Source organism: Pomacea canaliculata, linkage group LG7 (genome assembly GCF_003073045.1).
Source record: "Pomacea canaliculata isolate SZHN2017 linkage group LG7, ASM307304v1, whole genome shotgun sequence".
Classification (NCBI taxonomy): Eukaryota; Metazoa; Mollusca; class Gastropoda; order Architaenioglossa; family Ampullariidae; genus Pomacea; species Pomacea canaliculata.
The window spans coordinates 26,739,700-26,955,812 of NC_037596.1; the positions used below are offsets into that span (position 1 = coordinate 26,739,700).

A 216,113-nucleotide genomic window follows, 5' to 3' on the forward strand; every position below is an offset into this window, starting at 1 on the left:
GTCAAAGGAATCATTCGCAGACTGTATGCCACGTGTCCTTTGAGAATTACCTAAAATGCAGAATCACAGTCCTCTCGAGCATTCAATACGTCGCCATCTGCTCACACGACAATGACAGATAAGGCTAAGTTTTACTGGATGGATATATGGCTACTAGCAGTGAGAGAAAAAAGTATATGTTAGATTATTGCGGATATGATGTCTTTCATAATCGATTGCCCGTCGTCATGAAACAAGCCTGCAAAACAGATAATTTCAGATTAAATTTTTTACAAACTTGTCAACCTATAATTTTTAAATACTAATACATCCTTGCCAATTTCTCGCCGTCTGTCAACTGTACTGGAAAGGATACAATCTGCCCACCACATCACACCGCTATCAATGGGGTGCGTTGCGTATGTGAGTATTTGATATTTTAAGCGGTTAAGTCAAATAACTAACGTCTATCGTAGGAAAATCGTATAGAAATGCTTATCTCCTCATACCATAATTCGGTCGTAAAGGCAGACTAAGATGCATAAGATGTACAAAAAAACACGAAAAATCTAGCAACCAATAAACAAGACTCTTCTACTGCAGAAAGAACCTAGTTTCAGTGAATCATTACTATGGGAGAAAGAAGGTGGACGACGGAACTGTGTCTGTCAGAAGGTCTTTGAAAAAGCGTAATAAATGTGTCACAACGAGTCGAATGCATTTCTGGGTAGTACGAAGACGCAATCGAAACAGTAAAGTCTCATGTCATTATCAACGAGTTTGGATGTTGCGTAATTTATGAGGCTGGCTGTGGGTGTTGCATGCATCATTCATTGGAATAGATGGGTGTGGAGTCGGATACCACATGCTCGTTCAGACTGCTCGCAGCCGATCACAAGACATTTCAAGGTTTTGTTGCAAGAATGGTTCATGTCTTTGTACATAATATTAAGCCACAGTACGCGGAGTGTTAAACGGAACTTTGACGTACCAAGTATAAAATAAAATATTTAAAAACCAGCATCAAAGAGGGTGTGTCATGTGGTCCGTGGGTGTGTGCGTGATGTGTCATGCGAATGCGCGTAAGTCAAAACAATACAAATTTTGTTCTTACTCTCTGAATACTTGACAATATCCTGTGAAATGAAGGTACAAGTGAAGAAACACTTACGGCAAACATGGAACAAAAGAAAAGCGGATGGTAAATATGAGTTCTAGGACATGAGTCTCGTGCAAATCCTGTTTACGTTACTTTACCGTATCCTAAGCTCACTAGCGGAATAAAAATCCTTCAAATAAAGTGAGGACAAGCTAGAGAGTGACACGTTTTTGAGTAGGCTTTGGCTGATGCAGGTGCATCGGAGATAAAAAATAATTAAACTTGAACTGTTTACGGATCGCCAAACAAACTGACGATCGCCAAAAATTAACTGATGGTTGTCATGTCTATTGGCCTGAAACGGTTAAATCTAGTAGGGGTAAGTTCTAATTACTGTAAAACTGCTATGTAAATTAATTCCAAATTGTGATAACCCTTATGCTAAGATATTCACTCTGAACCATTTACAATTACAGAATCAACAACACATCCTCTTTTACACGGAACATGTCATAAAGACGTAAACAGGAGACAAATTACGCCCAATAAGCATGTGTACCCTGACCACTCTAGTCGCTTAGGTAATGAGATGATGATGTATTGTATAGCGGCATACCGCATCACAAAATTGCGCTCAATGCCGTGACCCAGCAAATACTAACACAGCTGAAAAACAGTGGGTGAATTCTCTCGGGGTAAAATGGCAAGCGAAATTGAGAAGTTAAGTCACAATAACATCCTTTACGAAGAAAACGTTGATCGAACTTGTGCAATGACCTCTCCGCCAGCGCCTTTGCATAAGCAGCAGATTATCAGATCTAAACGGGCAAGAAGAGCGATGTCTAGATACGTACTGGTCGTGTACCAGTTCCGTAAACGCCAACACAAGATCGTGCAATCGAAAGTTTGGACAACAGCTCATAATCTTTGCGAACGAATACGGCATTGATAGAGGAAAAAGGAAGAGTGATTGCGTCGAGTCGCCAGACAAACTCTTGTCGACACCTGCTCGCTCCTCCTCTGATCGCGAAGTGGAGCCATGCGATTCGACGCCAGGCCCGAAACCGGAAAGGAGATGAAGAAGACGGAGCAAGAGCTCGCGGGATTAAGAAGCGTGACCAGCATTAATAAGCTGACGCTCATTTAATAATGCGGCTATGGAACGGCCACAGCCATCCAAAAAAACGCAGCCTAACACAATGAAAGGTAAAACATCATATAAACACAGCGCAACACGAATCTTAACTTGTAACCCATAACCACACAGGGTAACGAAAGCACCGATGAAAATTGAAATAAATTAATAGGAATCAGAAGTGAGAGAGCTGCAGACGTGCACAGCTAGGAGCGGCATCTTAGTTCAGGTGCCAGTCTGACGGAAGCAGATGGAAAACAATTCTGTCCCTTGATTTAATAGCAAGTGAAAAGGCTTATATTTTGGGACACAAACTATTATTTTAATTTATTGAGTTCATAATATATAAATGCTCAAACACCTGCATATCCTATTATATTCATGAAGTATATTTGCTCTTGGAATCTAATCTCATTTGCAAGTCTGTTAGAATCCTATGCATCAGGAAAATGCTGTATACATGTTATTAATGTTGTTGCCGTTGTTGTTATTGTTATAATTTTTTAAACACTTTGTCACAGACACTCCGTGCACGTTGACGCCTGAACATTTGAGCGTTCGTTTCTTCACAAAACAACTCTGCCTTTTTCTGCACGCCTGTGTGCATTTAATTGTACGTTCGTTTTGAATGGGTAAACAAATTTATACCAGTAACTAATAAAAATATAACAATAAATGATTTATCAGAGCACACACTCATTCAGTCCTTACGCTGTCTACGGTCTCTAAGTGTACACAGTCCTGAAGAGAAAGTTTCTTCTGTCGGCTGATTATCAACAAGAATAATAGAGGTTTAAGTCGCCGGCAAAAGTCACTGTTACCTTTCTACACTGATGAGTAACGGACGAATCTCTTAATTTCAGTCACTTAGATATTGTTGTTCACTGCACCACGATCGAATCTAAGAAACAGTGACTGGGGAATAATTACAGAATCCAAATATATTGTCAGCACACACACACAAATTAGCTTAATCCTCGACTTCTCCCGCTGGGGGATAGACGTTAAAACACCACCTTCTACTTCTTGGTTAGCATGTTTTCACCTTTGATGTTAGCCCCTAGCTGGTTACTAGGAGAGCAGGACATCATCACACTTTTTAATGGGTGGTGAAGGGGACGGACAAGCAGCGCCCGAAATGACGCATTGTACTAAACCTTCATCAGCAGTGGGAATTGCTCACTTCTAGGGCGTCAACAGGTGACAAAAGGTCTTAAAAAAAAGTTTACAGTCACATCTACATTACAGCCCTAGGCAGCAATGAAGTTCGTGAATGAGCATCGATGCTGTAAGAAACAAGTCTACGAACACAAAGCGGAAAACATAACTTTGAGGTCTGTTGCTGGATCTCTCCTGTTTCCGCCCTCTGTGTTATTGTGTGTGTAAGACAACAGAATGCATTAAGCAACATTTACGCTAAACATAGCAAGTAGGGCTTTTTAAGATCAAGGAAGATTTGGGTAATGTTCTTTTTCTTCTTTTCTTTCATTCTTTTCTCAGTTTCTCTTAGGGACGGTTGTTTGTGCGCTAAGCTAACCAACTCTTGTGAGGTTGAGATTACTGAAATTCTGCTTGTTATTCAGAATAATCTGCCTCGAATATACTTCGTTCCTTTGACTTCAAACCAAGTCACCAGCCTTATTTAAAGATTTCGTTTATATTATATACGAGTGGCTATTTTCTTCCTCACCTCTATTTATCAGAAAATATACATCGGAAAAGAGCCTTCTGAAAGTTGGGTTTCCAAAATATTTCCGCCTGAAAAGGAACGTCTGTTCATCATGTAAGTAGTTTATGTGTGCCTCTAAGTTGTTATGAGAGAGAGTAATTCGTTCCATGGCAAATGGGGAACTCAAGGAAAAGCGTCTTATTCCCGAAGTATGAAGCGGAGTCGAGACCCACTAACACTTCTGCATGTTTATTACCCTATTAACTCATTAGCTACCCTTAATAACTACAGCTCTATGGTAAAACACATCTGTGAGTCTGGACACCACTTAAGAACTTCGAAAACAGACGCTGTCCTCGAGTTGCCCGTGATGCCTCAGGGCAAAGACTTGCCCTTGCTTTATAAACTACCGCCCAACAGATGTTACCTCGACAGTCTTTGCTTCACTGGTGGTGTAAAGAAGTCGGAAGTATTTTGTTTTCATAAAGTCAAATGTAATTCGAATACATCTGGATATCAGGTAATAACTGAATAATCACTGTGGACTAATAAGATAAATGAAAACGAAATCAGGTAATAAATGAAGAGTAATCTTTATTTAATACTGGGACCATATATAATGACACCATGTTATAATATATCATAAAATTTGCCACACGGACAAATTTAAGGCTATGTAGGTCATGTATAAAGTGACAAAGGTGATAAAAGTGATATGTGAAATAAAAGTGAACATTTCTGATGCATCAACAGACTGCAAGAAAGGCTTATCGTGGTAAGTATTATCGGTGGCAAGAAACTTTGCCTCTCTAATTGAACAACTGAGGTCTTTTTATGTTATAAATTCACTAAATTTATTTTCAGCGTTCGCTAGTCCAATGGACGGTGCGCGACAACACAAATTTCGGGTACGAAACTTTATTACTATTTGCATTTCTGTGCTAAATCGTGGATGGTTTTAGAAGTCATTGATTAAACAGCTTTTTGCTTCCTCTGTGTGTTTTGTGTTTTTGCATCTTAAGATCTGCAAACTGTGCACTCAAATCCAGTGCCGTCCACGCCCACTAATATATAATATTGAATATAAAACAGGAGAGATTAATAACGACACAGCTGACGGCAATATGGCCGAAAAACATTGGTTTCTTGTGAATTGTCCGCTGCCTCAGGTGGTGTGTTTGTGTGCGGATCTGAGATATATAATAGATGAATTTAATATGCCACAGTAGCAGTAAAATAAACAATCTTGTTAAATGCTAAATGAAGTATTTATTTTTTTTTTAAGATTCAGCTGAGATGTTAACATTCCAGAAACTCATTATACTTATATTGCAAGATATCAAAATTTGTGCTATAGAGTAAGTGACTTTTATCGCGGAGGCTGGGGAAACAAAACAGAATGATTTTCAGTTTCGATTTCACACACCCTCTTTTACTTGCACATCACAAGCACCTAAGTGTTATCTAATATGTGAACATGCGTGCGTGTGCCCTTCCTTGTATGTCATCGAGTGAGTGCGCTTGTACGGACTTGTTCGCACACCAACGCTGTGTGTTTGCACGAGTCTGTGTTTGTGTGTACGTGCACGCATGAGTCACATCCATAGATCGATAGATATAATGAAGGTCGCTTGTTGGTGTTTGGGTCTTGATAACATAAATCTTACATTTCACTGAAATATTTTTGCTGGTAGCGTTCAGAAAGATAGCTAGCGCAGCAATAGTGGAAGTATCAGGAGAATCAGAAGTTGTAGAAATGTTGTAGAAAAAGTAGTAAAGTGGAAGAAAACAGAAAAATAATCATGAGTAAGACTACTCGTTATTACGATTATATTGCGCCTTTAATTTCGAGAAAGCCGTCTTTGTCATGCGTACTCAAAGGTCGTACCAAAAGGTCGAAGTTGGGCCTTGTATGGAAGTCAGAGATTTTACCGTTCATGAAAATGCCTCATAGTATAATGTTAATGAAAACAAGGACAAGTAATATGAGTCTGTAAATATTTTTCAGCAGGAGGCCGCGCTCTACAGATCATGGTGCAGGGACATATTGTCTTCATGTCTGTGCTGATGACTGTAACCTTTGCTGGCGGTATTCTGCTCTGGTCAGTGTTCATTGTTCACTCGGATCTGTACCCTAATTTATTTTAATGCACCTTTCTAAAGGATGCCAGGGAAAGCTTTGTTACTGACACCTATGATAACATCTCTAAGAGTCTTTTAATCGGTGAAACAGTAGAACCCTGTATCTTGAACGTGCATTTAGTTATTACAGTGTAGGTGACAACACACACTCTGTTCCTGAGAAACTTTTGGAATCGTCAATTGTGGTTCTTCAGACTTAGGTCTTCCATTCTGTAGATATTTCCGTAATGGAACATCTTCTTGATACATGGACTTTTTCACCAGACATGCATGTTCAAACATGCCATCATTCTGTCAAAATGTTTATATGAACGCCATATACACAACATTTACCAAACAAAGTCGCATAAAGCTGACACTAAATGTACAGTCAAGAAAGCCTTTGGTGCCTATTTATTTCGACACCACTTCCTGTTTTCTCCAGGTTAAGGAGTAGGAAGAAACTCCAGCAGTACACCGTTCTAAAGTGGATTCAAAGAAAAATATATATCTGGCGTCACAGAATGCGAGGGCGCAGCTCTGTCATGGAGGCATATGAACTACAAGCTTTGGAAGAAGCACAGAATACTCAACCAGAGGCAGCAGTGGCGGTCCTTAATTCAGAATCAGATGAGGACACCGATGTGGAAACTTCCTCGTTGAAGTTCATAAGCCATTCACATCATGTCCACCTGGCGCGCTCTTTCTCCCTGCAGATTACGCAGTGGTGATTCTGAGCGGTCATCACGCAACGAGGTCCAGAACGAGACTCGAGAGGTCTAGACCGTGGAAGGCGCAGAAGGACTGATGCACCAATACAGAAGTCCAGTGACATCGACACAAACGACTGCGACGAAAACATGACTTCCCCTACCTTTAATACCCATCCAAAGGGTGCTCGAAGAAAAAGCCCACAAAAGCTGAATCTTGTGAAGGATACCTCAGCGGAAAAAAGCGTGAGCAGCTGGACGCCATGTTCATCTCTACTGGCAGGAGTCAAGACACGCGCAGACAAGAACGCTTACAGTTCTCAACCTGAGACCTCAGACTCTGACAACGACTACTACAGCGAGGTTCAGGACAGCTCGTGGGCAGAAGGCTTGAATGATAAACAAGCATGCCGTTCTCTATTGTGGGCTATGACTGCGAAAGGTGGCGGGTACCGGAAGCCGACACTTGCATCCACAGCTCAGGTACAAGGGTCTGCTTGTAACTCTCCTGCGACAATCCGGAACGCTGATTTTCTCAAGATTAATAGCCCCAACACAAGCCAATCAAGCTTCTGTACAACCGAACACCATCACCATTATCCAGCAAAAAGTCCCGACATGCAGCAGAAGCAGAACGACGATTCCGTAGCGAAAACGCAACTTTGGCAGCCGTTTGCTGCAAAGTGACTACAGTGAGGTGGATGACTACAGCGACGCGGAACCTGAAGGTGTTAGCAACCTCCAAGGTGAATCAATCCCTACCAGGGCTAACCTTCTCGGGATCACAGACGTCCAGTGACTCTCATTACAGTGAAGTAAATGAAAGCGACACTTGCAAAGGCACGAGTACGAGAGCTTAGATATCTCCAATCCTCACTCTTTCAGCGAAAGCGAAACAGGAGAGTTTGGGTAAATGAGGGAGATGAGAGTCATTCCAGCTCGGAAAATGATGGAAATTATGACTACAGCGAAGTTCATGACGACTACGTTAATGAAGCAAACATTGACGACGACAGCGGCGACGACACGGTGAAGATTGGGTGTAAGGTTGGAGGCTGGGAAGGACGCGTTGGTGTAAGACCTTCACTCGGAGATGTCGGCAGTGTAGATGATGAGAAGGCGACTGTGAGACACAGCGGTGAAGATTGCTACCGACCTGTCATCACAGAACGTGCGTGCAGACAGTTATCGAGAGATGATTGTGGAACTCAGGTTGAGCAGAGAGATCCTGCAGCTGAAACTCAAAGAGATGACGACGGTGTCTATGTAAACGCTCGATCAGAAAGACTTTCTTGCGTTTCAGACGAGGACGTGAGTAATTATCAGAATGTTGAGGAGGAGAATGGTGGTGTGTTCCAAAGCGACGACCTTGCGACAGCAACGACCAGCGTTGTCTGCTCCCGGCGCAACATATCTCCATCAACAGCGAAGTCCGCAAGTCACGGAAATTACCTGACGCCAGCATCCGGACCAGACCTGGTTCACGATGGTGAGATGGACGACCCGCAAGACAGTGTCAGTATTAGTTCTTATGACACTTGCACCGACACTGAAGAAGGACAGGTCAGCATTGAAGACACCGGGGATCTTTGTGCAATGAAAGCCGATAAGAACAGAGGAGACGAAGACGATGCTGAAGGAAATGAAACAGGTGGTGAAGCTAACTACATGAATCTTGAGGAAGAGTTCAATTCCACTAATTCCCTCAACAGTCGAAAATTATCTGTGGACAGGAAAAGCTGCCTGAAACACACAGTCCAAAAACAAGACACATCTCTCCTCTTTCAACCGGACACCAAAGTCCAATCCTTGGTCAAAGTCAGCAGCGATCCCACTGTCACAATCAGAGGAAAACTCAATAGTGTCGCGACTAAAGAGAGACACAACTAACGAAAGTAATGTTGGGGTGGAGGTTTGTGGGCACAATGACGGAGAGGTTAACGGACCGCTGGCGACATTTGTATCTACCACGGGAACAAGTGGACGTCCAGATGAACCTGTCGCCTCTGACTACAGCGAAAGTGATTATCAAAACGTCGACACCAGGCACAGCGCCAGCGACTACTTCAATAACGAGGACCTCATGTCTGCAATGGCAGACGAGTTTCCGTTTTCTTCTAGTGTGCTTGGGCACCAGGCCCTCCCCGGGGACACCGGCTTCGGTGACAAAAGAATTAGCTCTGATGCGACCAGTATCTCGACGGAGTCAGATGATGCGGGCATGAACGGATTTGAACATGTACTCGGCAGACTAGACACTGGTGGTGTTGGTGAAGTGGTAACCAACTATTATACGATTCTTAAGTGAGATGATGTGATGTCAACGAAATTTATTTTAAAAGTTAGTTTTTCAGTTATAGTGGGACGACATGATTTGTCGCTTCACGTGGACACAATGCAACCTAGTCATTTTTGACAATGTGCTCAGCTGTGTAAAAAAGAAAAAAAAAAAAAACTTGTTAACGCAATAATAGTGAGGTGTATGTCTTACTTATGACTCAAGAAGATTTTTTCTTTCATGAATTGATGTATATTGTCTACATATTAATTTATTTAACATTTTATTATAGTCAACAAAAATGTAGTAATTTAATTTCAGTCACTATTAAGCACGGCATTTTTTAAATGACTATACTTGTTCGAACAACACATTGCTTTGTTGGTAATATTTGACATAAAAGCTACTCATGTCATTGGTGATCGCTTCGACTTAAGGTGGAGAAAGGTCAAAATGAGAAAAACCTGAGGACTGCTGAGAAACTCTTTCTACTTCTTCTCGACACTGGTGTTGAAAAACGCCTTAAAGGTGGGTCTGGTCAACTAAGGGAAGCTTGTGTGCAGATCCTCGAACACGAACTCATCTGATCTTTGTCGCCTTCTATGTGAAACAAAAAGAAAACATAATCTCAAAAAGGTGGTCGTGAGAGAATGTAGAGGTTTGAAACTAAGGGCTTTGTGAGCTGTATTAATTGAGTAAACATGACTTGTTCCGTAAGCTAATACCAAACGTAAGGTTGTATATCTCAGTTACTGTGGTCTTTCTCTCTCTCTCCGATTATGCGAGGATGTCAGGATTGCAATCACATGTCAATGACGTGAATGCCGTTTATATATCTATTATCTATTTGTCGATATAAGCACATACACACATCTGCAATATTGAAGCATTGTTCATTATTGCTCATCAGCCCTTTCCTGGGTCTAAGGAAGAACTGAATAAACCTTTAAAGTCTTTCTCGTGCGCCTGCTCGCATGTTTGTATATGTGTGTGAGTTCTGTGTATGTGCATGTGCATGGATATTTCTGTCTGCGACGGCCAGCGTGCGCATCCACGTGTAAATATAGGCGTGTGTTGTGGGTGTATGTCTTTGTCAATGTGTACGAACGGTTTTCCTCTGCAGAGTGTAGGAGTGGAGAAGCGGACGCTGTTAACGACGACCCGAAAGTGAGCAAATCCGTCTTCAGCATGATATTTATACCTGTGACTCACGTGGACAGACAGCTGCAACTCCTTTTTCTAGCCTCGTCATGTGGAGCGACGACCGTCATGACTGTAATTGATAATTGGAGGTGACGTGGCAGTAAGAGACTGAGGGAAGCACGCACAGAGAAATTGTGTGTGTAAGGGGTGTGTGCAAGTCTGTGCTTGCGTATGTAAATGTAATTTTGTAATATTAGAGTGATTGTAAGTGTATATTTGTCTATTTATTGGATTGTCTGCGCATGCGACTGTGTGTGAGTGTACATTGTATAGTTATTACACTTTGCCTATACGCTTTGGTAATATTGAAAAACTGCGTTGGTGCGCACGAATGTGTTTATTAATATCAATTTTGTATTTGTGAGTATTGTGTATATGACAGCATGGAGTGGTTTGGTCATGTCTGAAATGACAACTTGCGGAAGACTACGCAGTGGTAAGCAAAAGAAAAGTCGGGTGACGAATGTGACGGAGTGAACAAGCTGTTCACTGGGGAGGAGGGGTCCTTCTCACGAGGCGCACGGCCGGCCACCTGGCGTAGTTTCCCTCTGCTAAGTCCCATCGTGTCTCCCCTACTACAGGTACCTCCCTACCAGAGGTGAGAAAAAAACTATGCCAGTGTGTGTGTGTCGTTGTGTATGTTGTAAGTGGGGAGATGTGTGCGTATTTGTGTGCGAATATGCGCTCGACATTCCTGCGTGTATTTGGATGTGCATGTGTGTGTGTGTGTGCGCGCGCGGGGGGGAGAGGTGGCGCGTGTGTATTTGAGTATGTATGAGAGTGAATGAGCACACACATGCTGACTTTGAGACGACAAAAGATCGAGGACGTGAGACTAACACCTCCGCCAAACGTGCTTTTCGCTTGACAACAAATGTAAGCAGCGTTGCCCACAGCACGTCTGCTCACCCAACCACTACTCAGCATGAAGTATTGTCCCTCTCTTTTTAAACCTATCTTCTTTCCTTTCCATGGCATGTACAAGTAGCTGGTATGTCTCTTCAGCTGAACTAGGCTCACCTATACAGGACCAACTTGTCCCTAACTTCATTCCACTGGACTCTTTGATGTCCTTCGCTTTTGGTTCACATCAAAGACCCAGCCCTTGACGTGCATAGACCTCACATTGCATGACCGGTTCAAAACCGGTTTGCGGTACCTTGTCCCTACCCCCCACTCCCTATCACCACCTTTGCTCTAAACTAGGAAAATCATACATCTGATGTGTCTTCTGATTTCATCCTAAATCTTCTCATGACACGTCACAATTGAAACTAACGGTGTTTTTTTTTTTAATATTTTAGCGGAGTTCTTATGAAATTTACAAAAGGTTAAAGGTTATTAAGTAAATATATTCTATACCTGATTTAGGAATCTTGATGACTGCATTATCTACTCGACAGCTACTAATCACCTTTTCCGCTGACTGTCCACTGGGCGCTATCAACCTTTTGAAATAAGTATTTTCAATGATTGTGCCTTTTGTAGAGTTTACACATCATTTAAATAGCGTTCGTACACCCTGTGCTATCATTTGTCAGAGCCCAGCTGTCAATTAAGCTGCCTTTCGCAGTGCCTTTATTGGGGGACACTCCTGCGGTCAAGTGGTGGCAGCATTTCGAAAGAGCATTCCCCTAAATCGTTTCTCAGACACATATGCAACCGAACTAGTTTTACTTTCTTTGACTTTATCGTCATATGACAACAAGCCATGGGTATTGCCACTGTGAGCTGAGTCGATCCTAAGAGCTGATATCCCCATGCACAACCGTTCTTCCCTCTATCCCCCTCTTTCTTATAGATTACCCACATACCTTTGCTTTCGCAGCACATCTCTCGCAACCACCAATCAATCAATCAATTTTGTGTGTGTGTGTGCTTGGTGTGAGGAGGGGGGCATATAGCTTGCAAAGAGCAACTTCTTGACCCAAAATGGTGAGGGGTGACGGAATGTGTCGGCTTTATCGGTATCCCTGGTGGATTATTCCTTTTAATAAAAAAATAAATGGGTTCATTTATGTAATCGCTAATGTTCCAGCGCCGACATCTAAAGAAATGCAAATGTTTACCTGTGCAGCGGCTTGCTAGTCTTCCCCTTCATGCACAGATTGCTTCCTCGATCGCAGCAGTGTATGAACAGAGGCGTTTTCATTACTAGCATGATAAGTGAATTTAAATAAAGGAGCATGAAGTATCACAATGATAAGTAAGCACTGATGTTAAACATCCTGATCGACATGTCTGCCAAGCCGGAAATGCAGAGCTGTAAAACAATCGACATCTACTAAGCAGTGTGGCTTTTGTACTCATTGTGGTCCTAATCTATTCCTTTAGAATTGTAAGCTTTCGTACATTTGTATACATCCTTGCAAAAATATCACTTTCCTGGTTAGTGGTTTTCGTTGCCATTTCTACTAATGTTTTTATTGCTTTTATCAGTTTTCAGAATAGTATATTAATTATTCTGATATACATATACTATGTATACTATTGTTGCAGTATTGGTGGGCATCTAGAGATTAAGCTTAGTAAGTTTCATTCAGTGGCATAGGAACCAGAGGGGGTGGGGTTGGGTGTTCACGGGCGGCAGCCGCCCCCCTTAAAAAAACATTTTTGAAGAAGCAAAAATGTGAATGTTGTTCAATGTCAGCATGGAGTTTGCCTACGTCATTGTCATTTTGTTGTTTTTCTTACTAATTTTGTCAATAAACATTTAGATAACTAAGATGAATTTAAAGGGTTAAGAAATATATCTTCAGCCATCTATATTTTTAAATTTTGGGGTAAAAAACCTTTTTCGTGATATTAAAGGACTAATAGGCAGAAAACTCAGTGCAAGATACTTTTTCCCAAAATCTGAGGAATCCTTTCTGGGTGTATATATATATACACTTACCTACAAACACTATCACGCACAGGAAAGGGTCAAAATCATGATATCATGTTTATACCAAGATACCTCCAATTAACCAAAGGTCCCAGATTTCCTTTGGCTATAAGACCTTCATGTACAGTACACCTGACCGTACACCTGACGCCTGTGTTTGATATTTTTCTGACCTTATAGTAATGTTTGTAGGGTATATCTCGAGAAGAGAAGAGGAGAAACTAAGATTTGAGAAATAACTTCTTTCACTGAGCTTTACGCATTTAGAGAAAAAAATATATATTGCACCCTGCTAGACCTTTAACATCAGACATCGTGGTGCCGAAAACGCTCCAGCTTCCGGGAGTTGGGACCGTCACGCAAAAGGCGGATCCCGTCGTAAGGCTTGGCTCGCTCGATGTTTGCTCGCCGCGTGCTGTACACTCCTGTGTTGTAGTCATGCTGCTTGAAAGCATTACTGATTACTGTTTGAACCCTACATGGTGAAGTTTGTTGAAACTGGATTACAAAGTTCTTCTGAAGTAACGCATCATCGAGTTTACCTGAGCGTTAAATTCCTTCATACTCCGAATTTCCAGCCGGTATTTTCGAAAAGTAGTTTGAAAAGTTTTCTGGTGTTATTATATGTCGAAAACTCAGTAAACAAGCAGGAATTTTTGTTATCGTGTCATCGGATTTCTTGTGCATGTGCGTAATGCTGGTGATGAGATAGAGAGAAAAGTGCTGTTACCGCTTGTCTACCTCAACAATCATGGCGTCTTGCGCGCTGATTACAGCCGTCATCTGTGTGTTGATAACTGCTGTGGCCACCATCGTGGCTTTCGCTACACCAAACTGGCTGAAATTTCGAGGCCAAAACCCCACCGAGTTGTGTGGTAACTCAAGGTATTTAGACAGCTGCAACAACTGTGACTGTGGGCTGTGGTTGAGATGCCAAGGCGATATCACGATCAGTGGGAACTTGGACAACTGCCGATGGTTCTTCGCAAACGACTTCGAAATTGAGCAAGCATTACCAGGTAATAAATAAGGTTATAAATGTTAATGCACTAAGGGGGATTGAGGATGATTTTTTTTCTGTCACTCTATCTCTCATGAAGCATCCCCCTTCCCTTTTTCTTTTAGCGCAGGAGGATAATCCACGTGTTAGGGATCAGTAAAACGTATTTATGATTGTTAGACTATTAAAATGTGTTTATTTTTGTGTGTGTTGCTATTCTGGTGCCCAACGTATCTTTTAAAAAAAAAGTTTAATGCATATACAATGTAATGTACTCATCAGTGTGAAATGTTAAAATCCGTATTTGTGAGAGTGAAAAAATTTTTTTATAAAAAAAAGTCTGCAGTTGTACTTCTTTGTCAACATGACTCTTTGAGCTATGTAGCTTTATCTCCTAACAGTTGTATCCTGCTTAATTTGAGCATAAGATTGGTTGAAATGTCATTGATAATGCTCTGATGCAACTGGAATAATAGTTGCCCATCTTCTGACATTGATCAGTGCACTTTGGTGCTATAATAGTGGTTAGCATATCCCATCCCTTAAAAATATAGTAAAGATTTTTTTCCTTGGATTACACAGTGTTTCTCGTCTGTATAATGCAAGAGTTCTTAGACCCACAGATAAAATCATGGACATGTATAGGTGGATTGCTGTCTATATCTGCCAAGACCAACGCTTTGCCTCTTGAGAAGTTCTCCGCTGTTAGTCTCGGCCAGCCTAAACAAAGAATATGAATAAACCAGAAGATTCGTCGTCTCATACCTCATTTTAGTAGTTAATCTGAAATATGAATAAACCGGAAACTTTGTCGTCTGATGCCTCGTTTTAGTAGTTATCTGGAAAAAATCGTCTGCCAGCAGTCCAGTAATGCAAGTTTGTGATGAATAATCAAGGAACATACAAGCCATTTGCAGAAAAATTACTGATGTTAATATATATTATTGTTTATTTTATATTAATAATGTATAGTTCATATAGTTACAAATCTGTGTACTTGTATTAATATTATTATGATATTTATCTCTTATGGTAGTAATCGTCATTATTGTCTTGTACACATAAAATGTTGTCACTGACATGTGATAACACTGATGAAATTTCCAACTTTCATGTTTGGTGTATTAAGTGCATAATGTCTTGAGAGTTGAAATCTCCAATCTAAAACCTTTTTTTTTCAGACCCACCAGTGTTTGGATTTTTAGATCCCCTTAGGAAATTTTCTTGATGATATTTTAGTATTTGGAACTCTCTTACGTTATTTACATGTGGCTTTTTGGGCTAAAAATATAGTCATTTTTAATGTAAAAATATATATTAATATTTAATATGTAAATTGCAGATTCATAGCACTTCATCCTTATTGTTTGTTCCCTGATTCTTCTTTGTGTCTGTCTTTTATTATTTGTCTGCATAGTTTTCTCCTTTTGTCTTTTGTATTCTTTCCATGCCTCCAACTTGTCCTAAGGGCTGGTCCTTCATGAGTGTGATTATGCGCTATATATGTCACTCATTTATTGTAATTAAATATTGTCCTATGTTTTTGTCAGGATGCTAAGTGTTTCTCCCATGTTATTTACTTTTGCTAAAAAAAAGTCTGAAGAGTAAGATAATGTGTTTAAGAGATAAGTAGTAATAAAAGGTGTTGCCCCTTTGCATTTGTAAGGAATGTAAGATGGCCCTGGCACAAAGAACAAAGAGTGTTGTGTGTGGTTTGCATTTTTTCACACGTTTTATGCCTGCGGCATCTCTGATGGTGCTTTGTGGTGGAGTTGGTTTGTTTTCACTACATACATGTTTTCCATCTTGTCTTCTTACCTCCTTCCCCTTTTTTCCCCCTTCTTTTTTCTAATGCTCTCTCCACCCCCTCCTATCCTTTTGACCCAATCTTTCTCTTCCCTTCCCTCAACACACTTCACTTATGTGGCACCATACCACCACCCATTTTTTCTTTGTGCCTAATATACATGGAGTTTCTTTATAAGTTGATTTATCTAATTTTGTTATGTTTATGCTTAATTGATGCTTAGTTCTCGATTCCTGCATTTTCAGGGGAAAGTTGGGGGTGGGGGGGCTTTTAAGGCATAGGTTGTGTGTGCCAAAAACAAAATTAATTTTCTCTTCCTGCATGTTCTGGTTTTTTTTTTTGTTTTTTTTTTTTTTTTGTTTTTTTTTACATTCTTGTTTCCCTCTCCTCTTCTAAAAACTGGTGTGTGTGCGCACTAAAGAATGACAGACCTTATTGTATTTCAGGTCGTTTACAATGGACCCAGGTGAAAAATGTCTTCTGGGGTCAGATTTATGTTATGCTGTTTTTGTTTGGTTGGTTTTGGGGTTTTGCTTTTTTTTTTAACATGTGCTGCTGTTGCTAGCTTTATACAGACTTCGATCATCTTGTGACACTGCAAGACAGCCTCTAATCACTCTGGTTTTAAAAATAAATCCCCTAATTAAAGTACCAATAGAAATTTACACACTCAGGAACTGAAGTATAACGTCTTTAGGAAGAAGCTTGAAAGAGGTGGACAAACGTTTGTCTGTCTGCAGCCTACATAACTGAATATCATAAAATAAGAATAGCCTTTGTGAAGCCAGTCTCATGTTAAGAATTACTGAAGCTGTTGTGTGTAGATTTCTATGCAAAACAAAAGACAAGCTACTAAATTGACAGCCTCAAAGCGAAGACAAATAGACCACTCAAATAGACAGCCTGAAAACAAAAAAAAAAAAGCTATTTTGACTTTTTTAAAAAAAGGTGTTAACAGCACTTGAAGTGTGTCAACACTCAGAAGACTGACATTAAGTTCTGAGGTTAGAACATCATAGAAAAAATGATTAAATATCAGACAGCCACCTAGGCCTAAAAACAACTGTCATATGGTCTCATGATTCTCTTACTTTCGTTTTCCATATCTCTCACACATCTGTCTAATTTTGTTTCATACCATCACCCTTTGTAAACATGGCCTCCATTATCTATAATGATGATGGAGGTAACACATTTACTAAGATTATTTTATTTGGTTTACACTTTTAAGCAGTAATGATGTTGGCTAGTTCAAACAACACTATTGTTTTTCAATAACTTAAGGCATTAAAATATTTAATTTAATAAAAGGGTATGGTATTTTTTACATTTAAAAACAAATTTGTTAGCATGAAACTTTCAGCCATTTAGTTTAACTATTCAACCTGTACATGTACCTAGTTTGAAGATGTCATTACAGACTTGGTTGTCACAGAAATGCTTCTTGTAGTAACTCTATTCCTGCTGTTGTCCATGTTAAGATATGTGTGTGTGTGTTTTCAATTAGAGTAATATTATGTAACACCCTTTCCTATCTGTTATATTCCATCAGGAGATTTTTCTATGATTTAGTGGTGAAGAGTTGAGAACAATAAGAGAAGATTCTTCTGAGATGTGTAGGAACAGTCTCATATATAGACGACACCCAGACTTCTTTCCATGTTGGACTACCTTTGTGACAATCTTTGAGAGAAGAACAGACTGTACATCTCCCTCCTACTCAAAGCTTTTCAAGTGTAGTTTTGACGATGGTCCTCTAGCATTTGCATTTCTTACCATAAGCTTTATATCTATTGACATGGTGTTTCAGCATGGTTCAAGGCAGTGCAGGGCTTGATGGCTGTGGCTGTAGCCAGCAGTCTGCTTGCACTTTTGATTGGTCTCTTCTCCTTGTGCTGCTACTGCAAGTCCTGCAACCCACATCAGGCAGCTGGTGCCTTCATCAACCTCACCTGTAAGTTTCATCTTGTTTTTGTCAGGTTCCCTCATGTTCATTAGTGTTTTACTATTAAAGCTGTAAACCTCTCCTGCATCAGTATTGTACTGATGTGAAGGTTCATTCTACCAGTTTGTTTTGTTCTATTATTATTTTCCAGTGAATGAATTTGTTTCTATGGCAGAATATTTGGCCTAAGTTCAGTACTGTTAATAAAATCCATTTTCCCCTGCAACAGTAATTTGTAACCTACATTTTCATCGCCACGTTCTATCCAGAATTATACCAGAGCAGCAGAATTTGCTCAATACCAGTGGGATTTATTATGCCCCTGTGCTGCTTATTAATAACGTTTTGTCAATACTGTGGAACTACTTGCAGAAACAGTAAAAGGTTATACTTATAGACAAAATAGATGGAATAATAAGATAAATGAAAATGTCATATTAAAAGGGAAAATATTCAGGTTAAGTTTATTTAGGCCTGATTACATTAACTGATTATTAGCATTGAATGAAAATATCTGAGTGCTTAGTTTTTAAGACCTACTGGATTGCAGAAACATGCCTACTTTGGAAGCACTATTAATTAATGCCTCAGACTAGAAATTGCTAAAAGTGAAAAGTTTTTGAGAAACGTAATAAAATGCCATAGCTCACCTGCTTTGTTGCCACTTACCTGAAGTATCAAGATTAATGCGAGTGTGGTGTGCAGCCAGTTATCTGTTCTTTAGAAGGTAGCTTGCCTGAACAAAGTGTGTCTGACAAACAAGGAATAGAGATATTACCTATCAATAGATAGAGCTAGGAAACTGTTGTGCTATTGCCGAATGCATAAATTAATGTGCATGTTTTGTGCATCACTTACAAAACTGTAGTTGTAGTATACTATATTACCCAAAAACTTTTCACCAGTGTTATGTGAAGAATTTGAAGGTTAGTTTGAATAAAACGTGAGACCCAATTTTCTTGTTATTTAGCAGGACATCAGAATCAAAGCTTCATTTTCCACTGTCTAGTGTGCTGTGCTTTCACTGTTGTCATAGCAGAAAGAGTGTTGTGTTATTGACTTGTTACTGTCTGTGCTGCCTTGCTCTTGTTTGGTAATAATTACAAGATTTGAGAAGAGCTAATGAAATGACCAGTAAACCTTTTTAGTTTACATTCTTATACATTCAAAGTAAGGCAGAAATATTTATTGAAGTGCCCACAAACACACACTTATATAGATAACATAATGCATAGACATAATCAGTTAATAATATACCTTTAATTCTGAAAAATTGCTGAATTCTCTTTCATGATAAACCTTATGACTTGCAGATAGCAGCTCATATCCTAGCTGTATCTGTGTAATGTCTTATGCAAAAAAAATAATGTACTATATCTATAAACATCCCAGACAGTGGAACAAGAATGTTGAGTGCTGCTTTGAAGACAGGGAATCTATATTCAGTCTCTTTTTCACTGTGTTTTCTCCTGGTGAAAATTTAGCGAGCTTTTAATTGTATCTAATCAGATACATCTTTCTCCACTCAGCATTCAACGTGTTTGGATCTGTTTTTGCTGTTTGCTTGTCCGTTTGCTTTAGTTTGAGTGCATTTCTTAAAACTTTAATGACTTCACAGTCTGTCTTTTCTCACTAAAACTTTTACTAATTACTAGGGATTTAAAATGAAGACTGACCCATGAAATGTTATTATGTGACTAATAAACAGCCATAATGGCTGGCAGCCTGGGACACCTATGACATAGCACCACTTTCCCATGCTCAAGCAGGACTCTCTGCTGTTTTGATTAATGGTGCAAAGTGCATCCAGTCAGTTGCATGAAAAAAGCTGAATGTTGCAAAGTAGATATAATTTGGCAAGGTCTATATAAATACATGCAAGAATCATCAAGTGGCAGGTGTTTCTCTAAACCATAAGCAATGAGTATTGACAATCAAGGTTCCATCTCTTACAGTTCTTTGTACTGAAATTGGACTTTATATAGATGTTAAGGTTAGCAGAAGCATGTACCAAGACTTGCCCTCAGACCATTTATCTATGTATCAGCTATGAGGTACAGTTCATAAGTAAGTGCCACACCCAACAAAAATGTCACGTTTGACCAATATCAGACAACTTCTAGACTCATGCCAATCACAGTAAAAACAGTCAATATATTATTACATTAGGAGCTTGTTAAATCTATTTCCGGCTCTTATTTTCTGTAGTGTTGAAAACTGCCTTTTCTTGTTTTATATGTCTTCTCTCATCTCCAGTCTTATGCAAAAGCTGTGTTGGGGGTTAGATGGTAGATGGGAGTGAAGCAAAGTGGTTCATAGAATTCATTACAGAAAGGTCACTTGATAACGTATCAGTCCAAGTGATGTTGCATAGCGCGGGAACTGTATGCCTCCACGGGTGTGTGATTTTCTCTTGTTTAAAACCAGCTCTTGGCATGAACTTCCTGCAGCATAGTCTTGCATGTAGATTTTATTTTTCAACAATAAAGTGTCTAGAACACAGGTAAGCAAACTCCTCCTGTGCCACTCTTCACCTGCCCCAACTCCAGTGGTGGGCGAAGGGGAGGCAGAGAATGTCACCACTGGGAGACTGCTGTAGGTTTCATTGCTGGCCTTCTGACTCATCAGAAGCTGGGTCCCTTTATTTGCATAGTTTGCACCACCCCTGTTGATTTTTTAAGTGCCCGCCTCCTGCAGCATGACCAACACTTGTTGCAGAGTTTGCTTATGAACGCCCTTCTTACTGGGCTTTCAAAACCAGTTTGAAATAAAGGAAGGAAGGGCTTTCTGTTTGAATCGTTTAAAACAGCCTGCACAACATGAGTAGCTATTTAATATGAACTGCTGCGGATGTTTAAGATTGACAAAGAGCCCTTATTTTTCCAAGTCGTGATCGTTTGCATTCAACTCATTAGTGTCATTGTACATATACATGCTCACTGAGCATACAGTGGGTAGTCCAGCATCAGACAAAGGAATTTGTAGCATTTGAGAGTTGGGTTTAAACTGAACATATGTGAAATATCTTTTCAATCTCATTACCTCAGATTTTGGGGAGCACAAAAATCTAAACCCAGCATTACCTATAAGAAAATACAAGAGTTTTTCAGACACTCCACTCCCACTCTTCAGTTAAAATTGATGGGGGTTTTCAGGCTCTCAAAATTGTTAGGAAGTTTATCGACCAGTTGCTTAAAAAATGCTCACATTAGTGCCCATATATTAATATCAAAATCTTAATTCTAGACACCACGAAACTGCTTCAATTATGAGGGATGAAATCAGATACTCATTTCACGTTTTTACTCCCCATTATAATTTAGGAACCTAGAAAAAGAAACTTGTTTACTGATCCTCCTGGCTGAGTCAAAGCAGAGAATATTTTGAAAATCTAATCTTTCTGGTCATCCCAGGTTTTTCTGTCAAACAAATCTAATCAGACCCACCAAAGAAATATGTGCTGTAGATTTCCATCAGAATGAAATTATTTTATCATCTACATTGTTTTCTTGAGGCATATATGGTTTACAGTTATAGTTATTTAACATAAAAGGGTTCTTGCATATGTGTGCATAATATATTTATGTTTATATTTATTTATATTCTTTTCAACAATTGTAAGTTAATCAGGGTTTGTGTTTTTTTAATGTATTGTACTGCTGCTTTGCACAATAGACTAAATCTGTAAAAGAAGTTAGTGAAATGGGCTTAAATTTCAGATAAAAGGAAAATATATTTTGGGGTATTTTATGTGCTTTAGGGTTTTCTTTGTTTCTTTCACACTGTTTTTTTTGTATTTTATTTGCTATGCATTTTTAAAACCATATTAGTACTACTAAAAGAACATTTTCTCTTTTTTTCCAAATTTCAGATTTTCCAAGCTTTTAATTACTTTCCCTAATTGCACCTTTATAAACTGTTAGTTTGCACCAGAAGATCTTTGTTCATTTGAAAAGTTAAAATTGTCTTTTTTTATCAACTTTGGTGCATTCACAATATATGAACTTTGCTTTTCCTCATCAGTTCTCCTGTTGACGACAGCAGTCTGTGTGTTTGGAGCCAAGGCTCACACTGAGGCCTATGCAGGTGTCATGGCTGAGCCCAATTCTATAAATCCACTCTTTGACTGGAGTTTCTGGGTGGGTGTTGGGGCAGCAGGCATGTCACTTATCTCCAGCATCCTGTACTTCTGTGTGGGACGTCGAGATGAGATTTACTAAACAAGAGGCATCACTGTGTTTTATTGGTGTGTTAATTCTAAATTATTATTTATGCTATAATTACCTCTTTTAATGCTTTGTAATTTTTGATGATCAGTGTCACAACTTCTCTCAAAAAATCGGCAGTCTTTTAAGATTAAACCAACCGAAATTGTGCCATAGAATAAGCCAAGGCACAACAGCGAGAGATACTTAGCTATAAAAAAAGAATTAGTTCTACTTGCTTTACATCATTAAATATTTGTGTAAAGCATGTTGCTGCCAAACACCATTGCTTGAAATTTACCTCTGTGGATGGACTTAAAAAATGTTAATGAGTCATGAACAACTGTATGTACGTTGCCAGTCCAAGTCATCCAAAAGCACCATGTGTTACCAAACAAGAAACAGTGCAGAAATTCTTGCTGTTGATTAAAGACACAATTTGGTCTTAGTGGAAAAGATTCATGGAATATTTCTGATGCCAAAGAACAAGAGTTATGAGTTGCTAAATTACTTTTGTTTTTAAATCTAATGACAAATTCGACACCTGAATGGAACAATTCACAGGCTAACAATATGGCGATTCAGCATTTATATAAATTTTTAAACTTTCATATTCTATATTTTTTCCCATCAACACCATATTTTTTCATGATTATGAATGACACTGTAACTACTGTCTCATAAAAAAATGTCCTAGGGACACTTACATGACAGCTATGGCTTATTTCATGAATTTACCATTTGAAAGGTGGCATTAATAAGTACATGAAAAGGATTTTAACAGGTTTTTTTCATGGACTTGTGAAAGTTTTGTACATGTTGAAATTGTTTTTGTCATTTTTCCCTTGTTATACAGTGAAAGTTGGCTGTCCTGGATTCAGCTCTCGTCTCGGATGTGCTGTTCTTTCTCTGCATGTGGCATCTATTTACAGGACTGGCTGCCTTGCTATGACATAGCCATAGTTGCTGACTTGGCATAAAACACCAATTCCCCCACCTCCTCCCTGTGGTGGATCTACTTTTCTGAACCTTTCCTTTGTAAAAATTCATCATAAAAACTGTTTTTAAAATATTAACACATTTTAGCATATACGTATCATGGCAAGGGAACATGCATTTGCATTTGTGCATATTTTTTGGTTTTGCATTTTTGACAGATGTTTTCAGTTATATGAGCTAACACATAAGTAGATATTATATGCATGTTTTTTATTCCTTAATGCTGACTGCTTATTTTTTCGAAACAAAAGCCTGTAACAAATTTTCATTTACATGCTCAAGGTTTTAACATCTCAGGAACTTTTTGAGACCAAAAACCTAAAACTCTTTTGAACCAAGAGGTTTGATTTGACGTAGCTCAGCAATTTGGGAGTCTGTTTTGATATTATTTCAAGAATGCAATTGGTTCTCTTAATAGATGCTTTTTGATTAAGGAGTTGAAGAGTGTTTCATTCACTTCTTTTTTCATGGCATGTTCTTCAGTTCAGTGTTTTTATAACCATGAATTACTTGAATGACAGAAAATGTTAAAGAATACTTGATGAATCTGTAGTATAAACAAAAGTAGCTGCACGTTATACATCCATTAACTAAAAAAGTCATAAGCACTTGGATGGAAAAGTCTGTATACTTTGCATTCTTTTCAGATCTTTCAAGTATTCTTGTATTTTCTTTATCTTTGAAGGGAAAATTTCATTTATTTCTGCTTGATTGATTTTTTTTGAAGCTAACTTTCAAATGTATGATCACATTGAATTATGTCTTGTAATTTTTGCTTTTTTTTTTTTTGTTTGTTTGTTTAGTTGTTTTATTTTCTGTAATACTGTTGTATTTTCAGGAGCCTCACATGTGTTGGCTATTTTATGGCTAAAGAGCTCTCTGCTTTGAACAACATGTCTGTCAACAGTATAAAATTATGATACTTTTATAATGGTTAGTGAGTAACGATTTAATTTAGTCCATGTTCTGAATGTAGTTTGTGTTGATTGCTATGCTGTGGCTGATTATGTTAATTTCTGGCAGCTTTGTTTTTCTTTTTATAAATGGTCAGAAACTTAGGACATATGCTATCTTTCTGGCCTGCGAATGATACATAATCAAAAACTAAAGGCATAACCTTTGTGGCCTTTGGTAGAAAACCGGTTAAGTTCGTTGTTGTGCTTCCATGGACTTTTAGTGGTTATTTCTACCTCTTTGATATGTTTAGACAATGGAAATTGAAAATATTAGAAGTGCAAACAAAAGTACAGGAAGATCTTTTTAAATGGTTAATTTGTTTTAAAATATTTTGGGGTAAATGCTGTGAACATTCATTTTGTGACTGTTTTGCAATATCACAAAATTTCAGAGGAGATATTTTTTAATATAAATGTATCTGAAAAGATGGAAGTTTACAGGGAGTATTCACATGTGCATAAGAAACTTCATGTTGCTCTCTGTCTGCAAGAAAGTTTTATTAAAGGAAGAAAATTGTAAAGTTCATTGGCATTGTAATTTATCTGTTATCTGTCACCTTTTATATTGATCATCTGAGTCATGTTAAATCATTTTTTATAAAAAAAAAAATTGTAATTTTCTAAGTAGCTTTAATAATCATACTCATATTTCTGTCCTCCTTTTATAGTTGTTTTTCTATGAAATGTATATTGTAAAAATATTTCATAATATTTAATTAATTGACTGATATTCGTGTTTTATGAAACTGGTATGTGGTGCAGTTTTCACCCCTCTTGACTAATGTTTCAACATTGCTTATACCTGTATAAAATGTAATTATTGTGTAGGTTTTGGTGGGAGGGGTTTGTTTTTGTTTTGTCAATGTCTGACATGCAGTAGAATAATGCTTAAAATGGTATATTAGACTGTTTGGAACTAATCTTACTAAGAACTAAATTTGTTCAGCCATTTTGTAGCATCAGATTTTTTAAAATAAGAAGATTATAGTTATAATAAGAACACAAAGTAGTAGTTGAAAAAAGATAGATAACATTATAATTAATTAAACAGTTGAATTTTACATATCTAGGGTAGTTTTATTAAGTGCCTGTATGGCATGTATTTGCTGCTGACTATTCTGCACAAATTCATGCATGGTCTTTTTCCATCATTAACATGATCGTGTTAATTAATGTTAACACAGAGATTGTGGCCAGCCTCTTTCATTTCAGATGTTGTGAAGTCAAGCCCTTACATCAAAATTTTGTGTTCATTGACATTTGGAATGGGGAAAACAAAAGGGTGATGCTCTGTATGATCCCAGTCTCTCATAATTTTGATAGTTTTTTTTTTTTTTTTATGTCTGTGTAGTACGGCTTCAAAAAATGTTTGCCATTACTGTTTCCATTTCAGCCAAACTATGGTAATTTTGAATCAACCTTTTATGCTTCAGATGAAAACTTATGCCAAAAATCTTTTCCTGCCTAAATTTCAATGGCCTTAACATTTGCTGGCAAAAGATTCTAATGCTATTGATGTGAAACATTTTCTAAATATCTTTTTATAAATGTTAACAAACATGTTTACAAACCTATTTTGTGTTCTTTTCACTGGTGTTCTAAATATTCTTGAAACTAAATAAAGTTTAGTGTAATTTGTATTTTAAAGTTCTCATGTAGAATGGGTTTTCAATCAGGATTATTCAGACCTTGCAATTTTTTTCTGAATAGAATATCAGATGACAAAGGGAACCAGGTAAACATACATGTACAGAAATGATGATGATGATGTCGATTTGTAATGAGCGCAGGGAATGCTCATTGGCAGAAAAAAGAACAAATGAAGAACAAAGTGAACAATATATAAAACCAGGAAAAGTAAAATGGACAGAAGTGTTTCTTGGTACTGGCTTGAAAGAAACAGATTTTTCAGAAACACTTGTTTGATTTATATGCAGAATTACTGATAGTATTAATCATTTGTCAGTGGTGCCTTCACGTAAAGCATTAAATGCAAAACTACAATAATTATGCTTTAAAAAAGAACATAAACTGCAGCGGTCTTGACTGTAAAGTAAAAATTTATTGTGTGTAATGTACAAATTTTTTATCCCTTGGTTTCTTCTATTGCATGTATAGCTTTTAATGATGCATCAGAAAATCGGGATATCTTGGCAAATGTCTAAAGCAACTATGATTCATTATAATACAATTTTTAGGAAGGTTTCTTTGTATGTAACATTACTGTTGATGTTCTTTTAATTTTGGAATTATGATTTGTTTCCCTTGTTCCTATTGACGATAGCACATTTGAGTTGAGCAAGATTTGCTCTAAGGAGAGTTTGTTTTTAAATAACTACAAAAGTTCAATGATTGGTAGTTAACACAGATAGCTAGGGATAGTGTGAGTTTTGTTTTTAACTCAATATGCATAGGATTTCATTCTGTGTTTGTTTTATAATAACATAATCGAAGTACTTTGTATGCACTGTATTATTGTGGATCTTGAATAGAATGCACATGGATCTAGTCAATGCATTATGTTTCCAGGATGAGTTCACTATATATTCTTTATTGCATGTTTGTTTTGGGCTTATATAAAGGATTACTTAAAAGAAACACTGTAGAGAATATTGAAATGTGGGTAATATAATTATTAAAAAACAATACAGAACTTGTTTGCTTTCTTTCAAATGTCTGGTATTTTATCTGGAATAATTTCCCACTTTCTAAGATCTCCTGAGGTCTTTCCATTACAGTTGTCCTGACAATATTAGGTAAATGATATAGACATAATCTTATTACTTCTAGAATTTCTTTATTTCTTCTTTCACCTCAGTCCTAACCTTCCAGCTGTGCCAACCTTGAATTTTTTTTTCTTTGCACCAAAACCTGCTCTATTTCATTCATCATTACCCTTTTAGCTTTTGTCACCATTTTTCAGATATCATTCTAATCTTTCTCTCCTGCTTCCCTCCCAGTTATCCACTAACTCTGTCATTGCCTACACACACACAGAAATATTTCTTAATATTTTGCTTTTGAAAGTCACATCAGTGACCCTAGTAACCATGGAGTTTCAGAACACACACTTTGATGAAGCAGATTTTTATCCAGCTGTGCACAACTGTTAAAGACTTTTGTGAGCTAGATAGTTATGTGCTTGACTAGTTTTAAACATAACTAATTTTACTTGGAAAATTTTAAGCAAGGTCAGAAAATCTTTAACATTTGTTTTCAAGTTTCTTATGAACTGTAGGTTTGTTTTTTGTTTTATTTTTTTTTTGGTCTGGTTTTTCTATGACAATTAAAATATGTATAAATATTTTTCCATTGGTGCTTATTGGTGTGTGTGTGTATGCATGTGGTGTGTGCACGCAGCTGTTTTCTATAAAACTTAAATGTAGCAGTTAAAAAAGTTATAAACCATGACAACATATCTTCTCTAAGAATTTTTTATATATCGAGTCATCATTACTGACTCTCCTCAAAGCACTGTTCTCCCTCCTGCTAATTGTTAATACAAACTAAAATTAAATATCCTGCTTCTACTTCCAGGATGTTCAAATGATTTAGCAAATGGTGCAAAGACAATTACTTGGCAGATGTTTATTATCTTTCTCAGGCCCTAATGTTTGATAACTTTTGTTCCTTTCTCTTTGAACTGCATCTGCATTTGAAACTCTCAAGTCCACCCTCAGAACCAACCTCTTTAAGAAATATCTTTCATAATCAAGCCTACTGTTCTGCTCAACCCACAGTTTATCTTCATCCATGCACTTCATTTATGATTGCCTTGACATCATTCATCTCTGACACTTGTTCCTTGTATGGTTGACTGTTGGTTCTCTACTTGTCTGTTGTGTACAGTGCATCAGGCATGACAGGAGGAGGTGTGCTTTACAAATGCAATTATTTTATATATTTATACATAAAATAACTGTGAAGCCTTTCATCTTAGTCACTGGCCTGTTGAAACCACACGTAGAGTAAGATAACCTCTTATAGATTAAGACTTAAATATGTGTCAGATAATCAGAGTATTGCCTAAAGACCAATGCAAAGTGCAATCTGATTAAATCATCAAAGAAAGTATTGAAACCTGTTAGGTGGTCCCAGTCATGATGAACTGGTATAATTAAAGTGCTGAAAGGTGAAGTTTTTGTGATTTAAAAATTATTGAAACCACTGTTATAGATTTGCCTGTCATTTTTAATTTAAAATAAAAACATGCAGTATGCTACCTGGCAGAAACAGTCTGTTGCAATGACAACTGGAAACTGTAAACTGAAAGATAGCAAAGAGCTATTACTGTACATATGTCTTGACAAGCACAGATTAGTGATGGCTTGCAAAAAGATCTGACAAAACATAAAGATGCACATCCTTACATGCACCCTGATATGTAGTCTCTTTATGTAGCCAGTTAAAATCAGCTTCACAATGCTTTTCAACCACATTCCTTTCAATGCAGATTTTCACAATCATTAATGCCTAATTATACAAACCTTAAAAGTGTGATTGTGTGAAGTTCAGTTGTAGCATTTTATGTAATGTGTTGTTGACTACAAAGAAGGCAGTAATGCAGCACACGTAGGTAGACTTGTATACCAAAACTACTAAGTATCATATGTTGAATTATTTTGATAACCATACTTCAACATTATTTTTAAGTTTTCCCATCATGGTTTCAGCATTAAGTTGGTGAGTATCAGCTAAGTTTCTTTCCAAAATCAGTAACTTTTTAATAAAAAATAATCAAGACTGTTTAAGAATCAAATGATTCTTTAATGAGCTGCCCCATCCATGCCTGCAGCTTTTTATTATACAAGTGTCAAATTGGGAATGTTAATCACTTTGATACAACTCTGCAATAAAATTTATGGACTTAATATCTACCACCCCCAAATGTCTCATCATTACCTCAAACAACATTTTAAATGACTTATGATTTTGTAGATGATGACTCTTTCAATAACTTGCCAAAAAATTGTGCTTTGTCTATCTATTTGATCAATCTATTCAAAATTATGCAAATGAGAAAGTTTAATGTAAATAAATCTTCATATAGAAGAACATGCCCATTCTGCCCTTAATGTATTACCTCCAGGTATATTCTGAGGAGTGAACTGCTGTTGAAAAATACAGCAAGGACAGTGATAAGGTGTATATTTTTCTTTTAAGGTGATGCTGCCTTTTGTTTGATTTCACATGCAGAAAATTAATGCGGCATATTTTTGAACAAGAACAGCTGCATCACATGGAGAGAGTCATTTCAGAATGTCTCAAGACCTAGTGTAAGTAAGGTATATCGCTGTCATCCTGCTGACGGCTATATTTTTCCTGCTTCTTTCTTTTCACCAGTTTTTACTTAAAAGTTATTTTTTTGCATTTGTAGACATCATTTTGTGCATGTTTTTTTTTTACTTGTGTATGCAATACATGCTATTGGGATGCAGAACTGACCGGCTAAAAGAACAACTCACAATGACCAAAGAATTAAGACTCAAGGCAAGCAATGCTGTGTGGGGTCGCCGCTTGTGCAAAAGCTATGGAAAAGGCAAGAATAAGCTGAAGGTGTTGACTGGCCTCAACATCAATGTCCCCTTTGGCGCCATGTAAGTGTAGCAGTTTCATTACTAATTATTCAAAAGTCAGAAGCAGTATTTTGCTTGAAATGCCATAGTTTAGTAAGCAGATATCTATTGATCATTGTATTCCTGCATGTATGCTGTGCACAGTTTGTATATGTACTTGGATGTAAAGAACACATCATCATCATCATCATTATTATCCCTATCATCATCAGTCAGTTTACTTCATAGCTTAATAATAATAGGATTGGCATGTACTGACTACATCCAGTGTTTGACAGAGACGAGAGTTTGTTAAGTACTAGTGAACAGACTGTGGATTTGGAAAAGCTGGGCTAGATGCCAGGAGCTGAGTATAGTAGGCATACACATGATACTGCAAGCCAAAGTGGCTGATCACAGGGCCAAGTGGCTGGACATAGGCAGCTAAACAGGAGAGGCCCAAAAATTGAACCCTGGAGCACCCATGAAGCACAGCAGCAGGTTCTGATGTGAGGCCATGGACAGATGAGATCAGACAGGTAGGAGTGGAGTGGAACCAACCCAGGACTGTGCCAGAGAAGCCGAAGGTATAGTGTGAAGCTGCTGGAGAAGAATGTGATGATCTAAAGCTTCGAAAGCAGCGGACAGATCAAGCATAGACAGGACATATTTGACCACAGTCGTGAGATTATAATAAGCCGTTCACCACCTTTACCAGAGCAGTCAGTGGTTCTGACAGCAGGCCAACTAAAATGGTTCCAGTAGACTATATGTGTCGAAATGTAACAGTTGATGAAGGATGACTTTCTCCAGGCGAGTTAATGATGATGTCTCTGACATGATTCTTGTTTCCAAATCCAAAATATCATTTCTTTTATTGTCATCAAAATCATTACTGCGATGTACACCCTCAGCCATCAGTGATATTGAAGTCATTATCACTGTGCATTGTCCATATTTCTAGTTATGGACTGCTGGACCCAGTGGGTGCGGGAAAACCACATTGCTGCGCTGCATTGTTGGACTGATGAAGGTGGACAGCGGATCTCTACTAGCCATGGGAGATGTGCCCTCAGCACCAGGCCATAGCATTCCTGGACCAATGGTGGGCTACATGCCACAAGTCAGTGCTACTGGATATCTCAAAACACCCTACCTTTGTTTTCTCCTATCTCTGCTACACATTTTGGATACCCTGCTAACATCCCATTTGATTTTAGACTAAGATTATCCACACATATCCACACACACCACAGGCACATCATGTGCATGACTACATTCTTTAAAAAAAATGAAACTACATTTCAGCTGCTTTTAGGTTGTAGTTCTTCATTTAACATTTTGGCTTTCCTTTTACCACCATTTTCATTTTATTTTCAGGAAATTTCATTGTACAATGAACTGACCATTCAGGAAATGTTATATTTCTTTGGTAGCGTTCATGGTATGACAAAATCTGATATAAAACATAGGACAGCTTTCCTTCTTGATTTCTTGAAACTGCCAAGACATCCTACACCTATACAGCAGTTGAGGCAAGGAAGAATATCTGTTTTGTATAGATATTGTAATTTTTGTAAATACTTTAATTTACTTTTTAATCTTTACATTATCTTGTTTCATTCTCAAATCGATTTGTGCCTCCAACCTTAGCTATCATTTCTCTATAATTAATTTGACAATAATCAGAAGTGATTTGCTATGATTATGGAAGATTGGCCAGATTTTGGCATAAGTGTATTTAGTTGTTTTTAGTGTTGCTGTGAGTTTCAGTTTCCAGTAAATATACATAATACTACTTCACCTAACCTTGATATCGTACCACAGTGGTGGACAGAAACGGCGAACTTCACTTGCAGTAGCCCTGCTTCATAAACCTGGTCTTCTTATCCTAGATGAACCAACTGTTGGGGTGGATCCCTTACTAAGAGAAAAGTGAGCAGAATTTCCAAGATAAAGATTGAGATTTTACTCTTTATTCTTGTTTAAAGAATTTATATTGCTGCTTTGTTGTTATTTCTAGAAACCTCTAATTTATGTCACTGTTACTTTGGATGGTCTGACATTCATTTCGCAACAACTTCATAAGCATGTTTTCATATTTAGATGGTGGGGATGGGTTGATTGGGATGGCTGCAAGTGGTTTGGGGAAGATAGAAATGAAAGCTTTGGATAAGCAGCTGGAGTGTGGATGGCGTTGGATTAAAGAATATGTTATGTGATTGCAGAAATATTAACAAGTCTTCCATTTCAGTTTCCCTGGGGCTTTCCCTAAAAAATAAGACCTAAACAAAAAATACAGCCCTACTATTTTTCAGGATTCTTGTGCTATAAACCCAATCCCAAATTTAAGCCCTAGTTATGATTATCAGCCAGATGGATGGATTTGGTTTGTCCATAGAAACACATGACAACTATTGAATTATAAAGTAATGATATTAGTGTATACATAAATAATGTTACAAATTATGATAATGTTCCAGTAGAAGATGAACTGACTGCATTAGAATAAACGTAGATTTTTGTACTTGAATAAGTTAATTTTTAGACATGAAAAAATAAGATACCCCCTTTAATAAGCTGTAAAACCTCTTTTGGAGAAAAAATTAATACAAGACCTGGTCTTTTTCAGGGAAACATGGAAGATATCTGAAAATTTTTTGAAGCTTTATCCACAATACATATAGTCCTTTTCATATATAGAATATACATATTGCTTTGTATCCATTTAGAAACTGCATACAAATCCTGCGTATGAAAAACATGAATAGACAGCAGCTGTCTAAAATATCTTCATCTTTTCCAAAGTTCAACCCATATCTGATAAGAGAGACAACTCTCTTCATTCACTATTTTTAGGATTTGGGAACACTTGCTGGAAATAGCACAGAGCAGCGAGCAGACCACCATCATTGTCACTACTCATTACATTGAAGAGGCCAGGCAGGCTGACAGGGTGAGTGTCATGGTTGCTGCAACTGACTTCTTGTCTTGCGGCAATTTAAAATTGTTCAGTTCCGGTGGCACAGATTCCCAAACTGTGTATGTCTAAGGCATTACATACAGTTTATTGTACATTGATTAACAACCTGTCGAGCTGATCTCATGGAACAAAAACAACAATAAAGAGAAACAAGATAGAGACAGCGACATTAATAGCAGCCATCTGCCTCATACCAATGGATTTCCCATATTATATGGCAATTCCTAGACTTTTGAAACAACATGTTATTCATAAACCTCCTTGGTTGTTCCTTTTCTTTTGATGTTATTCTTAGCCTCATTCATTCTTTACTTTTGTATATATATATTTGGGGAAGCTGACAGGCTAGTGGTTAGAAAACAGGCATTTGAACCAAAGGGTATGTCAGGTTGATACCCAGGTTATGCAGTGAACTTTCCCCAGTCAACCCCCTGTTGGGAATGGTCAACTGAAGGTAAGGCAATTGGCTCCCAAGAAAAATGCAGTCTCTAAAACCTTGCTCCTCAAATAACTGAAAGGTTATAGGACAACTTTTATTACCTTTTGTATATTTTTTTTTTTTTAGTATTTCATGGAAATCGATAAACATAAATATTTGGCAGGTTGGTTTGATGAGGGGAGGTCGTCTGCTGGATGAAGACAGACCTTCAAAACTCATGGAGCAGTACAGTATGACAGTGGGTTTCAGTTTTCAGTCATTAAATTTTAAAGTAGCTTTTATTATGTAGTTATCAACTTTATATAATTTGAAACTTCCTTAGCCCTTTATATGCATTGTGTATTGTTATACCTTTGTCCACAGATTACTATGATTAACTATGCCTACTCGTTAGTGAATGTCATCATCTTTATTACCATTTCCAGAGTCTGGAGAGTATTTTCCTCCACCTTTGCCATCATGATGTGATAGGAAATGCTCAAGATGAAGAGTTCATGTCTTTATCGCAATCAGAAAATGACCATCTGGACTCAGCAACAGTAAGAATACTGCTGGTATACTTGCTAACAAGATTTAAGATACAGTTGAATTTCTGTAAGTTGACCTTCCTTAAGTCGAAATTCATTCTCCCTAACTTGAATTTTAAACATCAATTGGTTGATTTCCCAATAAAGCAATGCATATTCAACTTCTGTAACTCGAATCAGCCTAGCCAAAAAATTCCACAACTATTTTAAGCTGGTCAGCATGTTGAAACCATTTGAAAATACGTGGGAAAGTGTAAAAATCCCCCATCGACCCTGCGCCCCCATATTTTCCTTCCTGTATAGGACACAAGTGTGCAATAAACACGACTCTGTCTCCTCAGGGTCCAGAGTGTCTTTAAAAGGATGACAAGAAATGAATATCTGGTTAAAATTAAACGTCCACAGTGAAAAAAAAAGTTCTTTTTTCGACAAACTTCCTTAACTCAAATCTTCAGTAACTTGATTTTTTTCATTGGACCCTTGAAGCTTTAACTTATAGAAGTTTGACTGTATCAAGAAACAAAAATGGAGTGTTTGTAGCACATTGACTTGCAACACACAAAAGAAGAATACAATTTGAAAAAACTTTGCTTTACACCCTCTCATATGTTTGTAGTATTTATCCTCGAGAAATTTTTGTTGGTACAGTCAGACGAGTATCAGGTCAACTATGACAACAGACCTTTGATAACTACTGAAGTAGCTAACAGTCAAAGCTCTAATGGTTCATCATCTGTGTATGGCACTGTATCAATAAGCGGTGAGCACATTTTCAGTTTATCTTCATATTACCTTTAATATGTAATCTTTTTCATGCTAGGTGTTTTTGTTCTGATGAAAACTTTGATTTTTTTTTTTTTTTACTCAGTCTTCTTGATTATATTTCAAGATTCATATTGTATCAAAACCAAGCAAATCAATTCATGTTAAAAAAAATGACTTGGAGTAATTGTCAGATCATGTGTTTTTCTTTGTGTGTCATAGCAATGTTTCTTCTCGGATCATATTGAGACTTGTTGCATTGTGTTTTATCCTCAGAACTTTCTTTTTTTTTTTGTGTGGGGGGGGGCTGTTGTTGTTGTTCATTAGAAGCTTTTCTAGAGCAGTTAAACATTTGATGACAGTACCAATGAGCATTTCTTAGGCATGATTTGTAAACTATGTACAAAACATTTATAAAAACCAATATCAGAAAGCTTCTCGACACACAAACATACACACAGTTCCTTTTTCCATCATACTCCTCTCTCTGCATTCCTTTCTGCTTCTGACATTGTTAACTGTGCTTGTGAATGTAAGCATATGCATATTAACTGTGCCTGTGAGTTTATGTATGTTAACTGTGGCTGAAAGTGTATGTTGTCTGTGCCAGTAAATGTAGATATATATGTATATATTCTGCTAGATTGTGATGTCTTTGTATCTTGTATGGTGTCATTTATTCCTGCCCTCTATCTCTTGTAAAGTTTGCCTTTGCATGGGGAAATGTGCTATATAAATCCTATTAGTATTATTACATTCACATAAATAAATGTCTGTATACATGCACATTAAATGATACTAGACATGAATCAAGGATTAAGTTATTATTTAGAGTAATAACTATTATATTATTGTAATTATATGTGCCTTCTTTCTCCATCAGGCCTGCCAAGTGTGAAGCCCCAGAGACAACACTGGTGCACCCTACCATCATTGCCCAGGTTCCGCTGTATACTGGCATTGTTCATCAAAAACATGATTATCTTAAAACGCAGCATTGGGTGAGTTTGGGGTTTATTTGGGCTTTTATGTAATAATGTTCATAGTAACAATAATGGGATTCTATTTTTGGCAGCAGTGAAAATACATTTAATGTTTTTATTTAGAAATGGTGGTAGATTAAAAAGCATTTCAAATTTGTGTGAGAGTTTAGTCACCTATCACTTTAATAGATTTGGTAAAAGTTACAATGTTTGGACACTTGAAGACAAACTTTGCTTTTTTTGAGAATTTCCATAATTTTATGAGGCTTTGTATTTTGGTTTTTTATAGGGGTTTTTTGTACGTAATACTTGCATGTTTCACATTCATTATTTCCTTTTCACCTCAAACCTTTTATAGGAACTTTTTAAATATCAATTTACCTTTGGATCACAGTTTCATCATGGTCTTACATCGGACTAGACATGCATTGTAAAGGTATATTATTATTAGATTCATATTGTGAACTAATAATAACAGAGGTGCATTTCTGTGGTGTTGGCAGGCTGCTGCTCTTTGAGTTTTTCGTCCCGTCCTCACAAATCATCCTTTTCTGCTTGTGCATTGGGCGTATGCCACAGAACGTCAAGCTGGCAGTGGTGAATCTTGATGAAGGGATCAATGGGAGCATTATACCTGCAACATCTTGGCAACTCCACCCTCATACAAGTAATTTAAGTTAGGCTTCCTGTGCATTGTTTGAAACCCATCCCTTATATCAGGGGGGAACCTTTTTCTGTAAGGGCCATTTGAATATTTATAACATCATTTCCGGACCACACAAAATTAAGCTAAAAATTAACCTGCCATAACTGGTAAAGCCATAGTTTAGCCACTGTGTGTTAGCACTTGTGCAACATATGTATTCCAAAGCCATCTGGCACTGACTCTCGTCTGAGTCACCACAATACAGGCAAACAGGCACGGGCAGCTGACAAGAAGCATATATATCTATCCCATCATGTATACTTGAATCTATCCTCTTATGTCAAAATGGATGTTTGTTGCTTTTCCCTCAAAATTTACCTAATTATCATGATTCACTTATTATAAGTTTCAGTTGCTATGAAAAATAACATTTGTACAAGTTAGAAACAGTGGAATTTATTGTAGAATTAATAAAACTTGTTGGAAATGTAAACTAATCTTGTTATGCTGCTGATGGTGCAGGTAATTTCAAGATTTCTTAACCTATTGACAAATTGATAATAATTCATATGCATACTTGTATCATGCAGAATCACAACCAAGATAGGTTGCACTCTCTGCGCTGACCAGTAGTAATAATAAAACATTAGGTAACAGACAATGGATGGTGATATATATATATAGGCACACTGAACAACATCAAGATGAAGTACAAGAGTAGAATGTAATGCAATGGATAAAGGTATAAAGAGATATAGGTAATATAAACAGAGGAGAGCTAATGAAGGTTTTCAGCAGGAGTGTTGACAGACAAGATTTCTGTAAAGTGGAGAGGGGTGAGGCAATAAAGAGAGTGTGACATGTTCAGATTTGCTAGTCCAGAAAATGAGACGAGTTGCTGAGTTATGGACTTTTGAAACTTGTAAATGAGGTATTGTGAACAGTCAGCAAAGAGAGAGTCCCAATAGTCTAGCTTAGACAGAACAAATGAGCAGATGAGAATTTGGTGGGTTGAGGTGGACAGAGAATAGTGAATGGAGCTGATCTTCCAGAGTTCAAATTAACAATCAAAGTTCTTAATTCTTGATTTTGCAGGTACCATTTGATAATCTGGATGCAGGAAAGAAAAGTGTGGAGAATGGTGACACCTGGGGGGCATTATACATTAGTCCTCACTTCAGTGAAGATATGTTCCTCAGGTAACATTGTGCCATAGATGGCATTGCTGTCAATGTGTCAACATAAACTGAAGATCATGCATCTGAGTTAAAGTTTAGCTGACTTCCTTTCTCTGAGTTTACGTGTCATTTATGGAAGATTTTGTTAATCTATTCCTATCTTCTTTTGCAAGTCTTACTAAGGCGTCTGGTAAAGTGATGAGCAAGAAGCAACAAAGCAAGTGATAAAACACTTCTTACCATTAAGGTGAAAATCTTAAGAGCCTGGGTTTAGACCTTGGCTTGGGGCAGATACGCTTTTCCCTGGATGTTTCACCTGTTCATATGGATGCCTGGGGATATCTGGGGCTTTCCTCATGTTTTCTCATCTCTTGAAAATCACTTTCCCTTCCTGGAAATCACCTTCAGGTGAATGCATGTTCCTGCCAACTTATATAACATCTGTCCTTCAAACAGAAACCAGCTATCCCAACCTCTGAAGTAGAAGACTGCTTGGGTATTTATGTGGTGACATTAAGAGCTCACAAAATTGTACTGTCTATATAGTTTGAAAAATGTTCTTTATCTGCCATCACCAGGTTAATTATGGGCATCAATGTGACCACAGAGGTAGTGGAAGGCAGCACTGTTTATTTGTACTTGGACCTTACAGGTGAGTGGTAGAGTACATCAAAGGTCTGGTAGAGTACACATGCATACAAGTAAGTTAGATGTACATTTCTGAGTGTTGGTGTGTGGAGTACTTGTGAATTAGTGAAGAGGTGTGTGTGTGGTGGTGGGGGGTCCTTCTGGTTTATCACATATCTTGTCAAAAACCATCACTCAAACATCTCTAAAATGTCCTATTAGTCTTGTCATATTTCCACTTTAACAATTCAGCCTGGCATATCTAATGTGTGTAGATATTTACCATGTGTGGCATGGATGCCTAAAGTGATGTATGTATGGCATGGATGTGTGCTAAGCAGGTGGGGCATTTGACACATGTTTGGCATGCGAACGTCTGTATGTATTTGTGGGAGGAATGTGGCAAAGATGTAGCACAGTTATGATGTGAGCATATGGTCTTTGTGTGCATTTGCGCACCACACTTTTTAAATTATGCCATCTGCATCCAACAACAATTTATGGGTCCATTTGTCTCTCAGATTCAGAAATTTCCAGTTTCATCCAGATATCTACTTTGGAGTCCTTCCAAGATTTTTCAAAGACTCAGCTAGACCAGTTTGGTTTCAATGCACACTACAGTGATTCTCCTGTCCAGGTGAAGCTATTGCTGTTTCTCCACATCTTAGTAATTAAGACTTCAGCCCTGAAGAAGGCAAATGTTTCTGTTTAACATCAGAAAATCAACCCAAAATCTGCCTAGGAGTTAATATACTAAAATATTTAGATGTGAAATTCAAAAAATCAAAACATGTTTAAATCCTGTGATTAAAATACATTATGTTGTAATAATTGTTGTTGCCGATGTAATTGATGTTGTTATTGTTTGGTTTCTTTGCTTTAGATTGGTGATCCTATCTATGGAAAAAAAGGTAGCACTCTTACACAATTCATGGCTCCAGGTATTCTTCTGAGGTAAACAGTTAATTGTTTTTGTTTTTTTTTAAGGCAGTATTTATTATGGGCCTCAGCAATGCTTTTCATACCTGATGCAATAAGTACTTTTTTGAAAACTGAACACTTGTGCCATCCATACAGTAATCGTCCCTTCTTCTCATTGTCATTGTTATTCCAGTCATATTTTTGATTTTGTATCAGTTCAATGGTTCTTTTCCTTGCTGCATTTTTTCTGGATTTAGTCTGTTTTTAGCAAGTGTATTTGCTCCATTTAGATAACTCCCTACCAGTTTTGGGTTCTTTTGTTTTTTTGTTTGTAGCATTAGCTTTTTCATGGCCATTGGTCTCACTGCTTTGGCCTTTGTGTTGGAGAAAAAGGAAGGACTTTATGAGCGAAATCTTGTGAGTGGTAAGTACAACATTTTTGTTTTCAATGGCAAATTACTGCATGCGTATGTGTCTGTGTGTTTTGGAGGTGGGTGTGGGGAGAGAGAATTCAAAGGAAAAGGTAAGTAGTCTAGTATTGTGGAGAACTCTGATATCTCAAAAAAGCAATTTCTTTTTCAAAAACACACACTTCTTTACTTTTCAATCTTCTTAGTAACACTGGTGACTGGCAGGGCTCATGATAAATCAATATTCTGATGCTTTTAATATTCACAGACACTTTATATATTGCCAGCTTAACCTGTCAATTTTTTTAAATTTCCAGCAGACGGTGTTTAACAACACCAAAATATTTCAACAGTGCAATTTAAAGTGTACAATGAGAAGCAATTTTTTGTATTAAGGTGTCAACCCAGCAGAAGTGATGATAGCCCATGTGCTCACTCAGTTCCTGGTGCTGGTGGTGCAAGTCTCACTGCTTCTTTTGTTCACTTTCACTGTTTTTGATGTGAGTAGATTCAGAATATGTCACATGATGCTGCATAGCAACCATCATGTGTAAAACTGAGTTGCTACTGAAATCTTTATCGTTGAAAAAATGAATGACCAAAATTAATATATTTTACTATCTACAGAAAAGGACTTGAAATAATATTTTCTGTGTACATTGCTTTAATGTTGTTGTCTCCTATCTTACATGAGGGCATAATTTTATATGTATATGCTTATTTATTTAAAAATAATAATACAGTAGATCTAGATCACAACTGTCTAGAATGTGATGCCTCACTCTGGCAGCATGTAAATGAAATTTTTTATTATGTCACAAACATAACCTAGGTAGATGTAAATCGACACAAATCAAATGGACATAGAAGCAGCATAAGAGATACAGCTGAAAATTAGCCCTTTCCATGCACGTGGTGGAACATCTGACACATCAAGATGCCAAACACTTAGATACACATCTTTCATGTAGTGACTGTTCTTCATCCTGTTACATTTAATACCATTAGCTTCAGCTGTATTTTGCTTTTGCTGTCAGATTATGTTAAAAGAACTTCTATTACCTTTTACTAGATAACAGTACATGGAAGCATGGGATGGGTGATGTCACTGATCTTGCTGCAAGGCCTGTGTGGCATGTGCCTGGGTACAGAACCTTTTTTTCTCTTTTAATATTACTAGCATGAGTACTTGTCATTGCCTGGTGGTATCTCATTTCTTGGTGAACTTGGTGGTCAGCTTGCATTGTAGACCAGCTCAAATATAAACTTGTGGTACCAGTTATCATATGACTTTTAAATTAGTGTTGTCACAATCAGCGTTGCATGGTAGCTTCTTTTTCAGTTGAAAATGAATTAATGTCTTACAACAGGGAAAATAATCATGTTCCAGCACAAAAGAACCAAACAGGTAGACAAACCATATGGATTTGCATAGTAGGAAAATTCAATGACCTTAGGACTCAATTTAATAGGAGGAAATTGTTTTTTACGCTGAGCCAGCAACTAAGGCTATATCTCGGCCATCAATTTACTAGGAAGAACATTACATTGGATATAACATGCATAACTACACTAATTTTGTTTAAAGCATTTGTAGTGATACTTCTTCTTTGACATTATTATTAACCAGTATTAAATTCCTTATGTAACTTGCATACTCTTCTGTTCCCCTCACTCCTCAGTTCCCCACTTTTTTTGTTATATACTATATGTTGCATAAGCTTTTAACTGTTTCATTGTATATCAAACTGTTGGTTCATTTGTAGTCCTATACGTTCAGCACACTGAACTTGCCTTTACATGGAGAAATGTGCTTTATAAATTTTATTATTTTTGTTGTAGGAATAATAATGTTTGCACTCATGAACATTAGATCCTATACTAATAAAATGAAACATTGAGTGGAAGAATGTGCTGCTATAAAAGTAAAGTTTACTGACACATTTTGCTTAGAAAAGAGGCAGTGCTGAAAATTAGATCAGTCTGGAAATCCAGCAGGTATGGACACACATTTCACAAACTGGTTTGAACTGCTTTGGTAAAGCAAGCCATAAGGCTGCTAGACATTTAGGAATGGAACATTTGTACTTTGTTCTCATTTGGTAAAATATATAAGCTGTAGGACATTAAAAACCTTTTATATAACTATTACATCTTTTGTCTACTTTTACAGGCATTACGATCTCCAGCCTTTGTGATAGCGAAACCTCAGCTATTCAGGTGTCACTTGGAATCATGTCTACCCTCTGCTTTTGATCAGTGGTCAGTGTGTCATGGTTTTGACAAACTTCATTGAGATTATTGTTAAAGTGCATGATACTCTCGCGTGTAAACTGTTCACCCAATTCAATTTCCACTACAAAAGGTATCTGCAAATTAGCAGCCAAAATACAGAACAGCTAGGAAAGTAAACTAATGCCAAGTGTATCACATTTTATAAGGGAAAGGAAATTCCTTAAATTTCATGACTTAAGCATAGAAACCAATGTGAAGATTTGACCACAATTATTTACAGGAATCCTGTGGCCCATTCAAGCAGGTGCCAGAGGCTGTGGCTTACATCAGCAAAAGCCTCCCTCTTACCCTCCTACTGAGGCTTTGAGATCCATAATGAGTCGAGGTCAGTTCAGGGGAAATACTTGTAACATGCTACATCTATATAAAGGTTCAAAGCACACACATTATTATAATTCCACAATGGCAAAATATTTTGATACAACCAATACACAATTATTAGACTTACAACTTTTAGGGTTTTTTTTCGTCATTAATTTCTTCCCTTTTCCAGACATGCTTCACCAGATTACTTAGCTGTGCTTTTTCTTCATTTGCTTCTCTGCTTGCAGGATGGGGGCTACAACATTTTAGTGTATGGATTGGATTTTCGTCGACTTTGGGTGGTGTTTTTTGTTTCTATGTATCACGGGCATCATCATTCGACTCAAAGGTTGATATTGGCTTGTGCCTCCTCACAGTCACACTGAGCTGATCAAAATGATTTTGAACATTTTAACTTTTATGTGTAAATATATAGACTTGCCTTATAATAGTACAACCAGTGTCATCTTCTTGATACCTGTTACATTGCAGACCAAAAGAGTTGACTTCACACTTATAATCTTTATAAATTGGATGGATATTTTTCTCATTAAGTTACCAATACTCATGTGCATTTAGAGGAAAAAAAGACTTATTTGGAAACAACTGTCCCACTTGTAGTGTCCACTCTAGTATTTTTAAGCTCCTTGTCTACTATGACAATTCACCCTAAGATAGCCTCAGTTATATGGCATAAAACACTACTATACAATAACAGCTTTTTCTATATAGTTAATCCTGGTATAATCATTGTATGCACAACACATCCACATGAAGTTTTTGTAGCCACAGCTTCACTTCAGTTGCATTTGTGTTAATAAACCTGTGAAAACATACTGTTACTTTTCTAACTTTGTTATGTTCCCAAAAAAAAAAAAAAAAAACAAACCTTTCATAAATACAATTGTAACAAGTTGTTGAACAAAAACTTGAATGTGATGTACAAGAAATATATTTCCTTATATGCTATCATTTTATTGCATTATTTGTTAACCAACATGACTGGTTCAGTATGCTAACATATGTTCAGAGAAAAATCAATGTGGACGAGAAAGAAGAGCACAAATTTAGTGGACTTTTTTTCAGATCCTTAGTTTCAAATCAGAGAAAATTTACAACTGTAGATTTTTATATCAATAAAGCATTTGTAGAACTAATAAAGTCAACAATAAGCAAACCAAAAATGGATCATGAGGTCTTTGTGTATTTGCATTTATTTGTGCTTCCTTTTCGTAAAAGATAAATTCCAACATGAAACTGATTAATTAAAAAAAAAATACTGAAGTTCCGCATGTGCTTACTCTTGGAATAACTTGACAACATTGCCACCACTGTTCACAGGATAGGATTGAAAAAGCATGCACACCTACACTTCATTTGGTTAGTAATACAAGGTCTGGTTGAATAAACAAATAATCATTTTCCAACTCTTCTTCCAAACTTATATTTTAGAAAAATGAAAAATATTTGAAACTACACAGACTTTAAAATGACCCTGAATGAAACTCCACAGTACCTAACATGAAACATTTTGATATTGTCCCATGCAGCACTAAAGTGTCAACAAGCATGCTCAGATGCTTACTGTGTGATACACATTGCCATGCTTATCCTCCATGAATGTGGTAATCTGCTGACCAGTATTTTCCACATTTCTGTTTGATGCTTTGCTTTCCAATCTCAGGATTCGTTCTCTGGCCTCATCAGGTGTTACAATTTCTACATTAGCTGAATTGAAGTCAACATCCAAAGTGCGTTTTTTACCTGACTTCTGAAATATATGCAAATTTGGGCGTCTGGCTTTCCCCTTGCTGGCAACAACTTTTCTTAAACCCTGAGAAGCATCCTTCGAGTTTTTTAGATGTACATTTGACTGCAGCACTTGGTAGACTCTGCCTTGTTGTGTCTTATCTGAACCCAGTGTAGTAGCCTGAATGTTGGTTACCGTACTAGGTTTCTCATGCAAAAGGCTTACGTCCACTCTATTATTTGCTGATCTAGCAGCCCTGTCAGCTGTGAGAACTGGCTGAGTATTCATGGTGCTCATCTCCTTTTGCATGTCTACTGACTTAATGCTAACAGGTGATGCAACAGCAACAGAGGGAACCATGAGAGCTGAGGCTATACCAGTTACATTGCTGCCTGCATCCTGCCTACCAGAGCTTACTGCTGTGGCTATGGAACCAGCAGAACTTGAATCCTTGGAAAGACCAGCATTAATGCCATAACCACGGGTTTTGCTGTGCTCTGATGGCATACAGCCAGGTTTTCGACTGGAATATGTTTTGAGGGAACTACTAAAACGAGAGGGCACGGGTGACCCACCTCTGCTTTAAAGACACGGTGCACAACCACAGATGGTCCACTCTCTTTTGCAGATGCACTTTTTGTGGAATGTTCATGAGAATGTTGTGCTGGCTGCTTTGAGCTGTTACTTGTAATAACTCCACCAGTCCTACCCACTTTAGCATCTGATGTACCAACAGAAACTGCTCGCCCAAGAACTGGTGCACACAATGGAGACATCATAGGACCTGCAGGGTTGACAAGATGAACAGGAACTAAAGCTCTGCGACCATCTGCATTTTCAGTAGTCTGTACTGTACACCTTTCTGGAATGGTGCCTTGCGCATTCATAAGGGCTGTACCTGTTTTCTGTTGGTCTACTTGGATAGTACTGGCAACACGATGGCTATAAGGCTCACCAGCTGCACAAGAGGCAGCAGTCACCGCTGAAGAGAGGGGAACAATCGTATGATTTTCTTCTTGGGCTGATTTGGATGGCAGATATCCATGAAAAGCTCAAAATCATTTGCTGGTTTTAAGGGACCCCCAGCTGCTTGAACTGCACAATCCACCATGAGAGAACCAGTTTTTGATGTTAGTGCAGGAGGCTTTCCTTGAAGACGCTGAAGATGAGGTGAAAGGGCATCTGCATTAGGATCAAGGTCATCTACATGCCGTTTCAGAGGAAGCAGCCTCACAGGGATGCAAAAGGGATTTATGGTAAAGAGTGGGGGCTTCTTCAGTGGAATGCGCCATTGGTGTATGCGTTTGCGTCCCCGCCTTTTTTTGTTGATGGTCTTCTCTTTCTCCTGGCATCTGCTCTCTCCTTCAAACACATTATTTGCAACTACATCACCCAACATCTGTGATGCATCATCTTCTGCCAAGGAACCTATGGAGGCCTCTCCATTTTGACGAGTCTCTAAAGAGTGGGAAACTCCTGGTTGACTGGCTGATGTCTGAAATGCTGCCGTTTCACTATCCAGGTTACAAGATCTTGAGATTATTGATTCTTGTTGGCCTTCCATGCATTTTGCTTTTTGAAGATCTGAGAAATCTGTAAACAAAACAACATACTAATCATTTTGCACATCCATATATATACCAAATCACACTGCCATTATTAAGAACATTTGTTAGGATGTGCTTGCACACGTACACACACAGATACATACATTTTTTGTAACGTGCCACAAGAAAACAATCCACTCTTGCAATACTTGGAGTTACAAGAACAAAGGTGAGAGCATGGTGCAAACATCTGCTGGTACATAATGGCCAAGTATTCATGAAGGTTAAAAAAGTAAAAACAAAACAAAGTCCAAGGCATGTAAATGTACCATACCATTAACAAGTGCTTTGCGAATGCGTGCTAAGTTGTCTTCAAGACTGCCGCAGGCATATTTATGGTTCAGCATTTTGTACTTCCAGCACATCACTTTTCTCTGCAGCGTGGTGTCAGAGACTCGCAAAACATCACCAACACTGTGGATAAGATCTAAGATGACGGCACTCTCTGTTCATTTAAAAAAAAGCAAATGCAACTCAAATACAAAAATCTTGGCAACAATTAAAAAAAAAAGATCTAAAGCCTTACTCACACTCTTTTCTATATCACTTAAAGATAAAAGGGCTTTGCCCTCATGTTGCTATTTCTAATTTTGGAAATGTGTCATCTGTGTCTCCAATGAAATTATTTCAATTTGGGTTTTTAAAAACCATATAAAACTGACCCAAGTGGGCATCTTTAAAACAAAAACTCTGTAGCGGGATAGAAAACACACCAGAAAACAATCGTTTATAATAACATTGCTTAAAGTCTATTTCCTGATTCCCACTGAAAGAAAACTTAGAAAAAGAAAAAACAAAACAAACATGTTATTTCTCTTATTAAATATGAGAAGCAAAAGTCCAGTCTCAAATGAAAATGATTGTGTAAGATTATTTTTATAAAGGACAACAGTACTTATTTTTCATTTAAAGCAATAATCAGTTCAAAACCAAGACTGTAAATGGCTATGTGCTCAATTACAATAAGCTGTATGATGTCATGTTGACTGACAAATTGCCTTTCAAACGTGTCAACTATTCATGAATTTGTAATACTGATGACAAGCTCAGGACAAGCATTTGGGCCAGTTTACTTTCTATTAGCAATTGCGAAAGTAATATTACCCAGTGAAGTAAGTGTTGGAAGCTGAGGTTTGTCAGCTATAACAGCTGCAATGTAACGATATAATTTACGGTAGTTGGGCTCTAGGTGTGGTGCAGTGGATTCTGGCAAATCAGAAAAATGGCTGATGATGGAAAAGACCTGCAGCAGAAAGACATTTCATTTATCATCCAAATGTACATTAAGCAGATTGGGCACAGTCTTTAATATTTTCAGTGAAGATTATTTAACAAAGAGAAAACACTTTCATTCTAAAGCTTTTTACATAAAACAATAGTTTAAAAATCAAGTACTATCTCGAGTATGAAAATAAACTGTTTGTCACAAGTAGCTTACCTGTGACAGTAATTTGGAAAAGTCTTCTTGTTCATAATAAACTAGCTCAGAACACAAATCCAGCCAGTTCTGCGGAAAGAAAAATTTCTTGAATGTAATTTCAACCACCATCTCATTTCACTTTGTCTAGATTTAAGATATTTAGCTATAAAATCTGTTGCATTTAACAACAATGTATTAATACAGAAATGATTATATGGCAACAACCAAAACCATGATAATTAAACAATTTTTTTTCATGTCATAGCAAAGTTTAATAAATACAACTTTCTTAAAATATTTTGTCTACGTAAGTGTTGGATCCAAAGAATTTATTTTTAAAAAAAATCACTTTAGGGCCTGCATTATTGACTACATGTACTGAAAATATATAATCTGTCAAAACTGTAGTTAAAAACAAACTTATAAATACCATAAACCCTTACCTCTATAGGAGCTTTGGTTATAGGCTGCTCTCTCTTTACTGCAATATTATATATACATTGCTAAATTTGATGGGTATTTCGAATAGCAACAAAACTGATCAAAAAAGCAACTGCAAATCTATGAGTATTAAAGTAACAATTTCATTTACCATTCTTGAGCAAATTTTTTTATGAAATCTTCAGAAAAATGTTTTTCCAATTATCCTTTTACATGAAAAAAGCAAAGTGCATAAAACAAAGTATCTTAAAATATGCACAGCTTTTAAAGTCTTTCTTGACATCCATGAATTCAATACATGACCAGCCCTGTCCTCATGCATATGTGTGGACATGCACATGCAAACACACAAATGTGCGTAATATGATGAATAAAACTTACTTTTAGCAAGGTTAGACCCTTTCAAGATTTTCAGAAAGTCTTGAATCTGTTGACAAAGCAGTGATTGTTAGCCTGTTACATACTATTTCTTTATCTAAAATAGTTTATGCCTACACTTGTTACTTTTGTAAATGTGAAGAAAAACTTACAGAAATACTTAAATACAGAACATCAGCACTGAATGTGACACTTAGAAATAGGAATGGCAACATTGATGAGGTGAAGTCGGAGTGAGTGAGGAAGATGAGTAAGAATGCCTTTGGTTTTGTTGTCACCAAGTTGAGATTTCTCATCCAGGAGCTGAGTAAGAAAAATATGCCTGACTCAGCTTATAGTTCATTCAGAATTTCAAGAAGAGTGCTTTCAGTTCTGGGGTACTGTTGGTGGATTGAAAGAGAATTAGCAAGTTGTTAAGTGGGTAGCCAGCTCATAAAGAACAGTATTTTCTAAGAGTTTACACAAGAAAGAGCTGCCTAGAAATACACTTTCTGATGGCTAACTGAAGTTGTCTTATCTGAACATTGAGTAGAGACTAATGACTGCTACAGTAAAAAAACATTCAAAGGCAAAGAAATTGCACAAGTGTTTAACAAGTGCATCAAGTCAGGCTGTAGTCATTGGTCTTTATCCGATATGCTTACAAATAAGTAAATGCGGCTAGATTTTGGTTTGATCACATCCAAAAGCAATTACTTAAGAGAAACCCGTTGTGCAGCTCTGCATCACTATGTTAAGATGTACATTTAAGTGCTATGCCTTTAGATTTTTTTTCATATTTCCCTTTACTCAGCCATATTATAATAAACCTTAACCTATTTCATATACAAAGAAGAATGTATCTTACCTCTGCCTTTGATTTGGTGGGAACCATACGACACAAACTGTTCAAATCTTCATGAGAATATCTGAGAATTTGATGTTAAAAATAAATAATAATAGCAAAATTTGTAAAGCGCATACTCACACTCCTCAGGAGTATGCTCTTTGCGCTTAAGAACAAGAACAAAACAAGGTCAGCATACGAAGGACAGGAACACAAACAAATAACATGAGCTATAAAACAATAAACAACCGTACTAAACAAAGAATAAAATCAAAATACCGAAAACACAAGGAGGAAGCAACTAACAAGAATAAGAGCTGAGTAACCATCATCTCCTTAATGACAGTGCAACAAACTGTACCTCTTTTTCAAAGAATATGCTTAATTTGTTTGATGCATTCAGATATCATATTAAGAGCTTTTACTCTGTTAAGCACACATATGGCAAAGACAGCAATGCCAATATCTGTTGTCTTTACAACACATTATTAGGAGAATGGCTGATATCTTAAGCACACATATGGCAAAGACAGGATTGCAAATATCTATTGTCTTTCCAACACATTATTTGGTGAATGGCTGATATCTTGAACAAAAACTTTGTCTGTCTGTCACTTAAAAAAAGTGGAATTAATACTTTTCGGGGGTTTAAGATTTTACTAAAATGTGCTAGATTGGTGTATACTTGATTCAAATAAAGGTAATAGCCAAAAAATAAGGTAACTTCCTTGATATTAACTCCATGCATTAACAGGCTTAAAATTTTATGTAAAAATGATAGTATTTAGGCTCTCAAAACAAATCATGTTGTCATAAGCAATACATGGGATTAACCATTTTAAAGTAAAGCCAAGTGTGTTAACAATTCTTTGATATTTTCTTTGATATTACACATTTAATCCAGCCACTGTCACCTTTTTAAGCCATCCAACAAAAGTTTCTGCTCCTTTATTGACCATCTCAGTTTTGAAGGCATGGATCTAGCCACTCCACTTCCCAAACCTCGGCCTCTGCCTCTGCCTCGACCTCGACCTCTACGTCTTCCAGAAGGTTCCTCATTCATTTCTGCTGGCAGCTAAATTTCCAGTAAATCAGACAAATTCTGGAGAAAAAAAAATCTACATGGGAAATAACGTTTTTATCACTTTTATTCCCATAAACAAAAACAATCCATGCATCCACACAGATTTTACTCAAACTATACATCTTAAAACAAAATATTGCATATCAAATGTATTCACTATTTCTTTCGGTTTTGGCATATAATTAAATGATTCTCAACAGATAAAAATAAGTCTTAACATGTTTCAGTACATTTCTTATGGTTTTATTCTGAAGGTATCAGGAATCAATAAGATTATACAATTGTGGGTAATGCTATTAATCCACAAACTAATATCCCTATATACGTCCCTGATTAATCTCTCTGCAAAAATGATAGATTATATTATTGATCCCTGACAAATTAGTGAAGTCAAATAATGCGTGAAAATATGTAGAATTAGAAATCTACTTCTTGCCATTAATTTGACATTTAAAATTATCTTTGTTTTATTAAATCATAAAATAGTTTACATACATTATTGCTAAAATAATACATTGACTAGTTCACTTGTTTAAAAGAACATTAATAAAAATATGAATAATGACTGGCATGTAAAAATTCATTGAACAACTGGTCAGAGAACTTATTTCTTTCTGCTTCGCGAAGTTTCAGAGTCAGCGGCTCCCACTTTCTTTTTTTCAATTCACTGAAGTGTGTAAGCGCGTAACAAACCTCGTGCCTCCTTTTGAAACTCGTTGTGCACAATCAATCTAATTGATAAATACAAGTTAAGAAGAATAATTAATCCCATGAAAACATTACATCTAATTCATATAAATTACATTCACATAAACGGCAAGCACTCTAGTATTTTCAGCTGAAGATGAATATCGCTGAAGTGACGAGCAACACCCAAGCGATGACGTTTTGCACATAACGTGTATGCAGTCGCTGCGGAGACGATCGATAATTTCCGTAAAGCTACGGCAGCTCAGACGCAGCATGCTGATTGGTCAACGAAGATGTCCGAGTCATATTTCGCTAATACATCCCCCATCATAGCACGGAACTGAACAGCCATTGGAAACAACATACAAACCTGTAAATTTGATAGTTCTTGTTTCATCTGCCTGTGATGAGTGGACTCTTTTGGTATACACTAAGTTTTCTACTTTCCCAAAGACACCGCCTTTACCTCAGATGCCCAAGGGAAGAGGCATCCTTGTTTCCCACGGTGGAATAATTTTGTGAAATATACTTCGTGATCGACCCTGGTTTCTCTTGAAATGTAACAGATCCCGTTGGATTACAGAGCGGAAGTGGGACTGATTTGAGAACTGAGTCGGGACTATAATGAGCGGACGACCGAGAACTACATCGTTCGCAGAAGGTGGAAAACCAGGTCAAAATACACCCTTTGGAGGCATGAGGACCATCAGTAAGTGTTGCATTTTTTGGGTCAGCCATGCTGTTTAGACCTTCAAAGATGGCGGTCGATCAATCTTCTGCATTGAAATACGTAGAACGATGCCTATGTTTTTAGCAAGTTTATGTAAATTTGCATCATCAATAGGTACTCTACCAAAGGGTCCGATCATTCGCCTTCAGTATACAATCTATTGCAAACGTTTTGTAATACATTTTATATTTCGCTGTGGGTGAAAAAAGTAAAGACAATCATTTCGCTGTGCAGACAACACTCCAGAGTCTGAAAGGTTTGTGTGCTACTAATCGTTTTTGACAAGGGAATAACATTTAGCGAGCTAGAATCAAAGTTATTTGTCAGATGCAACGTGAAAATAATTAACACTCAAACTTTGCGAGGTAAATTTAGTTTTACGATTAACCGTTGACATGAGTTGTCTTCTGGACCCTTTAAGTTCTGTTATTGTTCTTCACTCTGTATAAGGTAAAGAGTATACTTCTTCTAGATTGTTTCTTCTTTACCTCAGTGCATATTGTTTCATTATTCTACATGCTGACCATGTTACTACCCAAAAGGCGAATACTTGTGTTGAGGTAGTAAGTAGGTACAAGGTAATGCTTATTTGTGTAGATTTCATTAACAGTTTTATTTACTTTACCACATCTTGCCTACAAAGCTTCTGAAGCTTAATATTACTTTAGTATAGAACAGAAAAGTAGAATAATAATAAACACGAGAAATTCTACCATGGATTGATCTTTTCATAACTCTCGGTACATGTTTAAATGATGTAATTGCCATCTGGATTTCTTACACTGTTGACAATTTATGTGTATTCAGATTACATGAATTTGATCTGATGCAGTTATTGTTACAGATTGTAAAAACAAAAATTTTTCCTGAAATTTAAAGATAAAAAGGGACATGCAAATGTTAACCATTGATTTCAAAATGGGTACTGTGTCAGTTTAGTCTTGTTTAGAAAGAAATGGTTGTCTGCTTGTAACTGTCGATCGGTCTGCATTTATGCACTCATCAGCCACTAGTCTTAAGTGTCAGCATTTATTTTACTTGTTATCTGTGTTTAGTGTTTAAACATTGCACAAATGCCCAGCTAAATGCAGGTGGTTGAACTGACTCAACCTAGGCTCAAAGTAATATCTCTTATGGGTCGTTTTACCCCAAGACTATATTGTCCCACAGTCTCAGTCAAATCATCTGAGCTATGTCCACATTGTCTCAACACCAAAAGCCAAATCATCCCAGGCCCCTACCTATGTTGAAGCTGCTTGTTTAATATAAGGCAAATGATGAAAGCATGGTGAGGAGTTTTCCTGGAATATACATCCTTTGCATATTTACATGGTCCAAGTCTTGTTTTCTCTTAATGATCACCTTAGTTTGATTTCTGATATAATATTAAAATGGTTACATTTTGTTTTGATTCTTAATGTAATGTCTGCACCAAATAACAGTTTGCTGCAATATAATTTTTTATAAGCTTAAGTGTTTTCTATTTAAATTGGTATAGTAGTATCATTTGTGAAAATTGTCGGAAAGGTATCCCTTTTTTAATATTGAAAATGAATTTTTTTTTTTTAAGTATGCTGATTTATTAGGAAACTTAATGACAGTATGCAGTTTCTGAAGCCTTTCCTTTTGGCCTTTTTTTAATTTTTATTTTTTGCTTGGTAAAAGTTTGTTCAAAGGCCATTGTAACAACTACAAACTATTTAACTTCAGCATTTTATTGCATGTTAACATTAAAGCAAAGTATTTTGTGGCATAAATCTAATATTGAATAATTATTATTGTATTTATTTTTGATGAAACAGTTTAGTTGTTCAAATGTGCAGAATTTGATCAGTTTAGTTAGGCTATTGATCACCACTACCCTAAAAAGTAGGAACTGTTCAAGTGGATCACAAAAGAATTAAGGCTACTGCCAAGTAGAAAAGTGGAAAAGATAATATGTCGCACAAATCTACTTAGCAGTATTTTATTGTGACAGCAGTCTTTAAGTATATTACACTATAAAAGGTGCTTGATAGTGTTATAGGCTTTGGAGCACTAAATTACAAAGAACCTCTACAAAAGGGTCTTCCAATTTTTGTATGTGTAGCAGCTGACAAGATCATAAGTTTTTAAGGTGTAGATAACTTACCCTTACCTCCAGGGTATGCAATAACAAAACAAAAAAAAATTAATTCTTTTCAAATTAAATTAAAAATAGAATCATAATATAAAAGTGAAGAGTTTATACCCAAAAGGCTATAAGAGCAATAAATGTAAGTAGTCCGTCACGTCTGAGGTAGGGAGGGAGGAAGGGATATTGAGTCAACCACGCTTAAATCAATTTGGCCACTGCTCTGAGTTTATTTAACAACTGACGAGTCAACCACTGTTGACAAAAATAAATCAGCAGCAACAAATGCATGTTCACTATGGCACACAGAAATCACATTTTAAAACAGTGAAAAGAAGTGAATAGGTCAGAATTCTAGAATATATATAATATTTTAGCTTGTGTGAACACTCAGTCATTGAGAGACATGCAGCATCAGTAACAATAATGACCCCCAGATATCATCATTGAAGGTTTCATTGATGAATTTGCAGGGAAAAGTAGACATCACTGTTTATGTGTTAATATTATTACTTTGATCCTTGATGCCAGGAAACTTCTAAGTATTTGTTCTTGTTGCTGAGATTTCATGTTTTATATCCCAGGCGTATTCCACAATGTGATATAATTTCATGGGTTCGGGCACCAAATCCTTTAAATTTTAAGAGCTCCTTTTGGCAGATTTTGTGCTTTAAAGTCCCTTTAAATGATTGTACAAGCTTCTTCTAGACAGAAAACAATAAATATGAGACACATGTACCAGCAGGCAAAAGAACTGCTCTAGTCAGAAACTTACAGATGCAGGGCTTCTGCTTACGCAAAAAATTGCGTACAGTACGCATTAAAAGTTCGGAGGACACCTTCAATTTTCGTCAATGAGAACAGATACAAAATTGGGTAAGTGTAGTGTCTGACATCGTAGCCCAATCTATTGTTGTATGCTACAAGGTGAGAGTAACTTCCCTTGCACTGAGTTTTTTTCCCTTACCGGGAAGAGTTCATTAACCTATTTCCAAGATTGGTTGACAGCGTGATTAAAATCATCGTCCCAGAAATGGAAAGAAAGTGAGCACCCCAAGTACAGTGAGCATAAGCTCATCACAGATGCTTGCATAAACTTCACAGCACAAAAATCTCGCCGTTTCTGCCGAGACATTTCAGTGCTTTGTGTGTCTGAAAGACAGTTGAACAAAGTATGTTGATTTGTTGATATTTTTTCAGATTGTAAAGGGACCCCTTAGAGTTAGCCTGGGACCCTTTAGAAATCTGAAAAAGGGGTCCCTGGGACCCCAAAAGAATTTAACCTTAGCAGAAGCCCTGAGAAGATATTTGGTTTTCACATGAATATTCCTTTGTAAGAGTATTAGGGATGTAACTCATTTGTGTTATTTTTTTATTATTTGCATTCCTAAAGATAAGTAAATTATTATTGTTTAGATTTCAGGAAAATATAGTAGTTCCTTTTGAAGTTAATGAAATATTCAAAGTTATAACAGAAATATGTACAGAGTACTTTCACCCAACTTTTATAAACTGATTCTTAAAATGTATGAGTGCCTGCACTTTATGTTCGCATGTCATCAAATATTATGTTGAAAAAAAAGTTTGCTCCTGTTTTATATTATATTTCCAATCCAGCTTTTTCATACATATGTTTGCGTGTGGGTGAGTGGAATGTATTCATGTCTGTATGCTCTATGACTTTCTGTTGAATACTTATCTGAAGAACACAGCTGCGTTTAGTTTCTTAAGCACTGTATACTGGCCAAAATGATCTAAGGGCCTTGTTTGCCAATGTGAAGTGTACTAACCACCCAGCAGAAGGGCCTTCTTCATAATATTGCATATTCAGTCAGCAGTAATTCGTCTGTTTCATAACTTTACCAAATATAAAACCAGACATATATTACAGTATTTTAGTAACACATGGCTTAAATAGGCCATTATGCTGATGTGTACAGCATTTTTAAAACCAAATCTAGTGTTTTTAGCCTAAAAACAACAATATAACTTAAGATACAGCCGTATTTTTTTTTTTTTTTTTTTTTTACTTTAAAGATATTGAGATTTTTTAGTAAAAATGAGATTTCCACCTGTAACCATCAACTGGGAAAGATGTGGCAGTAGTCTAGATATATCCATAGTCCAGATATATCCTAGTTACAGAATCTTGTGTTATGCCCTACAGAATGAGACGGATGCAGGTATTTGATAAGATTGAAAAGTGTTGATGGAACAAGCATTTTTTTAAATGAATTTTTTTTTTATTTGAGGAAACGTTACCTACATCCTATCCATTCTAATATGCAAGCATTCATTGGTCTAAGGAGAATGATGAAAATAAGCTATCCAAACTGCCTTTTCAAGTGTCTTTGAGAGCATTAAGATAAACATGGATATTGGTTTTCTGAAATAGTAAATGCTTCTCTAAGAATCTTATAAAATGTTGTCAGATATAATTTTATAAACTTTTTAAAATTAATTTTTGCTTCTTTTGTTTATTAATGTTCTATCCTTTGATACCATTAAAGCATTTAGGTCATTATATCATGCCTCTTGGTTGTTAATAGTTGTCTTGGTTGATGGTTAATAGTAAGGTGTTTTGTCTCAGCTGAGAAACAGCAGCAAAAAACAAGTGACTATATGCAGTATCAAAGGGCTTAATTTTTCAGGTAAAGATGGAAGCAAGGTCACAACAGTACTGGCAACCTCTGGGCAGGGACCAGATCGGCCACAAGAAGTCAGCTATACAGATGCTAAAGTCATTGGCAACGGATCCTTTGGTGTGGTATACCAAGCAAAGTTAGTTGACACATCAGAGCTGGTTGCCATCAAAAAGGTTTTGCAGGACAAGCGTTTTAAGGTAATGATTACAAACTGTGCAGTAATTTAATTGTAGATTAAAAATATTTAACCTGCATCACTTATAATGAGTGTAACAGCATTTTTCCTGCTTTTTTGCAACATAGGTTTGTTGTATTTATGATGTTTTACATTGCAGAATCGTGAATTACAAATTATGCGTAAACTGGAACATCAAAACATTGTGAAACTGAAGTTCTTCTTTTACTCATCTGGTGAAAAGGTAAGAAAGACACGCCGAAAGAAGTGTTTTCTAGATGGTCATTTAAATATTTACAGTTTCTCTAACACACATAGGTCATTTTTAGTTAAAGATTTATTATTATATCCCCATGACATCATATATTTAATTTTCCAGCACATCTAATCCTAACAATGAAGCCAACCGGCAGACACTCATTGCTGCTTTGTAAGTGTTTTATCAGATCAGTCTGTGAAGAGAGGACTATCATCATTCCACTTAGCTCTCCCACCACTACTTCCAGATGAAGATGAACACCAAAACAAAGCTGATGAAAAACAAAGCAATCAAGTCCATGTGCTAGCTGGATGGTAGCACCTAGCAATCTGCTAAACTGATAACATTTGGAGAGCATTTTTGCCGAGTTCTAGACATTAGCTTCCAGCTAACGTGAATGTGCTCTTGACCCTGTCACTAGTCTAATGGCAAAAAAGAAGTAGGGGAAGTAGATAGCTTAGAGGTTAGAGGACTGGCATCTGAACCCAGAGGCACACTGGTTTGATGTCCGTATGGTGCAGTGGACTTCGCCCAGTTGACCCAACGTTTGGGAATGGGTACCTGATTCCATTGAGGGTTGGCGAAAGGTGATTCATCTGGATGGAGAGGATATGGACATTGCCCTCACAAAAAGCTGGCCCTGTGCAAAGTGTGGTCTCTTAACATCTCAGCTCCCCAATGTCCTAAACAAAGGTTGGAAGATGCTTTGGCCTAAAAAGAAGGGATTGCTGTTTATTCAGGTTTGTTGTAATAGTTTATTATTTAACTGTATAAAGATGGAAGCATAATGGACAAATCACTCATTGGTTTGTAAAGAACAGAGATCATTGTATATGCACATAACAGTGCTGCAGATATTGATAAAGAACACTTATACATCATTTTTAACTTGGATGACAAATCAGTACCTGAGAGTTTTAAACTTTTCAGCAATTTTTTTCGTACAGAAATCTTTCACCTCTTCACAGTTCATTTTCAAGCATATACAGTCAAATCTCGCTACTATGCCACCTACCGGGACCCAGCAAAAGTGGCATAGTAGCGAGAGTGGCATAGTAGCGAGGGTTCATAAAAACAGCTTTATTTGCTCAAGTTACCCGTCAGTCCAAAGCTCTCAAGGATTGTCGGCTGGCATATGTTCTTTCGGCGGATCTCGTACATCTCGTTGTCTAGTCGATGGCATGCTGGCATCACACCGAGCTTCCCGCTTCTCTGTTGTAAGAACTTCCGATGGTGCTTCAAGCTCGCTGGGCTTCCTCGATCTCGTCCTCTTCACTTTTTACCGGCTTCTCACTGCACAGCATCTCCGCAATCTCTTCCATCGTGAAAGACCCGCCAGTTGCGAGGCGCTCGTCGGCTTTGAGAAAGTCAGACAGCTCAATCTCCTCATTCTCGTGCATCTTTTCCTCGGCAGGTGGCATAGAAGCGAGAGTAGGTGGTAGCATAGTAAATTTATTTTGCATTGAATTTTGTCGGGACCGAGCAAAAGTGGTATAATACCGAGAGTGGCATAGTAGCGAGGTGGCATAGTAGCGAGATTTGACTGTAGTCAAAAATTGCATTGGCTTTTCAAGAAGCCTTAACACAAGGATTTAACATTTTATTCTGATACCCAGGTTTGCACTAATTTAAATTATTTTCAAAAAAAAATAAATAAACATGATAAGAAGGTAAATCAGTATTATAAATAAGGCCAAATGCAGCCCTGAAATTTGATGGCACTTTAAATTTTATCCATTTTGAGCTATGTCATATTATGAATGTTAAACATCTATCCACTCTCCAAGTTTTTTTGTTGTGTGTGGTTTTTTTTTTGCTTCTCAAAACCCTGTAGAAATGTACATTTTGTCTTTAAAGGCAGTGACTGATTTTATATTTGTTCTTGCTCTGTGCAGAATTACCAAAAATAGAGAACATTTGGAACATAGCAGAACAGTCCATGTTTTGAAATACCATCAGAAAAGAGCATTCATTTTCATTTTAAATGAGACCAAGTTCAGAGCCAGTGGAAATTTCCACACCCAGATTCTCACTTTTTTTTTTTCTAAGACAAAAAGCAAAAAATTTCCTGATACGGACAGCATGTATGAATTTTGAATATAACTATTTATTATCAACTACTACTTTTTTGAATATAACTATTTATTATCAACTACTACTGCCTTTGGCTGCATTAGAATCATGTGAACAAACTTCGGAAGTTTTCAGGTGTCCTACAAACCTTTTGTGCATGCCTTCCAAATGTAAAACAAATGTTGAACATAACTCAAAGCTAGTTAGAGGTTCTTTTCTTCTTGAGACGTTTACACTACATCAAGGGCTCATTTCTTTACAGAATTGTATGTGAAAGTAGGAAAATGACAACTGCATACTAAGACCGTTGTGAAGGCCAATTTTTTTTTTTTTAATGATATAAGTGCACCTAAATCTGCTGTAGAAATCACTATCAATCCTGTGGTGTCTTTAGGAGAAAAAAAAGCTTCAAATTTTACTACTTGGTAATGATTAGGACTAGGTGTGAATGCTTATAAATGTACTAGTTACACTGTTTTAAACCTTTACTTAATTGTAAACATACCATTTAGTGATTTCCAAACTTTAAAATGTAGAGTTTACTCATAATAGGAAAAAAGTTCTAAGTTTTTAAACTTGATTGTGTGCCATCTTTGATTGTTTCCATGGTAACTGTTTGTATGATGTGTCAAAAAAAAATAATTTTTTTTTTGCTTCAAGCTAGGGAAATGTAAATTATATCAAAACGAATAGATGTATATTTTTCAGGATGTGTCTGGTCTTAAAGCTCAATGTTAAGAAAATGAAACTGCACTTTCTTGTAAATCCAAAGGAAATAAAATATATCAGATTGTATTTTCAAAAAAGAAATTTTTGCTAGTGGCTTACTCACAGTTATTGATTACTGTGGTGATTAGTCCTGTATTAAATGGATTTTTATTATTGCACACCCTATAGCAATGAATAAACATGTCTTATGATGCTTAAACTTAAGTGTTACAAAAAGGCTTGAAAAGGATATAAAAAAAAATGCTGGCTGTATTTGTGACTTGTGTCGCAGTCATGTTTGTAAAGAATAGTACAGCCACAAAAAGTAAAATCTTCAAATTATTTCCTGTTCCTGCATTAAAGGATGCAACTGTTTGTAAATGTTATTCACCTAGCTAAGTAACTGTTTTGTTTACATGGTTTTGTAGCAAAAATTATTGAATATGATAGGCATGAGTGGGTGGCTCAGTGTTAATAGTTGCTGACATATTTGTCCAGCCCAGACTCAAAGAGTTAAATTGTAAAGAGTTTATTGAGAAAGTTTATCCTGTGGTATTTCTTATATTCAATTTACAATGTTCAGTATATAATTTAGCTTTTGCATTTTGTTTTATTTTTTCACATGTTAATGCAAAAATAATAGGGTTTTCTCCTTCTGCAGAAAGATGAAGTGTTTCTTAATCTGGTCTTGGAATATGTACCCGAGACTGTGTATCGCGTGGCACGTCATTACAGCAAATCCAAACAAACAATCCCAATACTCTATATCAAGGTATGCCATTTTTTTTAAATGCCTGTGATAGTGTTGACTTTACAACAATCATTCGTTTTATATATTTTTTATTAGGTTTTCACTTTCTTTTCATCAAAATAGCTCTATGCAAAATTCCATCTTTATTTCTTTCTTAAAGTCTGAATTTTTTAGTCTGTGGTAGAAAACAATGGTTCAACTCAAGGAAGGTAAGCACACACTTTGCTGGCTACCCAAGTGGCCATTATTATTTAAATGGCTTCCATCTGGCCCCACAAGTACTCTCACATCATGCTGCATCTTTGAGGAGGGATACGCCTCTCCACAATTTTTTTATTTTTATTAGTTTGTTGTGTTTTTGGTGCCTGTTGTGTAGGCTGGTGCTTTTTTTTGTTGCATCGTTACTTTGCAGGACTTTTGTTTTCTTTTGCGACTTTTGGATTTTCCATCAACTTCTGGTGTTTACTGCGTAACTGTTTCTTCTGGAGATCTTGAAGATTGCACAGTCAGTCCTATGCTTTAAAAATGTTCATGCAGTTTTCCTCTGCTCTGTGATTGAATCGATACGAGTAGTCTTCTGGCGATTTTAGCTCCCTTGACCCCAGTCTCTATTGATCTCTTCTGCATTCCTACTGATGACACACTAGCTTTCTGAGCTGTAGATCTGAACTCCCGTTGGGAGCCAGCACGGGGCCCAGAGCAGACAACTTGCTAAAACAAGTACCTGGTAAAGTTTATAGATTCAAGAGTGAAAAATCAGTAATAAAGCATTGTGCTTGTTCCAAATCTCAGCTGTCTGATTCTCCACCAGCAAATCAGTCTTATGACATCACCTGCCCACCACTGGCAGAAAACAAGGTGAAGATCACTCTAAATATTAGTGGGTCATTGCCATCAAAAGTGATCATCGTCCGGTTTGACAGGGTGGCCTGTGTCTATCAGCTATATACAGGAATAGACAAAAGTCACAAAGATAAGACCTCAGTGTATCTAGCTCATCACTCGCCAGCAGGACTGCAGGTGGCTGTTAAATGGATTGATTTAGAAAACTTACATCACTAGTTATCTAATGTACAAAAAGAAGTTATATTAACCAAGCAGTTACAACATGAGACTATTTTCCCACATAACTGTGGTCGCCATGAATTGTGGACAGTCATGCCTAGCGCTTTTAGCCCGACTTTAATGGTGGGGTAAAACACTATACAAATCAACATATTATTCTTTCCTGTCAGAAAGTTTGGCATGTAGATGTGTAGACTGTCAAACTAATAATGGTGAATAATAATCATGTTTGTTGCAGCTATATATGTACCAGTTGTTCCGAAGTCTGGCTTACATTCACTCACAGGGAGTATGCCACCGTGACATTAAACCTCAGAATCTGCTGTTAGATCCGGAAACGGGAGTGCTCAAATTATGTGATTTTGGAAGGTAAGACGTTCGTTTGTCAGCATACTTTATAAATTTTGAAAAATAACAAAACTGGGGAATAGAGGAGGTTTGGTGCTCTATGGTGTAAAATAAATCACTGCAAGAGTGATTTCATGCTATGGTTTTCTATTTATACCAGCATAATGTAGACGTGCTTGGGAACAAAAGGAAAAATTGGTTGCATACAACTGCATGTGTGATTATAATTTCTTACTTGTATATGTATATTAGTGGCTTTTTTTTTTTTTTTTTTTTTTTTTTTATCATGCTGGTACAAATTACTGTTAATTGTTGAGGTAGATGCAAGAGGCGCATGTGGTTAGGCAGTCTGCTTATTTGTATCTGATTCTTGTATCATCCAGCTCAGAACTTGCACCGAAGCAGTTTAGTTCGCAAAGCATTTATATAGTGTATGCAGTATTTATACAGGAGTATCACTGTGTGTCAAGGATCATATATAGAGGAAATTGCTGACAGGCTAAATTTTTCACTGTGGCTTCTAGAACAGGATCTTAACAAATCAGTTTCTGGTTTCACTGTCAGCACAAAGAGGAAGAAATCTCACATTGACAGCCATTCAAAATCTCAGGTTTCTGTTTATGGCTCTTTAAGCCAGGGAGAGTGAAGGTCAGTGACTTTTGCAAAACCAAAGAAAAAAATCTCCTTAAGCAACAAGCATCTAGGAAACATAGGGTTGATGCTAAGAATCTAGGCATGATCTGTCCTCACTTTCTGTGCTTCTATATTTTGGCTTTCAAAGGGCTCACCAAGACCTAACAGCTTACTACATCACAAGAGATAAAACGTTGGTCTTCGCCAACCTCCAGCAGTCCAGTTTATTATCTATGGTCCTTGCTGGTGTAATGAACCATTTAAAATAAAAATGTCTTTTTTGTTTAGTAGCAACATTTGCATTGATCAGAAGCATGTGGTAAAAAGTAATGTACTTATTGCTAGTTGCTTTTCCTTAGTCATAGACATTACTAAGACTGTTACTACTTCAGTCATTTCACTTATTCTCCCCTTTTAAATACCATTCTTTCTTTAAATTATAAAGCACTTATTAATTCTGCAGAAAACCAGTTAAATGAAAATTTTAATTTTTTTAAAGTTTCAATAACTACTTTTTATACTTTTCAAGGAATGTTTTTTTGTGTGTGTGTTTTTTGTTTGTTTTTTTGTTTTTTTTTTTTTTTCCTTTGTCGGTGAATGAGAGAGGTAAGACCTGTAAGTCATGGACAACAGTAAAAGATTTTCTGAAAGTACTTCAAAAATGGTTACAAAGGGATCAGAATCTTTATATATCTAGGATTTCTCAAATGTTGCCTTTTGTTTTTTTTTGTTTTTTTTAATTGAGAAAAGAATTTCACTGCTTATAATTTTTTTTTTAAGTTTTAGCTTCCTTTTGGGAGATTAAAACAATTTTCCGTGGGTCTATACATATTTAAGGTTTTTGCAATCTGGTAGCTGCTTTTTATGTTTTTATGACTTTCAGTAATGTCTTTATAGGAACCCAACTCACAAGATTTTATATCTTCAGATAAAGTTAGAAGATATAGAGGTTTCCTTTAATAGACTCTATAATGCGGGCCATCCCTTTTAAAGCGGGGTTGGGTTTTTTGGTTGGTTTCTTCTTTTTTTTAATTTCAAGAAGTTGATCTAGTGAGTGACTGTTTGCTACATATTTATCAGGATTATATTTTAAAATACTGCGCTAATTTCCAGTTCATTACAAGCTGTGCTGCTGACAAAATTTACTTTGTATTTAATAAAGCTGCAGCTGCCTGATTCTTCCCAAATGCTGTGACTGTCAGGAAACAACATATTGAAAGGGGCATTTATTCATGATGTGTGCAGTGCCAAAGTATTAGTACGTGGGGAGCCTAACGTATCGTACATCTGTTCACGCTACTATCGTGCACCAGAATTGATATTTGGTGCCACAGACTACACATGTCAGATTGGTAAGCTTCCTGCATACACTTCTGAAATGTTAATAACTTCTGGGGAGCTGATAGTTTTCCAGCAGTTTGAATTGCATGGGGCATTTTAATATTGTAGTATACTCATCCAGTGATTTGTTTTTATCTTTTTTACAAATCAGACTTCATTTGTATACCCATATTTTTTCCTTGTCAAACAGCACAACAGTTTGTCATATTTAAAAAAAAATTATCACTTTTAGTCAGCAAGAACATTTATATTTATATATACTTGTTACTTATTACATAGACCAGCAGCACAGTGAATAAACCGTGGTGTCATTTTACTCATTAGATCCTGAGGGTGTCAGAAAGAAGTAATCATCTAAACAGCTAAGTGTAATGTAACACTGGCCATCCTAATGGGAACAGAAGTGTAATGGTCATAAATGACCAGTAAAGTGGGAGTTTTAAAGGAAACAGTTGCTGCATACATTGATGGCTTTGTTTTGTTTTCTCTCCAGACGTGTGGTCCGCAGGGTGTGTGCTGGCAGAGCTGTTACTAGGGCAGCCCATTTTTCCAGGCGACAGTGGTGTTGACCAACTAGTGGAGATTATTAAAGTCCTTGGTACACCTACACGTGAACAGATCCGTGAGATGAACCCCAATTATTCTGAGTTCAAGTTTCCTCAGATCAAGGCTCATCCTTGGACCAAAGTAATTGATTAATTAATTGTTCGAGTGGATGTCAAAGATCTATTACAGTTAGGAATGTAATAACATCCCATTTTTATTTGTTTGTTTGAAATGATGCTTTTTAAATAACATAAGCAAATTGTCATTTATCCACCTGGTCTTGTCATTGTGTGTATGTGTGTGTTTTTTCAGGCCTGTTTAGCAGTTCAAATTAGCTGTACTCGGTACAGCAGGTCATCGTAATTACAAAACGATGTAGTGTGGCAAAACAGTTGGAAATTTAGTTTTTTTTAAATTTTTCCTCTCTCTCTCTTTTTTTTTTTTTTTTTAACCCTAGATTTATATTTCTTTCTCATTATCTTTCTGCTTCTTATCGATTAGTTGGAGGGAGATTGTCAGTCAAAGATAATGTAAAATTTATGCCAATCGACTGGTAAAAGTAGCAGCCATTCAAAAAATAAAATCTCTTATTCAATGACTTTATTACTTTTCTGTTCATTCCAAGATGCCAAAAAAATTTATTTCAGTAAACCTAAAAAACAATATTTTTTTTTTACATTCGCCTTTTTGCATTTATAAATAATTGACAGCAATTTTCATCAAGACAGTTTCCTTCCAGTCATGGGTTTCAAATGGCACAAAAAAAAAATCTCTAATCATTGCTAGTGAAGCAGAAATCTACACGGAGAACATCAGTAAGAAGTCAACAGCTTTTGGTACCTGAGAGCCACCCTGTCCGTAGATGGCTAACTGCGCTCGGAGAAATCTGCATCAGCATTGCAACAGTAACAGTAGTAATTGCAAGGCTAATAAAAATTTGATACAGCAGTACCATCAGATTTGCTAGGAAATATCGACTGCACTTAACCCTTACAATTCCCATTCTGCTTTATTGACTTAATTTCGAGATGTGGAGTCTGCTTGCCAATACAAAAAAAAGGTATCTGGGGAAATGGATTCAGAAATTTAAATATAGGTAACTTTCATTTTACCTTTAAATTTCTGTATCTCCTAGTTGGCATTTCACCCCTCAAAAAAAAAAATCTTTTTCAGGTTTTTCGCCCTCGAACACCACCAGAGGCCATTCAGCTAGTGAGCCGCTTACTAGAGTACACCCCATCAGCTCGCATACAACCTCTTGAGGCTTGTGCCCACTCATTCTTCGACGAGTTGCGGGACCCAAACACTCGACTACCTAATGGCAGGGAACTACCACCTCTCTTCAACTTCACACCTACAGGTGGGACAGGGCAGTGACCTGTGTGCTGTACAAGTGGTCTGTGTCACCCCTGATGACCTTAACGTTAAGCTTTCCACATTTGTGGCAGTAGCTTAGTGTTGCTGTTAACCATCTGCCTCATTTTCAGCACTTTTAGGGGAAAGGGAATGGATGAGTCGAGATTTTTTTAATGTAGCTAGCTCACTTTGATGTCAGCTATTTGCAGTTCCTGGGAATGAAGAGTTTTTGACTGGTGTGTGCATTGTAAAAGGAAGAGATAGACATGGAGGGAAACACAAAGAGCAAGAAAGAAAGGTGCGTCTTAACAAGGGGAAGAGAATATGAATGCTTACTGCCTGCCCTCTATCTCCTGCTGGTGTTTTAATGAGAGATCCAAGTTCACGTTTCTGTAGATAACTGCTGTTGGTAGCCATAAACTGTGCTGATTTGTGTGTAGTTTCTTTCTTGGCATTTGTGAAAGCTTGTTCTCACCATTGGATCAGCTCACTCATCTGTGAGTTGCTTATTTATTATGTGATTTAAACCATATTCTTGCCCCTGTCATGCTGTCTTAAAGATTTGTGTTCATTAGCAGGCCTTTCAGGTTGGAATACAGTCCACAAGATTGTCTGCTTCTACAGCTGCTAAATATTAAATGTCAGATAATATCAAAATATTGTAAATACTGCTACATAAATTTTACTAGCGCTTAACTCATGTAAATTCTTTTTCGCCATAACAGGCGTGTGTCACTGGCTGTAAAATATATTCTTGTATGGTTTGTGCAGGAGTTGTTTTGGCTCTGTTTCTGTTTTGGAGGCATAAGAGTTTCAGTCAAGATTTGACTTGACAATATGACTGAAAAACTTATAATCAAAAAGATGTGACAGACTGTTTTGTATTTGGATTGTGGAGAAGACCGTTTGGTTGGACATGAATACTGAAATAAACTGTTGTGATTTGACGCTTGAAGTGTGTTAATTTGGTTTTGCTTCTGTAGATAGTTCCCATTAAGGAGCAAGCAGAGGATGGGGCCCGAGAGAAAAGCAAGTGACCAGGGAGAAAGCTTGCAGCCATTGGTCAGAAAGAGTGAGAATGGATCAATGAGTGGTTCAAAACTTAATTACACATTATGAAAAAAAACGCTTCATTCTCTCAGATTTTTATTTTTCAACTATTAAAACGTATGTAAAGGCATATTGTTACAAATGCATGCATGCCATAACAATGCGCACTGCTGTTTTGGTAGTAGCAAGGACTCTTGACAATAAGCTTTTCAAGCAGAAAAGATAGAAACAACCAGATGGATATTTTACAATGGATGTGACATGCAGTGTTAATCTTGACAACTTAGGTTCATGGGCAACACCGAAGTCTGTCATGTGCTGATCAGTAATTATAAGAAGGCTTTAGCATCTTTGCTGTTATCGTGCCACATCGCAAGAGAAATACACATGGAGAATATTCACTTTCAACCACTAGCAGTAGCCTCAGTTTGGTGATGTTTATATTCTAGTTGATGAGGTGTATGTCTTAAGGAACATATGTTTTACATATCTATATCAAGCTATTGCATACTGTATTATATATTTATATGTGCTATTTAGAATTAAAGAGCTTGACTGTTCCATAAACAAGTTATGTTGAGTATTTAGCACTAAACAACTACTTTTTTTTATATTGTAACAGTTTAATTTCACAGACTAAGCTTCAAAGAGAAAACAGTTTTTTAATGTCAATACTCTTTGAAATAATGCAGTCTCTTGCTCATGGTAGTCTTAGAATGCGTGCATGAACATATATATATATTTAAAGCGTGAAATTTTTTTCCTGTTATCAGTAACCCATTATTTACTTGAGAACTGCATGAGTGAAAAGTGATCTAGGTTCTTTTATCTGAACTTTTTATATTCTTGATCCTCGGTTTTTTCATGCCATGTTTTTTCCACCATAGTTAGGTAACCAGGACTTCCAACAAAAGAAGAGGATAATAGGTCTTGCAATGTTCAAGAGAGCTGTTTCCTGTCCTAATTCTTTGGCCAAGATTTAAAAAAACTAAAAAATTGAATACTTGTCATTTGTTCAGTTTTGATATGTCATGTTTCTCCCTTTTACAGAACTGAGCATTGACCATCAGCTGAATGCAGTTCTGATACCTCCTCACGTACGCTCTCAGGGAAGCGAGAATTCCCTTGGCCCGGGACCTACCAATAAGGAAGGAGGGACAAATTCACCCCCTGCCCTAGGGGAGGCAACCACTGGCGGGCCGGCTCAGGGAGCGCAAGCAGCTGGGACTTCAGCATGATAAGAGCAAGTCTTTTAGCAAAACAACTCCACCCCAGTTCCCTTCTTCAGCCAGCCAACTGTCATGTTTAGATCATTGCTGCTTTTTTTTTTTTTTTTTTTTGAAAGTGCGGTTGTTGTTTTTTTTTTAAATTTTAGTGATTTGACATCCAGGTTAGGACACAACTGTCTTAACACATCAGCATACAGTTACTTTGCAGGGATATGGCAAGTTTCTTTTTTAATGTGTTTAAAAGATTGAGGCAAAGACTCGACAAAAGAGGAAATTAAGCATTGGAAAAGAGCTTGCAGTAGGCTGTGGGAACAGCAGATTGTACTTTAACGAGATGACTGCCTAACAATGTGAGCTTTGCGCAGAAGTGTGAGGAAGCAACTGCCAGAAACTGATTCATTTGTACACCCTCCACTTCCTTCCAACCTCATTTGATTTTTTTTTTTTTTTTTTTTTACCCAAGCACAATTTCTTTAGTGTTGTGTTCTGTTGGTGTGCAAGCTGTGATTAGAATTTTGCCCCCACCCCCACATTTTTTTTTTTTTTTTTTTTTGCAAGGGGTTTGGGGTAATGATTAAGGAAGTGTATTTTGTGAAAGTGATCAGGGAGTGCTCCACCTGTTTTTCACATTTTCTATGACGACATTCTTTGGCTTTCTAACCACCATCTTTATCCTGTGATTTTGTAGTGTTACCATGGATTTCAGGGAAAGAAATTCAGTCACATTTCTCCCCAATGGTAGAGATTTCTTATTATCTTGTTCCTCACTTGCTGCATGGTCAGTTCTGTCCTCTGTTTTGGTTCTATTTGATAGCGGATGTCTTGCAGAGAGAGCTTTGGTTCATGTTGACTACAGAATTCATTATATTTGCAATTGTAGTGATAGAATGTAGGGAGTGATTTGGTGCAAGAATGAATTAGGCTAATTTCTAGGACTGACTGGATTGGCAGAAATTCCATATAGAAAAAACCAGTTTTATATTTGGATTTGTTTTCTCTTGGCCTTTTTTTTCCTCGCTCTCTCTTTGTACCATACTTATCTTGTTGCCCTATTTATTAACGGAAAACTTGCAAAAAGATGTCTATTACTTTATCAGAATGCATTAAGTGAACTAACTGTATGCTCTTTTCAGAAGAGAGTTATCTTTGCTCTTTTTTTATGTGTTGAGAAGGTGTTAACTCATCACCAATAAATGCAGATCTAGATGTTGAATAGTTGAGGAGAGGTGTCATTGAATTATGAAGCTGCATTTTGAAGTCCGCTGGATTTTTTTCTTTCAGCTGTAATAAGCATTGGAGTGCATGTGTGTGTGCATAAATGCACATTTCTTCTAAGCCAGTAAGAGCTATTTCAAATGGAGTGTGCTGGAAGAGCAACAGGAAGAGTTAGCTGTTCTTGTGTTAAAGAGCTGTAAAGACATACTTTGTAGTGTGAAGACAAATATTACTATGTCAGTACGACTTTGTACTTTCAACCAGTTTATGTTGCCCAGGATTCTTTGGGTACTGTACTTTTGGATAACTTGGGTGTTCATATGATGGATAAGTGTATAGCAATGGTCTATTTTGGTGTGCAAGCGAGTTTTTAATGCCATTTTTAAAAATACATTAATTGGTCAGAATGCATTATAATATGTAGCATTGTCTTGTTTGCCACTTCTGTACTCTCTATTAAAATTTGCTTTGGGTGTGAAGATTATTAAGCGTCATCTCAGCAACTTAACATTTTAAATGCCACTGTTTGTGCAGAAATGGCAAAGAAATAATCTCATTTTGTCAGTGATGGATTTTTTTTTTTTTTTTTGGGTGGGTTTTCGAGTGCGAAAATTAAACTACTTAGAACGAAAGAAAACAAGGTTATTGGAAACAGATCATTTTATATTTGTGCTTATTGATTGCAGATATGACAGTTCAATGCACTGTATGAAACATTTCCCTCCTATATTCTTTTCATTCCTTTTACATTTATGAACCTAACCACCACTTTTTATCCTGCCTGTCCCAAAATGTTTAGTTTTGTAAAACTAGTCTATTAGGTAGCAGCAGATAGAAATTGACAGAAGTAGAGTTACTAATTCTGCTTTGTCAGCTGGGGAATATTGTGTGCATGGGGTATTGTGTATGCATATTTGTTGAAAACAGACTTGTTATCTTCTGAAAGAATTAGCATTTGTGTTTTAATTGATAGTTGGATTTGTGAGTCTTGTTGTAGGTACACTGCAGTGGCCTCCTTTCTCTCTCATTTGTGAGTAAATTGGTGCAAGTGTTTTGTAGTGTCTGAGAGTCCTTTGCAATATAATGGTTCCAATTGTTAAATGGTTACAATTCCCTTTGTCTTTTATTTATGATGTGATTTATTGCTCCCGATGTTGGAATCTTTTAAAAACAACTTGATTTTTCAAAATTAGATTCTATCTTGTGTATATTTTTTGCAGGGAACTGGTTGTTTTTCTCAAAGTAACTTAAGAAATGTCCAAGAAGTTATTTCCTACACAAGTCAGTAGTGCTGAGTCCAAGAAAGAATTTGCTTATCTTTATAAGACAGTACGTTTTATAGGCAATGATGGGTGGAGTCTTAGAGGATTTTTCCAAACCACAATTCCATGTGCTTGTGCTAATGAAATCAGAAGAGATGTTTAACCCAGAGGAAATAACACATGGCCTACGCTTTAACAGGTCGGAGTAAAATGTTTAAAATGAAACCTGTTGCAGTAGTGTCCAGAAAATCTAGAAGAATGCATTCTAGGACATGGTCATGTTGATGGACATGTATATGGGGCTTATGCATAACTAGGACGTCTGAAGAATTGACAGTGTCAAGAAACAGGAGAGATCAAAAGCTGGTGCAGATGCCTATGGGAGGGATGGGGGGCTAGGCATATTTATCAGGGTATGTCTTGTGATCATGCCTGCTTCTCTGCTATTGAAACAAAGTGTCAGTAATTAGCAGCAGATATTGTCATCACATATTTATTGATGGTTTGTATGGAAGAATGAGTGAGCGCTTGATCTGATGTTTCCTATTGGTAGAAAAGCAATGGGTGTGAGTAGAGACATCAAAGCCTTCCCCCTCCTCTCTCCTCAGCACATAGACCCCCTTTTTAAAAATAAATTCCTAAAATTTCATCTTGAGCAGAAATTGTTTCACTTAAGGTAATTTCCTGCTTGCTTACTCATACCCTGGCATATGCAAATATGATGTGCACATTTTTCATTTCTGTGGTTTTGGGGGTACATGTATAAACATAGTGTACCAAGGCAGTGTCACTGAATGTGGAGAGGGCGCTCCTGGCTGACTTGAATTTTTTTTTTGGTTTTGTTTTATGAAGATATCAGTGGGGTGGTGATTTTTCTGTTTGCTTTTTAATCCCTACCTTTATTTTACTCACGTTTTAGATCCCAAGGAGTGTATGGGAGGTTTCATATCTGTATGACTAAATGTGACAGATCTGTGGGCATGGTCATCAGTCAAAACTGGCTGAGAAATGTTTTAAGTCGCGTTATAGGCATGCGCACAACAGATGCACTGTTGTGTACCCTAAGGGGCAGGTGCACACTTTCTACAAAGAAAAGGGTTCAGTTTTAACAGTTTTATAGATGGCAGGGTTGTTTGTTTTTTGTTTTTTTTTTTTTTTTCCTTGCAAGTATCAATAAGGGCATGTGGAAAGGCTTTTGAGTCCTCATATCTTTGTTTTCCAAATTTCAGCATTCATTTGATTTTACAAAAGAGCCTCACCACACAAATGACGTTTTATTTTAGATTCTAGATGGTCTTTGTATGTAACAGTGTAATATATGAGATTCGGTAAATAAAAAAACGTTCACAGATTGACACATGCTGTGTCCTTTCCGTTCTGTACATATTCTTGTGCATGTATATTTGCTGCACGGATCTTGTAAATTGGTGGTTTTGGGGAATGCTTCAGTCATACCTTTTTGTAATGCATGTATGAATGTGACGGTTGACCATCACAAAGCGAGAAACATCTCAAATCTTTGGAATCGAACACCTTTCTCCAACATGGTATATTTCCCCTTGCCTGCCACCTTTTTTGCAGCACACACAGACTCCGATTACCATTTGATTATTGTACAAAGTATTGGTGTGTAAACTTCGCCAGTGCATAGTTCCTGTAAACCAGCAGAGATGAATGGATGATGAACAAAATGTTAATCTTTTCATTGTGACCTATGTGCAAAAGGGACAGATACATGGCAAGTTTGATTTCTCACTTATATGTGAATGGTATTGATGTTTCACTGAGATAGCGAATAGAAAAAGTTCTGAAATGAATGATTTATTTGTATGTTTTTAATTGGAGAGAATGCTGCATGTTTTCTATATTAGGGTTGTTAATTGCAATGTTTTTCTTTCGCTTTAATATCCACCCAAAAAAGTGTCATTTCCAGATACAAGTCATTAGTTCCCCATTCCAAGATGCCTTTATTAAATTTTGATGGGTCTTGCAGCCAGTTTTACTATGCACAAACTAGTCATGTGATTTACAAACAGAGAAATTTTATTTTTAAAAGAGCATGTTTAACTCTCTGTATATGGCCTCATGGATTTCGAAAATATCTTGAACCTCATCTATAAAATGCCACTCTGTTTTAAAACATAAAAGTTATTTTATTACTTTAGGGGTACTTAAAAATGTTTGAAAATTTATATAATTGGACTTAAGTACAAAAAAGTTTCAGAATATTAAAGTACAATAAAGAGAAAAAAAGGAGACAAAAGATCACTTGCCTTCCTTCCCATTAGCTATCATTGTGCGTACAAATTGTTTTTGCTGTTTAGTGGTGAAATGCTGATTTTGAGTCCGAAGTGTAAAGTTTCTATAAAGAGGATGAGTCTTTTGTAGTTTCTTATAAAAATGATAACAAGGGAAGATAATTATAATGGAATCTAAATCATGTGACCACTAATTGTGACTAAAAAATGTAAGCTGTACTTTTCCTTAATAATGTCTTGGAGTATATTCCACTAATGTTTATGAAGCGTACCTTCTAATTTTTATAGTGATTTCGTTTTTACGAGTTTTTATTAATGTTTATTTAACCGTCTCATTTGGATTTTCAGATACACCCTTTGTGTAGCAACTCTGTATTCAAAAGGTAAATAAAATTTAAAGGAACAAAATTTAAATATCCTGTAAAAAATTTAATATTTAAAATATTAGAAATGCTTTAGTTTGAAGCAGAAGACAGTTCCATTCATGCTACCCCATTACTTTAGTAGTTATGCCAAAATATATTAGTAAAAATGTGTCTATATAGCTCATTTTCTTTTTACATTTTATACCTTGAAAGTTAAGTCCGTTTTCTTTATCAGCGAAACTATATTATCTCTGCATTTACGAAGAAATTTATTGTTACAACCAAAATCAAAGTAATGAAGGAAACAAAGCATCTTTGGAGAGCAATATTTATAGTAAACGGGAATAAAATTTAGAAATATTCGGTATTCTATAGACAACTGCATGCATTTTAACCTTTTTGTGTTAAAAATCTATGGTATGAATTAAGGGAAGGAACTGCGGTTTCCACCCACCCACAGGATTGCTGACCTTGGCATTTCAAGCCAGCGCTGATTGCAAGGTTACCATCTGAAATGAGTTGATCCTGAGCCATGTAAATACCAATATATTTCAGAACAAATATATTCTGGGACACTTCAGGCAACTGTAAGATGTATTGATTTTGTATTCCTTTTTCTACCCGATTAATGCTGCTGCTGCTGCATGATCACCGCTTCATTTTAAAATACTGAACAATTTCAGAAATGGCTTCTGCCATGTAGGTTATGTTTATGAAGCATGTTTACCCAAACTGTTACACTGCCTGAGCTGGGTAGATTGGCTAACTAGAGATAGTAGTTAAAACTTGGGATTCATGGATGTGGATACCTCAATGGTTATGCCAGCCAGTATTAGGTGTCATCTTGCAAGGACATACACCAAGGGGGGAAAAAAAAAAGACCTAATAAAGTGAAAGATAAAATGGTACAGAGCTATTCCTTAATACGTAATGTGAGTGTAGCAGATGCCATAAAAATAACTTTCTGGATGAAAATATTTTATGCATCTGCTTTGTATAAGTTTTATACCTCACCCTCTGGCCCAAAAACAAGTGTAGTGATTCTTTTTTTTGGGGGGGAATTCTCACTATGCCAGAAAACTTCGCCTCTTTAGTGGACATGAATCTGTTGACTATTGACTTCACCAGCTGGGTAATCAATTTTACCTATGTATAATACAGCGATCTATAGCCAAAAGCCTGGAACTCATCCGTGCTTAACACAAACTACAAAAGAAAGATAAAAATCATGGGGCTCTCTCACTGCAGTTAACGAAAGACTTTGTCATTGCTCCACTGAATTAAATCTTTAAAGACCAAGGTGTTGACCTAGTACAGTTAAAATCTACAGGTTGTAAAGGTGTTTTTTTCAATGCAGAACACAGAAATCATCAATCAGTAACGACGAATGTGTGTTTAGCATCGTGTATGCCATTAATGAGGATGCATCTGGAGATTGTTCTTTCAAATCACCCTGCTGCCCCCTTTTGTAACAATGACATTTCTTTTTAGCAATCAAGCATTTTCACTTCCAAACAAATAAAAAGTACAACTCAAACCTTTGCATGCATATCTGTCTAATCATCACGTCCATGAAGTCTCCTAAACTTTACATTTTCAGGATGGCTTGACCCAAAATACACTTAGTAAAGATCATGACCTCTTTCTGAAAATGTTAAGCCAGGAAAATATTTCATGATACAAGTAAATGCAATATTGGAAGCACTTAAATTGTCAAAGGTATCTAGCATAATGAAAAAGTTACAAACTATCCTGGTAAATACCTATGTTAACTTCACAAGCCAAGCAGTTGGACTGTAAGAGCAACATGGTTTAATAGTACACAGCAGCAATGATTCTTTGGTAAACTGCCAGATATATACTGGACTTAAAAGCTTTGCCCCACAAAACCTATGCTAACAGCCAACAACTGCAACCTGGATGCCATAATGATGGCAATAATAACTAGAATTTGTGTAAAATTATGATCGATGATGCTTCTGACTGTCCTAATTTGATCTTTGTGGGCTTAAGAGATGCTTTAAGTATGTGGTTTGAAAACAAGACCATTAAAGCTGTGGGATTGGTACTTTGATGAAAACTAATTCTTGGATTACTATAGTCTTATTCAAGAGTTACAGACATTTATGGCATTGGCATCACCATGGATCTTACACAGATATATCGCTTTCTCCTAATTCTCTCTTTAGGGGGTGCAATTTTTTTTCTGATTACTGGAGAAATCTCAGTAGAAGATACTATATAAGAGTTAGATGAAGAAAAACACACTCTTTCTTGATATTTAAAAACACATCATTGTAAATGCATTCTTGTACAATCCTGATGTCTGAGGTGTTCACTACGGCAATGTTAGTGTGTACCTCAATAACTGAAAAAAGGGAGAGTATTAACCTACATTGTAGTAACTAGTATCTTGCACTGGGTCATACCCAGTCATTAGGAAAAAGGGTAAATCACAAGCATTTCTTTTCAAGCATCGCAGGTAGGTCCATCACTTGGTAAACAGATAATGGCATGCCCATTTGCAGTGTGATCCAAACTGATGATTGCACAATATGGATCAAATTTTTGAGGTAAGTATACTTTCAAAGAAATTTTATGCAGAAATGAATTCCACTGACAATAAATTTACATCTAGAATTCAACAGACTTTAGCCATTGCAAAAGCAGACAAAAATGGATATCCCAACACTGGGATGTGCTGTTAGGATCACCAAAACCAGCTTTCCAGTCATGTAGATGTATGGTCAGGGCAAAAGTAACCAGAACTAATCACAATGCTTTACCACATAAATCAATGCAAAGAAAGGCAAAAAATTCCAACAAAATTAACAAGCACAATCAAAAGTGAATAAATTGTAACAATGCCAACAAAAGAAATACTACTTATCTTGGCAAGATTCCCTACAGACAAGTAAATATACACTGTATCAGCAAAACCCTGCATGAAGCTACATTTTTTATCATAGTACTTTACAAAGCAGCCAGTCACAGCTATGAACTCCAGCAAAACTTCACTGTCACTCATATACAATGACTGATGGTTGTACAGCACTAAACTAATTTTTTTTTTAATATTTGCATTCAAATGAGGGATGAGCAGACTATTGCTTTACAAGAATGGTTATATGTGACTATGTTTTTATCAGCAGTAATATTGGTCTGCCTTCCTAAATGCCAATTATTATATTCAAAAATAGCACGAAGGTAATGTGCAACTCAGTCACCCAGTTGTGATAAGTAAATGTACAATTTTGGAGAGGTAGGATGATTAATTATAGAGCCCATGTTGCCAATGACTAATTTCAAAAAATGATTTTTAAAGGTATTAGCCCCTTTCAGTAATGCTGAAACGCTGCATCAAGAAAACATTTTTGGCTAACATTTCTGTCCATTCTTTGCCAATCTCTCTTTCACCCACTCAACTCTCTTTCTCTCTCACACACACACAGAGCATTTTCACTGAAAGTATTCTATAGAATTTTTTTTTTTAAAATCATATGGTGGAAGCAGAATCATCATCTCAAAGTCATCAAATAGCAAGTAAGTTTTCCAGGCACAAAATAATGTATCAGAAACAAAAGTCATCATCTTAAAAGTCAAATACTTCACACCCATGTCGCAACAATTTCTGAGCAACAATAGTTGTTACAATTCTTCTTTCAAAGTAGTTTTCAAAATTTTTCATCTAATGTACTAACTGAACAAAAATTAAAAACACTTTCCCATATTGCACAAAATTCAAATCAGCCATGATATATTATCCCAACTCCCACAATCAGCACGAATGATGATGTATGATATAGATGAGCAGATATAACAGAACATTCTCACAATTCAGCTGGTGGTCACACTTTTAAAGCACAACATGACTAGTAATATTGAGGTAAGAAGAAACAGACCACACCAGCTGCCATGTAGAAATATGTCATTACTGCTCGACACATAGTATCTGTTCTCACAAATTCTATCTCAAATTTTTTATTAAAAAAATACATTACTTGCAGGTAGGCCATTCTGATTACCTGAGCAAAATTACTTTTAGTCTTAAGCACACATTTTTAAGGCCAAAGAATCTATTCTATTGGGGATTGGAATGAAAAAAGATGTGTGTATGTGTGCATAAAGTGTGAAAAAAATTGTGCAAGCATAGAGAAAACTGGATTATACCTCTAAATAGCAGAGATCAAATCTCTTCTAAACTGGATCCTACTTCTACATGCTACAATGTTTAAAGAATGTTGCTTGGATTCTCCTGCAGTAGAGAACCCTGTTTCACTGAAAACACTGAGTCCAACTCATAAGGTCTTTTCACAAAGCTATAAATGAAAGACCTATATAAAGCTGTGAAGCCAGTGTGTTTAACAATAAGGGTCCGTTGAGAGGGAGAAGCCAAACTACATTAGATCTGAAAGATATTTCTAAAAGATTCTAATAACATCATAGTTCAAATTCCATGGCAGTTGTGTTTAATGAGACTGGTTAGAAATCCTGAAAATATAAAGGAATGAGCTTTTAGATACCAAGTCATACTTTTAAAAAACTAAAATGGGGGGAAAAATATTTTAGCCACATTTTGAAGCAACTGGATTTAAAAAAAAAAAAAGCAAGATTAATTTCATGTGAAAATTAGAGCAAATGTGGACATCAGGTCTAGAGCATACAAAACTAATGAGTTAGTGTATCTGTTATCATGCCTTATGGAAATTTTTTCAAGCACAAGAACACTGGCCTAGTGTAAACAACCATTGACAAACAAAGCAGTCTATTTAACAATGTTTTCATAGATTTTAAATTAACCCAAAATTTACAGAAATAAAGTTTTTAAAATGACTTCATATTAAACAAACATTGGGATCTGTGGTTATTATCAAGAATAAAATATTAAATCAATGAGACTTTTTATCATTGTAACAAATTCATTCATATGTCATGTATACATCTGCTAAAGGCAGATGTCAACAATCTTCGCAATATTTTCAAGATAGGAACAAACACTTCTAAGAAAATTCCCTAAAGACAACTCTGGATAGAGAAGCTGCAAGACAATATTCTTTTTTATTAAACAAAATGCTGTATGTATGTAAAAATGTACATACAACCATATAACCAGCAAAAAAGGATAGATATAGTGTTCCTTGATTATGCACTGTAACTTCTAAACATACACAGGTTAAGTATTACAGAAAAGACCTCTCGCTACACAGGCTGCAAACAAGGACCATACACCCACTCACAAAATAAGTTTCACCATGGACGTGTATAGGTGGATTGCTGTCTGTCTGCCAAGATTAACACTTAGCCTCTTGCAAAGTTCTCCGCTGTTAGTCTCAGTGAGCCTAAACAATGAATGTGACTAAACCAGGAAGCTTTGTACACACCTGCCTCGTTTTAGTAGTTAATCTGAAATGTGAATAAACCGGAAGCTTTGTAGTCTCATGCCTCGTTTTAGTAGTTAACTGGAAAAAAATCGTCTGCCAGTAATACACTCCAGTAATACAAGTTCGTGGTTTCACACAATGTATAACAGGTACAAATTTGCAATGACTAGTGAGATACAAGAAACTATTTAAGCCATTTCTTAAAAACATGTTTTTGCATTGCTTCTCCAGGTTTTTGGAATACTGTTGCCTCCAACTGAAAGTTGTCTTTTAAAACCATTTGATTTATACAATTTCTATCCAGCATCCAGTAGCACATGATTATATGTATTTCAAATCCAAACCTCAAAATTATTCCTTTTTCATCAATAAGCATTTTGTATGACAGCTTATAACATCTATGAGATAATAAGATAATTACAGTTTATGCACATCATTTGAGCAAAAATACTGACACTTCAACAACAAAATATTTTTAACATGCATATACTGATATAGGCACTGTAAAAATGATGCTTATAAACTTTGTATCTCAGATTTCCCTGCAACATGAGGGATAACCTAGATATAGCAGAAAAAAACTAATTAGTGTGATTAGTATAAGACAGTATAAAACTTTCCCAACTTTTTCTGTGAACGTCTCCTTTCTTACAAAAATGATTAAGCTTCTTGGCCAGCTATTAGCTCACTGCAAAACATCTAGATATTTGTCTATCACAACTATTACACCTGACCAGTATATAGCTAAGAATTTAATTCTGCAGACATATCTTATGGCACACAAAAGTGTAGTACTCATGCTTGATTTAAGTCTTCATCTAAAACATATGTTACAGTCCTTAAAAAAAAAAAAATAAACATAAAGCCAGTGGAAACTCTTGTCAGGGAGCACGTTTGCTATACACTTACGTGAGCCCAAATATAATTCCAAAGCAAGCACAGACCATGAGGTTAACCTCTATATGCTAGTCACAAAACCACACATTGCTTTAGCCAAGGAGAACACGACGCATTCTTTCTTTTGCATTGTCCTCCTCCTCAACTTCACTGTCACTACCGCAAACACTGGGATCGGCTGTGGTGCACTGTGGTGAACAGAGGTACTGTAGCAAAGGAAGGCGATACTTCCCACAGAAGTCCACAAACTTGACATGCTCCACACGGGAAGTGAAATACACTCCTGGAGAATGAATGACAAACTTTTAGAGCAAACAAACATCTAAGACCTTACAATCATATGTTTACACATTTACAGAGTAAACAAAGACTCAAAACATTTTTTTAATCCTAGCACCAAAAATTTAAAAGAAAATGCTGAATATTTTCAAAGATATATTTTTAGATGTAGCATAGATAAAAGCATGAATATTTTTAACAAACCATATATTAGGGGTAGTGAACTTTGATAAACTGTATGTGGGACAATTCCCTGGAAAATCAGATCTGAACAGTCTCCCCTGTTCAACGTTTACTTTGAATCATAAGCAAAATCAATAAAAGAAGTTTTCACGTCACCTGAACAAACAAAAATCAAACTGGTTACCTTCTCTGAAGCTGGGTACACTAAGCTCAAGGGATAGGCTATGATGCCTTTATTACTTTATAATTTTATTACTTTTCTAAGTCTAAGAATGGCAACCTCTACCAAAAATTAAAGTATACTTTGAGAATGCAACCAACCTTTGCAGTTAGGATTAACACAACGCTGAGCAGAATCAAGATAGCGAACAAGGTGGACAGGAAGGTCCTCATACGAGTACCTGATTTTCTCAATCTTGACACAGCGTCCTGCTAGCTCCAGCAAAGAAGGTGGATTGTACTGCAAATCCTGTACATGTAGCATTTGAATAAAGGTAAAAACAAAGAATATTATCTACCCATAAACCTTCAAACAAGTAAATTAAACTAGTAACTTTTGCCTCAAAGAAATAAACTTCTGCGTACATACATTTACAAAAATTAATTTTTAAAAAAATGTATTCACAGAAAGAAATAAGAAAATGCCTTAGCTGAGAAAGCTGGAAGCTATATGTATTCCTGAGACTGATCTTTTTAATTGTGTGCTCTGTTATGGATGACTCTAGCTACTCAAGAATAAGGAATTCAGTCAGGGTAGATCTCTTTTAGTCTCACCTGCACAAAGCGGTTCACAAGTGGATTCTTCCGCAAGCTCAGTTCTACCAGATTAAGGGAGACAATCTGGGGTGGCAGGGTCTGTAAGTTATTGTTGTGTAGGTTTAGTGACTGTAGGCGCTGCAGTGATGACAGGGTAGGGGGCAGGCTTTGCAGGAGGTTGTCGGAGAGGTTTAGGCCCACTAGACGATGGAGCTGTCCTACTTCAGCTGGAATCTCTGACAGACAATTTCCCCCTAGGTACAGAACTTCCAACCTGTTTAACAAAATAAACTTCTCTTTATATAAAATTACTGATTAAGCTATGTCATTATGATAATCTATACTTTATGCCAAAGTCCTATCTGTTATTGCATTTAAAATTATTATTACTACTATTAATGATTTTCACAAGCATATTGTTAGATCCTGACCTGTAATTAGAAATAAGTCTTGAAAAAAATTAAAGCTGTATTATATAGATATACACAGAAAAATTGTAATTTCAATGCATAGAAAAGTATCTATTCATTCTAAACGTAAGCCCCGGTTACTTAATTCTATAAATTCTTACCTTTGCAAGTTCTTTACACTGGTTGACACTTCTGTCAATCTGTTGCTTCCTAAATACAGGCATCGCAACCTTTCTAATTCTGTAATTTGTGGTGGAATCGTTGACAACAGATTTCCACTCAAATTAAGAACCTCCAGGGTCTGTATAATTCCGAAATCCTTAGGTAATGAATTGGAAGTGAGCTGGTTGTTCTTAGCAATAAACGTTCTAATATGCTTTAGCTGGCACACTTCATCACAAATAGATTTCATGTTGTTATTCGAAACATCCACGGTAATTAATTTTGAGAACAACCCGATGGTCTCTGGCAGACGGCGAATCTCATTGTTGTTGAGCTGCAGAGCTATCAGCTCACCTGCTCTGGTAAGAACAAAATCTGGGATAGTTTCGAGGTGTCCGTACGATAAATCTTCTCCATTTTCATTGTGAAACTCACTATCGGACGAAGAAGAAAAGTATTCTGCCATTGCTACAATTCGTTATATGTTTTTTTTCCTAAAGAAAGTTGGTGCTAAGTTAGAAAACTTTTAACAGCCCATCTTCTAGCGCCCTACTGCCCTGCTCCGCCAAACAGTAGAGACCGATATTCGTGTCCTATGCATTTTGATTGGAGAGTAGAAACCAATAGAATTGCTTGACACAGCGGCCTGCTAGACCACCGTCCTCCCAGCCACGTGCTCTCCCCCTCACCCTTCTTCTGTCCTCCACCCTGCAGCTGTGACCTCGGAAAGCTTGATAGAAAGTCACGTCCTCCATCGGTGACTGTTTCAGTGCGTGGCGGTTAACGGCTGATGCCATAATCGAGAGCTATGTCGAGGTTTACAGTCTGCTGTGGATTCGTTTAAGTACATCCTCTCTCAGTGATTGCTTTTGAGACCAGCATTCATTATTATGTTTGTGTGTTTTTCTTTTTAGTGAAGCGCTTTGAGCCCACCTTTCATGATGGGGAAAGGAGGTTAAGGAGCTGTATATAAAACATATTATTATCATTAAAAGAGAAATGTACGAACATTTTACATTTAAGTGTGCGTGTAAAGCTGGAGGAAATGCTTGGAGGAGTTGTGGGTGTGAGTCGTGCGAGCACACACACTCTCAATATATATGTCATGTCTGAGAAAGAGATCGAGATGCCTAACCGTTAAAATTACTGAGCGTGTTCTCCCGGTACGTGTCGACATGGATCGATATAATTTCGTCCTATATATATTTTCACCTGGTCCTCCCTGTGTGTGGGTTCGATCAGCCAACCTAAATGAAACATTTCTTATATATATATATGAGACGCAGTAACATATGTTCACAATTCTTGATTCACATCTTTGATTCATAGTGGGGGCTATTGAAAACTATATACAATGAACATAAAGGTTAGGGCGTACCAAATTTTACAAGCTACGTACCTTATTTCCTCTTTTGGAAGCATAAATTCATTCTTTTTCATCAACCATGGAGACTGAAATAGTTGTGATATTTTTTTGACACATTGCTGCTATTTGCCTATCTTTGTTCGCTTGTGTGTTCAGTTTAGTGGTTTCCCAATCCTAACCCCCTCCCATGTTTAATTGGCCAACCACAATCACAATGTGTCAGCCCAGACTCTCTCTTTTCCCAGAAGCCACTTCACTATATATATTTTAATCCATCTTAAATTCTACTGTTGTCGCCCTATTATTCTCCTCGAGGAGTAACAAGGACTAAACTAAACTAATAATCTACTGCTCGATTTTGGCCTCAGCTGTGAGCTGAACCTGCATAACCGACATCCACTTCTCGTTGCCTTGAAATATGGTATACGTGTGCACAAAGTCACCTGTTTATATATGAGCACGCCTCAACTGTAAACGTTATCCTTTCCTCTCTTCTGTCGTGAGAAGCCACATATTGTAGATGAGTTTGTAAACTTTTTTTCTCCTTTCTCGTATGGCTCGATTGGCAGCAAGCACGAATTAAGGCTTTTAAGTCTGTCGATTGAGGGTTTTGTTCTCGGGAACAGAAGTAAGGACAAATATAAATTAAGTTCAATAAATCTGGGATTCGTGTGGCTGAAAGCAGACCTGTAAAGGTTGACGTTTTCACCTCCTATGCCGAATCATCCAGATACTGAAGAGGAGAGGTCAGCATAAAACTCTGACATGTATTGCTTTTTGCTGCGTACTTCTGGCAGACTATTTTTCCAGTTAACTACTTTTAGTCCGAGAGCGGAGAATTTCGCCATAGACTGGCTGGACATCTTATTCATTGTGCCGATTTCCACAATTACTACAAACAATCCATTTTTGGCGTGCTCTCTCTCACTCACTCACACACGCATGCGCAACAAACACATACAAAAAAGCTGATTAGAAACATTTCTTCATTATCGCACAGTAGCTCATACATAGACTATATTATATATACCACCAACACGAAGAGGGAAAGCAGATGATTCGAGAGCTCTGTAATCGGTGGAGATGCTAAAAGTCAGTTTACACATCTGCACACAGCTTATGTATTTGGGACACTGCGCGATAGTCATCTGCTGTTCTTAGCATTTGATACTGTGCCAGTCTGGTTTTATGTCTGATACATGCATCTCAGAATAGACTGTTTTCCTGTTTCCCGTTTAACATCTCAGACTATACTGGGTTTTCCTGTCTTATGGCGCGGCGTGCGTGCGCTGTTCCAGATTTCAGCCACTAACTTGAGTTACATCTGTAACAATGTATAGTAGAGAATAGTCGGTCCTGGCCTTTGCTTTGCATCTTCGTGCAGCGTGTCCCAGTTCCTGACCGAGAGATGCTCACCATGCATGCATGCACTGAAGTATATGGTGCCGATATATCACGCACGCATGATGACTATGATGACTAAAAATACATCAAAAAGAAAGAAGAAGCAGATATGACACAAACTTAGCTGCTGTTGTTGAACTGCAGTCAGTTTTCGTGTCCCTTTTTATTTCATTCTATTTCTGTCTGGACTATAGTTAACAAGTGCCCCAACTCTGACGTCAAGCAGCTGTAACGTCCTATCAGTATTACCCCATCAAAGCACTCGTGTAACTCTCCAGGCATCTTGTTACATCTTTCTCATAGCACCACGGGCGGGGTGGCAACCGATTTCTACCCCCATGCATTTCTTTTGTCGGGCTAGCTTTACGAGGGAGTGGTAGGGTCCTCAAAAGGTTCAGGGAGGGAGCAATTACCTGCAGTGAAATCATAAGTGGGTTTCCAGGTTGTGAGGTCAAGGCTAGCGTTTGCGCTTTGCACCAGCTTGTGACATTCACATGTGCTTCTCTCCTACCCTTTTCTGTGACAGTAGACTACTAGTTCGCAATCTTGTCTCCGCTACCCTGTTTCCCCTGTCACCGACATATAGGTGTCGATTCTGCAGGATGTAACCCTTTGTCTGGCCCACTGCTTATCAACCGGGTTACACAGTCGATGGCAGTAATATCACGGAAGTGTATTAATACAAGTCCGTGGTAATATCAAAGGTCGGTGTTCGAACCTTGATGACCTTTACCCAAACGCAGATTTCCCGCATTAATACACTTTGACGATGTAAGGAGAAAACCAATAAGGAAGGGAGGAAGGTATGACATCAGGAATCTTTCACTGCTGTCATTAAAGATAAAAATTATTTTTGTTCTTTCTCTTTCTACCATCGATCGTGCTTCTCCAGTCTTAGTAAAACCTTATTCCGCATTTTCTTATCTTGAAAAGCTTAGTATCATCAGTCTTTGTACTAGTCTTATAAAGACTATCCATCACTGGTCGAAATGCAAGGTGACCCAAGACCACCCGTGCTCTGGTAGATACAGTATGACAGGCCGGTGGATTTCTGTGACATTTATACAGAGACAATATGATCCTGTTAAAGATCATTTCGAAGCTCGTTAACCTTCAAAAAGATTCGTGGACGAGTGTAGACTTATTAGCGGCGTATTTCTTTTACATCCTTCGTATCTTGTTTTTATTTCCTCCGCAGCCATTACCCTAATTTCGTTTCCCAAACCATCGAAATCAAATCTTCCCTTCTCTGCCTTTTTGCGCACGTGCATATCAGACTTAGTATACTATCACACACACAGCACATACATATATACCACTTAATACAAGTTTAGTTTTCCGTATTCTTTTCACCACGTACAAACATAACCCTAGGGACTGCTGATATAGTTGGGGCCCTATGCTCCACTCGGGGTGATTAGGAACAAGAATAAGAAAACTGTTGATAAAGTTGACGATATGTTTCTTGTCACGACTGTTGGTTTGTTTGTTGGCTTCGTGTGCATCGCAGTGAGCTAGCATCGACACATGGGGAATGCGATTTAAAAATTTAATCATCCTCATCTTCTTCTTTTTATTCTTCTCCAGCCCAAAGTTCTGTGCACTTTAAGCCCTCCCAAAAAAATCCCATCAGGGTCCCTTTCTAGCACGCACACACACGTAAGCATACAAAATAACAAGCACAAGACAAGTCATTACAGTACATTGATCAGGATCGATCACACTGAGGTGAAAAGCCGGGGTCAGGTCACAGACTTTGAGATCATAGAAAAGTGTCTGAGTCGGGTGCAAAGATGGAGGACTATGGATCTTTCCACTAGACTAGAGCCTGCCCTTGAAATGTAGCCGCTGAACTTTAGCCCTAACTGAGGTATGCTTCTCAAAGATAGGGTAAAGGGGCTATAGGGAGCTCAAAGTTATACAAATGAGAAGTTTTCCTTTGTTAAGTAAATCTGAAAAAAACTGTAGTGCTTCTTAAAAGAAATAAAGAAAACTGTTACTTTATTTTCAAAAAAATATTTTACAATAAAATCTATACATGATCAGTACAGCTGACTGTAAAACAGGAAAATAGGCAGGAGTGTCTGAATCATCATAACAGTTTGCTTCAAAGCTCATTGTACAAGCACTTTCACAGAGTAAGCATGGTGAAAGCTTACAGCAATAACACTGTCTGGTCAGCTATTCGTCTAATTCACTGTCATTGAAACTCCCAGTTTATCATTGTATAACATTAAAGTAATCCAGTGGCAGCTAGTCAATGGCCATAGACTGAGTTGCCTAGAGGAAACTTCACAACTTCAGGTAATCCTAACCACTGAGCCATCGCGGCAGCGAAGACCTGAACTCTGGGGGTCAAGCAGCGGGGCTGAACAACTCAGTTTGGATTTCATCTGAGGTCTTAAAAATGTCTTAAATCACCGGTCTCAAGTGCAAGTCGACTTTGCTATAAAGACTGTGGTCTGAATACTCGATTTGCCATTTGATACTTAAAACTCACTTTCAACACAAGCCAAGGACATTTTGAAAGAAGCCGAAAAACTTCATGTCCTACTTAAGACCTCATATAAAGCCAACCCTCAGGACCACTAAGCCCTATATCATATAACAGCAAGTAGGATTAACTATAATGATCAGTCGAATGGTTTGTCAAGACAGGAACTACAATGAGACATGCGTTTCTATCACTGTCAGTGCCTACACACAGTACAGGTATATGTGTGTGCTTAATTATGTCTGTGAGTGTATTATGTTAGAGAGGCTTAGAAGATGCTAGTGTCTCTGTTGATATGTCTGTGTCTTTGTGTGCCACACTGTGTGTGTCATTGATATTACTTGTCATTTTGCAGTTGGTGGTTGCTTAATGGGTGTGTTCTCTCGTTTATAAAAATGTTAATTTTTTTATGTAAAGAGGGGTGGGCCTAATTAAGCTATGACTGGGGTTACCATGATATTAAAACTCACTTATTAGCTAAGGCTCTGTCACGGCAAACGTGGCAGATGCAGAAAAAGGGCAATGTTTGAGGCCCCTGGTCTTCGCTGAACTATAGAATTAACAATTGCACTCTGGATCAGTCCTTCCATGCGTAAATGTGTAGTTGAGGGTGGGTAAAAGGGAAAATAGCAGAGAAGGGAGGGTACCCTATCACATTACTAGCATATCACCCTATCATATCACCAGTATAGTAGTATCAAGGCACCATTAGTAGCCTTCTAATATAGTACCCGGCCACTGACATGCATACGCACGCTTTGGGATATGGCGCATATATTGTCCAACGCACATACAACGAACAAATGTAAGACGAAAAAAAAAAGCACAGCTGCTGAACTTTGTTATTGTTGATTTGGAGTCATTTTGTTTTTGTTTTTTGTCTTTTAACATGTGCTTATACTCCGACATTAGACAGCCAAACGGGAGACAGCTCAGAGGTGACTCGCCTTCACCTTGCATGTCTGTCGAGCTGGCATCTCGCGGAGGGAGATAAAGTTGTGGGGATGGCCGAGGTGTGAGGTGGAGGGGAAGGAGGAAACAATATCCTGCAGAGAAATGAAAAATGAGTAACCACGTTGCGAGCTGGCTTTGGGTCAGCGCGTGACATTTACAAGCATTTCTCCCCCAACCCATGTCCCGCTCCACCCTCCACCACGGTTTTACATGACGGGTGGCGACAGAGAACTCCTTGAGCTCGCTCTCATCTCTCCCAGCCACTCCATCCCCTCTGTCGCCCATGCAAGCAAGCTTTGGATTTAAAATGCAGCTGAATTGAAACTTGCAGGTTGAAAATTGTGCAGGATGGAACCTATCTGACCTGTTCTAGGTGGCAACAACCCAGTCAGGTGTACATAACACTCGATCGAGTAATTGCAGCGATGCCAAAGTTCACTGTCTGGACTAGAATAATCTTTGTCCAAACATAGGTCTCCCGCATTCACACGCATTCTGTCTGTGAGAAAAAAGAAAAAAAAAGGTGGAGATGGGAAAAAACTGTTGCTTTCATTAAAGACAGGTTATACAGGTTTTTTTAGTCTATGAACAAGAATCTTTAGTTCTCTCTCGATTCTCTTACTCTCGGTTCAGCGTCTCCAACTTTAGTCGTAGTGAAATTTGTTCAGCATTCCATTATCTTCAAAAGTATAGCCTGATCAAAGTCTTTGCAGTAAGTAGTCTTATAAAGACTTCCCTCACGTGCAGCACGCACCTCATCTTCAGTAGGATCAAAGTCTTTGCTGTCTTGGCCTCACGTGCAGCACGTACCTCAAAAGTAAATATACCTCAATTAGTTCTGCAAATGGCGATTTGTAATCAGTCTGACATTTTAATTAATCATGCGAAAGGTCCAGTTAATAATTACTCCACTATACAGCACCCAAATGAACCTTATCAACGGCTACTTTATATATCCTATCTAGTATACAAAGTAAATTGTGATCAAAGTGTTCGCCCTAATGGATCTCGATTCAAGTTTTCTTACTGGGATCATTGCTCACGACCCAACCAAAAGGTCACTGACTTGTGCAAGGCACTTTTAGAAGCTCGGCGTTTGATGGAGATAATGCACTTAGATGAGACGCAAAATCGAGTGGATGGAGGGGCAGTGAGAGGAAGGACATGAGCTGGAGATGGTGAAGCAGTACAAAGACAGGTGATATCGTAGGACATCGACCTTCACAAATATTTACGAGCTAGGCTTGTTGACAACAGTGTCCTTAATGGCCTTCTTTATCTAGATTAATCCACTTAGTAGTATCTTCTCTTTTGACGACCTTCTTACGCAGAGTTCGTTTCCTTGGCCACCTAACTTCCCTTCTCAGGTTTCTGCACACAAATATACATTGCACACCATAATGTATGTATAACACATACATACCACGTAATTAATGCATGCGCACATCTATATATGTATATAGGTCTTGTAAAAAATAAAGTGTGGTGAAGTCGAGATCTGAACCCAATTATCACGATCCTCTCGGTCGGTGACATTTTCTGTGACAGTCTTCATGTTCTTTTCACCTTCAAGCAGTTTTTTTTTAATCCTAAGATCCACACCTGAGGGTTTACCGAATGCGTTATTCATAAGCCATCAATAATTAATATTGACAGATGTAACAAGGAATGAACTGAAAATGACAAAATATAAAAATAAAATAAAATAAGGAGCTTCTGCCGAATTTCTCTCGACTGATGGATGGCACACAAGAGGTCTGAAAGCTAACCTGACGAATAAAAAGTGGAGAGTCATGCCAAATGGCGTGCCAGCGAAAGGTCACAGAAATGCACCTTCTCGAACCTGATAGGAACAGTCGAGGAGTTGTCCATATAAAAAAAAAGGAGGGTGTGTCACCTTCTGTTCGTGCCTGCGACCTTCAGACAGGAAAGTACCTCGGGTGGCTTATTTCGTTCACATCGTACAAAGGCCTATCGGGTTGCTTTGTACTGAGTCACGTCGGCACTTTCAAACTCCAGTCTTTCATTGGAGAAACACGTTGTCAAGGTGGGGCCAGGTGCAAAGTAGCGCCAAGGGGTTGCGAAATAAAGTTTGAAGAGAAACGACAAAGAGTGACGAGTGATCACTCAGCTAGTGGTAGTAGATGGTCGTGTTTTGTGGGCAGATGCTTTTACTTAATCACAAATAACAACAAAGTGAATAGATAAGCAAAGTAAGTAACTATCAAAGAATTGTTTTAAAAATCCTTAAAATTGTCATCTTCAAATGTGATGTTAATTTTGTAGGGAATGTGAACATTAACCAAACCTTTTTCAGGGTGTGTATAGTACTGCACACTACATTCCCATTTAAAGTATGTTCTCTCTTTTCTCCCATCCCCATCCAGCATAACACCAATTACTAATTACGAACCCTATGTCAAAGAAATTAATTTATACAATAAGTTGCTTATTCCTTACAAAAAAATCCCTTTCAAATAAGGTACCAAACCCCATCTTTGTACATACAATCTAATCTTCCCACTTGTTTTATTTTAATGTCTTGATAGTGTTTTACATTTTATAATATTTTTATTTTTTTATAACTTTTGTTTATTGCTACCCTCGTAAATAGAGATTGGTCCTTTATCATATATCTCACTCTATTAAAAAGACTTTTAAAATCAATGAAGTTGTGTCAGAGGTCCGCTGATGCTGAAGATGTTTCCCTCTCAGGATGCGGCAGATAAAGATCTGCTCAGTGTGAAGCCAGCCTGTTCTTCTGCCAGCATTTCCTCAGCGGTAGTACTGATGCGGTTCTGTATTTCTTTCAACATAACTTTGCTTGAGTGATTGATTCGGCTTATGGTTTTGTAGTTTTTCCACTGTTTTCTTTTACTTGGATGGGATATCACTAGTGACTGCGATCATTCTTTGGACCACGCTTTACGTTCCCAGACTCTTTGGCACAGAGCAGTGAGGGTCTTTAAATTATTATTTCACCTCCATCCTGCTTGAGCAGCTCATCTGGTATGTTGTCAACGAGGTGATTTTCCTCCCTTCAGACTGCATATCGCTCTTTCGGGCCCTTACCGAAATAAGATTGTTTTGAAGGATGAACAATTGTCTTCAGCTGGAAGTTGTACAGGTCCTTCCAATAATCAATCCAACGTTGAATACAGCAGTGCTTTCTGTGACAAGACGACCTCGTTGTCTTCGATGACTGAGGTCTTGTGTTGACCTCTTTTGGGATGAGTCTTTGGTGTTTATTCGGACATTTTGCTGTCACTCAGTGCTATTTCCTCTTCTATGGAATCGGCTGTCGATTTAGTTCTCTCTAGCTGTCATTATCCCTTTCCTAATGGCACAATTCACTTCTTTGTACTTGAAAGCTGCTTTGGAATTGCTTTTCTTCTTTCTCTTCAAGGCCCTATCCTTTGTTCACAGATCTTGTGTATGTCATTAGTGACCCAGTCTTGTTTTTTATTCCTTTGACTAACACTTCCTGGGCTTTCTACAGTAGCATCTGTGATGTTTCCAACGAGAGTGTCTACATCAGAGTCCATATAGTTCAGAACACATGTCCAACTTTGGCCTTGAATAATTCCGCAAGGTCTGGGTCTTTTCCAAATCAAAAGGAATTCGGGAAAGGTTTGAGCGACGTTCAAATATTCTGAGAGATGAGAAATGAGGGATTGATCGTTTTCCCTAAAAATAAAGGCGGGTTACACAAGCTTTACTTCTTAAACAATCACACTCACTGATCTGTACATGAATTATCTTTGCAATTAGTCACCGAGATAATAAGATGGTCGGCCTTGACTCTGAGGAAACGCCTTCATGCTGTCCAATAAGATAACAGCAAACCTGGTATGGCAGAACCGCCTTTTTTTCCTTTAGGCATTTTTTTCTCTTTTTTCGTCTGCTCTTTAACCATACACCTCCCATAATTTTTTCTTAGTTTCGTTATCTTTCACACACACACATGCATTAATGCACGCAACACACTTGCAAGCACGTGGGGACAGACTGTAATACACCTGGAGTGACTGTCAAGGTTCAGGTTGAAAGTTCACTTGGAAAATACAATGACTTGCAATTCCTTTCGTTTACTGCAGTAAGCAGACCTAATGTCTCTCAGCCTTTGTCATTACCTTGCACTATTTTTGGCAACAGTTACTTCTGTTGTCCTCATCCCTCGATCGTTCTTTGAAGCACATGGCGTGTTCACACGCAGTAAGGCGCCCCGTTAGTGCCGTAAGCAAGAAAACGACCTTTCACTTATAATTATCTCCCCTTTAGTCAGGACAGGTTTGAAATAGTAGTCTCCCTTCCTTTCCCTAGTAGGTTCAAAAGTAGGTTAACATTTATACGTTTTATATTCGATTACGGTTCTTTCATTAAAATAAATATGATTAAATAAAATTTATTCATCAAAATAAGTTGATTGTGAAGTCCCACAATTCGACTTTCCCTGCTCTGTACAAGACAAAGATGGAAAGGGGCAAATTTTGTGATGCAGGGGAGAAAATGTGTTCTTGTCTCCCCTTCTCACGTGTCATCTACTTAGATGACTGTCATCAGGGCACTCCAGTTTCACCTCAGTTTATCACACTTCTCCTCTTAAGTGGAAAATCATTGCAAGAAATAAAAACAGTTTCAAACCAACCAATAGTTACATGCACTTACAAAAGACATCCTTATAGCAATACAAGAGTCTACCCTCTACTTGAAAAAATGATCAGAGGTCATCCTCCACCCTTTAACCATCTATAAAGATGCTCTTTATTGGAATGCAAAAGACATATAAATTTTAAGGTGTCTATCTTCATGGCTGTATATGTCTGCTCAAAGTTGTATGCACCTACAATTTCAATGCCTTAAGTTTCAAAAACAGACAAAGGACATGTAACAGTTTTGTGTCATATCTCAGTAAACATCAACAATATTTTCTTAGACTTTACTCTGTTTTGATTATCAGAGATTGATTCGTCAGTCACTAAACTATCTTATCAAGAGGAGGCAATTAACTCCAACCAGATGAGTACATGTAAAACCTGTTGACAAACAGCTAGATGCAAAGTTATCAGGTTGATAAACAAATGCACACCCATGAAGGATAAATCAGCATCTGATTGAACCGAGCTTTTCAGCAGACGCTAGTTAATGAGTTAGTCCAGCTGACTTTCTTCCAAGTGACTGTTCGATTGGCTTCAAGTGAAAATGCTTCTGTAATTTAATTTGCACTATAAGATGACAACATTTAATGTGCATTCGTCTATCACAGTACTCAATCTTCTTCATCCACACACTCTCCCATCCCTAACCCCCAAAAACGACATATATATAAATATACAAACATACATCGAAACACATGACATTCAGCAACGAAAATAGCTTTAATAAACTAGGACTTAATTTTTGATACAAAACCCAAAGGAACATTATTCCAGCACAAATTCATTTATTGTCATTAGTTGCGATTAAATTCTTAAACATTCATTATTACACCTAGTCCATGAAAAGCATTAACTCCTGTCAAAATAAACTTTATTTGAACAAAGTATTAATCGAAGTGCTGATCCAATTTTTAACAAAAAAACTGTAGATCTTTCAGATAAAAATGTACACATTCATATATTTAGACAATGTATGTTAAGAATGCAAAAAAAACCCTTTAAAACATTATTAACTATAATACTGCTCATAAAACTTTTTATCTGAAACGTTAATGCTTAATTAGCAATGTCCACGTCACCAATTGCGGATCATGTGCCAGTCTAAATGTCCATAGCTCTGTGTGTGAGAGAGAGAGAGAGTTGTGTGTGTATATTTTGTTTTGTTTTGTGTTTTGTTGTTGTTGTTGTTGTTGTTTTGGTGGGTTTTTTTTTTACACTCGATCGAGTTTACCCTTCACCGTTTTCTCTTCAAGAAGTTAGGAAACAAAAGAGATGCTGTAAAAATGATAAACATATTTCAAGATTTTATCTTCGCAACAAAATCATTCTTTTATGACCATGGCTCTACCAGGAAAAGATCAAGTTACCTACATTAAAAAAGAAAAGAAAATCAAACTGTAAGGACATGACAACCCTCATGATCAGGGATGGGCAAGCTACTTTTAATTTGTAGCCGGCTAGGCTACAGCTACTTTTTTTCAAAATGTAGCCGGCTACACTACAGCTACAATTTTGCAAAAAGTAGCCAGCTACTTTGGGCTACTTTTAAAATGTAGCCAGCTTCTTTGGCTACTTTTAAAAGCGTGATGTTATAACAAGTTAGCTGTAGCCAGCTGGCTGTAGCAACAAACACAAACATCAAACATACACACAAAACACTATTACTTGCTTTACAAAGTTTTTATTATAATAATGAAACGGAGAACTGCGATATACCGACAATTTTATTTAGTGAATCCATAAATGCTTTCATTCATTCCTTGCACCCTTCCTCCCCCGGCCTTTTTCACACAATAAGTACACGTATTTTACGATTATATTTCTGGATCTTTTTCCTCATCCTGTTTTAGTGACAAAAGAAATTATATAAGTTTTCCGATAAACATTTGTTTTCTATAACTATTTGTTCCCTATTACTTAGAAATGAAAACTAAACAGATGCTTAAGTATCAGGTACCTGGTGGAATTTTCAATAAGTTAGGTTATGTGGTGATGAAAAATGTCAACCTCTTATCAATACTGTGACAATGAACAACAGACCATTGAAATAAATGAGTTTGCATGGAATGTAAGTAAAACACTGCTTAATCTAATTTAGGCAAGCAGATCATAAGGCATTTTTTTCTAACACCGACACTGAAAACAAAGAAAAGAACACAAACTAATTGTTTCCAAAAGCTGATAGGGTGAAAAGTATAGTCCTGGCATACTAGAATAGACTTTAATTATATAGTACGATGTCAAATGTAGCATATAAACACTGAAATATATTTTTCAAAAATGATCTGATACAAGATATATTTATTTTAAATCTTTAAGCTTGAATTTCTCTGTCGTTTTTGACATCCAGTCCTAAACTATAAAAACATATTTCTCAAGATTGGCTTGTGCTACAGCAGTAAAATTTTGCAATATTGTTTAGAAATGCACAAGCTACAAAGTGATGCATTTGAGAATATGGTATAGACATTACTTTTGATAAAATTAACATTTTTCTAAATATTTTCTAAATATTTAATTGCCACATTCACACTGAGTCGGGGGGTACCATGTCTGATTTTTTATATCTCCTAGAAATCTTGAGATATCAAAACGCCTTATGCATCAGTTTTCTTATCAGTGCCTCTAGTTTACAAAAAATCCAAAACCTTTGGTATATGACTTATGGTATTGTGTAAATTTGTTTTTTAAATGCTTGTACGTTTTGAAACAAAATCGTTGATTAAAGTCACAATTTTCACTTTAGGTACTCAAAAACAGTTTTAAAGTGCTATATTTATGTTATTTTGTTACTCTATATTTAAAAACCCTTAAAGATATTTAAAATATGGATTTTAATTTTTGGAGTGTACCGGTAACCTTAAAACAAATCTACATTCTTTTAGTCCTTCATGGAATTGAATTTGACCAGAACTTTGGCCTCGAAGTTGCTGTCTGTCACCCTAGTGCGCAGCTTTGTCATGATAAGTCCTGCCAGACTGAACAATCTCTCAACAATTCTTGCATTTGAAACTATAGCCACATTTTGTGGCTTCGCAAAATGTAAAAAATTTCAAATAAGGCTGGAAATTGATGGGTACGTCCATCTTCGTTTTTCAAATCGCTCGCGCCACATGGACGACCTGGTACTTCCGGTTACTGAGCGTGCGAGACACGTGGTGTCTGGCTGTCAAGACACCGAGCAGTGAGAGCAGTGGCTGTCGTCGTCTTGCTGACACGCTGTCGACGAATGGTCGTGTAACCAACACGTCAAATGGCTACGTAGAGTGGGCTGTCGTACCAGAAATAACAGAGAGATTGAATTCCACACTGAAGTTTTCTTTAATTCAGTATCTTTTTCTCAGCAGCTGGCCTAACTTCTCTCTCTCTCCAATTCACAAAGAGGTCCCACACCACTGTCAGCCCTGCTATTTATTCTCCCTCCCCTCGAACATTCTAGCACAGACATTCTATTTCGTCGCAATAAAGACATTTTTTGAACATTGCTACATTGTTGAACATCATTTCCTCCCTCGCACAAAGACATTCTATCTTTTACATTGCTGCCGTGCTGAACATTCTGGAATATAGATGCAAATCTACAACCCAAAGACATTATACTTTGTACACTACTAGAGTGTTACAGTCCTGAAAGTAGCCAACATGTAGCCAAGCTACAGCTACTTTCTAAAATGTAGCTACGGCTACAAGCTACTTTTTTTAATTAGTAGCCGGCTAAGCTACAAGCTACAAAATTTGTAGCCGGCTACAGTAGCTGTAGCTAGGCTACAGCTACTCCCCATCCCTGCTCATGATGACAGTGCCTTTTAAAATTGGTTGGTACTTGTGTCCTGCTGTGCATTCGTGTTTATCTCGGATTTAGCACAGCTGTCGTTGTTTAATGAGTAATCACTTTTGCGCTATCCTGTCGTTTGAGAACTGTCCATAAATATCGACATTACAGTCCTCACCAAGAAGAAAACGTCGGTTTGACGACGACGCCACTCTAAAAACCCAATAAAATGTCCGTTAGACCCAACATCGAGGCAGAACGTGCAGCTACCTGTAGCAATCATGGAGTTCACAAACACGGCTTCCAGCACGTTCGATCAGTATCAGGGAATGGGGATATGGGGATGTGGAGTGGAGGAAACGATTTCCCAGGATCGAGCAACCAATTAAATTTCGTCCTGGAACAACAAAACCAAATTGATGATATTCTGACTTTATCCGGAGGACTATATATTTACGCACGGGTCACTATCGATTAGGGATTAGTTTTCTTAATATGCTGTTATAAAATTAAATAAAACTTCTAAAGAGACCTGCTTTGGAATTGTATCGAATACAAAATTGGATGTTAATTCTCATATAACCATGAAAGCACAACGGGGACATGTGAACCAAACACTGAGCACGCATTTTAATTCATTTTAGAGTGTTTGTATTCAATTGGTTTTGTAGGAAATAACTGTTTTTATGGCAGACTGTTGATCGTGTCTTCCTCCTTTCAATGCATACACAGCTTTCCCATGTGTTAATGGTGTTTGCTAACCACTGATCCTTTTATACGCAACTGTCACAAGAGATCGAGTTTTCGTGTGCATTATATAATTAATTTGCGATTGGTAGAATGAGGTACGGGATGTAACAGAAAAGTTTCCTTTCGAAATGATTATTCCTGCTTTATTCGTATATGGGAAAAGAATTGTTAGTGTTTTGCGAACTATAAATTTTTTTTTAAATCTATACCGTTTTAATTGTTCCATCGATCATCATATCGTCGCCACATCAAACCGATCTCCCCTTGCTTATCATATAGTTATCGCCATGCAAAGGCACTCGTGCACACGCAAAAACTAGGCTAAATATATTTCCTGGCAATTTTTTAAAGAGAGGATTGAGGAATCATGAGCCATATCCTAACCGGATTTTTGCATGGCTTGTATACAGTGTCTGTGATGATGCTTATAGTTTGTTCTTCAACACAAAGTCATATTACAACAGCTTTGCATTCCACCGTAATCCTCCTTAAACTGAACGTTTGACAGCTTAATTTGTTTTCAAATCCGATTAAATGATTGAAATACGCTGCAATTTCGTCGAGTAGAATCTTTTGCGGTCAGCATTCTGCGGGAGTTAACTCCTGATACCTTAATGATGCATTCAATAGGAGGTACCTCCCTTGTTATTCTGCTCCCTCCTGCCTCAGCACATAAAACTAAAAAAACACCCCGTAACATCACACAGCTGAATATTATCTAATGAAATATTAAAATAAAAATCTTTCCTTTGACTGTTTACAGCTACGTTAGTTTTCGAAGTCTTAAACGTAACATTACGGCGTGTTTGGAGTTAAAAATTAGCAATCCCCACTTGTCTCTATTTGCCAGAAGCACATCGTTATGGTTTGGGTCCAATGGAAAGAAGGCGGAAAATTTTGGTTGAGTGCTATGCCGAACTGTGGATAAACCATGTAAACATCGCCTTTCGTGAAAAAGCGATCACGTAACGTTTTTGTTCAATAAATTTTGAAGATCACACTTGCTGCAAATTCGATAATTCCGAAGTTATCTTAATAAAGTTGGGAAAGATTTTTAGATATCAAGTCTGGACCAGTCTTGTTGAAAAAGACTTTTCCGGCCTGTTAGAGATCCATGGTTTTTTTCTGAGATTAAAAGATTCGTGTGAAAGATCGAAGTCATGGCGCACAACATTCCTGAAGGAGACATCAGCGTTCAGCTGCACACATGGGCGATGAAAGAGATGAATTTTCATCCCAAGGCAGCTTTCAGTGGTTCCAGTATTCCATCACCAGATGATTTTAAAAGGTTTTCTCTATTTCTTTTTCTTATATATAAACTGATTTACATTGTTGATTCGTAATCCGTTTGGCGACGAAGAAACAACACATTTTATAATTAATAATAGTTTTATTATTTACACTTACAGTAATCAAATGAAACTGTATGACAATGCTTAGAAGGTATTCTTGAAGTTAATAAGAGTGATTATACTGCAGTTCCTGGGTACATTTCCCCCTCAAAAACCCCAACTTTCAAAAATATTAGGTCAAGCAGAGAAAATACAGACTAAAACATGATTGTTGCAGCAATTTTGTTTTTTCTTAGTCTTACAATGTATTAGTGTAAGTGTTTACAGAAGGGCCTATTTGTTCAAAAGCAGATATTCTAATGGATAAGAAATTAATTTCAGATATCATGGTTGTATGAATTGTCTGACTTGCAGCATTTGCCGAGGTACCCAGCAGATTGAGTTATGGAAGTATGTTGTCCAGCATGTAAGGTCTTTGCAGTAAGTGACTTCAGAGTCAGACTTTTGATTGAGTGAAGTAATTAACTTTCTTTTTTTTTAATTGAATTACTAAATATTCTGTAGATTTTTATGTCTTTTAGTCACTTTTGGTTTGTGAATAGGGGCATATAGACCCTGTAAGAGAGCATTTACATGTCTATGCCTATGTGTGGAAGGGGTGTAGAGATGGGAATGGGTATGCAAAAGATTGATACCAAGGTAAACTAGCTTTTAGAGATTACTGTTTTGCCTTTGTCTTGTCTTAAAAAATTAATGCTGCTTAATATATAGGTACTTACATAGTACAGGTGTGCTTATAAGTATTTAAAGAAAGGGTGTACAACACAACACTGACCTTATAATTTATTGTCCTTTTTTTTAAAAAAAAACAGAACAGTAAAAAAAGTACGAGGAAATTTGGCTCTGTATCCTTTGTTTTGAATTATCAGTGGAAAGTGTAGACATAGAAATGTTGTTCAGGGGTATTTATTTACATGTACACAATTCTTGTATTCTTCACAATTTGATAAAAAGAATTTAGATACTTTGATTTACACAGGGTGCTTTCTGAATCTTTGACAGTAAATCTCTGCTTGTGGTTGATGCAGCAGATAACACCAGAATCAGTAAAAGAAAAGCTAAGAAAGAAATCAGTAATTGCTGACCATTGGATGTGCTAAACTTTTATCTAGGCAACTACTAATATGTGATCATCATTACTAATATTTAGGGAAAGAACGTCAGTCTTTTTTGGGGACCAGCATGATCACATATAGAAACGTCACAAAGATGGTTAATGTGTGAAATTTAAATGAACTGTTAAGGGAACACTTTTAATAAGTCCATGAATTTATTGGTGTAAAAAATAACTACATTACCATAGGTGTTTTCCCTAGCAAACCGCTCATTCATCTTTTCACATCTTTTAACGCTGCACCTTGTAACGTACTTTATTTCTTATTTTTATTTCTAACTTTCATTTTTGTGACTAGAGCACCTTCCCATGTTCAAATTGGCCACTGGGACAAATAAAGTTGGTCATTGTCATTGTCATAGTATCTAACTTCTTTCATATCTGTAGTCAGAATAGCTACTAAAGATCTGAAAGTTTAGCGTATTCTGTTTTGCTTGCCTTCATTAGTAAACTGGTGCTTGTATAAGACACTGAGAATCTTCTGGAAATAAGTCATATCTGCCATAACCAAAATTATCCCTCAAAGCTTGGACCTAAACCTTTTTTTTTTTTTCAAAAGGCTACAAATAGATCAACTAAGCATTATGTTAGACTAGCATTTTGTCACATTTCAATCTTTAACATGACCCTAGCCAAAGACGAACCCGTTGTAAACCATACAGAGTGAGTTACCAGACAGACACACTGTACAGTGATGAACAGCAGCAGATGCTGGAGCAAAGGGCTAGTCTGTTACAGGAGATGACATCGGATCTTTCTGATATCCGACAGCTGGAGCATGAGATTAAAAGAATGTCAGAGGAAATTCAAGCAACAGGTAAATTTTTAACAGAATGTATCAATGGCTGTAGAAATATTTAGTCATATTTGAGATGGCCAAGACATTACCAGAATAATCCTTCTAGTGGAAGGCTACTTGAAGGATTTTTTTAAATTCGAATTTTTTTTTTTTAAATCTTCTCTAAAACATTTCTCTGAGTCTTAATGTGTAAAAGAACAGGTTAATCATAGACAAAGCAAAGATGCTGAGAATGTTAAATAGATAGTGAAAATGATACCTGACCAATTTTTGTCCTCATTAATTTTTCTTTAGTAAGATTATTGAATGCTTGATATGTAGCTAAGTATCAGTTTATATATATATATCAGTTATAAAACTTTTAAGATTTTTTTTTTCTGTTGCAAATTACAAACATTGTGATTTAGGCAAGATGGACTGCAAATTCCAAATATTTACTAAAATTATTGCCTAAAATGACCACCAGCATAATTTACAAATCATTGATAAGTGAACAACGGTGAAGTGTTTTTGCATTTCTTTTTTAGTTTTGAATTTCTAAAAGACATTGTTTAAACGCCAATTCCTTTTAAAGACGTTTTAAATAAAGTTATTGTCACATGACCATCTTGGACATCAGCAAATCAGATTAAGGAGAGATAATAAATAAGGCTCTCACTCCTTGTGTCTTTCTGTAACAGGAGTTCTGGATGCATGTTTGACTTTAAAACAAAAGTATCATTCTCTTGTACAATTTCACAATTTTGTAACTGAAGTTCTCAGTTTTCCTTTGGCTTCAGAACGAGAGTACCAGCATGGAGTGGAGGCACTGCGAGATGTGAGGAGAAAGACTTGCCTTCTTGGTGTTTTCACTGCATACAGCGATAATCTGACATCACAAAATGAAGCATTTGCTGAAAAGATAGACATCAAAGTTGATGCTTTGAAACCAAAAGAGTGAGTGCAGCATGTTGTATAAGAGCTACGACCCTGAGAAAATATTTTGTTTGATCGCTTAAGGGTGACTGTGTAATAGCAGAGGTGTGCAGAAATGTAATTTAATAGAATGTATTAGCTAAGTGGTCAAGTAAAATGGAATAGAAAAGCACTTCTATCTTGAAATGGACTAGCATTGTAAACAAGTACAAAGAGTATAATATGTTACTTAAAATTAAAGAAAAAATGTGTAAAAGAACTGGAAGTTTATGCTGATATGGGTGAAGGATCAAGTGAGATTGAAGAGAAAAGCATATATCACTTAAAATAGACTAAAATCATAATTACAAAAAAGTGTAATAAGACAAGACTATGAGAATTGATGAAAAATGTGTAAAAGGAATGGGTTCATTATGGTAGCTTAGAATGATACAAAGATAAAGAAAGAGATAGAAAGAGTGTGTGAGTGTGCATGCCAGTATGTTAGATAAGTTACAAGTATTCTACAGTTCTGACTTATTCAATTCTTTTTGCATGCATGCATGCATGCACTCATATATGCACATATATTAACTCTTTTTTTTGAATAGGACAGACCCTCATCTTCATCCAAAATCAGAAGGAAATGAGCTGGAAACAACAACTATGGTATGCATGGTACACAGTACTACATTGCATTTCTAACGCACATGGCATGTGCAAATACATAATCTGAAGCATACTTTGAAGCAGATAGACATACACAATACTTAATTAAAACTAATGTACTTTGCAAAATTGCATTCAGCACACAAGATGGTAACAGTTTCCCATGTGACATACACAGCAACTTCTCAACACAGACCTTTCCTGTCTAGCGTATTACATTTTCTGTGAAGAGAAAATAACGTTTCTGTTAATAATAATATTTTAAAAGACACCTTATTTAACACGTACTAGGTGCACTCATTCAGTCTATTCAGAAAACACTACTAAAACAAAGGCATGAAAAGCAGTACTTGGAAATATCCAGTCAAACAAGACAAGAATAACTTATGCATTTTTTTTATATCTCTAACAAGATGCTTATTAATTTGTATTCTTTGGTGAGTTTTTACTCTTAAAGGCTGAACTTCCACTGTCCATCAGAAATAATAGTTTGTGGGGAGGGAGGTGAGGGTAGTTGCTGGACCAGATGTAAGCAATGATCCAAACTTGACCCCGAAGGTTTGCATGTGCCCCTGATCTCCCTCGCCTTGAAGCGTGTTCAATATTTTGCTCTTGTAAGTGCCTAATTGTTTTCAGCGTCAAGTCCGAGAATCATGTGAAAGAATTGAAAACTTTCTTCATCACACCCTACAAGGTTCATTTGGCAAGGACAAAACAATGTTGTAAGTTGTTTATATACTTCACATATTTTTCTACTTACTAAGTGAAATTCCTGTAATGGATGTCATCAGTTTCTTTTTTAAATCAATTGTAGCATGTCTTAAAAAAAAATAAAAGCCATTTCTCACTCTTCCTACTCCTTGATCATTGTTACCTCCTTTCTCTGTCTTTCTCCATATCTCTCTCTCATGGTCTAGTAGTGCAACAGTTAAAATGCTTGTTACCAATACAATAATGAACAATGATGTGCTGGTTCCAATCATATTTTGGGTATGGTTTTTTTCTTTGCATGTGGGACTTGTTTACTAAGCCAGATGTTCTGCAGTAATATATTTGCTGGCTCAGCGTAAAACACCAGTTCTGAACTAACATGGTTTAAGTTGCCGGCTCGGTGTAAAACATTAGTTCCCTCAACTTCCTTTCTCTCTTTTTCTGTCCCTGCTATTTTTCTCTAGTCTTTCTCCTTGTATTAACATAAATATACTAATAAATCCATTAATTTGTTTTCTCTCTATTTCTCACTTTATCTAACTCATTGTGTAGCTTCTGTCGTTGGAACCATTCTTTTTATTTACAGCAGTACAAAGAAAGATCAGTTATGGAAAACAGTGGAGAGAACTCTCCGCGAAAACAGAATAGGGCAAGTGTTGTCTGCCATTGAACAGCTGAGTCAGGCTGGCGCAAATGCAATCCGAGAACACACCCTGAAGATCAACCTGCAACAGGATGCCCAGAAGCTCAGGTAATAGATGTCACAGATGGATTCTGCATCTTGCTGTGGTCCATATATAGCTTGTTACCCTCAACCGAAATCTCAACATATTTTGCAGCTAGCCTTTAGGACCTGTGTGATAAGATCTCCTTTGATGCTGGTCATGTGCAGCTGGATGAATTAGATGATGTTTTGTACAGCAAATTGTTCACAGCAGAACCTGTCTGTACACAGCATGTAAACTTCATGTGTGCTACAGTAATACATTGCTTTTGTGTTCACTATAGGAGTATACTGCTATACATTTTCTTGTTGTGATCTTCAGCCCTAACATTTTTATGCTAATGTTGTGCTGTTAGTAAGTACTTCATAAAGATGTGAAGATTAATGACCACAGATAAAGTGAACTGTAAAACTGAGTGTAGAAGCTAAAAAACAAATTTGTTTACTTAGGAAGAGTCTTTTTAAATGTTTTGTAAAGTCAAAGTGTTATAAACATAACTGCTTAGTTCCTTGGAGAGAGTTTTGGAGACTAAAGATATACTGTCATTTGTCTAATGCATCCCCATTTAGATGTGATTATTGAGGATCTTAGCTTCATTTACAGTGATTACAAAAGATCTCCACTCCATGCATTTTGGTGTTCCTCACTGATCCCTACTGCATTAAAAGAATTTCACTTTCAGGTTTAAATATAGAAGAGGGGGCCATTTAACTGATGCTTCCAAACAGCCAACAGCCCTTCAAAGTGTTCACCAGCTTCTGCAGGTGAGGAATTGGTTTTCCAATGGGAGTAGCACTTTACTAGTATCAGGAGCAATGTAAGTTTTCACTGATTTAAAATTTTTCATTCACCAAGAAAGCTGCTAAATCAAGTCATTGATTGTCAAAAATGATTGAATTTATAGCCCTTGTTATCCAATGTGAAGATGTGCTCAACATGTTGTGTTCACAGGGCTTCAAACAAACCAGGAGTTAACATACAAAGCAACACACAATTAAAAACTTAAACAGGATGTCACAGTTTGTCCCAGGACTGAAGAAGTAACTGTTGTTTCTGTAACAGTAGAGAGACAACAAAAAAACATACAACAAATTCTTTTTTAACTCACAGAAGTCGCATTGTAGACCCTTGTTACAAAATCATGCGTAAACGCTAAGATCATTGAATAAGACAGTGTTATGAAGCATATTCAATATTTTTAAATCCTGTTACAATATCTTTAAGACTGAAAAAAAAATGCACGTGCTGTCAGGATAGCCAGTTGCAGCATGTCCTACGGTATGTGGAAACTGAAAAACATCGGAACACAGTGTTTCGCCTGGTAGAGGGTCTGAACACAACTCGAGGCCTAATCAACTCTTCTTTAAAAAAGTACTTAGGAAGTGAAGCAGGCAGTCTGCAGCTAGCTTCGTGAGTATGCGTAATAATTTCTCTGTTGTTAATAATAAATTCTGAGAGTGGAAGTCCTACAAAAATGGTCATTGTGAGTCATGCTAAATTAGCTTTCATGACTGCTAATTCAATGAGTTGACTCCTTTCAGTGCCGTAGTGCAGGCTAAGCTGGATCTCACAGCTGATCGTGCTGCTGCCTTATTGCTTCGTCAAGAAGCAGAGGCACTGAGAGAAAAAGTAGCCAAGGGATGTACTGAAAGAGACAACCTACTTGCAATTCATCGCAAAATACAGGACTTTTATGATCTGGCTGTATGTATATCTCTATGGGCCGTTCATAGTTTGCTGTTTGGTAAATTACATGATGTTTTCATGAACAGGTTGATGAGCCATTCAATTCTTATCATAGATTTATTTTAGCCAAATGTAAACAGTTGTAGAAATTCTTCAACTTAGAATTTCTGATTGTAATTTAAGAACCCGGAGAATCAGGTTACAGTTGCCTCCCCTGTTATTCTGTAAACATCTGTTAAAAAAAATTAGGTCATGTTTAAAACATTGTTGAGTATTGTCATTTGTTAATTTCATCAGAAAATTTGCAAATTTAGAATTATAGTCTTTACAATTGATTTCATTATTTTAATATGGAGTTGCTTGCCTAGACATTCAGAAATTCCATTAAAATTGGAGATACAGTACTTATATCAAAATATTTTAAGATTCTTGAAGATAAGCTGAAAATTGACATTTTTGTATCCTGTATCCTGACTTGACCCATGCTACTTCATGCAGAATGCCAAGCAAAATCTCATCCAGGTAGTTGCCAAACAGAATGCTGGTGCACGGTCACCGCCTGGCTGCACAGCAACAAGAAGTATGTATCATTGGACCATGCTATTGTCTTTTTTGCTCCTTGCAAACAGTAGATGTAAATAAACCACATTTTAAATGGTTGTGAATGAGCCCAAAATTGTTTTATCATTAGCTTGTTTTGCCTTGATGGCAGTGAAATTGTTATTTTTGTTGAGGGTTTGTTGAGGCTGCAAATGTTTCAACATTAATGTGATCATTTGTCAAGGTAACACAAAGGACTGAAAACACTGTTCATTTTTTTTTATTTTTTATTCCAAGATTTAGCCGTAAATATGTGATAGTTTTAAAATCACTCTTTTGCTTGTCACATAAAGAAGAAAGCATAATCTGGAGTCAAATCTTTTGATCATACACTAATTTTTATTGTTTCGTAGATCACCCTCTACATCTTGCGGTCACTGTCTGGCCATGAATCAGAAATATATACTTTGACCACAGACCTCAAGGGCAATGTTATTGCAGAAGTGGACAGATTTGCTTCCCTCTCCATGCCATATCTTGCATGGCTTTACCTTGACAGGTGAAAACAATTATTGTGTCTGTATTTAGTGTTCACTTCCTTTTTTTTTTAAAAAACTTAAAAGTTTTATTTATAAGCAGACAGTAAAGCTCATATTTACTTAGGGGGTCTGGCTGCACAACAGTTAAACCCTTGTCACTTACAAGTCTGGATTTGGGATCTTGTGTTCAAATCTAGGCATGCTGTTCTTTTTGGTCTGTGGCACCTGTTTGCATAATCAGCTGCTTTTTTGTGACACAGGCTTAGTTGCTGGATTGATGTGAAAAAAATTATATTTTATTTCCATAAGTATGTGTAATACTATAGATGAGATTTTAACCATCTTGTTACAATATTGGTTTAGTCAAATAGCTTTATAAATCGTTTCTTGCATAGGGGTAGGAGCTCTTTGTCCTGGGGACAGATTTCTGTCCTGAGAGAAACATTTTACTGAATTACGAAGAAGCCAGGGACTATGAATCTTAAAGGGATAGTTTATCGTATCATGAATGATACCATACGCCAGTGGTAATAGATATTATTGTGTCCCTTGCGGAAACGGATGTCACTGCAGTTAAAAAGATATGATTTTGCATGCTGTCATTCCAAAATGCAAATTTTTAACAAACAAGACTTTTCCGTAGCTCTTTAGCTCCTATATGTAGAAGTAATAGGCACTTGAAATCGTTTACTTGAAGTCCAACTGCTTAACCATAGATTATAGATAAATTGTCAGTTGTGTGTGCACATAGGTGTGTGACATAGGTGTGCCTCAAGAATGGTTTTATGTAATACTGCATGTTTTTATTTTTTGCTATGATACACCACTTGCCTTATATTGTAACTAGCAGTTATTTTGTAACAGAGCACACTTACCAAGTTATAATTGCCCATTGGGATTAATAAAGTTGGTCATTTGTCAATATTGTGAACTATCAAAAACATTGTATGAGTTGTAATATGAATGTTATTTGTGTGAAAATAGTGAAATAAAATGCAACCATATGTGTCTTATAATGTTATATGCATATGCTTTAGTGCTCGGAAATGTATTCAATACCTTGAAAATGTCCAGCTCCCACTTATGTTCTCATTACTAAGACCTTAATGATTTCCTTGTGTGTTGCAGCACTACAAAGTGCAGTTTGTTGGACTTGTCCATTAATTACAGAAATCACCCAGCAGCTACATCCATCCGACAGCCTCTCCAGGCAGTGCTCTCACATCTTGAATTCCCAGATTTCAAGGTAATGAAGTGTCATAGAAGCAGATACATTTGTGTGTGTTGCATGTGCTATGCACGCTTGCTTAAATATATGTATATGTGCACAACCTTGTGATTAACAGTTTGATGAATGTGGGTGCTTAATCCAGAAAATACCTGTGTACATTTTTGGTTTTGAATTCGTTTGAGGGCTCACCCTGGCTATTATTTTTTATTTTTATTTGTTTGTTTTATGTTTGAATGTATTGTTTCTGTGGTGATATCTGTCAGAGAACTGAATGAAAAGTTTGTTGCTGTGATACAGGCATCTGAGTGCATCCTACATCACTGCCTACAGCTGAAGCAGGAGCTAGAGAGCACAGCTGCAAGCACCAGTGCCCAAATTTCCAGCTGTCAGCAGTTGGTTTATGTCAGTGGCTTCAGTTGCAACCTTGACAATATAACAGGTGATTGTCTTTACAGATGGAAAGCAAGTGTTCGTTTTTCAGGTGGACACAGGTGTGATTTTTAGTTGTTTCAATATTGCCACAGATTATTGCTTATAGCAACACACACAAGAGTAGACAGTAAAAATATTGGCTCTAAGGTAAGTCTTAAAAATAAATGACCTGCTGCTGACAACAATAAACATGATAGAACAGATTTTGTAATAAATGTCACACAAGTGAAAAGATGCTCTTACTGTTATTGCCTCATGGTTTTTGTGATAGGAGTTATAATCCTTGGTGGTAACAGGTAAAAACTCCATTCTCATCTTTTTCTTTTTTTTTTTTTTAATTTAGCACAGACTTGCCTTAACAACACTGGATTTATTTCAATTTGCCAGGCATCTTGCCATCTTCATTCTACTCTAAAAATGTGCTAGTTCAGTAATAAATGTTTAATAAATTTCTTAATCAATTTTTTCATTTTTTCCCACATTTTTATACATCTTTTACTCATTGAAATATTTTGATTGCATCCTTGCCTTTCTTATCTTGTCATGTTCATAATTATAATAAGCTAAATAGCTTTTTATATGCACTGGCCAAAACATAACACTACTGACATCTGTTTTTGCATGTTGCCCATCACTGCTGAATCTAATCTTTACAATAATATAGCATATATGTCTTCCATATTTAATTGCTTTTTAGCATTTATTACAAAATTTGCCAAGGCTTAAAAGTGTTGTGTGGAATTATCATACTAATGGATATTTCATCTTCTCTGTCATCTGATTCATTATGTTTAGCCCATTCACTGCTGCTTATCTTTAATGTGCTCTCCTTGGTATAATCAATATTCCAAGCTTTTCCTGGTTGCAATACTTGTAACCCAGAACAAGTCCTTTTTCTGCGAGGAGGGTTGAAAAGAGGAGAGAAAAGGACTATTCTGTGAAATGCCCAACTGATGTTGGTTAATGATGTCAAATAATGATGGTCTTTTGTCTTCAGATCTGTGCGAGAAGGTTAAGTCTCAAGACAAGAAGGAAATAGAAAACTTATTGCCCAGATTGCAGAAACGCATTTCAAAGACAGCACATGCCTCTACAGAGTGTATTAAGGTCAAGGACCATGTCCAGGCATGGTATGTTGCCCTCTGTCTCTGGTCAAGTTATTTTCACTCACTTTTTTGCTTGTTAAACATTTCATGCTTTTTATAGTACTTGATTTAATCCCTCCAATGTTTATTAAAAGATCATCTCAAACACTATTTCATGCATAAGGTAAATGAAAAATATAAAAGAAAGAGTCATTGTAGGACCCTCCCACTTGGAATGCATTTGATCACAGTAATTTACAACAAGTAAACAAACATTTTAGCTTCAACAAATCTTAAGTAGGTGAAATTGTGATTTGATTCTTCTCTTCTCTTTTTATTCATACTGATACTGATATGTTGCTTACGAACAGAACTTCTTTGTTTACAGATCAATTTCACACACTCATTATATATATAAAAACATTTTGTTGGTTTAAGTTATTAATACTAATACATGTAACATGTTAAATTTTGTAATTTAAATCTCAACTTTGCATGTTTAAAATAAAAATCTTTATAGGTGGGAACAACCAGCCCAGTTTGTCACACCATGGCTGATGGTGGAAGATCACACATACCAACAGTGGTACAACAAATGGCGTATCATTGCCACTAAAATTCGCCAGATGCAAGTGGAAAAATAAACTGCTCCATGCTACAGATACCTTGGTGTTTTGAGGGGTGAAGTCAAAGCAGTGCATTTGGGAAAATGAGAGAACACAAAGGGTTTGGACCACTTCAGTTTCTTAACCTGTATGGTCATTAGTGGGACTTGAAATGCAGCAACTGACAAGGTTGAAAGTGGAAGCAGGCAGGACCAGCATGGGAAAGTCTTTTGTCTTCTTGGGCCAACCAGGCAGGCGACTAATGATTCACTACCACTAACGTTTTGTGGAATGAAGCCTATACAAGTCTTTAAACAGCACCAATAGCAGAAATTGAACTAAGGCCACGTACCCAATTCCATTTAAAAATTGTGATGGTTTAAGCTTTGGTTTTGTTTTTGTTTTTTTAATTTAATTTTTGGCATTTAACTCCTGGTCTTGTTTAATGCATGTATTGCTTGTTGAATGTTTTAATGCCAGTAAAGTGCTTCTGATATGCACTAGACTTTCTGTTATTTTTATTCAAGCTAAATATTAATTATTTTATAAACTCACAAGTGGGAATTACTGCTGGTGGTTTTATGTAAAACAAATGTGGAAATATATTAATTATAGCTGGATGTTGTTGCACTGCCACTGTGATGTGCACCGTTTACTTGGAACACATTTAAGACTTGCACATTCTACCCTTATCAACCGCACAAATTGTTAATTGTGCTTTACTCCCCACTCCTGGCAGTGAGTAGCCGCACCCACCATCAAGGATATTTTTTAAAACAGTAACAAGCCTTTTATAAGTGTTTATTATCACCAAATTGCACATAAAATATTTCCAGAAGTTAAAAAAATTCCCTCACTATTTGAAATATACTCCCTCTCCATCCAGATCTGAACAATAGAAACGGAAAAAAAAACCATCTTGAAGTGATGGGGCATTTGCAGCCTGACACGGTTTATCAAAAGTACGTGAAGAACTCTACATAAACTAGCTTCTTTTCTAAAAGCATATGAACTTTAAGAAAAAGTACAAATCTAAGCTTTGTACTTTTGTTTTTATGACTTACATCATGTTATACAACTTGAAAGACCCGGTGCTAGTATTAGTATATAATTATGTGACTGATTCTGTTCACATAGCAGAGAAAATGTAAGAATTAGCAAGATGCAGGTAGCTCCTGCAGAAACAGAACCAAAAAAAAGGTCATTTCTAGTTCATTGAATGCAGCTTTATTGTGAAAGTAAAAAATTTCTGTTGCGACACCTCCAAGTTTTGTTTTTAAGGAGTGCATTTGACAAGGTTCTGCATTTTACACCCATCTGCTGTCATTTCTCAAAGATTTGTTCATGCTTCACAGTATGTATATACTTGATGTTGATAAGCAGCTTAAAGTTAATTCCAATGTTCAATAGGCAGATGTCAAATACTAAAATGGATTCTGAATGTTCCTAACATAAAATTAAAGCAATCAAAATGGTACTCTAATTTCTATATTTACACCATACTTGACACCCTCTTGAAATGTACACAGTATTACTCAAAATCAGTGAAATTGTATAAAGCTGCATGTAATGGTAACAGTGGTGTAATAAGGGTTGCTATAAAATGTTGCTTTCATAGAATTGTCAAAAATGCTGATGCAAGTATGGGCCGATCCCATGTGAAGTACCTTACAAGTGAAGCATTTATGTTACTGCCGTTTCAGTTCTGAGTTAGACTGCCCTTCAGTTCCTTGCAATTATTTGTCCACAGTGCCAATGAGACACTGAAAATTAGGGGTACTATTTACAGAAAGATATGACATCACCCTGGACAATAGCAGCATTAGCAAAAATTTAAAAGGCATGAATGTCTGAATTTTGTAATTGTCCACCAAATGTGTAGTCCTAAAAAAACCATTACACCCTTCTTTAAACAGAACATATAAGCTCTGCTAAAAAAAAAAAACTAAAATTTAAGGCCGAAAATGTTACTTTTAAAAATTACCTTGACACTGGAAACTATTTCAAGCATTTTGCCAGTACAATACTGCATAAGGCTGTTACATGGATACTGATTTGGATAAAAAATGTTAGCATGATCACAGTAATACATGTATGGCCTGGCACTCTGAAGCTAACAATGAGCTCCATACAGCGTCTTTTACAAAATCCAGATCCTTATACAGTCTGAATAGAATCCATCTCAATGTCAAAGCCCTCCACTTCCTCCTGTGTGATAAATGTTGCTGCATGCATCATGATGATAAAGAAAGAAGCACCTGCAGCATCAACAGAAAAAAAGTTGAAAAATAAAATTTTTATTGTCAATTGTCTTTCTTCAATGCTCACCAGACGACCTGACCGTAGGAGTTTAAAGCTACAACTGCTTTTTAACCAAATGAATTTCGCCCTGAGCAATAGGGAAAATAGCAGTTCCAATGCTTGAGTGCTCTCTACCTTAAGCCCAGTGTTTCCCTCAGACTTTATTAAACAAACCTTCCCATGGGTTCACATTGCAGCCCTTAAACTCCTAGGGTTAGGTTGTCCGGTAAAGTTAAAGAAAAAATAACTTTATTTTATTGTTGTACTATCTGCAGTATCTTCCCTCAAACAAAAGAATAAAAAATTTGTGCATAAAAATACTAATGCACAAAATTTCATTTAATTTACTGGTGTTCTGCCTGTGCGATCAACAGAAGTTTAAAAATAATTTCCCAAAATTTGACTGGTGTTTCTGCATTAAAAAATTTTAGATTATGCAAGGATGGTTTTCTCCAAACTCACCAATGATCCAGAAGACTGCCGAACCTGCACCAGCAATCCAGAACAGGGGAAAGGACAGAGCACCAACAGCTGCATATTGCTGTGCAATGCTTAATTCACGCCCTGCCAATAGTAGATGGGGTAAATTAATAAGTGTACCACATTAATCTTTAGCATTAAATAATACAGATTAGTAAGTAAAAACAATAACAAATACTTAAAAGATCCAGTTCCTCAAAAAGGTAGAGATTCTCCTGGTAAATTATATTAGAAGAGTGGAACTAAATTTTCAAAGAATATTTATACAAAATCATTTAACTATGCTTGGAATGTGTGGAAATAATAATAATGGGTACTTATAATGAGCAGAATCGTGATCAAGATAAATCACTTTCTCTGCGCAGTCATCGATAATTTCAACTCCCCACCGCTACTGTTATTTTAATAGCCCCAGAAAACTAGCACGTGTCAATGGACCAAACTGAACAGGATAATCAAGACAATGTGAAGAAAAGAATGAGAAATAAATTTTTACCCATGATAGACAAAGGTTTATTTTGGTTCTTGATGCTGATGATGTAACAAGCCCCTAGGCATGCTGCTATAGCAATGAGCAGCATTGGTGATGTGAGGCTGAAAACACATGCGAAGCAGTACAAGTTATTTAAATCTCTTAGCTTATGGTGGGAAAGAATGTTTGGCTGAAGGGAGGGAGGTAAGAAGTACATTACAGTGCTGGCAAACCTAGTGATAATTAACTGCTTTCATCTAACCTAACAAGAACCCTCAACTCCATCTGCTAGATCAAATCAATTCCTTCCTGCCAGTGAAAGGTCTGTTTTTAGGACACAAAGGAATAAAGATGAAAAAATGAGTACGATGGAGGCTCAATCAAAGCAGAATTAAGTTCTAGGAATATCAATAGCCAGCGAACTACATTATTAAAAACTCTTAGGATTTAACTAATCAGATATTTTTTCATGCACATAATCTTCTAAGGTAAATTTCAGAACACAGTGTATTTGTTTATGGGACAAGTCAGCCAAACTAATGTAGTCTTAAAAAATAGGATAAGAATAATCATGAATAAAAATGTACTTACACCAAGACACTAATAATGCAAATGGCAACTTATGTGAATGAAAATTAATGAATTAATGAATTAAAATCTGGTCATACTAACACGCAGAAGATGACAAGTCCAAGGAAAACAAACAGATAGTTTCCCTGAAAGGTGTCTATATTTTTGACTATGCGAGTTGGCAGCGGGCTCAAACTGTTGGGCATTTTGAAACGCTTGGTGTTGATGAATTCTGACCATGGTCGCACACGTTCCCGGGTCTTGTGAAACCATTCTCGGGCCGAAGTGTTGGATAATGAAATAGCCATCAGCCTGAAAGAATACAAATTTGTGATTAGTTGGCACGAAAACCATGTGATGTCACACCATCAGCTTTATAACCCAATGTCACTTATTTTTACAGTGCCACCCAGTATTTACTACTAAGCATGTTAGTACCTTCCGCCAGAATGCAAAGAACACCTACCTTATTTTAAAAACTGGGCCAACAAATAATATAGGATGAAGGCTTTTACAGATTGTTTGCATACCCATGTGCCAAGAATGTGTGAGTAGCCACTTTGGTTAACCCAGACCACTGTGGTTAGATGATCTGGTGATGGGCATCAGCTGCCAGGGTTTCCTTCAGTTGGAAGATTTGGTATTCGCCCATGGCTGGGAGTTTTGTTCGAGAGCATCATATTGTGTCTATGAGTTGGCAGGCATACCTGCCGAATGCACCGGGGGCAAACTTCCTCAGAGCACCTTGCTGTTTAGTCTAAGGTCTTGCAAGGCCCAGCAGACATCTGTCACTTTATGGAAGTAATGAAAGGGACAATGGATCTATTGTGAAGAAGCTAGTTACACTGGAAGAAAGTTGCTTGCATGCCCTGTTTTCCTTTTCACAGCGAAGGTAGCGAGCAGTGAAAGGCTGAAAGCTAGACATGGCAAGCAAGAAAGCACTTTACCAACACATTAGACTCATCACATGGCCATTGTACAAGTTTTATAACAAGATGGAGACAAGATCCATGCCCCAGAACAAGGATCGGCTAGTGGTGTAATGGTTAGCCCCTTTCATCAATAGACTGAGGACTGCTGTCGTGGGTTCAGATCTCATCTCAAGCACACTGTTTTTTCTCTGTTGTTACCAGCTGCTCTGCTATGATATAGTCTTAGTTTCTGGCTTGGCATTAAACATTAATTGCTCACCCTTCCACCCCCAAAACAAGGACTTACTCTTGCTTTAAGAATATGGGTACTTATCAGGCAAGGTAAAAATCACCAGTCTTAAAGGGAAACAAATTTACTACAGCCCTACCATCATGGATCTTTTTTTTTTTTTAATGGTGAAACAGGAAGCCTTGTTTACATAGAAATTGTGTGACCTCACATTGTTGGCTTTGCCCAGTCAATATACACATATCTTAAAACTAACCCTTAGTAATAAATCTTCTAAATATTAAGTGTCTGTATCAGATTGTGTAGCTTCTCTGAGTCCTGGATGGACTTCATCACCTTTCCAAAATAGTAAGGCTTCAATACATTTGTACATGTACCAGATAGTTTCACATGAACTCAGACACTGTGAACCATTTAATGTTAAATAATAATAATATAAAAATCGCAGTACCTATTTATCCATTCTACTGAAAGTTCTACTACAGAGAGATGATTATTCTGGAATCGGAATCTTACATAAACTGCTTTTGATACTTGGCTGAGCAAAGTGTCTTCACTGAGTCATTCCTGCTCGAGTACGTGTTGCAACGATCGTGTTACAACAAATAAAATTATAGCTGGAAGGATGTTATGACAAATACACTGTTTCGTTCAGTTGTACATAATTTAAGAATTGTTACAAGTGTTAAAAAAATCGGACAATAACAATAATCGATTTGAAAGTTTTATACTGAAGATCAATAAATTCCTTGTACAGTCGAAGTATACTTAGACGACAATAAAAACGTTTCTGACATCAATATAAACCACCGATATCTGAGAATACACATCCCGAAAATTTCTAAACCGCTTAAGCGAAAGAATATTTTTTGAAAATGACGATTTACATAAACAAAATGAGCATATATCTACCTGTTTTTCAAGGAAGGCTCCGCTACAGGCGTAAAGTCAAGATTCCCTTCCAAACCCCCTTTCTCAGCCATAGCAGCTGTCGTCTGCGTGGAAATGATGTAAGCACCTCCAAAACCGATGACGCGCAGTTCACTTCCGGAGTAAATACTGCATGTCAATACTTCTGTGAATGACAGGTAAGCGTTCGAAATTATCGTGGTATGGGCTGCTTAGTTAAATAGTATATGCCTTGTGCATCAGCACAATAAAAACTGCTTATATTTTGTGTATAAGTGTCTCATTAGCTAGTTTGCAGCACTGACCGTTTGGATTCATGTTTAAGTTATCGTACCCTCCCACCTTCGTCTGCGTTCGTCGAATAAACCTGTCATAACAGAAGATTATTATAGTACTGTTCCACATCTTCGTATTCCCGTACAGATCCATGATTAAAACAGTACTTTAATAGGGTTGGGTTGATCAGTCCCAGCCACTTACAGCAGAAATCTGCCCATCCACGTATGAAATGATTTCGTGTTTATAGAACACAATTTACCGCGCATCATATCTCACAACTCAGACGGACTCGACGTGCAGGGTAGGAGAAATTATTTTCAAATTTAATGTTACTAGAATGCCTAAAACTGAACTTAGATGACGTACTCTTACACTGTTCGACCCATTTTTTTCTTCCAAATTTCAGAAACTGTCCTTATTCTCATTTAAAGATTGGAGAAAAGTCAGAAACAAGAATGATGCATCCCTTGGTCATTGACAACATTACATTTGTAGCAGCATTGATTGAACTAGCATTGATTGAACTGACATCGAACATTCATCTGTATAGTCACCCTAAATAGCATGACTTTACCTTTTCTCTGCACAAAAAGTGTTATTTTGACAGAATTCATTGTTTATGCAACAATTTAGAAAAGATGATTAAAAAGTCTTAAAAAAAATCTAGGGGTGCCCAGCCTACGGCTGGTGGGCCGCATCTGGTCCGCGAAGGTGCCTTATCTGCTCATTTTAAGTAGACACAAGATAATTTTATTTTTAACATCATGATTCTGGCAAAATTGTCATGTTCTGGCCTGCGAGATTTTATATCATGTCCAGTTCGGCCCTCAGGCAAGAAAAAGTTAGGCACCACTAGGACTTTGTAAGATTTAAGTTAATCAGCTTGTGACCAGCTGTATAAGTTTATAGTAATAAAAATGTATTGTTACTTAGGTTACAACAACCACGAAAAGCAGCAGTATTGACGCTGTCATGGCAACAGAATCCAGCAACTCTGACTATTCCATGTCGGAGATCATGTACTCCAGTCAGGCTTCTTCAGGCATGCTTGATTCTCCTGATGCTCCTCACACACAGGAGGAATCTGGTAGCCGCAGTTTTGTTGATGCAGTTTGGGACAAGTTTAATGATGACATGGTTGTAAACGACTGCATCAACATATATGTGCCAAAGAAAGGACCAGCAAGACTGACAGGTTTGTACAATGTACAAACTGTTTAAGATCTAGTTTGCAGAACTCTGCAACCTAGGAAGGATAAGGTTCATAGCCTGTAAACCATACTTCTAATTAGCAGTTTCATGTCTCACTATCTCATTCTGTGTTTTATAGTCTTAATGGCAAACAAAATCTGCAGATTTCCAGAATATACTACTGTCATTAGTTTGTTGCAAAAATGCTTTTTTGAGTTTTTCATGAACATTCATTTTTAGAAAAGCATAGGTGAATTGATCTAAATGCTAGTACTGACATCATTAAAGATAACAGCCAGTGCAAGAGCATATTCTAATGATTACCAAATCTGTAAGCCTACTTTGTGACATAAAAAATGAACACTTTACCTCACTCCAAAATCGAGATAAGGACTGAGATGTTCAAAGGCTTGTAGCTTGCAAGCAGAACAGAGGTTTAGATTTTGCAAGGGGAAAGGGTGATTACATGACATAGATAAAAGGTAAAGGTCATCCCCTAATCATTTTTAGGTCACTGGGAGTGAAGTGTTAGAGACCTCACTTTTCTCTTTACATCTCTTCCTCACTGCCTTACCTTTCCCAACCCTTTATGGAGTCAGGTACTTATTCTTCATTCCGAGAGCTGTGACACATGAATGTCAAAACAGGAGTACCTCTTGGTTTGAACACTAGTGTTCTAACCACTTGGCTATCCGGTTTCCCTTCAAATCAAAAAGGAAAATACCAACAAAAAAATTTTGTTAAGAGGACTGAAACTATGAGTTAGGTCAGATGTCTTATCACTTAAGACTTAATGTAATAAGTCAAACATATGAAAGCTAATATTTTGTCAAATGTTAGTGACAGTTTTGCATGCATAAAGTATCATGTAATGAAAACAGTTTTTAAACATGAGAGATCAAAATCATGGAAATATTTATACACATTCATTTGATGCCTACTATTTTCCAGAAACTGATTCTAAAACTCCCAATTAATGTATTTAATTTGGTGTCTAAAATCTCCCATCATTTTAAAATTATGGTCAGAAAGTCTCCTAGAAGTTGAAACCAATGGTCTGACAGTGCCAAACAGTTTTAACCCAAGATAAAAAAAACTCCTTGCATATTATGGATGAAAACATTGATCTCTATAAAAGTAATAAACTTGCTCATTTAAAGTAATTTTAAACTCAATAGAACCTTTAGTTGTTATGTAACTTTCTTTAAGGAAAGAGGAAAATACTTTATAATAAGCTATTATTAGGTAGTCTTACAAAAAAATTAATGTCTGATATTGTCATCAAAAGATGAATTGCCCACTTGACACTAAAACTATTAATATTTTTCAATCAATACTGCTATTTGCCTTGACCTATCCAGCCATGGCTACATTTTCAGATTAAAATCAGTTTTGTTTAATCATTAGTCAATGTTTAAAATTGATAATTTGGCAAACTTAAATGGAAGCCAGACAACTTGGCCAAGAACCAGATCAACCAAAAAGATTTGACCTGGATGCAAAAACTTGCCTCTCTGTGTGCTTTTTTTTTCTTTTATTTTTGTTTTTGCTTAGGAGATCACAGTTTAAAAAGAAATAATTGTAATTTGCATTGACCTGTCACAGATTCAGGGCATTTGATCCTGCCTCGCCAGGTACACCTGAACGCCTGTGGCATCACAGAGGCTGGGCACCCAGCTGGCATGACTCGCATGTGCCAAGGAGTTATGGAACTTGACTTAACACAAAACTGTATAGCATCTTGGCAGGAAGTAGGGGGCCTTTCATTGTGACCCCATTTGCTTTTTTGTGATTGTTTGACTTCATTTGAAGTGGTGATGTCTTAGTAGTTTTGAAAGTTTGCAAATCCTAGAGTCTCTTGTTTTGAAAATGAAACAGCACTTTTTATTTATTAGAGTTCATATGCACACACATCCATTCCCCGAGTCAGTCATGCAATTCATACTTGTTTAAACAGCATTAGGTATTTACTGTCTTTGTTTTGTCTGTCTTTTTTTTCTTTTTCTTTTTTTTTTTTTTGCAACAGAAGGTCTGTACTTGGTCTCATTGGCTACATCTCTGTAAATATTTACTTCCAGATGTACTTTCACATTATATGCTGCTTCCTGTTTGTTGTTAATTCATTTGTTCATTTTTGCCATATATTATTACTGGCATTTTTTCAGAAGCTAGATTCATAAATCTAGTTTGTTAAACATTGAAACCATTTTATAGGTTTAGAACTTTGAAGGGCATGGCTGTTACTTTTGGAAAGGTCAGGTACATCTTCCTGTCTTTTTCTTAGACTACAGGCAAGTTACTATGACGTATTGCATAAGAAATGTATGAATAAATTTGTTCTTTTGACAGATTTTCCAAGTCATCTGCTGCATGCCACGCCTGACATTTCTCAACTTAACCAGCAACCCGATTAGTTCACCAATTGTTGGCTCCCCCAAAATGGTTGGTATGATGCATGCAAGCATAAGTTCCACAGCATCCTCACTGGATGAACTGACTGCATCAGCTCTTTTCTCCCGTGCCCTGGCAGAGTCTCCCAACACTGCCTCTACCAACCTCAGTGACACCGATCCCGACATTTCTATCAAGGGCCCCACTACCAGCAACATTGTTGAGGTTGTGGCCCCATTAGATGCTTCTTCTAGCAAAGTTGCTTCAGAACAAGAGACATCCATAGTGCAGAGTATTGAAACAAATATATCACCATCAGTTCAGGCACATAGCTCAGAAACCACTGAACCCACATTGTCAGTGGACGCCACCACAAAAGACTTAAGTGAAGACAAAACTGTTTCTGCTGCCACACAAGATGGTGGCAGAGATGCAGACAGAGCCAGTTGCAGTACCCCTGAAGCTTATGACAAGAAAACTGGTTCTTTTTCTTGCTCACCCACTGAACTGCCTACTTCTTTATGTTTTCCGAACCTGAGGCAGTTGGTGCTGAATGACACACAGGTGGATTGGCAGAGTATTGTTCAACTTTTGAAAATATTTCCAAAGTAAGGGCAAACTTTGGGGTGAGATGAAAGGGGATACCTCCTTGTTGATTGAACAATGTAATAATGAGTATTTTATGCAGACATGATTTGCTTTATGAAGACACCTTTTTTTTTCAATTCTATTTAGTTATCAACATATATATTGTAAAAAGCTTAGTGATATTATTGTTAGTGTTAACACCAGCCAGTGAAGTTTTTAATAAATTTCTTACCATAGAAGTGACTGACATAAGTGATATGTCCTAAAAAGAAAGATGTTTCAGAACATTACTTTTCATGCTGCCTGTATCAGCAGTATCTGCCCTTGTTTTGTCCATTTATTTATTTCAGTCTAGAAGAGCTACACTTGAGTTTGAACCACTACACATCTGTTGATCTGCTTCCTGATCTACTGTACCCTTCTCTTGTTCGAATTTTCTTTAATGGCAATAAAGTATGCGCTTGGTCAGAAATCAACAAACTTGGGCGAGCCTTTCCTAGTCTTCAGCAGCTGTTCTTGGCCGAAACAGAGCTGAGGACTCTGGATGAGACAGACTGTATGGCCGAGTCCTTTCCCTGTCTGAGCTTGCTCAGCCTTAATAAAACTCAACTGGAAGGCTGGGACATTCTGGAAAGGCTACGTCTTTTGCCTTCCCTTATTGATGTTCGGCTGCAGGGTATACCTTTCTTAGAGGTAACTGTTGTAAGATTCTCCTGTTCCCACTTCTTATGCTTACTTTCTTCTTTTTTTCCTTGGTATTTCACTCATAAAAATTTATGTTACACTTTTCAGATTTATCGTGGGTTAGGCACATGGTGCATTGCTAGGTTGTGTAGATAAGTGCAGCTGCTATATTTGATAAGCATTTTATTTACTTCATTTCAGTCACCCCACTACAGCAATGCACCATGGAGTCATAGCCAAAAGCTTTCACAACCAAGATTAAGGTTTCTTATAAAGAAAATGCTTGTATTATCCGCAGCAGTATGCTCTTAATCCTTGAATGCAAAGTGTTATTTAAAAAGCTGTTGTTTTACTTCTGTTTCCAAAGCTACAGTCTCTGGTAATACAGCTGTCTATATCTTTATAATTGTAGCTGCTTCTTCACATGATTGTTGCTCTTACAGCAGCTTTGTGACGTGATATAAACTTTCTTTCCTCTTTTCTTTCTTTCACACTCTCCCCCCTCCCTTCCTGATGGTAACTAGTGTACTTCTGCATATATGGCAGTCAATGGAGGCAAAAGAACGGCGGCAGCTTCTTGTAGCACGACTACCTAATGTAACCCGTCTCAATGGTAGCCCAGTTACAGATGAGGAGCGTGAGGATGCTGAGAGAGCCTTCATTCGCCTTTTCATGGACAGTGAACAAAAACCTGCCAGGTGAGATAGAAAATATTACGAAGATGTTCTTTAGAAATGCCAAGCCATGGTTTTGTCGCCAGGGTTCAAAACTTTGTGAGGGTTTTCAAAATCCAAAGAAGGCAGTTGTTAAAGTACCTGTCTCTAGGGTACCATTGTTTGTAAAGACAGTAAAGACATGGGAAAGATGGAATATATCAAAACAGAATAAAGAAACGAGAGAGAACAGGTGTGTTTATAAAATTTATGGACTTTTAAAGGTAACATTCGTGGTCCTCCCATGATTCAGTCATATTATAATGCAGCTTTTTTATTAACTTTCCCACCCAACCAGAACAATGGCTCCTGTGCACAGTTGCTGTTTGTTACAGGTATTATGAACTAGAAAAAATCTATGGCAAGTTAGACCCCTTGGCCAAAGTGAATCTCAAGCCACAGCGAGTCTTTAGAGTGAAGGTAGTCTTCAATGACAGATGTGAAGAACTGGAAGTCAATGCAAATCAGTCAGTCAGGGAACTTAAAAAGACATTACAAAATCTGGTGGGTTTGCCAGCCAGCCGATTTTCTGTGTTTTATGTTGACAAACAGATAGATATGGGTGCTGAGAGACTGAGGTTTCCAGACAAAAAGCTCTACACTTACAAACTTACAGACGGAGACGAGTTTATTGTAGAACCAAAAACTTAGCTTTCTTATCAGGTGATGTACAATTTCCATGTCCATTTTTATTTTCTACATGCAGCAGCTTCCATTTGTTGGAGGATGAGCTGCTGCAATAATTTGCAGATGATTGTCATGAAATAAATGGTAAAATATACTCAGCATTTTGTGATCTTCACATTTCCAAGAAAGAAGTGTCCGTCTCATAGTTCTCTTTCATATGTTGCTCTTTGTTTATGTGTGTGTGGGTGGATAATAATTGTAAGACTTTTTTGGGCTGAATTGACTTGGGTCATATGCTTTTTTCCTTCTTTTGGCCTAGTTATGAATTGTGCTATACAAAGCAGAGAAAATCAAAATGTAAGGGTAGCCTGTGGGGAAGTTGACCTCTTTGTTAGGCCATTTGCTGCTGCTGAAGATTCATAAATTACTATCACAAAACTTTTTAACACATTTTCCTTTGAATGGAATTGTAAGTAGTGTGGCTGTTTGATGATGAGGAAGCAGGCAACCCTCACTTTGATGCACCAACGACTTTGATTTTTCTGTGTCTTTGCTTATTCAGATCAGAGGATGGGTTTCTTATAGGGTCACTTGGATAGAAAGTTGTTATTCTAGTAACAAATGTTATGTCCAAGAGAAATTAATTTAGCAGGCCATTTGTTAAAGGTCCAACAACTATTTTTACTTTTGGTAATAAAAGTGTATGTCATGTGCAAAGCAGTCAAAAATAAATTATAATCATAAACATTGAACGCAGAAAAGCATCCTAGCATGTGCTATACAAACAAGCTCTGAAACAGATTGGCTTACATTTTCACACAAGTTGGTGGCATTGACAGCAATAATTTTTTTTTCATTTGAGGTGTGATGTTGATCATCAGCTGAGACATCTGAAGTACATTCTTTTATTTCTGTCTTAGCCTCAACATAACTATGTTAAACCACACTCATATATTTGTCACCAGTTTATATTTCATTATTGGTTACTGGGACCGCTTTTTAAAAGGACAATATTACTTTTAACAGGCTTTTTTCCAACAATTATGATCCCATTTTAGGAAACAAATGATTGGACATAATGTCTCATAGTAAAACTTATGTAATTCTAATTTCCTGACTTGGCATTTGGGTGTCATATTTTTTTTTAAACATCAACTCTGTTTTTTGGATTTAACTAAGATCAACAGTGCTGTACATGAATGTTTTGAGAAGAAAGGGAGATTACCTGCAGTCAAAAAAAAAATACATGATTATTCCAAAGGTAAATGCATATTTAATTTGTGGTAATGAAGTGCTTTTTTTTCAATGCTGCCACATATTTGTACACACAGGGAGTTGTTTACTAACAGAACGTTTAGTCTTTTCTTTGTTTATGATGTGTTATGTTTATTTTAACCAGAAGGTTGCTGGTAATTTTGGTGTGATGGTCTCATATTTATTCAGACTAAAGATGTTTTGGCTTGTTACTTATGCTTTTAAGTTATTCAAATTTTCAGAGTGATTTCTGAAGGTGATGTGTGAAAGATTGAGGGTCAAATTATTTTGGAAGTGCAGTTGTACTTGGTACCTTTGACTTCTGTATTTTTGAACTATAATTGGTTTGATTAACTACAGTACACAAATCATTGGTTGAAACTTTTTCCAGCTCTGCCAGCCATCAAAACTTTAGTTCATACATTACTTTGCAAAATACATTATTTAAATCAGGATTTATATCTGAATTCTTTTTGTTAATTCGCATGACTACTTGCTGGTCTTGGTTTGCTTGTGCTGATGCTACATATTAATAATTATTGCTTTCTCCCACCCACTGAAGACAAAAACAGCTCAGCTTACAGGTTTCATGTCTTCTTCATCCACTGAAAATCACGCACCCAGCTATAAAAATCTGCATTGATAAATTTCCAATGTGTCATATGCATTTAATCCAAGGTTTCCCCTACATAAAAATCCCCTTATAATTTTGATCTGGCAGTTATGTGTGTGTTTTTGTTTTTAAATTGCAGGAATGTGTATGTTTGTATATGATTATTAAAGATGCTGCTTTGCACTACATTTAGGACAAGCTTTGTGGCATCCTTGCAGGTGTTTATGACAGCCAAGGTAGATTTGTTTTTTCTCCACCACCACCACCCCATACCACAATTTTAATCTCGGATTACTCTGTCTACTTTCTCTACAAGAATATGCTATCTTTTCCTTACATAAATCAGCGTGTTCACAGCTATATTTAAACTTGAATATTCCAGATTTGTTAAATGGATTAGTATGATACTGACTGAGTATTGGTGAACAGAATACAAATAACCCATTTGTAAACAGGCAGTAGGCAGTTTTACACAAGCTCTGAATCCAGTAACGGTAATTGCATTTTGATTTTTATAAGGTCTTTGCAGGACCTGAACAATGTACTGTGAAAAGCAACAACAACAGAGGAACAGGCCAAGACAAAATTTTTAAGCACAATAGTCTTAGGCTTAACCCTCTACATGCCAGGATAAAAAAAAAGAAGCAAAAGTGATAGTCCAAGATTTAAAAACCCAGCAATGTGTAGGGATATCTAATGGTAACATCATCATGGTTTCCCCTAAAACACATCCATCCAGAACATTCTATCACTTGAGTTCTCATCAGCATAAAGCATAGTTTGTCAGATGGCAATTGAACTGCTTGTTTCCTCAAAATCTTGTTGCACACCAGAGAGATCACATGCATGAACATTCATGCATGCAAATACTTCCACATGCTTAAAAATATGTATGATCTGAAAAAGCATGTCTTCAAAGGCCCTGCTAGAAATATCACCCACCCAAGAATAAAATTTCATACCAGCTAAATGCTTAAAAGATGTGTACTGTGCACACTCTCGTGCAGGATTCTGTAATCCCATGTCACAGCCTATGGCACACAGGCTCAAAGTTGGCTTCTGTGAGGGTAAATTTGATTTCAATACAGTTTGACCTGTCACGTAGCAGTACAGCATAAAGTGTCAACAATCCATCTTCAACCAGAATGCAACCAGCTTTGCATTCTGATGAAGACACCAGTTTACATCAAGCTGCACTGACTGCCCACACCAGGCATCTTGGGCATCCCATTCTCATCAAACTCTAGTCCTGGTGCCTGTAAAAGACAAATATGACCTTAGATAAGATGAACTACAATCACTCAAAGCTGTGTCAAGGTTCTAATGTGGCAAGTGAAATGAAACTATTTACATACAATCTATAAGCAGTATGTCTCTCTTTTTACCTCCCCCTTTTGTCTCATCGATGATGTTTTAATTGATCTGATTTACAGAGCACCATTCCAAGGATGCAGGTGAAGACTAACACTGATCTTTTTATTCTTCATCATTTTTAGCTACTAAGAAACTTAAACTATATATCTATGAAATATAGAAAACAATATACCATTTCTCCCACAATTTCTTTCGGTGGCTGTCCCAGCTCTTGCATCTGAAAGTGAAGCATATGATGCAGATTTTTCTTCTTTTTAATTTAAAAGTACATATTAAGTATAAGGTATAAAGTACGAGTGCACATACTAAAACAAATTCCAGATGCCAGCCCCTACACTCCTAGTTCATGAAAAGTCTATGTCTGAATGAGATCTTGAATAGGCTCACCTTGCTCTGCTGAGAAAAGAATTCACAGGTCTTCAAGAAACTCAGTAATGTATGTGTGCATAACGAAACAATTCTTGGTTTGGATGATCTGAATGCTGTTCATATGTTGTCAGTTCCAGTTTTTAGGCTTTAAAATGATTATGAAATGGTATTGAAACCTGAAAACGCTAGCACCTAGTTTAAAAAAAAGTGTGTACTACCTGTTGCATGAGATCAATAAGTTTCTCAAATCGCTGGGACTTTTGCTCTTGTGTGTCCTCTGGGGATTCTTCCTCAAAAAGGGTGCAGATGGAAGTCATAAGCTCATACTGCTTGCGGTACATATCTAGCTGAGTAGCATCCAGACTGGATTCATTGGCTCCAAGATATTCTGGATACTAATATAAAGCATTCATAATAACTCCACCTTGAAACTAGCAAAATATATTAGGCAAATCAAAGTTTCTAGCTTCTGTCATCCTACAAAAGTGTAAGCAAAGACTCTCTTAGCAAAGACCTAGGTGAGACTTGTCAGCATACAACTTTGGTCACTGCACATTAACTCAATAGTGGTCTAAATTGCACAGTAAATCACCATGTAAAAATCTCTAATGCATGTGCAAATTAGTAAGTAGTACTCTCTTTTTACTCCTATCACAGCCACTAAATAAATTATCAAACATTAATTTATTTTTGAAAAAAGGTAAGATCCCTCATGTCAAAGTGCAGCAACTCTTTGAAACTTCTGTAAACATACCCTAATAAAAGGGCATCAAAACTATCAAGATGCACAGTACCTTGCTAGAGATTTCTTTGAGTGATGGGTACAGGATATCTTTAGAGAGAAGGGACTGCATCAAGCCCTGCATCATGGGCATCAAATCTTCTGCCTGTCCCTCTGCCCCTGCTCCCCAAATGCCTTGGCCAGCTCCTCCTCCCCCAGCTGCCAAAGAACACAGCCATGAACTAAAGCTGTACAGTCAGAACATAAGTGTCTGGTGTACAGTCAACATTTTCTTGCTTCATACTCCATAAAACAGTCTTCTGTCCAAGTGCATTCAGTGACATTTTTAATTTTCCAGATAAAAGTTTACTATTCATGACAGTTGTTAGTGTTATTTTTTCATCAACCATTTCCAAGCAATTTTTCTTCAGAAAGTTACACTATGAGACACATTTTGTCTCAACTGTGCTTTCTAATTTTAAACTAGCTAGGATTTTCATGACAAGCTTGCAGTAATGCTTGTTTGCTAAAGATATTTAATACTATGGTTATGTGATGACAATAAGTTAACTGTCTTACAGATGATTTAAAGATTTGTTACTTATAAATGTATTTTAAATCAGATATGTAAAGAAAAAATATTTGCAAGACAATTACACAGTGCAAATTACCTCTATCCCTTCTGCATTTTGTGCAAGGTCTGATAGAGTCTGGGACAATGTGGATGCAAAGTGTTGCTGAGCCTCAGCCGAGTCTCCTACACAAAGACATTTGCACATTAAGATTAATATGATACTGTCTTTTTTTCCCTTTTGTAAAGCTTGGTTTTGTATCCACATAAATGTTATCCCCACCTTTCTAATTGTTCATTTATTTTGGGGCCTGGTAAATTTTCTTTTCTAAATGGTTTAGAAATATTACATGATGTTTTACTACTTACCACACCATTCTTACTACATCTTATTCGTAATGAAAATCCAGCTAATTTCATCTGCAATGACAATGGTGAAATGATTTCATTCTGTTTCATCAACAATTTCAGTTTCTGGGTGATGCCAGTAGAAATGCTATTGAATGGTAAATGAATAGAATCTCCCTCCCACACATCCAAGCTGTAGCCTCCCTAACCTGCCCACCATACATGTATATAGAAGACTGGAGATTACTACATTGTAGCCACAGACTGCCAGATTCTGGTCTCCATGAAATAAATGAGGTACAAAACAAAGCTTCATACTGAAACTGCTTAAAATATTCACAGGTAAAGCACTTACTCTAAACCATAAAGAAATAAGCTTAGAAAAGTGAATCCCATTTGATTTTTTAAAGACTTAATTAGCAAATATCTGTAAACTATCAGGATCCTTTCAAAAATTAATTCTGTGAATTAAACCTGATCATCTTACAAAATGAATTAAGTGAATATGACTAAGAGACAGAAACCTGCATTTCCAGCTGCTTCTGCCAGCTTTTCTATCTGCTCCAACATGTGTGGATCATGAGACAAAAACGACTTCATTGCTTCTTCAAACTGTGCTGCTAATTCTGTTGAAAATTCTTCGGCAAACTCAGCTGATGTTGGGTCTTGGGAAGAAACCTGCAGAACACACACAAAAATACCCTAAACTCAACAAACAAAGCAGGAAAGTCACCAAAACTCAAATCAATGATACATGTACTATTTGAATCCAACTCAGAATGAAAAAAATATGAAAAATATTTTAATAATTATACCCCTAAGCACAAGGATTAATCGGTACTGCTGGATATCTTTTTTAAAATTCTTTCTTTCCACTACTTTCAAAGAAAAATCACATGACAATGACATGTTAGTAAAAATACACAATTATCTCAAAATGTCTTGAAATGTTTATACCTCAGATGCTGCACAGGCTCCACCTGCAGCACCCACTGCTTGCTGTGTTGGTGCTTTTTGCTGTGCAGCTAATTCTTTATTCTTTCCAAAGTCTTCTAAAGCACCTGAGAAAATGGTCAGCAAGAAATGAATGTTATGACAAGAACTCTCTTAACTTCAGCTGTAAACAGTAGGTTTATTATCAAAATCCCAAAAGATCTGTATCGCTGAAAACAAAAGGATAAAAAATGTACAATCAACTAAAAAGCTTTAAAGATCAAAATAAATAAGTACATTAGTCCTGACTTTGTTTTAGATTTACTTGTCTTATTTAATCAACATGAACTCACAACCTCAAATGTTATTTCTCCCACTGCTTTAACAATAATTATGTTCCCTGGTGTGCATCTCACATTCAAGTAATTTGTTACACTTTGATAGTCAAAATAGCAAGCTTCAATCATATCGTTCTGTCCAATATCTGGGTGTGTGCTTTATTTTAACACTAATCTAGCACAATCTTATTCCTCTCACTATAGCCCCCAAGAACTTGATGGTAGATGAAAATATGAAAGTGGGATGTTTTTGAAAGAAAATTCATCAGATAACAATACACGAAGAGACGATAACTCTATCTCAGCTTACAACAGTGGTTCTTAACCTTTTTTGAGGTACCGAACCCACAAGTTTCATTCACCGAACCCTTTTTAGTTTCATATGCACATACACCGAACCCTTCTTTAGTGTCATCACGAATTGCGGGTGTGTCTTGACCTCCGTGGCGGAGGCTCCGCCAAACCCCTGAGACCGACTCACCGAACCCCTACTGGCTTACAATCTACCCGACTGCCTTTATATGAAAGGTCAATGGAGAACATATAACCTGGAGTTAATGTCCTTCACAATTTCCAGCTTGCTGGTACATATATCTGTTTGTTGATATATGAAAAAGGTTTTTTTATGTTATCGGCAATTTTGCTATGCATTGTCGGAGCGAGCCCTCATCAAATCAGTTCTACAAATCTAAAGACCGTCTGGTGTCGCCCCAGCCTTAGACCCCATTGATATCGGTTCCCCTCTACCGTTATCACACCATAATGGTAGCAGTCAGTTAAGAAAGTATGCTATTGTCTTTGGCTGATGCATTTAAAGTGAAAATAATTTATACAGAAATCCAACGCGTTTATGCATAAATACGAAGGACATATAGTTGCGGACTTTGCTCTTTAAATAGCCAAGAGGCACGATCGTAATGATGAACATGCTCCGTTTAACTCACTATTTAAAATCTCGTCTAGTTCAGAATCTTCCGTTGGAGCTATCTTCGCTTCTTTTTCTGAACTTTTTGGAAGAGATTTTGTTCCATCGTCCGCGGAAGTTTCCTCACAAACATCTGTCGTCTGCGTCTGACTTTCAGCCATGCTGTTACTTATAACGCTTCAGAACAACACGCTCTGTTTCACGAATTTTTGAGAACTCAAGCCACACAAGAATCCTCCATCCTGGAATTAGAATAGGAATGGTTGACGAGTAACGCCCACATTCCTATTACGAAACACGTACAAACGTCAGGAGAAAATTAAACTTTTACGTTTTATTCTGATCAAGCAACCATTGATTGAAAAAAATCACAAATTATGTCAACAACAGAAGAAATTTAAAAGATGTTGTAGCTGACTGAACACATTCCTCGCACAGATGTGGCGAGAAGGGTCACATGTAATAGCCTTATTTAATACTAATTAATTCTTCCCACTTCTAAATGCTGACAACTTAGTGACAACGTATCTTAATATATAGAATATGTTTCATAGCTGCTTTTTACTTTCTTATATACAGCATTACTTATTATTCATAAACTCTATAAAACTTTGATCAAAGGCAGTCAGCTGCACCCTCCCTTTCAAGGTTTGGGCACTACGTCACCCGCTGTGTTGTCTGATTTGCGCGACCAGAGACGTTATACCCTATATAACGACCAAGTACAGTACTCTCTATTGGGGTGGAGGGAACAATCACTGTCAGCGATACACTCTGCCCTACACAAGCGTTCTCTCTACATTTATATCGCTGTTAAGATGGCGTTAGCTGAATGGATTCAGTTATTATTCTTTTAAGCCCGTTATATGTCCTTTTTTTTTTATCAAAGATACACTTAGGATTTTTATATTATTGTAATAAAATATCGATAGGATACACATGCAGCTGCCTCCTTCATAGGTTTTTGTTATCGCACTCCAAACGTTTTTAAACGTTTATTGGCGGTCGACCTATCACGTTGCCCCATAAATGAAAGGCATTGGCTTATTTCCCTTTGTGTATCTGAGCAGTCGCTGACTAGCTTGACGTCAATACGCTCACGAAGTAGTATGCTCTTAGCGCTTGAGACAAGTAGGAAACATGGACAGAAAACGAAGGACGGAAAGAAGAAACTACGCATACAAGAAATAAACGACAAACATAGAAGACCTAAAGAGAAATCTGGGAACAGTAAGGATGGAGAATGTCATAAATCAGCTGAGGAAATATATATTTAAAATGGGGTACCCCCCCCCCCAAGTATGAAAGGTATGGTGATGACCATTTTTTTTTGTGTGGCGGGGTGCCTAAGGACTGGGAAAAATCCAGTGCAAGATGTCACCAAATCTGGATTAATACCCCCTTTCATTCTCAATACAGGCAAACATCACCTTACACATCAAAATATACATGGATACCTTTAGTTGTCAAGGTTATAAATGTGATGTCACAAGTTTGACACTCTTTTGTGAATGTGATGTTTGTAGTTGTTTTTTTTTAAATGCATGTTGTCCTGAACACTTCTAAACAAAGATTCTCTAAGCTTTACCTACACTCGCTTAAAAAGAATAGCATCCCTGTAGACCTTTAAGTTAACCAAGAAAATGAAACCATGGTTTAAAAAAAAACCGATAGTTATATAGGACCCACTTTTTTTTTTGTTCAAGGTAGAAGAAAGTCAAGAAAATGCATTATGGATAAATTGAAAGGTAAATATATTATTGTAAAGAAAATAATTTATTTTTATATCCAGAGTAAAAGGCTATGGAAAATAACCACTCAATGCATGATCTTCAGTCAAGTAAAAGCAGAAATCATTTTAAAATTACAAGACTTTATTTTCCTGTACTTCTCATTTTTATGAGAGTGCATGATACTTGGCATGGTGATGGTGATAAATGAATGCATTACCAACTTTCCTCACAACACAGCAAGCATGTACAATACATCTACTGTGCTATGGAGTCTCACACACTTTGACCAAAAAGTTGCACTTTGCTAAAGAACTAATGAGAACACAATTTCTTAACAATGTCATATGACAGTGAAACTGAATAGCAGAATCATTCAAGCATGAATGCATAATCAATAATGCTCACATCTGCTCCACCATCCAACGGCTTTAATTCTTTATAGTTCAGGGTTTCTTCCTCAGCCAGATTAAATTTGGTTTTTCCAATAAATGCATTTGAGCTATAAAGAGTTAGCATACACTTTTTTGCTCACAACCTTACATTATCGTAGCTCTGGCCTATGCACAAGTTGCCAACACTAGCATAAGCCAACAAGGCACAAATTCTAGTGATCTGTAATTTAATAGAATTAGCAAATTATAGCAAAGGCAGTTTAAAAATACCAGCCTGAACAATATAGCAGACATTGCTGTCTCAATGTAAACTGTACAAATTATAAAGTTTTATGTGATAAGGTTGATGAAAGTAAGGGCTTAATAAAATATTACTGCAGAAGCCTAACAATTTGCATTTCTATATTGTTGTCAACTTTGTGTTGAAGTCTAATGCAAATGCAGGTGTTCTGTCCTTACTGTTAGAAGTTTGAATCAATATTTACTGATGGTTTTCCTTTGCTTATACAACAAATTATAGGGTTCCTTCCTGCAAGTAATTAATGTTTTTATGTGGAAATTTATCTCAAACATGATTATAAAGATCATACGACTGTATGTTGTTAAATGCTGTATGGTATTTAGTGCATTGTCCATTTAGAGGGGTGGGCAATGTGAGAAACTGGAATGGTTTCTCTGGATGTAAATGAAAGTTAAATTTTACCCAATAGTTATATAGCTGGTGGGCCCACCAAAAATGGCCCGATACCTGACACAGTGCAGCAATAGGCGTAGGATTACGCTGTTGTCCATTCCTAGTAAGGTGCAGACCAAAATCATCTTGGAGAGACTGAAGAATGCCCTAGACAAGAGATTGAGGCAGGAACAGGCAGGCTTTTGGCAGGGTAAATCATGCACAGACCATATCGCTACACCACAAAATATCATTGAACATACAAAATATTATTGAATGGCAGTTGCCATTCTACATAACATTTGTGGATTTTGAGAAGGCTTTTGACTCTGTAGATGGAAATCATCTGGAAACTGATCCAGCACTATGGATTTCCACCAAAGTTCATTGCCATCATCCAGCAGCTGTATGAGGACTCAACATGCCAGGTGATCCACAATGGAAAGCTGATTGACCCCCTCACAGTGAGGACTGAGTAAGGCAAGGTTGTATGCTCTCACTGACTCTCATAGACTGCATCATGAGAAGAACAACCTCTAACAGCAACAAGGGCATTCAGTGGACCTTCGCCAGGCAACTTTAGGATCTCAACTTTGCGGATGACATCAGTCTGTTCGTCCCACAAACAACATGCAGAGACAAAGCTCATTCGGTTCGCAGAAGCAGCAATGACTGGCCTGACCATCAACATCAAGAAGACAGAGGTAATGTGTGTCAACAACAAGCAAAAGACCCGCTCAAATTACATGGGGAAGGTATTACAGAGTGTGACCAAGTCTGACCATTTCACCTACCTTAGCAGCATAGTCAGCAAAGATGGAGGTACAGATGAAGATGCAAGAAGCTGAATAAACAAAGCCAGGCTTGCATTCCACACCCTACGACTTTTCTGGAACTCCAAGGCTTTATCTTTACACAAAGATCCGCACCTTGAACTAAAATGTAAAGTCAGTCCTTCTAGATGGATCTGAGACATTGCATGACAAACACCATCACCAACAAGATTCAGACATTCGCCAACAGATGTCTGCGCAACATCCTCAACATCAGATGGCCAGAAAAGATCTCTAATACAGACCTTTGGGAGAGAACCAACCAAAAACCTGCCAGCCAAGACACCAAGAAACAGAAGCGGGGCTGGATCAGTCACACCTTGCGAAAGTCGGCGGACAATTTAACAAGCTCTGGGCTGGAACCCACAGGAGAGGTGCAGGGTTGGGAGACCCAGTCAGACATGGAGGAGATCAGTCCACAGAGAGGCAGGAGGCAGCTGGCATGACATGGTTCCAACTGGAAAGGGACGCCCAGAACCAGGTCTGATGGCAGAGTGTAGTTACAGCCCTATGCTCCATTTGGGGCGATTGGGATTAAGAGACAGTAAAATGAAATAAAAATATTTATTATGCACTAATTTGATGACAAAGGATTAGGAACTGAAGGAAAGTAATATGGTTATTGTTGGAAAGAATAAAACTCTATGAAGTCTATAAACAAATTTCCTGCAGTGATATTGAACACCATGAATACCATAACACTTTATCTGTCATCATTGATATTGACATGAGAAAAACATTCCAGTTCAGTCTGGAAAAGAAATGTAATATCACATTTTTGTGTAATCTCATTACATAATTGCATGTAAAATATGAAAATGTATGCTCTTAAATAATGGTGCTTTCCCACTATTTGAAGGGACAGCAAACAGATATGTCAAAGGGAAGCAAGAATTGGTGTTTTATGCCAAGCCAGCACCTAAGGCTAAATCACAGCAAGGCAGCCAGCCCTGCAAACAGATGTCACATGCAGAGAAAGAGCTGCGTGCCTGAGATTAGATCTGAACCCAGGACAGCCAATCCTCACTGTATTGGTGACACGCTAACTGTTGCGCCACTGGACCACTCATATGCCAAAGAGATATGCCTTTTCTACAGTTTAAATACACAAATTTATCAATCTGTTGTTATGTGTCTCAACAATAAATACATTAGCTTATATCAACAATTGGCATATTAAAAATCTGTAATGAATAAAAGTAACGAGAAAAGTAAATGTTTGCAAAGTACATATTTTGAGTTTGCAGGCAAGCAATTATTTAATAAAACAGCTGTGGAAACAATTCACATTTCTCTTTTCTAAAAAAAAGTCCCTTTATTTTAAAAACAAACTTCTTTCTACTGAGATGAATTAAAACAAATCTCAGCCAAAGTATCAAGACCATATCGAGTTTGACCACTGCCTGCATCACCATTACTATCACTAGCATCGATTGCACCATTGCTGACACTACCACAAGTATCACCATCACTATCGGGCATCTGCCTGTTTTTGCCAACAGTCTGGTGTGTAAAACTTGTACTGCCATGTGTGGAAAGTGAGCGGTTAAACCCAGCAACGTGAACACTGACGCTGTGCAAAGGCACAGTTCTCACTACTTGTGTGTATGAGCTGGAAGGTGAACTGTAGAGTCCACCAGAGCTAGTTCAGGGGTGACAATGACTGTAAAGTTCTGTGAAATAGAACCAAGGGCAGAATCATCCATCAGGCTCTGTGACTGCGAGTCAAGCGTTACAACAGGCAGGGAAACAGAGCTGGCAGAATGAGCGTCTCCTATGATGCCTTGAAGCTGCTGGTCGACGCTGACTGGCTGGACATCAATAAAAGATTGAATGCCACTGCCCAGTATAATGGATGGGATTGAGTGAATCTCAAAGCTGCTGTTCATTAGGGCATCAGATGCAGGGTTCATAGGAGATGGACTAGCTGGTGAGCTGCCATGTCCCTGACACCATTGCTGTTGCCTTTTTTTTGACTGCTGAGGCCATGGTGGCGGATATACACCCTGGGTGTTGAGGAATGCTCAGACCTCTCTCGCCTATTCTCAATCAGCAATGACCGGCTAACCAAGACACTGCTGTCATCCTGGCCAGCAGTGGCACGTTTAGGTGTTACATGTCTTGCATTTAGTGCTTGATTTTTACTGATGCCCCTTACTTTGCTGCCTTCATCCAGGTCTGGTTGTATCTGACCAGGAAATACAATGTTGGATTCCCCACTGCTGCTAGCATGTGGATAAACATTGTACATGGCTGCTCTCTCTGGGAGGTAATTCAGAAAAAGTGTCTTTAGACAGACCATTAAGATTGTCAGAAGTGCCAGGGGAACGGTCTTCTCCGTTATCTGGACTGGACAAACTCTTTGCTTGGTGTAACTGTGCATTTGCAAGGCTAAAAGCACTGGCTATCTGGACATCAAAGTTGTTATCACCATGCTTCTTTAAATGAGCTTTCAGTGAATTTGAATGTCGATACTTCTGCTTGCAGATGTGACACTGATAAGGGAAAGCATTTTCATGGATGCGCATGTGTCGCTTCAAATTGCGCTGGTCGCTGAAGGGGTTGCCACACACTCTACAGGTGAAGGGCTTCTCTCCATAATGGATGGTCCGGCGATGAGCTCGCATAGACTGCACATGGTTGAACGCCTGACCACACAGGTCACACAGGTACTGCTGCAGATGGTAACAGGCTCGGTGATGTGACATGAGTCCTGCATGCTGAGAAAACCCCTGACCACACTTGTCACAGATATAGCGCTTGACTTCACTGTAACAAAGCATTATTTCAGTGACAACACCCCAAGCCTTTGAAGCATGTCATACATACAGTGCAATCTTGAAAGGACATAGACAATTATATGGTAAAGATGAATATGGTAAAAATGAGTAATAGCACACATTTAAAACTGTTTTGCAGTAAAACTAGCATACTAAAGTATTGTTTATGAGTCATGTGTATGATCTATGAATAAGTGCAACTAAGCTCAGATAAATGAGTGATGACTGGTCATATAAAAACCCAATACTATAAGAGCTCACTGCTGAAAAGCCTTATTTTTTTCATTTTATAAAAATTAACCTTTAAATGTTTTAGCTTTATTTATACTCATTTGTGAAAAAAGTGCCCAACGTCCACACAAGCGAATTAGGAAGGAACATTAGAGAAATTTGTCCAACAAAGGCAACATTAAATACAAATTCCATACTCCCAACAGTCTAACATTAATTTTAAAGGGTACAGCAAACATGCAAAACAGCTCTGAAACTACCTGTGGATCTCTGAGTGGCGATGCAGGAAGTCAAATTTCCAGGTAGTGTACTTGCACCCTGGGTGTTCACACTGGAATGGCTTGCTCTCGTTGTGTACTTCCTTAGAGTGGCTTCGCAGTTCGCTCTCTGTCTTCGCCACAAAGTCACATTTTTTACAGTTCAGGTGGTGTTGATTAAAATGACTTGTTCGTAAATGCCGAGTAAGGTTGGACTTCCGAAAGTAGGTCATTCCACAAACATCACAGGAGTAGGTTGGGTGGTTGTTTAGGTGTTCATTATAGTCTTCTGCCTTCGTGAACTTGGCCAAGCATTTCTTACAGTTAATATGTCCCAGCTTTCCCAGGTAGAAATTCAGTTCGGCACTATCAGTTTTGCTGATGTTTTCTGCTTCAATAAGGTCATTATGAGACAACAAGGTCCCTGCCAAAATTAAAGTTTCTTTTTCTAATGCAGACTTTTCTGTATCTGTCTTGGATGGCGATGAGTGAGATGATCTGCAGTTTCGTCTTTCTTGTTCTTTTTGTTTTCCAGGCTGAGGTATTCTTCAAGTTTTTTTGTGGTGCGACGCTTCCTGGGTGACCTTGGTGTTGATGTACTGTTAGCAATTCTCTTAGAGTTATGCTTACCATCTGACTTTACTTCCCCAGTAGTATCTGCATCCTCCCCCTCAGTTTCATTGGTGTTCAAAGCATCATCACTTTCTCCTTGGTCTTCCATTGAACTGCTGTTAATGTCTGTCTGCACATTTGTCTCGCATGATTCTTGCTTTAAGCTTTTCGTTTTGGCCTTCCTCTAGGTCGATTTTGGCTCTTTGTTTTCTTTTCAATTTTTGTAGGGTTATTTTTCCTATGCCTGGGTTCCACCAGAATTGAATCCTTTGGTTCCTTCTCTAAAAGGGGTTGTGTTGATGTTTCCAATTCATCGTCATCTTTTGGTGCATGAATATTATGATTACTTTTTTGATGGTCACTTGCTGCATCAATAAGGAGTAAAACATTTTCGTCTGTAAGAACTTCTTCTTCATCTTCTTTCACACTTGTCGATGTGTCTCTTTTAAAGTCCTGACAGACCCGAACAATTTCTTCCATCTGCAGCCATCTTGCAGCAGATAGCACAGATGACAACAGCGAAGTGTTAAAACTTAGAACTCCAGTATACATCATGCTAAGAAGGCATCGAATGACACTGTACTCAAATATGATATGCATGTAAGTTCCAGTGAAAGCTGGGGAGATCTGTGATCCATTTTCCAGCAGAGTTCTAATTTTTGGACTAAAGGCAGCCACCACACAAGAATGTGCATATAGCTTTCCTCCTTTGGCTGCCAAGATCAAATCACAGTTCTTACTTTCTTGCCACTGCTTGAAAAGCCTTGTGCGCAGCTCCAGTTCATGATCATGCAGGATATGGACAAATTCTGAGGAAAATGCGTCAGAAGAATCAAAGGCTAGAGCATTTCCCAACATGCTTTCTTTTGTGGCTAATTTGACTTGCATGGCACCTGAAATTGCATACAACTTGCTATAATAATTTTGTAGGAATTATTGCAGAAAAAAACATAGTTTTCAGTATCAAATGTTTCATCATTTTAATTTTTATAAATAACATCAGATAATAAAGTATTTAAATATTAAGCATCTTGAATTTTATCCATTGATATTATGGAAGCTGAAGTAAGCTCACCGAGAAGCTTAAAAAGGGAAAACACAAAACCAAAACAGCATTTTCTTTAGACTTGGTGTTTATGACATAGCTTGGAATTTTCCTAGGATCTGTATAGTGTAATGGATTACATGTGCAGGGACACATTTATTTTCTTCTTTTTACAGCCATCCGTTCTTACAGGTCATACTCCACCTATCTTTGTTTCTACTTTCATCTGAGCATTATCTAACAACAATAACAGTAATAAGAAAAAAGTGTTGCACCACATTCTTCTAGGAGTGAGCTCAATATAAACACTATATATAGCTTCTCCGATTAAACAGCAACATATTATTAAAAATTATTGACTTCAGCAACATGTATCACCAAAAGGTCAAAATAAACTATTTACCTGAACTGAAAAATGCCTACAGCAAATCACTGCACACCCACCCTATGCTGCAGGACTCCTCACTTCTACTGTCGCCTCCATCTCAATCTTCCTATCCACCTGATGCAATAGCTCTCAAAGTATTTATAGCCTGTCAGTCCCCCCTGCTTTTATAATCATTTTTATAAATCTTTTAAGTCAAACTAGTCACTTTTTTTCAAAATATAAACTGCAACTGTGTGCTAGTCGTTTCTAAAACAAAACCTTTAGCTTAATGATGCCCTTCTTATGACAAGTTAAAGAGCTGTTAAAAACAAACACATCCATCATCCAAACTGTATACAAGTGCTGCATGACAACAACAGAGTTGTTTTGACTGTGCTGCCAAAGTCAGACAACAGCCATCCATCATTTAAGTGCAAAAATCTACACAAAACTCCATATACATTAAATACATAAATCAATTAAAATACACGAACTAGATTTTTAGGACAGATTTTTGACTGGCTTGGTCTCTTGACAGTCAACAAGTATCTTACACGAATGCACTGCATACAGCTGGACAGTCATGGAGTACATTTAAAAAAAATTTAAAGACAATTTGCCTTCACCTTAAATGAGATGTATTTTAATCTGTATGACATGGAAATAATGTGACAATTATGTATGTTAATAAGATGTGTATAATCATGTCTCATGAAAAGTATAACTGACAATCGCTAGCAGTTCTGCCACATCTAATCTGAAGCAGGATGTCTGGTCATTTAGATAACAAAACAAGAAACTGCTCTTCTATTCAGGAAGTCCTAAAACCACTTCTTTCTGCATGTACTTAAGTCCATCACTGTGCATAGATTTAGCTTGGTAATGAGATCTTTAAATTTTGTTCTCGTATAAACAAAAAATAATTTATCTTAACTGCTCAATTCCATTTATATGCAAGCATACTAGCTGTCAAACTAGGTTTTTGTGTTAAACCTATTATTTACATACTCTTACCTGATTGTCAAAATAGACCATCAGAAATGAAATTAAAAAGCTATTAAGCATCACTTGTTGTCTTTGATCAAATGCTTTATTTTCTTAGTTTTAAAGCCAAGTTAACCCAATAAATATGACCATTATCCTACTGCCCTCTCCTAAATAAAAGCCTTCTTGTGTAGAGATTCCAGCATTCCAGCCTTTTTCCTCTCCCATTCTTCCATACTGATACACTCCAGACAGATTTGCATTTTTACAAAGAATCAATACTGTGTTTTGAAGCTGCATGCAAGCCAACTTTGCAGCCTTGCCTGTCTCAGATTTTCACAAACAAAAAGTTACAGAGATTTATAAAATGACAATGTTTTTTCTTTTATCAACTTCAGTTCACAGGATTTATCACTCAAATGGACACGCCTGCCTCCCGCACAAAGAAATGCTGCAATGCATAAAATTTGGCTGATACAAAATATCTTTTGCTATGCTTATCTTCATGAACCCAAGGAGTATTTTTATTTCAATCAATGCCATATGAGAACTCCAAAAGAAATGGGAATCACTAAAGAAAAGCTCCTGAACTGTGAGACCTAGTATAATAATGCTAAGATTGTCTGTGTGCAACATTTTATACTGTAAGCACACTTTCAGAGCTCATATTTTGTTTTTGAAAAATAAAAGATGAGTAATTTTTTAACTTGGATGAAGATTTTAAAATGGTATTCAATTTGTTGTAATATACAAAGCATACTGACAGAAGTGCCTTGTTGCTGAAACTGCACAGCTATTCAATTGAAAAAAAAAACAAACATAAAAATACTTAGTGTTTACACAGCTGATAACATTTAAGTTTTGGTTATACGACGTATTTGTACATATGCCTTTCGTTTTTTGGGGTTTTTTTTGCAAAGCAATGAAATTTTGTTCTCATTATTTCCTTAGTTACTAAGCACACTTAATTACACAAAAGCTCTGGCTAACAGCCTATACTCTGTTTTGTTTTGATGCATGTGTACTGCACATGCACTGAATAATTGACAAAATATCCTCATTTCATTCCTTCAGGATGTGATCACGAACTTGTACTACACATCCCTGATGTGATGACTTGTTTTACAAGTTCAGGAACTTGTTCGCTGCTTTCTCAATAGTGGTCAGCGTAGATGGGATAAGGTACAAAAATAGAAAAATATGCAAGAATTAGAGGTTTTAAGGCAGTAGGTATAGTAGTATGAATGGTGTTATGGACCAGCTCTTATATGAGTGTGGGTGTAATTTTTTCATCATCTATTTTTTATTTAAAAGACCTATAGCATAAATCTGACCAAAAAATGGTGAGAGGGTGGTGGGGTGTAGCACTGCTACCTGAGCTGAGCTTTCCTCTGTATCCAGTCACTTCTACTACTAATTCAGCCAGTGTTGTATGCTGTCATGCACATAAAGCAGCAAATCCATACTGCAAGAAAATATCCCTTTATATTTTTATGTCGACATATTAAAAGTTAATATAAAACGGCGATGATTATTAGGCAAAAATGTTGCTGCTCGCTTGGAAAAATTTTTTTACACAAAAAATCATTGTAAAAAGGACAAAGTATTTTTTTTTAATCATCATCGTTTATCACAAGTAACCATGCTCTATTCATTATTTTCCATTAACTCACTAGATTACTTATCCGTGTTATAAACAGGGGTACACGTTACTTGGTATGCGTACACACCCAACACTATGAATGCATTGCACTTTAAGAATATTTTTTTTTTTAATTTGACCTCACAAGATAAAAAATAAACATTAAACCCCACATAAAACCCTCCATGACACACTACCCTGACCCAGATTGTATATCTATGTTATATGCAAACACTGTGGATCACACTACTGATCTAACACGTTATCGGTAACTTCACCCTCCTGCGGCCGACATAACCCCCTCCCAAGTAATATTAACACCTTGTCTCCCCACGCGATCTTTCCTCGCTTTAGGAAAATCAATCGGTGGCAGTGGATTCAAAAATTCAGACATCGCAATTTTGTACTAACCTGCCATAATGCTAGCGACAAAACCTTTGTGATGGATCTTGCATCAGTGATGAAGTAATAGTCAGAGAATTGAATGGGTAATAATCGTGCAGCAAGATGGCGTTGGCTGCACAACAGTGGCCTCAAATAGGTCAAGGAGAGGTTGCGAGGCCTGTGTGGGAGATTGTTTCCCTTCCCGAAAGTTTGGGGGGCGTGGTCGCCTCTCGCACGAGTACAAGGAAATCGAAACTTTAGAACACTAATGCTGTTCTGTGAAAATGAGGCAGCAGTAAGGTCTTCGCCAAATTAGATATTTCATTTTTAATCGGAATGTTTCTTTTTGAGACATCCGTACTTGTATATGTATATACCCGCTGTATATACGTGTCGCCATGTGCAGAAACAGATCGATCAATAGACGTAGACGAAAAAAAAAAATTAAATACCTGGATTTGTAAAGAAAAAAATATGAGGTTAAATTTTTTATTCTGATCCACGCGAAAAACAGTATTTTTCTGGCTCAGCGATCAATTCATATGCTGACATCTCCCTGTCTCTGTGTGTGTGCATGGGATCGAAGGGAGAATAAAGTACAGACGGATCCAGAAAAAATTCAAAAAGTGTAACGTGTATGTGAAGGTCGCATCATTACATGTTTATGTAATAACACACACACACACCGATGAATGCAACGTCTCGCATGCCTGCCCACCGTTAGCTATACATAGACACCGAACGCAGCTCGATTCAGACAGGCTGTATAAAGCAAGACGTGTTAAGGATTTGTCGTCACAACCACTCTTACGAAGTTTTTAATATTGCACTAACAGTATCTATCAAAAGTTTGATTTAAAAATCTTAAACCGGGAACACCACCGAAAGAACACAAACACTCATTGCTGCTTATTATTATTATTATCAATAAGTAAATGTTGTAGCACTCTAGAAGTGTACTGAGTATATAATTGTTTGTTGTAAGGACAGCGTCGAGCGACGCTGTCCTATTTCCCACGCTGGCTGCGTCTGTAGGTAGCCAACCTTGCAAGAACTGTCTATTTCGCTGGCTGAGTTCGACCCTGAGGCCTGAACTACCGCCCGCCACTGTCTATTGTTACATGAGAACTTGGGTGGGAACAATAACTGACAGGGCGAGGGGGGGAGGGGATGGGGGATAGAGATTCGAGAATATTTAAGTAGCGTGTAGACAGTGGCTTGGCATGCTGTTGAGATTTTGATGAATAAAGAAACTTCAACGTGAGAAATCCATCTTGTGTTTTCCTGTACAACGTAGCCCAACCCTACTTAGCCACCTTGACGTATTGGTTACAATGTTTTAATTCGTTCTTATGACTAGATATACCGAGCAATACTTGGTGCATGCATCATTCCAATAATTATATTGAACACTTCATGGAAACTCACGAAGGGCATTTGCTTTGCAAACTCATCAAAGATCACCTCTTGAAGACACAAAAATGTGTTTTGTAAAGATGTACTTTTCGCTATATTGTGATATTTCCGTCTATCGCTGTCCTCATTGTGGCCATATAACTCCTCTTTTTGTAAGGCTCTGTCTTTTGGAAACTGGCGGAAAAAACATTTCGATTCTTTTCTCCCTTTTTCGTAGCAATCGGGTGCAGCACACTCTCTACACATGATTTCGAAGTAAACGATCGAAAGAGTTCCTTTTCTTAAACACAATTTAACGTTCTTCATAACTTTCAACTTGTTGCACATAAACAGACACAAAAATATATTATATTATATTCAAATTTGTCATGCTCTTCATAAGATTATTAACAGTTTTACTTTTCCTTAACTATTCCTTTATGCGACCACTTATATATATATAATCTAATCTACCAATTTCTACCTGTTAAATTTTCTTCTCTCCTACAGAGGATGCCAGCACATATAGATGAGGTAGCAGCAACGTGTAACGCTTTATTATGATTAAATATTCAGTCATATCATGAGATAATTATTGGTAATTGTAGTATTGAGTCGAAGGTGAGTATATGTCGATCATAGTTCGAAGATAATGTCGTGTTTGGTGCCTTTCATCGTCTCGTAGAAGACCTCGTCAAACTCCTCGTTCTGACTCACTGTGAACCATAGTTCTTCCAGTCACCAACCTTCCTTTAAAATAAAACCAGGAACATTCAAATATTTTACAAGTTGTGGCCACATATGTGGCTTAATCAAATGTGTGAAATACTGTTTGTGGCGCGCGGTTGATCATGATCAAGCTTCATCTGTAACGTATATAGTAAGATGAGAGAGATGAAGGGAGAGATTTTAAAGAAGACTTCTGTGTTGTTGTTGCTCGAGAAAAGATTATCGATTCGACTGGCCATTGCTTGCAGATTAACGGACTTACAAAAACTTTTTTCAAGCGATCAGGAGATATAATATATATAAACTTTATAATAAAGCAAACATATATCTATATACCCTAAAATTATGAACTGCACTACACAGGTTAAAAAAGCGTGACACAATCAAGTAAAAACCTATCTTCATTGATACCAAACCTTTGCGGAAAAATCCGGAAGAACCTTCTTTCCACAAATTCCTGAAATGGTCTTCTTTGATTTCTGGATTGTGGCTGGCAGATTTCAGCTTTTCGAAGCTACAGGCGTCTGCAATTTTCTCGCATAGCTCGCGAGATCTTTCCAGACCAAGGAAATCGTTTAATCGTACCACGTGATTAATGGGATCCTAAACAGCAGAGACAAATTAAGTTCATTAACATGATTCTCGGACGGGGGTGGGGTGGGGTGTGAATCAATTTAATAAAAACTAATATTTAGCATAATGCACCTCAACTGTCAGGATGGCCGAGCGGTCCAAGGCGCTGCGTTCAGGTCGCAGTCTGGTTCTCCAGGCGTGGGTTCGAATCCCACTTCTGACAATAGTTTTTAGTTCCCAAAATATTTTTTCACAAAGGCTTCTCTATTATATGAAATACAAAGTTATATACAGTGGTACCTCGACATACGAGTGCCCTGACATACGAGTGTTTTGAGATACGAGCCGCCGAGCGAGCGATATTTTGCTTCGAGATAAGAGCAAGATTTGAGATACGAGGAATCGCACACTACACCGTCTAACACTGTCTAACAGTTTCTCCCACCTCAGACTAGACCTCAGTCTGTGTTGTGTGCTTGTTTCCCTCGTTTTCGAAGCATTTTTGATAAGTTGGGTTCGCGTTTTTTTGCTTTTTGTACATTTACAAAACTATCACATTTATTTTTGTAACCATGGGTCCGAAGAAGAAGATGATGTCTAATGAATTAAAGCGCGAAATCGTAGAAAAACATGAGCAAGGTGTGCGAGTAATTGACTTGGCGAGGATGTACGGGTGTAGCACATCAATGATATGTTCTGAGCTTAAACAGGAGTTGATAAAGGGTACAACGCCAGCTAGGGGCGTTACAATAATTTCTAAGCTCCGGACTTCTCTCCATGAAAAGATGGAGAAACTATTGACTGTGTGGGTGACAGAGAAGCAGCTTCAAGGAGGAACCTTAACACAAAGCATCATGTGTGAGAAGGCACGAGCGATTTACGGTGATTTGCTGAAGCAGATCCCACACACTTCCACAAACGAAGAATTTAATATTTTTTATGGAATATGTATTTGTTATTCATTAATAAATGTTTCTTCTTGTAAATACACTTTTTCTTATTCAAAAACACTTAACAAAAACAACTGAGGTGGTGTTTTGGGAGCTGGAACGGATTAATGGCATTTCAATGAATTTCAATGGGGAAAATTGCTTTGAGATACGAGCAATTTGACATACGAGCAAGATTACGGAACGAATTAAACTCGTATGTCGAGGTACCACTGTATTTGGTGACATGCATCTCCGTCTTACATGCAATTTACGAGTCAGAGAAATTTTAAACCTCTCCAGTGACCCACCCTTATTGCCTCTTCATACACAGCAACGAAGATTGGGTGTTCGGGGTGGTTGGCGATCTCTTTCTTCCAGTCGCGCGCCATGTCGAACCAGCGGTTGGTCCACACTGCATCAAACAGCCTTGGATCTGATCGAAGCAACCTAAATAGTCCACTCACCCTTCCTACCCCCAAAACACACACACACAAACACTGCACCCCATCCCCAACCCAACACATATCTCCCACTCACACACCACACACCCGGCCATCACCCCAACAAACTAGCTTGTCTGACTCAGTGATCAATCAGATTTCGATTGTGATGATAGATTATTATTGGCTGAGTAGATATTATAATATACTGTTGTATACCTCCTGTATACAGGAAAAGTTGCAGGAAGTCGGGCCATGACCCCTGGTAGCCAAGAACAGTCCAGTCCCGCACGTGGTTGTATAAGGACACGGCCACATCCTTGGGGTTACGTAGCAGGTATACAATTTTCGTTTTCTTCTGCAGGTAGAAAAAAATCGTTAGTCGTGGTTGTGGCCACAATTTGCGAAGAATTGTCAGCAGCAATATTACAAGAGCAAAATATTCACAGTGTCACAGGTAAGAGCATAATATTCTCGTGTACATATACACACGGAGAGAATTATATGACCTCTCTCACTCCTGCTTTTTTTTTTTTTACGGTGACATTTACAGTTGTTTTCTTTGTAACGGGTTGTATCAGTCTAATATAGGAAGCTGGTGGTACAGTTAAAGAAGGCATGCATGAGGTAAGAAAGTAAACTTCCAACTCTTAACCCTCATGGTAGAGGTTATATATAAAAATTAAAATTGGAAGCAATGCTTTTGCTTACACCTGACATAATTATCAATTGGTTATGAAAACTTCCCGGTCAGAATTGTAAATCATTGACCTTGAGAGTGTCCCAACTATTCTGTTGGGGGTGAGATTAGTATTTTTTTTTTTATGTAAAAGGTGAGTGTGAAAAAAGCAAAAACACAATGTCAGAAGTGGGATTCGAACCCACGCCTGGAGAACCAGACTGCGACCTGAACGCAGCGCCTTGGACCGCTCGGCCATCCTGACAGTTGAGAGTGAGCGTACAATGTATAATAAAATTTTCACATCTGTCTTCAACGTACTAAAAATCAGGTATGTTCTAATATAATGTTTATAGGAACAAAAAATTAAGAAAGCAGATCATTTTCACATGTTTCGATCTGTTTTTCATCTGAACATTTTATGTGTTTTTCGCCCACTTACACAGGCCAAATGGAAACTGATAAACACAAGTGAGCGATTAAGGGGAGGTAAATATTCCAAAACGGGAATGAAGGTAACGGACAACAATCTCTGGATCACTGCTCTGAAACAGCGAACGTCGAACGAACCAACAATTTTATGGCGATAGGTCCATATTATAAGGGGATGGTTTGATACATTCTGTTCAGATACAAGTTCGCGTCCCAACATACATTATTCGATCTACAGTTATTTACAAAAAAATAAAAAATAAATTAAAAAATGATGTAGTCATGGTGAAGAATTGTTAATAGATGCGGCATGGATACCATTTGTTTTGCAGACATCAAATAAGCTTTTGCTGCAGTAAACTGGGCTAAGCCTATAATTCCGAATTTTTTTCCTGGCAGACGAGCTATAGTTTTGCTAGCCGTTCGTTGACATTTTTTCGTGAAATAAACGTGCAAATCACGATCGCGATCGATGCTCTGTCATTGCCGGAAGAAACAAAACAAAAGAAAAAAAGAAAGGTAAAGGGTACTTGCAGCGCTGAACTAGAGGTGAATTCACACAATCGAGTCACGGTTGACACGAATGACCCCCTACGCCTAACAATGACAAAGCAAATGACAAACCTCACCGCTAATTGCTGATCGAGGTCGTCAGGCGGGGGAAGTGGGTAAGGATTGTGGTGTCGGTCAGAATATTTTTACAGCTAGGACAGAGTGGATCGTGGGTTGCGGGCTCACACACACACACGCACATTTTTATTTTCTCTTTTTCTACCCCTCCTCTTCACGCCTCATCTCTTCCATGTACTAGCTCTCCGTGACACAGCCTTCGCTGCATCTTGACCTCACGTAATGACCTACGTCGCTGTTTTTGAAAAAGAAACGATAAAACTTGTTTATTGCATGTTTACTTCATCATCCGCCAGGCTCTTCTGACGACCTTATATCTTACCTGGATGACTTGCCGCGGCAGCAATCGAAAAGGCACGTGCGTGTTGAGCACGCGCGGGGAGGTCAAGGCCGCAGCCTGCTCTGACGTCAGACGGTCCAGCATTTCGGTGGGTTTGTCTGTCCGCACGTAGTCGGCACGACCTTGGGCCAGCATGGCCAGCATCTCGTAGTGCCAATGGGAGCCTGCAACATGTTGGTCGTTGTGGGTTGGACAAATAACAGCGTCATCTACAACTGATGCACTTTGTGTCTACGATATTGCAGTAGTATTGTTAGCTAAATCCCCGCACCATGTTAGCTCAGTCCACAAATACTTAGCCAGTTATAGCTACCCATAGGTTAGTTTTTAAGATGCTATACTCTATGTACCATTATGATCTTAGTATGTATTATTTTTGTAAAGGACTATGAGCTTGAAGGAACGACGCTCTATAAGCGATCTGGAGGACGATGTTCCGCTCTGCCATGTAGCACACGAATTTATCTCCTGAAGTCTGTAACAGGAGAGCGAGAGTATGAGAAACAAAGGCAGCAACCCACACACTATGGTTGCGAGCTTTAAAAACACACCTTCCCCTACATGACACTCTACGTAATTAATTCGAAGCGCAAACGATTATATATTATGCAAAACAATCATCACGACACTGACCATGACCCCTTAAGACCACGGTGGTACCTTGTGAATGAAATTAATTAACAGTTATAAGGACGGGTAACTTTCTGGTGCCGCATTCATGAAACTCGAGTGAATCGTTACCTGTGGGCAAAATGGGGCAATCAAAGAAAAACTTCTTCGTAATTACGGTGCATTATTCAGTCCTAAAAACTATTGGCTTATGTTACTTTACCCCAGTCTATCTTTGCGACTGATTCATAACTACGGTTCCAAGGGGAAGCAACATCTGGGATGGTTGGGTGGGTGGGGGTGGGTCTCAGAGACAAAACGCTTGCCCTTGATGTAACCGGGACGACTTACCTTCGCCTCATGAATACGGCCAGAGATCATTGAAGTTTACGTACCACTCTTGGCATAGCCAGTCATGATGATATCATCGTCTCTGATGACGGTATCCCTGATGACGGCAACCTGCTCTTTGTAGGAATAAGGCAGAGGGAGTGGCGGGAACCAGATGTCACCACCGTCGCCGTAGTAGAATGCCACACCTGAACGGTCTTTGATCTCGCTGGGAACCGCCATGGTTGGCCACAGGGAGTCTGACAACGAAAGTGCACGTTACATCGGCGACCCTGGCGCTGTCGAGACATTTGACCTATTGTTGACCTTTTCCATGTGTTGAGACCTTAGCTCAGCAATAACCAATATTGGACCAAGATTTGGAAAAGGCGATGTCAAAGACTACAATTAAGGCATTTCCAAGACTAAGTAAACTCTGACCTAATGTTACGTGTTTGCTAGAGCACAACACCAACTGCATCCCACCAAAAAAATACAGCTCATTTACTCTTGTTCTATAAATCTATCATTTTCCCCCTGTTAAAAATGTTCATCTTACCCTAACTAGAATTAAATGTCTTGCTTCCTTGGGTGTAAGTAGTTTTTTTTTTTTAACAGTTAACGTTTCAGTTTATTTATTAATTTATTTCTCTAGTTATTTTATATAAGAAGACAATTTATCGCATTCCAGCTATACAGTGTGTTACCTGGACAACCTAAGTAACCATGGGGGAGGGGGAATTAGTGTTTTACGCAGAGCCAGCAACTAAGGCTATATCAAGGCAAGTTTATCAGTTTAAGACGTGCTATCAACATAACTATGATACCAGAGCAGGATTAAAAGGGGAAAAAAACTTTGCAAGATATAGAATTTCTTCCTTCATATTTCTCAACATAGCCAATATAGGCGAGCTGTGACATATCATTTTCAGTTTCTCGTAAAACTTCAAAATTCCACGAATTAGCTTTAAATATATAGTCACTTGTCCCGTTCTCCAAGAGACGTTAAGAAGAATGTGAGGAGATTCAGTCCTCAATAATAATAATAATCGCACGTGATCGCGTTTATGATCTTTCAAGTGCCACGCTTGAATTGAGAAAAAAGTTTATCACACTGTTACCTTGACAAAAAACTATCCGATCACCTTCTTCATTCAAAAATCTTAAAATCTTACACATCTGTAGAATACTTTACCAAAAACATTTAAAATTTATTTGAACATATAGAATCAAGAAAACATTCTTCCTTGTGAACCACACTGTCAATGTTACATGATAAAAAATATTTAGAGGAGTTGTCTATTTTTAAATTAAAAGTTCGTGAATTGAAGTCTCAGGTAACACCCAGGATATTGTTTAATATATAAAAGCATCGGTATGTGGAGGTATATAAGTGGTACTGAACAGTATTGTCCAACAAATAAGTCCCGTGAAATCTGATGAGCAGCAGTATTGTCAGCGATTCTGTCAAAGAATTTCTCAAAACAAGAACCCACGAGGACCAAGACGCATCTGATCAACGGCCAAAGATAGTTTAGCAGGCTAGCACCAGAGCTTGAAAACTTCAAGAAAGCAGCAAATGCACCTGATAAATCATTGTCTAAATCAGTATAAGTTTCTGTCAAAGCAACAGAGTCAAGACTTTGAACCTACCTGAACCAGTCTTGTTTGCTAACTAGACCATCAGTAGTCCACGATAGGAGATTTAATAAGCAGTCTTGATTGACTGACTACGATCTTATGCTAATGTCGTCGACAAATGTATTGCTGGCGAACTGTTGGAACTCCTGTCATCAACGTTGATGACTTGTCACTGCGTTAGTTGTTCTGTGTGTAGCTTGACCGTGATAGGTCACACTGATGAGTATATAGTTCATTGTCCGATCACGGTGACTCATGACCTCATTCCATCTGAGCCGACTGCTGTTCGTCGGTGATGAAGTGGTCCCCTCTCCCCGGCTTTTTTAAAATATTGTTTTAAACTCAGTTAAGAAGGATGTGTGATGGAATGCAGGTTCGGGACAACATTTGCTTTCATCTGTTAGCCTCCCATTTTATCCCCACAGACACCATCGCCGCCACCTACCCCACCTCCACCCACTTATCCACCCACTTACACAAGTTCGAGGCCACTGCCCAGCAAAACAAACGAAAAACAATTGGTACCAATCCGAGAGAGATAGAGATGGGTAAGAAAGAAAAGAAAGAAAAATTAACAATAAACAAGTGAAAGACAGGAATAAAATGAGCATATGTTTATGTGCGTGTGAGAGAAATCTTATAACGATTGAAGGGATGAAAACATAACCAAAGATTTCAGATACCAAGCATGGATTCACAAACTTGAGGTCGAAGCAGTACAGTTCCGCAGAAGTGAATGCTCCTAAAACATTGGAGTGCAAAAATGAGGAAATGCTCAACAGAGCGAAACATTTTCCCCCAACCCCATCGATGCCTTTTTTGTGGACAACATATTTCCTCCTCAAAATGTCTGCCTATAATTTCGATTTCGACATAGCTTCAACCTTGAAAAACAAAACAAAACAAAAAAGCCATGACACAGGGATGCTATCGTATCTTCGATTGTATCTTAACCAATTACTACAATTGAGACCGTAATAAAATATGCACGTAAAATATATGAAAAATATTAAATAATAAAATTCGTTTGAAACTCTGTTTATCATGGATCAACGCCTGTGGTGCTTGTCGATAAATGTATGAGATCAGCAATTCGCCACCTGCCAAGCAGCTCTCTCACGGTCCATCTATTTTTGAAGTCACGGTGCGTCAAGTGAGCATTTATAGCTTGCAGCACATAATAAAGGTGCGTGATTCACCTGGGGGCCCAGTCAAGCTGGTTTCATGCTTCGAAGCTTTTTAGAATTATACAAGGATACAAGACTAAGCTGAGTAACATACACCATTTCTTGAAGTCTGAATGAATACTTCCTCTTAATTATGTTACCAGGATACAAATCTACGAACATCCTATTGCACAGAAAAGGGTTTACTTGTGAATCACAAATGTCTAGAGACATGTCTAATTAACATATTTACGAATGTCCTATTTCTAAAATTGGTTGTTACCTTGCCCATGTAAACATATTTACAAGCTTACACCCTCTTTCTGTGCGTTGGGGTGCGTGAAAAGTGTGTGCACGTGAACGTACAATATATCTATTATAAGCTCAGATACTGGGAAATGCTATTTGTCAACCAAGCCAAGAAAACAAAATATTGAGCAACCCTATAGACCGTTAAGGCCATAATGCTCAAAGTTCTCGATCAGACTATAGCTTCCTCTGTAGTCATGCCGAATGTAAATTGACGCAAATGAAGTTTTAGTAATGCTGATCTCATTTTAACACTGCTCACGCCCAGAGTCACAACACGGTAAACATCTAGAGGAAGAGTTGTGCAAGCTGAATTGAAGACAAACTGAAAAGGTGAGGCCCTATAGTTAGGGTATTGAACTTCTTGGGGGATAAGGCCATGAGCTCAAAGCTCAGTAGGGTTGATGACTGAAAAGCACCCTCTGCCCGTCCAGCGATTGATGGCTACCTGATTTTTTAGGGAAATGCTATTTGTCAGGCAACTTAAAGGCAGAGCTTCTTGTGGGCGGTTTTTCAAATGGTTTTGCCCGAGGCGAAGGAAGGTAGGAATACCCACAGGGTAGCAATGGCGATGACTGACCACTAGGTGTCAGCACTGTGTGTACTCCAACTTTCTCTTGCACTGGCAAAACCATTCTCTTCCTATGGTCCGAAGAAGTTCCGCCTTTAATGGAGAAATTGTGGTCTTGTAGACTGTTTATAAGATTGAAAAAAATAACAATATAACAACCTGTGTTCTTTTTTAAATCAATTTATTAGCTTCAAATCTCAGAACTGTTTAATGTAAGAAAGGTAAGAATTGCTTGAATTTTTTTGTTAAGAGGACAACAGAAAATCTCCTAGAAACTAAAATAAAAAATATTCCACCATTCAAAAACGAAAGAGGACTATAAATCAATATAAGCTGGTGTTTTTTTTTTATACTTAGGTGTAAAGATACTTCACAAGATATAAAGTATTGATTACTTTCAGTAACAGCAGAAATGATATAACTAAATATTATTTTCTGAAAAATTTTATTTCTTCTGTATAAACTTGACAAATGACAAAATGGAAGTACATCGTTGGTTGCGCAGGCATATAAACTCAAGACTGGTGTGGAATGAAGAAATAGCAGATACAAGAAAATAAAACCCTTTTCTTACTCACGGACAGTATAAGTATTCATGAAGAAGACAATAAAATGCCTGGCGAACATGGTACACAAAAGAAATAATTTTACTTTCATCTAGGTACACTTCACAGACAGATTTCTTTCTTCGAATTCATTCCTGCAACTGACATGAAAACTTGCCAACAAAAATTTTTTTTTATAAATAAACTTTTTTCTTTTCAAATTTCTTTTACGCTTTTCCAAGACAACAGCATTTAATGACTTTTCAACCGGCAGTGATATGGCAACATATTCAATGCTCACTTGTACTGTCAGTCTTGCCCAAAGCATACCAAGAAATGCTGGTCAACTCTGCAGCAGTTACACAAACTGTTACACACTCAGATTTACAAATCAATGACAAAGGGTAGTGAGAGAGGTATGAACTGTAAGATCGATGTCTACTTTCATAACAAATCATCCAGAAAAAAGCATTCAAACATGTAAACAATGGAGACTGGACACACTTCATTCTTTGCCACCTACACAACACAGCCCTTTCACAAATACTTGTCCTTTTGCATTTTTTTTGTTCCAGCCTCACTTCTGCACAAATTAAAAAACAAACAAACAACCCCCCTTTAAAAAAAAAAATTAACTGTCATCATTCATATCACTGAGCTTTCCTGGGTTTGATTTTTTTCTTGGTGGGCGATGAGTCAGCTGTTGTCAGTTCCTGGTAAGAATCTGGATTTGTCTGCTGTCTCTGCTGGTGTTGCTGCTGTGCCAGAACTTGCAGCTGAACAGCCACCCGAGTCAAGAAAGGCAACACCTGAACAAAGATAAAATCATTGGAACAGAAAGAACACCACGCAACGTTCTGAAAATCAGAATACATCTGCATAAATAAATGTTAATAAATAATTACCCTTTCTGCCCAACACTCTTAATTAATAAAAACATCTCTGTGAACAATACTCTTGATGAACCAACTGATACTGAGATCAAAACATGTCATGCACAACTAATGATGCACAGTACAAGATGATTGACTTACTGTCTGGTAGTTGTATGCCAGCAGCATGATCAGGCCCACCACAGGCAAGATCAGAAAGGAGCCAGGGTTTAGTTCTTGTTCTGTCAACTTCCTCTGTTGTGGCAAAAGACAGATATGTGCAACACAACACAGTTCAATGCCCAGCAGATGTTAGTCCATGAAGTGAGGAAAATGCATACATAAACAAAGTAAAGCAATGATGAGGAAAAATGGGAGTAACATGGTTCAGTGAACAATCTATCTTAGAGCAATGCGCATTTATGTATCCCTCCCACTTTGCCATACTAGAGATTACCATACCTTAACTATTTCTAAGATTATGAGGGTAAAAGGAAAAAAAATGTGATATGCAGATACCTAAAAACAATACTGACAATAGGGGAAGCAGAAAATTTCATTGGCCTGAGGGGACCTCTGCATTTTTATTATTGTGTTTGAAAAGGTGGTGAGCTTGGTTTTGGGTGTGGTACCACACCATAAAACCTCACTTATTATTATTACATGTAAACAGCTTTGAATGATCATATCAGACACATCACATCACACAACACAATAACCTCTCAAAAAGTATGCTCATTTGTTATCTGACATATTGTGATTACCTCTCTGTATGCTGGAAAGAACATATTAAAAGGACTGCCAGTCTAGTTCTGTAATTAATGCAAAACGATTAAGGGGAGAATAATCAAAGCGAGGACATCAGTTATTTACCTTAGGTTCAAAGAGAAGCCTGTAATGTCTATATGACACATTGGCTGTGAAGGACATTTCCTGCTCTGAATACTCAAATTGTGACTTGGAAAGAGAGCTCTCCATATGAAGAACATATTTCTGAAAAGATCCATTTCACAGTTATTGTGATGACCATGTCCTCATTTCTGCAAAAATCTATTAATTACAGTATAACTTACATATATTGTCCAGCTATAAGGTTCATACTGTCCAGCAAAGATATAACATGAATCATCTATTAGCTCCCCTCACATCTACAGTCTCTGTTCTCAAGCTGCTTTGTACAAAAGGAGACACCCCCTCTCACAATGCAATCAATACAAAGATTACATCATTTGTAAGTCTTTCAGACCAGTGTTTGTTGTGAAAAGTGGTCTTGAATACTAATGCAAATGTTGTGGATGATAATATATATTTACTGCCAAACTTCCAACATGTTGAAATCTACAAAATACAACTCGTTTGGTGACTTTGTACTTTAAAAACACTCTCACCAAGAGATCATACAAGGCCAGTGATCCTAAGCATGCGTTCAACATGTGCACCTACTGTGTTATCCATCTGCAGTGTTGGGAAGTAGAAAAATGGTGACTGCGTCAGTGAGATGGAGTGAAGAGGGAAGTCAGGTGATTCTTCTCGGTACAACCGCACCTACAAAAAAAAGAGAAAAAAACTGTTAAGCTAAAATGATCTGGATAGATTTTAGGTTTATACAATATTATTATTTGACAATGAAAAAGGCAGTTTATCACCCAAGAACAAATTAAACATTTCTGAAAGCACGACTGTCTGAGAAGAGCTTTACATGACACACTTTTGATGGAATTACAGCACAGGACCAAAGAAACAGTTATTGTATTAATTAAGAAAGATCACTTAAGTGCTTAGAGTGTGCTGTCAATGTCATGATTTCCTACCTTTATGGAGCCCACATGCAACGGATCTGCCTTGACATAACCACTGACATCCATTTGGTTCATGCGTCGGAAAGCAATGATGTTTACATCCACAAAATCTTTGTCATCAACCTGCAAAAAAAATGAAACTGTTTCACAAGAAACTAATATCATCTTCTTTCAGTTATTAAAAATCAAACTACACCATGATGGTCTTTTTTTTTTTCCCTTGAGGAAACTTGTATAGTTTGTAAACTTGTACTGAAATTTTGTATAACATAAAATAAAGACAACCTGAACATTGCCAAAATTATTCGCCATCAGCAAGCACAATAATTGCCTCTCTCCCCATCTTTCTCAGAAGACTTCATGACGCATGCAACTGATACGTCCAGATTTAAATGTTGTATTTTTTCATACCTGAAGGATCCTGGACTTTGGGATAGAACGCTCAATGTGAGTGTTGACTTGGCCTGTCTTCAGATGTATATTATATTGGCACTTAGGCTGAACAAAACAAACATTTAAAAAGAAAATTATTTAAAGACATTTCCTAAAGTGTACTGTAAGGTGATTTTGACACCGGTCGAAAAATTGTCAAAAATTTTTCATTTTGGCCATTTTCAGATTACTTCATACTGTCAAAGTTCATATTTTGTTCTATTCACTCGCCAAGTGGTTTTTCATAGAATAATCTAGAAATATGTCTATTTTGTCAATGAAAACATCTACTTCTATCCTATTTACTTTCCCGAGCGCAGAATTAGCGAGAATAGAGAATGTTTGAGACAATAGCAACACACCTCGCCACGTGGCAACTGTATGTCACATCGTTATATCGGTCGAAAGGTCAGGACATGAATTTTCAAACAAAGGCTGAGTCAAAACCTTAGAAGGCCAAGCTATGATACAAGCTCTTTTCTAGACGACACAAAGGGTCGGAACTTCCTTATATGGACGCATGCGTAACATACTTTGCATATAGCCAATCAGAATTCACTAATGCCGACCTAGACGGGGTCATAGGGCACACGAACACGCTTCGGCTGTGCTCGGGTATCCCACAAGGCAACTGTCATGGCCTCCGGATGTATAAACAAATGGAGACAGCAAGTCAAAGCTAGTTCTGGGATATTTTCTTTTCTAAAACATTAACGCTTTATATTAAATGTTTATTGTGACTGTCAGACGCTCATTTCTTCTCACAATACCACGTGCAAAAAATAAAAACCACGTGGACGTTCTTAGACCGTCGTAGCAGCTAAAAAAAGTAACTTAGTGAACCGAATTCGGCTGTCGAAATCACCATCAGTCATGTGGTAAGCGAGCTGAAAATAAAGCGAAGTTTTCATTTCTGCTGCAAATCTCGGTAGTAATCAGGACTAGATGCGAACATTTACAAATTTGAGTCAACTTGCAATGCTAGTTATTTATGTACTTTGTCAGGAATGTAGGGAAACGGAGCTTACATCATTTGCACAGAAAACAAAGGTTGGGTGGGGGTTGGATGGTCTTACTCCAACCAAAATGTAACAAACAGAATGTGAAGACAATTATGTATAACCTTCCTAAACAAACAATGAAAACTGCTATCTAGTAGTCAAGTTTGAAAAGCCATTCAGTGTCTAGAGAGCACATCATTGTCAGCCCTAAAAGGCCAGACAGCTATAGTGCTTTTCCCAGAAATCTTGACAGAAAATAAGATACCACCTAGCCACAAAAATCAACCATCTTTTAATCCATGTGACACAGAGGTAATTCATAAAATAATCCTAGCATACAGAGGAACAGAAATGAGCAGCTGCTTAAATTCTGGTGCACCAGTGATGTATCTCTAGATTTCATGAATAGGTTATTCTTATTCCTATTTGCCCCAGTGGAGCATAGGGCTGCAAGAATTGGTTATACTCCCCTTATAAGCTTTTGAAATAATTTCTTTAATTGATGTTCATCCCATCACCTGCAACTGAAGGCTAGAAAGATGAGAGTGTTTCCTACTAATGCTGCTACTTCAGTAGATGCTCGCAAAAATTGGAAGCAATATGTGACATCATCACCTAAATGTTAGATAGCAAAAGACCAAAGATGGCAAAAACCATGAAGCTAGTGGACACTGAACTTTTTATATAACTAACTAAACCTATAACTGTGTTGCTCAATGTTTGCAAACACCATTGTTTTATTACTGTGTACATCTCTGAAGCCTGGTCAGCAGTTGGGTACACAACACAACCATGTTGACTTTTCTAAAAGTGAATAAAATAATTACTTTTATTAGTAATGTTAAAGTTATATGTAGTAACACATTGAAAAGATGGTTATATTTTTCATTCAGCAGGTAAATTACATGAAAGGCTTAGAGAAAACAAAGTTACTAAGCTTGATATTTCTGCTCGCGCTTTTTCCCATTCATTGTTTTTGTTACAGTTTTGTTTACTTAAAATCCCTATAACTTTATATTGACATGTGATACAGGCCTAAAATTTGAATGAAGTTTTCTTCATACATATTAACATTTCAGTGAGAGCTTTTTTAAAAAAATATTTAGTGGTTTAGTAGTTACTAAGCTTTCACTTTGTTTTCCTTCGCCTTTTCAGTTTCTTGTTTTAGTAAGCTTGTTTAGTTCAAAAGCTTATAACTTATATTGGCATGTGATACAGGCCTAAAATTGGGTTGAAGTTTTCTTTATTCATATTTAAACAATTCTGTGAGAGCTTTTTAAAAAAATATTGAGTAGTTTAGAAGTTACTAAGCTTTCAGTTTTTCTTTCCGCGATTTCTCAGTTTCTTGTTTTTGGTTAGAGACTGTTTACTTCAAAAGCTTACTCCTTCTTTGTGACAAGAGATATAGATCTGCAAATTTGGTTGAGCTTTTCTTCATATAAATTTAAACATTTGTAGGAGAGCTTTTCAAGAAAATATTTAGTATTTTGGTAGTTATACCGTTTTAAATCAAAATTTCTTAAAATTTAACACAGTGTTTTACAAAAAAATTCATAAAAAAAAAAAACTAAGTTGATTTTGCAAAATCCCCTCCTATGTTTGTAGATCTTACTTTAGGTAACTATTTCAAACAGAATTTTGAGTCTACTCACAAAATTGGCAAAAGTTATAAGCTTTTTAAAATGTTTGTTTGGGCGCCATTTTGGATTGTTTCCATGGCAACCGATCGCGCGACGAGTGCAGTAAAACAATTTTTTGAAACTTCATTCAAAGGCTAAACAGCTGGTAAAAAAAAATCCGCGCTATCCCGTGAAACAAAAAACTTTTTTTTTCGACCGGTGTCTACCTTTAACTCTTTCAATGCAGGTGTATTGATGCAATTTTGCTATAGCTAAGATGTTCCCATTTGCGGGCAGAACTGTAAGGTAAAAGTTAACATCACAGACGATGATGAGCGGGATGGCAGTAGATGCAGTAGTCAGGGCCAGGACCAAGAAGACTAATGTGACAGAAATGCAAGAAGCATTTTTTATTTTTAGCATCCCCATAAAAGTGATGTCTGCTCACCTCAAGCCCTCGGATCCTGTAGGATCCATCCTGTTCTGTCTTAGACTCCTCCTGGAAGGCATCGCAGCCTATGCCCTCCCCAACAGCTTCAACTATCACTCCAGCCTCTGGTTCTCCATTCAGGGAGGTCACTCTCCCAAAACAGCTAGAAACAGGAGTTGGGATTAAGCACAAGCTGCATATCATCTGCTAAAATTCTTTATCAGTTAACTTGAAAGCTTATAGTTTTTTTATGCACAGTTTTCTCAGACAAAATTTATTTCAATAATAAGGACAACATTAACACTTACCTATAAGCGGTTCGGACACCCGAGATTGTTATGTTCATTGTTGTACCCTCCTTAACTTCAATGGTCTGGGAAGCAGGTTCAAATCTGTACTCTTTCATCATTGGTCGCAAAAAGTACTGACCAGGGCTCTGCACAGACATACAGTGTGCTGTCAACACTCTGTAAGTATGAAATACTGAATGAATGCATGAAATGTGGACCAAGTAATATTCCACATGAAATATATGTTAATAAACTGACAGTATAAAGTATATTAATGAACAGACAGAATTAAATATATACTACTGAATAAATGCACAACAAAAATTAATTTCAAAAATGCAACTTTTCAACTGTCTTAACTTTTCAAAACTGTTTAAGCTGGTGCGCCAAAAATATAGAGATGGCTTTCCAGATAGCAAAAGCAAACCAAATGGGGAAAAAAACCCCACAGGAATGGAAGTAATTAGAAAGAGCCAAGAGCTACTTAGGTCTTTAACGTTCAGAGTTCCTTGACAATAGCTGAGTAAATACATGTGATTTTTGGACAGAAATATTTGACTACACTATCAAAAGTCAAATGAGTAGCAACAGGTCATGGCTGTGGACAGTGGAAAATGTGATCTACAGCTCTTAGAAAGTGGAGAAACACATCAAAGATTTCTATTCATCCAGACAAATGGAGGAAAGACAAGCTCACAAGACTAGTAAAGATAAGTGATCCAGTATCCCCAGTGATGTTGTTACTGCGATACTGACGCTCTCCACTTAAAGACAGTAGAACACTAGGCATGGGCTGCTTCTCTTTGTCCAGCACCTGCGACCAAATGCAAAATGTGCCCCACATATATATTTCGCACAAAATATAAACATCAAATTATCAAAATACAAGTAGTGAGATAATCTTTTAAGATGATTTCAGCTCTCAAAAATGTCACTTTGTTATTTGCATTAATAATTTATGACATGGCAAAGCATACATCTACAGATGACTGTGAAAAGAAAATGCTGACCTGAACAGAAATCTCGCCCAGTTTGAAAGCTCTAAACACATCTCTTTTCTCAGCATCTTTAGTAATGACATAGCCTGTCTTTTCAGCAGTAACACGGTACTTGACATCACTGTGCAATGGTCCTACCCTGTAGCAAATGGGAAAGAGAGTCACCCATGGCAACCAATAAATGAATAAGTTTTTAAAGAGAGGTGTATAGGTGAGTGTGTGTTTTTTCTTGTGTGTGTGAGAGTGAGAGAATGTGTACATGCTCAGGTGCAGGGACAGGCAGTGATAAGAATCATCTTCAAACAAGAGATCATGAACAGCTAAAGGATATTTAAAAAGGTCTCTTTCTCCATCCCTTCTTACTCTGTCACTGGTTACAATCAGAAGACCTGTCTCTGTTTGAAAGTGATGACATAGTGACACCCTATGAGCATGTCAGACGTTGGAGAAAAATTACTGTCATCTTTCTTACTCTCTAGCACTTCCTGAAATTAACAAGTCTGCCATTCTTTCATGACCAACTACCTGTATTTTCCACTAGCATCAGTTGACAGGACAATGGGCTCCATGGAGCCATCCTCTGCCGTGACGCTGATCTGCACTCCTTCTAGTGCAGGCTGTACTTGGCCTGTGATGAACACCCCCTTGCGCCCAACAAACGAGGCAACTTCACCAGGACACGATTCTACATGAAAAATGATGAGATAGTAATTTTGTAACTTTTTGTTTACATACTATCTCAAATTACCCTGACAATTTTCTTTAAACAATGATGATTGGGCTAAACTTTCACGCTTTGCAAATTTATAAACTTTACTCACATATATATAAAATCTAATCTAACATTATGCTATTCACACTAAAATACCCCTACAGGTTTTAAACAACATCTATCAAACAGGTAAATTGAAGAGGGTCCAGTCATTTTGCCATTTTGTTGCCAGTATAGGTTGTGCACCTCATATTCATGTATAAGAAAGGGAGCTGGTAGTGGGGATGCAGGGGCATAAATATGATAACGTTTTAGGTATACATAAAGCAGGAAACTGTGATTTACCTCCATCCACTAGGACTTCTTTCTTGGCAGGGTAGAAAAGGACTTCAGTGGATTGGACAGATATTTCAAGTCTCTCCCCAGACCTGAAACACCATTACTCTGTAAAGCCTATAAACATTTTCCAAAAGACAAACAGGGAGATCTTTTTTCCATTGAACTATGAGTTATAAGATGAAATCAAAAGTTCAAAAAATAAATAGTAGGCAATACAGAGTATTCCTGTAAATATAGCTTTGCTTTTTGAAAAAAATAATAGTTTCCTGATCAAACACTTTAGAAAAGGTAGAGCTCTTCACAAATGACATGATGAGGTTTACTTACCTTGCCCAATGTGAGAAGGTGTACACAAAAGCTTTATCTTTCTGAGGTTTTTCTGTTCCTTCATTTCCTGAACTCTGGGCAATAAGAGGACCGATGACTGTTGGTGCATCTTCTACTGAAGACCTGCAAAACCCGCCCACTTCAATGCATGCTTTCTCTTACTCCATATATCTATATTTGTTCTTCTCTAATCTCGCTGTATTAAAATAGTCACTAATCTGACTATGTCTCTTGGCAAATTAGAGAAAGAGAGGTCCTAACTATTTTCCTTCAGTCAATCATAAAAAGAAATCTAATGTCATTTGCTCTGGTTGATTACAATGGTGAGGAGACATGAAGCAATGTAAACTTTTCTACAATTCTGTAATTAGCATGAGAACATAAGGCATGTTCATGTTACTACAACAATGGAGAAAAGAATCAGTCAGTAGCAAAAAGACAAGAAACTGCAGAAAAAAGCTGTTGAGGGTGGGAAAAGAGAAGGAGGAGGGATAAAGACATGGTTGAAGGGAGAAGAGATGAACGCTGCTAAAGTCTCTTACTTGATAACGACGGTAATATCATCCACTTTCTCCTCTGTCTTGATTGTGCCAGTGGCAATATGCTGAATGGCTGTCAGGGTCAAAGTTGCTTGGTTTGTGCTAAACAGATAAATCAGGATTTGGAAAGATGCTACAATCTCCATGAATATGAGAAAATATCAAGGCTCAAAATCATCAAGCAAATAACTACTTACAAGAACAGAAACCAAGTGTCCAACCCTGATGCTAGCAGTAAAGGAGGAAATATCCATATTAAACAATTAAAAAAATAAACATCCACTAATAACAGGAATAATGATGTGGTCAGTAAAGCATATACATCTTAAAAAAAAAAAATGTTTCAACTCAAAAGTTTATAAGGCTGAGAAGACTTCACAAATATTAAACTGAGAAGTTTTAAGAGATTTCAACAGTTTCAAGAGAAGAATGCTTATGCAACAAACAGGATATTTTTTAAGGCCTCACGTGTCATAAGAGTAAACATCTCGCTCAAACTTGTGGCAAGAATCTGGTGTCAGCTGGTACATGCCTGGTTGAGCCAAGCAAAACCTATTGGTGCCTTTGTTTAGCTGGAAAGATCCTACGCTGCCAGATTTCTTCTCATGCGCAAAGTTCTAAAGACAATTAAAAAAAAAGAAAGAAAATAGAAGTATGTCTGAATGTCAACGTTTGCATTTTTCATAATTTATTAAAACTTTGCATAATTTCATGTCATCTGCAGGATTTTGAGGCAGAGAATAAACAAGCTTTTATGGGTGCACGTGCTTTATAACATGTAAATGTGCCCATGTAAATCATGTGCATATTTGAAAACACTCCTTTATTTAATAATACACTCATTTCAGAATATGGTTGGTGGTATCATGCAAACTTGAGAATGTGTTTGTGTTATCCTGCAGACACTCGAGAATGAGCCTCTGAACAATCACACTCGAGATATATTGGGTACTCACCAAAGTGATTGGATGTGAGATGGAGCACTTCAAGATGTAGCCAGTGTGTGTAAAACTGATGCCTGACACATCTCCGTCACGGACCTCAACCTCCACACTTTTGTCCTTCCAGCACCATGTGTCCTGCAGAATCGATGCTGCCAACATTCCCAAAATAAATATGATTTTATTAGTCATCACATTCTGTACATTAAACAAAATCATCTATCCTAAAAGGTAAAAGGGAAATACATTGGTGGAAAAAATATTCACACAAGAAATTGTTAAGGCCGTCAACAGTAACATTAGAACACTACACAAAACATCAACATAGGCTAATGAGAACAAAATGTCTCAAATTTTAGTTCTCCAATTGTAATTATTTATGCTGGCAACTCTTGAGAAAGACCTCCGACCACAGCAAGCAGGATTTCGCCCTGGGCGATCCTGCTCCGAACACATCTTCATTCTGCGACAGATTCTGGAGCAGAGCAACGAATGGAACACACCGCTGTACATCAATTTCATCGACCTGGAGAAGGCTTTTGACAGCATCCACCGCGAGTCCTTATGGAAGATCCTGAGGCATTACGGAGTCCCTGCAAAACTTGTTCAGGTCATTGCAATGCTGTACAGCGATTTCAAATCCCAGGTTGTCTGTGACACGGAGCTCACAGACCCCTTCAACGTCAGTACCGGGGTGAAGCAGGCTGCATTCTGTCGCCGTTCCTCTTCATCCTGGCCATGGACTGGATCATGAAGACTTCCACCGACAGCGAGAGGAGAGGCTCAGATGGACCATGACTATGACAGCAACAACAGCACTGGAAGACTTGGACTTTGCTGATGACATTGCCCTGCTGTCACACCGCCACCAAGACATGCAGGAAAAACAAAGGCCTTCTCAGAAACAGCTGGAAACCTTGGCTTGAAGGTCAGCACAAAAAAGACTAACAGTATGAGAGTGAACGCCAGAGTCCAAGACAGCATCAAAACTAAATGGAGAAGAGATTGAGGAAGTTGACAGTTTCACCTATCTTGGGTCCAAAATGTCAAACACTGGGATGCGGAGGTGGAGATTCGAGCCCGACTGGCGAAAGCCAGTCAGGCCTTTGCCTCACTCAGGAGCACATGGAAGGCAAAAAATCAGCCAGAAGATCAAGCTGAGAATCTTCAAGTCAAATGTGATCAGCACCCTCCTTTACGGATCAGAATCTTGGAAGATGACCAAAACCATCAGTAACAAGCTTGACGTCTTCCAAAACAGATGCCTCAGGCGCATACTTAACATCTTTTGGCCAAACACCATCACCAACGAAGAACTCCACCGAAGAAGTGAAACCGAGTCCATCACACGCAGGTTCAACGAAGGCGTTGGCGATGGATGGACATGTGCTCCGCCAGCAGACAGCAGACCTTTCCAGAGTCGCCCTACGATGGACTCCAGACGGCCGAAGAAAACGAGGCCGCCCAAAGGAAACTTGGAGAAGAACAGTGGAAAGGGAGATGAAAGGAAAGGGCTGGACATGGGGTCACCTAGAGCGTGTTTCAGCCGATCGACATCGGTGGCGGACTCTGGTTGAGGCCTTATGTGCAACCTGATGCACAAAGAGGAATAGATAGATAGATAGATGCTGGCATTTATAGTCCCTCTCTTACAGTTATTAAAAATCTGTAAGCATTCATATTGTCACTCAAAATAAAAAGAGGTGAGTATGACACAAATTAAAAAGTATACAAAAACAGATGCTTTGGAAATGGGAGCGATCACTCTGGACATCTACATTCCAGTGCATGTCCAACCCATGCTGACTATTCTAGCCATGAGTTGTCCCTTCTCTTGATAATATGAAGCATTTGCTGGATTTGACATTTTTTGGGAAAAAATAATATCCATTTGTTTTCAATCTTCACAGAACAGTAGCCATGAGAATATTAATGAAGAAGAGCAAAATGATGCTGATGATGACTGATTTTACCCAAATATTCTCAAACACACAGATAAAAGATATGTCAGACACCTTTGTATTTTCCAGGAAGAATGTTCTCAAGCTGAAAACTAGCTCCATCCTTGTTCTCAGTAGCCTGAAAAAGTAATGTAAGAAAATTTGAATAAAAAGACGCTATGAACCCTTATGGGTTTTGCCTAGCTATATCATTTTGCAGTAGGGTTCTCTTGTATGTAATGCATATGTCAAAGTGGAAGCAATGTCAATCAGGAAAACTATTTACATACAAAAAACTCTCTTCTGATTTCATTAGACTCTTGACTTTTCAAGGGATGAATATTCAACATCAAACACGGCATAGCTTAGTAGAGATCTCCAATGGATCCACATCTCATATTCATGTATTCTCCTCTGACCCCCTGCCCTTTTGCCACATGTGTATGGCTTCTGCAATAATACCAGTATTAAACTAGTCCTTTTCAGCATACTAATTTACATTCTCTACCCTGGCAGTAGTTACAAATCACCTGCCATACACTTTTCAAGCAGATGTGAACAACTCCCAGCAACAAAACATATGAAAAGACTAAGCTGAAAAATTCAAAAATGTATATACATTAATGACTGAAGCCATACCTTAGTGATCAGTTTGGAATCTGCTCGACCCACTGGATCCAGAGATACTTCAATGTCACCACATTTCTCTGCAACAGCCAATATAGTCATGCAAAAAAGGAACTTAGTTCTAGTCCTAAGTGTACACTACAGATTCACATTTCCATATTCAAAAAGTAAACAAAGCTCGCAGCAAAGGGTAATCATTCCTTTTTCTCCTTCCTATTCTGATTTTCCTCAAACATCAGGAACATACCCATGCATGTGATTGTGCCTGACACCTTGGCCCTGAACTGCGAGAAGTTGATATCTAGGACTGGCTTGTTGGTGATAACAGCTGTTCGCTCGGCAGGAGCCAAATGCAGGCCTGCTTTCACTTCTTGTTCATTCAAGTGGACCTGACAAATACAGTGAGTGTAGTCATCAAAATTCTAATTGGTTACTCTTTACAAGTTTGAGTTTCTTGATAATTAACCTAGAAAACTATGAATATATTACCAAAGTCTAAAGAGTTGAGAGAATAACTAAATTTTATTTGTGACAAATCCCCTACACTGTACCTATGGTTTCTGACAAGCTTATAGCAAAAACTTAATGTGTGGTTCTGTCAGTGACCTCTGATTAGAAGCATACTTCAACAGCAAATACCTTGAAGACATATTTTCCTGGCGACACCTTGGCACAAAAACTGCCTGCTCCATCAGTTGCTATAGATGCAGCCTCTGACCCTTTACCCTCTGGATAATAAATGATGCGCCGTTGGCTGGTTACGGAGCCCAGGCTCTCAGGCACTCGGTCAATAGTCACTTTGCCACAGGCATTGAAACTAAACACAAGTGCACATCACAAAATCGTGACTACTGAAAATTATAAGCCAGTTTAAGCTAGATGTTTACAAATTTAAAAGCTACTCAGGATAAGACAGTTAAAAATAAACTAAAATAGCCATCAACACTTTACATCAAATAAGAAAAGGACTCCCACATCTATCCGAAGTAGATTTCATTGAGTTCAGCTCCATAGAGCAAAAGTCTGTAAACACAAATCAATCAAACTAACCCTTCTTCATCCAGAACATGTAAATTACTATCACTCGACACAATGTTCCTTGTCTCCTGTTCACATACCTGAGGTCTTCTTATAGTAGACAAGTATGTGAACAGTCTGCTTTAACTTTGAACATGTTGGCACACATAAGAACACAGTTTTTACAGCAAAAAATAATCCTGTCTTACATTTGTTTACCCTTATCATGTAGGAAAAAATAAAAAAGACCCAGAATCTCTGTCAGGGGAGGGTTGGTAGAGTGAGGCAGAGTGGCAAGGGGGGAGAGAAACCCACTGTCATGTTACAAAAGCACAAACTAAAAAGTAAGATACCCAGAAGCAATGATGTCAGGAAGGTGAGGTGTGTTGGGTGTGATCTTCACGCTGCTCTCTGGAAAGAAGATGTTGTTGGCTGTGACACTCAGAACATAGCTTCCCGTCTTCATATTCTCTAGGTGGTAGGTACCTGTGGCATCTGTCTCAGTCTGTGGCTGTCCATTGATGTTGACTGTGGCCTTAGCAATGCCAATGCCCTAAACAGCAATTTGAATTTAGAGAAATGGGCAGACACTAACAGTGTATGAAGCAATACTCAAAATCAAAACAGTAGATTCTAGCAAACAAATGCTGAAGCTGTCAGAGAGCATCCATGTAGACATGAATAACCAGCAAGCATAAAACAAAATATAAAGCATAAAAGCCATGAGTTTTGCTTAACTGTACACATCAATAAAAATAACATTACCTTTTCACTTTCAAGAACCCGTCCACTGACAGAAAAACCAGCCACTTCAAAGCTTTTCTGTTGAAAAAGCAAAAACAGAATAAACCTAAAAATACTTAAATCAGAAAAAACCCAAATCTGTGTGTAGAATCTATGCACAGCAGATGTATGGCCTAATTCTAACACTTAAGTACATGCTTTGAGGCTTCTACCCACTGATAAATATTCATGCACATACAAACAGAACTGAGATGATAGGCTGAAAAAACACACTTAACCAGCTTACCTTAAATACTACTGAATCATGAGCAACCTCAAAGTCAAGTTTTTCTGGCACAACATCAAATGTAATGTGCTCTCCTTTGTAAAATGGAACCTGCAACACCAATAGAAACTTAAAATATGCCCTTTCAAATATACAAGAAAATGAATATGCTTCCAGACTATTACAAAGACACACAGCTAAAAAATAGGCTTAATGTAAGTCTTGACACAATATGGATGCTCTGTGTGCTGTCTGTTGGGAAGACACTTATATGCTGTACATGCAGAACGATGTTCTTTAGAGGTGGACATCACCATTGAGTGGTATATTTTCAATATGTTCATGTTAAATTCCAGCATACAGTGCTCACATATTCTTACCAATGCCCTTCAATAACACTATGTGTACTTACCAAGTAATACTGCCCACTAGGAACTGTCAGAAACAAGAAGGAACCATCTGCCTGAGAAGTCACATAGCATAATGGCTGCTGAGTACTGGAGGGATAGCCCTTTAAGGGTGACTTTTCACAGCCAATCACTGGCTGAAAACAAAAATAACACAAGGCCACATTATAGGACAGGAATCTCCACAAACTATCAGATCAGATAATCATATAATAAACAATCAATAATAGCCCTGAGATAAAATGCAAAAATGAACAGTGGCTATGGTACCAGCTCAAGACATTGTCAAGGAAGTGGCATATGTATGTCATCTGACTTCATATGTAGCTTCTTTTCTTTCCATTCTTTTGGAGAAGAGGCAGGAAAAGCCGCCTTTTTAATTTTTGTTTTACCGCCATAAAACACTGTATCAACTTTGATGAGCAGTTTACTAAAGTGTTATAACTACTTTGAGACCTGGGACGTAGGAGACTTTCCCATCTGTGGAACAGATGCCTAAGAAAAGTTGAAGGAAAGGCAAGACACTGCCTTCACAAAAAAGTTGGTCCCGAGATAAGTGTGCTAACACCTAATTCCTCAACAACCAAAAAGACACAGGACTACTGTTATCATTTTGTCTTTTCTAAAAAAAAGTATTCTTAATTTTCAGCTTTTCCTGTTCATTTGGTTCTAAGCTAAAATGCCAGACATTTTGAATCTAGAGATTATACTTTAATACGTCATAAGACATAATCACAAACCTGTGGGTTACCAGATTTTGAGAACAAGAGGAAATTAACTCCTTTCATAGGCTCTCCTTCACTAAAGACCTGGCCCTGTATGAAAGAAGAATGACTTGACTTTCTTTATGATACAGTTATCTTATATCTCATCCACCACCAGCATCAAATAAAATGTTGCAGTGCAAGTTCTCAGATAAAAGACTATTCAAAACTAGCTTTATTGCCTTAAAATTAAGAAAATGTAATCATAGAAGTAAAAAATAAATCTAGGCTTTGTTGTAACATCATAATCAGCATTGTAGTTTCTGGTGACTGAAATAAAAGCTGGACTTCACCATGATAGCAGTACATAAACCTTGGTCTTAACCTGCTGTAATCTGAGCTGAAACTTTCCACAATAAAAGTTAGGCCTTACCCAGACATCATAGCCTGCTACAGACAGAGCAATGCCAGCATTAATGTTGTCATCCACAACCTTCACTCTTATCTGATCCTGGATAAAAATGAAGACAGTTTTGATAAATAATAGCATACATCAGAAAGCAAGGTCACGTTTATATTTTTTTAATCAGAATTCTTTAACGGTTTAAAGTAATGATGAAGCTTAGTTGTTATCACAAGAAAAAATATTTATCTGTATAGAGGTGAAGAAACAAAATACCATTTTTCCAACACGAGAAATACAGTGTGCAGAAACAACTACTTGAGATCTGTACAAACAGCCAGACAAATCAGCTATATTTGTAAAACAGATGGTAGACAGGATCCAACAAGTCAGAAACTACTGTCTGCTAAAAACTGATTTGATGCCACATTTTTGGCTAGGTCTCAATAATAAAAGACTGCAGCAACCACCAGTCACATCTACCTTCTTCAGTTTCCACTTGAGATGCGAAGCCTTTATATCATATTCACCAGGCATGACTCCAGTAATAGTAAAACTGCAATATTAAGCAGACACACACACATATATAATAGTGAAATATTCTCTTGTAGCATGTACTCTTTGTGTGTATGTGAGTGAGTTATATATGTGTATGTGAATAGTTGTAATATATATACATGTATATCAGGGGTGTCCAACCTATGGCCTGCGGGCCACGAAGATGTCTCATGTGGCCCACTCGATCATTTTAAGCAGACACAACATAATTTCATTTTAATGTTCTGGCCAGTGAGATTTTAGATCATGTCCAGTGTGGCCTTCAAGCAAGGAAAGGTTGTGCACCACCGATATATATATATACAGCAAAAGAAATATATATGTACATAAATGTAAACAAAGGTATTAATATATTCATATTTATAAATCCAAGCAGGAATTAGTAAAGGTGCTGTCTTATTCAGTCTACCAACCTGCCACCGACACCACTTGTGACTGTCTGTAGTGTCTGCTTACTGCTGGTGTCAACAAGTGACAAGGTCACACCTTCTGGTCCCTCAGTCTGTCCTTCACTTATTACCTGCAAACAATTTATAACAAATTATTTGTAGCATCAACACAAAAACTGCCTTTATAAATGAAAGCTATTAAGTAAGGAAAATGCTATTTTCTATTTTTATTCAGCTTGTGCATAAAAAAATAATGAATTTAAAATAGATATAACTGACACCATGGGCATAACAAGTTGCATGACAGAAGCAGTAAAGCTGATCTTCAAATATTTACTGTATGTATAAGCTTTACAATAATAACTGTCTTCTTGATTAACTATAGACATGTCTGGTGTACAGGAAATGTACCTGATAAGAAAGGTAACGTTACTCCTTTCCCACACTGTTACAGAAATAAAGGAATAAATCATACCTTGCCAGATACAGAAAACCCCGTAAACTTGAAATTTATATCCTCTCCGAGACTGCATTTATCTGTAGCACCATCTACATGTAAATCAATGCTAGTTGGCTCTGAAAAGAAAATACAGTAAATGCTTGATTCTTCCCATATAAGTAGATAGCAGAAGTCAAAATTTTATTTCCTTTGAAATGTGTAGGAAAATACAAGAAAAACAAACAAAAAGAAAAAAGTCAATTTCTATCATTTCTAGAAGCAGAGATACACAATTTTTGCTTATTATTATTATATGCAGAGACATTACTTATTGTACCTGGGACAATTTGACTTTTCGGTCTTGGACGAAATAGTCTTACCTGGGATGAAATGGACAGATGGGACAAATTGGCTTAGGCTGTGGGGCAATATGACTGGATGGGGTGAATTGACCAGTGATCGTTGTATAAGAATATACTAATTAGTATTTAACAAATGATATGACAGTTATGGAGTAGTCATAATAAGCTAATAAATACCAAAACTCCATCCGGCTGGGGGTTCCACCTTCAGTATGTAGTCGCCTTTATCATACAGAGGAATCAGATAATATCCTGTGTTTGGAGCACAGTCAGTTTGATACTTAATGGATCCATGAGGTGTGTACAGTTTCACCTTTATAAGAAATAAATAGTGATAGGTAATGTTATTTGAATAAACACATGCACCACATTCTGTCGTATTGACACTAAAACCAGGTAAACAAAATTCTGAATTCTTTGACTCATAAGTCAACAAATGGGCCAGAAATAACTGTCAAATATTATCGTAAAACTCAACACTTTTTCACATTGTTATACGATTATGTTATGTTTGGCAACCTTCACTCTAGCTAGACAGATATAAGAAATTATGAAAATTAAAATATTTGATGAAATTAATAGTATAAATCAATTTTCTTCATTGTATAAAGATTAGCCTTATGTGACCGGTCTGCTTGGATAAGCTAAATGTCGTCTGTAAGTCAACTATGTGTAAAGACTGACGAGGCAAAGTCACCAATAAAAAATTACCTCTACAAGAGAAAAATTTATCTCTACATCCGACTTGACGAAACCACCACAACCTAGCACCCCATCTCCTTCCGCCGATGCTGCTTTGTCGACAATTAGCGAGAGAAGAATAATTATTGAGAGGGATCGTTTGACACCCATGTCTCTGTACACATGCGACGAACTAAAGCGACGCAAACAAATGAGCCGAATGGGGAAGTTGAGAAATTTAGAAGTGAGCATTATGAGAACAAGATAATACCCTCAAAGGGTTACAAAAGAGTGTGTTTCACTTTAGAAAAATATCATCACAGCATGTAACAAGCGTATAAGCTTACTATATTTTCAGATAGTGTGTGGAAAAATAATAAAAACATGTCTAAATCAATCAGAATAAAAAATCTACTGTGCCGCGAGGTTATTTCCGCGAGATACGATGTTTAAGCATGCTATCACCATAAAAAAGGTCAACTTCACAACTTGTTTATTGCGATTAATTTGCAACCAGCAAAATGCCGGAGATTCGAGTGAAGGATGTTGTTTCTTGTAGTTCAGAAGAATAGGGTAAGTTTACTCTTCTGTGGGAGCGAGAAGACGATGACAACGTAATTGGAGTGCTCATTTAAATAATATGTGCACATTTCAATTTCCGCACTATTTCAAACTAATATCATCGTGGAAGTATATTTTGACTTAACTGGAACGACAGCGTGTATCGTAGAATACAAATAAAAATTGGCGACGGACTGAGATTGATCTTACCTTCATACCTTGATTATTCGTTTACTCTAAGGCAGCAGCAACAACTCATCCTAATCAAATCACTTTAGATTTTGGCTTATATTGTTTGAACAGAATATTGTTTTACAATTGTTACAGAACAATCCAGCGGAAAATTTGCTGAAAGCGGAGGGCACTCATAAATGGCGAACTGCAACAGTTGGAGAAACGAATGCTACTGTTATTTTGCAGGTCTCTTGATTACAGAAGTATTCTTGCATTGACTGTATTCATCACGTCATATCTATTGCTTGAATTTTATTTTGAATAATTTCTTTCTCTTACTACATTTTGCAGCTAACACTGCTAGTAACAGTTTTGCCACTGATGCAAATAAAACTCTAATCTGTGCCTTTGTGTTCTCAAAGATGGACTATTGTAATTCTCTTTTAGCTGGAATTCCCAAGTATCTTCTTGAAAGACTTCAGAGGATCCAGAATAATGCTGCTTGCCTCATCTGCAAACCATCTAGATGTGAACATATGTCACCTATCATTCACTTTCTTCACTGGCTGCCACTCGTGGATCATATAGCCTTCAAACTTTCAACTTCACTGTTTCTGGCACTGCTCCTCGGTACCTCTCCGAACTCTCTCCCATTTATACGCCTGGACAACTTCTTTGCTCATCTTCCAACACCAAGTGTTTGGACAGAGGCCTTTCTCCTACCAAGCCCCTTCAACTTTGAACAGATTACCTATAAGCCTTCGACACTCTGATTCTTTTACCATCTTTACGTCTAAACTTAAGACACATCTTTTCAGAACAGCAACTTCACTGTGACCCTTTCCTGACCATCAGCATGCATAACATGTGTCTGTAATTCACTTTGTATATGAGCTGGTGTGTGTTGTAGAAGTGAGCATGTCTATTATACTTGAATATGGGTGCATGGTTGTTGATGATTCAGTCTGTATATTGTTTATGTAAAGTGTTCTGAGCCAAACATTGGAAAAGTGCTATGTAAATCCTCATTATTATTATTATTGTTATTGACTGCGATTTTCAAAAATTATGGAGCAACTTTAGTGACAGCAGTTATGGTAATGGGGCCATGAAAAGGGCTGATTAGGATGTGTGCATATTTGCTCTTTTAGCAGTCACTTTAAATTAAAAACCAAATGACTCATCCATATTGACCTGAACGTAGAGTCAGATCAACCCCTGCCAAGACCAAATTATCCTATCATTCATTAACCATGCAAAAGGATTATTAGATCACTGATGACATGAGTAGCTATTCCCATCAAATATTGTCAACAGAGCCATATGTTGCTCAAGCATGACACACAAGAAATATTGTTTGTGCTGCAAATTTGACACTTGATTATGCATATTATGTGGGTCAGTTTGGTCTTTTGCTAGGGTCATTTTTACTTTGGGTTAAGATCAATATGGCTGGGTCAAAGGGATCTTTCAAATATTGTCTGTACATGAATAAAGATAATGCAGGTCAGTGGAAAAAGTCTTGGAATCTGACTGATACTAGTGAGTGCAAATAGATAAAGATAAAACACTGATGTTAAAACTAAAAAGAAATTACAGAAAACAAATTATTTTGTTTCAGTTTGAAAAGGCAAGCCAGATCCACTCTGTTGATATTGGCAATGAAGGATCAGCTTTTGTAGAGGTCCTTGTAGGAAAGTCAACATCCAGTTTAGATTATCAGGTAAAATGGATTCTGATAATTATATGACTGTGACGTTCAATTGTGGCAAATTGTTCTTTTCTTATCATTTATAAATGTTTATTTTTCTTTTAATTCCAGGTCTTGTTAGTGTCATCTTCTTTTATGAATCCTGCTGACAGCCGTAATGGGACCAATCGAAATACTGTGCGCATTTTTGGGCCAGACAAATTGTCCAAACCTGCTGCCTTGGAGAAGTGGGACAGGGTGAAAATAGTCTGTGCTCAGCCTTTTAACAAGGTAGAAAAGCATTGCTTTAAACTGATCGTTTCCTTTTTCAATTTTAAAATGTGTAATGATACAGCACTGCTGTTTACCGAAAGGTGTAAGAGCACTTGTAGCTGCATAGGGATGTCTTGTCTGTTTCTATTTTTAGTTTTTTTAATCAGTATAATTTATCATTTCAGACATCTACGTATGGATTATCATTTATCAAGTTTCACAGTCCTCCTGATACCAATAAGCCAACTGAGGTGAACTTTTTCTTTCATCTGGATTTGCACTAGTTAAGTGAAGTGATTCAGTTAAAAAATGTGAAGCCAAAAGCTTGAGGAATTACATTCCATGATGAATAGACTTTTTGTATTTTTTGTGTGTGTATGTGCTGTGGAACATATTTCCAGTCACTTATGAAATGCTCACCCAACGCATGTGGGTTTTCAGCTGCTTCCCCATGCGACCTTTCACTGAGAAGTGAAATGTATCAAGACAAAATTTAAACAATTTTGCTGCTTATCAGAACTGGTGACAACAAGAGACATTACTTACAGATTTTAATGTTAAAAAAGTTTTTATTTGTAGTGGGGAGGAAGAGATATGGATAAGTGGGAGGGTGTGGGGAAAAAAGATTATGATTCTTTCCCCACTGTATTATAAGCTTAGTTTATTCCTTGTTACTCCTCAAGGAGCATAGGACCACAACTGTGTTGTAAAGGTAAATGTTATAGGATAGTTTTCTTACTGAGAATATATTTCTTTACCATTGTATGCATAAACCAGTCTTATATAAATTTGTCATTGATTAGAAATAGCTTTCTTGATACAAATGCCCAAAGTGATTACTGTTAGCAATTATGATTTCATTGAATCCTAAGGTTTCACTGAAGAGTGCACAGATTAATGTCACAACTGAGTTCTCTTTTTTACCCTAGTTTATTTGTGAAAAACAGAATTTCAAATTGTGATTAGGGTTTGACGTGTTCTTATGTTCAGAATGAAGGTGTCAAAAGACTGGGGGCTTTTGTAATAAAGACTGAAGAAGAGGAAGATGATGACATTAAGGTCGGCTCTTTGTTTTCAAACAGAGGACAAATGGATGTTACACCTGTTACACCTAAAGGTAAGCTGATACCAGAGCCTTTTTTAATTTTTAAAGATGAATTCTGAAAGTAATTTATTTCATGTCATATTTGTTCTGAAACACCAGAAAACATACGGACTGCTTTAGACAGCATGAAAAAAACTGTGGCAGGTGGAACTTGACAACCAGGAAAAAACTGAAATAGTTATATTTTCTAGAGGTAAAATAAAAAAGAAACCAACATTTATATTTAATGGTGAGAAATTTTAAATAGTAGACTATTTTTCTGTCTTGGCCTGAAATTAAATTATAATACCAAATTTCATGTTCCACAAAAAGATTTATACGATAGAATATCAAGAGCCATGTTTGCTATATTTAAAAAAACATAAACAGGCACAACTACCACTAGACTTACAACTTCATATGTTTGACAATTGTTTTCCCAATACTTTTATTGTGAAATGTGGGCAGCAGGTAATATTAGTGATATTTGTGTTAAAATACATGAAAGATTCTACAAATGTTTTTCAAAGTAATAAGTCCTCCCCATCTTGTATAGTGCTTGGAGAGTGTGGCCTCTTCCATGTGAGACTTCTTATTAAAAGTAAAATTGTTTTTGGTTGAAGCTGATAATGCAAATAATAGTAAGAAACTATTGTATATAAAATTTTCTTAAATTTACATGAAAGAAATATTTAAGTCTAGTTATATCAATGCTGTCCAGACAGTCCAGCAAGCATATTATGGATAAACCAGAAAAACATATCAGGTAACTGGTTTAAGAAGAAAATAAGTCACTTCAGGACCAGTACATCCAGAGTTGGTTAGGAGAACTAGACTCCAATTATAATCAATGTGATCATTAATATTCTCAAATTATAAAATGTTCAGAAAGATGTAGGGAATGAATTTCATTATCTATTTAATTTTAAAACATTTGCTGACAAGCATAAAAGTACCTTACTTTGTTCACAACTCTCATGCTTATAAACTCCATGCATTATTAACATCATTAAATAAAAAGACCCTTGCTAGATTAGCTTGATTTGTAAAGTTATTGCCGAGGATGGTGACCTAGAAGAATTAATAGAATATATGTGTGTGTGAGAGATTATACACACATATATATAGATAAGAGAATATGATTGAATATGTGTATGCATCTGTGACTAAGGCGGGAATGAGAGGAAGAGAAACATCATATGACACATCCTTTGTGTTTATATGCTTTGATTTATTTGATTATTTGATATTTGATTAAATAGGCAGATATACATTAAAGGGCTAGAAGAAAGAAAGAATGAGTGATGCAGAAAATTAGTTTTTAATATATTAGCTTTAATAAACTGACCAGTAAAATGTGTATGTGTATTGGTGTAAATGTGTAAATGAGAAATATTGCATGTAAACTTAAAAATAGAAATGTGCATGAATAAGTGTATATTATATATATTTTAATATCTCAATACCCCACAGAGAGTGACAGATTAATAAAAGAATCTTGAATCATTCTTAACTTCATCATTTACAGACAAAAAAACATGCAAACAAAATTTTGCTTGGAATTTTATTCTATATTTAAAAAAAAAATATTTTTACAAAATATAAAGCTCATCAGTCTCATTTAATCATTTATGGAGGCAAAAAGTTATGTAAGAGCACCCTTTTTATGCCAGCAATTGATTAATATATATAAGGCTTTTTGATATTGTTGCACAGGCGCAGCAGCTGTAAGAGCTGCCTCTCGAGTAGCAGAAGAGACAAGGGCAAGAGCTAGAGACAGCAACTCATCAGCATCTGGGAGTCAGTCCTCCCCTAAAGTGCCTGCTGCTGCCAAACAAAGCACCTCCAAGACACCAGCTAAACAATCCACTCTCACACCACCAGCTAAAGCTAGCCCTGTGAGTCACCAAAGGAAAAAATTTTCGGAAAGATTCTACCTTTGGCTTAGGACTGACCTAAAATTAGGCAACAAAAAACATCATAGATGCTAAATTTTAGATTTTGTTTACATAATATTCTGTCTACAAAAGACAAAGACAGTTGAAGATTTATTATGCTTTTATAATATATTCGTGTATGCAATAAGACTTTGTAGTGCCATGTAAATCAACACATTTTTGTTCAGGGCCAGGGCTTAAGGGTTGATTTGATCTTGAAGGTAAAATTCAGCCTTGAAAAATTTCAAAACATCTAGTCAAAAGTAACCTGTTTTTATCTAACAAATATAGGGCAAGGGACGAAATAAACACATAATGAGTGATGAAGGAAGCGATACAGAAGAAGAAACCATTACCCCTCCCAAAACATCACTGAAGCGAACGTCAACCACTGCAAGTTCACACTCACCTGAAACACCCCCACCTCTCAAGAAGATCAAAAGTAAGACATCTAAATCTGTGTTACAACAAAATATACTTTGAATATGTGCATTATCAATATTTCACTTTTATTTATTTATTTTATTTGAACTTTGATTTGAACCTTTGGGATCAAGCAGTATTACTTGATATTCATTAAAAAAAAAAGCTTTATGTCTTGAATTTTTATTTACAAATTTTTTAAACAACTGTTTAGCTTGTGACCTAGATCATGCATCAGAAATTTAAAAAAATTATTATGAGTCTGTGTCTATTCCACAGGCTCTGGAAAATGTATAAAATCTATAATTTACAAGGAATGCCGTGAAAAATGCCATTTTGTGGATGGTCAGTCAGTCTTATGCATATTCTTTCCTCAGCTGAACCTGCCAAATCATCACCAGTTAAAGAGTTTGGCAAGCTAATGGACAAAGTTGTCTTTGTACTCAGCGGCTTTCAGAACCCATATCGTGCTGAACTGCGGGAGAAAGCCTTGGAGATGGGAGCTCAGTACAGGCCAGACTGGGGCCGGGGATGCACTCATCTCGTGTAAGTCTTAATCCTGTGGCTTGTCATCAGAGCAAATGCTGCTTTTGCCCAGCAGCTATAAAAACATGTAATAGGGGATAAAAGACAGAAAAATTCCATGTGCTTAGATCTAGGCTGCACAAAAACTATGTTTCTTCTGGCACAGAATATGACACATTCCTAAAAGGATAAAACCTTACTTTGTCATCAAACAGTTACTTTTGTGAAAAGAAATAGCTGTTAACATTTACCCAGAAATTTGCTTGTTTCATAGGACTGAAACCTCAGGGGTGTTTTTTTTTAGGGGTGGGTGAGTTGGTATAAGCCATCTTGCCATCTTTCACCATTGGCTGGGAAATGTGAAGGACACTGCACATTTATGTGTTCACTAGTTAGAAGCATATGGCCTTTAAAATTGATAGTACATACACTAATGAAAGGTTCTACTATATCTTTGTGAAATAAAACCTTTGTTTTTTCCAGTTGTGCTTTTACAAACACTCCAAAATATAATCAGGTAAAAGGACATGGCCACATTGTGGACAAGGCATGGATACTGGACTGCTACAAGAAAAAGAAATTACTACCCTGGCAGAGGTGGTCTTAGTTTATAAGACATATTAAGTCTTTTACCTAAGTGACAAACCTTTAGTTTTTGATTCTGTCTTAATTTCAAGTTTCAGGACTGCATGTCTTTTGTTTCAGTGCAGTTCTGTCCTACAAATAGAGTAAACATATTTCTGCTGTTACCAGTTTCTGACATTATGCTGGTAGCCATACTGACCTCTCCTTTTATGTGGCTTTTTTTATTTTTCTATTTTGATTTTAAATTGATGTAAATAGTGAACTCCCAACAGTAACAACGAACTTCAGGATTTGACGGACAGACTCTCCAGGCGAGCGGGGGCCTATGGCATGGAAATAAGCTCAGAAAAAAGCAAAGTAATGATTATTTCCACCACCAACAGCAGCAGCAACATCGTCATGAACGGCCAGAAACTGGAGGAGGTCAACAGCTTCAAGTACTTGGGTGCCACCCTGACTAGAGATGGTTGCTGTACAGCAGAGATCCGTATCAGGATTGGTATGGCAACATCCGCAATGTCCAGGCTGGACAGGATCTGGCGAAGCAACTCAATCAGCTTCAGTACCAAGCACAGGCTGTACAAGTCCCTCGTAGTGTCAATCCTACTCTACGGCTGCGAAACTTGGACACTGCTTGCCACAACGGAAAAGAAACTCCAGGCCTTTGAGAACAAGTGCCTGAGAAAGCTGCTCCGCATCTCGTACCGCGAACACAAGACCAACGAGTACGTACGGAGCACCGTAACCTCTCTCGTGGGCCCACATGAGCCCCTTCTGGCAACAGTGAAGCGGCGCAAGCTCGCCTGGTTCGGTCACGTCACCCGCCACAACACCCTGTCCAAGACGATCCTACAAGGAACCCTCGAAGGAAGCCGTCATCGTGGTCGTCCGAGGAAAAGCTGGGTCACCAACATCAAAGAATGGACCGAACGCGAGATGCCAGACCTGCTCTCATCTGCTCAAGACAGGACCGGGTGGAAAATTCTGTCTGTTGCTGCTGCCGGACGGCCCCCCCTACGCCCGGACCGGGCATGGGACTGACCTGACCTGACCTGAGTGAACTCACATTGTCACGACTGCATGATTATCTCCCTTTGTCAACCCTGCGGGAACAATTGCAGCAAAAGAAATTTTGAATTTTTCAATCTTTGCCAAGCATACCTTGTGACATCACACCACACCATGTTCACATTAACAATTTTATTGCAGAAGAAGCTTTCAATTTGTCTTGAAAGTTTGTTAAATTTCCAGTGTTGCCTTTTTTGCTTTTGCAGCTATTCCATGGTTGATGCTGAATCACCTGGTAGCAGCTCAGATGATGAGGCAATACCTTCAAAACCAGTGCCTAAAAGAACATCATCTTCATCCAGTAAAGGTGATTATGCAAGTAAACAATCATGAATTTTGCCAGGATACCCATTAGTTTCCTTTGATGTTGCGATGTTAATTGTTGCTTGAAAGAACACTTTATTATAGTAATATAAAAGAGCCTTACATGGAATATCAAATAAAATTCGGCTAACAGCTTAGTTTGTATTTGTATATGTTTCATAGACACCCAGAAATTATTGGTGTCATTACACTCAACAGTAACTGAATATCTCGTTTTCAGTGTTATCACCTCATTTCATCTATTTTTTTTCATTTATCTAACATCAGTGTTTATATTTTCAGGAAGTAGCAGCAGCATACCCCAATCATCAGCACCAAACAAAAAGATATCCACTTCTAATGAATCAACTGGTAGACTCTCTTTGACACTACTAACAATAATGATATGTTGTACTTTATTTTGGCATGTAATGAAACCCTTGTCCTAGGAATATTTTAGGTGAAATCTTATGTTTTCCCCTCAAAACTATTTGCAGTTTCCTTCTTTACAAGTTACCTTTAAGCCAGCATAAGCAAACTAAGGATGTCTTGAACTTTTGCTTAACAAGGGTCAGTTTGTAAGTTTGGAGCAGGAGGCTAGATAAGTTGTCAGAGTTATTCCTTAAAGTTAACAGTTTTTTCTGTAAAGAGCTGCTGCCTACTAGATGGGGACATGATTTGCACTTAAGCAAAATTTTTATTGTCCTAATATCGTTTGTACAGAAAGTAAAATGCAAGCAGTAGTTTTCTTCTACCATTATTCTAGCAAATTGTTTTTCTCAGGTCACTTATATGGAGATGAGACAGATTCTCCAGATGATACTGATGAAGAAATCAGGCGGTAAGATCTTTTCAAGACTAGTTCAGCACACTTACTTTATCACCACACCCTTTTCCAAATGAAGAATCCACTTCTCGCATCCAATGAGACAAATGAGGCACTAATCCAGCCACTTATTCTTCTTTGGCCCAACGTCTTGAATGTTTTGCCATTGCTGCTTCACAAAATGACCATCTTAGAAGTTTTCAGTGGTGGCTCCAAGACCTGCTTCATTCCTGACTGCATCTAGTAACTGCTGATCTTTTCTCACATCTTCCTCTTCCTGCCATTCTTCCCTTGTTTGCTTTTGTAGTCTGCTAACTGTATTTGTTTCTTATGCTGCTCTTTCGTTCTATCAGATTAAGCTCTGCTAAAAAGGCAAATTTGTAAGTCATTTTGTGTGTATTATTTTTACTGGTGTATTTAGTTCATAAAAGACATCTCTTTTCTCTTTGTTATTTTGTGTTGTCTTTTTATCATGACTCAAAGTAACAGTATTTATGCACCTGTGCCACAATGTACACCATAAAGAGAGCAGCAGAAGGAAATTTAACACACAAAATGACTTACAGTTATTGCCTATAGTATTCAAATGAAGTATGGTAATCTTTGCCTGTAACACAGCAGAACTTTGCAACATGCATTTCTGGAGTAGGAAGCGAATTTGCTACCATTCTTTCAAAACAGTTAATGCCATCTTCTTTTGAAAGATCTGTGAAGATCAACAGTTAGAATCTATTTGTGCTAGAACTAGTCAGGAAAACATTGGAGAAACATAAATATCTTTCTTCAGCAAGTTAAATTTTTTTCATGTGAGAGTTCTGTCCCTTCGCCTAACAGGCTGAGAGTATCAGCTCCTTGATTTTGTTTGTTTTGTGGTCGTGCTTCGATTTGGATAAAAGCTTTTGCCCTTCGTGTTTACATGTACTTCTGCTGCATTTTCTTCTTTTTCTGGTTTTGCAGTTCGACTGTATACAATGTTATTTTGAAATGCAAATTGTTTGGATCTATTGGCTGGCTTCCATTCCGCAGTGCTTCACTTGCTTCAGCAGTGACCTTGAGCTGCAGTGAATAAACTGAAGTGGCGATCACCCTTTTGCAGTTTCATTTGATAAAATTTCTTCAAATTCTCAAGATTACTCAATGTCTTCTCAGTATTCTCCTGTCACCAACCCTTATTCTCTGGAGCTGTTACCTGTCGTTGCAGTGATTGCCCTTGACTGCCGGTTCGCAGCGAGTCTTTACATTGTCCTTTATTCTACATCTTTGTGATTATTTCGTGACCTTGTTCAGCACAACGAGTCCACCTTTGGCTGAGATAGTACACTTTATGAATTCTCACATAATTGTTATTACATTGAAGTCAAAATGGCATACATGTACAGTCAAATCTCCCTACTATGCGACCCCGCTACTATGCCACTCTCGGTATTATGCCACTTTTGCTCGGTCCCGACTATAAATTCAATGTAAAAAAAAATTTACTATGCCACCCCTACTCTCGCTACTATGCCACTTTTTTGTGACTGTTAAAAGACACAAGTTGTGAAATTCCGCGCAGTGCTCGATTACTATACTCAGGGTTCCCAGGTCCTTGCAAGGTCCTTTTAAGTCCTTTTATATTGAATTTTCGCTGAAAGGCCTTTTAAGTCCTTTTATTTGCCATGCGATCCTTTCAAATTCTCACACAGGTCCTTACATTTTCTCTGTGACCCTTTTAAGTCCTTTATCGATAAAATATTACCACAAATTTATTTCCGGAGTCGACTTTGGCGCAAAATACCGACGATTTTTCGCCGCATGTTTGGTCTACACATCTGTACAACACTAGTTGCCCTTCCGTATTCGCAAAAAACACTCTTTTTTCAAAAGGTCTTTAGAAACTTACTCTTTCTTGAACTTTGATCTTCTAGTACTACTGTGCATAGCTCTATTTCTCTCTCTCTTCCCGTTAGAGTGTGTGTGCGAGAGAGAGACACGTGAACTGACTTTTGTATTACACCAAAGAATGGCTTTCAGGTTTTGCAATTATTATTACTTAGATTTCTAGAAAACTTGGAATATTAACGGTGTATGTTATCAGCGCGCTAAGGACACTTTTTAAGTTATCTAATCTAAATATGGCAGACAGGCATCAAAATTAACTCTTTGATTATTTATTATTAGAAATACATGTATTTGAGAACATAGAGAAGACCACAGATTCATAAATAATACATCTTTCCGACCACACAAGAGAAAAACTTAAGCATTGATGACTGTCACTTAGGTCCTTACGAATGCATGAAAGGTCCTTTTAAGGTCCTTTTTTGGCACCATCCCTGATCCCTGGGAACCCTGTATACTGTATTGTAGTGTGGGACATTGCAGTTAGGTGGGATGGAACATAGCACGCACACAGGGAGGGTGGAGGCTGGCAATGTGTGGGGGGTGATGGTCGCTGGCCGGGTGACAGCCACGTGACAGAGGGAAGGTGTGAGGGGGTCGACTAGCGACAGGATGCAGGTGCGCAGATGTGGTTGGGAGGGGTGGAGGATGAAGAGGTGAGGGAGAGAATGAGAGGAGACAGCTAGCGAAGTATTAGGTAAAACTGAGTTAACTATATTAGTCCGGCCCTCTAAAACCATCCCAATTTCTCTTGCGGCCCCTTGGGAAAATTAATTGCCCACCCCTGCTTTGGACTGACGGGTAACTTGAACAAATAAAGCCGTTTTTACGAATCCTCTCTACTATGCCACTCTCGCTACTATGCCACTTTTGCTCGGTCCCGGTAGGTGGCATAGTAGGGAGATTTGACTGTATAACCAAAATTTGTGTTGTCTACAGTTACTGTTTTTCAAAAAAATTCAAGAACACTAGCTACAACATCAAACAGCTAGTTGCAGATTTTAATTTTTGAAGAATTTTTATCACTCTTTTCTCCATAGAGCAAAGGTCAAGGTTGCTGCGAAAAAGGCTAAAGACACAAAGGTTGAGGCTAAACAAGAGGAAGAGGTCAACGTTAAAAGGTTGCCTGTGAAGGACAGAGACACTTCTGAAGTAAAGAGAGAGGAAAAAGTAAACGCCACTCTTCAGCTGTATGCAGACTCTACAGATGAGGATGAGCCAAACCTCTTTTCCTGTTCGACATTGGCTGTTGATGATGATAGTGGACAGGAGCAAGGAGCAGCATCAGCAACCACATCCTCTGCTTTCAACCACAGAACTCTTGCAGCAACAGTTCCAGTAGGTGATAACGAAGAATCTGCAGCCACAGTTTCTGTTGATGATGACTCCAAACCAGCCACATCTGACACAGTTCCAATTGATGATTTTGCTGAGGACAGTGAAAAGCGCAAGGGTACTGTTTCTGTGAAAGAGGAGAATGATGAATCAGATTCAGGGTTGCCAGACCTTCCTGACTTCTTCGAAAACATGCACTTTTTCTTTTATGGAAACTTTGATCCTCAAGAGCGGCGACTGCTGGCTCGATATATTGCAGCATACAATGGGTGAGAAGAAAATAGTGCTATTAAAATGTACACTTCTTTATTTACAGAATAGAAAAGCAAGTGGCAAGTAGAGACCTGGTATTAAATGTTGATATTTTTTCTGTTTGCAGAGTTCTGGAAGATTACATGAACAAGCGGGTGAAATATATCATCACCTGTGAACGTTGGGATGATAATTTTGAAGAGGTAAGGTACAAGGCTGAATTGTCCAGAAATACTTTTCATATTTTTGTAGATGTTAAGGGAATACATGAACACTGCTTTATGTTTCTCTTCTTATGGAAACAGATTTATATTCAGTATTCATACACTTATAATCTTCGTAGTCATTACAGTTCTTTTCTTTCATATGCTGTTCTTTGTACGTATACGAGTAATTCTATTGGAAAGGTTACTGCACATTTGCCTATAAATGAGCTCTGAGCCATTTAATCCTAATGAAAAATTATGGAATAGAATTTACTAACCACCAATGGTTGGACTTACAGTCATTGTGACAATTTTTTTTCTTGAGAACCATAAATTGTGTTAGGGAAGGAGCCATTACGTTATTAACAGTAGAATTTCTCTACATAGTTACACACCTTAATATGTGTTACTTTTATTGTGTTAGGATTGTAAAGGAATGGAATCAACACCATTATTTGGTTATTTCTCTTACTACAGAACTAGTTACCTTTAATTATGCTTAACATTTTTACACTTACAGTCTTCATTGTGTGTATGTGTGTTTCAAATTCCAGGCATTGTTGGAGAACCCTGAACTGGTGTTTGTGAAGCCTAAATGGATCCACTCATGCCATGAAAAAAGCAAACTTGTTCCTTATCAGTTATTTGTGGTTGTGCCATAATTGTCTGCAGCATCTAATGTATATTGACACACAGGAATTCCTGTTCTGTAAATAGTTTTTTATGGCAGCTCTGTGTAAGTGGATGTGCACGAATGTGTATGGGCATGCGTGCACCTTTTTGTGTGCTCAAGTATAAAAGTGGTTGACTGAGAATTTTATTGACTGAATGGCTAATCAACTTAAGTTTGTAGCAAATCATAAATTTTAGATTTGAGACTATATTTAGAAAATACAGCATTATTTTTTTCAAGCATTAGGTCGGAAAAACAAATGCCAGAGAAAAGAGCTAAAATATTGGTCCAGATATTTTAAAGATTTTTATCAAAAGCATTAGTCTGCACCTAAGGCATTTCAGAGGATAAGTAAATAATATTTTAGAACAAAGTTTTCTTTATTTAGAAGTTTGAAATTGACCTGATATGTTTGTTTACTGCATTATGTAATGTGATACAAAGATTTAGTTTCATTTACCATAATTCTTTTCTTCCAACAAAATGTATTTTTAAAGATGTAAAGTCATGTTTGCATGTTTTCATGAGAACCTGTGTGAAACAAAAACATTTAAAACAGCTTCTTATGCTTCAGTGTTAATAGCATATCACTCACTGATACTTGATATTTCAATTATTGTAGCAGATTTTCTCCCTCAAAGAAAATGATATAATTACAGCTCTCTGTCGATTCTGTCTCCAAGTGTCATAGTGGCTGTTGTTGCATGGTGTTGTGGTTAATTGCAGTTAATTAGAGTGGCCCAACACCTGTCTTCAGCCCTCCAGATTTTTTCAGGGTTACCTACCCTTAGCTCATGGCCTGTACAAGTATACATCTTATCCTGCGAGCACAGAGGGGATTGTTTGCCCAGAGTTTATAACACGGCTCTTAATCGCGTGATGAACCTGTCATTAGACACATGATGTATTTCCTACCGTGAGTAGCAGTGCCACCTGCTATCCCATCCCATCCCATCCTGGTAGGAACACTGCCAGTCGGTCTGCGACAGTTTATTCAAGGGAAGAACCAGGCTTGTTTCGCAGCTAACAACCTTATCTGAGGGTCATTCTCCTATCTGCCACTTGGAGACGTGACGAGTTGGAGTTGGTCACCTCAGGTTACAGCTCTCTGCTCCTTTGATTTCTTTCAAACAAGTCCTTTTTTGTGTTTGAGAGAAATGGCATATATTTGTTCTTAGCATAAAATATAGCACTTGCACCTTCTACTAGTTTTCTTTTGGCCGAGGTCCTGCTTAGACATTGCCAGTATTTAAAAACGCCAGAAAAATCGAGTCTTTTTCAAATGATGAAATTTTCATTTTTCTACTTGACATGTGAGAGCTCTGCTTCATTAAGTTGTCATTGTCGAACATACTCTAAATACTGCGAGCATTGTCAACAATCTTTTTGGTAGCGAACCCTTTTTACTAGCGGTTTGACGTGAATCAGAAAGTCGCGAGGTCGCGAATGTGGCTGCATGAACATTTTCACTTTTTAAAAATCGAGTTTGGGAGGCAGATGGCGAGGGGAGTGGGAGTAGAGGCTGAAGGTGTTTTATCTTGAAGAAGTAAAGATGGATGGTAGGGGTAACGAAGAAATTTAATTCTTAGCGATTACTAAATTAATTACTACGCAAACGATCGCTACCCCACGAGTCATACCAGATTTCCAACATATGGAGTCAAACAATTCTTGTCGCAAGTGATATACACGTACCATGCCAGTCAACGGCGATTTTTGTTTCTCCTTCCACATTAACCTTTATGAATGTTTATAAATGTCTACAGTTGCCTGCGTCTAAGATTTTGCTTCCCTTGAGCTGAGCTGCAGACGAAACGGTTTCATTTTTCACTCATTAGCTTTTTGCTGAAATCAGCGTAAAACTTAACCACCAGCCGCAACTCTTGCGGTCGATGCCTAACCTCGGGGTAAAGTTACACCAGTTTCATAACTGCGGTCCCAGACGTCAAGCAAGACCTAGGTATAATGCAACAGTTAGAAATAAATTTTATTCAGTTCACACAAACGTTCAAAATAAAAAGTCAAACAATATCAGGGCAAACAGAGCCATGTGACTACTGTATTCAAACACATAGCAACTCATGAGTAGTCAACAACATGTCAAGTTCAAAGCAAGTAATTAACAGTTCTCTCCTGAAACAAGAGCAGTAAAAATCGCACTTTCGTATTGAGCAAAATCAGAGATGTTGCGAGCAGCCCTTCTCGCACATAGTACAGGCCAGCTTCACTAAAACAGAATGTATTATTATTTAGTATCAGATGGCACAAGCTAACAGGACCGGGCTTGTCTTCACATTACTGGCAAGAAGTGGATCAAAACAGAAAACCACCCTGATTAAAATGTAATTACAAAGATATTATGTGTTTTGAGCCCACGGCGTAAACCATAATCAATAACGTTACAAAAATATTCAGACAGCCCTGCCAAAAAAAAAAAAAAACACCCAAAAAAAAGTCAAGTTTATTCCTAAAAGATGAGTAAAACAGAAAATATAAAGATGCTGCATTGGTTCGCAAGAAAACTGTAAAAGCGCCACACAAGCCCATTCATTTAAAAAGAACTCGCAAAATCCTCTGATGACATTCCAAGTCCAGTGTGCACTTATTCATCTCATTCCACACATGAACGCACTGCAACTGCGCGACAAAATCGAAAATTAAAAGCTTATCACAAGGATCTGTCCTCTATTTCTTCCACGAGTCTTTCTATATACAACTGTGAACTGCAAGGCAAGCAACAGATGAAAAAAACAAGACTACTGCAAACAAATGTTCTACCGGCCTGTTCAGAATATTTTGACGAGTCAGGATTCTAAAACTGATTCTTTTTTCAGATTAGTGCATGTGCTCTTGCTAGAAGGAAGTGAGAGAGAAAAAAAACAAAGGCCGGTGTATGTTGTAGCTAAGGCTCTTACATAAGTCTTGTTAATGTACCGTGTCAGTCAACTGTCGCGCACAGTTCGTGAATAATGTACCCGGGTTCTCGTCCCCACCCCACACCCCAAATTCTCTAGATCAGGGGTCTCAAACACGCGGCCCGCGGGCCAAATGCGGCCCGCGAAACATTTTTGTGCGGCCCTCGGCCACGTCCGCGGTGTATATGTATGTTGTGCTTGGTGATTAACTCCCGCAGTGAAAATTACCCCCGTTATTAGTGACAGAGACAACGTCAACTTATTTTAATAAACTAAACTGCCTGTGCATGTAATAAACTACACTAAATGTAATTAATAATTATAAAAACTTTATTTTAGCATTTAACTGCAGTGACAGTAGTGTTCGTAAAATTTAATGAAAAAACATTTTCTTTTCGTGGTGCGGCCCGCTGACTGGCTGTTACTTTCCACTGCGGCCCACATGCTAATATGAGTTTGAGACCCCTGCTCTAGATGCTGTCATGTACAAATCCCGGAAAGTTCTGCACAATCGTCATTTTTTTGCATTTTTTTTTTTTTTTTTTTGCAGCTGATTCCTCCGCCACAGTCTGCTACATCGGTTAACTGACTTACTCCACAGTACGCCTGTCACCTGCTAATGATAAATAACATCCACGCTGACTGCTCCGTACTTAGAGACGAAGATGGAGCAGAACAAGTCCGCAGGTACATAACTTTTATCTTTACAAATCCCGACACACTTTTCCATCATAATTCTCCTTTGCATCTGGTCATTTATCTCGTGTTATGAATCGTTCTGTTGTGCGGTGGGCTGGTCAAGGGAGGGCAGTGACCCCCTCCCTCTAAAGATTATCGACTTAGGTCGACTTCTTCTCGACAATGGAAATGAAACTGGCGAGAAGAAGGGGGCTAGAACACAGGCGCCTCCCATTTTTTCCCGAGCGTCGCCGTGTCGCAGTGGGGTGGGGTGGCGGAGAATATATAACATGAAGTCATGCGCGAAAGTCACAGGTCAACTTGAATACAAAGTTGTAGACGCACGGCAAAACACAGGTTTTCACGACAGCAGACGTGCTAAAAATTTCCGGCGCAACGAAGAAATATTACACTGGTTAAATTAAGATAAAAATGTATCATTCCACAGTTTGTAGTAAAATACTAGCCAATGCTGTGCCATCGATACTGTTCAAGTAAATTCAGTATCCGTGAGGACTATGAAGCCAAGAAGCAGTAGCAAGACATAAAGACACCGCCAACCCATCAATACAATAAATATTAACTCTGTCTACAAAAAAAAAAAAAAACCCATACGTGTCTTGATAGTAATCTTCCGACCATAATGTCTTCCCCGAATGCATTAATGCAGGTTTCTTTGGCGGTGGACCTGTAACGAAAGTCTATGAAAATTTAACGCAGTGACAGAGTGTGATTCCGTCCCGAACCCACACATACATCTTTGCAGGCCGCTGGCCCTTGTCTGGCACCCATCTCCACACCTACGATTCGTTTTTTTTTTTCTCAAAAAAAAACCGCCGATAGTGTACCCGCATTCTTCTCAACCCCCACGACCGCTATAGGGCTAACAGAGGTAGGAAAGCTCTGAGGTTACATGTCAACAGCACAGTCTAATTACATTCTTTCGAGACAGTTCGTGATCGACAGTCAAATGATCTCGTTTCTGTGGACTGCGTTATCGTAACGCACAATCAATACCTGGAGTGAATGAATAACTCCAGGTTCCCCAAACAAACAGAAAACAAGTGCAATGTCCGTGCACGGACAAAACTCCGGGGCATTAAAAAAAAAAAGAGGAGAGAGCGGGGGAGGGGAGTACAGCGCTGCTGCTGACACAAAATGATCACCTGTCTCTGACAACGAACTCGATCACCAACAAGAACAACTACATAATTAATAAAGATGGAGCTGCCGGTTAACTCGAAGCGGCGGACAAAGGCTCGAGGCCAAAGGAAAGACTGGGGTCGTGTAGCTAGCCTTGTATAGGAACACACCGAAGCTGTTTACACAGATGATCCCTTTCCCCACCCCACAATATTGCTTGCCTCACGACCACGTCCACTCCAGCATTCACATCTGCCAGCCTGGCAGTAAGTCGAGATGAGCGTGACTTTACACAGGTCTACTGGACTGCATCTAAAAATATCTCGGTAAGAGGTTGAATGTTTTTACTGAACACTAGTCACGATTTGACTAAAAATAGATGGCATTCTTTATGCTCATCTCCTGTAGATAGAAATTTAAATGTATTCTTCACTGGAAAAGAATCAAACACAAATGCAGTTGAGAGTGAGATAAATGGGGAGTTAGATGTTGGGGAGGGGAAGAAGAATAGAGAGAGATAGGAGGGGGATGGTGGGATAGTAAAGGAGAGGCGTTGTTGGATGGCAGAGCTCAGACAAATTATCAATGAAAGTCACTCTTGATGGAGGGTCGCTAAAGGGCAGCGCACACAAAGACCAGTATTTGGCACACATGAGACAGAGACTGGGGCAGGGTAAACCAGGATTCTTGTGGACCAAAAGCCTTGTAACACTATTAAAATATTTTTTAATTCAGGTTTGAAAAACTCAACAAGCTAAGCAACTAGTATTGTGTGTTTAGTGTCTCTCTTTGCCTGCATGCTGAGGAATACAAATATTGAACATGGAAATCTCAAGCAGCCACCATTAGGAGGTGTGCTAACAGAATTGTTCATGACACAAAAACAGAATGTACACATTCTGCCCTAAGCAAAATAATTCCTTTTTACAAACCAGTAGCTACAAAATGCCAATTCCTCTGTGTAATATTGCATGTCAACAGTTTTGCCTCAAACCACTTTCTCTTAGACAGATTTTTGTGTGTGTCTCAGGGCCTACCGAACAGAAATTACTATCACAACTAATAAAGCACATTATTTAACACATTAACTGCATATCTCTATACAACATCTGAAGAAAGTATCTGAATATGAAAACATGCTTTTCTAGCTATTGATAAAATAGTGGACTACAACTGAATGCTCTCATGCTGAATGTGTAAAGCTAATATAATGCACTGGGTAGCATCAATATTTGATGAACGTTATCTTCACACATTTTAGGATTCTGTAAATAAAATAAATCTTGATACATGAATAACCAATAAAATAAAGGGCATACTTCCAGAACGATTCTACAGCACACAAATGTATTCAACTACAGAAAGCGTAAAACAACTCCTTAGGATGAATATGGTGTCAACAGTTAAAATCATGTCTTGTGCACAGTTTATAATTTACCAATCATAGAAAATAAAAATAATGGCATATATCTCTCTGTATCTTTCATTTTCTTCATTATCCAATCACAAATAAAGCCAACAGTTTCTGGTTTAGTGGGGGTCCTGTGTTCCTATTTTTAATTCATCTCATGAATCTTATAGTTTATAAAAAATGGAAATTGTTCACATAATTTTATTTAAATTAGTTTCCAGATGCTTTAAATTTTAATATCATTTCAATAACTAGTGAAGTAAACATTTCTCTTACACATTTCCTGAAATGTTGCAGGTATGTTCATTCTGCATTGTGATCTTCATTATAAAAAATCAGCCAACTCTCAAATAAATGTGTTTCCACATAAACAACAAATAACTAGATGCTTTTAACACATCTACTTCAAAATTCATAGACACATCCTTCTGAATAAACAAGTTCTTTCCTTTTCATCATAGGAAAAATGAAATGTCTTTTTTTCAAAAATAACATCGACATGAGATGAATTTAACAAGAGGGCCTCAACTTGAAAAACCTAGAACACAAAAGATGTAACTCTCCATCAGATCACAGTTCACACAATGGTTTAATATGATCAGTTTCAAAGGCTGCTGCAGCTGTCATGGCCAGAGTTTTACTTACATATCATACATGTGAGTGGTCCAATAAATTACAATGATGCCAAAGACAAGATAGAAAACTTACAGAAAGCAAAAGATACCCACAAATATAGAGCACCATACTCATTTCCTGGAAGAAATGGCAGATCAATGAAACTTGGGCAGGTAAAAAAGGGGAGGAATGAGAGAGAAATGGGGTGGGAAGGCTGTCTGCAGAAAATTCACAGGAAAATAAGGTCTACAAGTCTCCTACTTCAAGATTGGGGGTTAGACTTCATGTTCAGAATGGATTAAAAACCATTTGATTTTCATAATTTTTTTTTCTGCCAGGTGAGCAAAAAAAGTAAAGAAACTATGGAAATGTGGCCCTTTGCTAAGGACACAATTAACTGCCAATGAAGCCTGTAGTTGGCAACATTAGCTTTTACTACCCTAAGATGCTCTGTTATGTGGCTCCTTCCAATTCACAAAAATGTGCAGAGCGCATGAAAGGAAGTTTATCACCCAGTGGTTTATAAAAGCCTGTGACACAGAAAACAAGAAGTCACACAACACTCAAATAAGATATTCAGAAGAGAGCAAAAGACAATGCTGGAATTCCTTGGTCAGCTTTGCTGTTCTAAAGGCATTAATTCTGAAGCATCAATGATGTATATGGGGAATTCTGACCTGCTAAGAGCCCACCATGTGCAGGAATGTATCACTGCATATCCTTTGGTTTTCAAGGTCACCAAGATGCAGAATGTGTATGGATGATGCTCATGTAAAGCCCAGGGTCAGTCTGATTTTCCATCTTCACAAAAAAAAAAGAAGCAGATTCCATTGCCCAGCAGCAGCAGTTTCTTGAAAAACAATTTATCTTCCCATTCAATGCAGATGAGGGTGCATCCATCTCTAGTCCATTCCACAGGTATGCAAACAAGAACACCATGCATTCCATACCAAATTCTTACTTTGAAAACGATGACCTGAGCTAGCCTATCTGAGGGTTTAGGCTTAGGGTATAGTCAAACTGATCACAAATCACAAATGAAACATTGTCTTCATGGCTAACATACGGCCAATCTCATGCGAAGTGATTATGATATAAAATGGTATATGGTATAAACATGATGGTTGCAATTAATTCTCCTTCAAACAGACCACAACTGACAGATTATTGTAGAGGCTAAAGCATGTACACAGACCATAGGCAAGTGGCTGACTAAACTCCCAGCAGGCTGATCACAGGTGACTTTCTATCCTAAAGGCAAGACCAGAGGGAAGGTTATCATTAATGACCATCCTACAGGAAAAGTGACATGAAAATGCTTACAAGTGGCTGAATATCCCACAGGCAAGCTGATCGCACACAAACTGTTATCCTACAAAGTATGGCATGACAACAGGCAACTCCTTATCCTAGAAGCTGTGGAATAGACATGCTGATTACAAGTGACCACCTTTTAAACTGAGACACAGGCAAACCGATCACAGAGGATTTACTCTCTAGCAGGCAAAAATATCTGTAATATGATGGTCAAAATTAACCATGCATTCGTGTTCAGAGATACATTTTTCAAGTAATCAAACACAATAACTCAAAGTTAGATTTGAAATCTCAGCACATCAGATAAAACCTATGACAAAACAGAAGCATAATTCAGAACCACAAGCCACATTTGCAGTATCAACCATCACATACACAAAAGCTAAAAAATTGCAAACAACACTCAATAAACAGCAAACAGTCACCAATGTCTGAACATGTGACCAAAAGCCCAATGCTAGGTGCAAGCACTGCTAGAACAGTTATGCCAGGATAAGTGTTAAGGCCAAAAGTAACCAACAACAGTAACCAGCACCTCATTAACTCTATTGCTATAGCTTTTACTTTTCTGTCTTCGACTACTGTAACAGATTTGATATATATAGTTCAACATATTGCAGAGTCTTGATTATTACCTATAAATACAAAGGACAATAGCTAAATAAAAAATGTTGGATAATGTGAATAGAAAGAATTAAATTAAGTACTAAATTATTGTACAATATAACTATGAAAATAAAAACTGCAGACATAATAATGTTTAGCAACAGTGCTTGGAAAAAAATTCACAAACTTTTTGCATTTGTTTCTTCTTCTAACTCTTTTAAGTGGTGCAGTTTCTGCACTTTGTGTTCTATGCCTGTCTAATCCACCAAAGATCTTTTATATGTTACTTTGCTAATTTAAGATGATGGTGACATTATGATATACCAGTTTCAACAGCCCTGCCTGTTGTTAAAAAAAATATGAATTGCATAATTTTTATGCAGATACTTAAGTGGTTTGTCTTCAGAATGTTAAAGATGGTTTTAGTGCTAACTCTTGAAAGTGATTTGAGCAATTAAAACAATGTTTTAAAGCTAAATGTTTGAAATAAATTGAAAGATAAGCTATAGATGGTATACAGACTATCAAAATGATACTTGACTGGTAATCAAGACCATACTGTACTTTCTTTATAATGGTTTGATTAGTGTCTTCTTTCAGTAAATTCTGATAGTTCAACACAATTTCTTCACTGTACAATCTGTTAATGATATCTGTTACAACATGTAAACTTGCCAACCAAAGATGCCATTGATACAATTTAAAAAAAAAATTAATCAAAGCTGAGGCTTTGTAAATGAGTAGATGAGGCTAAAAATCACTTACATAAACTAGTAGTCAGCATACCTTTTTGAACCAAAATAATTTGATGGTCTTTAAAATCCAAGAACATTCAGATTTGCTTAATGATATACTTCACTCATCCTGTAACAACGAAAATGCAACAGGACTATTGCTAATATCAAATATGGTAGCTGGAATATGTTAATGATTCTGTTGAAGCACGCAATTTGGTGAAGAGTATGTTCTCGGATAAATGATTTCATGTAATATGCAACTCTACGATGAATTTTCTTTATTACACTTATAGTAAAATCACCAGTTCATGCACAATAGTGAAACACAACAAATAAATGCTACCATGGCACAAACGACATATATATATCTTAGCAGATATCTGTTTACACAAAAACACACTTAAGGTTATATATGTTAGTCTGTAACTTTCATTTCTCTAAATTGCCCAATATCTACAAGAGGAATAATAATATTAATTACTATAATAATAATAGTAAATAACTTTTCAAGCTGAGCCTTTTTATGTATTCCCAAGGAATGCTTTTGGGAATGATATATGCATGAGGTACTCTTCATAAAACGATGTCAATTCCGATTCATCCTTTCGTTAGGAAACTGTAGGCACTGCAATTCATAGAACACGTTCACCGGCAATATCACCATTACAAAAACCAACAGCAACAGTAGCATTGCACAATCATCGACAAATGTCTTCTCTAAGATCAAGTGAAGCAAGAACACTTAACAAGAGGACCTCTGATAATGTCCCGAAAAAAGTAACTATAAACAGCTTTATTTTATATAACACATTACAGGATTGTAAACAAACCCACACAACCTTAACATTCTTTAGACTTTTTAATCTTCTGAGCAAATGGCCGGTGAAAAGCATAAGGCAAACTCCATTAGTTTATAAGTATCAATCTTCAAGATGCACAGATTCAAAAATAGATTACAATTTTTACCTACACTTGTACACAGGATGGAGAAATAGTATGCACAGTCCACGTGAAGCATGCCTTTGGGCAGAGCTCACAGACCTGAAGTCTTTAAGAGGTTAAATCCACACTCTGAAAGCAGCAACAAGCTAACACTGTTGAAATGGGTGCAGGCCTTCAACTGAGTCTGCAGGACAAGCTTTTAACCACAGCATAAGGCATGCAGCTTCACACAGGTTAAACTCTCTGAAGACAGCAGATGGGTCCCTTGATGGACCTTGTCTGGCAGGGCATGCAAATCTACTGATAATATACCAAGATGCCCTTTGTGCAATGTACACTGTAGTGGTATAAGTGGCACTGTACTAAAATACTACAAAGAATGTACCCTGAGAACGTGCTCATTTATGGGTATTAGAGAATCAAAATGTTATCACTGGAAAACCATAGTGATTATATAAAATCATGGAGCATGCATAATATATCTATTATGCTTTAGACTAAAAAAGCATATCTGATATGACAAAACAGAACACAAAACAGATCACTGCCATCAACCGAGGGGGAGGTGGGGTTGAGGTGGTACACATATACTGCCAATGTGACGACACTTTAGGTATTCTCACCACCACCACCGGGTGTACACATATACTGCCAACTTGATGCCACACATTAGGTGTTCTCATCACTAACACTGGGTTGAAATGCAGTACAGGAAAACTGGCAACACAGTTGTACAATGGGGCCCACTCAACTGACTGATCTTGAATATCTGACAGATATCCACCCCACCCACTATCCAAGTTCCCCAAAAATCAGCAGCACAGCAGTTGTAGAGCCAGAGGCATAATTATTGCCAGGATAACTAATGCCCCCTAACAGGCCTTTAAAGGTTCTGAACAAGTGACTACCCAAGACTCAGAAACTTCAAGCTTCATGATCACAGCACTTGAAGAATGACATCTAGGCTTGCTTTTTCCCTTTCATCCCAGGGTCATCTTAACAAAGAACCATTGCAGGCTGAAAAGTAGTAACCCAAAAGAGATTCAGTGTCTTATTTCACACTCATAGCTGTGTTCAGATGTTTAATGTGGTGGAAGCATTTTGTTTCATATTTAAGACTGTGGTTCAGTTAAGCTTGAAGTATTTAATATCCCACAACTAGTATTTATTAAAATCTCTGACTGTGACAATCTTTTATAGAACAAGAGGCTTTGTATTTGAAAGGAAGTTCTAGTGACTGTCAAAAGCACAAAATTAATCTGTACAGAATAAGTGCTGCTGTGATTACTGGCGCAATCATTTCCATTTTAGGATACATTTATTCTTGAGGATATTCACTATTTCGTTCATCCATTCTTTCCTTGCAGTGATTCAAGTATTCTGCAGTTCTTTTGTACTCATTCATTCATGGCCTACTTCAATTTCCAACACCACACACACACACACACGCACATCTCTCTTTCTTGTCATACACTGCCTTGTGTGTCCACAATATTTACAAACTGATATCTGATAAAGTGATTTTGTTGAGAAAATCATGCCCTTTTTCTATAGATCAGCATCCCACTGAAAAATACTAGAACAGCAGTAAAAGCATTGGGCAATGCACTGGTATGACATTCTCCTCTATCTCTTCATTTATACACACCTTCCACTTCTCACCGGTAACACTCACAAGTTCCCGAAGAAAGAAGCATGCCGAGTACCTTGACAGAACTGTTTCTCATGTCCTTTCAACAATTCTCCAGCTTTTCACCAGTAAATCAACTCTCAAAATGCAGACAGAGCAATACACACAGTGCTCTGTCATCTACACATCACAACTTGTTGTCCACTGCTTTCACGGCTGCAACCTCATGTAGGCTGTGTCTTTTGTTCAGGGAGAAAATTTGTTGCCTCATACCGGCAAGTCAAAAATTTCCAGTAGAAGCGGCTCAATGGCATCAATTTTCATCCTGAGCAGCATTTGTGTGTGAACTTCGTTGATGTTTCTTAAGTCTGTCAGTTTCATGATTAGTCGCGCAAAAAGCGTGTGATCCTCTGCGAAACGTAGCCCAGCATATGCCTGAAAAGTTCAAATCATAAATTAAGAAGCCATTTAGTGATGAAACGAGACCAAAGGAATTGATAAACTACAACAAACTTTTAATAATTTTTTTGCATAGCACTGAAAAAACTGTGGTAAAAAAAGTAAAACTATTTCTAATACTGTCTATCTAAACAGCCCAAACATGGCTGTCTATTGTACTGCATATACCAATATACCAAAGTAGAATGTTACCTACTGACTGAGCAAGATTTTAAAAAAGTACACTTCTTTTTCCACAGTAGGCAAAAAGACTGATGAACAGAGATGAACAAATTGAAATAAGACTTTAATTATGGACTACAAACCTGCAATGCCGTGGCATAGTCCTCCTGGACTTTCTGCACTTTGTCGCGTTCTACTAATGTGGAGCGGTCAGCCGAAAAGAAGGACATCATAATCAACAGTTTTAAAATGATGAGATCTCCACGAATGTTGCACATCAGTGACTTGATAAACTTTGAATATGTCATGAACAAGTCCGTGTTTCTGGGCTCCCCTTCTTCAGCAGTTCAGCACTGAGTCTAGCTTGGGATGAGGAGGCACTATCAGACACATCCATGCTGGTGCCACATTCTGCGTCTACTGAAGGCCTCCTTGTGAGGCACTCCAAGGTGCTGAGGCTCCAGGTTTCAGTGAATGGGTTGTAATTCACAGCAGAACGCAGCATCATGATGTCTACCACTGCTCCCTTCAGCAAGGCAATCTGGTCATCCTTGTTGAGAGTCCTGAATGCCAGAATGTGCTTTGCCACCTTAAGAAAAGAAGAAGATCTGCAATAAATAAAGATGAAGGTTCCATAACCTAGAGGCTGTAGGGGCAGTGAATGTGGTCCATTGTATTTAGGCACAGCATGTAGAAGGCTGAGTCTGGACTTCTTTATCCCCTATCTTTACCTTCCCTAAAAATATCAAGTACCCACTTCTGCAGTGCTAGGTAGGCAGGGGCAGTTTTACAGTCACAGGTCTCAGCAGGTTTGCTCCTTTCCTTTTCAAAGCTCATGGAATCTGCATCTTACATTTAATTAATAAATGACAAATTGACAAATCAAATGACAAATCTATCAACAAGCCCTGTACAAGTCAGCAAACCTAGAAGAAATAGAAAGAATACCTTTATCAGTTTTCTCACGAAACATTCAGCTACATTGATAAACTCAGTAGGGTTCGTTGGCAGTGCTTTGAGAGACGTGCTGGTAGTCGCTAAGAATGACGATTCCTCCATCGCAAACTGTACCTCCTCTATCAAGTGCCGGTGCTTATCATCAATCTGGCTAAGCACTTCTGCTACCTGCTCCTGTGAAAAAGTAAAAATAGATGGCATTGTAAGAAGAAAAAAACAATCAATATTAATGATGAGTGTTATGTGGTAAAAGTGGGACAGGAAAATTGCCCACAATATAGGTCTAGGGCAAAACTGTTGATGCGTCCACAGCCAAAGAATCCTTAAGTAATTAAAAGGCCTTAAAAGAAGCACTATATAAGCCAGATGGCCTTAAGGGGCCAGACAATAACCATGCAAGAACAGTGACATGCCAGGGGTGGCTACTGCCTCCAGAACTGTTAATCTGGATTTTGTACCAACAATCCTTTGCAACAGCTTCAAGAGGCAAATCTGCGTGAACAAGCAGTATTTCTGTACCTGAGATTCCAACCAGGATGGACACAACAGTTCTTTGCCAGATCCAGGGCTTGAGCTGGGCGAAGAAGAACCTTGTGATAAGGAATTCTCTCGCTTTCTGAACAGTCCTTGTAGCTTCAAACTCCCTAGCTTTGATGTCCGACAATCAGAAGTGACTGTAGAAGTTGGATCCAGGTCACGTGGTGAGGATGAGTATGTATCTTGTGGTGGCATCTGCCCTTGTCGTCTAAGTTTGTTGAAAATTATCTTTTGCTTGCGCATCTCCTTCTGTTCATCATCTACATGATGAAAGATAAAAAAAAATCTACAGTAAAGATATGCATGCATAATTTACACAAATTTTAGACTATAAACCTTCGGCCCTATGCTCCACTGGGGGGTTAATAGGACTATAAACCTTAAATATACATTAGGATGTAAGTGTGTGTGGGGAATAGCACTATATCACGGCAAAGCAGCTAGCCCTGTAAACAGATGCCACATGCAAAGAATAGTGTGCCCGAGACTAGAGCTGAACCCAGGACAGCCAATCCTCACTGTATTGGTGACAGGAGCTAACTATTGCGCCACCAGATTGCACATACGGGACTGCTCTGTAACAAGTCTATTATGTAGACACACTCCCAAAAGAGTAGCAGTTAAAAATAAACCTAGGATGCAGCATCACACACTTAAACTATACAACAGCACTTATCTCTTTGTAATTTTGTCAATTATAAACAGTCAAAATAATGACTGTATTAAGTGGTTCAGGAAAAAAAAAACCAACTGAACTGTAAAGAGGCAAATTTTAAAATAATGGCATATCTGCTTTTGTTTATTCTTATATAACTCTCCTTTTTCACACTGAACTGAAATATATTGTCATATTCCCATAGATAAATTACAGAGGCACAACATTTTAATACAATAAAATGCTCTTGCTTAAGTAATTTTTTTCCACAAGGTAATGCACTATTTCATAGACTATGCTAGAACAATATCATACAGGCAAAACAAATGATAGAAAGTGATGGGCAGTTCTGGTATCACTTACTAAGTATCATTTCTTTCCTCATCCCAACACTGAAACATTTTGCCAATCGACAGCGTTTGCAGAAAGCACGAGACTCTACATTTACATTGCACTTGCCTTCACATCTTCCACGGAGAGTCTGAAATGAGTAAGAAGAAAAAAAATGGAAGGGGAATAATGTGCTTCCAGGGTAAAGGTTATACACCTGAATAAGAAAGGACAGCATAAAAGACACCACAATGAAACAATTATCTAAATAATTCTTATTTTGGATAATTTATTACTTTTAATGATAGCTCACAGCAAGACCTCAATGAGACAATCACTGAAAAACATAATCAGAAATTTCTATATTTCTACATAACGTGCAGTTGATTAGAAGAACAAAAGCATGAAATACTAAATTCAAAAGCTCTGTCTATTGGAAATAGTACAAAATGCATAATGCTTGTATTTTGAAGGTGGACATCATGTTTGAGCAGCTTCTCTTCAATGTTAAATATTTATTTAATGTCTGAAAAATAAAGGCAGAAAAGGATAGAGTGAGGACAAATAGACAAGAAATACAAGAGAGCCACTGAGAATTTGCTTTTTTCTCTATTCATCTCCTCTCTTTTTTTCTGTGGGAACAAATAATAAAAAAGCTTTCTGGAAAGAATTTCCCATAAAAATTCAACCATGCATATTCTGTGTTTAAAAAAAAATGCATGGTCTTTATTGACAGAAACAAGCAAAGACAAAGCCTTCAAATTAAAAGTGAAAGGAAACAGATCACAGGAGAAGAAATGTTAAGCACTGGCTTTGTCCTGTTACCCCTTCCCTCATCTGAAAAGAAGAGTAGCCCGGCTAAAGGCTCTTGTCACAGCAGAAGCACTAATGACAGTGAAATTACAAGCAGAAATGAGCTCATTCTTTACATTCTATAAGAATTAATTTAAACTATACTTAAAGAATAATGTCTTCAAAATTATTACAGAGAGTACGGGGTTGGGGAGGATGGGCAGGAATGAGATAGGGAAGGAAAGGAGAAATACAAGAAATGATATGCTACAAACAACAACTGAATAGATTATTGAAAAGCTAAAATTAAACCAGAACATCAAGCTCACTTTGCCTGAAAAACCAGTATTATTGCAAGCCCATCAATCACTGGTATTAATCAAATTTAGATTGTATTATAAGCCATCTACAAACATGCATATTCATGCACACAGACACCCCCTTCCCCAATTGTTTTTCTAGGAGAGCTCACCTTGTGGGCATTTCTGCGGAAAAAAGCTTTGCAAGACTCGCAAGAAACAGCATTGAAGTTGTAGCCCAGTGCTTTATCACCACACACCAAACACAACTTGTCTTTCTTTGAGTCGTTCACAGTGGACTCGACAATGTCGGACATACTTTTGCAGTCAGAGTCGTCAAAACTGGCATTCTGCAAAGAAAGATCAGACATAAACGTCCATCTGTAACAAAGTTGAAAAAAGCATACAGCCTTCAGGGAACCTGAATGCACAGCCCTGTAGCATTATCTAGGAACAGCAGTGAAAGCCCTTGTCACATGCATCCAGTGCTTGCCAAAAGCCCTTATAAAACAAAGGCAGAATGAGTTTATAGGTTATTTGACCTCCCTTTTTTCCCCCCGACAAAAACACATATAAAAAGCATTCACCTCTCAATGGGGAATGGTATACTTTATGTATGAACTATAGGGAGTGCTATACTTTTATTTTTCAATCAGCATTGCTTTGACACCACCCACACCATCTTCTTTGCTTTAAATCTGAAATCTATTTAGGCTGACTGTAGAGTGAAGAAATACGTTTGATTTCAAAGAGCGAAATTTCTTATTTAATGACTGGGTAAAGCTCAGTGCAAGATAATATCTTCCAAAATATAGGTAAATTCTTTTCTTCAATTTTCAAGACAATGCTTACAAAGATCATCATGACCAGAAAAAAAGGTCAAACTTTTTGGTCCATAGATAGGTCTAATTAACATCCCCTTTATGCTTTTGACCCACCTCTCACCCAGCTCTCCATTGTTCACTTTTTTCGGCGTTCTTTGACGGTGACGACATCATCATCGGCACGTGTCCTGCTTTTGCCCCCGAAACGTCTGGTCACCTTAGTCTAATTAACATATGGCCCCAGCTCTCCATTGTTCACACCTGTTGTGTTGTTGACCTCCTTCAATGGTGATGTCTGTAGGTATCGAAAACAGTAGGGGAATAATGACCCAGACTCTAGCAAATAGTATTCAGCTATGCTCTATCATTAGAAAAAAAATTGTACTCTGGTATACCTTTAAGCAAACTGTTATCATAAAGGGGAGACCTGTAATCCACACAAGATGCAGGCATCTTAAAGCCACTGGATAAAAATCGGTTACTTGTATCCTGCAGTGACATCCATTGCAGATCCCAAATGCTTCCAGACGGGGGAGCAATTAAAGCATTAAAAAGAGCCAAAAGCACTGAGTATTATGACAGCCACTTCTTTTTCCAATTTCATCTACAGCAGTAGGTGATATAAATATCCAGGTGTTTGCATTCAACAGGCAGGTTTACTTAATTATTGTTGTCACTTGTAAAAGCAAAACCTATTTTAAGACCATGCAAACTGGTTCATACTTTATAGCTATATAATTTTACAGATATCAATAGATACTGGCACAATAGACCTACTCTGTAAATTACACACATTGATGAAATATAGGGTGAGAAGTAAATCATGCCTGAGCATAGGAAATCACTGCTGTGTCATAATAGTGTTCTGCCTCCCAGTATGGCTGTTGTAATTGATAGGTGAACAATAAGATTCCATCTTACAACCTTAACTGTTTGTCCTCTAGAATACAGTTAGTAATACGTGTGACAAAAGACATCTTATTTATAACCCTGAAGTCATTAAAATAAATGTATAAAATAATTACAAAAGTGTACTCAAGAGAAACCAATAACAATGAGTAGATAATACAAAATGACTCCATGACTGCCATGTGCTTTCCCTGTAGTCAAACAATGTGAGAAAAGTTAAATCAGACAAGGTGCTGGAACAACGCTTAATAGACTGAATATTGGGGTTATATTGTCAAATAAACTAATTTTACTTAACCTACCCTGTTTCTATCCCTTTCTCTTTCAGAGTGTGCATGTGTTTTGTCATTTGTAGTATATATAAACCAAACAGATTACAAAACCTCCAAAAAAACTGCATTTTAACCCAATTTACATTCACTGCTGGGAATAGTTTACTCTTTCACTGCATCGTTGTTCATTCCCGACTGAAGGTCAATTATGTTTATTGGACAATCTACCAAAGAATGGTCACAATGCAGACAGGAAGAGAAAAAGAGTGCACTTCTAAAAGAAAACGACATTGATGAAGACTTGGTGAAGCTACCTTCTGGAAACACTCAAATTTAACTACCAATTCAAAGACAAGCTTTAATGAAGTAACAGTGTAAAATTCTGTAAAACCATCTACCCAAAATTCACATGAATGCATGTACAGATTTCATGGAATATCATTGCAGCTCCTAAATAATAACTTGCTACCTGCTGTTGAACGTGAACTAGCTTTTCCTCCCTGTAATAGGCACACAAAGCCAAAAGACAACCTGAAACCAACTCTGCAGTGCTTAATGCACCATATTTATATTAAAAAAAGAAATTCTGCTACTCTGCAAGATTCTAAAAAGTTTTTTTTGATCGCATGTGTAGATTTCAAGCAATGTCAGCATAACTCTAAAAATAATAAACCTTGCTACCTGCTGTCAGAAGTGAACTCTCTTTCCCTCCCTCTCATAGAAACATAATTATTAAAGGCAACTCTATGCTGTTTTAACACTCCAAATGCATATATAATAGAAGTTCTTGTCCTTTGTAAGATTTTGGAAAGATTTTGTTGTGAAGAAATTATAGCTTGACATCTGCATAAATGTCGTTTGGTATATATAACACTAAGAAAAAAAAAAAGGAACAAAGAGCGCTTGAAATTCTCTGAGAGGTCTCATAAAAAGCAAGCTGATTCAAATGGGTTTAGCCACTGACCCTAAAGAGCGTGCCTCATTTTAGGACCAGCATAGCAATACAAAAGATCCCAACATATTTTACAAGTTTACTTATTAATAGCAAACGGATGCACTAAATCCATACACCTTTGTAATTCTGTTCACACGATGAGTAATGTCTCCCAGTCAATATGCCAGCTGGGTGCACTATGACAAGAGGAGAGAGGGGTGAAACAAAAGAAAAGAAGTCAATTATTAAAATTCCAAAGCAAGATAAAACTGCACTTAGCTAAAATAGGGTAAAATTATCAATAGAGGCAGTCTTAAGAACAATTTGTTTTAACACAGAATTAGCAGTCTGTAAAAGTTCCATGTGCATGCCTGCTAATCTGTGTGAAGATATGTATGTTTACACAAAGATATTCAGACCTACAGCAAACATTTGGTGTGGCCCTATGCTCCTCGAGGAGTAACAAGGAATAAACTAAACAGCAAACATTTGTGTTTATCGTTTTCCTTCTCTTTATTGCTCAAGGTCTGTGCTGTCTCTGCTTCTTTGGAATGTGTAAAATAAATCTTCTAATGTTTGTTGTACTTGAGTTTAAGGCAGATTCCATCGGTAAAATAGGGCATACCTACAATAAAAAGTAAAGGTAAGAGCCCCATATCCTAGTCGCATGGAAGTGGTTCACAACATCTAGGCCACGGAATATGAAAGGCACAGCCCAGCTTTTCCTTCAACCCTTTTACTTTCCTGATAAATCAGGTATCCGACTGTTGATGGGTGGGCATGACAAGTTTTACAGTGAGGGACCCTCTCCATCAAGGTCACATGCACTGACCTCCTAGCTATATACAGCACAGTGTGCTTTATGGAATCAAGCACTCACTGATCATAAATGAAACACTGTAACTGTTTGCAAAATAAACCCAAGGAGTGTATCAAAGAAAGCCTAAGCCACAACCCATGGGTTGTATAATATTACTACTAACAGAGTGTTCTTAGGTGCTTTGCCCATAATAAAACTGCAGTTAATATACCTAATGAAAAATATAGGTTCTGCAGTACTACTCAATCACTTGAAGCCAATATAAAGAGCTGTAAGCAGTCTATGCCATGTGGTGCAATCAATGATACATGTCTTTAAATACATGTATAACCAAACATGTCTGTGCTGACTACATTGCATTTTTGCATTCCTAAGAGAAACAACAGTAGCACTTTTAGGTTCCTACTACAGCTCTCAGCAGACAGCCATAGCATAGTACATGTACAGTGGCTTATGCATGTGCATTCATGTCCATGTATGCATGTCTTAACCACATTCATGTACCTAAGGCAGTTAAAAATGCTTAATCTACAGAGTGTATAAGAGCATATCCTGGCAAATGGCCATGAAAAAAATTTAAAAATACATCGAGACATAACAGACTAATCACTGTTCTACATCCACTATCAGGAAGACCTGCATTAACAATAACATACCACTTCGGAGATTGTAGATACAAATATAACTAATTTGTACTCATCTCTGGAGAAAAAAATCCCCCTTACAAGCACACACATATAGCTAGTGATATGGTCAGTTTGATCATAGGAGATGCTGAAGCTATAAAAACGCTAATTATAGCAAACCTTTCTAGAATTTAAGTGGCTTGGAGATTTATTTGTGATATGCCTTTCCAAAAATGAGTCATAATCATTCCTAGCCCTACAACAACAACCACCAAAAAGAAAACTTGAATGCCATCAAAAAAATCATTTTGACTGTCCTGAAGCCTATGGTACTGCTTCCAATTTCAGGAAAACAGAAGACTGACAATGCATGGAACATAGGACTGAACATAGCTTGTTTAACACTGCATTATGAAAGGACTTCAATGAGCTAAATTATCAACACTACAATCAAAATTATTTCATAAAAAACGTTAATTCACTCAGATACATTGTCATTAAAAATAAAAAAAACATCCAGCCCTAGAAAGAAGAAGCTATTCAGACCTCAGAGTCATGAGGAAGAAATTAACTAGTGTCAATTTAGATGGACACAAACAAAAAGGCACTAATGGGTATAGGAAAAACACCTATGAGATGACTAGATAAGAGCAACAGATCATTTTGTACATAAAAGATATATATATAGGACACATGATAAGCCCCCAAATCTAATTTCCAACACTACGTATTTCCACAAATAATGCCTCCTCACTTGAATCAACAAAACCAGCAGAAGGATTTAAAGGTACATCAGTAGGAAATAAGGTCATGCTCTTTGAACTACATTCTGGCAACTGCAGCTAGCTTCACTCGAGTCAGGGAGACACTACTGATGCTATTGATTCTCTCTTTAAGCCATCTTAGTCCCTCTCCGTGCATTCTGTATATATGTATGCATGCATTCATGAACATCTGAAAAAGAAATACACAAATGCACACAGACATCCCTAAGCATATATTGATGTGGTGGCAGAGCAAGGACCAATCTTAAAGGCATATAAGAAATCTTTTTATGACTGTACTTAGCAGTCAGCAAGCCTGTGTGTTTGTGTGCTCCCTTACCCATGCCTGAAGTTCTTCATTAGCAGCTATGGTAGGGGATGAGAGAAATATATGGGACAAAGATGAGAGAAAGAGAGAGAGAGAAAAAAAAAAAAACAGGAGACTGCTCAACTATTGTCATCTACTAATCTGGATGTTCAGACCACTCCTCCCAATCTCCTGACTTTTTGATGACAGCAAAGACATGGTTTAAGCTTCTAATGTTAGCAAAAAACTGTAATCATACAAAAACACAACATATTTTCCTACTAATGCAATTTCTGCCTTAGCTGTTACAGTGGGGGTTCTTTAACTGAAGACCTCAAGTATGTTAGGTTATACACCTAGAATAGTGACCACAGGAACCGAAGAAGAAACAGCAATTTTTCAATACCTTAAATGACCAGAAATGCTTGTTTGAAATAGATTTTGAATACTGTTAAAAAAAAATGAAATAAGACAATACAAACTGGGTTAATAGGACACACCACTAAAAGCTAAAAAGCGATATTTTAATAGTAAGTAGGTAGAAATATGAATTTTGGGAGTTAAGTTGCTAATGCTACTAACATCCAAATTTTTCTATACACTGTGCGGACAGAATACAGGGCAAACAACAGCTACTTGTAATCTGCAAATACAGTCCCTTGTTCCTAGCCAGCCGATGTGCAGTAAAGGGAGGCAATTGCATCCATGGCATTACACCCCACCATATTTGTTCTTTGAAAGAAGATAAATGTCTTTTTTCAAACAACATTGAGTTCTATTTCTTTTTCTTAGATCATCATAAGCTTCAAGTACCATAAAGAGATCTGGATAATACTTCTGATCATAATGAACGTAAAAAAAAGTTACAGCATTGAAAAGCACATGTGTTCATGCATAACATGATAATAAGAGCTTCATCATGCTATTTATTTGACATTTAATGATCGTTGACAAATGATCCCACAGCATACTGAAACCTAAATCCCCTAAAGCACCCCTTCTGTCACTAAATATACTACTGTACGTTTGCCCAGCATATGACCTCAATAATGCAATCAGCTCTTATGTCAAATTCTTATGAACATAATTCCATAAGTATTTAAGTACAACTTGCAAAATTGCAAGCTCTGAACTAGTTGAAACATACTAAACAATATATGAACACTGAAAATGGAGTTCTAATGAAAGAATTGTCTTTCTTCTTCTGAATAGATGTAAAAGTAATTTCTGAGTTTAAATGATCAATCAACTACATCAGATAGTGTGATGCTGTTTTAAGGTAAAGCTTCAGTAGATGAATTAAAAATTCACCATATTTAGGTGAAGTATACTTGCGCTTGATAATAGGGGTACAATCAGGAACACTTATCAACTCCCTCCCTAAACCCTTTCGAGAAGTCATTATAGGTAGACAATTCATTTCCAGTAGAGAAATTTTTTCTCGTTAACCGTCTTATAGCACAAAAACACAATTTTCATTTATGCTACTATGCACTTTGATTTTCAAAATATTGTAACAGAATAAAATAATTTTTCGTCTGAATATTACGTGTCAGGCGTCAGTCGATCAAAAGTGACTTCCCTTTTGGTCGATCACGGGTCACGTACAGACTTTAGCTTTTACGCTTTACGCTCCATCACTCCTGCTGCTTTATTTCTTTATCACTTACAAAAATCATCTAATTTATTTAAAGTTTTTTCCAAAAATATATCAACAACGATCTCCTTACATGATCACCACTGCTCTCAACAAGCACAGCGTAAATACGGAAGCTCATGGCTAGCGCTGGATCTTACCTCACACGATTCGGGTGAATCCATATTTGTCCTTGTGAACTGTTAACGCGCAGAAATCATTGCCACTTGAAATATTGATAATCGCAAGCGTTGGGAATGTGCGAAGGCACACATATACTTCTGCACAAGGTCAATGCACATAAAACACCACATTGTTCCGCAACATGTAAGTCGAAGCAACTGTGTGGCAGACGGCGCAAACGAAACAACGTCGACAACTCTTTTCTCCTTCTTACGCAGAAGAGTTTCCGTTGCGTGGTTTCGTGGGGAGGGACTCAAAAGGTCTTTACTCCCTCTTGTCGATTCTGCTTTCTGCAAGTTAACATGTTTCCATGCACAGTTATGTCTGTCGCTGTTGGTGCACGTGTCCGGACCTAATTGCAGTGAACCGTAATGCTGAATATAATACGCTTTTGCACGGACTGTGTGTACATGTGTTTTAATGGACGTGCGCGCGTGCGTTTGCGTGTGTGTGCATGTTTGACGGTGCCAAATGCTGTCAGCTGGCGGCTAAGATTTGCATATGTCACAATTTGTCATAGCTTGGCGATAAAGTTCTTTGGTGTGATTTCTCCTAATTTTTTTTCAGCGTTGCGGCTTGTAGAAAAGCTGAATTATATATGTCAGTCTACGATTTTGGACCGCGATGTGCGAGCGGCGGTGTGTGTGTGTGGTGAGCTGACATGGAAATATTCATACAGGAAATCTCTTGACGTGACTAGTATTTCAGGAAGACCACCAACACCTCGATCACTCCTCCGTATTACCTTCTTACTTCTTCGATAAACCAAGACGTCTGTAAAGGAAGTTTATCTGAGTGATAGATCCTCCGGAAAAGCGCTTACTGTAAAGTAGGTATTCCGATTCCGAAGTCCATTCAATACTCGCTAGTAAGTCACCAACATAGGGTGTTAAAAAAAACCACCTTGTTTTTTTCACATCTTCTCTTGCTTCATTAGTGTACAACTTTACTTGGTAATCCAATATAAATTACTGGTGGCTGGACAGCGCCAAAGACACAAATCAGAAGCTTTGCTGGGCTTCAAATCTATATACAGCATCTGATCTCGATGCCAGCGCTGATGAGGGTCTTCTGCCAGTTCCCTCTCTCTCTCCCAGCCCCGGCCAACCCTCTAAACGTTTGTTCCACGTGTTTGCCAGGCGACGGCCTAAAAAAACTCAAAGAAACCCGAGTCGACGTCACAAGCCTCGACGGAGATCCTTTAATCACAGGGGAAAAATGAGCGACCAGGCAAACCACGCAGGACCGACTGTGCCTTGCAAGTTAATTGGTCGGCGCACGCTGCTTTGTTCAGCTGATGATGATAATGATGATAAGACTACCCAAGACAAGGTTTAACATAGGCTAAGATGAAACAGCTAGAGATGAGTGTGTCTTAACTACAGAGTAGGAGTCTAATAATAATGGTGATTGCATTAAAATTTATGTCACAAAGCATTACATTCTTATATCAGTAATCTCGTTGTACATGCTACACTGATCAAAGAGCAAACCGTGAATGAAAAGAGGAGACAGACGAGGTAGCGAGGTTTGGGGCTGAACTGTTAGGGTCAAAGGTCGGAGGTTCTCACCTTTCCCTCTGCACCGGTTCACTAACATGGACAGGAGGTCACGCTTGCACAGTTGGCTCAAACCCATGGATGAAGGAGTGAAAAGCCTGAGAGATGCATATCGGTGATAATAAACTCCAGAGCACTTTACATGCGAGATGGCAGGTACACATAATCAAATTTTCACGCCTGAGGCGGGGGAAATGCATACTGATACAGTCTGACCCTAAGATGAATCGCTAAGAACATTGACTTACATTATTGGTTATTTAGGTCAGACAGCGAGAGACAAGTTTGAAAGATTCAGGCTGAAGATTTTTTTTTTGTTCCAGCAAAACAAAAGAAGTTCCACCACTCCCTTTAATTATCTTATAAAAAGTAAACTAAAACGAGATAAAGTAAGGTCTCAATTATTTGTAATTGGTAGGTCTGCTGGGGTGTGGTCTGACTAAGAAAGAAGTGTGCATCGACAGTAAGATGTAATTAGTAAGTAATTATTCATTGGATTATAAATGAGGACCGGGTCTCCGATTAAGAATAAACTGTGAGATTTTTTTTAATTGGTACTTGAGCTTTCATGCAAGAACAGGATCAATTAAGCAAAAGAGACGAATCGTTTTTGTTCCGCTTTCATCAGATCTTTGGTGACACACAAAAGCACATTAGTATTCAGGCAACGCACTTACAAACACATACACACCAAACAACCAATACACGCACACATATACACAAATATGATCTTACACGCATGTTCAAAAGACACCTTGCATTCACACGGACACAAACATATATACACCACCCATTACACAAACCGACGGGTGCACACTCACGCACACACAGCACCCAACGCGTAAATTTGTATATATGTGTGTATGTGTGTGCGTACATTTATATATATGAGTGTGCAAGCGAGCCCTCATATATGTTTTCAGAGACACCAAGGACATGGCAACCATGGTGGAAACAAGCAGACTGTATGCATGACGCGTTCTTATCAGCGAACTGAATGTTGTTGCTGACGTTACGCATGTCCACCGGATTATCGTGATTATTTCATTATATCTTTTGAAAGACTCATGCGGAAGGCGTGGAGCAGTGCATTGGATACCTGTCTTGCTTGCAAGTCCTCTCCCCGTCAAGCTGTCGGCGCTTAATTGAGTGCAAGAGAGATCAACAAACCGACAAAAGCAGGTTCTCTTTTCCAGAACCACCGTAAAGGTCTATCAGGTACATTTCTTTTAAACGACTCGTTAAAACTCCGTGCGAAATGATATTCCCTAAAACATTTCCAGAAGCTAGAGTAAGTCTCACCTTAGCGAACTCAAGTAAACACGTTTTGTCTTCATGGCGACGAAGCACTCTCCTACCCACCGCGAATGTTGCTTTATGCTACTTTACTGGAGGTAATTTTCCTCTGATTTATAACTGTAATCCCAAGGGTAAAATAACAGCCGGGAGTCTAGACGGAGACAAGACGCTCTATTCCTTGATTGACGGGACGACCATTGACCTTCGCTTTGTGAGTGCAATCGCGGCAAACGTCACAGAAAGATGTTAAGCCCGTGATGTCACGTTTGTACATAAATTTGCTAAATTAGCGTTTGGTCCTAGCTCTCCCATTGGCTGAACTTTTTGACAATGTAAAAGTCTCCTTATACAATCCTGACGTCAGTGTTTTGGTGAGTTTGTAGGCATTACTCTCCTCTCGATAACGAAAGTTGGGTATTCACCCAGATTTGGGAAATATGATCTTTCACCAATTCTTACCCGATCGATTACGAAAAAAAAAATCCCACCCCATCACTGAACTTTTAAATACATTCACAACATGTGACATAGGGAAGAACTATAAGTATCAAGGAAGTGGAAGGATGGAGGGAAAGAAAAAAAAAAGAAGCTAGCAAACAAACAAGAAGCCTATCAAAAATGTAAAAGCGGGGGACGAGGAATGGCATAAAATAACAGCCTGACATTCTCAATAAATAGGCCGCTGTAGAAAACATTGTTTTGTTCTCTGGCCGCCACCTTCACTTTGGGTGCGAATGCAAAAAGACGCAGAATGCATATGGTTACATTACAGAAATGATTTATGGGACAGCATTTTCACCCAGTGACCTTTAAGCGGCTGGAGCGAAAGCAAAAAGTCAGCAGTCCAGATGGATAGGACTGGCAACCAGGGGAAAGGCGTGGAGGGCGGTTAGTCAAGTCGGCTTTGTTGACACGAAGCTTGCAAATAGGATAGACGAAGTAATGATATGTAAATAGAATGCTACCTTTCTCTCCTTCCCTAATTTAAAAAAAATATTACATAAAGAGAGAAAGTTTGTGTTTGTGGTTGGTGTTGAAGTCGCATTTGATGCTTCTCTTGAAAAAAAAAAGTGTATTCATGAGTTTGTTTGTGTCGTATACAGAGCGCTTCGAGTCTGACTTTGGTGCTGGGTAAAGGCGGTGTAGAAATGCTCTGTACCATTATTATTCAATGAGGCTAAGGGACATGTGTTAACAGATAGGCAGGCCACATGACACTAAAGTCACCTCAGGCAATCAATTAGGGTAATGACACGTTGTCTTGGAGAAATCATCATTACATGCAGAGCCAGAGGTATGCCCGCATGCTCATTCCGTCGAGTTAGTTACCGACTGATCCTCCCCGGGAGCTTTAGATTCTCGTTTGTTCCTTAGTCGTCATTTCTATCTTATTGACTAGTCACGAATCTTGACCAAAGTGCGGTAACTACAAGCATCTGTGTTACCGTGTGTTGTATTTTCTACTTGCTTGATATTATTGTTCTTTGGTGCCTATTAGTGGATTTATTATTGTAATTATTGTTTTGAGTGGATGAGTGAAATATTTTAATTTAGCTTGTATTATGGACGAGTTCTGGAGGTGTCAGTCGGTCGTTTGTCCCTTGAATGGTATTAAAACCGGTATAGAGGAACAGGTGGATTGACACAGCAGCCGACAAGTGAGCGATGGTGAGCAGGTCCTGAACACAACAACACTCCATTCTTCATGTTCGTAAGCCAATTTTTCCTTTGGCCACCACGGCGTCGACCACCCTCCAAGGTACCTAGAATGACAGTCTTCGACAAGATGTGCCGGGTCACATGGGCAAATCAGACCAGACACACTTCTTCACTGTTGAAAGCATGAGTTCCTTTTGTCCTACGAAGTTCACAGTTTTCAGGACCAATAAAGCATTATCAGTGTTATCTTCACTCATACACTGATGGAGGCCATTATTTTTTATTTTGAATACAGGTGTCTGGTATGACTTGGGGCGTTCGGAGAAGGCTTGATGTGCCGATAACAGCCTCATTTTACCCACTCATCTCTCCTTGACACTCGAAACATCAAAGAGTAACACCTGTCTGCACAGCATTCCTCACATACTCACAGTATACCAAGTACTATAAATTCCACAAATGGAGATATAATAACACCATATTCCAAGTGTTCTTTAAAGGTTCCCATCCAAATGTCAACAACATACTTCATAGCTTGTGTTTACTTTTTAGTGTATTCCCATTGCTTCTATGTACACGTTCCCGTCCTTTGCAATTAGGCGCCATGCTAATGCCAACAACACTTGAACTCTATAGTCCCGGTCTTTCAGAAGTGTGCGTCTTCCTGGATGCTGAAAATACTGGCACAAGTGGGCTCCACAGGCCATAGACTTCGGCTAGACGCTAGAACAGATGCCGCAAAATTACAGTTGCACTCTCTGTCTCCCACATCCCTTCCCTCTTCCCCTTTCTGTGCCCTCCCACCTCCGTCCGTCTTTTTCAGGGCAAGAATCTCCGCACGACTGCGCCTCACCCGCCATCACTTATTTCGCACTCTATGGCTTCTGATGGAAAGATTTCCATAGGCACACGTCTGTGGCTTCGGATTTGAATGAAAAGATTTCCATATGACTACACCCGTCTCTTACTGAATGGACGGGCATCCAAACAACTCATGGACAGGGACTCTATTACATCGAGAGTCCCAATTAATGAGAGTGTCCGCTCGTCAGTTAATTTCGGAACGGATCTGAATCAGTGTCATTAAAAGTGTCAAGTGTTGTCTCTGCTTGTTTGTCCAATTGTTCATCATTTTTGGCGATTTGTCTGCCAGTGCTGCTGGTACTAGAAGAATCTTCGTGACTAATTTCAGACTTAAATGGATTACAGTGGCTCAGCTCACAGCTCATAGGCCGGAACCGTAAGTCCTTCAGATTCCTCATCCATGAAAATGTCAACTTGTTGAAAGGTTGTTTTGCTGTTCCGCGTTGTAAATATGTTTGAAGTGTGCACATGTCATGACAACTGACATTAAAGGGGTTAAAGTGGTCAAGTATCAACTCATCATCTCTCTCTCTCACACATACACACAAATGCTACTGTAAATGAAAGAATCTTCGCATGAACGACTTTCTCTCGTTCTCTTAGCATCTATCCACTCTTCCTCTCTCCGTCCTTCTTTACCTCAAAACAAAAAGAAAAAACATTATTTTCTCTAGAAACATCGATTGAGTTGACGTTCGCGCGACTCTATTTGTCTATGAAATATAACACCCTCCCTGTGTCCAAATTCATCAGGCTTCCAGAATATTCCCTTTCTTCTTTTCTCTTTCCTCTGCCTCTTTTTTCTTCTAACGAAAACTAATGTCTTCTTTTTTTGTCTTTGACACTGTCGTCACTTTTTCAGTCGCCGCAGACGTCAGGGGCTCTTGATAAAGGACAGCAGGAGGTGACAATAGGAGGATTCCATCTGGTGCAAAAGTGGTGTTAACATTTTCAAAAACTCGGATAAAGAGGACTGATGCGTCAGCATAAGCCGGTGGGAGGGAGTGGGTTGGTCACGTGGCTGACGGTCGTCTCTCTCATCACCGAAGAAGCTCCCCCTCTCGTCGAGGAAAAGGCAAACCGCTTGTGTCAGTTCGATCTCGGCATAATGTTCCAGACAGGGAAAAACTTTCTTTTTCCATCTATATATAACTCTGTTCGATATTGTCAGATACGAGGGAAGTGAGTCAGAAACGTTGGTCTGACGTCCTCTCCAGACATTGTTCTGGTGAGTAAAGCTTGCTGAAGTGCATTGATGGAAAGAATTAGAAAGTCTAGGAGGACGGGGAGCAAAAAGATGAAAGAGAGAGTGGGAGGTGGTAAAACAGAGGGGGATGCAAAGAAAGAGAGAAAGAGAGGTAGTGAGAAGCAGACACAGGAAAAGAGAGACAAGCCCCGAGGGAGAGAGATGGAAGGCGAAAAAAGACAGATAGAGAGGGAGAACGACAGCCAGGAAGAACGGGAGATAGATGTAGAGAGGAAAAGAGGGAAAGATAAAGGCAGGCAGAGACAGGTAGGGATAGATGACGAGAGAAAGCAATCGGGAGAGATACAGAAAGTGGAAGAGATGAAAAATAGAAAGGAGAGAGACAGAAAGGCAATGGAAATAGTCGTAAAGGGAAGTGAGTAGGGTAGAGAGACAAGAGAAATGAAGAAGAAGCGAGAGAAAAAGGAAAATTTGAGAAAGAAAAAAAAAAATCAGGGAAGAAAATGAGATTCTAATAAGGCTGCATTGACTTGAGATGAGCTTATAGGCCTGTCTTTATCGTATTATTTCACACACACACACGCACACAGAGGAATTAAATAAAAAAAATAGACATAAGTACACATCTACTTTTAAAGCCTTTTAAAGAACTAATACTATCAGTGACTCCATGCGTGGCGGGTAAACATGTCCAGTGATGCGTGTCTGCAAGTGCTTGTTTGGAGCGCGATGGATTCTGGTAAAACAGTAAAATCACTGCAATTTTCATCTGGGCAAACGATAACATTCCTCCCAGCTGTCGTTAACAGATGACGCCAGTTCAGCGCGGAGATGTAAAAATTTATTTTTTCCAAAGCTGGCGATATTCCCGATATCATGATGGTCTGACATGCACACAGAGGTTTCTTAGGGGTATGTTAGGTACATGGAGACAGACAATCTTGAACACTGCGGTGTTGTGAGAGTGAAAAGACAGACAGACGGACAGACAGACGGTGTGAGAGAGAGAGAAACATACCGAGAGGAGTGGTGTGTGCGTGCGCACGAGCGTGTGGCGTGATGTACGTGTGTATGTGTGTGTGTTTTAGTGATTTTTGTATGTGTGTGTGTGTGTGTGTGTGTGTGTGTGTGTGTGTGTGTGTGTGTGTGTGTGTGTGTGTGTGTGTGTGTGTGTGTGTGTGTGTGTTTTGTGTATAGATTATTTTTCAAATGAAAGTGCTGACTTCAGGGTTTGAGATTTGTTTTTTTCATTTTTCTGGAAATGAAAGTGAGTATTTAAAAATGTAGAAGACTATTTTTTGCGTTATCATCTTTATCAAATTATTCTCTCTTGCTCTTGTTAATATCTTCTATAGAAAAATTCTTTACTTTCTTTCATCTCAATTTTTGTTAATATCTATATAGATAGAACTAGAAAGGTTCTTTTGATGTACATTATTTTTTGTACATTGCTCAAAGTGGCTCAAAGGCAAGTCCTCCCCGCTACTGAGTCCCATCGCATCCCCCTGACAGCCCCACAGGTGGGCCGTGTTGGTCCATGTCTGGTTGGAGCCAGTTTAGGGAATGATGATTGATTGATTGATTGATTGATTGATTGATTGACTGACTGATTGACTGATTGATTGATTGAGTGAGTGAGTGGTTAATGGTGATTGATGATGAACATTTTTTTACCGGTAGGTCGACCCCACGGCTGGGCTGCGTTGGTCCATGTCCGGCTGGTGCCAGTTAAGGGGATTGATTGATTGATTGATGGAGTGATTAATGATGAACATTTTTGTATACGGCATAACTGTAAGAAATAAATATCGCTGCATATCCATTTCGTATAATCCCGACAGGATGCTTCTCTTCTGAATCTTCCAGTAGAACCTGACAGAATGCACGTGTAGTCTGTGGAGGGCTAATCACGGACTAAATAGGCGTTTCCAAAGCAACAGCTTGTACTTATTTGCTATTTTTGGACCACGTTATTCTCAGTTGTATTAGTCAGCAAATGCTGTTCTTTTCTATTGTTGTTCTCTGCCTCGCCATCAATTGCATCAGTTCATCGAAACGTCACGTCACACATCGATTACTGCAGTACTTATGTTCGTATCCCTCTAACGTCAGAGAGAAGCGAGTACTGTAGTAAAAATGCTGTGTAGGACAGAAGACAGCACTGTAGGAGAAAAACAATATTGTAGGAGCCAAGCAATACAGTAGTCGAGACCGTCGAGACGCCAGTATTTTAATCTTTTCGTGACTGATACTCTCTCACGTGTAGCTAGATGTCGTCTGCAAACATTCCAACATCGTTATATGTGGAGTGCAAAGACACTGATACGAATGCAGAACTAAGGAAGACTAAAATAGACACTTGGGGAGTACCAAATTTTGTTCCTAGGGGATCAGACTAGATACTAACACAACTTTTGAATCTTACCAGAGGGAAAGGACTTAGAAAATAAAAGTGCATTAGTCCTAAATTTGTACAGCCCTAAATTTTCTGATAAGAAGATAATGGTCTTCTACCGAAGGCTACAGCAGAACTCAATAAACAAGGGGACAGAAACTGGGATAATTCAAACAAAAAACAAA

General features: G+C 37.6%; 14 protein-coding genes and 2 non-coding genes across 21 annotated transcripts; 7 read left to right on the top strand and 9 right to left on the bottom strand.

Moving 5' to 3' along the window:
• The first annotated feature begins 13,409 nt into the window (after positions 1–13,409).
• On the top strand, positions 13,410–25,778 carry LOC112568311. Of its 2 annotated transcripts, XM_025245553.1 has the most exons (4): positions 13,410–14,100; positions 17,699–17,842; positions 21,857–22,079; positions 22,895–25,778. In XM_025245553.1, the coding sequence occupies exons 1-3, from the start codon at positions 13,833–13,835 to the stop codon at positions 22,051–22,053; spliced, it is 609 nt and encodes a 202-aa protein (XP_025101338.1). In that variant the 5' UTR covers positions 13,410–13,832; the 3' UTR covers positions 22,054–22,079; positions 22,895–25,778. The 2 variants fall into 2 exon arrangements, with proteins under 2 accessions (XP_025101338.1, XP_025101337.1); XM_025245552.1 differs by having other exon boundaries at positions 21,857–25,778.
• Positions 25,779–28,962: 3,184 nt separating this feature from the next.
• On the top strand, positions 28,963–41,879 carry LOC112569068 (ABC transporter G family member 20-like). Its single transcript, XM_025246727.1, is given in 25 exon segments — positions 28,963–29,269; positions 29,432–29,590; positions 30,513–30,520; positions 30,523–30,671; positions 30,929–31,083; positions 31,376–31,483; positions 32,408–32,504; positions 33,134–33,208; positions 33,396–33,509; positions 34,146–34,257; positions 35,143–35,260; positions 35,746–35,851; positions 35,853–35,909; positions 36,984–37,087; positions 37,645–37,718; positions 38,215–38,330; positions 38,577–38,647; positions 38,950–39,038; positions 39,421–39,524; positions 40,097–40,169; positions 41,198–41,256; positions 41,259–41,286; positions 41,540–41,562; positions 41,564–41,609; positions 41,612–41,879. Coding segments are annotated over 25 exon segments (2,286 nt in total). The 5' UTR covers positions 28,963–29,252; the 3' UTR covers positions 41,836–41,879.
• A 148-nt stretch (positions 41,880–42,027) lies between these two features.
• Positions 42,028–50,109, bottom strand: LOC112569066. 4 transcript variants are annotated; one of them, XM_025246721.1, is made up of 9 exons: positions 49,932–50,109; positions 48,959–49,119; positions 48,066–48,126; positions 47,222–47,267; positions 46,843–46,880; positions 46,418–46,486; positions 46,084–46,222; positions 45,254–45,424; positions 42,028–44,965 (listed from the first exon to the last, which is right to left on the bottom strand). In XM_025246721.1, exons 1-9 carry the CDS (start codon positions 50,091–50,093, stop codon positions 44,349–44,351), a joined length of 1,464 nt encoding a protein of 487 aa, XP_025102506.1. In that variant the 5' UTR covers positions 50,094–50,109; the 3' UTR covers positions 42,028–44,348. The 4 variants fall into 4 exon arrangements, with proteins under 4 accessions (XP_025102506.1, XP_025102508.1, XP_025102507.1 ...); XM_025246723.1 differs by having other exon boundaries at positions 49,822–50,025; XM_025246722.1 differs by having other exon boundaries at positions 48,959–49,146; positions 49,822–50,024.
• A 30-nt stretch (positions 50,110–50,139) lies between these two features.
• Positions 50,140–71,134, top strand: LOC112569067 (glycogen synthase kinase-3 beta-like). The gene is made up of 9 exons (XM_025246726.1): positions 50,140–50,527; positions 55,313–55,503; positions 55,642–55,725; positions 59,183–59,293; positions 60,576–60,706; positions 62,564–62,670; positions 63,153–63,346; positions 64,379–64,565; positions 66,662–71,134. Exons 1-9 carry the CDS (start codon positions 50,443–50,445, stop codon positions 66,847–66,849), a joined length of 1,278 nt encoding a protein of 425 aa, XP_025102511.1. The 5' UTR covers positions 50,140–50,442; the 3' UTR covers positions 66,850–71,134.
• A 6,992-nt stretch (positions 71,135–78,126) lies between these two features.
• Positions 78,127–80,597, bottom strand: LOC112569069 (leucine-rich repeat-containing protein 58-like). The gene is made up of 4 exons (XM_025246728.1): positions 80,008–80,597; positions 79,455–79,710; positions 79,002–79,149; positions 78,127–78,501 (listed from the first exon to the last, which is right to left on the bottom strand). Exons 1-4 carry the CDS (start codon positions 80,472–80,474, stop codon positions 78,311–78,313), a joined length of 1,062 nt encoding a protein of 353 aa, XP_025102513.1. The 5' UTR covers positions 80,475–80,597; the 3' UTR covers positions 78,127–78,310.
• A 15,613-nt stretch (positions 80,598–96,210) lies between these two features.
• On the top strand, positions 96,211–108,293 carry LOC112567571 (HAUS augmin-like complex subunit 5). The gene is given in 18 exon segments (XM_025244267.1): positions 96,211–96,694; positions 97,113–97,178; positions 97,571–97,603; positions 98,505–98,689; positions 99,451–99,607; positions 100,177–100,234; positions 100,871–100,956; positions 101,532–101,696; positions 102,353–102,434; positions 102,923–103,080; positions 103,212–103,374; positions 103,855–103,911; positions 103,913–103,936; positions 104,310–104,455; positions 105,564–105,681; positions 105,964–106,105; positions 107,096–107,228; positions 107,704–108,293. Coding segments are annotated over 18 exon segments (2,025 nt in total). The 5' UTR covers positions 96,211–96,566; the 3' UTR covers positions 107,828–108,293.
• Positions 108,294–108,574: 281 nt separating this feature from the next.
• On the bottom strand, positions 108,575–113,841 carry LOC112569452 (prenylated Rab acceptor protein 1-like). The gene is made up of 5 exons (XM_025247241.1): positions 113,685–113,841; positions 111,714–111,923; positions 111,066–111,163; positions 110,552–110,653; positions 108,575–110,046 (listed from the first exon to the last, which is right to left on the bottom strand). Exons 1-5 carry the CDS (start codon positions 113,753–113,755, stop codon positions 109,946–109,948), a joined length of 582 nt encoding a protein of 193 aa, XP_025103026.1. The 5' UTR covers positions 113,756–113,841; the 3' UTR covers positions 108,575–109,945.
• On the top strand, positions 113,756–122,213 carry LOC112569451 (tubulin-specific chaperone cofactor E-like protein). 2 transcript variants are annotated; one of them, XM_025247239.1, is made up of 7 exons: positions 113,756–113,860; positions 114,894–115,155; positions 116,757–116,902; positions 117,501–118,150; positions 118,481–118,823; positions 119,361–119,512; positions 119,863–122,213. In XM_025247239.1, exons 2-7 carry the CDS (start codon positions 114,933–114,935, stop codon positions 120,176–120,178), a joined length of 1,830 nt encoding a protein of 609 aa, XP_025103024.1. In that variant the 5' UTR covers positions 113,756–113,860; positions 114,894–114,932; the 3' UTR covers positions 120,179–122,213. The 2 variants fall into 2 exon arrangements, with proteins under 2 accessions (XP_025103024.1, XP_025103025.1); XM_025247240.1 differs by lacking the exon at positions 113,756–113,860 and having other exon boundaries at positions 115,013–115,551; positions 115,586–116,902.
• Positions 122,214–122,514: 301 nt separating this feature from the next.
• Positions 122,515–127,845, bottom strand: LOC112567573 (peroxisomal biogenesis factor 19-like). The gene is given in 9 exon segments (XM_025244268.1): positions 122,515–123,277; positions 123,568–123,612; positions 123,983–124,159; positions 124,559–124,674; positions 124,677–124,704; positions 125,157–125,242; positions 125,929–126,082; positions 126,362–126,465; positions 127,620–127,845. Coding segments are annotated over 9 exon segments (927 nt in total). The 5' UTR covers positions 127,762–127,845; the 3' UTR covers positions 122,515–123,202.
• A 2,616-nt stretch (positions 127,846–130,461) lies between these two features.
• On the bottom strand, positions 130,462–139,756 carry LOC112567574 (zinc finger and SCAN domain-containing protein 21-like). Its single transcript, XM_025244269.1, has 4 exons — positions 139,561–139,756; positions 135,274–136,004; positions 134,503–135,047; positions 130,462–134,000 (listed from the first exon to the last, which is right to left on the bottom strand). Exons 1-4 carry the CDS (start codon positions 139,565–139,567, stop codon positions 133,457–133,459), a joined length of 1,827 nt encoding a protein of 608 aa, XP_025100054.1. The 5' UTR covers positions 139,568–139,756; the 3' UTR covers positions 130,462–133,456.
• Positions 139,757–141,404: 1,648 nt separating this feature from the next.
• Positions 141,405–148,583, bottom strand: LOC112568343 (sulfotransferase family cytosolic 1B member 1-like). Its single transcript, XM_025245600.1, has 7 exons — positions 148,276–148,583; positions 146,688–146,882; positions 145,666–145,847; positions 143,822–143,960; positions 143,471–143,574; positions 142,074–142,260; positions 141,405–141,678 (listed from the first exon to the last, which is right to left on the bottom strand). The coding sequence occupies exons 2-7, from the start codon at positions 146,863–146,865 to the stop codon at positions 141,623–141,625; spliced, it is 846 nt and encodes a 281-aa protein (XP_025101385.1). The 5' UTR covers positions 146,866–146,882; positions 148,276–148,583; the 3' UTR covers positions 141,405–141,622.
• Positions 142,370–142,453, top strand: Trnal-cag. Its single transcript has one exon. It is a non-coding gene; the product is annotated as a tRNA-Leu (tRNA).
• Trnal-cag lies at positions 144,463–144,546 on the bottom strand. The gene has a single exon. It is a non-coding gene; the product is annotated as a tRNA-Leu (tRNA).
• Positions 148,584–150,473: 1,890 nt separating the features above from the next.
• On the bottom strand, positions 150,474–169,900 carry LOC112568205 (nodal modulator 3-like). Its single transcript, XM_025245378.1, has 31 exons — positions 169,720–169,900; positions 169,186–169,321; positions 168,683–168,783; positions 168,232–168,338; positions 167,744–167,816; positions 167,291–167,368; positions 166,894–166,968; positions 166,159–166,290; positions 165,768–165,857; positions 165,503–165,559; positions 165,091–165,290; positions 164,360–164,537; positions 163,968–164,109; positions 163,733–163,800; positions 163,169–163,232; positions 161,169–161,305; positions 160,681–160,829; positions 160,216–160,314; positions 159,674–159,796; positions 159,353–159,435; positions 158,821–158,980; positions 158,308–158,434; positions 157,995–158,111; positions 157,316–157,443; positions 157,026–157,170; positions 153,937–154,023; positions 153,538–153,648; positions 153,170–153,271; positions 152,600–152,719; positions 151,889–151,981; positions 150,474–151,663 (listed from the first exon to the last, which is right to left on the bottom strand). Exons 1-31 carry the CDS (start codon positions 169,858–169,860, stop codon positions 151,505–151,507), a joined length of 3,582 nt encoding a protein of 1,193 aa, XP_025101163.1. The 5' UTR covers positions 169,861–169,900; the 3' UTR covers positions 150,474–151,504.
• A 57-nt stretch (positions 169,901–169,957) lies between these two features.
• On the top strand, positions 169,958–184,162 carry LOC112568206 (DNA repair protein XRCC1-like). The gene is made up of 16 exons (XM_025245379.1): positions 169,958–170,262; positions 170,578–170,670; positions 172,046–172,147; positions 172,247–172,405; positions 172,573–172,638; positions 173,378–173,504; positions 175,188–175,369; positions 175,700–175,850; positions 176,209–176,377; positions 176,840–176,953; positions 178,216–178,316; positions 178,616–178,684; positions 179,096–179,153; positions 182,060–182,623; positions 182,734–182,809; positions 183,367–184,162. The coding sequence occupies exons 1-16, from the start codon at positions 170,233–170,235 to the stop codon at positions 183,472–183,474; spliced, it is 2,169 nt and encodes a 722-aa protein (XP_025101164.1). The 5' UTR covers positions 169,958–170,232; the 3' UTR covers positions 183,475–184,162.
• Positions 184,163–188,930: 4,768 nt separating this feature from the next.
• Positions 188,931–207,174, bottom strand: LOC112568362 (thyroid hormone receptor beta-like). The gene is given in 8 exon segments (XM_025245639.1): positions 188,931–195,914; positions 196,244–196,419; positions 196,422–196,689; positions 197,049–197,231; positions 197,577–197,854; positions 198,613–198,730; positions 199,844–200,020; positions 206,924–207,174. Coding segments are annotated over 8 exon segments (1,392 nt in total). The 5' UTR covers positions 206,948–207,174; the 3' UTR covers positions 188,931–195,746.
• Between the last annotated feature and the right edge of the window lie 8,939 nt (positions 207,175–216,113).

Bases quoted from the DNA above. Each gene is read 5' to 3' on its own strand.
- LOC112569067 (XM_025246726.1), top strand. From the start codon at position 50,443: ATGAGCGGACGACCGAGAACTACATCGTTCGCAGAAGGTGGAAAACCA. The intron at 55,726-59,182 runs GTAAGAAAGACA...CTCCTTCTGCAG, and splicing joins TTTACTCATCTGGTGAAAAG to AAAGATGAAGTGTTTCTTAA. The intron at 64,566-66,661 runs GTGGGACAGGGC...TCCCTTTTACAG, and splicing joins CTTCAACTTCACACCTACAG to AACTGAGCATTGACCATCAG.
- LOC112569066 (XM_025246721.1), bottom strand. From the start codon at position 50,093: ATGCTGCGTCTGAGCTGCCGTAGCTTTACGGAAATTATCGATCGTCTC. The intron at 49,120-49,931 runs GTAATTTATATG...CTGGAAATTTAG, and splicing joins TGCTTGCCGTTTATGTGAAT to CTGCCAGCAGAAATGAATGA. The intron at 48,127-48,958 runs GTGACAGTGGCT...TCAAATTCTCAG, and splicing joins TTGTTGGATGGCTTAAAAAG to ATATTCTCATGAAGATTTGA.
- LOC112567574 (XM_025244269.1), bottom strand. The intron at 135,048-135,273 runs TAAAGCAAGAAT...AAAAAAACTTGA, and splicing joins GAAGGCCAAAACGAAAAGCT to AGAATACCTCAGCCTGGAAA. The intron at 134,001-134,502 runs GTAGTTTCAGAG...GCTTTGTTACAG, and splicing joins CGCCACTCAGAGATCCACAG to TGAAGTCAAGCGCTATATCT.
- LOC112569451 (XM_025247239.1), top strand. From the start codon at position 114,933: ATGGCAACAGAATCCAGCAACTCTGACTATTCCATGTCGGAGATCATG. The intron at 118,151-118,480 runs GTAAGGGCAAAC...TATTTATTTCAG, and splicing joins CTTTTGAAAATATTTCCAAA to TCTAGAAGAGCTACACTTGA. The intron at 118,824-119,360 runs GTAACTGTTGTA...CATATATGGCAG, and splicing joins AGGGTATACCTTTCTTAGAG to TCAATGGAGGCAAAAGAACG.
- LOC112569069 (XM_025246728.1), bottom strand. From the start codon at position 80,474: ATGGCAGAATACTTTTCTTCTTCGTCCGATAGTGAGTTTCACAATGAA. The intron at 79,711-80,007 runs GTAAGAATTTAT...TTTGTTAAACAG, and splicing joins AGTGTAAAGAACTTGCAAAG to GTTGGAAGTTCTGTACCTAG. The intron at 79,150-79,454 runs GTGAGACTAAAA...CTACATGTACAG, and splicing joins TTGTGAACCGCTTTGTGCAG to GATTTGCAGTACAATCCACC.
- LOC112568206 (XM_025245379.1), top strand. From the start codon at position 170,233: ATGTTGTTTCTTGTAGTTCAGAAGAATAGG. The intron at 172,406-172,572 runs GTAGAAAAGCAT...TTATCATTTCAG, and splicing joins GTGCTCAGCCTTTTAACAAG to ACATCTACGTATGGATTATC. The intron at 173,505-175,187 runs GTAAGCTGATAC...ATTGTTGCACAG, and splicing joins TACACCTGTTACACCTAAAG to GCGCAGCAGCTGTAAGAGCT.
- LOC112568343 (XM_025245600.1), bottom strand. From the start codon at position 146,865: ATGGCGGTTCCCAGCGAGATCAAAGACCGTTCAGGTGTGGCATTCTAC. The intron at 145,848-146,687 runs GTACGTAAACTT...AACATGTTGCAG, and splicing joins GACTGGCTATGCCAAGAGTG to GCTCCCATTGGCACTACGAG. The intron at 143,575-143,821 runs GTATACAACAGT...TGTTTGATGCAG, and splicing joins ACTTTTCCTGTATACAGGAG to TGTGGACCAACCGCTGGTTC.
- LOC112568205 (XM_025245378.1), bottom strand. From the start codon at position 169,860: ATGGGTGTCAAACGATCCCTCTCAATAATTATTCTTCTCTCGCTAATT. The intron at 164,538-165,090 runs GTATCTTACTTT...ACTTGTGTTTAG, and splicing joins CCTGACATCATTGCTTCTGG to TTTCAATGCCTGTGGCAAAG. The intron at 160,830-161,168 runs GTGAGTACCCAA...AATTGTCTTTAG, and splicing joins TCTCACATCCAATCACTTTG to AACTTTGCGCATGAGAAGAA.
- LOC112568311 (XM_025245552.1), top strand. From the start codon at position 13,833: ATGGCGTCTTGCGCGCTGATTACAGCCGTCATCTGTGTGTTGATAACT. The intron at 14,101-17,698 runs GTAATAAATAAG...ATGGTGTTTCAG, and splicing joins AATTGAGCAAGCATTACCAG to CATGGTTCAAGGCAGTGCAG. The intron at 17,843-21,856 runs GTAAGTTTCATC...TTTCCTCATCAG, and splicing joins TGCCTTCATCAACCTCACCT to TTCTCCTGTTGACGACAGCA.
- LOC112569452 (XM_025247241.1), bottom strand. From the start codon at position 113,755: ATGGCTGAGAAAGGGGGTTTGGAAGGGAATCTTGACTTTACGCCTGTA. The intron at 110,654-111,065 runs GTAAAAATTTAT...TACTATTGGCAG, and splicing joins TAAACCTTTGTCTATCATGG to GGCGTGAATTAAGCATTGCA. The intron at 110,047-110,551 runs GTGAGTTTGGAG...TTGATGCTGCAG, and splicing joins GGCAGTCTTCTGGATCATTG to GTGCTTCTTTCTTTATCATC.